The sequence below is a fragment of the Macaca mulatta genome, chromosome 4, assembly GCF_049350105.2.
Source record: "Macaca mulatta isolate MMU2019108-1 chromosome 4, T2T-MMU8v2.0, whole genome shotgun sequence".
NCBI classification, from domain to species: domain Eukaryota; kingdom Metazoa; phylum Chordata; class Mammalia; order Primates; family Cercopithecidae; genus Macaca; species Macaca mulatta.
In genome coordinates, this window is record NC_133409.1 from 69,880,863 (window position 1) to 70,127,491 (window position 246,629).

Consider the following 246,629-nt stretch of genomic DNA (forward strand, 5'->3'; position numbering starts at 1 on the left):
GCATTTTTCTTATTTTCTCTATGTCCTTTCTTTCTTTCCTTCTTTCTTTCTTTCTTTTTTCTTTCTCTCTTTCTTTATTTCCTTCTTTCTCTTTCTGTCTTCTTTCTCGTTTTCCGTCTTTCTCTCTCCTTCCTTCCTTCTTTCTCTCTCTCTTTTCCTTCCTTCCTTCCTTCCTTCCTTCCTTCTTTCCTTCCTTCCTTCCTCCTTCCTTCCTCCCTCCCTCTCTTCCTTTCTTTCTTTCTTTCTTTAATGGGGTCTGCCTATGCTGCCGGGGCTAGTCTTGAGCTCCTGGGCTCAAGTGATCCTCCCTCCTCAGTCTCAGCCTTCCAAGTATCTGGGATTACAGACACAAACAACCGCTCTTGGTTGTCTTTCTTCCTTCCTTTCCTTCCCCCTTCCTTCCTCTCCCCTCCCCTCCCTTCCCCTCCCCTTCCCTTCCCTTCTTTCGTTTTTGAGATGGAGTCTTGCTCTGTTGCCCAGGCTGGAGTGCAGTGGCACGATCTTGGCTCACTGCAACCTCTGTCTCCCAGGTTCAAGCGGTTTTCCTGTCTCAGCCTCCCGAGTAGCTTTTCTATTTGGTCTTATCAACTTTAAACTGATCTCAAATGTGTCTTACTTCCCTAATACAGTATTCATGTCTGTTCCTTAGTCATTAATACATAAGATATTTTTTGGGAGGTTGAGGTAGGTGGATCACCTGAGGTCAGAAAGTTTGAGACCAGCCTGGCCGACATGGTGAAACCCCATCTCTACTAAAAACACAAAAATTAGCTGGGCGTGGTGGTGGGCGCCTGTAGTCTCAGCTACTCAGGAGGCTGAGGCAGTAGAATCTCTTGAACCCTGGAAGCGGAGGTTGCAGTGAGCCAAGATTGTGCCACTGCACTCCAGCCTAGGCAACAGAGTGAGACTCTGTCTAAAAAAAAAAAAAAAAAAAGATATTTTTCCTAGAGCTTCTGGTTTGTTTTGTGCTTCTTGGCTTGGTTTTTGGTGACTCTTGTTTGACTCTGTCTAGATCTTTTTCCACTTCAAAGTTTTGTTGTTGTTTCAAGATTTCCCAATTCTCTTTCTGGAGTACATTATTGCAGCTATTTGCTTTTATCCCCCATTCCTTTTAGATACGTATCTTCATTTTAGCTTTCAGATTATATTTTCTTGAACTTACATGAAAAAAGTATTTCTTCAAAATATAGTTAAATACAGAATAAATCAGTGTTTGGATGACTACTGACCTATTTCTATTTTCAATTTTCAGTCCTCTGGAGAATCAGTGGTAAAGATTATATTTGTGAAATTCCTTATGCCACACACTTGTTTGGAACCTTTTATGTGAAAAGATCTTTTTCCTATTCCATTTAGATTCCTTATATGGTATAAATCAAAATTATGAAAGCATTTAAAAATAATGTTTAGTTAATTGTTAATTCTGGCCCAGTGCAGTGGCTCACACCTGTAATCCCAGCACTTTGGGAGGCCAAGGTGGGAGGATCATTTAAGACCAGGAGTTCCAGACCAGCTTGGGCAACACAGTAAGACACTGTCTCTATTTAAAAAAATTGTTAATTCTAAAAATATGTTCTTTGCTATTTAAGTCAGGAATAAGATGAGAATAGTCTCTGTCACATTACTCCTGAATATCCTTCTGGAATCCTGACCAATAAAATCAGACCAGGAAAACAAAGACACGCAAGTATTAGGAAGGAAGGAACAAAAAAGCAATTTAAAGATGATATGTTTGACTGCCTAGATAATCCAAGAGAAGCATTCTATTTTAAAAAGACATGCTTAAGGGGAAAACATCAAAAACACAGAACATCAATAAGAAAAAAATGCGAATCATCCATAATTCTTCTAGCCAGAGGAAACCATTGTTAAAAACGAACAATTTGGAGCCAGTCATGTTGGCATGCACTTGTAATTGTAGCAACTCAGGAGTCTGAGACAGGAGGATCTCTTGAGGCCGGGAGTTCAAGACCAGCCTGGGCAACATAGTGAGACCCTCTGGCCCCATCTCTTAAAAATTTTTAAAGTAAAAAAATGATAATTTGGTCCATATCTTTCATTATGTTTTTGCACATATGTGTATATGTTTATGTGTTTGTACACATAATATATTTATTCCAAACGTCTTATATCTAATTATATGGCCGTTGACTGTTACATAAAATGTAAAGTGATTCTACAGAGGGACTTCCTGTATTACTGTGACAGAAGTTGAGTCCCTGCCGTGAGAAAGGTGATGGGGAAAGAGCATTTCACTTGCGTCAGAGGACAGAGGACAGGGACCCAAGTTTGACCATAAAAAGTTCCAAAACACAAAAATGTTTTAAAACTTTTTGGTAGCAAACCTTAACCTAAAATGATGTAAGGCTATTCAGCCTTTATTCACCCCAACTAGGATTAATATTCACATCATATGAAAATATGTTACTGCATTACATTACGGGGATCTTCCAGAGTAACACTGGGTTTTGTTTTTTGTTTTTTTTTTAAGACAAAGTTTCATTCACTCTTGTCACCCAGGCTGGAGTGCAATGGCGCCCTTTCAGTTCACTGCAACCTCTGCCTTCCAGGTTCAAGCAATTCTCCTGCCTCAGTCTCCCAAGTAGCTGGGATTAGGCGCCCGCCACCACGCCGAGCTAATTTTTCTATTTTTAGTAGAGACAGGGTTTCACCATGTTGGCCAGGATGGTCTCGAACTCTTGACCTCAGGTGATCCACCCACCTCGGCCTCCAAAAATGCTCGATTACAGGTGTGAGCCACCGTGCCCGGCCACCCCTCATGGTTTTATGCTCTGTGTTACCTTTCAAAAATCCAAAATATTATGAATTCTGAAGTAGTCCCCAAAGCTTTGGGCAAGAGATTATGTGTCTGTAATATACTGAGCAGTAGCCAGGAATGCCAAAAATATAGAAATACGTGTGCTCGGCCGGGCGCGGTGGCTCAAGCCTGTAATCCCAGCACTTTGGGAGGCCGAGACGGGCGGATCACAAGGTCAGGAGATCGAGACCATCCTGGCTAACACGGCGAAACCCCGTCTCTACTAAAAACACAAAAAATTAGCCGGGCGAGGTGGCGGCGCCTGTGGTCCCAGCTACTCGGGAGGCTGAGGCAGGAGAATGGCGTGAACCCGGGAGGCGGAGCTTGCAGTGAGCTGAGATCTGGCCACTGCACTCCAGCCTGGGCGACAGAGCGAGATTCCGTCTCAAAAAAAAAAAAAAAAAAAAAAAAAAAAAAAGAAATACGTGTGCTGCAGTCCAGGAACTCACAACCAAAGTTGAAATGGCAAGATATGTGCGCAGGAAAAGCTTTAAACCTTTCCAATAGACCATTAAGCAAATATGCATATAGTCCTAGTCTATATTGATGTGAAGGGCTCTACAGCACTGCCTGTGAATGCTTACTTAATATGTGAGTGCCCCAAATCGTACAGAATCATATTTGATGGATAGAGTCCTGACGTAAAATACAGAAGAGGTGTGCCTGACGGAAGGGGAGGAAAAGATTCCTTTTTTTTTTTTGAGGCGGAGTCTGGCTCTCTCGCCTAGGCTGGAGTGCGGTGGCGCGATCTCAGCTCACCGCAACCTCCGCCTCCCGGGTTCAAGCGAGTTTCCTCCCTCAGCCTCCCGAGTAGCTGGGACTACAGGTGGGCGCCATCCCACCCAGATAATTTTTGTAGTTTTGTAGAGACGGGGTTTCGCCATGTTGGCCATGATGATCGCAAGGAAAAGATTCTTTATCATCCCTTTGTATTAGAGTCTTCTTAGTGGCAAGCATCAGAAACCTGACTTCAAATGAATGAAGCCAAAAAGGAAACTCTTGGCTCCTGCTTGGATGAAGCCCCCGTGTTGACCACCACCACCCCCTCAGTCCCACTTTCCTCTCTGTTGTTTCTTTCTCCGGCAGGCGCTTTCCACATCCTGGGAAAGATGGCCACTGCCGGTGTTCAGTCTCCAGTCTCTGCAGACTGCAATCCCAGGAGGGAAAAAGAAAGATCGTCTCTTGCCCTGTATCCATCTCAGTGTCTCAGAATGACCTAGCCTGGCCTTGCCGGCGTCTTGGCCCCTCGCTGGTCTGATGACTGCACCTTGAGGGGGTGGGGGACGCTGACCTTGGTGGGAGGGGATGCAGGACTTTGTAACTGACAGCCATGCTCTAGTCACAGGGAAAGGAGATGGGCGATTCCAAAACCAAAGGGTGCTGGTACAAATGAAGAAAAAAAAAGAGGAGCCTCTTTGCAGAAGTGGTCACAGGGTGAGAGCAGAGGATGACGAGAGTCGAAAGGACCTTAGTCGCTCTTTGGTCACAGTGCTGACGTTCCTGCATATGCAAGAGGCACTGCATTCACAGGAGAGCCGTGGCATAAGAAAGAGCTTTGAAAGTGCCTTGTGCTAAATTAGATGCGTCTTAAGAAGACGCTTAAAGGAAAGACGAGAAGTGCATTGGTAGGAGGAATGGAAGAGAGTATTATAGGTAGGAGTGCAGCATTTATCTGCTTAAATGATTTTGCTCCTGGCTGAGTCTAAATAAGAATATTCTTGTCAGTAGTTTTTTTTTTTTTTTTTTCCTCATATGCATGAGAAATTTCTGACTCCCTTCTGCATTGAGACAAACTTGTGAGGACAGGCTCATGTTTGATGGATGGAGCCCTGACCTAAAATACAGAAGAGATGTGCTTGACAAGAGAAAAAAAGAGATCATTTATAATCCCTATGCATTAGATTTTTCCAGTTGCAAGCACTGGCAACCTGACTTAATATGAATTTAACAAAATTTATGCTGAGCGCGGTGGCTCACGTCTATAATCCCAGCACTTTGGGAGGCTGAGGCTGGTGGATCACCTGAGGTCAGGAGTTCGACACAAACGTGGCCAGCATAGTGAAACCCCATCTCAACTAAAAATACAAAAATTAGCCCGGCATGGTTGTGCAAGCCTGTAATCCCGGCTACTCACGAGGCTGAAGCAGAATTATCACTGGAACCCAGGAGGCAGAGGCTGCAGTGAACCGAGATCATGCCATTGCACTCCAGCCTGGGCAACAGAGCGAGACCCTATTGCAAATAATAATAATAATAATAATAAATTTGTTGGCTCTTTTGGAGAAATGTTAAGGAGCAGCAGACAACAATTTTCTGACTAGGGGCTGGTCCTATTATAATTCTGATATTATATATCGGAGCCTCCTACATTCAAGCTGCAATAACTTTCTAAACAGCTTGGTGAAAGTCACCCAGGGAATTATTTGTTGATGTCCCGGAAGAGGGAGATACAAAGGCAAAGTGACTGTTCCCGGAATTTTTCCCAAGTAATTAAGTTACAGTTGCTATTTGCAAGTCACTGCAAAGGAAATCTTCCAATAGATGCTACTTATTCAGCCATGTGTGCAAAACTAGATATTTCTTACATTAACATTGTAATTATATTTGGCATCATTTTTTGTTTTGCTCTAGATGGACAAAGATTAAGTCTTAAGTGCACAAATCAGAGAAAGAGAAGACACATTTCTGATGCCTTGGAGTAATTCTGATCTGCTGAATTAGACACACACAAAGCCTGCCATAGACCAACCCCCAGTCCATTATCACAGACTGAAGACCAAAGAAAGGAATAAATGAAACCCATAATGTGCTGAGCATTTTACACAAATCGTCTTTGGAACTCTCACAATGCAAGGAAGATACCATTATCCCTATCTTACAAGATAAAGAAAGTAAATCTCAGAGAGCTTTTAGTCACTTTTCCAGGACCAGCCAGCTCTTAAGATATAAAGCCGGGATTCTAGAACTGAATCATCTGATTTCAAAGCCTGAGCAAGGCGGAAGTGGTGCAGGCCTATAGTGCCAGCTACTAAAGAGGCTGAGGTGGGAGGATCCCTTAACCCCAGGAATTTGAGTCCAGCCTGGGCAACATAGCAAGAACCAATCTCAAGAAAAAAATTAACAAAGCAAGACTGTGAGCCCAGCTTCCTATTGGGTGGTATCTTTGGGGGATAATTAAGCTGTGTAACATGTAGCTTTTGATTTCCTTTTACAACTTCTCTCCTTAACACCTACAGATTTATTATCATCAAAATACAGTGTAGGCTGCACACAGCGGCTCACGCTTGTAATCCCAGCACTTTGGGAGGCTGAAGCGGGTGGATCACCTGAGGTCAGGAGTTCGAGACCAGCCCGACCAACATGGTGAAACCCTGTCTCTACCAAAAATACAAAAATTAGTCAGGCATGGTGGCAGGCGCCTGTAATCCCAGCTACTCAGGAGGCTGAGGCATGAGAATCACTTGAACTGGAAGGCGGAGATTGCAGTGAGCCGAGATCATGCCATTGCACTCCAGCCTGGGTGACAGAGCAAGACTCAGTCTCAAAAAAAAAAAAAAAGAAAAAGAAAAACATACAATGTAAAAAGCACAATCCAAGGAGCTGAAAATGTAAGAGAGAACTGCCTACAACCTTTGTTTGCCAGGAATTCACAAACTATTGGGAGAGAGAACCCAAATATGAAACAATAAACAAACTATGGGTGGAGTTGGGCTGAGCAACCAGGGCCAGAAGCTGCTAGTGATGCCCCAGTGCCCATTTCCCTTCTTCAGTTGTCTTACTCCCTCCTGCCTCCTGCCACTAGATAAGACTGTAGCCATGTGGAACAGAGACTATACTTATGGCAGCCTTTATGGCAGTTTCATGTAAGTAAATTCTGTCTAGTGGGATGAAAGCAGAAAGGACAAGTGCAGTTTCTGACGGAGGTCTTAAAGGAAAAGAACAATCCATTCCTCTTCCCTGCCTGTTAGAGCCTTGGCAGCCATCTTGAATCAAGAGGTGAGTTTGGAAGTGGAAGTCCCTTGTGGCGGAACTACCTATGGGGGAAGCCCGGGGATCTGACTCTGAGGGGTTCAGCCTCTACCCTGCACTGCCCACCTCCATTCTTTTATGTGAAAGAGAAGTAAACTTCAATCTAACTTAAACCATTGTTATTTTGGGTTTTTGTCATTGTAAGCAAGTTTAATCCTAATTACTAAAAAGGTACAGTTCTATAAGCACTCGCCACCTCCCCCAAATCCTACTAGGTGACCTTCATTCAGCAAGTGACTTAACCTTTCCCAGGGTGGCTGAGAGAACCCAATGAGATCAACCCATAAGAGACCAGGAAAAAGCTCATGGGGCTTTGAGTTGGCCTGTTCTCCTCTGTGGGGGAAACAAAGGAGGAAACCTAATACCCAGGACTCATCAATTCACAATTTCCTGAACTGCTTTAGGGTCAGCATGTGCAGAATAATTTCTAAAACTGTGTAGCCTGTAGCCCCAGGGAGGCTGAGGCGGGAGGATCACCTGAGCCCAGGAGGTCGAGGCTGCAGTGAGCCATGATCATGCCACTGTACTCCAGCCTGGACGACAGGGTGAGAACCTGTCTCAAAAAAAATTTATTTATTTAATTAATTAAATAAAACCATGTAGCACAGACGTGAAGTTCTTTGTAGATTCTGAGCTGACAAAGTTCGTGTGCTGGAGTAAGTGATTAAAGGTTTGATGAAAGAGATGAAGTGTGAGTGGGGTGGTAAGAAATGAATCCGATTTGGTGTGCAAGTCATGACTCCTAACTACATGGAAACTCAACCCTGTTTGGAAAAAAAAAGAAAAAAAGTGGGTGGGGAGGAGGTTGGTGGTTGAATCATGTAATTAAAAAGGCAAGAAGTAAGCTCAGGGAAGGCTGGATGGAGACCAAATGATGTCATTAGGATGTGGTCTCAGCTCTGCTTTCCTGAGTTCATTGCATTTTCATAAGACAAGCAGTGGTGTCTGGCAGCTGTGGATTTACATCCTATCAGCTCAGCAACCCGGGTGGAAAATACCTTCTTCCTTAGGGCTGCAGAGAAATCCTCAACCTACCTTAGTACCTGTGCCTCTGATTCTGCAGACCTGGGTCACGTTCCCACCCCTGGAGTGAATGGGGGCGGAAGAATGTAGCCCCAGCCCCATCCAAACTGCAAGGATTAAGAGTTCCAAAAGGGTGGTTTCCAAAAGGAAAAGTGAGGCGCTATTGGCAGGAGAAGGAGAGTTGATGCTGGGAGGAGTGTTATTCGAGTATTATGGCAGAGAAGAGAAAAGGCAAAGATAGAAAGTCTAGAATGAATGGAATAGCATGAGCTGAATGGAAGAGAAAACTCAAGTAGGCAAGACAAGTGCTGGCAAGGGACCCTCTTCCTTTATATTATTTTTTTCTCTCTGTCTTTTTTCTTTTTCTTTTTCTTTTTTTTTTTTTTTTTGAGATTAAGTCTCACTCTGTCACCCAAGCTGGAGTGCAGTGGTGCGATCTCAGCTCACTGCAACCTCTGCCTCCCCGGTTCAAGCGATTCTCCTGCCTCAACCTCCCGAGTAGCTAGGATTACCACATGGTGGGAGTAGACACCACACCCGGCTAATGTTTGTATTTTTAGTAGAGACGTGGTTTCATCATGTTGGCCATGCTGGTCTTGAACTCCTGACCTCAGATGATCCACCCGCCTCAGCCTCCCAGAGTGCTGAGATGACAGGCCTGAGCCCAGCCAGGGGAACCCCTTCTTTTTTGCTGTACTAGTTTGCTTGGACTGTCATAACAAAATAAGTGGTATCAACAACAGAAATTTATCCTGGAGACTGGAATTCTGGAGTTCCAAGTTTCCTCTGAGGCTGTTCTCCTTGGCTTGCAGACGATGGCCTCCCTCCTGCTGCCCTGCTCTGCTCATGTGTTCCCGGTGCCATTTCCTCTGTTTTATAAGGACACGAGTCACATTGGATTCGGGCCCACCCATAGGACCGTATTTAATCTTGATTACCTCTACAAAGGCCCTATCTCTAACTATAGTAACAGTCTGAGGCTCTGGGGATTAGGACTTCAACATGTGAATTGGGTGGGGGACCCAGTTCAGCCCATGCCACTCACTGTTGTCCAAAGGGCAGTAATGAAATGCATGATTGGGGATTTCTTATACATTTATAAAAACACAGTAGTTATAGCTGGATGGTGTGAGCAGCCAGTTCTCAGCAAATCTTCCTTATGATCCTTGTCAAAAGACACAATTACAACAAATTTCATTTAAAGATCTCTAGTGGCTTTATTTGCGATTCGAGAATCGTGCGACACTTCATTCCATAAAATAGAATGAGTGTTCTGATGAGCTGAGCAGAGAAGCGTGGATTTATAGGCAGAAAAAGTGCTGAAGAAAGCAGAAACAAGGAACAAAAAGCAGATTGGTCATTTCAAAGTTATTTCCCTTGTAAGGTGGAGACAGAACAATAGAAAAATTACTGCCTGGGTATGATCGGTTTACTTCAGATTAAAGGTTAAAAGAGGGGGCATTCATTATCATGCTGATTGAAGATAGAAACTGGCCTGTTTGGGAGGGAGATTGCTGGTTCTCTCTCTCTCTCTCTCTCTCTCTCTCTCCTGATTTCTCAGAAGATCAGCTTAACAGTTTTAGTTTGGTTACTGGGAACCTCAGCATTTTGATCTTTAGTCTGGTCTGGTGGAGGCTTTTGCAGGAGCTGAGTCCAAAACAATGGCCTCCGATAATTTTTGTTTTTGGAGAGAGTCCTGCTCTGTTGCCCAGGCTGGAATGCAGTGGCAGGATCTGGACTCACTGCAACCTCCGCCTCCTGGTTTCAAGTGATTCTCCTGCCTCAGGCTCCCAAGAGCTGGGATTACAGGCGCATGCCACCACACACAGCTAATTTCTGTGTTTTTGGTAGAGACGGAGTTTCACCATGTTGGCCAGGCTGGTCTCAAACTCCCGACCTCAGGTGATCCACCCGCCTCGGCCTCCCAAAGTGCTGGGATTACAGGAGTGAGCCACTGCTCCAGGCCTGCTAATTTTTATATAACACTCTAAATCAGTGAAACCTGCCCTCATGAAAATTAAATCTGTTATCTAGAGAAACTAGCTTCCAGAATCCTCAGCCCACTGGAATGGCAGCGCATAGCCAAAACCAAGCAAATAAACAAAAGGAAGAATTGCAACCAAGGAACCCACAAATCAAAGGTGCAGTTACACAAAGGCTCTGCAACTTGTCGGTTATCTATGGGAAGGCCAGTGACACTCCACAAAGGCTCTGCAACTTGTTGGTTATCTATGGGAAGGCCAGTGACACTCCAAGTAGCCAGCATTATTGGGCAAAGCTAAGACATGCAGGGTCAGGATGGGTGGAAGGTACATTGCCTAATGGAGTGTTCTGTTCACAGCAGACACACAGGAAGCAGTGGCTAGATGAATTTATCAAAAATGAGCAGAAGGAAGAATAAAGAATGTCTGTGGTATTGGTGAGTTGTTTGTTCTGACAATAGACATAGAGTAAAAAACTCCTGACATCCAGGTCAGGGAGATGAGAGTGGAGAGGCAAAGGCCACCACCCTTTGATTCAGAAGCACTTGAAGGCCTGAGTATGAGATAAGTTACCTCCAGAATGTGTGTGTGGAAGGGAGGGGAGGTAAGAGGAGGGGCAAGCAACGTGTTACGTTCCTGGATCACCTAACCAAAACTAGAGACTCCCCCAAATCTCAGCACTAAAGACACCCCCTAACCCCAGCACTAGAGATACCCCCCACCCCCAGCACTTTGGGAGGCCGAGACGGGAGGATTGTTTGAACCTAGGAGTTCAAGATCAGCCTGGGCAACATGGTGAGATCCTGCCTCTACAAAAAAAAATTTTTTTTAATGAGCCAGGCAGGGTGGCACGTACCTGTAGTCCCAACTACTTGGGAGGCTAAAGAGGACTGCTTAAGTCTTGGAATTCGAGGCAGCATTGAGCTATGATCATGCCCCTGCACTGTAGCCTGGGCAGCAAAGTGAGACTCTGTCCCTAAGAGAAAAGAGAGATTCCCTCCAGCCCCTACCAGCCTCATCCTATGTCATCTACCATCTGTCCACTCTATTTCCTAGCATTTATCAATATATGAAATTATCGTATATAATTGTTTAATTATTTTAATAGTCCATCCCCACCACCTCCAGATTATAAGCTCTACGAAGGGGACTTCAGGTGGTTCCTCACTGTGTCTCAGTACCCAAAACAGGACCTGCCTAGCACATACTCGGTGCCCAGAAACATTGTTTAATGAATAAAAGAGCAAAGGATATCAGAGATTTCTGTAATAAAATAAAGGTAACTATGTGTTGGGAACAGGCCCCCCAAAATCTGGCCATAAACTGGCCCCAAAACTGGCCATAAACAAAATCTCTGTGGCACTGTGACATGTTCCTGATGGCCATGACAGCCCACGCTGGAAGGTTGTAGGTTTACCAGAATGAGGGCAAGGAACACCTGGCCCACCCAGGGCGGGGAAGACCACTTTAAGGCATTCTTAAGCCACAAACGATAGCGTGAGTGATCTGTGCCTTAAGGACATGCTCTTACTGCAGATAAATAGCCAAACCCATCCCTTTATTTCATTTCCCATAAGGAATACTTTCGGTTAACCCATAATCTATAGAAACAATGCTTATCACTGGCTTACTGTCAATAAATATGTGGGTAAATCTCTGTTCAAGGCTCTCAGCTCTGAAGGCTGTGAGACCCCTGATTTCCCACTCTACACCTCTATATTTCTGTGTGTGTGTCATTAATTCCTCTAGCACCACTGGATTAGGGTCCCCTGACTGAGCTGGTCTCGGCAACCACACCCAAGTAATTAATCATTCTGGGGGAGCTTGGGGATCCTGAATGCTTCACTCCCTGAAAATTATGTATAGTCAGTGTATACATTTTGGCTAGAAAATCTGTGATGACATCATGAAAAATCAGCATTGCCTTCCTGTTCCTTTTGCAGTATTAATAGTAAAAACATGATCTCCTGGGTACTTTATTGAACTTTTATGTATGTATGCATGTATTTAAAGATGGGGTTCTTGCTGTGTTGCCCAGGCTGGCCTTGAGCTCCTAGGCTCAAGGGATTCTGCTGCCTCCACCTCCCAAGTAGCTGGGACTACAGGCACACACCACTGCCCCTGGCCTAAACTTTTAGTGAATTTATCCATTAACCACGTCTTCTTTTCTGTAATCTGATGCTTTTGACATCTGGGGCCTTGCTGACCCTGGAGGGGTCAATTCCTAGAGATACTAAACAACTCAGCGTGAGCATATTTCTCAAATGTAAACCAAAAACTCTGGAGCCCAAACCTAACCACCTCCTTTATGGAGCCCTCATACTCTAGGCCACCACCCACCTGCCCTCCTCACCCCAGGGCTGGGTACCAGACAGCTAGGGTCAGCCCATGTGCTCCATAGCTCACAGAATTGACTCACACTGGCCAATCCTAAACTGCCTACTCTGCCTCATCTGTTTCTTCCTTTGGAAACCACAATAAAGGCTCTTGCCATCCACAGTTTCTATCATCACTCCCCCACTCCCCCAGCCCCCTACCTGTAGCCTTCTGACCAACCCTGGCACTTCCCTGTGTGGCCCCCAATGGCATGGTGTGCCCATTTCTCTTGGGAACTGTGAGTATCAAACTATCTTTTCAATGGCAGTCATCTCATGATCCATTGGTCTTACTATACCTAAGATTTTCTATTACTACATTGTATTTTAACAATAATATACCAATTAAGACCAGGCTCGGTGGCTCATGCCTGTAATCCCAGCACTTTGGGAGGCCGAGGTGGGCAGATCACCTGAGGTCAGGAGTTCAAGACCAGCCTGGCTAACATGGTGAAACCCATCTCTATTAAAAATACAAAATATGGCCGGGCGCGGTGGCTCACGCCTGTAATCCCAGCACTTTGGGAGGCCGAGGCGGGCAGATCACAAGGTCAGGAGATCAAGACCACGGTGAAACCCCGTCTCTACTAAAAATACAAAAAATTAGCCGGGCGCGGTGGCGGGCGCCTGTAGTCCCAGCTACTCAGGAGGCTGAGGCAGGAGAATGGCGTAAACCCAGGAGGCGGAGCTTGCAGTGAGCCGAGATAGCGCCACTGCACTCCAGCCTGGGCGACAGAGCGAGACTCCGTCTCAAAAAACAAAACAAACAAACAAAAAAAATACAAAATATGAGCCAGGTGTGGTGGCCCACGCTTGTAGTCCCAGCTACTGTGGAGGCTGAGGTGGGAGAATCGCTTAAACCAGGAGGTAGAAGTTGCAGTGAGCAATCATGCCACTGCACTGCAGCCTGGGTGACAGAGCGAGACTTCATCTCAAAAACAAAACACAAACAATATGCCAATTATTACATGTTCAATTGTAAATAACAGAAAACCCAATTCAAACTGCCTTAAGCCATAAAGGAGACAGGATGTGGGTTGAGAGTTGGGGCAGCCTCCACGGTTCGTTTATTTCAGTCTCTGGTGATGTCTTCAAGGCCCTACTGTCCATCTCTCATCTGGGTCCTGGAAGAGCAGATTGATCCTTTACTCCCAGGCCCACATGCGGCTCCTTCCAAGCCTAGGGCGAGAGACCAGGGCTCCTCTGGAAGTTGTCTCAGAAGAATGAGCAGCTTCATTCCCGAGAGCTCCTGCAAGTACCTTTGCAAAACTGGAGTATGTGCTCATCCCTGGCTCAGAAAAGAACTATGTTGATGAATTTGGGCCTGAGCCAAACGACTTCCCTGGAATCACAAGGGCAGTCAGTCAACTTTCCAGGAAGCTCGCGAGCTGAGAGGGGGAGTTGTGGACACCAAGTCAAGAGAAGGGAAAACTCATGCTCAGTGACACCATGATGTCCAATGCAATCATATAATAGCAGAGACGGACAGAACATAAGAAACGGCACAAGACAATAATCTGTGTTGAGGAAGGCGGTGGTACCACATAGTTGCTCTAGGTACCATATTTGCAAGTAAAATTCTCTATTTATTCATTTATTTATTTTATTTTATTTTATTTCATTTTTTGAGATGGAGTCTCTCTCTGTTGCCTGGGCTGGAGTGCAGTGGCGCAATCTCTGCTTACTGCAAGCTCTGCCTCCCAGGTTCACGCCATTCTCCTGCCTCAGCCTCCCGAGTAGCTGGGACTTCATGTGCCCGCCATCATGCCCGGGTAATTTTTTGTATTTTTAGTAGAGACAGGATTTCACCGTGTTAGCCAGGAGGGTCTCAACCTCCTGACCTCGTGATCTGCCTGCCTCGTCCTCCCAAAGTGCTGGGATTACAGGCATGAGCCACTGTACCTGGCCAAATTCTCTATCTTTAGTGGCTTTCACTAGAATTAGAAGGAGACAGCTTCACTTCTTCTGAGATATGATTCTAATTTTGAGATGGTCATAGGAAAAAAAAAAGTCATTAAATTTATATTTTATTTCTATCTTACATTTGCCTGTCTGATCTTTGAGGGTTGTAAACCTGATGGGAAAGAGGTCATATATTTTCATAGCATGTTGGCATTTAAAATGCCAAGAAGTGAAAAAAAATCAGGATTCCATTTAGCCTGAGAATTTTAATGCATGTTCATTGCTTTTCTTCAATAATTCCTCTCATTTCACACATACACAAAGATATGACCTCCCCCCCGCAACCCCTGCCACCATCAGACATACATATTTGGTCCTGGGAGAGATGTGGCATCGAATCAGAAGCAGTTTTTCTCTAAAGAACCAGAGTAGAGAGGCTAATTTAATTAGTGTCCAGTCTGGAAGGAATGAAAACAGCATAGCATCTGTAATGCAGAAAGGTTATTTGCGACCTGCTTCTTGAAAAGATGTCTGCTTGCTTTGTATCATTCTGCTGCCCTCAGCAATAGAGATTTGCTCTCCTCTCTGCAACAGACATATTTCCAATCACCAGGCTCTTGAGGATTTATGCTCTCTTCCTGGTTTAAACAGCAACTCCCAAAAGGCAGTCTACATTTCAGCATCAGAGGACGTAGGATTCCTTAGACATTCTGCAAGCATGTATTACATTTATCACCAAATTAGAGGTAATTGTGAGCACAGGAGAAAAATGATCAAATTCACAAATTATGCTGCTAATTTACCCAACTACAATTATGTTGAATATATGTATTTTGCCTTGATTTTGGCATTTGGTGGAAGTAATACATGCTATGAAAACAAGACTAGCTGGCCGGGCGCGGTGGCTCAAGCCTGTAATCCCAGCACTTTGGGAGGCCGAGACGGGCGGATCACGAGGTCAGGAGATCGAGACCATCCTGGCTAACACGGAGAAACCCCGTCTCTACTAAAAAATACAAAAAAACTAGCCGGGCGAGGTGGCGGGCGCCTGTAGTCCCAGCTACTCGGGAGGCTGAGGCAGGAGAATGGCGCAAACCCGGGAGGCGGAGCTTGCAGTGAGCCGAGATCGCGCCACTGCACTCCAGCCTGGGTGACAGAGCCAGACTCCGTCTCAAAAAAAAAAAAAAAAAGAAAACAAGACTAGCAACCGATATTTCATTTGTTACTTCGAATAAAAACAGAATGAGAAAATGGATAGGAAAGCACTTTGTAAATCCTAAAGCACTATATAGAAGTGAGTTACTCTCAGTGATTCCATTGTTTGCTAAGCTTTACTTAAAGGAGAAAAGGATGCCTAGAGAACTGCATAAGTGAGCTCATTTTCTTCCTTTACTGACATTCTAAATGCATTAGAATGATCTGTTTTTTCTACATATTTTAACATGTTCAGATGGGAAGTCTCACCCTGATGAATATTTTCACAGTTTAAGAAGCTGTCTGCTCCCAACTCAGTTTTTTTTAATGGGCAAAAGATTTGAACAAGGACTTCACAAAAATGGTCATATAAATGGCAAATAACATTAAAAAGTGCTCATGATTAATCACCAAGGAAATGCAAATTCAATCCACATTTATTGACCATTACATGCCCAACTGAATGGCTAACATTCAGTAAAAGCTGCCAATACTGGGGATCAGGCTGGGCGCGGTGGCTCATGGCTGTAAGCCCAGCACTTTGGGAGGTTGAGGTGGGCAGACCACTTGAGGCAGAAGTTTGAGACCAGCCTGGGCAACATGGTCAAACCCCATCTCTACTGAAAATACAAAACTTAGCTGGTCATGGTAGTATGTGCCTATAATCCCAGCTACTCAGGTGGGTGAGGCACAAGAATCAGTTGAACCCAGGAGGCAGAGGCTGCAGGGAGCCAAGGTCGTGCCACTGCACTCCGGCAACAGAGCAAGACTGGGCAACAGAGCAAGACTGTCTCCAAAAAGAAAAGAAAAACAAACAAACAATACTGGGAATTGGCAAGGATGTGGATAAACTGGACTCTCCCACAGTGCCAGTGAGAGTGTAAATTGGCCCACTATAAAAATTGTTGGCAGTATCGATTACGCTGCTTGAATTCATGCACGCCCTATGACCCAACCCTCCCAGGGATACACCTGTGGCAGGCACAATGCAGTGAGCCCTCCAGATTCATGGCTTCTGCACTCAGATTCAACCAAACTCAATCGAAAATACAGTCACAGCATCACTTAATGATGAGGATAATCATTAGGCAATTTCATCATCCCGTGAGCACCGTGGAGTTCACTTACACAAACCTAGTTGGTACAGCCTACTACACACCTAGAATATGCGGTATAGCCTGTTGCCCATAGGCAACAAATCTGCACAGCGTGTGACTGCGCTGAATACAGTAGGCAATTGTAACACAATGGTATTTGTGTATCTAAAACTATCTAAACATAGAAAGGTACAGTAAAAATACATTTTATAAACTTATAGGGTCACCATATATATGCAGTACATTGTTAACCAAAAAGATATGTTCGTCACATGACTATATTGGAAAAAAATAAATTAAAAATAACAATAGAACAATAAAAGTAACACAAAATTTAAAATACAGTGTAACAACTTTTTTTTTTTTTTTTTTTTTTTTGAGATGGAGTCTCACTCTGTCACCCAGGCTGGAGTGCAGTGGCACGATCTCAGCTCACTGCAACCTCTGTCTCCTGGGTTCAAGAGATTCTTCTGCCTCAGCCTCCCCAGTAGCAGGGATTACAGGTGTGCACCACTACACCTGGCTAATTTTTTTGTATTATTAGTAGAGATGGGGTTTCACCATGTTGGCCAGGCTGGTCTCGAACGCCTGACCTCAAGTGATCCATCCACCTTGGCCTCCCAAAATGCTGGGATCACAGGCGTGAGTCACCATGCCCAGCCAAAATACAAAATAACTATTTACATAGCGTTTACATTGTATTAGGTATTATAAGTAATCTAGGAATGATTTAAAGTATATGGGAGGGCCAGACACAGTGACTCATGCCTGTAATCCCAGCACTTTGAGAGATTGAGGCAGGCAGATCACTTGAGGTCAGGAGTTCATGACCAGCCTGGCCAACATGGCAAAGCCTTGTCTCTACTAAAAGTACAAAAATTAGCCGGGTGTTGTGGCAGGCACCTGTAATCCCAGTCACCTCTGCCTCCCAGGCTCAAGTGATTCTCCTGCCTCAGACTCCCAAGTATTTGGGATTACAGGCACACACCACCACGCCCAGTTAACTTTTTTGTATTTTTAGTAGAGACAGGGTTTCACCCTGTTGGCCAGACCAATCTTGAACTCCTGACCTCAGGTGATCCACCCACCTCAGCCTCCCAAGGTATGCTGGGATTACAGGCACGAGCTACCACACCCAGCCTCTGTTTTTTTTTAAGTATAAAAATGATTTTAAAAATTTAAAAAGAAGCTCTCTGTTTTTATTATCAACCTTTAAAAATTTCAAACTAAAGCCACTTTATATTAATAATAGTGATTTTTTTTTCAATGGAGTCTTGCTCTGTTGCCCAGGCTAGAGTGTAGTGGCCCAACTTGGCGCACTGCAACCTCTGCCTCCCAGGTTCCACTGCAACCTCTGTCTCCCGGGTACCACTGAGATCTTTGCCTCCCAGATTCAAGCAATTCTCCTGCCTCAGCCTCCCAAGTAGCTGGGATTACAGGCGCCTACCACCACGCCCAGCTAATTTTTGTATTTTTAGTAGAGACGGGGTTTCATCATGTTGGCCAGGCTGGTCTCAAAAACTCCTTACCTCAAGTGATCCACCCACCTCGGCCTCCCAAAGTGCTGGGATTATAGGCATGAGCCACCTCACCTGGCCTAATAAGTGATTTTTTTTTTCCTTTTACTGTTTAGCTATTGATTTTTTTCTCTGATTTTTCTTTTCTTTTCTTTCCTTTTTTCTTTTTCTTTTTTTGACAGGGTCTCACTTTGTCAAGCAGACTGGAGTGCAATAGTGCAATCTCAGCTCACTGCAGCCTTGACCTCCTGAGTTCAGGCAATTTTCCTGCCTCAGCCTCCCGAGTAGCTGGGGCTACAGGCATGCATGCCACCATGCCCAGCTAATTTTTGCATTTCTTGTAAAGATGTGGTTTTGCCGTGTTGCCAAGGCTGGTCTCGAGCTCCTGGACTCAAGTGATCCACCTGCTTCTGCCTCCCAAAGTGCTGGGATTACAGGTGTGAGCCACTGCAGCCAACCCTGATTTTTCATCACAGAATGTTCCCCCTTAGGCCAGAATAGAAACATCTAGTGAAAGACTACCAAACATCATGGTACATTTTAATAAATTTAAACGTATACCCTTTCACAGACTCTACTTTTGAATTTTATTTATTATTATTATTTATTTTGAGACAGGGTTTCACTCTGTCGCCCAGGCTAGAGTGCAGTAGTGTGATCTTGGCTCACTCTAGCCTTGACCTCCTGGACTCAGATGATCCTCCCACCTCAGCCTCCTGAGTAGCTGGGACTACAGGTGCACGCCACCACACCTGGCTAATTTTTTGTATTTTTTATAAGAGATGGAGTTTCACCATGTTGCCCCAGCTGGTCTGGAACTCTTGGGCTCAAGGGTTAAATTTTATTTATTATTTACTTATTTATTTAATGACTATCAGATTCTTCTCCCCAAAAGTAACTAATTGCATTTTCTTCTGTTTCCTTTTCTATAATTTATAATTATAGAAAATATATTAAATATATTTAATATATATTAAAATATATTAAATGTATTTATATGTATTAATATATTAAATATATATGTGAGAAAATATATTAAATGTATTTTAATATATTAAAATATGTATGTAAATATATTAAAATATATATTTTATTAAAGAAAATATATTAAAATATATATATGTAAAAAAAAGGGCCGGGTGCAGTGGCCCACACCTATAATCCCAGCACTTTGGGAGGCCAAGGCAGGCAGATCACTTGAGGTCAGGAGTTCAAGGTCAGCCTGGCCAACCTGTTGAAAACCCATCTCTACTAAAAATACAGAAATTAGCCAGACGTGGTGGCGTGTACCTGTAATACCAGCTACTTGGGAGGCTGAGGCAGGAGAATCACTTGAACCCAAGAGGCAGAGGTTGCAGTGAGCCAAGATCGCACCACTGCACTCCAGCCTGGGTGACAGACTGAGAATCTGTCTCAAAAAAGCAACTGAGTCGATGTAAAACCGTTCCTCATTTAATTAGTTCTTATATTGACAGACGTTTGGGTTGTTGCCAGTCCTTTGCTATTATAAACAATGCTGCCATAAATGTCCTTAAATATCCATTATTTTGCACAATCACACGTTTTCAGTAAATTTACTTCAATAAATATTGATTTAAAGGTCAACGGTAGATGCTAACATTTGTTTCCATTTTTAAGACAGATGATCTACTGAGAAGAATACACTTGTTAATGAATGTATTCCTCCAATAGCTACTTCAGTGCCTAACTCCAGTTAGACAAGGCTGAATATGGGGGGAAAAAATCATATACCTGTAAAAGATTTTTAAAATGATGTTTTAGTTTTTTAGGGCTGCCGTAACAAAGTACCACAAATGAGGTGGCTTAAAACAACAGAAATTTATGGTCTCAAGATTCTTGAAACTAGAGAGGAGAGGACAGGTAGCCAGGACAAAGGGGTGTCACAGATGCTGGGGTGGGTGGTGGAGGGAGTTTCAAAGAGGAGAATAATCACATATAATACAAAAGGTAAGTGGGATGCAAGCTTAATAGGGGCCACTGGATTTGGTAATGAGAAGGTTTTTGTTGACCTTAGCAGTCAGATTGCAGTGGATGGAGGAAAGAATGGGAAGTTAGTAAGTAGGGTGATATTATCCGAAAGGAAAATAACTCCATCTTCTAACTTAATAATACGTTTGCAGTTGATAAATCACGGTGCTGACCTCTTTTCCCTCCTCCTGTTGGGGGATGTCTGGGACCTCGTTTAGTGCTTCCTTCTGGAGGGAACTGGCCTTCCAGGTCTGTCTGACATGCACATCACTGACGTTGACCTCAGCCTTTGTCTTTCCGGGGTTCAAATGCTACCCATGGCTGAGATTCTACCTCAAAGGGCATCTCTTCTCGAAAGTCTTCCCCACTCTCCCCAGCTCCAAGTCATCTTTTTGTCCTCTGAATCTCTACAATATTTATCTCCACATCTCTTAAAGTACACTTAACTTTAAACATTTATTCCTTTTATTATAATTATTTGTGCTTTTCATCTTTTCTTCTCAACTAGACTAAGAGCTCCAGATAGGATTCATGGATGATTCACCTTGATATTCCCAAAGATATCACATTTCTTCACATTTGCACTGGATATTAACATCAAATGTATGCTGGCTATTCCATAAATATTTATTAAGTAAATTAATAGCTGGACCCAACAAGATAACATCAAATAGAGTCCAATAGGCCGGGCACCGTGGCTGATGCCTGTAGTCCCAGCACTTTGGGAGGCTGAGACGGGTGGATCCCTTGAGGTCACGAGTTCAAGACCAGCCTGGCCAACATGGCGAAACTAATTTCTACTAAAAATACACCAATTAGCTGGACGTGGTGGCGGACCTCTGCAATCCCAGCTACTTGGGAGGCTGAGGCAAGAGAATCACTTGACTCCAGGAGGCGGAGGTTGCAGTGAGCCGAGATCACACCACTACACTCCAGCGTGCACAACAGAATGAGGCTCTGTCTCGAAAAAAAAAAAAACTAGAGTCCAACAACCTCACACAATGTGCATATCTTTAGGTTAAATGCTCTTTGCAGTTAAAAACAGCAATTTTTGAAGTCAGCAGAAGCAAACAATTAGATGCCAAACATCTAACCCAATCTAAAGTATCCAAAATCCAGGAAGTAACACAGATATCAACCAAGGGTGAAATTGCTGTAGTAAACCACGGTAATAGGGAGCCAGGTTGCATAGGACAGATGGGTTTGGAAGGGCACAGGCCAAGACATAGCCTACAACTTTCTGTGATTTTGAGGAAGTACGCTTGCCTCTCAAAGCCAGTCCTCACGTCACTACCCTGAAGATAGTAATTCCCCTATGATTGTTATGGGGTGTATATATATATGCTATATACAGGGTACCTGAAACAGAAGAAGCCCTGAATAAAAAATAACTTTTAACTATTATAGCAATTAGATGAAATAGTATGCAAACATTTACTCTGAAGACCATGTAGCAACATGCCTCACGCCTGTAATTCCAACACTTTGGGAGGTCAAGGTATGTGGGTTGCTTTGAGCTCAGGAGTTCAAGACCAGCCTGGGCAACATGGTGAAACCCTGTCTCTACAAAAAATACAAAAAAGTAGTCAAGTGTGGTGGTGCATGCTTGTAGTCGCAGCTACTCAGGAGGCTGAGGCAGGAGAACCACTTGAGCCCAGGAGGTCAAAGCTGCAGTGAGCTGAGATCATGCCACTGCACTACAGCCTGCGTGACAAAGTGAGACCTTGTCTGCAAAAAAAAAAAGAAAAAAAATTAACATACCAAATCTAATAAAATTATAAATGTGTTACATATTAATAATACACCATTAAATAAGAGAAAGCAGAATAAAAATTATATAAAACTGCTAGTTATACAACAATATAAGAAATTGTGTGTACTTGTTAACAAGATCAAAAGGCAATCTGGCTGGGCAAGGTGGCTCAAGCCTATAATCCCAGCACTTTGGGAGACCAGGGCGGGTGGATCACTTGAGCCCAGAAGTTCAAGACCAGCCTGGCCAACACGGTGAAACCCTGTCTCTATTAAAAATATAAAAATTAGCCAGGCATGGTGGCATATGCTTGCGATTGTAGCTACTCAGGAGGCTGAGGCATGAGAAACACTTGAACTCAGGAGGCAGAAGTTGCAGTGAGCCATGATTGTGCCATTGCACTTCAGTCTGGGCAGCAGAGCGAGACCCTATCTTTAAAAAAAAAAAAAAAAGATTGAAGGCATTATAAAAATAAGAATATAGTTATTCATTACTACAGATGCCTCAGAAAGAAAAAGGATTGATCATAAGTTATAATGAACTAGTATGAACAATTATATGCCAACAAATTGGATAATCTAGAAGAAATTGGTAAATTCCTAGAAGCATGTATACGACCTATCAAAACTGAAACAAGAAAAAATAGCCTAAACTGACAATTCACAGATGAGACTAAATCAGTAATCAAAAACCTTCCAACAGGCTGGGTGCAGTGGCTCATGCCTGTATTCCCAGCAATCTGGGAGGTTAAGGCAGGCAGATTGTTTGAGTTCAGGAGTTCAAGACTAGTCTGGGTAACATAGCAAAACCCCATCCCTACTAAAAACACAAAAAAGTAGCTGGGCATGGTGTGCGCCTGTAGTCCCAGCTACTCAGGAGGCTGAGGTGGGAGAATCACATGAGCCTGGTAGGTTGAGGCTACAATGAGCTGAGATCATGCCACTGCACTCCTGGGCATGATTAGGTGACAGAGTGAGACCCTGTCTGAAAAACAAAAAACGTTCCAACAGAGAAAAGCCCAGGACCAGATGGCTTCACAGGTGAATCCTAACAAACATTCAAAACAAGAATTACTATCAATCCTTCTTAAACTCTTCCAAAAAATAAAAGAGGGACAACCTCCAAACCTATTTTATGAGGTCCACATTACCTTAATATCTAAGACAAAGAATAACACTAAGAAGAAAACCACAGGCCAATACACCTGGTGAACAGAGATGCAAAACTCCTCAAAAAAATACTAGCAAACTGAATTCAACAGCACATTAAAAGTATCATACACCACAACCACGGGGGATTTATCCCTAGGATGCAAGGATAGTTCAACATATGCAAGTCAATGTGATATACCACATTAACAGATTGAAATATAAAAACTACATGATCTACTATAAAAATTACTGCATCATTTCAATAGATGCAGAAAAAGCATTAGACAAAATCCAACATCCGTTCATGATAAAAGCTCTTAATGAAATAAGTATAGAGGGGACATACTTCAGCATAATAAAGATCACATATGTATTTCCATGAACAGTTCACAAAAGTAAAATATATATATATATATATGAAAGGCCATAGCTAACATCATAATCAATAGGGAGAAACTGAAAGGTTTATCTCTAATATCTGATCTTAGCTACAAATGCCCACTAACACCACTTCTATTCAACATAGTACTAGAAATCCTAACCAGAACAATTAGACAAGTAAAAGAAATAAAAGGCACTGAAATCAGAAAAGAAGAGGTATAATTACCTCTGTCTGCAGACCAGCCTGGGCAACATAGTTCCCCCCATCTCTACAGTAAAAAAAGTTTTTAATTAACTAGTCATGGTGGTGTGTGCCTAAAGTCCTAGCTTTCGGGGAGGCTGAAGCAGGAGGATCACTTTAAGCACAGGAGTTAAGATGTTGCAGTGAGCTATGGTCATGCCACTGCACTCTAGCCTGGGCAACAGAGCAAGACCCTCAAGAAATAAAATAGAAAATGAGGAGTGTGTGTGTATGTGCATATATATATGTAATATTCAATGGAATATTATTTAGCCTTAAAAAAAGAAGGAAATTCTGCAACATGGGTGAACCTGAAGGACATTATGCTAAGTAAAATAAGCCAGCCACAGAAAGACAAATAGTGCATGATCTCACATATGTAGGTTTTAAAATAGTTGAACTCACAGAAGCACAGAGTAGAATGGTGGTTGACAGGAGTTGGGGGATGGGGGAATTGGGGAGATGTTGGTCAAAGGGTACAAAGTTTCCATTATGCAGGATAGATAAATTCTGTGTATCTAATGTACAGCATGGTGACTATAGTTAACACTGTACTGTATACTTGAAATTTGCTGAGAGTAGATCTTGTCTTCTCGCCACACACACATACGCCTACACATACAGGGGTAACTACGTGAAGTGATGGATATGTTAACTAGCTTGATGTGATGATCATTTCACAATGTACATGCATATCAAACCATCAAGTTACACCTGTTAATTATATACAATTTCTATTTGTCAATTATACTCCACTAAGTTTTTTTTTTGTTTTTTTTTTTTCCTTTAAAGTAGAGACAGGGGTTTCATTGTTTTGCCCAGGTTGGTTTCTAACTCCTAGGCTCAAGGAATTCTCCCATCTTGGCCTCCCAAAGCGCTGGGGTTACAGGTGAGAGCCACCGTGACTGGCTCTTTTACAAAGCTTTATTGGGCAGGACGAGGTGGCTCATGCCTGTGATCCCAACTGCTCAGAAGGCTGAGGTGGGAGGATGGCTTGAGGCCAAGAGTTTGACACAAGCCTGAGCAACATCACAAGACCTGTCTCTAAAAAAATTTGTAAAAATATTTAGCTCGTTGTGGTGCATGCCTGTAGTCCCAACTACAGGAAAGATCCCTTGTAGGGAGAAGGATCCGTCGCACCCAGGAGTTCCAGCTGCAGTAAACTATGATCCCACCACTGTACTCCAGCCTGGGCAATGGAGCAAGACCCTGTCTCTAAAACAAACAAACAAACAAACAAGCTTTTTAAAAAAGAATACAGCTGTTTAATGTTGAATCAGTTAGGACTCTTTGTTACTGTTATGGTGGAAAAGAATCTGAACTTGAACTAACTTGGGCCAAAAATGGAATTTATTTGCTCCCAGATCCCAGGGAAGGATTGAGCAATACAGCTATAGAACGGCAGGAATCCAGCTGGCCCACGGAACAACTGGGACCAGGCATTTCAACATCTTCAGGAGCCTCTTCCATCTCCAGATCTTGCTGTTGGCCTCATTCCTATTCACCACAATAAGATTTGTCTACAGGAAGAAAACAGGCCTCCCCAATGTACAGTTTCCAACTTCTGCCCCCAAAGAGGGAATCCCTATGTTCCCTCTTCTCAAACAAGGGTGCTCCTCAGTGAGTGTGCGCTGCTGCACCCATATCAATTGTTTTTCAGCCAATGTCTGTCCTCATTGGCAGGTACCCGGACCTCCCTGATTGTTGCAGATATTGATAATCACCCCTGGAATCAGCTTCAAATATCCCAGAGAAGAGGATCATTGGTATTGCTTTTCTCTAATCAGCCCTAGGCAGGGCCAGGCCATGTCAGAGCACAGCTGTTCCCACAGGAATCGCCAGGTCAAAGGTACAGAAAGAGCGATTCCCAGAAGGAGGGTTGGTACTGGGCAGATCAAAAAAAGACGTGCTGGCTGGGCACAATGGCTCACAGCTGTCATCCCAGCATTTTGGGAGGCTGAGGTGGGAGGATCACCTGAAGCCGGGCGCTTGAGACCAGCCAGAGCAACAAAGTGAGGCCTCCATCTCCACACACACACACAAAAAAAAAATATATATATATACACATATATATATATATATATATATATATGGGGGGGGTGGGGGGGTATATATATATAGTCTGGGCATGATGGTACATACCTATAGTGCCAGCTACTTGGGAGGCTGAGAGGATTGTTTGAGCCCAGGAGGTCAAGGATGTAGTGGGCCCTAATACTGCCACTGCACTCCAGCCTGGGCCACAGAGTGGGACCCTGAAAAGAGAGAAAGAGAGAAAGAAAGAGAGAGAGAGAGAGAAGGAAAGGAAGAAAGAAAGAGGGAAAGAAAAGAAAAGAAAAGAAAAGAAAGAAAGAAAGAAAAAGAAAGAAAGAAAGAAAGGAGGGAGGGAGGGAAGGAGGGAAGGAAGGAAGGGAGTCTACTATAAGTGTACTTGTAGTTTTTATTTTCCAAAATTTTAAATTTCCAAAATTTAAAAATTACTATAACTTTTAAAAGGAAAAAAATAATTTTAGGTACCAAAAGCCCCATCTTTCTTAGTTTCACTTCTACTCTGTCTTAGAATGCCATCAGCATCTCTGTCCCATCTACGAATAAACATAGTCACACTGTATTAGAAATTCTCTAAGAAACAGGGGGCTATTGATAGCCAGCTTAGTGGTACCTTTGGCCTACCCTGGTTAAGCAACAAAATAAGTCACTCATTTGATGTTAGAACAGGTTCCTGTTTGATGTATCCAGTTTCCTCTAAAACTTTCAGCATTTGGGTTAAATTTTATTCAGAGTGATAGCCACACTTAATCTCCCCAAGGCATTAACCAGAAGAAAATCAGGCCCTGACTTCGCTATCCAACCCATCCAGACATCCTAATCTTTTCCCTCAGCATATGTAGAGAATTCAAAAATTAACTTGCATACAAATGCAGATAATCTATTTCCAGGTTCTGTCTAAAGCCTTTTAGTAAGATCTTCCAAATTCTTACTTTTGAATATCCCCTAGCAATGAAAGATAACTTGACTGCTGAGATATCATTCACAAAAGAGATGAGAAAAATGATTAATTTCTGAGCATGTTCAATTTCTTACACTCTTGAGCTCATAATTGAGTGGTTGATTTCTAGTTCTTCCAGGTACAATCACACCACAGAGAAATGATTTTAAAGATGAAGTTTTAGTGAGGGACTAATAAATTTTTCAGGCCAGCTCTCAAGACTTTCTCAATTTTCTACATACTATTAAAGAACAATACATACCCAGTGATTAGAATGCATGCTAGTGCCCCTGGGCATAGAAACATCTGGATAACAAAATGGAATCTGCCTTAAGTGTCCAAACAGCAAGCTAACAAAAATGAAAACAGCAAGCAGATAAACAGAACAATCCGGGGGTAGCAGCCATGATCCAGATTAATCCATTACCATGAGAGCACACACCACAGGAACTTCCAGAGGGTGTTCAGGGCACATGTTCCATGAGAAATGCCTGATCCCTTTGTGGCTTGCTTCTTTCCTTAGTGTTTGCAGTGGGACTGTATGCCCTGGTTATGGGCATTTTCAAAAACGCACCAAAAAAGCTCTCTGCCAGGCCGTGTGCACAGCATGGTAGAGAAAATACCCTATTGCAGATTGCTAGTTAAATGAAGGCTACCCAAATAAACTAGCAAACTAAGATGCAAAAGTTAGAAGTATGCCCAATCCAACCTGCTAGAAAAGTAGGACCATAAATGTAATAAAGAATTGTAGACTGGGATTGTTCTATAAAAATTAATTTTAAAGGCTGAATGTGGTGGCTCATGCCTGTAATCTCAGCACTTTGGGAGGCCGAGGCGGGTGGATCACTTGAGGTCAGGAGTTCAAGACCAACCTGGCCAACATGGTGAAACCACTGCCTCTACTGATAACACAAAAACTAGCCGGGTATGATGGTGCTTACCTGTAATTCCAGCGACTCAGAAGCTGAGGCAGGAGAATTGCCTGAACCCGGGAAGTGGAGGTTGCAGTGAGCCAAAATCATGCCACTGCACTCCACCCTGGGTGACAGAGTGAGACTCTGTCTCAAACACACACACACACACACACACACACACACACACACACACACATAATTAATTTAAAATTTTGTGCACAGGCCCAGGCATGATGGCTCATGCCTATAATCCCAGCACTTTTGAGGCCAAGGCAGGAGGATCACTTGAGGCCAGAAGTTTGAGACCAGCCTGAACAACATAGTGAGATCCCATGTCTCTACAAAAACATTCACAAAAATTAGCCAGTTGTAATGGTACGCATCTTTAATCTTAGCTACTCGGGAGGCTGAGGCAGGATGATTGCTTGGGCCCAGGAGTTCGTGGTTGCAGTAAGCTATGATCATGCCACTGCACTCCAGCCTGTGTAACAGAGCAAGACCCTGTCTGAAAAAAAAAAAAAAAATATATATATATATATATATATATATATATGTATAGGCAGCTAATTCTAGAGTTTATAACTTTCTTCAATACTGCTTTTTTTTTTTTTTTTTAATATTACAATGGCATCTGTCCAATTCTCCACAGGGAAAAGTGTCATGATGTTTCATCAGATGAAAGGCGCACTCTGGATTTCAGTCAACACGATAGAACACTGTACCCCTCCAGATTCACACCCTAAGTGTTTGGGAATTAAAGTCTCCCAATCTTTTTCTTCTTATTAAATCACAAGGGCCCCACTGACATGGTGATTAGCAGTTCTGGCCTGGAAAAAATAAATAAATAAAGAATTCTAGCACAGCTGCAAGAAAACAAACAAAAAGAACAGCTGGGAAGACCTGGTCTATTTTTGCTTTGCATTTAGTTGGCAAAACAAAACTCCCTTCTGGAAGAATTCCTACCACTTTATTCCACCACATTTATCATCTCCCTTTTTCTATTTCTTTTTATTCATTTTTTTTCCTTTCCTTAATACTGCTGTCTTTTTCTTCACTGGGTATTTCCTTATTTTTTCATTCATTTAACAAATATACATTGCATGCCTAGTACAGGTGAAATACTTTGCCAGGCACTGTAGGACATATAAAGATAAGTTAAACATGAGTTCTGACATCCAAAACCTTATTATCCTAATAGACAATGTGACTGGTACGTAAATAAGTCAAATCAAAAGTAAAAAGTGGCCGGGCGCCATGGCTCCTGCCTGTAATCCCAGGACTTTGGGAGGCCGAGGCAGGCAGATCACTTGAGGTCAGAATTTCTATACCAGCCTGGCCAACATGGTGAAACCCCATCTCTTCTAAAAATACAAAAATTAGCCAGGCATGGTGGCAGGTGCCTATAATACTAGCTACTTGGGAGACTGAAGCACAAGAATTGCTGGAACCCGGAAGGCGGAGGTTGCTGTGAGCCAAGATCGCGCCACTGCACTCCAGCCTGGGTGACAGAGCAAGTCTCCGTCTCAATCAAAAATTTAAAAAAGTAAAAGGTAGATGATAAGACATAAAATAAATATAAAGTGACATAGAAACTCAGGAGAGCGATTCATTCCAGTTTGAGGGGTTAGTGAAAGTCCATAGAGAGGAGCCTGAATAAAGGGCATTCTGGGCAGAAAACAAAACAGAACAAACAAAAAAAAAAAAACCAGCCTGAGCAAAGGCAATAATCTCTAAAAAACACAGAGTGATTGAATTTGACTAGAGCATCAGTCCTCAAGATGTGGTCCTGGACCATTAGGACCAGCATCATTTGATATCTTGTTACGTATGTAAATCCTTAAACCCCACCCCAGGTCTACTGAATCAAAGATCTGTGGTAGGACCCAGCAATTTATGATGTAACAAGCCCTCCAAGAGATTCTGGTGTGTATTCAAGTTTGATAGTCACTGAATCAAGGTATAGGATTCCCAGGGTGGGAAATCTGCTTGAAAAGTAAGATTGCAATAAATAAAAGAAAATCAACTTTAAAAGGATGGTTGGGTGCCAGCTTTGACAGCATATACACTAAAGTTAGAATGACACAGAGATCAGCATGGCCTCTGCAAAAGGATGAGATGCAATTTTGTGAAGCATTCTAATATTTTTTAAAAGGAAGGTGGAAAAAATAGACAAATAGGACTACATAAAACTTAAAAACCTATGTGCGTCAAAGAACATAAGCAACAAATAAAAAGGGAACCTACGGAATGGGTTGAAATAGCAGCAAGTCATATCTGAAAAGAGGTTAATGTGCAGAATGTATAAAGAACTCCTACAACTCAACAAAAAAAATCCCCAATTTTTAAAAGGACAAAGGACTTGAATAGACATCATAGACATCTCTAAAGATGATATACAAGGCCAGGCGTGATGGCTCATGCCTGTAATCCCAGTACTTTGGGAGGCTGAATCAGGTGGATCACTTGAGATCAGGAGTTCGAGATGAGCCTGGCCAACATGGTGAAACCCCACCTCTACTAAAAATACAAAAATTAGCCAGGCATGGTGGCGCATGCCTGTAGTCCCAGCTACTTGGGAGGCTGAGGTAGGAGAATTGCTTGAACCCAGGAGGTGGAGGTTGCAGTGGGCTCCTATTGCACCACTGCACTCCAGCCTAGGTGACAGAGTGAGACCCTGTCTCAAAAAAAAAAAAAAACCCACAAAAATGATACACAAATAGCCAACAAGCATATGGAAAGATGCTCAATATCACTAGTCACCAGGGAAATGCAAATCAAAACCTCAATGAGATATCACCTCACACTCATTAGGACAAGTACTATTAAAAACAAATTAAAAACCCAGAAAATAACAAGGCCGGATGTAGAGAAATCAGCATCCTTGCACACTGTTGGTGGGATTATAAAATGTTGCAACCTCTATGGAAAACAGTAGGCAGTTTCTCAAAAAATTAAAAATAGCACTATTATGATTCAGCAATTCCACTTCTGGGTATACATCCAAAAGAATGGAAAGAGGAGTCTCAAAAAGATATTCGCATACCCATGTTCACGGCAGCGTTTATTCATGGTAGCCAGGAGGTGAAAGCAATCCAAGTGTCTACCAAAGGATGACTGGATAAACAAAATGTGGTCTATGCATACAATGGAATATTATTCAGCCTTAGAAAGGAAGAAAATCCAGCTGGGCGCTGTAGGTAGCTCACGTCTGTAATCCCGGCACTTTGGAGGCCAAGGTGGGTGGATCACCTGAGGTCAGGAGTTCAAGACCAGCCTGACCAACATGGAAAAACCCCATCTCTACTAAAAATACAAAATTAGTCAGGCATGGTGGCACATGCCTGTAATCCCAGCTAACTCGGGAGGCTGAGGCAGGAGAATCACTTGAACCCGGGAGGCGGAGGTTGTGGTGAGCCAAGATCGCACCATTGCACTCCAGCCTGGGCAACAATAGCAAAACTCTGTCTCAATAAATAAATAAATAAATAAATAAACAAACAAACAAACCAAAAAAAAAAAAAAAGGAAAAAAAAATCCTGTTACATGCTACAACATGATGAACTTTGAGAATATTATGCTAAGTGGAATAAGCCAATCACAAAAAGATGAATAATGTATGATTACACTAATATGAGGTAGTCATGAAATTTATAGAAATAAAAAGTAGAATGGTGGTTACCAAAGGATGAGGAGGGGGAAAGGGGGAATTATTATTGAATGAGTATAGAGTCTCGAATTTGCAAGATGGAAAAGACTGGGAGATCTGTTTCACAACAATGTGAATATACTTAACAATATTAAAATGCACACTTAAAAATGGCTAAGATGGTACATTTTATGTTATGTGCTTTTTTAGCATCAGTTTTTTTAAAACAGGAAGGTGGTCTAATTGAGGGCTTGAAATTCTAACACCTTTTCCTTCCATCGGTCAATTAAGAGTCTATTAATCCTTTATTTTATTACATTTCATCTTGAGCTCTTATTTGTTGGAAGTTTTTTTTTTTTTTTTGCTTTTGTTTTTACTATTACTTCAATCTCTTTGTGATAGGTCTCTTCAGATTTTCTATTTCTTCTTGGATCAGTTTAGATAGTTTGTGTCTCTTTAGAAATTTGTCTATTTCATATCTGCTGTCTGATTTATTTGCATACAATTGTTCAAAATGTCCCCTCACAATTTTTGTTATTTCTGTAGGGTCGGGAGTCATGTGCTCTCTTTCAGTCCTAATTTTAGTAATCAAGTCTTCTTTTTTTTCTTGGTTAGTTTAGCTAATATTTTGTCAATTTTGTTGGTCTTTCCAAAGATTAACATTTTGTTTGGTTGATTTTCTCTGTTGTTTTTCTTTTCTGTATTTCACTTATTTCCATTAGAGTCTTTATTATATCCTTCCTTCTGCTTGCTTTTTGTTTTTTGGTTTTTTTTTTTTTTTTTTTTTTTTTTGAGATGGAGTCTCGCTCTGTCGCCCAGGCTGGAGTGCAGTGGCCGGATCTCGGCTCACTGCAAGCTCCGCCTCCCGGGTTCACGCCATTCTCCTGCCTCAGCCTCCCGAGTAGCTGGGACTACAGGCGCCCGCCACCTCGCCCGGCTAGTTTTTTGTATTTTTTAGTAGAGATGGGGTTTCACCGTGTTAGCCAGGATGGTCTCGATCTCCTGACCTCGTGATCCACCCGTCTCGGCCTCCCAAAGTGCTGGGATTACAGGCTTGAGCCACCACGCCCGGCCGTGCTTGCTTTTTGGTTTAGTTTTCCCTTCCTTTTCCAGTGTTTTAAGGTGAAAGTTTAGATTATTGATTTTAGATCTTTCTTCTTCATTAATATTGGCATTTCAGCTATAAATTTCCCTCTAAGCGGTGGGTTAGCTGCATCCCATAAGTCTGGGTATGCTGTGTTTTTATTTTCACTCATCTCAAACTATTTTCTAATTTCTCTAATTACTGAGATTCAGCCATTTTTCTTGAATACATACTTCCTGAATTCCTGCCAGCATTTGAATAATTTCCAGAGTCCTAAAAAAGTTGATTCTTCCCATTTTTGCCAGTTTTCTCGTTATTTTCATAAAGGAGAAATTTTTCAGAGGTCCTTTCTCTGACATTTTTGCTAACATCTTCCTTCTTTTTTCCTTCCTTCCTTCCTTCCTTCCTTCCTTCCTTCCTTCCTTCCTTCCTTCCTTCCCTCCCTCCCTCCCTCCCTCCCTCCCTCTCTCTCTTTCTTTCTTTCTTCTTTCCTTTCTCTCTCTGAAACAGAATCTCGCTCTGTCACCCAGGCTGGAGTACAGTGGCGTGATCTCGGCTCACTGCAATGTCCGCCTCCAGGTTCAAGTGATTCTCCTGCCTTAGCCTCCGGAGTAGCTGGGACTACAGGCGCCTGCCACCACACCTGGCTAACTTTTGTATTTTTAGTAGAGACAGGGTTTCATCATGTTGACCAGGCTGGTCTCGGTCTCAAACTCCTGACCTCAAGTGAATTCACTTGGCCTCCCACCTTGGCCTCCCAAAGTGCAGGGATTACAGGTGTGAGCCACTGCAGCTGGCCAGACATCATTTTTTCTTGCATTTCAAACCTGGCTGGGAGCTTTCCTCCTTCAGCTCAGTGGTATCCCCATGGCCTGGGACAAGGCCTCCGGCCTCTTTTCTCTGAACTTCACTGTCCTAGTCGTCTGGGACTGCCATAACAAAATACTATAGACTGGGTGGCTCATACAACAGACATTTAGTTCTCACAGTTCTGGCAGCTGGGAAGTTGACCTCCCTGAGGAACTAAATAGGCAGCCACCCTGATCTTGGACTTCTTACATCATTAATTCAAATGCAAAGGGATTTACTCTGAGGGAAACTGATGAACGTTTTTCTTGGCTTTATGCTGGGGGCGGTACTAGGAGATTTCAAGCCATGAGGTCACTCTCAGTTCCTCTCTCCTCCTTTCTGTTACCTTTCACCCAGTCGCTGAGATAAGGCAGGTTTGGAACCCACCGAGATGATTCCATCGTTCCCTGCGCTTAGTCTGAAGCAATTCAAGACTATGGTTCCTGCTGATCTAGTGGCAAGAGCATTGGCTTTAGAGCCAAACGTAAATTGTCCTAAACTCAGCTGTGCCACCCACTGCATAGGTCCCTGGCAAGTCCCTTACCATCCTTGAGCCTCAGTTTACTTTTCTGTAAAATGGGGGTAATACTATTCACTTTAGGGAGTTCCTAAAAAGATTAAATGAAGTAATGTATGCATTTGACGTGCCCAAGGGACTGCCGAACTTCTAGATGGGGCTTGATAATAATTATGCCTCAGTATTAGGCAGTAAGGGTGATTTACATAGCCTTGTCAATAATCTTTTCCCTTATTAAATAAATAGTTCTCTCTGAAAGTTATTTTTTTATTTTTTATTTTTTTTGAGATGGAGTTTTTATCTTGCTGCCCAGGCTAGAGGGCAATGGTGCAATTTCGGCTCACCGCAACCTCCGCCTCCTGGGTTCAAGCAATTCTCCTGCCTCCGCCTCCCGAGTAGCTAGGATTACTAGCATGTGCCACCATATCCAGCTAATTTTGTATTTTTATTAGAGACAGGGTTTCTCCATGTTGGTCAAGCTGGACTTGAACTCCCAACCTCAGGTGATCCGCCCATCTTGGCCTCCCAAAGTGCTGGGATTACAGGCGCGAGCCACTGCGCCAGGCCCTGAAAGTTATGTCTTATATTTAATCTCAATTCCAGATAGTATTTATTTTTTATTTTATTTATTTACTTTTTGCTGAGACGGAGTCTTGCTCTGTCACCCAGGCTGGAGTGCAGTGGCATGATCTCAGCTCACTGCAATCTCTGCCTCTTGGGTTCAAGTGATTCTCCTGCCTTAGCCTCCCGAGAAGCTGGGATTACACGTGCATGCCACCATGCCCGGCTAATTTGTTTTGTATTTTTAGTAGAGACAACGTTTCGTTGGCCAGGCTGGTATCAAACTCCTGACCTCAGGTGACCCGCCCACCTTGGCCTCCCAAAGTGCTGGGTTTACAGGTGTGAGCCACTGCACCCCAGATTGTATTTAACGCCTTTCCTTCAGTCTTAGCTGGAAAAATAGAAAAGAAAAAGGAAAAGAAATGGCTGCTAACGCTGCTACCAGAACCCTTCCCAGCCTGTTTTAAAGCTATCCCTTGGTCGCCTTATCATTAATCTAGATGTCTTTGCTCAGCTCACTCTGCTCTCCGTCTCTTTACTCCTCCTTTGGAAATCCTTTGCCCACTTTTGTGCTGCTCTTTCTTCCATCTCTTCCTATGTGTATTAACTGACGTATTTTGCAGGTCAGTGGACTGTAAAGGTCAAAGTCTGTGTCTCTGAGACTTGGATTCAGCTGTCAGCCCCCAGCCTCTTAGACAATTCAAGACAGGGTTAAAGTTGCACTCAGAGACAATAAGGCCGCAAGAGAAACAAAGGCTGGATTTGATGGGCAACTGAGACAGCTGGAGATGACAAAAACAATCTCCTTAGACTGATTTTTCCTGAGGTCAAAAGACTTGGGAGGGTGGGGTAGAGCAAGGAGTGTTCAAGAATAACTGTAAACATGAGACTTGCACACCCATAACACACGGGCCAGAAAATGCTGGGCCTTTTTCATTAATTTTCACAAAAGATTCCCTCAGACTTTCAGTGTCTTTTTTAAGTAACAGATGCATGCCCTAAATCCCATTCATTCATTTTCCTGTATTTGTTCATTTTTCATTATCTCCCCTACCCGATTTATTAGGCACTTAATTGTCATATTCCCTTTTGTTACTGGTTTCTTTGCCATTTTTCTGACTGGTCACTCCTGTCCTCATTACAGATCTTTCAAGGCCATTTATTTGATATAATGAAAAGAATGAAGTTTGGAATCTGATGGTTCAGCCACTAGGATTTGCACAACCTTCAACAAGTGACAATAGGCCTATTTCACAATGAACTCCCAGAGCTGTTAGAGCTCTGAAGCACAACCAACCTTTACTTAGCAAGGCCTGCTCTTGGAGTTGGTGTTATGGTTTGAGTTCTGCCCTCCCCAAATTTATATTCCTAAAATTTCTAACCCCCAATGTGGAATGTGGTGGCATTTGGAGATGGGCATTTGTGAGGTGTTAATAATTAGGTTTAGATGCAGACGTGAAGGTGGGGCACTCATGATGGGATTAGTGCCCTTATAAGAAGAGACACAAGACAGCTCGGTCTCTCTCTCCCCCTCCTCTTCTCCATGTGAAGAAACAAAGGGACGGGGCCATCTGCAAGCCAAAAGAGAATCTTCACCAGGAACCAAATAGGCCAGCACCTTGGTCTTGGACTTCTCAGCCCCTAGAATTGTGAGAAATAAATGACTGTAGTTTAAACCACCCAGCCTGTGGTATTTTTTCATGGGAGCCCCAGCTGACTAAGAAAATGGATTTTCAGGAATAAGGATGAGCTTGATTTTCCTCATGGCCAATGGCTGGCACTTGTGAAGATGAGAACTTGCACTCTATGTCTGTGGTGAAAATAGAGGTAGGTAGCACTGGGTGTTGTGGCTTACACCTGTAATTCCAGCTATTCTGGAGGCCGAATTGGGAGGATTGCTTGAGCCTGGGAGTTTGAGTTCAGCCTGGGCAACATAGCGAGACCTTGTTTCAAAAGAAGAAAACTAGAGGTAGATAAGTTTCACTGTCCCAGGATCTACCATCAAAACTCTAGACAATCTAGGGTCTTACCCTGAATTCCTTCACATCAGAATCATCAGGGGAGTTGTTTTTTGTTTTGTTTTTTGGCCTTTTTTTTTTTTTCTTTTTTTGATATTGAGTTTCACTCCTGTGGCCCAGGCTGGAGCGCAGTGGCGTGATCTCAGCTCACTGCAGCCTTCGCCTCTCAGGTTCAAGTGATTCTCCTACCTCAGCCTCCTGAGTAGCTGGGATTACAGGTGCCTGCCACCAAGCCCGGCTAATTTTTTGTATTTTTTTAGTAGAGATGTGGTTTCTCCGTGTTGGGAAGCCTGGTCTTGAACTGCTGACCTCAGGTGATCTACTCATCTCGGCCTCTCAAAGTGTTGGGATTACAGGCGTGAGCCACCATGCCCTGATTTTTGGCTTTCATCATACTACCTCACATCCAGAAAGTCTATGATTTAGGCCTGTGGTCTCTCCATGAAGTGGGCAGGAGTGAGAAGGGGGCCCTGAAATTGATTGGCTGCATGCACTCTGCCAGGTACTCTCTGTGTCAGGCATTCTTCACACACATCATTCTGTCTGTTCATTCTCACAGTAATCCCATCAAGACGATGATAACAGCCACATTTTAGAAAGGAAGAACCAGGTTTCAGCAGTCCTGCCCAAGCTTCCACAGTCACAAGATGGAGCTAGGATTAGAACAATAACAAAATAAGTTAGCATACTCCTGGAGGAAAAGAGAAAAAAAATGGCAACAGCTAATGTTTCTCTGCTGGGCTTAATGCCTTGCATCTTTTATCTCATGGAATCCTTTCAACAATCTTTTGTAGACTGGCTTTTTTTTTTTTTTTTGAGACAGAGCCTTGCTCTGTCGCCCAGGCTGGTGTACAGTGGCACGATCTCAGCTCACTGCAACCTCCACCTCCCGGGTTCAAGCAATCCTCCTGCCTCAGTCTTTCAAGTAGCTGGAACCACAGGCACCTGCCACCATGCCTGGCTAATTTTTTTTTTGTATTTTTAGTGGAGATGGGATTTTGTCATATTGGCCAGGCTGGTCTTGAACTCCTGACCTCAGGTGATCCACCTGCCTCAGCCTCCCAGAGTGCTGGGATTACAGGCCTGAGCCACCGCGCCTGGCCTAGATTGTCTTTTATATCCCCACTTCACACATGATAAAACAGAAATGAAAACGTAGAGACATTAAGCAATCCATCCAAGGTCACACAGCAGTAGAGTCGGATCTGTCTGGCAGTAAAGGCTGTGATCTTGGCCACAATATGACACGCCCTCATCCTTCCCCTCACAAAGTCCACACCCACTGTACGTATGTGCCACCCCTGCGACTCAGGTGCTCCTGTCACTTGCAATTTCTCTCTTTCCCTTTCAACTAATCTTGTTTTGTTTGTTTATTTTTTGTTTTGAGACGGTCTTGCTCTGTCATCCAGATTGGAGTACAGTGGCGTGATCTCGGCTCACTGCAACCTCTGCCTCCAGGTTCAAGTCATTCTCCTGCCTCAGCCTTCCCAGTAGCTGGGACTATAGACACTTGTCACCATGCCCCACTCATTTTTGTATTTTTTGTAGAGACGGGATTTCGCCATGTTGGCCACGTTGGTCTCAAACTCCTGACCTCAAGTGATCCACCCACCTGGGCCTCCCAAAGTGCTGGGATTACAGGCATGGGCCACCGTGCCCAACCCTTTCAACTAATTTTATGAGACATACCCAACCTGACAAGGAAGATCCAGGCAAGCCTCACTAATGCACATCGCTCATCTCTAACAACACAACCCAGCCAACGTCACTGATGGAGAGAGAATCTCTTCCATAAATTAGAGCACAAAGTTGTTGAATCATAGTTAATTTATCTAAGAATAAACATTTCTGTTGGTTTCCGAACATTTTGATTTAGAAATTACACAGATTTAAAGGAAGCATTTATAGTCACTGCAATCACGCAGTGAATGTCAGATGCAGGTCCTAGTTATGAAGTACATTTGAAAGAAAGAAAGCTTTATCCGGTTTGAATTCGAGAAGCTTTAAAAAAAATGCATAGCTAAGATAATCAGTAAAAAGAGGAGTTAGGATTTTTGAATACAAGGAAAGCCAGTTGCAACCTCATTTTATCCTCTGCCTGTCGCCCCATTAATTATGATAATGTTTTGCCAAGTCACCACAAGCTTTTGCTTGAATTAACCAGCCATATTTTATTATGTCTAGAACACACACTAACAGAGACTGCAGAACAAATGGTAAAAATCAAGAGATGAAGGGAGGAAGGACAGCTCTGTATTACAGGTAGAAGAATCTCTTCACTTCTGCAGATTGAGTCGGGAGAAAATGTGACTAAAAATAGCTACATGGCGGGGATTGGTCATGTGAGCCCACAGGCACTGGCAGCTGAGGTGGCTGCTGTCTGTTTAAGTTGCTTTCCGGTGGCTGACACTTAATTGTAATTGAGACAGAGTTCAGGTTTATTTTCTGCTCATTCCCTGCATCCTGCTCTTGTTCTCGATAAGCTTTTCCCCTGTCCTGGTGCTCACTGCACCCTCCATTTCCCAAGGAGCCCAGCTAGCCCCGACCATCTGTTTAAGTGTTCTGTGTAGATGCGAGTCCTTGCTTCTGCTGGGTGCCTCTCTGTCAGCAGCAAATCAGCTTGCAGACCAGGGGTAGTGTTTCTGGAGGATCAGGTGAGGATGCCTGGACTCTGCACAGCTGGAAGCTGTTCATGAGGTAATGGTACCTCTTGTTTCCATACGCAGCTTTACAACAACAATCCCTTGGTTTCTCCCATTGGAAATCAGCTACAGATAAGTACTGTAGGCCGGGTGAGGTGGCTCACACCTATAATCTTAGCACTTTGGGAAGCCAAGGTAGGCAGATCGCTTGAGGTCAGGAGATCGAGACCAGCTTGGCCAACATGATGAAATCCCATCTCTACTAAAACTATAAAAATTAGCTGGGCATGGTGGTGTACACCTGTAGTCCCAGCTACTTGGAAGGCTGAGGTAGGAGAATCACTTGAGCTGGGGAGGCAGAGGTTGCAGTGAGCCGAGATCATGCCACTGCACTGCAGCCTGGGAGACAGAGGGAGACTCTGTCTCAAAAAAAAAAAAAAAGAAAGAAAGAAAGGAAAAAAAAGAATGTAAGCATTGGATGTCCTGGCCAGAGCAATAAGGCAAGATAAAGAAATAAAAGGTGTCCAAATTAGAAAAGAGAAAGTCAAATTGTCCCTCTTTACTGTTGATATGATCTTATATCTAGAAAAATCCAGACTCCACCAAAAAACTCTTAAATCCAATAAATAAATTCAGTAACGTTGTAGGATACAAAATTGATATACAAAATTGATATAAAAAATCAGTAGCATTTCTATACACCAATAATGAACTAGCTGAGAAAGACATCATGAAAGCAATCCTATTTATAGTAGCTATAAAAAAAGAATAAAACACAGCAATATATATTCAACAAAGGGAGTGAAAGAGCTCTACAAAGAAAACTACAAAACACTGATAAGAGAAACCAAAGAGGACACATGCAAATGGACTGACATCCCATGCTCATAAGCTGGAAGAAATAATATCATTAAAATTATCATATTGGCCAGGCATAGTGGCTCATGCCTGTAATCCCAGCACTTTGGGAGGCCAAGGCAGGTGGATCACTTGAGGTCAGGAGTTCAAGACCAGCCTAGACAAACACAGTGAAAACCCCATCTCTACTAAAAATACAAAATTTAGCTAGGCGTGGTGGCAGGCGCCTGTAATCCCAACAACTTGGGAGGCTGAGGCACGAGAATCACTTGAACCAGAGAGGCAGAGGCTGCAGTGAGCCGAGATAGCACCACTGTACCCCAGCCTGAGAAACAGTGTGAGACTGTCAAAAAAAAAAAAGACCATATTGCCCACAGCAATCTAAGATTCAATGCAATCCCTATCAAAATACCAGCATCACTTTTCACAGAATTAGAAAAAAAAATCATAAAATTCCTGTGGAACCAAAAAAGATCCTGAATAGCCAATGCAATTCTGACCAAAAAAAGAACAAAGCTGGAGGTATCACACTAGCTGACTTCAAAATATATTACAAGACTATAGTAAACAAAACACCATGGTATTATATAAAAGCAGACACATAGACTGATGGAACAGAATACAGAATACAGAAATAAATACATGTATTTATAGCCAACTGATTTTCAATAAAAGTGTCAAGAAGACACACTGGGGAAAGGACACTGTCTTCAATAAATGGTGCTGAGGAATGAAAGTGGACCCTATCTCTCACCATATACAAAAATCAACTCAAGATGGCTTGAAGACTTAAATATAAGACCCAGAACTAATAGAAGAAAACATAGGGAAAATACTTCAAGACATTAGTCTAAGCAGATTTTATGGCTAAGATCTCAAAAGAACAAAAAACTGAAACAAAAATAGGCAAATACAACTGTATTAAATGAAAAAGCTTCCGCACAACAAAGGAAACAATAGAGTGAAGAGACAACCTGTTGAATGGAAGAAATTATTTGCAAACATTCATCCTACAAGGGACTAATATCCTGAACACACAAGGAACTCAAATGAGTCAACAATAAAATGTTTAAAAGTCCTGGCTGGGCACAGTGGCTCACGCCTGTAATCCCAGCACTTTGGGAGTCCAAAGTGGGCAGATCATGAGGTCAGGAGTTCAAGACCAGTGTGGCCAAAGTGGCTAAACACTGTCTCTACTAAAAATACAAAAATTAGCCAGGTGTGGTGGCGGTTGCCGGTAATCCCAGCTACTCAGAAGGCTGAGGCAGGAGAATCGCTTGAACCCAGGAGGTGGAGGTTGCAGTGAGCCGAGATTGTGCGATTGCACTCCAGCCTGGGCAACAAGAGCAAGACTCCATCTCAAAAAAAAGAAAAGGTCCCATTAAAAAGTGGGCAAATGGTCAGGCATGAGGGCTCATTCCTATAATCCTAGGACTTTGGGAGGCTGAGGTGAATAGATTGCTTGAGTCTAGAAGTTCAAGACCAGCCTGGGCAACATGGTGAAACTCTGTGTCTACTAAAAACACAACAAATTAACCGGGCATGGTGGCACATGCCTGTAATCCCAGCTACTCAGAGGACTGAGATGGGAGGATCACTTGAGCTCAGGAGAGCAAGACTATAGTGAGCCCTGATAGTGCCACTGCACTCCAGCCTGGACAACAGAGTAAGACCTTGTTTAAAAAAAAAAAAAAATTGACAAATGACAAGATATTTCTCAAAAGAGAACAAAATGGTCAATAGGTACATGAAGAAATGATCATTATCACTAATCATCAGAGAAATGTAAACCAAAGCCACAATGAGATAATCACATTACCCCAGTTAGAATGGCTATTACTGAGACCACTTTTGCAAAGATTGTGACAGTGAGAGAATATAGCATGGCTGACTCCACCTTGCTTCTAGCCTTGCAGGCTGGCTGTCCTTGCTCATTCCTGGTCATAGGCCAAGCTAACCATAGGAGGAATTTAGTTTACATTTAACTTTGAAGCAAAGATGATAATAGTCCCTCCTTAAAACTAACACCCTCTTCGCTCAGGGGCCAAAAATCACCTTTGTAAAACTAATGAAAGTCCATGAGATTAGGATTAAAGGAGGGGCCTGAATTCTGCTAAAATGTAGACATAGTTTCTACAATTGCTTATCGTTGAGAAGCCATGTGGCCAGAGGTCACAAAATTTGTGAACTCCCCCAATTACTTCTATAGGTAACATACTTATTGTAGAACCTAAGATTGGTCTTTTAAGATGTTTTTCAGACTTTGGTGTTCTGGCAACCAACTGACCCAACCTGGACCCATGACTCATGACTCAATCAGTCCTGCAGCCTCACCCAGAAGCAGACTCAGTACCGGACAATTTTCCACACCCCTAGGACTTCATCCTCAACCAATCAGCAGTGCCCATTCCCTAGGTCTTTGCCCACCAAATTATTCATTAAAACTCTAGCCTCTGAGTTCTCAGGGAGACCAATGTGAGTGATAACTCGAGTTCTTCCGTGTGACTGATCTTGCGTTAATTAAAGTCTTACTTTACTGTAACACCACAGTCTCGGCGAATTGGTTTTGTCTGTGCAGTGGACAGGAAGAATCTGTCAGGGAATCACATTATTAAAAAGACCAAAAATAACAGATGCTGGTGAGGATGCTGAGAAAAAGAAACTCTGTACACAGTTGGTGGAAGTGTAAAGTTGTACAACCATTATGGAAAACAGTATACAGATTTCTCCGCTAAAAACAAAACCACTATTCAATCCAGCAATCCCATTACTGAGTATTTTACCCAAAGGAAAAGAAATCGATATATCAAAGGGATACCTGTACTTGCATGTTTACTGCAGCACACTTCACAATAGCAGAGATATGGAATCAACCTAAGTATCCATCAATGGATGAACAGATAAAGGAAATTTGGTACATATACACGATGAAATACTATTGGTTCCTGAAAAAGAATAAAATCATATCATTTGTGGCTGGGCTCGGTGGCTCACGCCTGTAATCCCAGCACTTTGGAGGCTGAGGAGGGCAGATCACTTGAGGTCAGGAGTTCGAGACTAGCCTGGGCAACACAGTGAAACCCCGTCTCTACTAAAAATACAAAAAAATGAGCCAGGCATGGTGGTGTGTGCCTGTAATACCAGCTACTCACCCAGCTATCCAGGAGGCTGAGGGGGGGAATTGCTTGAACCTGGGAGGCGGAGGTTGCAGTGAGTGGCGACTGTGCCACTACAATCCAGCCTGGGCAACAGAGTGAGGCTTCGTTTCAAAAAAAAAAAAAAGAAATCATATCATTTGCAGTAACATGGGTAGAACTGGATGTCATTATGCTAAGTAATATAAGCCAGGCATAGAAAGACACAAATTGCATGTTCTCACTCATACATCAGCGCTAAAAACCTTGTTCTAGTGGAGGAACAGAGTAGAACGATAGATACCAGACTCTGGGAAGGGTATGTGGGTGGAAAAGGGTAGATGAAGAGAGGCTGGTTAATGGGTACAAACATACAGTTAGATAAAAGAAGTTATAATAGTCAATAGCAGACGATGGTAACTATAGTTAGCAACAATATATTGTATATTTCAAAGTACCTAGAAGAGAGAACTTAAAGTGTTACCAACACACAGAAATAATAAATACTCTTCAGCATCCACTTCCCAAAAACAGAAAAAATAAATGATCATCATGGGGTTATGGATACCCCAAATACCCTGACTTGATCGTTACACATTCTGTGTGTGTAACAAATACTGACATGTACCCCATAAATATGTAAAATACTATAAAAGAAAAAAAGAATATAATTATTGACTTCAAGATCCTATTTTGGGGCCGAGTAATGTGGCTCACGCCTGTAATCCCAGCACTTTGGAGGCCGAGGCAGGAGGATCGTTTGTGTCCAGGAGTTTGAGGCCAGACTGGGCAACATAGTGAAACCTCATCTCTACAAAGAATTTTAAAAATTAGCCAGGTGTAGTGGCACACACCTGTGGTCCCAGCTGCTCAGGAGGCTGAGGTGAGAGGATCACTTGAGCCCAGGGGGTCAAGGTTGCAGTGAGCTATGATGGTGCCACTGCATTCTAGCCTGGGCAACATAGAGAGACCCTGATTGAAAAAAAAAAAAAATCCTATTTCGGTCTTTCTTGCTGTTATTAACTTAAAAACCCAAAGTATAGCTTACTCATGCTTCCTGTTTTACCTAAGCTCCTAAGGAGAGCCTCAGGTTGGAGCATGCGCAAGTGAAGAATCTAGAACAAAATGCTTTTCTGCAACTACCCCAAGGAGATGCCATATTAACATTAGCTTTGGGTGTTTCAGTGTAACCTGTCCCTGGCAAACATTTCTTATGGTTTCTGCTATTACGTTGGGTACCCTTCCTTCTTGTCTTTTGGGGTTAGATATGTTCCCCCTGAAGAAATTGTTAGCTATTTCTTTAGGCTTTTAACTTTCTTTTTCTTTCTTTCTTTCTTCTTTCTTTCTTTTCTTTCTTTCTTTCTTTCTTTCTTTCTTTCTTTCTTTCTTTCTTTCTTTCTTCTTTCTTTCTTTCTTTCTTTCTTTCCTTTCTCTCTTCCTTTCTTTCATTTGTTCTCTCTCTTTCTCTCTCTCTTTCTTTCTTCTTCTTCTTTTTTTTTTTTCTGAGATAGGATCTTGCTCTGTCGCCCAGGCTGGAGTGCAGTGGCTCGATCTCAGCTCACTGCAACCTCTGCCTCCCGTTCAAGTGATTCTCCTGCCTCAGCCTCCCGAGTAGCTGGGATTACAGGTGCGTGCCACCACACCTGGCTAATTTTTTTATTTTTAGCAGAGATGGGGTTTCACCATGTTTGCCCGGCTGGTCTTGAACTCCTGGTCTCAGGTGATCCACCTGCTTCGGCCTCCCAAAGTGCTGGGATTACAGGCACGAGCCACTGCCTGGCCTTTTACATTCTTTCTTGATGATCAACTGAGTGGACTTGAAAGTCAAATTACCTAATTTGACTTTAAGATACCAGATTGCTAAACCAGCTCTTCCAAAAGCAGAGAGTGCAGGCTGATCCAGGCGGCCAGCCCTGGGAGGGTGGGGAGTAGCCACAGCTCCCCCGAGCCCACCCCCAGCAGGTCTTCCAGGATGGCTCAGGGCTGGCCTTACCACCAGGAAAGGGGTAAGTCTGCAGACCTGTATCCTGGTTAAGACTCAACTGGCTACAAAAGAACTTCCCAACCAGCTCCCAGAACCCAAGGACAGAGGGCTCAGATGCCTCCCAGGAGGAAAGGAACCCGGGAACTGGACCAGTTTAGGAACAAAAGCAGCTGTCCCCTGGGTTTCTTTCTTCCTCCTTCTGAGAAGTCATCTCTGTTTCTCTCTACTGTGTCTACTTCACTCTTCTTTCTATGCAAACTGGATGCTTTCATTGCTGCTGCAAGTATGCTGGAAAAAAAAAAGGTAAAATTCCAGGCACAGATGATATCCTTCTAGGGAAGGACTTGGAGTCCCTGAATTCAGCTGTGTTTCCTGAAACCAAAGAGTGTAGGGAGAGGAAGAGCTTTGTAGGCAGAACAAACGGCATGCGCAGAGGTATGGAGGTGGGAGAGGCGTGGGCAGATTCAGGGGCTTCCACATTGGAGTGAAGAAGGGAGAGGAAGGTAGGTGCAGATCCTGGAGGGCAGGAGTTGGGATTTTCCTCTGAATGTAATGGGAGGGGGCAGACGGGTCTACTGAAGAATTTGGAGTGAGAAATTGACATGACCTGACTTGCATTGTAGGAGGATGACGGGAGAAATTCAGCAGTCTCTCAGGATTAGAGGCAGCCAAGAAGTCCCCAGGGTTTTAAGCAGATACAAACGTCAGGAGCAAGCAGGCACAGAAACAGTCATACATGCTGTTGTGTGAGCGAGACCGGTGAAATCCTAGCTCTCTAGCCTTTTGGAGCAGAGATGGCTCACAGAAAAGACCCAATCCATGGCAAATATGACAACGCTCTGAGGACAGGATGCCAGCAAGCCTTCTCTAACAAAAGACCTTCACGAAATATGACTGAGAGAGGGTGGGAATAGAGGGGACACACTACCAGATTTCTAGAGTTTCTATATGAAGGAATCACTCTGAAGGTGTTGGGCTACTGAGTTCATCTGTGCACACATTTGTACAAGAGGGTAAGTGCTTATGTAGCTTTCTAGCAGGCACTGTCTTTATCACTTCATTTGCCAATTGAAAATGATCTTTGCACTCCAGCCTGGGTGACGATGAGATCCCCACTCTTAAAAAATGGGGTCAGCTGTGGCAGTTCATGCCTGTAATCCTAGCAATTTGGGAGGCTGAGGCAGGGGAGGATCACTTGAAGCCAGGAGTTGAAGGCTAGCCTGGCAACAAAGTGAGACCCTATATTTTCAATCAATCAATCAAATAAAAAGAAAATGATCTTTGGGAGCTGAACCCAACCTCTCTCCCCCACTGCAAGGCTCCATTGCAGTGGTCCCTATATAAAAAAAATATATATATATACACACACACACATATATATACATATGAAAAGGATCTTTAACATCTTTCTGCTGATCAGTGAATTCTCTAGTACAGATTTTTTTTTTTTTTTTTTTGGAGATAGAGTCTTGCTCTCTCCCCCAGGCTGGACTGCAATGACGCGATCTTGGCTTACTGCAACCTCCACCTCCCGGGTTCAAGCAATTCTCCTGTCTCAGCCCCCTGAGTAGCTGGGACTACAGGCGTATGCCACCACGCCCAGCTAATTTTGTGTTTTCAGTAGAGACAAGGCTTCACCATATTGGTCAGACTGGTCTCAAACTCCTGACCTCAGGTGATCCACCTGCCTTGGCCTTCCAAAGTGCTGGAATTACAGGTGCAAGCCACTGTGCCCAGCCCCTCTAGTACAGATTAAATGAGGTATCTGAAGTACCTTCTGTGGGTGGAGTTTTGATTAGGGCCTGGGTTTTGTTGGTTTTGTTGTTGTTGTTGTTATTGTTTTGTTGTTTTGTTTTTTGAGACAGAGTCTCTGTCACCCAGGCTGGAGTGCAATGGCGTGATCTCGGCTCACTGCAGCCTCTGCCTCCCGGGTTCAAGTGATTCTCGTGCCTCATCCTCCTGAGTAGCTGAGACTACAGGTGCACGCCACCACACCCAGCTAATTTTTGCATTTTTAGTAGAAACAAAGTTTTGCCATGTTGCCCAGGCTGGTCTTGAACTCCTGACCTCAAGTGCTCTGCCCACCTCGGCCTCCCAAAGTGCTGGGATTACAGGTGTGAGCTGCTGCACCTGGCCTTCACTCTTTTTTTTCTATTGTGGTAAATATACAAATAAAATTCACCATTTTAATCATTTTAAGTGTACAATTCAGCCGTATTAAGTACATGAATATTATTGTGTAATCATCAGCACTGCCATCCATCTTCAGAACTTTTTCATCTTTCCAAAGTAAATCTCTACCTATAAAACACAAACGCCCTGTTATCCCCTCCTCCCAAACCCTGGGAAACACCAGTCCACTTCCTGTCTCTATGAATTTGACTATTCTAAGTACCTCATATAAGTAGAATCATGCAATATTTGTCCTCTTGTGTCTGGCTTATTTCACTTAGCTTGCTTTCAAGCTTCATCTAGGTTGTAACCTGTATCAGAATTGTATTCTTTGTAAAGGCTGAAAAACATCAGAATCAGGGTCTTGGAAATGTTAACCAACAGCTCCTAGAGTGTAGATTAAAGTTAACCTGCACAAACACACATATGGCACATTGGACATCTGTGCTGTAATGTAAATTAGGACAATATAATAAGGGGGAGATTGTAAGGGCCTAATGATAACAGTCTGTAGTGGTGACAATGGTGGGAGGGAAACAAGTATCAAAAGCTCTCAGGAGACAGAATGAATCAGGTTTCATTATCGGATGAGGGAGATGTGGAATTTGGCATGACTTGAAGTTTTCCGGCTTGATGAACCAGCATGATGTGAAATACAAGGAAAAAAATAGGTTTATAGGAAAAGGAGATGAATGCATTTTGATGCTCTTGTTGATGTGCGCTGAGGCAATTGGAAAGTGTGTTCTGGATCACAGAAGAGAGACTGGGCTAAGGTACACTTTGGGGCATTCTCGGCAAGTAAGTGGCTACTAGAAGTTTCCAGATTTTGCCACTGTGGCAAATAAAGATTATTTCGAACTGAAGGTATTTGAGAATAGATTTTTTTCCAAACTCCTTTACCTGCCTAAAAGCAGTGCCTCCCAAAAGAGGTCATAAATTTTCTGCGCTGGAGCAGAGAAGGGATGTCAGCACCACACCCAGACAGACATTGTTGCAAAATGATCACATCTTACATTTAGTCTTCTAAGGGCCATTTATCTTTCCTAAGAGACATAGACTTTTCTATAAGTATCCCTAACCCTCCTCCCTCCTTCTATTAAGGGGATACATAAGCCCCTCATTCTTTTTTTTTTTTTTTTTTGAGACAGAGTCTTGCTGTGTTGCCCAGGCTGGAGTACAGTGGTGCAATCTCGGCTCACTGCAACCTCCGCCTCCTGGGTTCAAGCGATTCTCCTGCCTCAGCCTCTCGAGTAGCTGGGATTACAGGTACGTGCCACCATGCCCAGCTAATTTTTTGTATTTTTAGTAGAAACGGGGTTTCACCATGTTAGGTGAAACCAGACTGGTCTCGATCTCCTCACATCAGGTGATCTACCCGCCTCAGCCTCCCAAAGTGCTGGGATTACAGGCGTGAGCCACCACACCCGGCCAACCGCCCCCCAATTCTAATAGCCTCCTTGCGTCACATTTTTCTGGGCACTCCCATACATACATGAATAAAAATCTGTCTTTTCTCTTGCAGATCCGTGTTTTGTTTGTTTAACTCACAGACCTCAATAAAAGTAAGATAAATAAATAAAGGGTAAAAGAAAATTTTTTCCTTCCAAACACTGCTAAAGTTGTAAAAGGGGCTGAGTTCACTTAAGAAGGAGACAGATGGCCAGGCATGGTAGCTCACACCTGTAATCCCAACACTTTGGGATTGGCCGAGGTGGGCACATCACTTGAGGTCAGGAGTTCGAGACCAGCCTGGACAACATGGTGAAACCTTGCCTCTACAAAAATACAAAAAATTAACTGGGTGTGGTGGTACACACCTGTAATCCCAGCTACTTGGGGGAGGCTGCAGCAGGAGAATCACTTGAGCCCGTGAGCCGAGATTGTGCCACTGCGCTCCAACCTGTGTGCCAGAGCAAGACTCTATCTCTAAATAAGTAAGTAAATAAATAAATAGATGGAGATAGAGAATGAGAGAGAGCAGAAGGCCTAGGATGGGGCCTTGAGGAAGAGCCACATTCACAAAACATCAAAAATAAGTCTGCAAAACAGTCCAAAGGTCAGTCGCCTAGAGAGAGACAAAACTGGGAAGCAGAGGTTTCCCAAGGGAAGTGGTCAACAGCATCAAGTGCTGCGGGGTATGAACAAAGACAGAGGCAAAGACATGCTGTCCGTAGGTGGCAGCCGGGACAGAGAGACAGCAGCCTGCTGGAGTGGCAGGCACAGACACCATGTGGCAGAGCACTGGGGAATGAGGCAGAGGTGAAAACTTAGTGCTGTGTAGACTTTTCTTCCAAGGATCTGAATTGTAAAAGAAAAGCAATCTCTTTGGTCACTGAGCAAAGTCTTGCCGTTTTTGTTTTTTTTTTAATTTTTGTTGTGGTAACAAAATGTGTAACACAGAATTTATCATCTTAAACCATTTCTAAGCATATAGGTCAGTTGTGTGTCAAGTATATTCACATTGTTGTGCAACCAACCTCTAGAACTTCTTTTTTTAAATTAAAAATAAAATAAATAAATAAAGAAGGAGTTTCACCATGTTGCACAGGCTGGTCTCAAACTCCTGAGCTCAAACAATTCACCCACCTCAGCCTCCCAAAGAGCTGAGATTACAGGCATGCGCTACCGTACCTGGCCCAGAACTTTTTCATCTTGCAAAATCAAAACTCTACACCTATTAAACAACCCCTTATTTCTCTAAGCCCCTGGCAACCATCAATCTGTTTCTATGAATTTGACTACTCTAGACACTTTATGTAAGTGGAATCACTGTACAGTATATTTTGTGTGTGTTACTGTCTTACTTCACTTAGCATAATGTCCTCAGAGTGGTAGCAGGTTTCAGAATTTTTTTCCATTTTAAGACTGAATAATAATCCATTGTCTGCATCTACCACGTTTTGTCACTTTGTCCATCCATCCATCCACCCATCCATCCATTCATCCATCCATCCATCCATCCATTCATCCATCCATCCTTCCATACATCCATCCATCCATCCATCCATCCATCCATCCATCCACCCATCCATCCATCCATCCATCCATCCTTCCATCCATCCATCCATCCATCCATCCATCCATCCATCCATCCGTCCATCCGTCTGTCCATCCAGCTGTCCATCCATCCATCCATCCATCCATCCATCCATCCATCCACCCATCCATCCATCCATCCATCCATCCTTCCATCCATCCATCCATCCATCCATCCATCCATCCATCCATCCGTCCATCCGTCTGTCCATCCAGCTGTCCATCCATCCATCCATCCATCCATCCATCCGTCCATCCATCCATCCACCCATCAGTCCATCCATCCATCCATCCATCCATCCATCCATCCATTCATCCATCCGTGGACACTTGGGTTACTTCCACCTCTTGGCTATTGTGAATAATGCTTCTATGAACATGGGTATCCAGATCTTGCTTTCAATTCTTATGGATATATACCCAGAAGTGAAATTGCTGCATCATATGATAATTCCATTTTTATTTTTTTGCCCTACTGTTTTCCATAGTGGATAAACCATTTTATTAGGTTGATGCAAAAGTAATTGCAGTTTTTGTGTTGTTGAAATGTGCACTTTGATATTAGAAAACATTCTTAAATAAATGTGGTTATATTATACATCATTTTAATGTGCATTTCTCACTTTGTTTTTTTGCTAATGACTTATTACTTGCTATTTATATTATATTTATTTTAGACTATGGAAATGATATTAGACAATTGGCCAGACACGGTGGCTTACACCTGTAATCCCAGCACTTTGGAAAGCTGAGGTGGGTGGATTACCTGAGATCAGGAGTTCGAGACCAGCCTGGCCAATCTGTCTCTACTAAAAATACAAAAATTAGCCAGGCGTGGTGGCAGGCACCTGTAGTCCCAACTACTTGGGAGGCTGAGGCAGAACAATCACTTGAACCTGGGAGGCAGAGGTTGCAATGAGCTGAGATCACACCACTGCACTCCAGCCTGGGCAACAGAGTAAGACTCCATCTAAAAAAAAAAAAAAAAAAAAAAAAAAAAAGATGTTAGACAAAAAGCAAATTTGAGTTCAAAATAGGTCATAAACAGCAGAGGCAACTTGCACCATCAATAATGCATTTGGCCCAGGAACTGCTAATGAACATACAGTGCAGTGACGGTTCAAGAAGTTTTTCAAAGGAGATGAGAATCTTGAAGATGAGGAGGGTAGTGGACAGCCATCAGCAGCTGACAATGACCAATTGAGAGCAATCATCGAAGCTGATCCTCTTACAACTACACGAGAAGTTGCCGAGGAACTCACCGTCGACCATTCTATGGTCGTTCGGCATTTGAAGCAAATTGGAAAGGTGAAAAAGCTCCATAAGCAGGTGCCTCATGAGCTGAGCGAAAGTTTTAAAAAATCGTCATTTTGAAGTGTCATCTTCTCTTATTCTACACGACAACAACGAACCATTTCTCAATCAGATTGTGGTGTGAGACGAAAAGTGGATTTTATACAACAACCGAGAAGAAACTCCAAAACACCTTCCAAAGTCAAACTTTCACCAAAAAAAAGGTCACGGTCACTGTTTGGTGGTCGGCTGCTGGTCTGATCCACTACAGCTTTCTGAATCCTCATGAAACCATTACATCTACGAAGTATGCTTAGCAAATCAATGAGATGCACCAGAAACTGCAACGCCTGCAGCCAGCATTGGTCAACAGAAAGGGACCAGTTCTTCTCCACAACAACACAGGACTTCACGTTGCACAACCAATGCTTCAAAAGTGGAAAGAATTGGGCAACAAAATTTTACCTCATCCGTCGTATTCACCTGGCCTCTCACCAATTGACTACCAAGCATCTTGACAACTTGTTGCAAGGAAAACGCTTCCACAACCAGCGGGGTGCAGAAAATGCTTTCCAAGAGTTCGTTGAATCCCAAAGCACAGATTTTTAAGCTACAGGAATAAACAAACTTATTTCTTGTTGGTAAAAATGTGTTGATTGTAATGGTTCCTATTTTGATTAATAAAGATGTGTCTGGGCCTAGTTATAATGATTTAAAATTCACGAGCCATACTCACAATTACTTTTGCGCAATCCCACCAACAGTGCACAAGAATTAAAATTTCTCCACATCCTCACCGTTTTTTTTTTTCTGTTGCTTTGAAAGTAGCCATCCTAGTGGTTGTGAGGTGAGATGAGTCATTTGAATATCATTTATATTTATTGAAGAAATGTCTATTCAAGTCCTTTGCCCTTTTACATTGGGTCATTTGACTTTTTTGTTGTTGAGTTGTAGGAGTCTTTATGTATTCTGGATAGTAACTCCTTTTCAGATATATGATTTGTACATATTTTCTGCTACTCCATAGGTTACCTTTTCAGTCTTTTGATTGTGTCTTTTAATGCAAAGAAATTTGTAGTTGTTTTGGGTTTTTTTTGAGATAAAGTCTCGCCCTGTTGCCGAGGATGGAGTGCAGTGGTGCAATCTCGGCCCACTGCAACCTCTGCCTCCCGGGTTCAACCAATTCTCCTGCTTCAGCCTCCTATGTAGCTGGGTCTACAGGCATGCGCCACCACACCTGGCTAATTTTTGTACTTTTAGTAGAGATGGGGTTTCGCCATGTTGCCTAGGCTGGTCTCAAACTCCTGACCTCAGGTGATCCACACGCCTCTGCCTCCCAAAGTGCTGAGGGTACAGGCGTAAGCCACCATGCCCAGCCAGTTTATAGTTTTGGTGCTGTCTGATTTACGCATTTTTACCATTGTTACCTATGCTTTTGGTATCATATCTGGGAAACACTTGCCAAATCCAATGTCAGCTTTTCCCCTGTTTCCGTTTAAGAGTTTAATAGTTCTAAGTTTTATATTTAGTTCTTTGATCCATTTTAAGTTACTTTCCATGTATGGTATAAAGTAAGGACTCAATTTGATTTGTTTGCATATGGAAATACAGTTTTTCCAACACCATTTTTTGGAAGGCTGTTCTTTCTTCATTGAACGGTTTTGGCATCTTTGTCAAAAGCCATTTAGCTGGGTGAAGTGGCACACATATGTAGTCCTCACTATTCAGGAGACAGAGGTAGGAGAATTGCTTGAGTCCAGGAATTCAAGACCAGCAAGACCCCATCTCAAAAAAATAAGAAGAAATTAAACACATCATTTGGCCATACATGCATGGGTCTATTTCTGAGTTCTCTATTCTATTCTACTGTCTTTATGCATACCATATTATTTTGATTACTGTAGTTTTATAGCAAGTTTTGAAATCAAGAAGTGTGACTCCTCCAGCTTCGTTCTTTTTCAAGATTATTTTAGCCATTCAGGGTCCCTTGAGAGTTTATATAAATTTGGGGATAGACTTTTCTGCCATTGGGATTTTGGTAGGGATTGCATTGAATCTGTTTGTGTTTTTTGTTTTTTGTTTTTTTTTTTAGATGGAATCTTCCTCTGTTGCCCAGGCTGGAGTGCAATGGCACCATCTTGGCTCATTACAAACTCTGCCTCCCAGGTTCAAGTGATTCTCCTGCCTCAGCCTCCCAAGTAGCTGGATTACAGGTGCCTGCCACCACATCCAACTAATTTTTGTATTTTTAGTAGAGACAGGGTTTCACTATGTTGGCCAGGCTGGTCTCAAACTCCTGACCTCAGGTGATCCGTCTACCTCAGCCTACCAAAGTGCTGGGATTACAGGTGTAAGCCACTATGCCCAGCCTATTTGTGTAGTATTGATATTTTAATAATATTATGTCTTTCAATCCACGAACATGAGAAGTCTTTTCATTTATTTGTGTCTTCTTTCATTGATTTCAGTAATGTTTTCAATGCACAAGGTTTTTGCCTCATTGGTTAAGTAAATTCTGAAATATTTAATTCTTTTTCATGATAATTTTTCTGTTAATTTCCTATTTGGATTGCTGTTAGCATATAAAAATGCAACTAATTTTTGTATGACTTTATATCCTACAACTTTGCTAAACACATTGATTCTAACTGTGTATGTGTGTTTGTGTGTGTAATTATTAGGGTTTGCTGCATATAAGCCCAGATGATCTGTGAACACTTCCTTTCCAATTTGGATGCCTCTGTTTATTTTTAAACCTAAAATAGATTTCAACATTTCTATTTAAAAAAAGTCAACAGAGGAAGTGATTAAAGATGGGGGTGGGTGAGACTATCCATGGTACCCATATACTGGCATTAGCCTAGTATTCAAGTAGCAGCTTCTGTTACCTCCATCCACCAGGATGCTCCAATAAAGATACAGGAGTTACCTGTATGGTTGAGTTGGAGAATTAATGAGATCCCAGTGGAACAGAAAGACAGGAAATGCTCTGTTTGGGGCTAAAAGGTTGGAAAACCCAAAGTGATTCTTTTCTAGTGTATTAACAGTTCCTACCTGCAGAGATGGTACCTGGACACACAGACAGAGGCACAAACCTCCTGGAGTGATGAGAAATCTGCATGATGGGCATGCGTTGCACACAAGACAACATGACCAACGACCTCTTCATCACAGCTGTCTACTGTAAAGGGCACAAAAATGAAATGGTGGACAAAAATACAAGGCCCAACATTACAAACTAAACAATGGTTTCATATGAGAGATCTACTATTTAATTATGATACGAGGAAAAAAAGATTATTAAAGATCAAAGTATCAGCAGAGGTCACATTCTACAGACATTGTGTCTTCGCTAAATTGGAGCTGAATATGACTAAAATCTCACATTTAAAAGTGGAAGTGTTTGGCCGGGCGCGGTGGCTCAAGCCTGTAATCCCAGCACTTTGGGAGGCCGAGGCGGGTGGATCACGAGGTCAGGAGATCGAGACTATCCTGGCTAACATGGTGAAACCCCGTCTCTACTAAAAATACAAAAAAAACTAGCCGGGCGTGGTGGCGGGCGCCTGTAGTCTCAGCTACTTGGGAGGCTGAGGCGGGAGAATGGCGTGAACCCGGGAGGCGGAGCTTGCAGTGAGCCGAGATCACGCCACTGCACTCCAGCCTGGGAGACACAGCGAGACTCCGTCTCAAAAAAAAAAAAAAAAAAAAAAAAAAAGTGGAAGTGTTTTAAAGGATTTCTTTCCTTCCTTCCTTCCTTCCTTCCTTCCTTCCTTCCTTTCTTCCTTCCTTCCTTCCTTCTTTCCTTCCTTCCTTCTTTTTGAGACAGAGTCTTATTGTCACCCAGGCTAGAGTGCAGTGCCATGGTCTCAGCTCACTGCAGCTTCTGCCTCCTGGGTTCAAGCAATTATCCTGCCTCAGCCTCCAAAGTAGCTGAGACTACAGGTGTGCACCACCACGTCTGGCTAATTTCTGTATTTTTAGTAAAGAACAGGGTTTCACCATGTTGACCAGGCTGATCTCAAACTCCTGACCTCAGGTGATGCACCCGCCTTGGCCTCCCAAAGTGCTGGGATTACAGGCATCAGCCACTGTGCCTGGCCAAAGCATTTACTTCAGTGAAATGATGGCACCTCAGAAGTTCTAAAAATGTGTGGCCCCTCAAATTCTTTTTGTGTGTGTGTGTATGAGCCAAAGATTTATTTCTTCATTTCTTGCATTTGAAGTACTCTTTGATGACATCCTTGGCCTGAGACTCCTTGCCATAGTCCTTAACTACTATACAACTGCAACCAACCACTTTACAAGGTTTCCCTTCTCTGTCAATTTTACAGAGGCCAACCATTCCCCTAGTTTCTTGTTGTCATCAACCTTAATTCGGTTGATTTGGTGTTCAGGGCAAAGGGCCTCCACGACTTGGCATACATAGGCTCATCACAGTTGGGTGCAAGCACACAAAGATGGGCTTGGCACTTGTCTAAGGCTTCTGCAGCTTCGCGAACTCCACGTGCGAGGCCATCGTGGATGAGGGCGGTCTTCAGCACCTCTTGTAAAGCAGTATTAATGTCCATTTTCACCTCCAGCAGCAATGCCTTCCTCGGCCATGGCGGTGGGTTACAGGTGAAGCCGAATCTTGAACACACCCAAGCCTCTGCCTCCGCACGACTCGGCAGCGGCTGGGAAAGAGCCTCAAATTCCTAGCATGTTAAAAATTTCTGCCTAGATCTGAGAGACTTACTCTTACCATTGTCAAGCCAACCTATTGTGTCTTTTACAAGTATTGACTTTAACAATGTTGACTTTAGTTACAGTATTGACTTTAGTTACTGCGTCGAGGTTCCATCTAAGTGGAATTAACTGTAAACTTCTCTTTGGCCTCCCTTGCAAAGTCATTCTTTCCACAATGGGTTATTTACCTTTCTCTGTTTCTGATGCAAAAGTCTCTTGGGCCTCTAGGGGAAACATCTTTCAGATCCAACAACTATTCTTTTTTTTTTGACAGAGTTTTGCTCTTGTCACCCCAGATTGGAGTGCAATGGTGCGGTCTTGATTCACTCCAGCTCGCCTCCCAGGTTCAAGTGATACTCCTGCCTCAGTCTCCCAAGTAGCTGGGGCCCGCCACCATGCCTGGCTAATTTTTGTAGTTTTAGTAGAGATGGGGTTTCACCACGTTGGCCAGGCTGGTCTCGAGCTCCTGACCTCAGGTAATCCACCCACCTCCGCCTCCCACAGTGCTGGGATTACAGGCGTCAACCACTGTGCCCAGCCAAAGACTGTCCTATATTAAACTTCGACATTTAAATGTACATATAATTTGGCACTCCAAAAAATAACTTGAAATTTTCATTCAGAACTATTAGGTCTGAAGGTAGGCAATGTTTTAGTGTCATTGTGGAAAATTCTGGAGCCTCTCAGCCCCAAGCATGAAAAAAAGGCCATTGTACCCACAGTTCAATTTCAGTTGTTTTTGGTTGAGCACCTCTTGGTTTTTTTATTTGTAGATGAGATGATCATAGCTGATTCTGCCTCTGTGGTCACTCTGTTCTCCTTGTAGCACTGTCTTCGTTGTGAAATTGTTCTGTAACTCTGCCTGCCGTTTAATGAACTCATTTCCTACTCATACACCTGCCTCTGAGAGCTCGATGCTGATCCTATTCGGAAACCTAGCAGTGCAGCAGTCTCGCAGAGTAGGGCTTCAGCCAAACTGGGACATGAGAAACACCAAGGCCTCAGCTCAGATAGGAGCAGTAACCACTGAGAATTTGTATTTGCTAAAGTCAAGAAGAATCTACCGCAGTCCTCTTTATAAAACATCTGAAAATCCTTAGACTTGCAAATTTACATGTAATTTATTCGTCCTTTAAACACAAACACATAGTATTTTTTTAAACACCAAAACCCCCAAACATTTATTATTTCACATTTTGTGAAGATCAGGAACCCAGAAATGGCTTAGCTGGTCCTGACTCAGGGACTCTCACGAGATTACATTTAAGCTGTTGGCCAGGGGCTGTCATCTCAAGGCTCATTAGACACTGGACTTAACTTCCAAGTTCACTGTCCTAGTTGTTGGTAGGTATTGGTTCTCAACTCACTAGGGCAGAAGGCTTCAGCCTCTTACCACACAGGCCTCTCCACTGGGTGGCCTACAAGATGGCAGCCTACTTTCCTCAGACTGAGAGATGAGACAGAGGATCCAAGGTGGTAGCCCAAGTCTTTAACCTCAAAAGTGATACCAGAGTTGGGCACACAGTCTGACCCTGGCAAAATATGACACATAGCATTTACTTCACAGCACTAATGCTCAAAGTTGTGGATTAATAGAAAGAATATGCTATAAATAAGTAAATATAAATATACTGGGGCCAGGTACTGTGGCTCACACCTGTAATCCCAGCACTTTAGGAGGCCAAGGCCAGTGGATCACCTGAGGTCAGGAGTTCAAGACCCGCCTGGCCAAAATGGTGATACCCCGTATCTACTAAAAGTACAAAAAGTGGCCAGGTGTGGTGGTAGTCGCCTGTAAACCCAACTACTCAGGAAGCTGAGGCATGAGAATCACTCGAACCCAGGAGGCAGAGGTTGCAGTGAGCCGAGATTGCGCCATTGCAGAGAGAGACTCCACCTCAAAAAAGAAAGTATATATATATTTTTTTGGTAGAGATGGGTTTTTGCCATGTTGCCCAGGCTGATCTCGAACTCCTGAGCTCCTCAGCCTCCCAAAGTTCTAGGATTATAGGCGTGAGCCACTGCACCTGGCCTGTACTAGACTTTTACATGACCGGCAGTACAGTAGGTATGTTTACACCAGCATCACCACAGACACGTGAGTAATGTGTGACAATGGCTCCTACATCACCAGGCAATAGGAATTTCTTGGCTCCATTATAATCTTATGGGACCACCATCATATATGTGGCCCTTCATTGACCTAACTATCTTACCCGGTACAGACTGTACTCAAATTAGTAATTAAAATAGAATGAGATGAAACACATACAGATGGAAGTTACCTGTTTTCATTTCCACCTCAAGACTCCTCTGAGAGCCTGCTGGCTGTGCGTGGCCCCGTGTGCAGCACCTTTGTCATGACTTAGAATTGTTGCTTATGGAAAATTCTGGAGAATCTCAGTCTCAGAGTTCTTGCGTTCATGGGGAATCATGATAGGCTTGGAGTTCAACCAGAAGAGAGAATCTGAATTAAGGGGGTTTTAATGATCATACCCAATTATTATTTTCAAGATAAATAGTTCTCCTCATTTTCCAGGTCCTAAGGACAGATTAATGGGTTGTAATTCCTGTTGTTTTCTTCAATTTGTCCTCTAGAAAATAGGTTCCCCAAGTGGCTAAGGCTGTCATGTTAATTGATTTCATCTCTTGTTCATCAGCTGTTGATTCACAGACAACACTCTCACTTTGAATTGGTGGAAGCTTTTGATTCCACAGTGACCAATGAGATAGATCACATTGTTTAATGCTGGGTTTTCATTGTTGTTATTGTTTTTGTTTGTTTGTTTTTGCTGTGTGTTTTTTTTAAGACAGAGTCTCCTTCTGTTAACCAGGCTGGAGTGCAGTGGTGCTATCAAGGCTCACTGCAGCCTCAACCTCTCAGGCTCAAGGGATCCTCCCGCATCAGCCTCCCCAGTAGCTGGAACCAAGGCTTTTTTTTTTTTTTTTTTTGTAGAGACGAGGTTTCACGGAGCTGTCAGAGGTGTCAGAACCAGAGCAACTCCAATTTGAATAGGAGCTGGGTAAAATAAGGCTGAGCTCTACTGGGCTGCATTCCCAGGAGGTTAGGCATGCTAAGTCACAGGATGAGACAGGAGGTTGGCACAAGGTACAAGTCACAAAGACCTTGCTAATAAAACAGGTTGTGGTAAAGAAGCTGGTCAAAACACATCAAATCCAAGATGGCGATGAAAGTGACCTCTGGACCGTCCTCACTGCTCATTATATGTTAATTATAATTCATTAGCATGCTAATAGACACTCCCACCAGCACCAGCACAGCTTACAAATGCCAGGGCAACGTCAGGAAGTTACCCTATACGGTCTAAAAGGGGAGGAACCTTCAGCTCCTGGAATTGCCCACATCTTTCCCAGAAAAACGCATGAATAATCCACTCCTTGTTAAGCAGATAATCCAGAAATAACATAGCCAATGGGATCCCATGCTGCTGCTCTGTCTGTAGAGTAGCCATTCTTTTATTCCTTTACTTTCCTAATACACTTGCTTTCACTTTCCGACATGGACTCACCCCAAGTTCTTTCTTGTGCAAGGTCCAAGAATCCTCTCTTGGAGTCTGGATCTGGACCCCTCTCAGTAACTATGCTGCTCAGGCTGGTCTTGAACTCCAGGGCTCAAGCAATCTTCCTGCCTCAGCCCTGGAGTAGCTAGGACTACTGCAGGCGTGCACCACCCTATCTGGCTTAAATTACATGGATTAGTTTTCCTATCTTGCCCTACCAAAACAAACAAAACAAAAAAGACAATGCACTGGTTTAAAATACGTCCAGGCCGGGCGTGAGGCGGGCGGATCACGAGGTCAGGAGATTGAGACCATCCTGGCTAACACGGTGAAACCCTGTCTCTACTAAAAATAACAAAAAATTAGCCGGGCGTGGTTGCAGGCACCTGTAGTCCCAGCTACTCGTGAGGCTGAGGCAGGAGAATGGCCTGAACCCAGGAGGCCAAGCTTGCAGTGAGCCGAGATCGCGCCACTGCACTCCAGCCTGGGTGACAGAGAGAGACTCCGTCTCAAAATAAATAAATAAAAATAAATAAAATACGTCCAATTTATCAAGAGAGTAACTTCATTGTTCTTGGGACCTGTCCCAGGCAAGCCCCTCCTGCTCTCTAACACCCTCACCCCCACCCCACAAAGGGATGAATAATTGTGCCAGTTTCTCCAAGGGTCTAGGGGTTCCAGGACACAAGACTTTGGCTGCTAGAGGCTCCAGGAAGACCAAGGAAGCCCTGGGGCAAGTTTCCCCACAGCAAACTGCATCCGTTATCCCGAGATTCCCGGGCTGCAGAGGAACGGCGGAGAGTGGATGAGAAGGGAGCAGGAGTGGGTGTCTGGAAAGGGTGGGAAAATCAGCAGCTCCCATGACGAATATATGACAAATAAGTAGTATATGGGCAGTGGCTGAAACGTTTGCAGCTTTAAGAAAGAACTCAAATGAGAGCCGAGCCCAAACATTTTTACCTGCTCCAAACAATTTCCGGAATCCCAACTATGGCTTGGGTGGGAGGGAAGAGACTCCCATTTAATTATCTACATGATTTTAAGATTTTGGATGACAATATACTTAAAGAGACTTGCCCTAGGCCGAGCTCAGTGGCTCAGGCCTATAACCCCATCACTTTGCAAGGCCAAGGCCGGCAGATCCCTTAAGCCCAGGAGTTCGAGACCAGCCTGGGCAACATGGCAAATTCCATCTCTACAAAAAATTAGCTGGGCATGCGGATCACGAGGTCAGGAGATTGAGACCATCCTGGCTAACATGGTGAAACCCCCTCTCTACTAAAGATACAAAAAATTAGCCGGGCGTGGTGGTGGGCGCCTGTAGTCCCAGCTACTTGGGAGGCTGAGGCAGGAGAATGGCATGAACCCCGGAGGCGGGGCTTGCAGTGAGCCGAGATGGTGCCACTGCACTACAGCCTGGGTGACAGAGCGAAACTCTGTCTCAAAAAAAAAAAAATTAGCTGGGCATGGTATGGTGGCACATGCAAAGGCTGAGGCATGAGGATCAACTGAGTCCAGGATGTTGAGGCTGCAGTGAGTCATAAACGTGCCACTGCACTCTAGCCTGGGTGACACAGCAAGACTCTGTCTCTAAAATAAAGAAATAAAGGAAGTTGCTCTTGCAACTCGTACTGAGAAAAACAGTGTTAGAACGGGGGGGAATTATTCTTCAACTTAATTGCTAGTTTTTTCAAACCAAGCCCATCTCATAGATCTCAAAGAAACCATGAAGCTAGGAACAAATGGTGAATCAGCACTTTCAGCCGGTTCTTATCATTAGTGGAGAAAGTCCACAGTGTCTTCCTCCCTAGACTGGAGAATGAGATATTTAAAGCCCTTAAATCTCTGAAAGTCTGGAGGAGAAGTATACAGAAACATTTTATATCCTCTTACCTCTTCTCCCTGACACCAAATTTAGGCATACCATTACATAGGAGAGGGGCCAAGATGGAATTCTCTGCATATCTCCAAAGTGTCTAGAAACCATTTTACTTCAATACAATGAAGTGTTGGAGATCAAAACTCCTCCCATATGGACATATTTGGGGCTAGGACTAGCTCCATTGCACTCGAGTCTCATTCTGCTCAACAATCAGCTTCTGGGTCGGGTGCAATGGCTCACGCCTGTAATCTCAGCACTTTGGGAGGCCAAGGCAGGCATGGTATGGTGGCACGGGCCTGTAGTCCCAGCTACTGGGGAGGCTGAGGCAGGAGGGTCAGTTGAGTCCGGGAGGGTGAGGCTGCAGTGAGCCATAAATGTGCCACTGCACTCTAGCCTGGGTGACAGAGCAAGACTCTGTCTCTAAGATAAAGAAGTAAAGGAAGTTGCTCTTGTAACTTGTACTGAGAAAAACAGTGTTAGAACGGGGGGAAATTATTCTTCAACTTAATTGCTACTTTTTTCAAAGCAAGCCCATCTCATAGATCTCAAAGGATCTCATAGAGGTCAGGAGTTCGAGACCAGCCAGGCAAACATGGTAAAACCCCATTGCTACTCAAAATACAAAAATTAGCCGGGCTTGGTGGCATGCACCTGTAATTCTAGCTGCTCAGGTGGCTGAGGCAGGAGAATTACCTGAACCTGGGAGGCAGAGGTTGCAGTGAGCCAAGATCACACCACTGCACTCCAGCCTGGGCTAGTGTCAGGCACCATCTCAAAAAAAAAAAAAAAAAAAAAATCAGCTTCTGGACAGGTATGGTGGCTTATGCCTCTAATCCCTGAGCTTTGAGAGGCTGAGGTGGGAGGACTGCTTGAGGCCAGGAGTTTGAGACCAGCCTGGGCAACATAGGGAGACCCTGTCTCTACAAAAATGAAAAAAATTAGCTAGGTGTGATGGTGCACTCCTGTAGTCTCATCTACTCAGGAGGCTGAGTGGGGAGGATCACTTGAGCCTAGGAAGTCAAGGCTGCAATGAACTGTGATCACACTACTGTACTCCAGCCTGGGTGAGACCCAGTGAGACCTTGCCTCTAAAAAAGAAAAAGAAGAAAAAAATAGCTTCTAATGTTAGTGAACACTATGTGCTGAGAGCTTTAATCATTATTGAAGCTTTTTAAAAATATAATTATAGAATGTTTATAATAGGAGGCTGAGGCAGGAGGATTGCTTGAGCCCAGGAGTTCAAGACCAGCCTGGGCTACATAGTGAGACCCCATTTCTAAACAGAAAAAAAGTTTACTTATGTGTTAATCTTGGAGAGTGTCTTGCTGCATTACCTTGAGTGTTGCAAATGTGAATATATATATATATATATATATAGGCAAGTGAATATATAATAGTTGTTATTATATATTCATAAGAATATATACTATATCATAAGAATGATATGGATTTTCTTTCTCATATTATATCATAAGAATGATACGGATTTTCTAAATTCAGAAAGTATGAACCATGCTCAAGTTTGTTCAGATTGAAATTAAATTTACTCTAGAAAATGAACATTTAAAACCCCAAAGTCATCCCTTTTTTCTTCTATTTTCTTTGTGTGTGTGTGTTTTGTTTTTTTGTTTGTTTGTTTTTGTTTTTGTTTTTGAGGTAGAGTCTCGTTCTTGTTGCCCAGGCTGGAGTGCAGTGGCATGGTGTGATCTCAGCTCACTGCAACCTCCACCTCCTGGCTTCAAGTGATTCTCCTGCCCCAGTCTCCCAAGTAGCTGGGACTACAGGTGTGTGCCACCACACTCGGCTAATTTTTGTATTTTTAGTAGAAATGGGGTTTCACCATATTGCTCAGGCTGGTCCCGAACTCCTGACCTCTGGTGATCCACCTGCCTCAGCCTCCCGAAGTGCTGGGATTACAGGCGTGAGCCACACGCCTGGCCCTTTTTTCCTTTATCTGACTCTGAACACATCTTCATGATCCATCAGATCCCAACATGCATTTTACAAACTAGATCTACGCTACACATTGGTGAGGACAGAAACAGAGAGGTGAGAGACTCTTGCAGGAGCATTTGGAAATGATATTAGCCAGGAAGATTATAGGTGTGTCCACTACTTCTTCATTGGCAAGATGAAGCCAAGGAGTGAAAGGAGCTTTGTACAAAGCACTGCAGAGTCAGGAAGTCTATTGTTTCTGTATTTTATCAAGTCTGATTGTTTCAGAGTTATCACGCTTACAAGCAAAACAAAATACCAACCTATTAATACTGTGTTGATCTCTATCTTGGCTTATTTTAATATTAAAAGGGTATTTCAAAGATACTGGAAAGTAAAGGAGGCTGCAAGTTTAACATAAACAGGTACCTTGGACCTTTATTTTAGCCCATCTGAAAATACATATTTTATCTTTTTTTTTCAGAAATTAAAATTTTCATTTTGAGTTCATTGTGGATTACCATGCAGTTGTGAGAAATAATACAGAGAGATCCTGTATACCCGTCACCCGGTTTTCCCCAATAGTAACATCTTGCAAAAATATAGTACAATATCACAACCAAGATATTGACATTGATACAGTGAGGGAACGGAACATTCCCACCCCATAAAAGAGGGATCTCTTGTTACATTCTTACAGCAACACCCAGTCTCTCCACCCTCTACCCTTCTTTAATCCTTAGCTACTACTGACCTCTTCATTTCTGTAATTTTGCCATTTAAAGTCTGTCATATAAATGGGATCATTTGTATGTAACCTTTGAGGATTGGCAGGTTTCTTTCCGCAGAATTCTCTGGCGATTCATGCAGGTTTTGTTGCATGTATTAATAGTTTGTTTCTTTTTATTGCTGACTAGTATTTCACGGTATGGGCAGATCAGTTTGTTTAACCAACATGTTGAAGAGCATCTAGGTTTTCCATTTTGGGGCTATTTCAAGTAAAGCTGGTATAAACACTCATGTACAAGCTGTTATGTGAAGCTCCAGGAGTGTACCTGTAAGGCCATATGGTATGGTAGTTGTATGTTTCTTGTCTTTTTTGTTTTTTTGGCTTGTTTAGCTTTTTAAGAAACTGCTGGCTAGGCATGGTGGCCCACGCCTGTAATCCCAGCACTTTGGGAAGCCGATGCACGCAGATCACTTAAGGTTAGGAGATCGAGACCAGACTGGCCAACATGGTGAAACCCTGTCTCTAGTAAAAATACAAAAATTAGCTGGGCATGATATGTGCCTGTAATCCCAGCTGTTTGGGAGGCTGAGGCACGAGAATCACTTGAACCCAGAAGGTGGAGGTTGCAGTGAGCCGAGATTGCGCCACCATACTCCAGCCTGGACGATAGAGCGAGACTCAGGTTAAAAAAAAAAAAAAAAAAAAAGAAGCTGCTACTGTCTTCCAGAGTGACTATGCCATATTACATTCCCACCAGCAATGTATGAGTGATCCAGTTTCTCTGCAGCCTCATCAGCATTTGGCGTTGTCACTGTTTTTTTCATTTTACACACCCTAAGACATCATTGTGTAGTGATATCTCACTGTGGTTTTAATTTGCTTTTCCCAAATTGCACACAATTTCATTTATTTGCCACCTGTAGATCCTCTTTGATAAAATGTTGCTTCAAGTCTTTTACCTGTGTTCTAATTGATTTTTTGTTTGTTTGCTTGGTTTTTTACTGCTGAGTTTTAAGAATTATTTCTATGTTTAGATACTAGTCCTTTGTGGGATATGTGGTTTGCAAACATTTTCTCCCAATCTGTAGCTTTTCTTTTCATCTTCTCAACAGGGTCTTATGTAGGACAAAAGTTTTAAATTTTGGTGAAGCCCAATTTCTAGTTTTTCCTCTTATGGATCATGCTTTTTGTATCAAGTCTAAGAACTATCCTGCTTAGCCTTAGCTTCCTAAGATTTTCTCCTGTCTTTTCTAAAAGTTTTACAGTTTTATGTTTTACATGTAAGTCTGTGATTCATTTTTAGTTAATTATTTTGTCAGGTGTGTGACATAAGTCAAAGTTAATTTTTTGCTTATGAATGTCCAATTTCTTCAGCACCATCTGTTGAAAGGCTGTCATCCACCATTGAATTACTTTTGCACCTTTGTCTTTTTAAAAAATACATCTACTTACTTATTTATTTATTTACTAATGACATCTCCATGTGAATACTTTCGAGCCTTTGTCAAAAATCATTTGGGCATATGTACATAGGTTTATTGCTATTGTTATGATTTTAAAAGCATTTAGCAAGCTAACTTAAAGGAATACAAAATAAACATTAGATCAGGTTATCCACCTTTCCTTTGTGTATTGCTAGTTGAGATGTTTATCAATTCACAGCCTAATCTTTTTTTTTTTTTTTTTGAGACTGAGTCTTGCTCTGTCGCCCAGGCTAGAGTGCAGTGGTGTGATCTTGGCTCACTGCAATCTCCATCTCCCAGGTTCAAGCGATTCTCCCACCTCCTGCCTCAGCTTCCCGAGTAGCTGGGATTACAGGCACACGCCACCACGCCTGGCTAATTTTTGTATACTTTTTAAGTAGAGATGGGGTGTCACCATGTTGGCCAGGCTGGTCTCAAACTCCTGACCTTAGGTGATCCACCTGCCTCGGCCTCCCAAAGTGCTGGGATTATAGGCGTGAGCCACCACGCCTGGCCACAAAGGAATTTAAGTTGGTAGAGGAACATAAAATCTACAGTTCACATCGTATAATACATTGTATAATAGCTTTGTTTTGAGTAAGCAGTGTTGACTCATTGAAGCAAAGTTTTCAACTTTGAAAAGTCCTCTACATTTTGTCTGGCACTCAACTCAGTGAAAGTTTATTGAATTAATATGTGAAAATACACATTTTAAAATGTTGGATACGTATAGGGTCCTTTGTAGAAGGGATTTGAAATTGTGAGGATTACAGCCATTTGATCTATCCTGGAAAGTAGATACCTTCCACATACCTTCTGGTATCTTCTAACAATGCATCCTGAGAAATTCTTTCTCCATATTGGACACATCATTTACTCTATCTTGGTTCCAGTCCCTCCTTTGTTACTTTAGAGTAATCCTGAATTTGAGTCAGGTGCCAATCTTAAACCTTGGTAAATGAAACTGAGATCTAAATAGCTGGCTTTATACTTAACTCCAAAGCAATAAATTCCTTAAGAGCTACAAGGATAGCGTTTGCCTATATATATATATGTGATGTATAGCTACAAATGGCTGAGCTTTAAGCTTCATCTGTAAATTGAACATTTTCTGTAGCTTCCATATGAATTTTAGATTATTAAGTACTCATGAATTGAATAAAACTGTTAATTCTTCTAGTTTATAATTAGCAAATTATAATTAACGCTCTAAAATAATCCATCCATCTCAAATCCTCACATAGAAAGTAAAATTCAAATAATTTACTCACAGTTTCTTCCATAGAATTCTCAAGAGGATAATAACATTAGTATTGGTTATTTGTTTATTTTCCAGGACATGTAAATGTTAATATTTTTATCTGTAAAAAGTAAAATAATATTTTAAGAGACGTGGATATTCCAGTACTCTCTATTCTGCTTGAAACAGCTCTGTGATAAGGGAGTATTAAGAATAACAAATTCACACAAGCACAAGATAGGAGAGCGGGAATCAAGTTCTTAGATGACTGGCTATCTCTGTGGGAACAATTGGTTCAGCAAGAAGTAGGCCTTTTATCCAGGGAAGACAAAGAAATCGTAATTAAGAGAGAAGCAGTTTCAAAGGTGAAGGTGAGGAGTTGCCAGTGTCAGCGAAGGCTCTGTAACTGGAAAATGAATCTTTAGGGTAGAGTTAACGGTAAATTTTAAACTGTTTTAATAATTATAATTATTATTGCACTTTGAAGGGGGTATCTGAACTCAGTTGTAAAATGTTTGACATTTGTGAATTCTTTTAATGTTATATTTGAAAATGTTTTGGTGCATGCACAAAGTGCTCAACTATGACTCCACATTTTATTGTTAAACCTCATGTGACCCGTCTTTCTGGAGAAGTATGTGTGCGAAGTACAGGTTCAGCCTGCTACACAGGCAGCGTGTATTTGTTTTTGAGAAATCTCAAACTGTTTTTATGAGAGAATTAACCCTCTCAGGGAAACAGTTCTACCAACGACTGCCCCACGGGAGAGGATGTGTGGGGACACCTGCATCCTGCTATCTGGAGAAAAATTGAGCTGCTAGTGAGACAATGAACCAACAGCCTTGGACTGAGAAGTGAAAAATAGAGAACACCTGCTCCCCTCCACACCGATGCCAATCCAAGCAATTCTGAAGGCATCTTGGAAGCCCTAGAAAAGAAAACCTCAGTGACTCGATTTAGAACCTTGGAAAGTAGAATGGTAACTTTGTGCTTGGCATGTAATAGGCACTTGATACACATTTATTGAAAGAAACAAAGAAAGAGTGAGAGAGAGAAAGAAAGAGAAAGAAAGAGAGAAAGAAAAATACAGAGAGAGAGAAAGAAAGAGAGAGAGAGAGAAAGAGAAAGAAAGGAAGGAAAGGAAGGAAGGAAGGAAGGAAGGAAGGGAGAAAGAAAGAAAGAAAGACAAGGAATGAACTTTGTAACATTCTGAAGCACTAAGTGGCATACCAAAAGGTTGGGCTATTTCATTGCTAGAGATAATTAATTACATAATCACTTTTCTTTCTTTCTTTCTTTCTTTTTTTTTTTTTGAGACAGAGTCTCATTATGTCATCTAGGCTGCAGTCTGGAACTCCTGGGCTCAGGTGATCCTCTTGCCTCAGCCTCCCAAGTAGCCAGGACTAAAGGCATGCACCACCACTCCTGGCTAAATTTTTTTATTTTTTGTAGAGATGGGAGTTTCACTGTGTTGCCCAGGCTGGTCTTGAACCCCTGGCATCAAGCAATCCTTCCACTTCAACCTCCCAAAGTACTGGGATTACAGGTGTGAGCCACCAGGCCTGACCATAATCACTTTTGTAAACAACCAAAAAAACAAAGAGTAACTCCCTAGTCTCTAAGTAAGATAGAAGGGATTTTCAGAAACCAAAGGTAGTTACGTATGTGCTTGTGTGAATTTGTTATTCTGAATTCTCCCTTATCACAGAGCTGTTTCAGGCAGAATAGAGAGTACTAGAATGTGCACATCTCCTAAAATATGATTTTGCTTTTTTTTTAGATGGAGTCTCTGTCGCTAGGCCGGGGTTCAGTGGCACGATCTTGGTTCACTGCAACCTCTGCTTCCCGGGTTCGAGCGATTCTCCTGCCTCAGCCTCCTGAGTAGCTGGGACTACAGGCGCGTGCCACCACACCTGGCTAATTTTTGTACTTTTAGTAGAGACGGGGTTTCACCATGTTGGCCAGGATGGTCTCAATCTCTTGACCTCGGGATCCACCCACCTCGGCCTCCCAAAGTGCTGGGATTACAGGCGTGAGCCACCATGCCCAGTCCTATGATTTTACTTATTACAAATAAGAATATGAATATTTACATGGCCTGGAAAATAAACAAGAAGCAAGTAACTGCTAATCTAAGCAGATGCTGATGTCTTCCTCAGCATGTAGGTTGTATGCTATTGGCTTGACCTTGCAATTCTTTCTGAAAATTTGAAGGCTAGTGGATGTGAAAACCTTTGCTAAGAATTTCCCAAGAACCAAGTAAATGTAATCTCACAGAATGTGAAAATGTTGACAGTATTTGTGCTACTTACTGATACATTTTCAAATGTGCTGACGTTAATCATTCTCAAATAGGTTTTTTTTTCTTCTTCTTCTTTTTTTTTTTTTTTTTTGAGACGGAGTCTCTCTCTGTCACCCAGGCTGGAGTGCAATGGCACGATCTCGGCTCACTGCAACCTCCACCTCCCGGGTTCAAGCAATTCTCGTGTCTTGGCCTCCTGAGTAGCTGGGATTACAGGCGCATGCCACCATGCCTGGCTAATTTTTGTACTTTTAGTAGAGATGAGGCTTCACCATGTTGCCCAGGTTGGTTTTGAACTCCTGTCCTCAGGTGATCCACCCAACGGGGCCTCCCAAAGTGCTGGGATTACAGGCGTGAGCCACCGCGCCCAGCCTCGAGTAGGTTTCAACAGTGCTTTTTGCTCTTAAAATCCTAAGTGAGGTCCAAATGCCACGTTTCACTAGCACAGTTGATTAGAGGAGTGCCATGCGGTGGTGAAGTGCAGAACTGAAGGCAGATACCAGATGGAAGATACCCTGCTCTTCCATCTCCCGGGTGTGAAACCTCAAGCACACAATATAATTTCTCTGGACCTACTCCTCCCCTACCTGCCAATGGTAAAATGAGAATAATACTGCCTATCCCACGGTGTTACTATCCAAAGTGCATTGAACAGTGCCTGGTACAGAATAAGAATTCTAATGTTTCCTAAATAGTCAAAATTTAAGTCAAAATGGGGGGAATGTGTATAAATTCCTAAAACTCAGCATTTTGCAAATATACTGTTTCTTAAGGGATAAACTCCAGGGAAATTGGCCTTTGTGTAGTCCTTTACATAAAAATAATTAATTCAGAAAACAGGCCCAGCGTGGTAGTTCATGCCTGTAATCCCAGCACTTTGAGAGGCCGAGGCAGGAGGATCACTTGAGCCCAGTTTTTCAAGACCAGCCTGGGCAACACAGCAAGACCTTGTCTCAAAAAAGAAAAAAAAAAAATTAATTCAGAAAACAAATTTGATGGTGAGTAACTAACCTATGGTTCCCAGGGTACCATTCGATTCATGCAATTCATTAGGCATGAAACATCCTAGTGCTGAACTACTGCTTACACCAACTTTCTACAAAATTGTACTAAATCTGAGTATGAGATATTTATCTGGAATTTAGTGTGAGGATTCCGAAAGTTTCTTCTTTTCCTTTCTTTTCTTTTCTTTTCTTTTCTTTTTTTTTTTTTTTAACAGAATCTTGCTCTGTTGACTAGGATGGAGTGCAGTGGCACAATCATAGCTGACTGCAGCCTCGAATTCCTGGGCTGAAGTCATCCTTCCACCCCAGCCTCTTGAGTAGCTGGAACTACAGGTGCACCACTGCGCCTGGCTAATTTTTTAATTTTTTGTAGAGACAAGGTCTCGCTGTGTTAACCAGGTTGGTTTCTTCATTGTTAATGGAGATTCCAAGTATTTGTGAAAACGGGGACGCTCGGTTGTCAGTTACAACTGGAATAAATTTTTTTTTTCAGCCCCAAAGCCTTAATGCTTTGCTCCAAGCAATCCAGCTACAAATTTAATTTAGTTCAAATACTTATTGATTGGCTGCCATGTTCATATAATAAATATTACATTCAAGGGTCGGAAAGGAAAGGATGCAAGCCACTTGGACTGACATTATTTCAAGTCTTCATATTTTGAGAAAGGCTGATGGCAAAGGAACAGATCTATGCTGTCATGTTTCAGCATCGCCCAGAGGTGGCCTGGATGCGTAACCTCCAGCACAGGCCCTCAAAGAAGGACGGGCACATTTCCGGTAACAGCCTCTTTTCCCCCGTTCCCTGGGGAGAGGGGGGCGGCTAGCACTGCTGATGGCATCGCCTGACATCACTTGTTCCGGAGGATAGGAGAGCGTGGGCCTGCGTGGCCCACCTCATCCGTGGCCTGACTGCGTTAACCTCTCGGTTCCCTGATCTTGCCACGTGAGGTGCCCAAATATGGTCGGACTCAGGAGGAGCCAGGGAGCGCTTGCCTTTCTCCTGCTAATGGGGAGGAGGCTGGAACAAATGTTTGGAGTTAAACACAATCTGCAGGAAAGCAAATGGGGACTCGGGCTTGCTCCTGGGCGAGCTGAAAGTCGGCTGCAGCAGAAGCTCCTGCCTTGGGTGATCCATCATTTAATAAACCCCAGAGAATCCAGTGTCCCCGGCAGGCTTTTTGCTCCCCTGCTCTCTTGCCTTCTGAGGCCCTGGGTCGTCCCCGCAGCTCTCGTCCCCCTGTTAGAAACGGGAGGCGCCCGAGGGCCGGGTGGGCTGCTGCCTGGACCTGGGCTGGCGCGTCGCAGCGCCTCTGGTCCCGGCAGCCTGGGGGCAGATGCTGCTGCAAGGCGTGTCTGGGGCTGTGCTCATGTGATGAAGCGAGGGAAAAACCAGGGGGAGGGGGGCGGAGGCTAAGAGGTGGCCTTTTTTTTTTCCCCCTTTTCTTTTAAGGAGTTTGCCGCGAGCGCGTCTCCTTCATTCGCAGGCTGGGCGCGTTCGTAGGAGGCTGGCGGCGAAGGAAGGCGCTCTTGGGACCTCACTGGCGCGCGTCTTTTGGCTCTTGCCCCTGTCCCTGCGGCTTGGGGAAGGCGTAACCCGGCGGCTGGGCGCGGGAGAAGTGCGAAGGAGCCATGGGCGCCGGGAGCTCCACCGAGCAGCGCAGCCCGGAGCAGCCGCCCGAGGGGAGCTCCACGCCGGCTGAGCCCGAGCCCAGCGGCGGTGGCCCCTCGGCCGAGGCGGCGCCAGACACCACCGGGGACCCCGCCATCGCTGCCGCGGACCCCGCCACCAAGGTATGGGCGCGCCGGGCCACCTGCGCCGGGAGGCGCGGATCTTTGGGGTGGGGGTGGGGGTGGGGGGATTCCTCCGATTTCCGCCGAGAGAACTTCCCGGCCCGTCCAGCCCCATCTGCAAACTCGGGAGCGCGAACCCCTCTTTGGAGGCTTTTCAGGGTCTTTTGCGCCGGGGCGGGGCCAGAGCAGCGGCGAGCGCGGCGGGGGGCTTGCGTCTTTGTCGCGGGTCTCCAGGGGAGGCGACTGCGCCATCCGCAGTAATAAAATCCGCGCCCTGCCCACGGCAACTGAGCCTTTCTCCGCACTCTTCCGGTGGAAGCCATCCAGCCCGAGGCGGATGAGCTGCGCTGGGGGATCCGTGGAGAATGGACCCCGGGCCGGGCCTCCGAAGCTCGGAGATGCGGAAAGTCAGCTGTGAGGCCAGGTAGCCCAGGCACCCTCAGGTTCCCCGCCGCGTACCGCCTTGGATGCCAGCGGTGCCTGAAGCGAGCGGGTTTGGTACCCAGTTCTGCGGCAGCGGCCCGAGCAGACGCCGCCTTCCCAAGGCAGAGAAAGCCTGGTGTGTAGCTCGCTCGGAGCCAGGGAAAACCTGGGCAGGCGCTGCGTTTCCAAAAGGAATGACAGGTTTCGCAAACCAGCCAGCGCCCTCGCGTTTGCTCAGCGCTTTGCCTGCGGACTCAGTTGGCCAAACACACACTAGAGTGGCTAGAAGTTCTCGAAGGATGCGGTCAGAGTGTAGCGAGCATTCCGGGTACTCTTCCCTGGACGCAGTGCTGAAACGACTGCATTTTATCGACTTCAGTCTTCAAGGCTGTAATATTTCTTGTGGGCCAGGACAGCCGCCAAGACGGTGGCTTGTTCTGGTCGTGGTATTTTAGATCTGTTTTCCAGCACGTGTGTTCATTAGCAAGGCTTCACTCTACTGGTTTTGTGATACCCTTGTATCACAAAGGTACCCTTGTGATACCTTGTAGAAAGATGTGGATAACCATGCTTAATAGTTAAATTTGCCGTGTGTCAAATTTGAGAATAGAGTACGTGAGTTATCTCAGGAGGCGTGGATGTTTACAATATGGGAAAAAAAAAAAAGGAACCTAAAACCATGACCTAGTTGCCTTGACCTCTTTAGCTGTCCTAGTCTAATTTGGACTGAGAGACTGCACTTAATAATATAGTTTTTGCCTCCAGTCTTTGATTCATAACTACTTGTGAAATCCATGGTCCCTAGATATTAAGTACTAACTGTGCCTCTGCTATGTAGATTTTCTAAGAGATGCTTAAGCTTCTGGCCTGAGGAATGTACTATCCTTTTGAGATCCAAGTCGCATTTTAATACTTACTGTATGCACATAATGTTTTGATGCCAGCTACTGTCAAAGTGGCTCGGTAACCAGTGTTGAGAGTCTAGTGATGAAAATAATTTATGGTATAATTGCTAAAAACTTGCAGTTGGGTGACATTCCCCGCCGCCCCCCTGCTTTTGTACTCCTTCAGATCTTACTAACTGTTCACCCTGAAATACGGCGGCATTTAATCCTTTCCCAGTAAATTTGAATTTGTTTATTTAAAAATATTCCTTCCATTCTCTTTTTCCTTCTTCCATAACCTTATCCTTTTCCTCTTTCCAAGTTGCCAACCGTCTTGAAGCAGCCAAACAACCTCCTTTTAAAAAATCACTTAAATGACATCCAGAATATCATTGAACTTGTTGGCATACTGCCCAGTTATCAATTTGGAGACAAATCAATACACTTACATGTATCCTTGGAATGTATTTAGTTTTCATTTCAACTAGCAAAATTTATCACTCAGGCTTTGAACACAAATGTCTTTCCAAAAGGACTCCCTAATTAAGAATGACTCAGCACCATGGCCCTTGCCTCCCCTCTTCTTATTAAGCTCCAATTCCTGACCTCCAGGTAATCGCATCTCCCACTCTAGGCTCTGTAGCACCATGGACGCGTCCCAGCAGTTTTCGCATGTGTGCGTTTAGTGTTCTCCTGGCTGTTCTGAATGCTTTGCAGGGGCAGGGAACATGCCTGGTTGTGCTGACCAGCGGTGTTCCTTCATGTGTGCCATGCTGCCTGGCACAGAGTCGGCTCTCAGGAATACTTGTGGAAAGAAGAAGGGGTGATACTGGCTTCTTGGTTTTGCTTGGAGAATATCAAGTTGGAGAATACCTTGACCTATCTTGACCTATCTGCTTTTACTACAATTTAACCCTTGATCATCTCATTATCACGTGAGACTGATTATGATAGTGACTAAGGCAAGTCAGTCTGTTTGGTTATTAGTAGATCAAGTGAATAGTTAGACCAAAAACCTCAGATTTGGGGGCTTTGGATTCTGTTTGTCTAGATACAGAGTGGCTTGTTAGCATTGTAATTTCAAATTGGGTTTTATCTCAAATAGACAAATATGTTAAGTGCATATGGCTCAAATGAGACCATTTCATACACTGAGTTACTTAGGATTACGTCTTGAACTTTCTTGATGTGTCTGTGGACGGTTGGGGAGGTTTAGGCAAATACATTTTCCCCTCCTTGGATAGAACGTGATCATTAATTAAAGGTTGTAGGCAGATCTTTTTCTATCTAATAGCTGACATGTCCCGTGCATGCTATCTATTTAGCAATTGGATTTACTTTCTTTTTTTTCTGCTAATTTTAGTTACCAGTTACTCACTAAGTGCCCTTATCTGAACAGACATTACACTGGTTGAATTATCACCTGTGTTAGGTCAAATGGAGATTTAAACAAGCTTTTGATTACCCAGGCTTAACATTTAGATGCACTAAAGCAGAAGTCTTGGTTTTATCTATGGTGCATTTCCATAAAATGGAAGGAGTCTTTATCTTCTATTCAATCTTTTATAATCTTTATTTTTTCCCTTAGATCCAGAGATAGACTGGAAATCTTTTACAATCTTTGTATGTAAGATCCGGGCGGGGGTGGGGTGGGGGGGGGAATGGCTTGATCTGTTACCTGCTAGGGTTTAATTTTGAGACATGGCCGTCTCGCAACTGCGGGGTGCAGGAAGATTAGACGACCTGAATGCTGGTGGTAAGTAAAGCCTCACACTTCACATTATTCCTTAATTGTCTGTTTTTAAAAATTTGTTTTAAAAAAATATTCAGGTGGCAACATATTCAGGTGGCAACACATTCAAGTGGCAATAGAGGGTGGGGTGACCAGTGACAAACTGACTTCCATGTCTCTGGCTAATCTTGATTTCTGGAGCCAGGCTCCAGACTAAGTCTGGACAATCATAATTAATTAGCCTTCCTATATTTATTGCCTGATCAATGATTTCAGTGCTGGACATTGAACAATGGTCTGTTGCAACAGGCTGAGGCCATTGTCTGTGGCAGGTGGGAAGATGGGGGCTCTTGTTAGCTCCAAAAGCTGTGGTTCCATTTGGTTACAAGAGCCATGAATCACTAAAATATAAGGATGTACTCAAATAGAAGAATCCAGTGTCTGAATGGTAAATTTAAGGATGTGTTTGACTCTTGTGCATTAAAACAGACAATTGGCCGGGTGCGGTGGATCACGCCTGTAATCCCAACACTTTGGAACGCGGGCGGATCACGAGGTCAGGAGATCGAGACCATCCTGGCTAACATGGTGAAACTCGTCTCTACTAACAAAAAATTAGCCAGGCATGGTGGTGGGTGCCTGTAATCCCAGCTCCTCGGGAGGCTGAGACAGGAGAATGGCGTGAACCCGGGAGGCGGAGTTTGCAATGAGCTGAGATCGCGCCACACTGCACTCCAGTCTGGGCGACAGAGCTAGACTGTGTCTCAAAGAAAAAAAAAACCAGACAATTGAGGCGGCCAGCTGCGTTTCAATTCCTCCCATAAGCTAGGTCATATGCTTCCTCCTATTCACCACTTTTTTAACAATAGAAATGGAGAATGAAGATGGCCTCAAAGTGACTACATCACCAGTGTTACACAAATGGGTCCTCTTAATAGAGGGATGTTTCTGTGTGTGTGGCTACCTGTATTCCTGTGGATTTTCACCAGATTATAAGAGCTGCTGCTTTCTGACTAGAACAGAGACCAAAAATTGGAGATATGGATGTGGGGATGATTCTTTTGGGTACTGATAGACTGTGGGAATCACAGGGCTTCCCTTAAATCCATTACAGCTTATAGGCTAGTAAATGAATTAGATCAGTGGAGATTTTCACTTGAAATATTTTCTTCTATGAAGAAAAGGCCTTGAAATGTGCATCCTCTTTGGGTTGACTAATTTCTATGCCTTTACAGCTTTAAGCTGATATTATAAGATTATTCTAGTTTGGATCTTGTAAGATAATTAACAAAATGGAAATAAAATGTTTTGTTTTAAAAAATACTAGGAAATTATTTATTTTCCTTTGTCTTCATTAGTTTTAATACATATTCAGTGCTTAAAGAACACCAGTGCAGGAAAACTCAAACTAAATGGCATCATCCCCCGTCTCTGTAATTCTATATGCAGTAGCCATTCGTGAAGTTAGAAATGAGAATTCATAGCACTAAGCATTCTAAGAAAAATTAAGCCAGTACGTTTATCTCTTGGGGGAAAAAAAAAACTAAATTTCCTTGAACCAAATTCTTTTTTTTTTTTTTTTTTTTTTTTTGAGAGTTTCGCTCTTGTTGCCCAGGCTATAGTGCAATGATGCAATCTTGACTCACTGCAACCTTTGCCTCCCAGGTTCAAGTGATTCTCCTGCCTCAGCCTCCTGAGTAGCTGGGATTACAGGCGCCCACCACCACGCCCAGCTAATTTTCTGTATTTTTAGTAGAGACAGAGTTTCACCATGTTGGCCAGGCTGGTCTCAAATTCCTGACCTCAGGTGATCCACCTGCCTCAGCTTCCCAAAGTGCAGGGATTATAAGTGTGAGCCACTGAGCCCGGCCTGAACCACATTCTTAGTTCTCTTATAACCTAACAAAAATTACAATTTAAAATAAGCTTCATTTTAAAATACAATGGAAAAATATGAAAAAAGCTGGGGGAAGAAAGAAGCATTATATTGAATAAACATATATGCCTATTGTCAATAAATTATTTAAAAATCTGTAATTATAATTATTTTACTTGTCTATTTAGATCTTGGGCCATTTTTCTGCAAATTAAAACCCTATCAGAGAAGTAAGAGTAGGATTTCATACCTGTAATTATCCCTTTGTTCCCTTCTCATTCGTATATCTAATGGGTGTAGATATTAATAATTAGCAATAAACCTCAATTATACATACCTTCATATTTCTCATGAATAATTAAGTTTACTTATTTGAAACAGACTGTATATCTGACATCATCACTCTTGAATTGTAAAGGCTTAATAAGATCAAAAGCATTTGTTTACCCTTATTAAAATGATTTTTATTTAAAGTCATTACATAGCAAAGTTCATTTAATGTTTATTTTTAAAAAGTATTAATGATTGAGAACTTAAATTTATAAATAGGGTAAATTACTTACAAATTTAAGTAATAATTTGAAGCCAATATGATGGCTTCTTACATATTCTTTCAAAAACTTCATGCACATGAAAGTAGGTAAAAATGGCACAGTCTTTTCCATTTAAGAAAAAGATCATATCACATGCAGATTCTGCAACTTTAGGTTTTGGATGTCTTTTCATATCAGGACATAAATAACTGCCCCCATTCTTATTAATTTGGGTGCATAAATTTCCCTTTTATGGGTTGAAGCCCTGTAATGATTTAACCAATTCCTTGGATTTATATTTAGATTGTCCTAGTCCATAAGTGTAATTGCTGAATTGCAAGCTTTATATGCATTTAAAAATGTAACCGGGCCAGGTGCGGTGGCTCACACCTGTAATCCCAGCACTTTGGGAGGCCGAGGCAGGCAAATCATGAGGTCAGGAGTTCGAGACCAGCCTGGCCAACATGGTGAAACCTCATCTCTACTAAAAATACAAAAAATTAGCTGGGTGTGGTGGTGGGTGCCCGTAATCCCAGCTACTTGGGAGGCTGAGACAGGAGAATCTCTTGAACCTGGGAGGGGGAGGTTGCAGTGAGCTGAGATCTCATCACTGCACTCCAGCCTGGGCAACAGTGCAAGACTCTGTCTCAAAAAAACCAAAAACCAAAAAAACAAAAAACAAAAGATTTAACCCTTCCTAAATTGACTTTCCAAAGAGGTCCTACCACTTTGCACTCCCACCGTGGAGATCAGCACTTGTTTTCCCATGCTTTACTTCATGGGTATCAGATTTTCCAGTACTTGCCAATGTGCTAGGTGAAGAATGGTACCTAGTTTCTTTGGTGCATTTTTAACTGTGAAGTTGAATGCCTCGTCATGTCTCTGCCGTGTGCTTGCCATCTGATCATGCACTGGCCTGGCTGTCAAAGCATGAAAGGCTATGGTTTGTTTTACTGTTAATTAATTTTCATTTTCATTTAATTTTCATTTTATTTATTTATTGTTTTTGAGATAGGCTCTCATTCTATTGCCCAGGCTAGAAAGCAGTGGTGCAATCTTGGTTTACTGCAGTCTCGACCCCCTGGGCTCAAATGACCCTCCTGCCTCAGCCTCCTGAGTAGCTGGGACTACAGGCACACACCACCAGGTAGCTGGGACTACAAGTGCACACCACCATGCCTGGCTAACTTTGTTTATTTTTTGTAGAGACGAGGTCTCACTGTGTTGCCCAGGCTGGTCTGGACCTTCTGGACTCAAGCGATCCTCCCACCTCAGCCTCCCAAAGAGCTGGGATTACAGGTGTGAGCCCCCACGCCCAGCCCAATTAATTTTTAAAGACTTTTTTTTTCTGTGTGGGGGTTCACACCTGTAATCCAAGCACTTTGGGAGACCGAAAAGGGAGGATCACTTGAGGCTAAGAGTTCAAGAGAGGCCTGGGCAACATAGCAAGTCCCCATCTCTACAAAAAATAAAAAATGTACATGGGTGTGGTGGCGCGTACCTGTAGTCCTAGCTACTTGGGAGGCTGAGGTCAGAGGTTGCTTCCACCCAGGAGTATGAGGCTGCAGTGAGCTATGATCATGCTGCTGCGCTACAGCCTGGGTGACAGAGCAAGACCCTATCTCTATTTTAAAAAAAAGAAAAAAAAAGGCCAGCGGTGGCTCACACCTGTAATCCCAGCACTTTGGGAGGTCGAGGCGGGTGGATCATGAAGTCAGGAGATCGAGACCATCCTGGCTAACATGGTGAAACTCTGTCTCTACTAAAAATACAAAAAATTAGCCGGGCATGGTGGCGGACGCCTGTAGTCCCAGCTACTCGGGAGGCTGAGGCAGGAGAATGGTGTGAACCCAGGAGGCAGAACTTGCAGTGAGCCAAGATCGCGCCACTCCACTCCAGCCTGGGCAACAGAGCGAGACTCTGTCTCAAAAAAAAAAATAAAATACATAAATAAATAAAAGACTTTTCCCCCCGAAATTACTCAAATTGGAAAAAAGCAAGTTCAGGAATAAAAACGCAGCTGAGGTAGAGCAGTCTTACTCTTCTTTACTCCTTTTCCTTTCCAAATTAATGAACCATCTTTAAATTTATTTGTTTGGAGAATGACCTACTTCTTAAGCTATCATTTTTAAAATTTCTTCTCTTGGAACAATCTAAAATAATTTAGTTGCCAGAAATTGCTTTATGGTCATGATCCATGAAATGTTGAGATCAGGGGTTGGAAGCAGCAGAAATCTACCTCTTGGGAAAACAATAGGGTGAAGGCTCACTTGGGATCCTCTCCCATTCTCATGGCAGACAGCCTGGCTCTGTTAACTGGATGGTATACATGGATTTTCTGAGAAAAACGTAAGTTTTCAAAGCACAGGCAACCATCTGGGACACTGGGACACCCTTAGGCGCCTCTTAATACAAGTATTCATTTCAGGTTCAAAGCTTTTTGTCTTCCCTATGATTTCTCTGCAATGTTTTTTAAAATGGGGGAAACGCTGTAGTTTCACTCTACCTAATCTTAATCCCAGTTATAGCAACATATCAGTTTCATGTTTGATTTCAAAATGAAATAAACCAAAATTTAAGAAGGAGAGATTACTACAGTTTATTGGCTGACCACATCTATTTGTTATATGCAATCTCTGCAAACTGGGAGTACTGAGGGATTAAATTTTTCCTGGTTCCCAAACCTCGTGGTGCTACTGATTCACCTAGGGAGCTTTTCAAAGACACCTACACCTTATTCTGGATTTACTGAATCAGAATCCCAGGCAGTCTCAGGGTCTGGGATTCTGTGATTTTTCTTTTTCTTTTTCTTTCTTTTTTTTCTTTGAGAGACAAGGTCTCACTCTGCTGCCCAGGCTAGTCTTGAACTCCTGGACTCAGGCCATCCTTTGGCCTCAGCCTCCTGAGTAACTAAGACTACCAGCTCCTGCCACTGTGCTGGGATTCTGTAGTCTTAAAATGCTCATCAGATGTTCTGATGTGTGGGGTGTGGGCTCCATTACCTTAAGGGAGGGGAAAGAGTAGGCGTAAGAGCTGAATAAAGGCCAGGGAGAGGTTCAGGTCTAGGTGACACTGGGTCATAGCGTGCGCAGATTTCACCGAGATTGGAACTCGTGTGGGTTGAGAGGGAAGGTTTCAGATGATGGGAGAGTAGACATTTTCCTTCACACAACTGGAGGATAAAATAAAGGAAAATATGTCTTCCATATAATTTCATTCCTTTGTTTGACTATATTAAAAAGTGGGTTGCTGGCCGGGCGCGGTGGCTCACTCCTGTAATCCCGGCACTTTGGGAGGCCGAGGCGGGTGGATCACGAGGTCAGCAGTTCGAGACCAGCCTGGCCAACATGGTGAAACCCCATCTCTACTAAAAATACAAAAATTAGCCAGGCATGGTGGTGCGCACCTGTAATCCCAGCTACTCGCGGAGGCTGAGGCAGGAGAATCGTTTGAATCTGGGAGGGGGAGGTTGCAGTGAGCCGAGATCATACCATTGCACTCCAGCCTGGGCGACAGAGAGACTCCATCTCAAAAAAAAAGTGGGTTGCTAACAGAGGCTTTTCTAAATAGATTGTGCCATTCAAGGTAAGTAGGTGTTCAGTGAAATGCCCCTATCTTTACCGAGCCAGAAGCTGTGACTTTTCAGTGTTCCCCTTCCATCTCATTGCCTCTTAAGCCCTTTTCCCTTATTTATCCCCTTATTTATTAAAACTTCCCCTTTGCTGGATAAGTAGACAGTAGCTAAGGGCTTAGTTTATGGCATTTGACTGGTCCAAAAATATGTAAAGAAATCTTAAAACCTATCAAGTTGTTGAATAATAGAGTTCTGGCTTTCTCGGCCACTTACTTACTATTCAATCTTAAGTTCATAAATATTTCTTTTTTTATTTCTTTTATTTATTTTTTAATATAATAGAGACAAGGTCTCACTGTGTTGCCAAGGCTGGTCTTGAACTCCTGAGCTCAAGTGATCCTCCTGCCTTGGCCTCCCAAAGTGCTGGGTTACAGGGGTAAGCCACCCACGCCTGGCCATTTCATAAATACTTCTTTACTAGCTTCTGTACTCCAGGAACTGCTAGGAACTGGGGAAACAGAAGTTCAGTTCTAAAAAAGTTAAAGTTCTCCTTTTCATATGTTTAGACCTTTATTCCACTAGATAATATTATTTTATGTCTAGAAGGAGAAATCTAAGTTCATTTTTATGTGGGTTACCTATTGCTCCAGTAACACTGATTAAAAAGTTACGTCTTGTTAAAACTCAAGTTTCCATATATGCATAAACCTGTTTATTGATTTCCTTTTACTTGTAAATTTTTTCTGCTGTGTTTATTTGTGCAATAAACTGAAAGCTTTGTGGGAGTGGCTAAACATCTAATCAATTATAATAGCAAGCCCATGGTTTAAAATAGTTCTATATTCTACATCTCAAGTGTTACCCTTGTCTCTTTCATGGCTATGCTGAATTCATACATACATAAATACAGACATGTGGCTGGTGGGCATGGTGGCTCATGCCTGTAATCCCAGCACTTTATGAGGCAAAGGTGGGAGGATCACTTGAGCCTAGGAGTTTGAGATTAGCCTAGGCAGCATAGTGAGACCCCACTGCTACAAAAATTTTAAAAATTAGCCAGGTGTGGTGGCACATGCCTGTAATCCCAGCTACTTGGGAGGCTGAGGTAGGAAGATCACTAGAGCCCGGTAAGTTGAAGCTGCAGAGAGAGACCCTGTGTCAAAAAAATAAATAAATAGACTGGGCATGGTGGCTCACACATGTAATCCCAACACTTTGGGAGGCCGAGGCGAACAGATCATTTCAGGTCAGGAGTTTGAGACCAGTCTGACCAACATGGTGAAACTCCGTCTTTACTAAAAATACAAAAAAGTTAGCCGGGTCTGGTGGCACATGCCTGTAGTCCCAGCTACTCGAGAGGCTGAGGCAAGAGAATTGCTTGAACCCGGGAGGCGGAGCTTGCAGTGAAGCCGAGATTGCACCACTGCACCCCAGCCTGGGAGACAGAGTGAGACTCCATCTTAAAATAAATAAATAAATAAATAAAATAAGAAAATGGGAATCAGGTGTTATTTTAAGCTTAACTTGTTTTCTTGGTATGTAATAATATTCATTAAAAATGGTCAGATATTTTCTAACCATGCACCATATGAGCTAGATGCTTTGGGAGATAAAGAAATAAGAACATTACTGTTGAGCACCTCATCATTGAGATGAGGTGAGGCCTTTCTAGATGAAATATTCAACAGCAAAGATTCCAATAAGGTGGCTAGGTAATAGAAGAATTGCGGTTAGTACTACTGTCAAAAGAAAAGAATTTTTGGGAAATTGTTCTAGGCAGATAAAAGGCCATTAGTCAGGAAGTCTTCTGGTACAAGACATTGAGTTGGTAGTTCTTAAGGAAACAATGGAAAGAGGCTAAGTTGCAGCCCATCAGTGTTAAGAGCTGCAGAGGCAATGGAGAGCCACCGCCGGCTTTTGACAAAGAACAAAACAAAGTTTCAGAAATACCAGGGGAGTGCATCATGAACTCCTGGGAGACCCTCTTGTATAAGGTGGAGATAACGTCCACACAGTGAAGTAGTGGGAAGTGTGACTAGAAAGGGTGACTTTAGGAAGATGATGTTGGCAAGCATTTTCATAGGGTGGTAGTGACATCTCTGATATCAGTGGGGCAGTGAGATTTGGCACAGGGTAGAGGCTTGGCATGGGGGTAAGTCACAGACAATGAGATTTTCAGATTTGTAAGATGGAGTACCTCTGTTTCTCCAATAGTCTGACAAGGACATCTACCCCAAGATGTTGGTTTCAGTTATCTACTGGTGTGTAACAAACCATGCCAAAAAATTTATTCTAAGGGTACCTTTAGAACAGAGAACATCACTTGATAATAACAGCTTGGGACTTTAAAGGAAAGCAGAGATTTGGCCAGGCACAGTGGCTCACGCCGCTAATCCGAAGACGTTGGAAGGCCGAGGCAGGCAGATCACCTGAAGTCAGGACTAGCCAAGCCAGGCAACACTAACCTGGCCAACATGGTGAAACTCTGTCTTTACTAAAAATACAAAAATTAGCCGGGCATGGTGGCACGTGCTTGTAGTCCCAGCTACTTGGGAAACTGAGGCACAAGAATCCCTTGAATCCAGGAGGTGGAGGCCGTCTTGAGTCAAGATTGCTCCACTGCACTCCAGCCTGAGACAGAGTGAGACTCTGTCTCAATAAACAAATAAATAAATAAATAAATAGAAGTAAAGCAAAGGTTCACAGCAGACTCTATAGATAATGACAGAGAGCTTCTATGAGCTCAAAGCATTTCTCTAATAGTGGTCTGCGTCACAGCAGAGATCACTGGCATTGGGGGCCATCGAGGCTTTTGGAGTACTGGGTAAGGGAGGCACAACTGAAGGTCAAGTTTCTTTTTTTTTTTTCTGAGATGGAGTCTCTCGCTCTGTCACTCAGGCTGGAGCACAGTGGCGCCATCTCAGCGATTTCAGCTCACTGCAACCCTCGCCTCCCGGGTTCAAGATTCTCATACCTCAGCCTCTCGAGTAACTGGGACTACAGGTGCATGCCACCATGCCTGGCTAATTTTTGTATTTTTAGTAAAGAGAGTTTCACCATGTTGGTCAGGCTGGTCTCAAAATCCTGACCTCAGGTGATCCACCCGCTTTGGCCTCCCAAAGTGCTGGGATTACAGGCGTGAGCCACTATGCCTGGCCAGAAAGTCAAGTTTTTTAGGAAAAAAGATGATCAACACGGAAGGACCCAATAGTGGCTATGGAGAAGTGTAGGTGGAACCAAAAGTGAGTCTTAGTAGAAGAGAGGGCTAGAGGTGAGCATGGTGGCTCTTGGTGGACCTGGTATTCCCAGTACTTTGGGAGGCCAAGGTGGGAAGATCATTTGACTACAGGAGTTTGAGACCAGCCTGGGCAAGATAGCAAGACCCCTGTCTCTGCAAAAAAAAGAGAAAACGAGATAAAAGAGATGCCGCTGGATGAACAGTTGGCAGATCATGATGGCATCTTTCCACAGTGACTGTTCTATCCCAGCATGGCTGGGTCCACCTGAAAATGAAAGAACCTGGTCATTGACTGCATTCCTTCCATTTGTAGGCAAAGAGATGAGATTGCGCGGGGAATGCGTAATGCATAATCTCCAGAGAAGACATTTTCGCTTTGTAATTTTTCCATCCCCAGTGGTTTGTCGTTCAGAATACAATTTATGATTTATTTTTGTTTGTGTCCGAGCCTATGATGTTTTGTTGAATTGAGCCATTACAGGCCCTGGGTTTCACCTGCCACAATGATGAATTTCTATTGTCACTCCCTGATATTGGCCACTTTTCGTGAAGACATGCTTCATTGGCTCCTAGTTTTCTTTACTCTGTAAAGTGTTTTTTGTTGTGATACATAAAACAAGACTGTTGATGCATTTCACAATGTTTAACCTCTTTATGTTTTCAGTTCTTGGTGGTAATTTTTCACAAAGTTGTAGTAAATTACTCAAAGAATGCGTCTTTAGAAACTTTCATTTGAAATTGTTTTTCATTTGGATACATATGTAAAACAGTCTTTTTTTCATTTTAATTTTTTTTTTCTTTTAAAATAAAAAGAGGTCTTGCTGTGTTGCCCAGGCTGGTCTCTAATTCTTGGGCTGAAAGGATCCTCCCACCTGGGCCTCCTGAAGTTAAAATTACAGATATGAGCCACTGCACCTGGTCAAAATAGTCTTATTCAGCATCAATAATATATTGAATGCTATAGAAACTTCAACCTTGGGTGGCCTGTCTACTTTGAACTTACATTTGATATGCACTGCAGTACAAACTGGGAGGGAGAGGGGGAATAGGATTGTAGTCTACAGGAGATTGCTAAGAATTAACCAATTTTGCTATGATGATTTTTTCACATGACTTTTTTTTTTTTTTTTTGAGGCGGAGCCGTGCTCTGTTACCCAGGCTGGAGAGTGCAGTGGTGCTCACTGTGACCTCTGCCTCCTGGGTTCAAGCGATTCTCTTGCCTCAGCCTCTCAAGTAGCTGGGATTACAGGTGTGAGCCACCAAACCTGGCTAATTTTTTTGTATTTTTAGTAGAGACGGGGTTTTACTATGTTGGCCAGGCTGGTATCCAACTCCTGACCTCAGGTAATCTGCCTTCCTGTGGCTCCCAAAGTGCTGGGACTACAGGTGTGAACCACTGTGCCCGGCCAGAAATGACATATTTAACCAATGTTTACACATGAGTTCTTGATTCCTATATTGTTAACCTAAATATTTAAATGGAAATTTTTGTTCTTGTTCTGCTCTGTTTTCTATGAAATAAGTTATTGAAAAGCAGTGGAACATGTCACCATAAAGTTTACTAAATTAGTCCTGACCATTGCAATCTTTGTATTCCACTGACAAAAGCAGCGGAATACAATTTAAACAAAAAATGGTTGACCTTAATGTGGGCAGAAACCCAGTTGATTGGTTTTATAGCTGATTTATTTTCTTTGTAAAACCTTCAGGGGCTAAAGTTTAGTTTGAACTCAGTTTGATGGCAGTTTTAGGTCAGTCTTTTTTTTTTTTTTTTTTTTTGAGACGGAGTTTCACTCTGTTGCCCAGGCTGGAGTGCAGTTGTGTGATGTCGGCTCACTGCAAACTCTGCCTCCTGGGTTCAAGAGATTCTCCTGCCTCAGTCTCACAAGTAGCTGGGATTACAAGCATGCACCACCACGCCCGGCTAATTTTGTGTTTTTAGTAGAGATGGAGTTTCACCAACTTGGTCAGGCTAGTGTCAAACTCTTCTTGATCTTAGGTGATCCACCCACCTCGGCCTCCCAAAGTGCTGGGATCAAAGGTGTGAGCCACTGCGCCTGGCCTTAGATCAGTCTCCATTTTGTTTATAATACGGAAAGCTCATTTAGCCTTGATTAAGACAACGATCCGGTTATTCGTTTGATATTTGTTAAAGGCCCACTGAGGTTTTTGAATTTTTGTTCTACACAGAGAATCTGGTGACTGAAGAGGGCTTACAATTTTATCTTGAATTGCAACAATGACAGAGATTTCAAGTCACTTCTGGAACTGTGCCTGATAAACAATCTCTGCATGACAGGGAGGAATGCAAAGAATGCTTAAGTATTCAGGGAAGTAGGTCATGGTTTAAAGTATTATATTTGTCAGAGAAAGTTTCTCAAGCAGTCCCTGTGATCTTCAGAACCCAGCTTGTTCCTTGCCCAGAATGCTTTAGTTGCAGGCAAATTCGAGGGCTGAATTAACTTCCCAGCCTCTAGGAGGGCTGGACTGAAAGTCACAGATTCATCACATGCGCCTGCACCCTTGTCAACAAAAATGAATCTAGAGTTATAGGCATGTGACTGGAAAAATGGTAGATGGGATTGATAAATGTTTCTTTATTGTGGTGCGATCCTGGAATAACAATATTAAAGAGCCAGGCATAGTGGCTCATGCCTGTAATCCCAGTGCTTTGGGAAGCTGAGGCAGGAGGGTCACTCGAGCCCAGGAGTTAAACACCAGCCTGGCCAACATACTGGGACCTTGCCTCTACAAGAAATTAGCCAGGCATGGTGGCACGTGCCTGTAGTCCCAGCTACTCCGGAGGCTGAGATGGGAGGATTGCTTGAGCCAGGGAGGTCTCGGCTACAGTGAGTCGTGGTTGAACCACTGCACCACAGTCTGGATGACAGGCTATCTAAAAACAAAACAAAAAAATTATTTAAAGAGCAAAAAGCAAGCGGTAATGGACAATTGATGTGTAAAGAAATTTAGGAAGAAGGCAAAACCAGAGAGTGCCTTTTAACTGAACCTGGGGTCTGTCTTTGCTGCCAGTGTTCAGCACTGCAGGGGGCCCAGCTGAGCACGTACCCAGCCATTTGTGGACTTAAACATGCTCATGTACCAGGTTTTGCCCTGAACTGTAGCCAAGTGCTGGACAAGAGGCACCAATCTGACAGTGCTCAGAGATACTGAGTACCAGGAAAGGTAGCATAGAGAAATTTGTGCTGAGTCTTTGCAGAATGGAGATGCACGAGAGAAAGAATTGCTGAATAATGAGTCAGGAAAGAACCTCAGCCTGTTGGAAGAAATACTGATTGAAAAATAGTCTAGGAAAAGTTGAGTTAAAGCTTGGATGTTCCAGACTGCAGAACTTTCCAGAACCCTTAATATGTTACTATTAATTATTAATCTTCAAAAGGGGAAATGGAATATGCATCTTTACCCAAATACAGTTTGGAAAGGCCAGGCTAGAGAAGAGAGCACAATTAGAATAGCAATTGAGAAGCCTTTAGTAGTTTTTGTGGCTCTGCTGTGGAGAATTTTGAACCGTAGGGTGTGACTTCTGCATTTATTATGATCTGCAATATAAAGCCAATAAATAGTGGTTGGTATGGAGGTGAGGATGCCAAACCTCACTTTATATTCTAATCTGGGACTGAGAAAATAATTTTAAGATATTAAGGAAAATTTTCTCTTCTTTAGGAAGGGGAAAGGGTGGAATTTCATTTTCTTTGTATAAAGATGATTGTATTTTGTATGTGTGTGTGTGTATATATATACATGTATAAATTTTATTGTATTTTTATTTTTTATTTCTTTTTTAGATGGAGTCTCACTCTGTCACCCAGGCTGGAGTGCAGTGGCACAATCTTGGCTCACTGCAACCTCCACCTCCCAGGTTCAAGAGATTCTCCTGCCTCGGCCTCTGGAGTATCTGGGACTACAGGCATGCGCCACCATGCCTGACTACTTTTTGTATTTTTAGTAGAGATGGGTTTTACCACGTTGGCCAGGCTGGTCTCAAACTCCTGACCTCAGGTGATCTGCCTGCCTCGGCCTCCCAAGTGCTGGGATTACAGGCGTGAGCCACTGCGCCCAGCCTATATAGATAGATAGATAGATAGATAGATAGATAGATAGATAGATAGATAAAAACTTTAAATTAACCAAATGTAGAGAGATTCTTATTCTTTAATCTTTGGTTAAAATGGAAAGATATGAGATATGCCACAACTTTTTAAAAAAGAATTTCGCTTTTATTTTAGATTCAGAGGATGCACCTGCAGGTTTGTTACCTAGGTATATAGTGTGGTGCTGAGGTTTGGGGTACAACTGATCCCGTCCCCCAGGTGCTGAGTGTAGTAACAAATAGGTATTTTTTCAACTCTTGCCCCCTCCCTGTCTCCCTTGTCTAGTAGTTCCCAGTGTCTACTGTTGCCATCTTTCTGTCCATGAGCACTTAATGTTTAGCTCCTATTTATTTATTCATTTATTTATATTTTATTTTTGAGACAGTCTTGCTCTGTCACCCAGGCTGGAGTGCAGTGGCGTGATCTCAGCTCACTGAAACCTCTGCCTCCCAGGTTCAAGCGATTCTCCTGCCTCAGCCTCCTGAGTAGCTGGGATTACAGGTGTGTACCACCATGCCCGGCTAATTTTTGTATTTTCAGTAGAGACAGGGTTTCACTATGTTAGCCAGACTGGTCTTGAACTCCTGACCTCAAGCGATCCGCCCACCTTGGCTTCCCAAAGTGCTGAGATTACAGGCGTGAGCCACCACACCCAGCCCAGCTCCCACTTATAAGTGAGAACATGCAGTATTTGTTTTTTTGTTCCTGACTTAATTCGCCTAGAATAATGGCCTCCAGCTGCATCCATGTTACTGCAAAGGACATGATCTTGTTCTTTTTTATGGCTGCGTGTCGCAACTTTTAAATGTACATTATGTGGGAGGTGCCTCAGATTATCCTGATGAAATATTTCATATGTTTAATCTCTTTATTAAGTTACATCTGTCTAGACTTGCTGATACTTTGGGGATTGGGTGGAAGAGAAAAAGGAGTAGAAAATGAGGATAAGTAAAATTTTTTTGCATTGAGCACACTTTGGATGGTTTTCACTGTTCAGATATTCCTGATAATTTGCATTAGATTTAGTTTTTATTTTTTGGTCTTCAGTAACAACTGTTTATCGAACTAATTTCTGTGGCACGTAACTGCATGTAGAGCTAACCCTCCTGGGGCAAGCTGCGTTATGCCTACAAACTCTCCCTTAACCATATTTTCTGGGGCTAGAGACAATTGGACTACTGTGGAGTGAAAAGCTGTAGATTACTGTGTCCTCAAACCCTCTGCCACTCCTGCAGTGAATACTGGAGGTATTGTAACTGTATGTGAACTTGAACGAAGATCAGGGGAAGGTCACACAGAGCCTTCTTGAATGGAGTTGCAAATTCTTCCTCTGGCACATACAAGTAAAGGGAAATGTCACGAGTTTGTTGCTTTTTATGGTCATGAAGAGGGAAAAATCCCCAAAGCTTATGATTCCTTTGCTGTGAGCTGACCAGCTGGCTTTTTTCAGCATTGAAGAAGAACTTGAGAAGGACACTGATTTATTTTTTCCTTGAATCTGATCACTGACAGTCTCATAGAAAAGCAAATAACTATATTCTGAGATTGTAACTAAACTAAACTTTTAAGAAGGTTGTTCCTTTGTAAAACCTAAAAATCAATGTAGGGCTATTCTTGTAAGATTAGTTTTGGCCACATAAAGAGGAAGAGCTCAATCTACTGATTCCTGCTTCTTAATAAATATCTACGGCCGGGCGCGGTGGCTCAAGCCTGTAATCCCAGCACTTTGGGAGGCCGAGACGGGCGGATCACGAGGTCAGGAGTTCGAGACCATCCTGGCTAACACGGTGAAACCCTGTCTCTACTAAAAAAATACAAAAAACTAGCCGGGCGAGGTGGCGGGCGCCTGTAGTCCCGGCTACTTGGGAGGCTGAGGCAGGAGAATGGCGTAAAAACCCGGGAGGCAGAGCTTGCAGTGAGCTGAGATCCGGCCACTGCACTCCAGCCTGGGCGACACAGCGAGACTCCGTCTCAAAAAAATAAAAAATAAAAAATAAAAAAAATAAAAAAAAATAAATAAATATCTACTAAACTATATATATTTTATTTTATTAATTTATTTATTCGAGACAGGGTCTTGCTGTGTTGTCCAGGCTGGAGTGCAGTGGTGCAATCTTGGCTCCTGGGTTCAAGTGATTCTCCTGCCTCAACCTCCTGAGTAGCTGGGATTACAGGTGTATGCTACCATACGAGCTAATTTTTGTATTTTTAGTAGAGACAGGGTTTCACCATGTTGGTCAGGCTGGTCTTGAACTCCTGACCTCAAGTGATCTGCCCACCTCAGCCTCCCCAAGTGCTGGAATTACAGGTGTGAGCCACTGTGCCCAGCCTGTGTGTGTGTGTATGTATATACATAATATATCTATCTATATATATAGTGTGTATATATATACAAAATAAATGTATGTGTGTATACATATATATATATATATATATATATTTTTTTTTTTTTTGAGACAGAGTCTTGCTCTGTGGCCCAGGCTGGAGTGCAGTGGCACAATCTCGGCTCACTGCAACCTCCACCTCCTGGGTTCAAGCAATTCTTGTGCCTCAGCCTCCCGAGTAGCTGGGATTGCAGGCGCCCGGCACCACGCCTGGCTAATTTTTTGTTTGTTTAGTAGAGACAGGGTTTCACCATGTTGGCTGGGCTGATCTCAAATTCCTGACCTCAGGTAATCCGCCCACCTTGGCCTCCCAAAGTGGTGGGATTACAGGTGTGAGCCGCTGTGCCCAGCCTATATTTTTTAAAATAACATTTTTTCCTAGGAACTCCTTCTTTAAAAATAGCATATATATGTGTGTGTGTATATATATATGTTTAATATGCCTACTTATTGGCCCTTTTCTTCCTTTTCTTTTCTTTTTTTTTTTTTTTTTTTGAGATGGAGTCTCACTCTGTCATCCAGGCTGGAATGCAGTGGCATTGTCAAGACTCATTGCAGCCTCCACCTGCCAGGTTCAAGCTATTCTTGTGCCTCAGCCTCAAGTAGTTGGGACTACAGGTGCATGCCACCATGCCCAGCTAATTTTTGTTTTTGTAGTAGACATGGGTTTTCAGCATGTTGCCCAGGCTGGTCTTGAACTCCTGACCTCAAGTGATCCACCTGCCTCAGCCTCCCAAAGTGCTGGGATTACAGGCGTGAGCCACTGCGCCCAGCTGACCCTTTTCTTCAGTGAAACTTCCTTTTTTTTTCCTTGCACAAAGCATTAACAACGTGAATCAAGGAGATGGGATTGGATGGGCCAATTTGGGGCATTCCACCTGTGTCTGAGGGTTCCTAACACAGTTGTTTTACTGTGTATTTTTGTGTTAATTACGAGGTTGAAACTTGTAGAGAATCAACTAATAACGGGTCAGGTGCATATAGAAATATGAAACATAACAATCTCTTACCGACTGTCAATTCACTAACGTTTATTGGGTTTGAGTGCCTATTAGGTACCAAGCAGTTGTTTGGGCACTTACTTATACATGGTCTTCCCTATGTTACCAACAATTTTTAACTTTTGTGAGGTGGCTGGTATCATTCCCAGTTTTAAAATGAGCCCATAGAGTAGAAATTTAACTAGGAAGTGGAGCTTTTGATTCGATGGCTCTTGAGTTCAGTGCTAGAGGTCTCACTCCTGTTTGGCTGACTCCCCGTCTTGGAGCTCATGCGTATGAGATCACTGCAGTGTGAGAGGGGACTTGGCTATGCTGCCGAATAGGGGATGTCTCTCATTATTAACTTCTGGGATATCAGACAGCTCCTAAGATCCCAGTGCACTCTGCCTTCCTAGGTATTTCAGGATGTGTTACTAAGATCTCCTGTCAAGTAAATGGTGAATGATGATCTTTACTGGCCAGCCCCTTGTTTCAGACCCTGTCCTCACTTCTCCCAGCCCATCATGGTTTAGAGGTGGCCAATGCCAGGCTGTAAGAGCTCTTTGGTTTTGGGTGCAGGTTGTACGTCTGAAATGACAATCGATACTGCACATTTTTCTCTTTAATTTGAATATTGGCCGGGTGCGGTGACTGATGCCTGTAATCCCAGCACTTTGAGAGGCCCCAGGTGGGCGGATCACATGAGGTCAGGAGTTCGAGACCAACCTGGCCAACATGTGAAACGCTGTCTCTACTAAAAATACAAAAATTAGCTGAGCATGGTGATGCGCACCTGTAGTCCTAGCTACCTGGGAGGCTGAGGCAGGAGAATTGCTTGAACCGGGGAGGTAGAAGTTGCAGTGAGCTGAGATTACACCACTGCACTCCAGCCTGGGCGACAGAGTGAGACTCCATCTTCAAAAAAATAAAAAAATAATAAATAGATAAATAAATAAATAAATACAATTTAAAAATAATAATAATATGAATATCACTGAACACCAGGCCTGTATAAGCACCATCTTTCCATTCTTATTTTGTTCTGCCCTTGTTACCTCCCAATTCCTCATCGTCTGCTGTACCCTGGTGAGCTCCATTCCATTTTAAATATATTTCCCCCTTAGGATCATCCCCCGGCTCATTTACCAGCCTGGATCAAGGCATTGTCCCAGGGTTTTAACTGTCTCAAGTTAGAGTTTCAGTCTCACATATATATCTATATATATGTGGACAAGTTTACCCCAAGAATGGCATTTCCTTCTGTCCACTTTTCCTGCCCCTTCCTCTCATAAACAAGATCTGTCTTCTTGTATCAGCACCATCTTGCAGAATGTATCATTGCCTTATGCTGGCCAAGTTAGAAACCTGGAACTTGCTCTTCCTTTCACTCTCCAGCCAATCATGAAGTCCTATTGGTTCTAGTTCTGCTTCTCAGATCTTTTCCTCATTCTCCAAATTTAATTATCCTGTGCAGTGTACCACAACATCAGAGTTCAAGCCAGTCTTCCTTTGATTACGTTTTTCTCTGTGTATGATTGCTTTGCGGATATGATAGTTAGAAAGTGGAAGCACCCTGGAGCCCTGCGACTCAGGACCCTCTGTTTATATTCCTCCAGACTTTTCCTCAACTCTTTTTCTTCTAGCCATGCACCTGTGCATTCCCTTATCCTTCACTCCTCAAGATGCATCTTTGAGGGTTGGCATCTAAAAATCAATGGTTTGGCCGGCTTCAGTGGCTCACTTTGGGAGACCAAGGTGGGTGGAACACCTGAGGTCAGGAGTTCGAGACCAGCCTGGTTAACATGGCGAAACCCCATCTCTACTAAAAATACAAAAATTAACCGGACGTCGTGGCGGGCACCAGCAATCTCAGGAGGCTGAGGCAGGAGAATCGTTTGAACCTGGGAGGCAGAGATTGCAGTGAGCTGAGATTGTACCATTGCACTCCAGCCTGGGTGACAGAATGAGACCCCATCTCAAAATAAAATATAATAAAATAAAAACCAATGGTTTGGCTGGGCACAGTGGCTCACTTCCTGTAATCCCAGCACTTTGGGAGGCCAAGGTGGGTGTATCACTTGAGGTCAGGAGTTCCAGACCATACAAAAATACAACCCGTCTCTAAAAGTACAAATCCCATCTCTAAAAAATACAAAAATTAGCCGGGCATTATGGCGGGTGCCTGTAATCCCAGCTACTTGGGAGGCTGAGGCGGGAGAATCACTTGAACCCGGGAAGCAGAGGTTGCAGTGAGCTAAGACCATGCCATTGCACTCCAGCCTGTCGACAGAGCCAGACTCCGTCTCAAAAACAAACAAACAAAAACAACAATAGTATTTATTTATTTATTTATTTATTTATTTTTGAGATGGCATTTCACTCTTATTCCCCAGGCTGGGATGCAATAGTGTGATCTCGGCTCACCGCAATCTCCGCCACCCGGGTTCAAGCGATCTCCTTCCTCAGCCTCTTGAGTAGCTGGGATTATAGGCATGCGCCACCATGCCCGGCTAACTTTTTGTATTTTTAGTAGAGATGGGATTTCTCCACGTTGATCACACTGGTCTCGAACTCGTGACCTCAGGTGATCTGCCCACCTTGGCCTCCCAAGGTGCTGGTATTACAGGCGTGAACCACTGCGCCCGGCCCGAAACAATGGTTTTCAGATGTTTTCTTGCTGGTCTGCTACATGTTCTTGTTCTGTTCAGTCAGTGCATGTAGTAATAAATAAAGCTCTGCTCATTGCCTTTATGTTAAGTACTTTTTCATGAAGTGCGGTGGCATGGCCTCAGATAAGTGTCTACATAATGCAGTCAACTTTCCAACACCTTAGGTGTCCTCTAAGAAATGCAGACTACAGAATCTTCATCATATTTATATGTAATTGTCCTTTGGGCTCTAAATTTATCCCATTATCAGGCTGGCTTTTATTTTGGGAATTCTGTCTGCATCAGAAACATGGCTAATTGACTTCAACTTCAAGTTCAAACACTTGATTTTTTGGCATTTTCATTTTTAGCAAGTGAGTATCTGGCATGAATTAACTAAAGTTTAGAAGATCTTTGTTTTTCTTCTTCCCTCCGCAACCCCAAAAAGAATACAATTCCTAAAGGCTTTTATAATTTTTATCACAAAATAATAGACTTAGTACAGGGAGGATCTTGCTGAAGCCTTCGTCAGTCAGGACTATTTCTTTTTTTTTTTTTTTTTTTTTTTTGAGACGGAGTCTCGCTGTGTCTCCCAGGCTGGAGTGCAGTGGCGTGATCTCGGCTCACTGCAAGCTCCGCCTCCCGGGTTCACGCCATTCTCCCACCTCAGCCTCCCAAGTAGCTGAGACTACAGGCGCCCGCCACCACGCCCGGCTAGTTTTTTGTATTTTTAGTAGAGACGGGGTTTCACCATGTTAGCCAGGATAGTCTCGATCTCCTGACCTCGTGATCCGCCCGTCTCGGCCTCCCAAAGTGCTGGGATTACAGGCTTGAGCCACCGCGCCCGGCAGTCAGGACTATTTCACCAGTGAACACCATCTCACAGGCCCGCTCGGTCCCTCCTGCTGTTCTTTTTTCAAAGCTAAGAGAGACATTCTGCAACTTCAAATCTAAGCTTTTCTGGGTCTCAATTCCCCTATACTCCAGAGTTCAAGTACATTTTCTTTGCCTGCATATAAAAGGTAGTTGAATAGGTGAAGTTAAGTTAACCTTTAGATTTCTTTCCTTTTGGGGGGTGATTTTGTTTTTTATAGATGGGTGTCACTCTTGCCCAGGCTGGAGTGCAGTGGTGCAGTCCTAGCTTACTGCAGCCTCAATCTCCTGAGCTCAAGCAATCCTCCCACCTCAGCCTCCCGAGTAGCTGGGACTGTGGGCATATAGCACCATGCCTGGCTAATTTCTACATTTTTTTAGACAGGGTCTCAATATGTTGCCCAGGCTGGTCTCCAACTCTTGGACTCAGACAATCTCCCTGCCTTGGCCTCCCAAAATGCTGGAATTACAGGCATGTGTCACCTGTAGTTAAGGTTTCTGGGCCTTAATTTTTCTCTTTGACTCTCACTATGATTCTGTGAGAGTCTACATAACTTAGTGGAAGGAGAATTACCACTTAACTTCCTGAAAGCTTTGCTTTTCCTCTAACTCAGAACTCTTTGTCTAACTCTGTATCTGTGTGAAACTGGTTGTTGAAACATCCATTCAACAGATAATAATAAATTCCTTCTTCAGTTCACATTCTTCATTTTTACTCACTGTACCCTTTTGAGAGATTTTGTTTTTTCCTTTTCTTTTTTCTTTTTATTTTTTTGAGACGGAGTTTCACTCTGTCGCCCAGGCTGGAGTGCAACGAATGGCATGATCTCCGCCCACTGCAACTTTCGCATCCTGGGTTCAAGCGATTCTCCTGTCTCAGCCTCTTGAGTAACTGTGATTACAGGCACCTGCACCCACGCCTGCCTAATTTTTGTGTTTTTAGTAGAGACAGGGTTTCACCATTTTGGCCAGGTTAGTCTCGAACTCCTGACCTCAGGTGATCCTCCTGCCTCGGCCTCCCAAAGTGGTGAGATTATAGGCGTGAGCCACCGTGCCCAGCTCTTGAGAAATCTTACACATGTTCTTGGCTTCCCTTACATCTATGTGCTGTTGAATCCCAAACCCCTGCAGCTCTCCACCTAGTACGCCTCTACTTCATTGTCTTGCCCCTTTAAGCTGAGCCCACCCAGCTCAAATCTACACCGTCTGTTCTCATCCCTGCCAAGGCACTCTCCAGCTTGGGGCAGGTGGAGGGGACACTGTTTCATGAGGAAAGCTAATGGTATGCAGAAAGGATTGAATAAAAGAAAGGAAGAGAATGGAGAACATCCGCTTGGCTGGGGCCCAATATCCAAGCATGCCAAGATGAAAGCAGAGCAGGGTGCGGCCTTGGGAAGGAGACGGGAATGAACTGCTCACATTCCTTGAGGACAAGAGGCCAAAGCCTGCTGGCTCTAAAACTAGTATGTTTAAAGCAAATTATTAGTTTTGCTCAAAGTGCCACTAACATCATAAAAGAATAAGATATACCTGGCCAAGTCCCCATCTCTTAAAAAAAAAAAAAAAAAAAAAAAAAAGAGGTCGGGCATGGTGGCTCACACCTGTAATTCCAGCACTTTGGGAGGCCGAAGTGGGTGGATCACGAGGTCAGGAGTTTGAGACCAGCCTGACCAACATGGTGAAACCCCGTCTCTACTAAGAATACAAAAATTAGCCGTGGTGGCAGGTGACTGTAATCCCAGCTACTCAGGAGGCTGAGGCAGGAGAATAGCTTGAACTCGGGAGGCAGAGGTTGCAGTGAGCCAAGATCTTATCACTGCACTCAAGCCTGGGCAACAGAGTGAGACTTCATCTCAAAAAAAAAAAAAAAAGAATTAAAGATAAACAGTATGATAAATAGTACAAGTTCATATTAGAGGTACATTTTAAGGTAATATATCTGTAATATTTTTGACAAAAATAAATTAATTTAGCTTCAAACATCTCATTCATTTGCAAAGGATGATTTCATTGAAAGCTTAAATCTGTGGGAAAATAATTTTTGTCCAAAAGTTTATGTTGGCCAGGCGCAGTGGCTCACGCCTGTAATCCCAGCACTTTGCGAGGCTGAGGTGGGCAGAATCACCTGAGGTCAGGAGTTCAAGACCAGCCTGGCCAACTGGTGAAACCCTGTCTCGACAAAAATACAGAAAATTAGCCGGGCGTGATGGCAGGCACCTATAATCCCAGCTACTCGGGAAGCTGAGACGGGAGAATCGCTTGAACCCAGGAGGTGGAGGTTGCAGCGAGCTGAGATCACGCTATTGCACTCCAGCCTGGGCAACAGAGCGAGACTCCATCTCAAAAAGAAACAAAAAACAAAAAACTTTTTATTTTAAGGACAAAGTTAAATTTATACGTGTAAATCAAGGCTTTTTTTTTTTTTTTTTTTTTTGCAGTAGCTTTACTGAGATGTAACTCACATACCATATAGTTTACCCCTTTAAAGTGTATAGGTCAGTGGGTTTTAGTAATCAAAGCTTTCTTAGTTGAAAGTGTTATTGAACAACTGGAAGCAGATATTTGTTAACTGGTCTGACTTATGTTCATATGACTGCTTAAAACTTTTCCTTCGCGGGAATTCAGCTAACCCATTCTAAAAATTGTCCAAAAATCCAAATGTAGGAAGGGAACTGCTATTACTATTTGAACTTTAAATAGTCACTGTAGGGATATAGTGACCCAGGAAATCAATTAGCTAAACTGACTTCAATCCAGTAGAGTTAAAACATAACAGAAGAAAACCAACCTGAAAAAAATACAGTAGAAGAAAATAAACATACGGTATTGTACCTTTAGGGAAAAAGGACCACTTAGTTTAAGATTTTAAAATTCAAGAATAATAATGCTTGTTAAAAATCTAACAGTACATGCAAAGGTATATAAAAGCTGCTCTTTGTCCTTTCCCATCCATCCCTCGTCAGTCTCTCACCAGAGGAACCATAGTTAATGGTGATTATAATATCCTTCCTGGCCTACAGTGGATTACTCAACAACTGTGTGAGAAAAGAAATTGGTGATCATTAGGAGTCAGTGTGGGTTCACTAAGAATGAGCCCAACATCAAATTTGTGTAATATTCTTTTTGTTCTTCCTTTAGTTGATCTTTTGGTTGTTGTTTTCAGGTTCCTGGACTCTAGATTTGGGGGACTGGACTGATGATGGTGATTCTGCATTTCACCAAAGTGATCTGACAAAATTGAGTAATTCAGCAGCTCTGTCTAAATGAGGGCTGATCAAAAGTATCTGGAATAAATGTAGTTGATCATCCTGGTCAGAGCTGTCTGCTATAAAACTCTGCTTGGCCTTGCCAGGGTTCTTTATCAACTTGCATGAGAAGTGAAGACAGACATCTCAAAGTGACAAATGATTTAAAAAGTTAAAAGTTAGGATTGATAGCTAATGCTAGATCACATATTTTTCTCTTCTTTTTTTCTTTTTTTTATTTTTTGATCTTTAATAATATTTGTTATCTTATGTCATTGCTTATTTCTTTCACTACTCCTATTTAAATATTTTTCAAACTTAGATATAGTGCCAGCATTTTGGTATAAAGAGGAAAGACAGTGTTAGCTCTCAGTGCAGCAGAGCAGTCAGACTTGAAGACGGCATAAGGAGGAGGAAGGCACTGGATCTGTGGAAGGACAGGGGAGGGAGAAGTCTAGGTAGAATAGAAGAAAAACACCCTGATGAAATGTATCAATTCCTGTGCATTTTAGAAGATCAAATTATAAAGCAATTTGGCAACATGTCTCACCATATCCTTTGCTCCAGTGCTGCTAATTCTGGAAATTCAACAGATAAATAACACAGGGGAGGGAAAACTGCATTCCATAAAATGTTTGTTACAAATGTTTACCATAGCCTTGTTGAAGGTGTTGAAAGATCAGTTCAGTGAATCATGTATGGTACATATACCTGATCATTGTCATTCAGGGGCACAGGAGAAATTTTAGCTACTTGGAGAAATGTTTATGGCTGTGAAATGGGAAAATATGCAGAACTGTATTCCACAATAGTAATTGTATTTAAAAAATGCATGTATGTAGCTAACGGTTGAAAGGAGAACGTGAAAATCACAAGGTGTCAGAATGACAGGGTTTTAGATCGTTTCATCTTTTCAAAACTTTCATTTCTCTAAAAGCCAGCAGATTGATGAGGGGAAGGAATTGAGGATGAGGGAGAATCTAGGTTATAAGTAGGGGAGAAGGTTAAAAAGCTGGGAGTTGAATTGATTTTATATTCACTGTAATCTCAGCTGTGAGAAAGTGGTTAATTAGAGCATTTTGAAGAGACTCTTACACCATATTAATAGAAATAACACCATACTGTTTTTTGCACCGGTCAGCATCTGTTTGGACTATTGTACTTAGTTCTCATAGTCACATTTTAATGTCAGGCATTGGTGCATTGAAGTCAGCATGTAGATTTTTGACCTTAAGAGACTCATTCACATTTTCAACGTTTTCAGCTGTTTGAGAGACAGTTGTCAAAGCACCAGTAAACATCACAGTGTGGAAGAGTCCACAGAAGGCCAAACCCTGGCCAACAGAGAGAGGGTGGGGTGTGGAGTAGGGTTATTAGGTGGTTTTCAGAGCGCCAATCCATTTCCTCTGACGATTTTTGCAAAGACAGTCATCGATGTATAGAACAAATGACAAGATTTTGTGTCTATAGTTATTATTTACCATTTCTGATCCCTGTTTTCAGGACCTATTACATTTCTAGAACATAGCCATAAAAAAGACACCATCGCTATATATCACTATGCTTAATGAAGGCTTTTCATAGGCAAAAAATAACAGGGATAATGGCAGGAAGTTACTGTGTAAAAGGGTCCCTGGAAGGTGGATGTGGTTTCTTCACTGGATTTTTCCATTGCCGGGAGACAGATATCATTCCTCGGGCACCCAAACCTACCTGTCTCGGCATTTGCTGATAGAGTGAGCTGAATGGCCATTGTCCTTGTGCCCTCTTCAGTTGCTCTGACTCCTACGCATGCTCTTTGAGTGCCACCTTCCTGCCTGACAGATGCCATACCCCTCCATCCCCAACTCCCATTTTATCTTTTCCTTTCCTTCTAAGCTGGAACCCTCATGGGACCGACAAGTAACCATTATTAAAACGGTGTGACTGCTAGGTGGGGTGGCTCATGCCTGTAATCCTAGCACTTTGGGAAGCCAAGGCAGGCGGGTCACCTGAGGTCGGGAGTTCGAGACCAGCCTGACCAACATGGAGATGTATTTTTGTATTTCTACTAGAAATACAAAATTAGCTGGGCGTGGTGGTGCATGCCTGTAATCCCAGCTACTTGGGAGGCTGAGGCAGGAGAATTGCTTGAACCCAGGAGGCAGAGGTTGTAGTGAGCCAAGATCGCGCCATTGTACTCCAGCCTGGGCAACAAGAGCGAAACTCCGTCTCAAAACAAACAAACAGCAACAACAAAAAACGGTGTGACTATATGTTCTCAAATACTCGTATTTAAGGCAAAAATAACAGTTGGCAGCTATATAAAACTAGATTTAGCATGAATCTGTTCTTTTTGCTTACAAGGGAAGATAAGACTTCTAACGAAATACCCATATTATATGGAAACTTCCAATTCTATGTAACGTTTCCATTTTGGAAAAGACTAGTGTTTTTTTGTTTGAGTTTTTTTAATTCTTTGAGACAGATTCTGACTGTGTCACCCACGCTGGAGTGCAGCAGTGTGATCTCAGTTCACTACAACCTCTGCCCCCTGGGTTCAAGTGATCCTGCCTCAGCCTCCTGAGTTAGCTGGGACTACAGGCACACGTCACCATGCCCGGCTAATTTTTGTAGAGACGGGGTTTCACCATGATGGCCAGGCTGGTCTGGATCTCCTGTCCTCAAGCGATCCACCCACCTTGGCTTCCCAAATTTCTGGGATTACAGGCATGAGCCACTGTGCCCAGCCTGTTTTGTTTGTTTGTTTGTTTTGTTTTTATCAACATCTAAACCCTTACTTTAATATTACAGAGGGAAAATTGAAAATTGGGCTTAAACCAGGTGTGAGAAACATTTAATGTTTAATGATTAAATCTCACAGTCAAGATGAAAAATGTTCAGTCTTAGGTGAAATCTTTCTCACAAAAGTTTTCTGTGAACATTTGAATGTAGACAGTACAAGTGGCTTTTTAAAAATTTTGAGACAGGTCTTTTTGAAGACATCTGTAGCCTATTCGTAACTGTCCCGTTCAAGGATGGATGATAATCTCAAAATGTCAGTGGCATTTTCAGTTTTTTCATATTTCAATTTTACATTTTTTTCTAAAATTTTTATTATTCAATGCAAAATTTTTCTCAATAGCATTTTAGACTTGTTTGTCATCCTGTTTGTCTTCTCCAAATTGAGTGGAAAAGGAACTTCTTTCTATCATAGAACTTGCCAAGACATCTGGGGAGGATTTCATAATTAAAGAATGTATTTTATTTCCTTTAGGAATTAACAGCACTTGAATCTGATTTGTCATGACACTTCACTGTTGCTCAACTCAAGAGGCATTGTAGTTCTTGTTCATGATTAATAGGAAATGAATACGCTGGAGCAGATACATTTACCCCAGGAAGATATCTCTGGATCACTTTGCTCCGAGCACTCTTCCTCTGAGATATTTTCCTAGTCTCAGTTGCTGGGAAAGTATTAATTGTTCCAGGTTTTTCAGATAACTTTGTTAAGATAATCATTCACATACCATACAATTCACCATACAATTCACCATTTAAAGGGTACAAGTCAGCGGTTTTTAGCATGTTTACAGAGTTGCGTAAGTAACTGTCGTGATCTTTGAACATTTTCACTCCCCAAAGAAACCCCATACCCGTTAGCCGTCACTCTCCATTTCCCATTCCCCTCGTTCCCAGTAACCACAGAGCTACTTTCTGTCTCTCTATGGATTTACCTATTCTGGACATTTTATATAAATGGAATCATACAATATGTGGCCTTTCGTGTCTGGCTTTCATTTATTGTAGTGTTTGCAAGATTCATCCATGTTATAGCGACATCAGTACTTCCTGTTTCTTTTGTTGTTGTTGTTGTTGTTGTTTTTTGAGACAGAGTCTCGCTCTTGTTGCCCAGGTTGGAGTGCAACGGCGCGATCTCGGCTCACTGCAACCTCCACCTCCCGGGTTCAAGCGATTCTCCTGCCTCAGACTACTGAGTAGCTGGGATTACAGGCATATGCCACCACGTGGGGTTAATTTTTTGTATTTTTAGTAAAGATGGAATTTCTCTATGTTGGTCAGGCTGGTCTCGAACTCCCAACCTCAGGTCATCTGCTGGCCTCAGCCTCCCAAAGTGCTGGGATTACAGGGGTGAGCCTCTGAGCCCAACTGTTTTTTTTAATGTCTGTATAATATTCCATTGTATGGATATATCCTACATTTTATTTATCCATGCAGCAGTTGATAGCCACTGGCATTGGGGTTGTTTTCACCTTTTGGCTGTCATGAATAATATTGCTATGAACACTAATGTACAATTCTTTGCCTGAACATAAATGTTTTCATTTCTCTTGGGTATTTATCTAGAAATGAAATTGCTATATGTTTAGCCTTTGTTTAACCTCTTGAAGAACTGGCAGACTTTTCCAAGGCAGCTGCACCATTTTGCATTCTAACCAGCAGTGTATGAGGGTTCCAGTTTTTCCACATCCTTCCATAACACTTGTTATCTGCCCTTTTGGTTAGAGACATCCTAGTGAGTGTGAAGTGACATCTCATTGTGGTTTTGATGTGCATTTCCCTGATAGCTAATCGTGTGGATCCCTTTTGTTTTTAGTGAATGAAGTATCTGGTATTCTCATATGCTGAACTAAAGCTAAAAATTTAAAATGACTTCTGATATGAATGTGTATATAACAGACATCACGATGAATCCAGGTGAGCACTATGCACTCTTAGCAATCAAAGTGTACTTCTCTGGCTTCTGAATAACAGTTTTTAGAGTCCAGATTTAGTATTTACGTAAAGAGTTAATGCTTCTAGTTTGGGGAGTTAGTTGCTAAAATAATAAAATGTCTCCATGGTAGGGAGAGGTGATGGTGGGGAGGTTTGCTGGTGGATGGTTAAGTATGATTCTCACCAAATACGTGGAAGCAGTTTCTTCTGTTAGAGTTACAGGTCAGTATCGTTTTGCCATCTTTGCTTTCCTTCTCCTGTTTGCATCCTTTTTGTTGTTGTTGAACTCTTTTAGAGTAAGTTTTAGATATCAGATACTTTACTCCCAGATAGTTCAGCATCGTCTCCTGGGAATACATTCCTACATTCTTTATTTTTTTGAGACGGAGTCTCACTCTGTCGCCCAGGCTGGAGTGCAGTGGTGCGATGTCCGCTCACTGCAAGCTCCACCTCCCGGGTTCACACCATTCTCCTGCCTCAGCCTCCCGAGTAGCCGGGACTACAGGCGCCCGCCACCACGCCCGGCTAATTTTTTTGTATTTTTAGTAGAAATGGGGTTTCACCGTGTTCACCAGGATGGTCTTGATCTCTTGACCTCGTGATCTGCCTACCTCAGGCTCCCAAAGTGCTGGGATTACAGGTGTGAGCTGCCGCGCCCGGCCTCCTACATTCTTCTGCTTACCCCCAGTGCCATTGTCACAACTAAGAAATTTTTTTTTTGAAACAGATTCTCATTCTGTCGCGCAGGCTACAGTACAATGGAATGATCTCAGCTCACTGTAGCCTCTGCCTCCCAGTGTCACGTGATCCTCCCACTTCAGCCTCCAGAGTAGCTGGGACTACAGGCCTGTGCTACCATGTCCGGCTAATTTTTGTATTTTTTTGTAGAAATGGGGTCTCACTATATTGCCCAGGCTGGTGTTGAACTCCTGAGCTCAAGCAATTGGCCCACCTCGGCCTCCCAGAGTGCTGGGATTACATGTGCGAGCCACTATACCCCCCAGCCCACAACTGAAAAACTTAACATTAATTGATTTTATTTATTTGTTTATTTTTGAGACAGAGTCTTGACTCTCCTACCCAAGCTGGAGTGCAATGGTGTGATTTCGGCTCACTGCAACCTCTGCCTCCTGAGAATCACTCTGTTCAAGTGATTCTCGTGCCTCAGCCTCCTGAGTAGCTGTGACTACAGGCGCCTGCCACCACGCCTGGCTAATTTTTGTGTTTTTAGTAGAGAAGGGGTTTTACCATGTTGATCTGGAACTCCTGACTGCAAATGATCCACCCACCTCGGCCTCCCAAATTGCCGAGATTACAGGCGTGAGCCACCACATCCCACCCAACATTGATTTAATATCATCTAAGATAGAGTTCGTATTCAAACTTCCTCTGTTAGCCTTAAATATATTTTATACCTGCTTTAAAAATTGGGTCCTGGGCCGGGCGCGGTGGTTCAAACCTGTAATTCCAGCACTTTGGGAGGCCGAGACGGGCGGATCACAAGGTCAGGAGATCGAGACCATCCTGGCTAACACAGTGAAACCCCGTCTCTACTAAAAAATACAAAAAAACTAGCCGGGCAAGGTGGCGGGCGCCTGTAGTCCCAGCCACTTGGGAGGCTGAGGCAGGAGAATGGCATGAACCCGGGAGGCGGGGCTTACAGTGAGCCGAGATTGCGCCACTGCACTCCAGCCTGGGCGACAGAACCAGACTCTGCCTCAAAAAAAAAAAAAAATTATGTCCTGGCCAGGCACAGTGGCTCATGCTGTAATCCCTGCACTGTGGGAGGCTGAGGTGGGATGATCACTTGACGTGAGGAGTCCAAGACTAGCCTGGGCAACATCATGAGACTTCATCTCTACAAAAAAAAGTACAAAAAATGAGCCGTGTGGTGGCGTGTGCCTGTAGTCCTAGCTACTTAGGAGGCCCAGGTGGAAGGATCCCTTGAGCCAAGGCGTTTGAGGCTGCAGTGAACTATGATTGCATCACTGCACTCCAGCCTAAGTGACAGAGTGAGAACCTGCTTCAAAAAAACAAAAGAAGAAAAAATGGGGTCCAGCATATAACCAAATTGCATTTGGTCATGTTTCTTTTCTAGTTTCTTAAACTAGAATACTCCCTTTGCCTTTCTGTTTTTCATACTCCCTTTGCCCTCCGGTTTTCATTAGATGATGGATGGATGAATAGATAGATAGATAGATAGATAGATAGATAGATAGATAGATAGATAGATAGATGGATAGATAGATAGATGGAGATAGAGCCTCACTCTGTCACCCAGGCTGCAGTGCAGTGGTACGATCTCGACTCACTGCAACCTCGGTTCACTGCAACCTCTGCCTCCTGGGTTCGAGTGATTCTCCTGACTTAGCCAACCGAGTAGCTGGGATTATAGGCATTTGCCACCATGCCCTGTTCATTTTTGTATTTTTCATAGAGACAGGGTTTTACCATGTCAGGCTGGTCTCGAATTCCTGGCCTCAAACAATCTACCTGCCTTGGCCTCCCAAAGTGCTGGGATTACAGGTATAAGCCACCGCGCCCAGCCCGTGAGATTTATTTTTATGAAGAGCCCAGGCCAGTTGTCTTATTTAGTGGATTTGTCAGATTTATCTATGATTAGATTCAGGCTGGACATTCTTTTTTTTTTTTTTTTTTGAGACAGAGTCTTGCTCTGTCACCCAGGCTGGAGTGCAGTGGTGCAATCTCCACTCACTGCAAGCTCCGCCTCCCAGGTTCATGCTATTCTCCTGCCTCAGCCTCCCGAGTAGCTGGGACTACAGGTGCTCGCCACCATGCCCGGCTGATTTTGTTTTTGTATTTTTAGTAGAGACGGAGTTTCACCGTGTTAGCCAGGATGGTCTTGATCTCCTGACCTTGTGATCCACCCACCTCGGCCTCCCAAAGTGCTGAGATTATGCGCCCGGCCCAGGCTGGACATTCTTAGCAAGAGTACCACCTAGGTGATGCTGCGGTGATGGTGTGGTGATAGTGAATCCTTACTGTTGTATCACAAACAGCAATCACAGACAATGCCTGTCCCTCCCATTATTGGTGATGCTGAGTTGGACTGTTTGATGCTAATAGGGGCTGAGTTTCCCTGTGGGGTACTATTGTAGTTTGATACCGGTGATTCCATTGCCAGTGTCTTCACATCCAGTGATGACTCGCCTAAATCATTGTGAAATGGTGACTGTCTCATCTGTTATTCTTTCTATATTTCTCTATCTGGCATTCTTCCACATAGGTGAGCTTTTTCCTTTTACCCTCATCTCTCCCTTTGTTTTCCCCTTAAAGTTAAACATCTTTTTTCCAACAATGAAGTTATTGAGCGTATTTCCAACTTTTATGTCAAACTTAAGGAAAGCGACCTCCAGCAGGCCAATTCAAAGACTCTTTTGGTAGATATATTTAATAGGAAAAGAATGACTAGGTGGTTACTGTTAGACTAGTTAAAAGAATGAGGCTGGCTGGGCGTGGTGGCTCACGCCTGTAATCCCAGCACTTTGGGAGGCCGAGGCGGGAGGATCACGAGGTCAGAAGTTCGAGACCAGCCTGACCAACATGGTGAAACTCTGTCTCTACTAAAAATACAAAAATTAGCCAGATATGGTGGTGTATGCCTGTAATCCCAGCTACTCGGGAGGCTGAGGCAGGAGAACTGCATGAACCCAGGAGGTAGAGGCTGCAGTAAGCTGAGATTGTGCCACACTCCAGCCTGGATGACAGAGCAAGACTCCGTCTCAAAAAAAAAAAAAAAAAAAAAGAATGAGGACAAAATGGTTTCCTTCAGTTCTTTTTTTTTTTTTTTTTTTTTGAGATAGAATCTTGCTCTTTTGCCCAGGCTGGAGTGCAGTGGCACAATCTTGGCTCACTGCAATCTGGGCTTAGGCAATCCTCTCACCTCAGCCTCCCAAGTAGCTGGGACTACCGGGGCAGGGGCATGCCACTATGCCCTGCTAATTTTTGTATTTTTTTGTAGAGATGAGTTCCACCATGTCACCCAAGCTGGTCTGGAACTCCTGGGCTCAAGCAATCCACCTGCCTCCATCTTCCAAAGTGCTGGGACTACAGGCGTGAGCCACTGCACCCAGCCTACCTTCAGTTCACCTGGGGGTGTGTGGTGATGGTGGAGGAGGTGGGAGGGGTTGGGTGGCAGGGAAGTGGTTTAAAATTATAGATCATGATTTCATTAAAGTGTATCAGAAACATTTTGTTAGGAATGTTTTCCTGAAGAAAGTCATTAATTATGCAAAAAAAGTTCTGTCCTTGATAAGGTAGGGATCTTTAAACATTATAAGTATGGAAATTCGAAATTATAGAAAGATATAAAAATATAACAGAAAATAGAAGTTCCTATTTAACACAACCATTATCACTTTTGTGTGTTCTTAGAAAAAAGCAGTGTTTGTGAGTTGGCGGCATTTCACAATTTTATAGGCAGTTTCTAACTTCAAAGGCATTTTTAAGAAAAGCTCAAGGTCATAGAAACAACAGAATAAAAATGGAGGTAAGAATTTCTAATTGTCACTGGGCTAGGTGACTCATTCCTATAATCCCAGCTCTTTGGGAGACCGAGGCAGATGGATCTCTTGAGCTGAGGAGTTGGAGATCAGCCTCAGCAACATGGGTGAAACCCCACCTCTACAAAAAATATAAAAATTAACCAGGCCTGATGGCACATTCCTGAAGTCCCAGCTACTTGGGAGGCTGAGGTGGGAGGATCGATTGAGCCTGGAAGTTGGAGGCTGCAATGAGCCGTGATCGCGTCACTGCACTGCAGCCTGGGTGACAGAGCAAGACCCTGTCTCAAAAAAAAAATATTTTTTAAATTTTTGTTATAATTGTTCTCACAAACATGTTTGACCCATATGTGATAAAGTGGTAACACTGGTTGTACTCGCCAACCACTGTTTCTGTTCCCCAACAAGGGGATGTAAACCGTCTTTCCTCCCAGCTCTTACTTGCAATGTCTGGAAAACACATTTTGAAAGGCGAGAGGTTTGCATTCGAGAGAGGCTGGGGCTTGGAGGTGTCCCTGGAGTTTAAAAGGCTGAGGTTTCCAGTGCTATTCGCTTTCGGGATGTTGAGCTCTCAGAGTAACAGATGCCCTAAAATTGTAAATTTTCCATCTAGAAAAGGGGAAAAAAAAATCTGTGGAAGAGTGGATTATGAAAAACAAATCTACCCTCCAAGAAGGTGGTCAACAAAACAGAGTAACTGAGACCTTCACTCAGAAATTCCACGATAGCAGACGTCACCTTTCTCATGTTCGTATTTTGTTGTAGAAGACGTTTGGATGAATCATTGACAGTTTTTTTTTTTTTTTAAATCAGAATGCTTTAATACATTTTACATGGATTTAGGAATTTGGATGTTAAAAATGAGAAATCTTCTACGATGGCGTGATCACTGTGAAGGAGTAAGGTTTTTGGGATTATTTTCCTACCATCTGTTGTCAGCAGGACCACCTGCGTATCATTTTCCTTCCATCCAATGTATGACTTCGCCGCCAAGTGGTGCCTTTGTATTTTCCACTCCAGTGTGGGATTGCAGAAAGGCTGTTTTTCTGCTTATTTTTGTTGAATGGTTTTATGCTGATTAGATCAATAGGATACCTCGTTGATCTGGAAAATTGTTCTTATCATCTAGACATCCAGACTGGTTCCATTTGATTGGTTAGCATTTCTCTTTGCAGAAAGAAAATCGCTGGTAAATAAAATTAGACTGAACATAATCATCAATAGATGTCACCACTAAGCATTTGTTTGCCTTGGTCTGACAGTTGTTGGTTAACAAATTGATCAAACTGGAATTGTGTGTGTAAGCATACTTTTGGTGTGGTGTTGAGCCTAAAGAGACCTTGAAATGCAATTTTCAGTGTAGAACAAAAAATATTGTACTTAGATAAAAAAATCTTTCCATGTTCCTGAATGCCCTTTAAAAAAAATCTTGAATAAAATTTAAATGTAGCAAAGCTACAATTGTGTAAAAGTTCATTTTCATAGCAAGGTGTGCTGGTGGTTATAGTCTCTGATGGCAAGTGCTTGTTAATAGAGCCAGGAATAAGTGGCAAATTTTGATTCCTTCCTCCAGGAATTTGCTTCATGTTTGAAAGTGATGAAGACATTTTCATAGCTGCCAGTACCTTCGGTTGCATGTTGGTGTTTTTTAATGTGTTGTTGTTTTTTTTTTCTGCATCAACCCATCAAAACATGTCTATGGTTTTTGCTTAGGGCTGTAATGAAATTGAGAAAGGATGGCTAATTAGAGTAACTTGGCTTAGTCAGCGGTCTGGCCGTTGAAGGGATTCAGTTTCTCCAGTGCTGACCAGCCTTGCAGTCACTGCAGAGCAATCTCCCAGTGGACGGAGCCTCCCTGAGCGTCGCACAAAGAAAAGCCAGCGCAGCTGGGAGTGGCTCCAGGAGCACAAAACACCAGGGGATCCAAGACTTAACTTATGTATTTATTATTTATTTATTTGCCTGTTCCCCCTAGCAAGTCACTGATTGTGCTTTATCATGATCGTATGCTTTTATGACTGCTTTAGATCGCCCATTGATGCTTCTGTCCCTTTTTCTTGATTTATCTATTTAGTAGTAAGATTACAAGGGGACTTGCCCTTTAAGTCTATCTTTTATGGAATGGTATGGAAGGATTGAGTTTTTCTTGGCAGTTTGAGGTGGAATTCTTTGTGTGTGCATCTCCACGAGCACATAATCAATTGAAGCAATTAAAGTCTAATCTTGCTCTTGGTCATTTAGTTAACAAGGAAACAAACAAACCTAAAAACACATACAACAACCTGTGCAGTCTTGAAGATACCGAAGAAAATGAATAGGAATCCGTCCTTTCCTAGGGGTAATTACTTCTGCAGCTGTTTAAAGGTGGGTTTCTACACACGGGGGCTCCAGATGTCCACTGTAGCAGATGGAGATATTGAGCAAATGTCTGAAAATGGCTATTAATTAATGAGGTTGCAAGATACTTTTATCAGTTATGAATGTCACATAGACTGGGATGCTTTAGTAAGCAATACATATGCTATTGATTTAAAAGACAGCCTGGATTTTATCTTTTGGGGGAGTGAAGTACTCGTATGATAGCCACACCTATGGACAAAAATCCTGGTTTTTGTCTCTACTCCTCTTTAAGAAGTGCTTTTTAAATGCAAAATGAATGGAAAGGCATATTGTTTGTAAACATATAGATGTTTCCAATAGGAGAACTTTGTAGAACTGAAATAATTTGAAACAATGCATGCTAAATTCCTTTACCTCAAAATTTGGTTCTTGGTAAGTAATAGGTGTTTAATAGATATTTATTGAATGAGTTAACTATTAGGGCTTTACAAAATGATCAGGTTTAAACCTGCAAGCAGACTCTTGCCTCCTATTTAGCATTTTCTTTGTTAATCTTTTATTTTAACAGGAATATAAATCCTATTTTTTTACTTAGCTTTTTTCTTTTGTTCTTCAACAAATATAAAAGACATTTTCAATGTGAGTAAGAATATAATCAGGAACAAATTTTAAGAGTAATATGTGGGTTTTGTAAGGATTTAGCCTTTATATTGGTTCTTCTGGTGCTGATGTTTTTCCTAATGTTAAATACAGCGTTAATCATTGAAATACGTAAAACATGTTACGTCTTCCCTTTTCAGATCCTTAGAGAATAGCTAATAGGTTTGTGTGTGTGTGTGTGTCTTTTTATTTTTTTCTAGCAAGAAAGATCTCTTTTGTCTTAATATCATGGAAGGGAAATAATAGAAATTGTCCTTTTTTATATTTTATTTAAAATCTACAATGATGAAAATGTATCACTTAAGGTAGTATGTAAAAAGTTTATGGATTAATTTTTTATTAACTTTCTTTGGGGTCTATAATGTATTAATGTGGGTGGATTTACAATGAAGGGGAATTCAGATGTTGTGTTTTTGTTTTTTTGTTTTTTGTTTTTTTTTGAGACAGAGTCTCACTCTGTCACCCAGGCTGGAGTAAAGTGGTGTGATCTTGGCTCACTTCAGCCTTCGCCTCCCGGGTTCAAGTGATTATCCTGCCTCAGCCTCCCAAGTAGCTGGGATTACAGGCACCCACTACCATACCCGGCTAATTTTTGTATCTTTAGTAGAGACAGGGTCTTGCCATGTTGGCCAGGCTGGTCTCGAACTCCTTACCGCAGGTGATCCTCCCTCCTTGACCTACCAAAGGGCCAGGATTACAGGCTTGAGCTACCGCGCCTGGCTGTGTCATGTATTTTTGTCCAAGAAGAACCATAGCATCGTAAATCCAGTTGGAGTCCAGTTTCTGGGAAGTTCTGTTCTTTGAACACTGTTGTGTTGGAGACCACTTTCTCTCTGCAATGAAGTTATTGGTGCTGCAATTAATAAACAGTAGTGTCTAGTTCTTAGCCTAGAACAATGGCTTTTAAAGTGTTCTTCATTAAAACTTACTTCATTTCTATTTTCTGGAATTCCTAGAATAAATTGTTCAATAAGCAGTTATAGTGGATTTGAAATTGGAGTGTCATTACTGCCTACACTGTTTGAGTGGCCTCGAGGGCTCCCACCCAGAACCTGAGTCGGACTTACTTAGGAAGACATTCACTGTTGTTTCAGTGTTTTAAAAGATTGTATTCCCTGGTCTCATCAAAATGTTATTTTTTTTTTTAAGAAAGTAGGGATAGAGAAGGAATTTCTCTGGCATGGTTTCAAATCATAACAAGGTCTGTGATGCTCGGCAAGTAACATTCTTTCAGGACTTGGTTCTCGTCAGTGTCACGAAAGGGACTGGTTTAGGTGATCCTGAAGAACAGCTCTTAGGTTTCAAATTTGTGTGTGTGTGTGATTAACTTAAGAATGGTAAGTTTATTTATATGTAACTCTCTTTGACTGAGGAAAAAATGTACAGCAGTTTTTAATATGTATGCAAGAAGAAACGAGCAATATATGATAAAGGATAAAGGTAGGAAAAATCTGACCATGGAAAAGGCATTCTATTTAAACATTTTTAAAATTTATTTTCTCTCTCTTTCTTTTAAAACTGACCCTTAACACTGCTTGATGAGGCATTTAAATAATAGAAACGGGATGGAGACAATAAGCAAGCGAAAGCTGGTGAGGTGGCATGCACCTGTAGTCCTAGCTACTGACGGGAGGCTGAAGTGGGAGGATTGCTTGAGCCCAGAAGGTCGAGGCTGCAGTGAGCTAATGATTGCACCACTACACTCCATCCTGGGTGATGGAGTGAGACCTGGTCTCTTTAAAAGAGTAAATAAATAAGCAAGTGAAATCAAACTTGAAAAATTTTTTTTAAAATATATTTTTTTAAGCATAAAAGTGGTATATTGTCATTGTGCAAATGCCACCATATAAGAAAAAAAGTTCCTTCATTCCCTCTTGTCTTCTGAGATTTTTCTTACATACACACACAAACATATCCTTTCTGTTGGTTTTTTAAAAAAATATGCATATAGATAATACTGTTGCGTAACTTGCCTTTTTCACTCAATAGGAAATCATAAGCACCTTTTGGTTCAGTGTACACAGACCTGGCTCACTGCTTACTGGCTACATGTTCAGTGGCATGGATATACTCTAATTTACTTAACCAGTCTCTTTACTGATTGACATTTAAATTGATTCTCATGGTCTCCTATTACAAGTAATGCTGAAATTGAACATCCTTTCATATACAGTATAACTTTCATGTATAAAATGAAAATTATGTATAATATACATATTCATTTATGCTTATGCTTGTGCAAATATTTCTGTAGGCCTAATTCCTGGATGAAAGGGAATGCCGCACCCTTCCACCCTTTTCTGTATGATAAATTTCTGACACATTTACTTGTTAACCAAGGAGTGACTTAAGTTTCAAAATATGCTTAATGCATTCAGCTTTCAATAGCTCACGGCACACACTGTATATAAAAATATGGAACACTTTACAAATTGGGGTCTCATCTTTGCATAGGGGCCATGCTAATCTCTGTATCGTTTCAATTTTAGTCTCTGTGCTGCCAAACCAAACAAACGCTCTTTTCTTTCTTTCCTTTTTTTTTTTTTTTTTTTTTTTTTTTTAGAAAGGATCTTCTTCCTCTTATTGCCCAGGCTGGAGGGACACAATCACACCTCACTGTAACCTTGAAGTCCTGGACTCAAGAGACCCTCCCACTTCAGCACCCCCCAAGTAGCTAGGACTACAGTTGTGGGCCACCGTGCCCAGCTCTTTTCGAAAATATTGTAGTATGAGATACTTTACAGAATACTCACAATGCCCCATTTTGGCAATCATATTTCACAAACCTTTGACTTTTGACTGAGTTGCAGTTAGCTTGAAACACTCACATTTTGCTTTCACTTAAGAGAATTACCATTCCTTCTGTGTAATTCTAAAGATATATTACATTTAACAAGGCCATGTTTTAAATTTGCCATTGGCAGCTTCTTTCCATTCTGCAGGAAGTGGCTTTGTTTCTGTACTTTCCTCCTGTTATTTCCTTAGGGTAAACATCTAGGCTTCACGCAAAGTAGAAGGGGCATGTGTGTGGTGGTCAGGATGTGGATTTGAATCCCCAACTCAGCCACTTACATTAGATAAGTCACTTAACTTGCGAGCCTCCCTCTGCAAACTGGATGAAGGTTGCTAAAGAACGTGTTTTTACAAGTTGTGCTAATTTCGATGCTACCTTGAACAAATGAGTGTTCAGATTTGGCCACGTCAGTGATATTGGTAGTGTTACTTTGACAGGTGAAGGATGGTGTTTTAAATTTGCTTTGACTTTTGCATTTCTGTAATTTCTGGGAAGAGATAACCATAATTCTGTAAGTCTATGTTTCGGTTCGCTAATTTAATTTCAGGTTACGAGTAGATTTATTGCCCACTTTATCTTTTGGGGTCTTCTTATATGCTTCAGATCTCATGGTTGATACTTTCACATTTGCAAGAAGTTCTCCTACACTTAGGGAATAATCCCCCAAATCCTAACTCAACCCATTGTGTCTTGATGATGCTATATAGAATTTTAAGTCTTAGAATTGGGGCATTGTATGTGAGGTTAGGACCCAATTTCCTGTGGCTTCATTCTTTTCTCCACACACGTTTTATTTAGTTATTTATTTTTTGTTTGTTTGTTTGTTTAATGAGACAAGGTCTTGCTCTTTTGCCCAGACTAGAGTGCAGTGGTGCTCACTGCAGTCTTGACTTCCTGGACTCAGGTGATCTTCCTGCCTCAGCCTTCTGAGTAGCTAGGAATACAGACCTACACCATACCCTCCCTTCCCCAGCACCCAGCTAATTTTAAATTTTGTCGTAGGGATGAGGTCTCCCTGTGTTGCCCAAGCTGATCAAACACCTGGCCTCAAGAGATCCTCCCAACTTGGCCTCCCAAAGCACTGGGATTATAGGTGTGATCCACCAAGCTCAGTCTGGCGCGACCTCCCATGCCAGAACGGGTGATGCAGGAGCGAGCTGTCCTCTTCCCCTCCTGTTGCTGCTCTCAACTACCCGTACATCTATTTTTATTTTTTCTGAGATGGAGTCTTGCTCTGTCGCCCAGGCTGGAATGCAGTGGTGCAATCTCGGCTCGCTGCAACCTCCGCCTCCCAGGTTCAAGTGATTCTTCTGCCTCAGCCTCCTGAGTAGCTGGGACTACAGGCACATGCCACCATGCCCGACTAATTTTTGTAGTTTTAGTAGAGACAGGGTTTTGCCATGTTGACCAGGCTGGTCTTGATTTCCTGACCTCAGGTGATCCACCCACCTCGGCTTCCCAAAGTGCTGGGATGAGCCACCGTGCCCAGCCCACGCATGGAGATTTTCCAGCCTACATGTCCAACCTTCACCAAAACAAATGCCCTGTAGCCCTTTGGTCTAGAGGTGCCCAGGGAAGAGACTTGCATAGGTTCTGAGAATTCCAAATCTTGGGCCCCCAGGACAGGTGGGATGTTAATTTCAGGAAGGTTTGCCCTTTTGGTTGCCGCGGGGGAAGGATGTAGCCAGAAGAGGCCCAGAATGGGTCTCCCTGAAGTGAGGGGCTCTGCCTGGGTCTGTTGGTGTTACTGCTCACAGGGATTCTTTGAAGCAGTTGCTTATTCCCTGATTTCTCTTGTCTGTCAATTGAATAATGTTTTCCCTGCTGCCTACCTATCAGGTTATTAATTCCTGATCACTGTCAAGGTTTAGGCTGGTCAAACTTGAAATCATTGATTACATAAAGTGTATTATGTATAAAGTGCTAGATTTGTAAGAAAGTTGCTATCTTCATCTTCATTTAGTTTTTATCTTGGCTTAGCTCTTGCTAATTTCCCACAGTACAGCCTGCACTCATGTTATGAAAAAATTTAGATGACTGTTGAAAAACATTCAGGATTTCTTTCTTACTTCTCAGCCCAGGACTGAGCCTTTATGAAAGAGGGCAGCAGGAGATTTTAGAAAAGTGGAGGCCCTTGTACAAGGAGGCTGGGCTCCATTTAATAACGATGAGGAGGCACACTTTAGGAACTAAAGGAGACCAGCATGACAGATTGAGCGTTAAGGCAGAACTAAACAAGAAGCACTCAAAGGCAGGGAGATCAGCTCTTAGGATATTGCATTAAATCAACCATGAAATGCTAAAGCTTGAACTAGGGCAGAAATCAAGCAATGGATACAGACAGCATTGAACACAAAAGAAATGATAGGATTTGAGGGAGCATGAGGATGACCAAGATGCAGAAAATCCCAAGATGATCTCCAGGTTTCTAGGCTTTTCCAACTAGGATGCTAATTTTTTGCCTGAGAAAGAGTATTATCAAGCAAAGACATGGTCTCACTGTTGACCCAGAAAATGGAGGGACAGGGTAACAAAAGCAGTGATCCGTTTTCCATAATACTAATGGTTGACACTGACTGGGTGCTTACTATGTCAGGTGCTGTCCTACACACTTTGTACACTCGTGATAGACACTTGTAAATCCCCATCGTACCAAAGAGGAGGCAAGCCCCTAGAGGTGAAGGAACCTTACAGGTAGGGCCTCTTCTCAAGGCAAGGCATTCTGATCAGAGAATGCCTAAGAGAGGGAGAGACAGAGACAGAATTCAGTATAAAGACAGAAAGCCCACTGTTAAAAGCAATGTCAGGTGTTTTTATGAGAGCTCAGAAGCTGTCACTGACATAACCAAGTTTCAAATCCAGGAGTCATTCTTTTTCCATTGGCAAGTCCCATTGGCCTCATCTCCAAAGACATTTCACATCGACCCATTCTGTCCACAGGGCCTTCCCTGGCTTCATCTCTCCCCTGCATGGACACAGCAGCAGCCTTCCTGCCTCCAACTCGGTCTCCTTCAGCTCCTTCTCTCTGCAGACAGATTGGTGGTTTGGGGATTTTTAGGGTTTGTCTGTGGTCGATTTATATCTGATAAAGTGAGCAAGTCTTAAGCGTATACCTTGGTGAGTTCTTACAAGGTGAATGCACGAGTAACCCTCTCCCAGGTCAGGTTGGAGAACCTCACCAGCGCCCCAGAAGCCTCCCTTGCATCTCCTTCTGGTTATTGCTCCCCAAGAGGTAATTACATTCTGACTTCTGTCCGCATATATCAGCGTTGTACATCATTCACCACGAATGCAGTGATCTTTGAAACCTGCACGTTGAGATGTGCCGTTACCAGATCTCTCGGCATCACTCCCACATTGCACTCTTTGCCATTGCCTGACATGAGATAAATAAGAACACATGGTTGGGTGTGGTGGCTCACACCTGTAATCCTGGCACTTTGGGAAGCTGAGGTGGGAGGATCGCTTGAGCCCAGGAGTTTGAGACCAGCCTGGGCAACATGTTGAAACCCTGTCTCTACAAAAACTACAAAAAAATTAGCTGGGTGTGGCAGTATGCACCTGTAGTCCCAGCTACTTGGAAGGCTGAGGCTGGAGGATTGCTTGAGCCTGAGAGGTCAAAGCTGCAGTGAGCCATAACTGAGCTACTGCACTCCAGTCTGGGCAACAGAGCAAGACCCTGTCTCAAACAAAAACAAAAACAAAGAACCGACACATGTCGGTGTCTTATTTCTCTCTTCCCTGCCATTGGTACTTTTTGCCTATCCAGACCCAGCTCAAAACTCAACTTTTTCTTGTACACTTTCTCTTATCGACAGAACTGAAAGGGACCCCTCCCTGTTAGTACCATGTGTCTTAGTACTCTGTCTTCGATGTGTGACACTTCCTTTTGACTTGACACATCCAGATGACATAGGAACCCATCACAGGGATTAATCAAGTGTTGAATAATGCATGGGGACCCAGGGTGGAACCGAGGCTTTTGCAAAACGTTGAATGTTCAGAGGCTTTGGAGAGTGAACTTGGAGGTCAACAAAGAGGATGAAATGCAAGATGCACTATGAGCATGTGGTGGTCTGGACTGCAAGATTCAGGCACTTTATTTTAGGAGTAATGTGAAGAACATGATTTATGAACGACAGAGTGGGGAGTGTATTGAGACCACGTAAGACTAATGCTCCATTGTAAAAACTTACATATCAAAGCAAATATATTGTCCCCTCAGTCCCCAGAAGCAATAACTGGAAACAGTTTTAGAGGACATAACCTAATTGATACAAAAACTTTTCACTCTCAGAACTATTTTTCCCATTGTCATAGGAATGGACACCAAATAATGTTTTCGTGTCTTGGCAGTGATTCACATTATTGAGTTTGCTATTGGACTATTTTTTCCTTGCTAGGAAGTACACATCAGAGAGCTGCATTTCACTGTGTGTGTGTGTGTGTGTGTGTGTGTGTGTGTGTGTGTGTGTGTGTGTGTTTCAATCTACTGATTACCAAAGAGCCTAGAATTCTCAATGGAGAGTTTATGGAAAAGATGAAAAGAGGATTTTTTTTAAGAACAATAACCAGAAAGTTTGACACAAATGAGTATTATAGCAAAGTTCTTTTTCGCAGTAACTTCTCTGGTTGTAATGTCTTAGGTTAAAAAAAAAATCAATTTCATGCAAAAAGGGGAAGGATTATGTAAACAAAAACAAAAAAAATTTGAAGTATTACAGTCTATCATTTAGGTGAGTTGTAGAGGGGAAAAGAAGTCATTTGTACAGTTTGATGAAGAAATAAGTATATTTTCCAGTTTCTAAGATAGTCTGTGTATGCTCTGAATTTAAAGCACATCATTTCCTGTAAGTCAGTATTGGGTTCAAAAAGTGCAAAGGCTTTATTGATCATCTGCATCTATCACATGATTATCTTCTGGAGCTGATAATTTTTTTTTTTTTTTGAGACAGAGTTTTGCTCTTATCACCCAGGCTGGAGTGCAATGGCACAATCTCGGCTCTCTGCAACCTCCGCTGCCCGAGTTCAAGCGATTCTCCTGCCTCAGCCTCCCGAGTAGCTGAGATTACAGGAGCACTACCACGCCCGGGTAATTTTTTTGTATCTTTAGTAGAGATGAGGTTTCACCACGTTGGCCAGGCTGGTCTCGAACTCCTGGCCTCAGGTGATCACCCCCTTTGGCCTCCGAGAGTGCTGGGATTACAGCCATGAGCCACCGCACTGGGCTCTGGAGGTGATAATTTTTTTAAAAGATTAAGGCAACAGCAATTTTGCAAGTGAGTCATTGTCATTGATAGTACACTTGTTTAGGGAAAGCCCTTTTTCCTACAGAAGCAAACTTGCTTTAGGAATAGCATCAGGCTGGAAGCGTTTTGTTTGTGTTTCAAATAAAGCTGGCAGGAAGACTGGCACCTGTCTGCTCCATCTCTGTGCTCTTACTATACAAATATGTTCTACTTTGCTTGCTGTCAAGGTTCAAGATCAGTAACAGCAGGGAGGGGGCATTTCCCAGAAGCCCACACGACCTCATGAGGAAGCGCCACCCCTTGCTGGATGGGGCGTTGGCTTGCATTCTTAGGAAACAGAAAACAAAACAAAGAAACTCTCCCTTTCTACTCCCGCAGATGTGAATATTGGAGACTGTTTCACTAGCAGTTACAGTCTATACGTCTTGAAATCATTTAGTTTGCTTGCAGATCTTGAACGAAGTGGTTAAGGAACGAATTCTTTCCATTGAGGTGTCCATTATCCGTTATTATTTATTTAAGCACATGTGGACTAAACAAGCCACTTTGTACTCTGTCTCTCCAGGTGTCAAAGCAGCGTAACTTGCCCTTCTTGACTGAGTCCCAAATGCGATCTGAGTCAGAGAAGGTTAGAGCTCAGAGCTCGAGAGAGTTCAAGTATTTTACAAAACAAAACAATCAGGTGAGAACCAAAGCTACTGCTGTTGACTTGACCAAGGTCCCACAGTTGTTGGGTGGCAGCAATGGGAGTAAGTATATTTTCTTTTTTTATTTTGATTTCATTTTATTTTTTTTGAGACGGGGTGTTGCTCTGTTTCCCAGGCTGGAGTACAGTGGCACAATCATGGCTCACTGCAGCCTCAACGTCCTTGGGCTCAGGTGATCTTCCCACCTCTGCCTCCTGAGTAGCTGCACGCCCAGCCAATTTTTGCATTTTTTGTAAAGATGGAATTTCACCATGTTGCTCAGGCTAGTCTCTAACTCCTGGACTCAAGTGATCTCCATGCCTTGGAAAGTGCTAGGATTACAGGCATGAACCATCAGGCCCGGCCATGTTTACTTATTAATATTTTAAAGAATTATAAGGAATGTTTTTACACTGTTGGTGGGACTGTAAATTAGTTCAGCCATTGTGGAAGACAGTGTGGCGATTCCTCAATGATCTAGAACCAGAAATACCATTTGACCCAGCAATCCCATTACTAGGTATCTAACCAGAGGATTATAAATCATTCTACTATAAAGACACATGCACACGTATGTTTATTGCAGCACTATTCACAATAGCAAAGACTTGGAACCAACCCATATGCCCATCAATGATAGACTGGATAAAGAAAATGTGGTACATATACACCATGGAATACTATGCAGCCATAAAAAAGGATGAGTTCATGTCCTTTGCAGGGAGGTAGATGAACCTGGAAACCATCATTCTCAGCAAACTAACACAAGAACAGAAAACCAAACACCGCATGTTCTCACTCATAAGTAGGAGTTGAACAATGAGAACACATGGACACAGGGAGGGGAACGTCACACACTGGAGCCTGTTGGGGAGTGGGGGCAGGTAGGGGAGGGATAGCACTAGGAGAAATACCTAATATAGGTGATAGGTTAATGGGTGCAGCAAACCACCATGGCACGTGTATACCTATGTAACAAACCTGCACGTTCTGGACATGTATCCCAGAACTTAAAGTATATATGAAAAAAAAAATTATGGCTGGGCTCAGTGGCTCATGCCTGTAATCCCAGCACTTTGGAAGGCCAAGGTGGGTGGATCACTTGAGGTCAGTAGTTTGAAACCAGCCTGGACAACATGGTAAAACCCCAACTCTATGAAAAATACAAAAAAATTAACCAGGCGTGGTGGCGGGCACATGTAATTTCAGCTACTCAGTAGGCTGAGGCAGGTTGAACCCGGGAGGTGGAGGCTACAGTGAGCTGAGATTGCACCACTGCACTCCAGCCTGGGGGACAGAGCAAGACATCATCAAAAAAAAAAAAAAAAAAAAAAAAAAAAGAGAGAGGGAGGGAGGGAGGGAGAGAGAGAAAGAGAGAAAGAAAAAGGAGTCACAAGCACTTTGTTTAAATGGGAGGGAGAGAGAGAGAAAGAAAAAGGAGTCACAAGCACATTGTTTAAATGGGCTTTCCAAACAATAGGTGCTAAAATAAAGTTGACAGAGTTATAAGGAAGGATTACACAGAGCCTCTGAAGTATTTAATTCATATTTTGTGGGATATTTGGGGTACATCTGAACTGCCTCTCACTCTTCCCACTCCCACCCTACCCCCATTGAGAAGTCAAAACTCATGCTTTTAGAGGACAGAGGGAATTTCTCCCAAATTATTGTCTTCTGCCTCTTAAATCAGGACCACATTTTTCAAGTGTGCGTGTATGGGGAACGAGTGCTGGTCTGTGTTCCACTGTATTACTGATGAAGCTAAAAATTAAGGGATTAATGGCATCGCTAGATGCGCTCTGTAACAGCTGGCAGCTCTAAAAGCTATTTTGACAGCTATAACTTGTGATTTATAAATGAGGTTAATGGATTCCTGTTAGAATGGAAAACGCACTTGTGAAAGATCACTTATTCAAGCCATAGTCCGTACATACTGCAAGTGCTTTCTCCTGAGGCTTGTATTTTTTTTCTGGAGGATTTTTGTTTTTAGTAGACATTGCAGGACATAGGTTTTTGTTTTCATTTTAAAATTTGCAACAAATCCCAAATCACCAGAATTGCTGGAAACATGCTGTGAGAGATGAATGTCAAGTTCACAGTCACTGCCCTTCTCAAACAGAAACACCACTAGCCAGCCCTTGAGTGCAGATGGGGAGATTCAAACTGATACTCTCCACCCCTAATGTTGAGAGAGGTGGTTACGCAGCTTCAAGGTCCTCTGCAAATTCACCATACTTGGCTAGACAGTGAATGTATTTTTAATTAGGCACTGATTTTGAGAGCATTGGGTTATGTAGTAGTGAATATTCTAACCAGCCTGCACGTCTCAGAAGGAGAAGTATGAGAAAATAGATTTGGTAGCAAACACCAACCAGCCAAACAAAAAAGCAAAAAGCCAAAAACCCATCTTGTGGTTGATGTGGTTTCCATAGGGCTTTGCCTCTCATATATTGTCACTTCTTAAGAAACGCTCTCCCTTTTTTCTCAGTAGAGTAAGGTCTTGATAAGAAGATTGCAAGGTGTGCAACATAACTGTTCTATTGAGTAATTTTGTGAAACCAGGAAATAAGAAAGAAGAAACTAGAGCTATTATTTGTCTTTCTTAGAATGTCTTGATCAATACATTCTATGCTGGCCCGTAAGAGAAAGGAAGCACAGGGCTTTTGAATAGAGACCCTGTCACCAGCTTAACTTTGTCAAGGGAGGGTGGTGGGCTTTCGCAGATGTCACTTTCCCTTGTGAGGTTTTAGCTTGGCTCTTAGCTCATTCAAAGCAAAGGCTGAGAGATGTTTAACTTGCAGATCCTTCCATTATGGAACTTGGATTGCAATTCTCTCCTCCTTGGGTAACATGATGACTAGCATGGTTATGGCTGGCATTTTGCTTTTGTTTTGTTTTGATACACTTTTGTGTTTAGAAGGTCAAACATCGATGGGAAGAGGCATCTGAACAAGATGGTTTGGAAGCGTCCTTTTGAGACTGGAGAATTGTGTGGACTAACACAGATGTGTTTTTAGAATAGTCATCATTTCTTTATGGGAAACATTATTCTGGCACCTGTTAATGCTTATAGGGACTAGTATTGTTGAGTTCCTTCTCCACTGAATTCAGGTAGCTTGATCAGGAGCCATTTTGGAGGATAGGAAAACTGGGCAGTGTCTGGAAAGGCCAACATCTTCACTGCACACCCTACAGGGAGGGTGGGTGGAAGGCTCCACAGGGGCATCAGTTGGACATCATGACAAGCCCAGGCCCAGGTGACTGAGCCAGACAGAACAGAGAAGAACCACTCACTGTCATCTCATTCTCCTAGCACATCCCTCACCCAACTACAGTCTTTCTCCACTTAGACATCCATGCCATTGGGTGCTCCCCAAAAAATCTGAAGCCAAGCAGATTGACCCTTGGCAGTGAGGCTCTGGAGTTCAGTTAGGACTCCTCAAAGACCTTTCACCCCTCACAGACCAGCTTCCTCTCCCATCCCCTCACTGATGGTTCCCAGCCTTCATGAGATTCTTTATTTATTTTTTTTGAGATGGAGTTTCACTCGTATTGCCCAGGCTGGAGTGCAATGGCGTGATCTCGGCTCACTGCAACCTCTGCCTCCCAGGTTCAAGCGATTCCCCTGCCTCAGCCTCCCGAGTAGCTGGAATTACGGGCATGCACCACCACTCCCAGCTAATTTTGTGTTTTTAGTAGAGATGGGGTTTCTCCATGTTGGTCAGGCTGGTCTCCAACTCCCAACCTCAGGTGATCCACCCATCTCGGCCTCCAAAGTGCTGGAATTACAGGTGTGAGCCACCTCGCCCAGCCCTGATTCTTGTTTTTAACCTCTTGCCCTCTCCCCTACCAAATCCCCTCCTCTTCCTCAGAAGTTAGTCCTTCTAGCTTCTTCCTGTAACCTTAACTGCATAGAAAATCCCCCTCTCTGCACGTAAACGGAGCTGCTTTCTGATTTGCTTTCCCTTTGAGAGCTGGTCTCCAGTTGCTGCAGATCGCCTCATCCGGTGTCCCCTTCACCACCTGTCAGGTTCCCTTGGTCAGTATCATGCCTCTGAGACAGCAGCTGCCCATTGGAATTACCTGGGAGAGCCTTAGAAACTACTAATACGTGGGTCCCTTTCCCAGAGATTCTGACTTAATTGGGTTAGGATATAACCACAACAACAGCCCCAAAAAAGTATTACCTCTCCTTCTATAGGCTCAGAGGATGAGAAATTTGCCCGCATGTCTCACAGCTAATGAGTGGCTCAGCTGAGATTTCCTCTCATGGGTGGGCTTGCAAATCGTGCTCTGTCCTGGGCTATGCTGGGTCCGGAGAAGCCCGGTAGGCTTGACTTCCACTTATGCTATAGATAAAACCTGAAATGAATTTGCTGGTGCAGGGCCCCAGCTAACAAGGGGTCTTGCCGTTGCCTGCCCCTTAGGAATCAGTGGGCCTAGGCGAAGTCCCTGTTTTCCTCAGAGCTGACTGATAAACACTGGCTGTGCTCAAGCAGCGGCAGGGCTGGATTCGCGTCACTTACTTTGGTATGCAGGAGGCTGCTTGTATGCTGTGGCGCACAGAGCTAAGCACGCACGTCAGAGAAACCCATTTCAATTTATCATTTTAATTTTGCTATTAAGCATCCACAAACCCTAAATGGATTCTCCACAATGGCATCTGCAAGTCCATTATCAGAGCTAAATGTTTAATGACTTTATTAAGTAACGGATGGATGCCACAGTGTATAGGAAACTTTCTTGAGTTTTTTTCACAAATAAGGAGGCATTTCTCAAAGTCTCTTGGGATGGCTTCACATAGCTCACTCCCAGCCAGCTGACTTGTGGCCTCTTTCCCTTCCTTCCACGTGCAGTGCCTTCTATCTTGAATGCTGCGGCCAGCAGAGGTTCTGGCAGTGGAGCCCTCTGCCTAGCAGGCTTCAGACAGGAGCCTGTGAGGCAGAGACGTTTCCATTGAAAAGCAGTTTAGAATTCAACCTCCATCTGCGAATTCCCATAGATGCTCTTTAGCAAACACAGGACAGTTGTTTGTGGATTCAAAATTTGCTGCTTTTTAATTCTGTATCTTACATTTTGGTGATTGTGCTACAAATATTTGGAGTTGAACATAATGGGATAATAACTGTTGATTCTTGGCTAAATCACATTATCTTAGGTCATCTTTGCAAATCAAGTGCGTTCTACTGAAAAGGAGACAAGCAATTTTGCTTGTTCTTTTTCTCTTTCAGTCGAATGGAGCATGGACTTAGAATTGAAGTTGCAATGGGATGGGCAATACATTCTAAGTGGGTTTTTAGTTAAAAATCAGCAATCAGTTTAAGCAATCTGTTTCAAAGGCAGTATAGCCACAAATTTGCAGACAGTGTGTAGTACAGTTGTCCTTCAGTATCTTAGAGGAATTGGTTCCAGGACCCTCCCACCCGTGTTGGTACCAAAATACAAGGATGCTCACAAGTCCCACAGTTTGCCCTCTGGACCCAGGGGTTCCCCATCCTCAGATTCAACCAACCAAGGATTGAAAAGATAGTATTTGCAGGATAAGGAACTGCAGATATGGAAGGCTGACTGTATTTCACTTCGACAGGGGTCGCAATTATCCTCCTCATTGAATGGTAATATGTTGCCTGTTTTGGCAAAGTTTGGAGTAAACTTCTGTCTCCACCTCCCATATTGCAGCTGTCAGCATGGTGAAGAGCCTGCGAGATGCGTGCGCTGATATGTGCTGCCTAGGGCTGCCTAACACAAACCAAACAAACATCCCTTCTCAGGATGGGAGAAGAGCTTTTTATGAGACCTTCTTGTGTCTTCCTGTTGCCCATCTCTGCCTTTTCCCCCATAAGCAGGTGACAGTTGTGCAGTGTATAGGCACTACATATTTTTCATGTCTGATTGCCTCCGCGGTGGAATTTCAGATACTCCTGTCTTAGGGACACACCTTTGATTAGAAGAAGTAATATTAGCCTCTAAAATTTTTGAACTTTAAAATCGAGACTTTACTTGGGATAACGCTGGTTTCCTCCTCTGTCGAAATTGTTTATCTCTTGGACTCAAAAACTATTTCGCCTTTCTGTGGTACACAGTGGATTTCAAAACATTTGGTATTATCAGATTTCTAAGCAAGGATGTGATGTAATTATTTTACTACCAAATGAGGATTCCTTTGAGAGAAGCAGCCACTTAAAGTGAGAGTAATTACTTGAATATGAAGTGGTGTGTAGGAATTAAGTGAGAACTGAGATCTTGACTTCCACTTATGCTATAGATAAAACCTGAAATGAATTTGCTGGTGCAGGGTCCCAGAAAAAACTAGTCATGAGAATTGCCAGAATTGTCAGAAATGTGTTTTGGGGTGATTAATTTTTATTATTCTAACTATTCACAATAACATTTTGCTTGTTTTGCAATTAGAATCTGTGGAGGTCCAAGAAGTCAAGATGGTAATTAATTTGCCCGGGACAGCTGGTAGATGCAACAGCTCAGAGCAGTGGGTGGTGAGGAACTTGTCTTAGACATTCACGATGCAGGTCATGACACTGGAATATAAAGCTCTAGCTCTAGGGGTCTGTATTCTGTGCTGTGTAACTTGACATGATCTGGGACCCAAAGTCAAATAACTAATCAGGAGAAGTCAGGTGCTTTTTTGTTAAACCCAGAGCTCCAGTATTCCTTTGAAGCTTCAGGGGAGAGTCAGTAACATGGTATCGGGCTTGTTCCCTGTCCTTAACACAAGAATCCTTGGAATTGCTGGATTACATAGTCTTCTCCCCGCATGGACACCCAGTGCAACCATGGCTCACATGCCTAAGATCTGTGTTAGATTGTGTCATGGATCCAGCATAATTAAGTAGAGATGCATTTTCTTGGTTTAAGGTACCTTAGGGGAAAAAAAGAATACAGTTCTTCAGGTTCAGCCTGGGAGTTCTTCTTCCTCTTTTTTTTTTTTTCTTTTGTTTTGTTTTTGAGATGAAGTCTTGCTCTGTCACCAGGCTGGAGGGCGGCACAATCTCAACTCACTGCAACCTCCACCTCCCAGGTTCAAGGGATTCTCCTGCTTCAGCCTCCCCAGTAACTGGGACTATAGGCCAGTGCCACCATGCCCAGCTAATTTTTGGATTTTTAGTAGAGACGAGGTTTCACCATGTTGGCCGGGATGGTCTCAATCTCTTGACCTTGTGATCCACCCGCCTCGGCCTCCCAAAGTGCTGGGATTACAGGTGTGAGCCACCGTGCTTGGCCTAAAGTTCTTTTCTGGTTCTATGAGGCTGTGAGTAGTGGTTCTTAACCAGGAATGTTATCACCACTGCCTCAGGGGAGGTACACATTTCTTGGTGTTGGGGGCGGGGCGGGGGACACCAGGGATGCCCTGTATCCTGTAATTACCATCCACGGTGTCCACAGAGAGGAAGATACTGGTTGTGTCAGAGACTTGGTCTAGGATTCACAGGTTTTTCTTCCAGTTGGATTTAATGAGCTTCTCTCTGTCCTAAGACCCAAATGCTGTGGGGTTTGCCAACATTACAAGGTAGGCATTTCACAGAACGGAATTCTGGCAGGCCATCTTCATGCAGTGAATGCTGTCATTGGTAGGTGGTGCTTTTTATTGCCCCCATCTCCAGCAGAGATCTTATAAATTCCCTTTGCCTGAAATCAGCATGGTTGATCTCCCACCTAACCAGATTTAGAGTGCTTTGTTTTCTTTCACATACTTTCCCAGAGAACTTGGGAGTTTTAATACTTTTAAAAACAACTATAACTTTTTATAAAGTAGAGGAATACTTGACTGAAGTGTTGTGTGTTGAAACATACTGCATGCATCCATAGTGTCTTTAGTTATGGGGGATGTTAGTAGATGTGACTCAGAGAGGGTTCCAATATGAGGAACTCATTTTTAGAAAATGCAGTGATTTTCTCCTTAGAGATTGAGAATGCACATTAAAGAGTTTTTAAATTCTAAGTAAATCTGCTTAACTCTGTCTACCTCAGAGTTTCCCAGGCTAACCTGGAGCACAGAACACGTCTGAGATAATGCCTGAGATGCTGGTGTTGATACACCCAGTATACTCATGCTCTCGGATACCAGTTTGATAAACTCCGATCTTTGAGAATTTAGAGGCCTAATTTGTAGACAACATTCCTGATAAAATGAGTTCACCTGTAGTGGACAGTCCTTTGGAGTTTCCATAAGCAATGTGAGATACATTATTTTCTAAGAGATCCAACAATTTGAATATTAATGTTCAATGGAATTAATTTTGCATGCTAAAAGCAAGCTGATGATTTTAGTGGATCTCTCTTAGTGATCATTCTTTCTCATGTCCAAAGATGAGTTTGGGTTATTTCTCCTGAAATTATGGTTAACTAATTTTCTTGAATTTTACTGAAAATGAGAAGAAACATGAAAATGTGGGATTTGTAGACAGTGGCGAGAAACTCTCTATCTGGTATTTATACCCCTCACCAAGCAGCACTCACGGGCCCGCAAGCTCTTGTGCTGCGCAGAAACTGTTCCAGCTGCCTTCCTTAAATAGTAAGCACTGCATTTCAAACACAAAATAAAATTAATATTGGCATTCTGAAAATTAGAACTTTTGCACTAGGATTAAATTAAATTAGTTCAACGAATGTGACAGCATGACAAAGCTGGTCTAAGCCAATCAGGTATTGAAAGTGGATAAATGTTGCTGTCGGGTGAATAGCTCTTACTCGGCAGTTGGTGGGATGATGTCGTGTAGGCTGTAAACCCCATCTTGGAATGAAGACCTGCAGGATAAAGTGCGGTAGGACACGTGGGGTTCGGACAGCTGGGCCCTGTTGTTTTCGTCCTCTGGAGCTGGAGGGAAGGGGCCACAGGGACTGTGGGTGACGGTGAGGAGATGTTCACCCCCTTTTCTGAGTCCTTCAAATGAACTCAGTCGAGCTTACGGTGATGTCACCAAGCAGTAAGGGGATTGTTTTGGGTGGTTGGTTTTGTTTTGCTGAATATATGGGTGGAAAGAGATTATCATGAAATTTAAAACCAGCAGTGGCTTTTTTTAAAGATCAGAGGCTTCATGGCATCTGTAGGTTAAGACCTGGGACCTGCTGCCACCCTCAAGAGGATCTGCTGCTGCTTCCCTGAGGAAAACTGGCCGCAGGAAGAGAGCTCTGGAGGTCAATTTCTCAGAGATAAGGGCTTCTTATTTTTAGAGATCGCCGCAATCACGCCTTCCCCGGGATGCATCCTCTTCTCAGTTTCATGTGGTTGGAGAGAGCTTTTGACTCCATGCTTTGATAATACCTCTGAAACCCGATAAGCAGTTCATTTTCTCTCTTTTAAAAACCTTGCTAGTTAAAAGGCCTCCTCCTGTTTTTCTTTTGCAGATTGCCTTAAATCTTTTTTTAAATTCATGGAATATAAACGTATATTTCTGATTGCCTTAGCAGTGCTTACTATATATACTGAGCTAATTAAAAATCACATCGGCCAGGTTCGGTGGCTCACCCCTGAAACCCCAACACTTTAGGAGGCTGAGGTGGGCAGATCACCTGAGGTGAGGAGTTTGAGACCAGCCTGGCCAATGTGGCAAAACTGCATCTCTACTAAAAATACAAAAATTAGCCAGGTGTGGTGGCATACACCTGTAATCCCAGTTATTCAGGAGGGTGAGGCAGGAGAATCGCTTGAACCCGGGAGGTGGAAGTTGCAGCGAGCCGAAATCATGCGACTGCACTCCAGCCTGAGAGACAGAGCGAGACTCCATCTCAAAAATAAATAAATAAATAAAATAAAATAAAGTAACAATCATTTTCCTGCCATTCTCTACAGAATTAACAGTAATGTTTTACACTCTTAAAGAAAACCTCTTTAAAATAGCTTTAACACTGGGGTTTTAATAAGGTTTATTTCTGCGCCTCAGAGAAGTGAGATGCAGCCTCTTCAGGCTGAACTTCTTGGAAGGCATGACTGTGTCGGGGAAGGAATGGAGAGACTAAAGAATTCGATCCGGTTCCCTCACAAAAATTAGGGCTATTGTTCATCTGAAGTTCTCATAGATCTGGATCACCAATGGAATAATCCATTTCTGCATTTAGCCTCCATCTTATTTTCAGCCTACTTCTGGAAATTTAAATATACATTGGAAAATACATTGTATGCCTAGGTTGAAATAAAAGGTTTTTTTTTGCTTGTTTTTTTTTGGTTTTTGCTAGTCTGGATTGCTATTTGAACTATTTAATTTTAGAGTGAGTACACCAATTGGAGCTATAGCCATTGACTTGTATGAAATAAATCATCAGTCTTAATGATAGCTCCTTGAGTTACATTGATGGGTGGACTCACTGATACACACCACACAGCTCTGTGTATGTGTGTTTGTGTGTGTGTCTGTGTGTGTGTGTGTTGTGGGGGCAGGATCACTTGCCCTAGCAACCTGAGGATCTGAACCAACCAGGAACCTCAGGAAAAAAAAACGCTACTATGGACTGGGCACAGTGGCTCACACCGTGCCCTTTGGGAGGCCGAGGTGGGCGGATCACAAGGTCAGGAGTTCAAGACCAGCCTGACCAACATGGTGAAACCATCTCTACTAAAAAATAGAAAAATTAGCCAGGTGTGGTGGTGTGCACCTGTAATCCCAGCTACTCAGGAGGCTGAGGCAGGAGAATCACTTGAACCCAGGAGGTGGAGGTTGCAGTGAGCCAAGAGCGTGCCACTGTCCTCCAGTCTGGGGGACAGAGTGCGACTTTGTCTCAAAAAAAAAAAAAAAAATAGGCTACTGTGTCTTCTTTTCTCTTCTGTGAGCAAGTCTGTGATTTCAAAGCCATGGCCGTGTTACCTATAGCCATACCCCGTGTCTTGATGTGCAGCCCATATGAATGTGTGTCCTGGGATGTGTGTGTGTGTGTGTGTATGTGTGTATAGTGAGATGTGTCGCTTCTACGGAGCTGTGTCTAATCTTGTTGGATTCCCTTGTCATTTCACATCTCAGACTCAAACCAAATGCTGCCTCCTTTGAAACCCTCCTTAACAGAAACACAAGGACCATTTATAAAAGGTGACCATAGTGTGAGATAAGGGCTGGAAAGTACTGAGATAGCACATCGACCTTGATTTGATCAAATGGACCAAGTCTCATAAAATGGCTGCTGAGTGCTTTTCTATTTAGAAAGAGAATTTCCCCCAATATGATTTCATTTGAATCTCACACAATCCAAAAACAGAGATAGTATTAGTCTCAGTTTGTAACTGGGAAAATGAGCTCAGAGGTAAAGTTCCATAGCTGAGAGGAGCTTTTGGACTCTAATCAAGACCTTGTACGTGCTGTGCTGTCTTCTGTTTCCCCCATGCCTTCTATAGTTTAAAAAGAAAAGAAAAGAAAAATCACAGACGGCCCTCCTCCATTTAGACCTTTATATAAACCACCTTTATCCCCTTTGTCCTGCCCAGACCTAGAAAATCAGAAAGATTAGACGCCTTTGCCATTTGCCAGGTGTTATTGTTGAGCGCAGAGCAGGAAGAACACAGGTAATAACTCCCAGAGCTTTCATTTTAGAGAGGAACACAGGCATGGAACAAGTAATTCCCAAGACCACAATTATTGTTAACAAGTAGTATAACAAAGACAGCTAAAATTTATGTTAATAGTTGACTTATTAAGAACTTAATATGTGCCTGGTGATATTTCAGATATTCTTTGAGGTATATAAAAATGAATTCTTGGCCGGGCGAGGTGACTCACGCCTGTAATCCCAACACTTTGGGAAGCCAAAGCGGGTGGATCACTTAAGGTCAGGAGTTCGAGACCAACCTGACCAACATGGTGAAACCCCATCTCTACTAAAAATACAAAAGAATTAGCCAGGTGTGATGGCACTTGCCTGTAATCCCACTTACTTGGGAGGCTGAGGCAGGAGAATCACTTGAACCCAGGAGGCGGAGGTTGCTGTGAGCTGAGATCACATCACTGCACTCCAGCCTGGGTGACAGAGTGAGAGTCTGTCTCAAAAAAAAAAAAAAAAAAAAAAAAAAAGGCAAAGAAAAATGAATTCTTTTTTTTTCTCTCTCTTTTTTTTTTTTTTTTTTTTTTTTTTCTCGCTCTGTCGCCCAGGCTGGAGTGCAGTGGCCAGATCTCAGCTCACTGCAAGCTCTGCCTCCCGGGTTTACGCCATTCTCCTGCCTCAGCCTCCCGAGTAGCTGGGACTACAGGCACCCGCCACCTCACCTGGCTAGTTTTTTGTATTTTTTTAGTAGAGACGGGGTTTCACCGTGTTAGCCAGGATGGTCTCGATCTCCTGACCTTGTGATCCGCCCGTCTCGGCCTCCCAAAGTGCTGGGATTACAGGACCAGCCTAAAAATGAATTATTAACTCCATTTTACAGAGAATGGGGAAGATATGAGGTAGGCAGGAAATATGCTCAAGGTCGTGAAAGTAACTTCCTTAAGGTGGAAGCAAATGTATATGAAACACCCTTGTGAAATGGGTACATAATGCATAGGATAGATGTGTTCTCTGTCAGGAGCCTGGAGTGGTCTGCTGTAGAACTGTGATATGCTTGGCTCTGTCCTGGTCAATGTTTTTGATGAATGGCTTAGCTGAGAACATTAATATGCTATTTACATTTGGCGGTGATATAAACAGAGGAGTTAAAGCTCCAGCAGTGTGACCTGTTGGCTTAGATGATCTTAAGAGATTTATGAACCCTGGCAAGTCAGGTTATTAACATGCTTGAAGCCTAAGAAGCTATGAGTTTTAGGGTTCAATGTGTTTTCACTTTTACAATGATAAAGTGAGTAAAAAGGAAACCACGTCTGTTCTCCCAATCTCCCTCTAAAAGGACAAAACCAAACAATAACAGTGCCATAGAGGTAGCCATTATTAAAGATTTGGTACATATCGTTCCAGACTTTTAAAAAATGCTTATACAAACATTGACTCCTTTTCTCTCTCCCTTTTCCTCTTCCTCTCCCTCTTTGTTAGTGGTTTATTTTTGTTTGGTTTGGTTTTAAACACATAAAAGAATCAAATATTCTCAGCAATTTGCTTCTTTTCCCCCTTAAACTGGGGACATCTTCACCCATGAGTATGTCTGAATTTATCTACCTAGCTTTTGATGCTGTCTATTACATGGACGTCTCATAATTTAACTACTCCCCTCTACTGATAGACATTTAAGTGTTTTTTTGTTTGTTTTTGCACTTTTTGCTATTGTAAAGTATTTAGTACTTATTTATTTTTTCTTTGTAGAGACTAGGTTTCTCTTTGTTGCCCAGGCTGGTCTCAAACTCCTGGCCTAAAGCGATTCTCCTGCCTCAGACACTCAAAGTGCTGGAATTATTAGCATAAGGCACCATGGCCAACCCTATTATAAGTTATTATGTGTTGCACATCATAAATATGTAATGCCATATCTATTAGAATGGCATGGTGTAGCTAACGGGTTTGCATATTTAAAATTCTATCCCTATTTCCAAATTGCCTTCCAGGGATATTGTTTACTGATTTATACTCTGGTTTTTATTTTTTTCTATTTGACATTTTTAAAGATTTACTTTCAAAACACTTCCTATTAGAATGAAGGATAAAACACAGTGAAGAGGTTTCTTTACAAGTTTGTCATGGCATTTAAAATTCCTTCCAGATCATCTTTAATTCTGATCATGTGTGGGTGTGTCCTGGTTATGTTGGCTTCTGGTTCCTTCCCATGAAGGCCACTTACAGGTTTGCTTCTTGGTCGTACTGCCCTGGGTGGAACGAATTGCCCTGTTGGAGCCTCGTCTACGTGTGAACTGCGGGAGTGCTGGGCTGCTTGTACCCGCTCATCCAATGAGCATGTAGATCCGGGAGTATCACTTCTGCAGTGAAAAGAGTTGCTTTAGTTGGCTTACATCCTCTGCTTCCGGCATCCTGACAGCTGTCAAGGGCTCATCATTTGACAACTTCATTAAAGAGCCTGGTACTCTTGTTTCTTACTCTGCAAAGGAGGGCCCCAGAAAGTTGTGGAATCCTGTGGAGAAGGAAGTGGATGGAGAAGTCTCCTGGTTTTTCTGTGGTGCCTCGGCTACCACTTGGACCTTCTTGGTTGTTGTTCTTACAGAAATGAGAGGAAAACACTGTTGCTGGAAACATTGGAGGTTTTTAGGGTCTTTTTTTTTTTTAACAGCTTGTTTAGTTGTCATGTGGTAATACTTCATGGGAATAAACTCTGGCTGACCCACTCAAAGGATATAAGCTTGAAAACATTTAGGGTTTTGATTTGTTCAAAGGAGGCATTTGTGCTTTTTGAAGCACAAATCCAGTGGGAAAATAGGTTTTCTGCTGCTTACCATCTTTAAGTGTAGGGAGTGTGTCTTTCAAGTCTAGTTCTCATCTCGAAAGAAATAACTGTTTATAAAACTAAGTTCAGGGTGGATGGATAAAGCTATGCGAGGAAGCTTCGGAGTAGAAAAAGTGAAATACACATTTCCTCCTTCTTATCTTGTTTGATAACAGTTAAGTCCCAATGTTACTTTCCTCCTTGAAATGGGTGGCCCCCGAATCCCATCTGGCTCCACCGAATCCCATCTGGCTCCACCACCTCCCATCCCATGTGCCACTATGTTGTGTCTGCATCTTTCAGGGTCTCTCTGGGCACAGCTGTGTGTAAATCCTGTCTTCTGTGGCCATTTGAGTTGCAGGGAAAAGAGAGACTGATCGAAGGGAAGCAAGGTGCGTGTTTATTGATGAAGAAATGTATCCACAACGTATGAAACCATCAGGTCATAAAATAACACGTCTTCTCCATTATTTTTTAAGTGAATGCTTTGCCTATATATACACACGTAGAAAACATGGAAAAGACTTAAATGATTGTGGGTTTGATTTCCTCTGATTTGAGGTGACTTTAACTTATTGATAACTCTCAGAAGTCCCTGAATTTTTAACAATGGTATGAATTATTTAGATGGTTTGGGGATGGGAGAAAAAACAAAAACACTTCTGATTTGGAGTGAAATAAAGGGAATTATCCATCTTTAACAACACGTGGGATTTGCAACAGTGTGGACATGTCTGAATGTGACAATCTGACTAGGAATGAAGTCCCATTTTGTGTGGAGTGTTGGTGCCTCATAGGCTCTGAAAGCTCACCTGAGACATCACCCTTCAGGTCAAAGCTTGGGTACCCTGGCGGGATGCAAGCTATTCACAGTAAAATAGACTCAAAACTCAGGTTCAGTAACGTCACTGTCATAAATTGTTTTCTACCGAAGTTAATAATGTATCTAGTGCCTTTCTCAAGTAGGGACAGTTACCATGTGGTTACTGAAAATTACTATCTCGTAATGCATTCGTTATCATACTTAGGATCTAAGGGTGTCTAGCATTTGACCTCGTTTTCAAGGGTCCTTCTTTTTATCATCTAATGCACTTTGCTATGCATGTGTAACATCTCTTTTTTTTTATTTTTTTTGGAGACAGAGTCTCCCTCTGTTGCCCAGGCTGGAGCGCGTGATCTCAGCTTGCTGCAACTTCCACCTCCCAGGTTCAAGCGATTCTCCTGCCTCAGCCTCCTGAGTAGCTGGGACTACAGGCACACACCACCACACCTGGCTAATGTTTTGTATTTTTAGTAGAGATGAAATTTCACCGTGTTAGCCACAATGGTCTCGATCTCCTGCCCTCATGATCTGCCCGCCTTGGCCTCCCAAAGTGCTGGGATTACAGGCGTGAGCCACCGTGCCCAGCGTAACATCTCTTTTTTAAATTATGGTTTTATTTGGAGACGAGGGTCTCTCTATGTTGTCCAGGCTGGCCTCAAACTTGTGGGCTCAAGCAGTCCTCCTGCCTCAGTCTCCCAAGTGCTGGGACTACAGCACGCATCACAGTGCCCGGCTCGGTAACATTCCTGAAAGAGTAGACAGAAATTTGTGCCTGTGTGCTATAGAGTCTTCATGTTTAAAGAGACTCACTTTGGCTCCAACTAAAGATATCTTGGATTAGACAATTCACAAAGGATTATAATAATTTTTTCATTTTGGGTAGTTTGTAGAACCCTAAACTCTATAGAACTTCAGAGTTCTGGTTCCTAAACAAGAGGCACAATTGACCAAAGTTTATTGCTTTGAAATTGAGGTATTAAGAAGGCTTTTTTATGTTCCCTGTTTAGTTTGCCATGTCACGAAACTGTATATGTCAACAGTTTCTAGGTTTAAGATTCACTGGGTTACCATATAGTCCACAATAATATGTGATTCCTGCTTTCCTCCCCCAACTTTTCTTCCTGTTATTAGTCAAATCTAAGTCCTATGTACATACTCAATGATATTTAGTTAAAATACTCTGACATTTGGCTGGGCGCAGTGGCTCATGCCTGTAATCCCAGCACTTTGGGAGGCTGAGGCGGGAGGATCATCTGAGATCAGGAGTTGGAGACCAGCCTGGCCAACGTGGTGAAATCCCATCTCTACTAAAACTACAAAAATCAGCTGGGCATGGTGGCAGGCGCCTGTAATCCCAGCTACTCAGGAGGCTGAGGCAGAAGAATCGCTTGAACCCAAAAGGCGGATGTTGCAGTGAGCAAAGATCACGCCATTGGACCACAGCCTGGGGGACAAGAGTGAGAATCCATCTCAAAAAAAAAAAAGAAATACTCTGACATTTTTGCTGTTGGGCTTTGTGGAGACACACTACCCCCTTCTCCATTCCCTACCCCCTGCTTTTGTCTTTAGGTTTCATTTAAAATTCCCATCTTTCATATTTTGGTAAGAGAAGACTTTAAGTGGAAATGTAATCTGAGTATTCTGTTTAATAAACGGACTCAGCATGGGCATTTTGAAGCCAACAATCCCATCTGTAGTGTAAGTATTAAACTACAGTGGTATTATTTCAGGAGGAAGCTTATGCAGTTGAAGGACAGCCTTGCTGGGAGCCGAGAACAGCCAGGTGAAATCAATTTAGCACAACTCAAGGCTTCTGGATTGCGTGTCTTGAACTCAGTCCCTTCAGGGTTCAGGGTCTTAAGTCAGTGGTGTGGCCAGAGTCACTCACTGGCCTGGAAGCAGGATGGAATGATGTCAGACCGAGTGCAGAGCTGAGATTGCTTTGTAGCATGCAGGTCTGTACCAGACGTTTTCCAGACCTGTTCCAGACCTGGAATACCCTTTAAGTCATTTTATAGTTGTGTGTAGTAACAGGAGCTTCAAAACATGGCACCTATCTTTATGTTGAGAGCCTTAAACAGAAAAACCCTGGAAATAGTTGGTGGCAAGAGCTGTCTTCGGGCCACGATGCTCCCATTCCTGAGCTGTGTGACCTGGGACAGGACAACCCCACCCCACCAGAATTGCTTTGAGTCCCAGTGTCATTATTATAAAATGGAAATAGCAGTTGCCTACGCTGGTTTTAAGATAAATGAGATATCTGTATATATAACATTGTTGTAAGACATTTAGGTTCCTAATGGTCATTGTTTCTACTGGCTTAAAATATTTTTACCTATATTCTCAGGATTAAAAATATGACCAAGAGCAGGCCGGACCCGGTGGTTCACGCCTGTAATCCTAGCACTTTGGGAGGCAGAGGTGGGCGGATCACTTGAGGTCAGGAGTCTGAGACTGGCCTGGCCAACATGGCAAAACCACGTCTCTACTGAAAATACAAAAATTAGCCAGGCGTGGTGGCACACGCCTTTAATCCCAGCTATGTGGGAGGCTGAGGCAGGAGGAGGATCACTTGAACCTGGGAGGTGGAGGTTGCAGTGAACCGAGACTGCACCACTGCACTTCAGTCTGGGTGACAGAGTGAGACTCCATCTCAAAAAAAAAAAGTATTATATGACCAAGGGCATGCCTACATGCCTGCTGATTTTGTGAGGTTTTTTTGTTTTTCTCGCTCTGTCACCCAGGCTGGAGTGCTGTGGCTCGATCTCTGCTCACTGCAGCCTCCACCTCCCACATCCACCTCCAGGTTCAAGTGATTCTCCTGCTTCAGCCTCCCGAGTAGCTGGGACTACAGGCACGCGCCCCCATGCCTGGCTAATTTTTTTGTATTTTTAGTAGAGACGGGGTTTCACTATGTTGGCCAGGCTGGTCTTGAACTCCTCATCTCGTGATCTGCCCGCCTTGGCCTCCCAAAGTGCTGGGATTACAAACATGAGCCACCTTGCCCGGCCATGCCTGCTGATTTTGAAACTGATGCCATTGATTGCATAGGGCATCCTGTGGGGAGGATTGCAAATGACCATTGTAGTAATATTTTTAAGGAAAAAACAATTACCCAAATGCACGTGTTATATGTGTCTTGTTTGCTCGCTGGGCTCTGGGAGCACTGGCCTTCGCACCAAAGGGCCTCCCTTCTCTGCACCCCCTTTATCCTTTTCTCACACAGCCCTTGCCTGTGGAAATGAGGTCTCAGCTTTACCATTACTTCCTCAGAGAAGTCCTGGACACCCCCAGCCTCAGTTAGGGCTGGTTTGTTTTTTGGTTTTTTTTTTTTTTTTTTTTTTTTAACAAAAAGGGCTCTGTTTATTATTATTTGCTCTATGTATGCCTCCTTCATGACAGTTTCCACAACTGCAGTTTAGTAATTATTTGTTTAAAAGTCTGCCTTCTGACTTGTTCAGTCAATTATGTTTAACCTGCATCTAATCGCAAGGAAACATTATTTATTATTTTGAAGTAAAAAAGGGGTTTTTAAGTCTGCCTTCCATAGTAATTTGTAAGCTCAAAGCTTTGGGAAACACATCTGATTTATTCATGTTTGTATCTGAAATAGGTCTGGAAAGGTGAGTGTGTGTCTGGTGTTCCAATGAAGGAATTAATGAGTGGATGAATGGCTCGTGGGAACACTTTCCCAAATTCAAGGCCCTACCTGCTTGTAAGGTAGCTGGATCTTTCAGACAAATATAAGACTTAACTCTTCATTGTTTCTGAACTTCCTTTTCTCTGTATTTCTTCTTTCACTGCTTTATATTCTGGAAGTTAATGCCTTGTTTCTTGACTTGGTCGTGAGGACCCAAATTAAGTTTCTATGGCTTTGTCTTTCCCATAGCTCCTACAGAAGAATGGTCAGCTGTCCACCATCAATGGCGTAGCTGAGCAAGACGAGCTCAGCCTCCAGGAGGGTGACCTGAATGGCCAGGAAGGAGCCCGGAAAGGTCAAGGAGCCCTAAACGGCCAGGAGGAAGAAGAAGTCATTGTCACCGATGGTAAGCCGCCCCTCCAGAACTGGAAGGCACACAGCACTTGCAACAAACTTTGAACTCAGCAGAAAATACTCTGTCATACTGCCTGGTGGTGGATTGACGTTAATAGCAGAAACAATCAATTGGTTACAAAAGGAAGTACTTATCTGACCGTTTGGATACCCCCTATACTTAGACCTTGAAGTTATGTTTCCTTTTTCTTATCTGGAACTTGATGCTTTTTAAATTATTGTTGCTCTGTCCCAGCTCCTTGTCTGGAGTTATATGTGAGTTCTTGTTGGAAGCATAAGTCACGGTTGCTTTAACAGTATCTCTCCCTCTAGAGAGGAGCCTGCTATACTTCCTCAACTTTTTCTGATGGGCGCATTGCAAGGCACATACCCCTCTTTGCTTAAACTATGATGTGCTGCATGTTTTATAGCTCTTGAGCCTAGAGATCCTCGAGGCATGGTTAGTGAAGAGTGATCATTTGGACACAGTATTGGGATTTGATTTTTACCCATATAGGGGGTGGGGAACCACATCTTAAGGTCAGAATTGAGCGCATATGGACCAGTAAGTCTCTTGTGAAAAGTGAAAGGCTGCATGTTGAAGAAGGACCTTTGTCTACTCTGAGTTCATTGTTTCATTTAATCATAAATAAAGGGATAACCAGTAACCACTATCAAAGATATGTAAAATGATGATTCGGCATATGGTAAATTGATTCATGTAATATGAATAAGAGAGACAAATGAAGGGAAAAATCCTTTCACAGGAGATTCAACGTCGCCTCACTTAGATGAGATTCTTCAAACATGTGGAACCTGTTTTTCTTCTTGTTTGATGCCCCCACAGAGCTGCTTCAAGCAGGGAGCTGCTTTTGAAGTTGGTGGGAATACTTATCTGTATATAGCACCACAGGCACAATATAAAGTTAGAAATATACACAGTCTCACAGGCGGAGTATTTGCATGACCTAGTGTGAGAGTTTCAAATAATTTTCACCCAAGTGATTGGAATGGACCCAACTCAAATTCCCAAGTCCAAAGCTTTGTCCTTCCCGTGTTAACTTTTGAATCAAGTCAAGCACCAGCAACATGTGAGCTTACTATGGCCAAGTCCATAAGGTTAAGACAAGGCAACTTGGTGACTACCAAATGAATTGTGCGAGGGATGAGAGCTGCAGGGTTCAGGTGGAGCTGTCACTTGAGATCAGAGGGGAGATTGGGGGAGGCTGGATTTAGATGTGTCTAAACAAGGAATGCCAGCAAAAGTGAGGAGAATAATAACAGCCAGCACTTGATGTGCTTTTATTATAGAGCCCAGAGAGGTGCCTTTTGTGTGTTACCACCTTTAATAGATACAGCAACTGTATGAAGTAGGTAATATTGTTCCCAAGAGGCAAATCCAGATCAGCAGATTCCAAAACCACTTAACTGCTGCGCGCTGACTGTGCAGGGCAGGTTCGGAGGCTGGTGTGTTGGAACAGCCTGGCCCCAGCAAAGAGTTTTCATTGAAGGGTGTAGAATGAAAGCCCAGAAGGGAAAAGGGGCCAGATAACAGGGCCCTGAAAGCAGAGTGGAGTTTAGAAAGTATGTAGTGGACAACGTGTGATCACTGAACTATGCCACCAAGGGGGTGCCAGAGGCTTCTTGTCTGACTTAGCTGATCTCTAGGATGGATAAGAGGAGGGAGGGATGGGGCAGGGACACGCGTTTTTTTTTCATAGAATCCCAAATAGCCTGGAAATTCTTTTTTAATCTGCGGCATGTTTACTGGAGGTCTTAAGGTTATCTTCCGTTAGTCCAGTTGTGATTTCTTTTACATTTCAGCCACGTGGGTAAACACCGATTTTCACAGTGAGTGATTCAGTCTCTCCCCTGTGACTATTCCGTCGTCTCCCTGAGGTGACCCAGACCTCTGACCATGGCCTCAGAGGTCTGAGCAAATATCAAATCCCCCATGCAGGAAGGGTGGTGATTTTTATTGTTTCTTTTTTGAGACGGAGTCTCACTCTGTCGCCCAGGCTGGAGAGCAGTGGCTCGAGCTCGGCTCACTGCAACGTCTGCCTCCCCGCACCCTCCCCCTACCCCCGGCTCAAGTGATTCTCCTGCCTCAGTCGCCTGAGTAGCTGGGACGTGCCACCACACTTGGCTAATTTTTGTATTTTTAGTAGAAACAGGGTTTCACCATGTTGGCCAATCTGGTTTTGAACTCCTGACCTCAAGGGATATGCCCGCCTCAGCCGTCCAAAGTGGTGGGATTACAGGCATGAGCCATCATGCCCCACTGTGGAAGAGTGGTAATTAATACACATTTTTTGTTTTAGCTGTTGTTTATTTATTTTGAGACAGGGTCTTGCTCTATCACCCAGGCTAGAGTGCAGTGGCATGATTTTGGCTCACTGCAACCTCCGCCTCCCGGGTTCAAGTGATTCTCCTGCCTTAGCCTCCCAAGTGGCTGAGATTACAGGCATGCACCACCACACCCGGCTAATGTTTGTATTTTTATTAGAGACAGGGTTTCACCATGTTGGCCAGGCTGGTCTTGAACTCCTGACCGAAGGTGATCCGCCTGCCTCAGCCTCCCAAAGTGTTGGGATTACAGGCGTGAGCCACCATGCCCGGCCACTCATGATTAGGTTTTATGGTTGCTTCCAGAAATCAGAATTCTACATGACAGTTTGCTGTAGTATAGACAAAGGCATAATTTGGCATGTGACACTGACCTGTAGGGTTTGGGACTCCTTTGTTTCTACCACTGTCCACTTAAATAAGAAGAGGGGCCTGGGAGGTCCCTGGGAGGATTGGCCCACAGTGGAATTTGGTCCTGCCGTAGATAAAATAGCAAGATCAACCAATGGGAGAAAATAATGAACAAGGACCATTCCTGCTGGAGGGTTTTTACTTTACAGTGGCAGACAATATTTAGACAAAGCCAGAGGTGACATTATTTTCCCCATCTTGACTCACTTGCTCTAAAACTGGAAATACTGGTAATTCAGAACCAACCCTCCTCCTATAATGAAAACAGAATTCTGCTTCTTTGTAAACTTTCTTAAATGTTAGAAAGAAGGAACTGCATACTAAATATTGTTTAAACTGTACAGCAGGGTCCGATATATGTAGGTTTTGGGAGGGGGCTTGATTATGTTGTTTGGCCTTCTATAAGAGCACACACAATGAGGCATGGACACAAACATTTATTTATAATGAAAATACACACAACTAATTACCTTAGTCTTGGTGAGTGGTCCCTTTCTTCTGAGCTTTGGGATTTTCAGTTTATACAAACTGCTTATATAGAAATGCAACTGGGCTTCCTCTCCCTAACTAAAAAGTGCTGTCATGCTGTGCTATTCCCAGCATTCCCAGAGAGCGCACAAGTGCCATTAGTTTTGGGAAAATCTGCTTCTGCTGAAAAGATGAAAAAAAGAAAAAAAGAAAGCTGCCTTTCCCCAACCCAAATTATCAATCGTTTTATAGTCTATGGCTTGTATGGTCTTGTCTTTGTTAAAAACCCAAACAAGAGGCTGGGCGCGGTGGCTCACGCCTGTAATCCCAGCACTTTGGGGGACCGAGGCGGGTGGGTCACCTAATGTCAGGAGATTGAGACCAGCCTGGCCAACATGGTGAAACCCTGTCTCTACCAAAAATACAAAAAATCGGCTGGGCGTGGTGGCAGATGCCTGTAATCCCAGCTACTCCGGAGGCTGAGGCAGGAGAATCGCCTGAACCCAGGAGGTGGACGGAGGGTGCAGTGAGCTGAGATCATGCCATTGCACTCCAGCCTAGGCAACAAGAACAAAACAAGAGTTTTGTTTCAAAAAAAAAAAAACAAAACAAAAACCCAAGCAAGAATGATTTTTAAAGCATTGTATCTTGGGCTGAGGCCAATTTTAGATTTAAAACTTTTGCAGGCTGGGTGTGGTGGCTCACGCCTGTAATCACAGCACTTTGGGAGGCCAAGGCAGGCAGATCGCTTAGGTCCAGGATTTTGAGATCAGCCAGAGCAACATGGTGAAACCCTGTCTCTTTTTTCTTTTTCTTTTTTTTTTTTTTTTAACTTTTGGAAATAAGAACAACTTTGAAAATTTAAACGTGAAATTCAATCTTAGTATCTGTTAGGCAGAGGATTTTTTTTCCCCCAAACAGTTGAGGAAAATCAATTACTCAAAAAACAACACCTTATTTATTTTAATAATAGCATATTTGATTTTGAAATAAAGTGTCTGCAAAACTCATTGCCATATACAAGGGATCCAGTGAGTATCTCAGGTCTTCACACATTTGAATTAATCACTTACAACGCAGTTATTTGTTTTCTTTTTGAGATTTGCCTCTCTGCAGAATACATACAGCAAGCATTTTAAAGCATGTGAAAACCACCTTTTCTCCAACCTTCACAGGTCACATTTGTTTCTGTGAGCAAACAAACAATGACAGTCTCTTCCTTAGCTTTAGGATTTTTTTTTTTTTTTTTTTTTTTTTAAGAGGGCCTTGCTCTGTTGCCCAGGTTGGAGTGCAGTAGTGCAATCATGGTTTAATGCAGCCTCAAACTTCTGGGCACATGTGATGCTTCTGCCTCAGCCTTCCCAGTAGCTAAGACTACAGGCATGTGCCACTGCACCAGACAGTTTTTTAAAATGCTTTTGTAGAAACAGGTTCTTGCCATGTTACCCAAGCTGGTCTCAAATTCTTGGCTTCAAGCTTCCTCCTATGTCAGCCTCCCAAAGTCTTGGGATTACAGACGTGAGCCACCACAGCCGGCCTTAAATAATTTTTGTTCACAGAGGCTTCACACCCTTTGCGTACCCAGAGTTGAGGATATTTACACCAGCAGCAACGGAGCAGGAAGCAGCTGGGTGCTCTGACCTTGGCATTTGCCACTCTGGGGCCAGCTGCTTTAAAACTGTCAGCCAGTGACCAGATGAACCAGGCCTTGTTACGCTAATCAGAGAATGGTGTAGAGGCGGCTCCTGGTGTGTGCACGTGGACCACCACTGTGACACCAGCTGTGATCACACCCCCCACCCCCCAGGGAAAAATAAAAAACAAAAAGCCTCAAAATGCTGTCCCTTAAAGCAGAAGCCTTGGAGAGGGTGTATTTCTTAACGTTTTACAGGATTCCACTTTTCTACATCTGAGTATTTTCCCCCAGATATAGTAACAAATACAACACTATAGAGAATTTCATTTTTCTAATGGTAATTAATGTCATGGTCTGCTTTTATTAAATTTGCCATTTGAACCCACCAGCTCCTGGTGTACAATTCCTCTGGGAAGCAGAAAGGCTGAAAGGTTACCGCCAGATAATCCCAGCCCTCCCTACAGATCTTGTTACCTTACAGAAAATCCATTCTGAGTTAAAAGTCGTTCTTTTTTGCTTTGAACATTTAATAACTTTATCTGTTAGTAGGCACCCTAAGAGCTGCTCTGAGCCTCTTCAAAGATGACCCCCCCCACCCTATACCTGTTTCTCTGCAAGAGGCTGCTTTCTCTGCCCAAAAGGAATATTTTTATGATTTGATTCCTTTTCTATTTCAGTTTTCAAATTGTGACATCATTGGTATCTTGTTGGATGTGCCTGTCACCCACATTACAGCCCTCCACTCCTCCTTTCCTTTTCTCCACACCAGTTGTTAACATCTGGCATTTGACGTCTGTCTCTCACCCTCACTTGGTCTAAAATATAAGAATCAAGCCCAGGTGTGGTGCCTTACAACTGTAATCCCAGCACTTTGGGAGGCTGAGGAGGGCGGATCACTTGAGCCCAGGAGTTCGAGACCAGCCCGGGAAGCATAGTAAGACCCTTGTCTCTATGAACATTTAAAAAAAATTAGCTGGACGTGGTGGTGCACGCCTGTATTCCCAGCTACTTGGGAGGCTAAGGTGGGAGGATCACTTGACTTGAGCCCAGGAGTTTGAGGCTGCAGTGAGCCGTGATTGCACCACTGTATCAGCCTGGGCAACAGATTGAGACCCTGTCTCAAAAAATAAAATAAAATATAAGAATCATAAGGACGGCCGGGCGTGGTGGCTCATGCCTCTAATCTCAGCACTTTGGGAGGCCAAAGTGGGTGGATCATGAGGTCAGGAGATCGAGACAATCCTGGCTAACACAGTGAAACCCCATCTCTACTAAAAATACAAAAAAATTAGTTGGGCATGGTGGCGGGCGCCTGTAGTCCCAACTACTCAGGAGGCTGAAGCAGGAGAATCGCTTGAACCTGGGAGGTAGAGGTTTCTGTGAGCTGAGATCGCACCACTGCACTCCTGCCTGGGCGACAAGAGGGAGACTCCGTCTCAAAAAAAAAAAAAAAAAAAAAAAAAAAAAAAGAATCATGAGGGCAGAGATTTCTTGGGATGGGGATTCGGAGGGTGGTCCATGGCAGGAGATGGGATGAGGGGGGCTGTTTTGTTCAGTGCTGAATCCTCTGAGCCTGGACCAGTAGCTAGAACAGAGGAAGTGCTCAGCAAGTATTTGAATAAATGAAGACAGAGTTTTCAGATGGAGTTCACGGTATTACATTTATAATCATCTAGGTAAGGAGGATTCGTTGGCTTTAACTCTGTATCAATTCATTTCCTGCTTAAAGACTGCGACTTTGTACGTTTTATCCAAGGCGCTCTTTCCTTTGTTGCATCCGCACTTACAAAGCCAGACCCTTTTCAGGACTGCACCATGCTGGGTTCTCATAGGTGCTTGCTGTGGGTTAGCCAGGTGTTGCCTGGAAACATGAAATCAGACCCTGACCTCCATGTGATTAAATGCGGATTCCTAGTAACACTATCAAACACAAGTGCCCAATAGACAAAGAGAGGGGTCCCCTCGCACATACTTTGGTAATTCAAATACAATATTATTCCATGACATTTTCTCAAGCTGTATCCTGTTTTGTAATGTTTTGAAGACTGGAGGGAACACACACAAAATAGGCCTTGAACTTAGGTAAAAGTACTATGCTATGCGATTTCTGGAAACTGGTTTTAATTCATTCTCCTGCTCTGCAGCAATTGTTTTTAGTGTGGCTGCACTGAAATTACTTATGTCATTGACAAATTTCTGGTACAGATATTTCACTGCCTTCATCCTTAAAGAAACACACTTATTTGTCCGTAATCAGCAGTCAAGATGTTTTTCTCTGAACTATATTCAAGTCTGACAGTGCAGTGAACTTTTCTTTTTCTTTCTGACTTAACAAAAGGAGTGAGGAAGAAGGACAGCACGACTTCTGTTCACCCTTTCTCCCCTTCATAAATCAACTAATTCTAGGGGGCTAGACACGGCTAGGACTGCTTTAATTACTATTTTTTGCGTGATCTTGGTTTGAGTACATTTCTTTATCTCATTGCAAGTCAGTTTTCATCAATGAAATGAGCATCCCCACTCGTCTCCGAAATTCTGTGGCTAATATCAATATTACTAGTTATCTGGGCACGAAAAATAAGATAGTGGATTAGTTAATGAAGATACCCAAGTGACCTTAGGCAGGCAGCAATCCACTTGGCAATTCCATTATGCCTTTTTATAAAAACACTTTTATGGCTTTTCTTTCTATTTTTTTTTTTTTTTTTTTTTTTTTTTTTTTGAAAACAGAGTCTCCCTCTGTCACCCAGGCTGAATTACAGTGGTGCAATCTCAGAATCTCAGTTCACTGCAACCTCTGCCTCCTGGGTTCAAGCAATTCTCATGCCTCAGGCTCCTGAGTAATTGGAATTACAGGCACGCACCACCACGCCTGGCTAATTTTTGTATTTTAGTAGAGATGGAGTTTTGCCATGTTGGCTGTGGCTGGTCTCAAACTCCTAACCTCAAGTGATTCACCCACTTCAGCCTCCCAAGTGCTGGGATTACAGGCATGAGCCACCGCGCCTGGTCTCTAATCTGATCTTAAAAACCATTTTCTAGATTGAAGTTTTAATTTAATTAAAAAGTTCAAGAGGGAAATTTTATTCAAGAATATCTTGAAACATAATCCTCTTGGTGTCAAAGAATAAGATAAATACCTTCACAAATGTAGCCACCAAACGCTATCTTCTCATCCTCCTGTGTGTGTTCTGCTGAATGACTGGCGGTCAGTATTATGTAATAAGGATTAGTAATAGCCAGGGATGGGGGGAAGAAGTTGGTAAATGCTATAGCTGCTTGCCCTAAAGATTTTCAGTCAGCCTTGGAGATGTTACCTATAAATTTCTATTGTTCAGAGGCCACTCAAGTCCATTTTCAAATTGGGTCCATGTTCTGGCCCATTTGAGAAGGAGCCAGGCAAGTCAGCCTGTAGGCTTGCCCAAGTAGCAGTCTAAGAATTAGGCCCTTTTCTGCTGGGCACGGTGGCTCACACCTGTTAATCCCAGCACTTTGGGAGGCTGAGGCGGATGGCTCACAAGGTCAGGAGTTTGAGACCAGCCTGGGCAACATAGTGAAACCCCGTCTCTGCTAAAAATAAAAAAATTAGCCCTGCATGGTGGCACGCAGCTGTAGTCCCAGCTATTCGGGAGGCTGAGGCAGGAGAATCACTGGAACCTGCTAGGTGAGGGTTGCAGTGAGCCGAGATCACACCATTGCACTCCAGCCTGGGCAACAGAGCAAGACTCTGTCTCAAAAAAAAAAAAAAAAAAAAAAAAGGCCGGGCGCGGTGGCTCAAGACTGTAATCCCAGCACTTTGGGAGGCCGAGATGGGCGGATCACAAGGTCAGGAGATCGAGACCATCCTGGCTAACACGGTGAAACCCCGTCTCTACTAAAAAAATACAAAAAACTAGCCGGGCGAGGTGGCAGGCGCCTGTAGTCCCAGCTACTCAGGAGGCTGAGGCAGGAGAATGGCGTAAACCCGGGAGGCGGAGCTTGCAGTGAGCTGAGATCCGGCCACTGCACTCCAGCCTGGGCGACAGAGCAAGACTCGGTCTCAAAAAAAAAAAAAAAAAAAAAAAAAGGATTTAGGCCCTTTTTCTTGAAGGGACTGAGGTGGTCCACAAGGAGTGGCTCTCTGTAATTAAGCCACTAATGGAAATATGCAATTATTTTAGCTATTGTCATAGTCTGTTCAGGCTGCTATAACAAAATACCTTATTCCAGGTAATTTGTAAGCAACAGAAATTTATTTCTTACAGTTCTGGAGGCTGGGAAGTCCCAGATCAAGGCACCAGCAGAATCAGAGTCTTGTGAGGTCCCACTTTCTCTAGATGGTGCCACGTATGTGTCCTCATGTGGCAGAAGGGCAGAGGGAACAAACTCCCTTAAGCCTCTTATATGAAGGCACTAATCCCATTCATGAGTGCTCCACCCCAAGGCTGATCGCCTCCCAAAGGCCCCACCCTCTAATACCATCACCTTGGTGATTAGGTTTCAACATATGAAATTTTTTTGTGGGGAGGGACACAAACATTCAGACTGGAGTGGCTGTTTTATTTATGGAATGAAAATCTTTTAGGCATTTTCTCAAGGACTGATTCACCTTGAGAGTAAAACAGTTTCAGTGTCACCTAATTGATAGTAACTTTTATATGGTTAAGGCAATGCTACAGTCTAGAGCACAATGTCCCTATATTACAGTGTATTGGTCCATTCTCACACTGCTGTGAAGAACTGCCCAAGACTGGGTAGTTTATAAAGGAAAGAGGTTTAATTGACTCACAGTTCTGCAGGGCAGGGGAGGCCTCAGGAAACTTAACAATAATGGTGGGAGGGGAAGCAAACACATCCTTCTTCACATGGCAGCAGGAAGAAGTGGAGAGCAAAAGGGGGAAGAACTCCTTATAAAACCATCAGATCTCATGAGAACTCACTCGCTGTCAAGAGAAAAGCATGAGGGTAACTTTTGATTAAATTTCCTCCTGCTGAGTTCCTCCCATTAAACATGGGGATTCCGGGATTATGAGAACTGCAGGTCAAGGTGAGATCTGGGTGGGGACACAGACAAACCGTATCATAGAGAAAAGGATGCTTTGATAACGTCTGAAGATATATTCTCTGGGCTTAAAATTCAACAACTGTTTAGCCTGTTAATCAAGATTTATTCCTGCATATCATGCTTTGAATTGTTTTCAAATTGCTCTGTAGTTCAAGTGTCAGTACAGCCTGATATCAGGTAGTTTTCCTCCGACCTCTACTGTTAACCAGTGCATGCATTAGTCATTCAGGTGAAAAGTGCTATGTGCTAGATTTAATTAATTGAATTGGTTGCTTTCATGTGTCTTAACATGGACATGCAATATTTAGACCAACCACAAGCACAAGGTCATTATCCTCCTGTATTAATTTGCTAAGGTTGTCATGATAAAATGCTCGACCGGTGGTTCAAACAACAGAAATTTATTTTCTCACAGTTCTGGAGGCTGGAGGTCTGAGATCTTGGTGTTGCAGATTTGGTTCCTCCTGAGGCCTCTCTTTTGCTTGCAGACGGCCACCTTCTCACTGTATCCTCACATGGTCTTTCCTCTGTGCATGTGCACATTCCTGGTCTCTTGGTGTGTCCAAGTTTCCTCTTATAAGGACGTCTATTCCTTTTTTTTGAGACATAGTCTCGCTCTGTCACCCAGGCTGTAGTGTAGTGGCATGATCTCAGCTCACTGCAACCTCCACCTCCTGGTTTCAAGTGATTCTCCTGCCTCTGCCTCCCGAGTAGCTGGAATTACAGGCGTGCACCACCACACCTGGCTAATTTTTGTATTTTTAGTAGAGATGGGATTCTACTCTTCACCGTGTTGGCCAGGATGGTCTCGAACTCCTGACCTCAAGTGATCAGCCCGCCTCGGCCTCTCAAAGTGCTGGGATTACAGGCGTGAGCCACCGCGCCCGGCCAGGACTCTTGCTCTTATTAGGGCCAGGCTAATGGCCTCATTTTAACTTAATCACTTCATGAAAGACCCTGTCTCCAAATGCAGTGACTTTCTGAAGTACTGGGAGTTAGGACTTCAAATGTGAATTTGAGGGGGACACAGTTCAGCTCATAACACCACCTCCATGATTGACCCACTTTGAAAGTCAGATTTGGGACCAGAGAAGTGTTAGTAGAAGGGAGCTTTGAGGCTCTCTGAACCAGGAGCCTACCCCTGTGCAGGAGGCTCTTCTGCTTAACCACTTGAAGGTTTGCAGAGTTTTCTCCATAAAAGGAAGCCATTTATTCCCCTGGAGCTAAAATATGCCTCCCTCCAACTGCTCTTCTCTGTTCCCAGGGCTGCCTTCTGGAACTACACAGAATAAACTCACCTCCTTTTTCCACATGGCAGCCCTCTAAGTATTTGAAAACATTTATCATGTCTTTCCTTTAATCTTTTCTTCTCTAGGCAAAACATCTCCCGAGAAAATAACCTGTCTCACATTAAAAGAAAAACGCCAGGGCTTATATATATTTCAGATAGGAATGTGCTCGATGGAAGCTTGCCAAACATCACTGGGTTTCAATTGCAGTATCCCCAGTTTTAAGAACGGTTTCTTTCTCAGACTCTTTAAAACATGAGAACAACTTAGTTTGCTTTAAGCCAAATATTATGTACTGAAAGAATTGACTGGAGGACATGAGTCATTGATACTGAAGTATGTGACTGCTGGTATAAGGGAGTCCCTTACCTCAAGGATGTTGCAAAATGAGCTAAAGTCAAATAAAGTGAAGAAAGCACCAATATATGTTGACATGGATTTCTAACCCTGGAGTGATCAGTCACCCTTCTGGTACTTCACTCCACAAGATAATTAGCATACACCCTTACACAATGCGGTAGCTAGAGATTCGAGCAAGAGAATTCCTGCTTTCCAGATAACTGTTAGCTGTAAATCAAGTGGCAGATTCATAGTGTCCAACCAAATAGTCAGGGAGCAGAGCCGGGGTCTGCTCCCAAGCAGCCTCCTGCTGAGCTCTGAGCTGCAAGCCCTGTGGCCTCACTGTGTAAGCTTAGCATTATGGACTGAAGGTTTGTGTCCCCCCAGACGTACATGTCGAAATCCTAACTCTAAGATGATGTGGTATTTGGAGGGAGAGCCTTTGCGAGGTACTTAGGTCATGAGGGTGGGGCCCTCATGAATGGGATTAGTGTCCTTATAAAAGGGGCCACTTCCCTTTCACCATGTGAGGTTACAGGGAGTAGTCTGCAGTCCAGAAGAATCTGGGATTACCAGATCCCAACCACACTGGCCTCCTGATCTCTGACTTTCAGCCTGCAGGACTGTGGGAAATAAAAGTGTTCGTTGTTTATAAGCCACTTGGTTTATATGGTGCTTTTACAGCAGCCCAAATAGACTAGGACAGTGAACAAAAAGTGTGATGTCTTCCTCATGCTTGTCAAAATCTTGGTCCTAAATATTCCCCTAATCAAGTCCATTTCTGTTGAGTATGTTGAAATACCTTCGGATTCTGTGTCAGTGTCACCTTGATAGATGTCTGGCCATTGGACTCTGAGGCTGTTTCGAGTCTTCATCCCTTATGTAGCTCATGGACTCCTTTTGGTCTTCAGTCTTCTGAATATCTTGTAATGAGGACTCTCCACGTGAATCTGTTTCCATTCAATGTGCTGGGTTCTTTAAGCTCTTTTAATCTAGAAACTCATGCACTTGGCTGGACGCAGTGACTCATGCCTCTAATTCCAGTGCTTTGGGAGGCCAAGATGGGAGGATCACTTGAGCCCAGGAGTTTGAGACTAGCCTGGGCAACACAGCAAGACCCCATCTCTATAAAAAAATAAAAATAAAAAAAATTATCTAGGTGTGATGGTGCACGGCTGTAGTTCCAGCTATCCAGACGCTCAGGCAGGAGAATCGCTTGAGTCCAGGAGGTTGAGGTTGCAATGAGTCTCACCATTTACGCTCCAGCCTCGGTGACAGAGTGAGACCCTGTCTCTAAGAAAAGAAAAGAAAAACTCATGTACCTCATTTCTGGGAAATTTTTTTCCCCCATTTCCCTCTTTGTTCTCTTTCTGGGATTACAATCGGTGCTTCCTATCTGTGGGCTCCTCATTCATGGATTCTACCAACCCTCGATCAAAAATACAGGTTGATACTATATCACTTATTGTTTAGGGAAAAAAATAAAAATAAAATGAAAAGTAAAAAAAAAAAAAAATTTAGAGAAACCAGATTGAGTATCCCTAGTCTGAAAATCGAAAATCCCAAATGCTCCAAAAATCCGAAACATTTTAAGTGCCACCATGATACTTAAAGGAATGCTCTTGGCAGCATTTTGGATTTTCAGATTGAGGATGCTCAGCCAGTGTGTATAATGCAAATATTCCAAAATCTGAAAAAATCCAAAATCCCAAACACTTTTGGTCCCAAGCAGGGGATACTCAACCTGTATCTGGGGGGAAAAATCCACAAAATTCCGAAAGGCAGAATTTGAATTTGCCAGTCTCCCAGTACTATGTTGAATCCACCTGAATGAAGTGATGTGTAGGTGTTGCATCAGGCTCATTAATTCCAGCCAACAAGGTGCTGCTTTTATTACAATGCACTCCTGAGAAATTCATGATAAAGGGACCTTCTTGCTTTTTACAGAATGTGTAAGATTGTTTTTAGCCACCCTCCCCATGAACCAATTTTCACCCCATTGAGGGCAATATCACCCTCATTTGAGAATACATGATTTAAGGTAAGCATAATAGCCAATATTCTTCTTCTAGAATATACTCAGAAGTGTCAGTGTTTACCTTTATTTGCACCTCAGAATAACACGAGGTGTAATTCTGAGGTGCAAATTACAGGTGTAATTTTTATTCTCCCATCAGTTGAAGCCCAGAGGTTTAAATACTTCACACCTGGTCCTATAGCTAGCAGAAGGCCCAGAACTAGAAACTTTTCAGACCTTGAATCGTCTTTTAACCATACCAGAGACAGGGGTGTACAGAATTTTAAGATGAATAGAAGATACGGACCACACAGCACTAAGGAAAGAATCTGATTCCTATTCCTATGTACCTGAACAAATTTGGTAGTAGGGCAAGTTTTTTTCTTATTTTGTTATTTTTATTATTGACTAATTGATTAATTTTGAAATAGGGTCTCACTCTGTCGCTCAGGCTGGTCTTGAACTCCTGGCCTCAAGCGATCCTCCTGCCTTGGCCTCTCAAATAGCTGGGACCACAGGTGCACACCACCATACTCAGTTATTTCATTATATTAAAGAATCACACTTTGATTTTCATCTGCTTTAGATTTGCTAACTGAGCTGTTTCAGTGATTGGAGAGTTTACGTTCATGATTTAGATCATCTGAATTTTTGATAGAAAACCAAAGGTATTGCCCTTTTTCACCCTTCTGAGTTCAGGGCTTCCTGGGCAGTGCTGGGCCAGCATGTAGAGTCCATGACTCTGTGGCTAATGTGTTTGACTTCCAGTCATAAAAGTAGCAAGGCTTTATTGTGGATTTGTAAAATATAAAAAAAATGGAGACAGAAATTGTCCCGAATTCCACCATGGTTTCTTTGTTACTTTTCTTTCTGAGCTCTTTTATCATTGGCCTTAAATGTACAGGTATATATGCATTTTATTTATTTATTTATTTTATTATTTGTTGAGACAGGGTCTTCTTGCTCTGTCACCCAGGCTGGAGTGCAGTGGCGTGATCTCGGCTCATTGCATTCTCCGCCTCCTGGGTTCAAGAGATTCTCCTGTCTCAGCCTTCTGAGTAGCTGGGATCACAGGTGCCTGCCACCACACCTGGCCAATTTTTATATTTTTAGTAGAGACGGGAGTTCCCTATGTTGGCCAGGCTGGTCTTGAACTCCTGACCTCAGGTGATCGACCTGCCTTGGCCTCCCAAAGTGCTGGGATTCCAGGCATGAGCCACCACACCCCACCGTATATGCATTTGAAAAAGCAAAATTGGGTTTATATTGAATAGATAGTTTATTTTCTGCTTTTTTCCTGAACAAAGAGGTTTATAGATCAATATAGGCATTTTTCAGGCCAGGTATGGTGGCTCACGCTTGTACTCCAAAAACTTTGGGAGTTCGAGGTAGGAAGATTGAGGCCAGGAGTTCAAGACCAGCCTGGACAATGTAGCGAGACCCAATTTTTCTTTAAAAAAAATTAAAAATCTATATATATAGGCATTTTTCTCATAATTAACTGCTTCAAACATATTGTTTTTGCCATAAATTCTTCTGAAAAGATAAGTATACTGTTTCCTTACTGTTACAACACTTACTCTAAATGTTATACATTCTAAGCTGTAAACATACTCACACATAAATCTATACCTTTTCATTTGGTCTATTTCATAGAATTGCCTAGGTAAAGAAATAAATATATGTGGACTCAATAAGGAGAGAGATAATATTTATTCTACATCACTTTTATTATTTGAGTTTTTAATGTTTATTTTCCCCTTGCTTTTTAAAGTGATTTTAAAATTCTCCTTTAGTGTTTCTGTTGTATCATAACAATTCCTTTGAGGAACTATTCTTCAGAGTATTTATCTTGGATTTGGAATAGCAATAACCATGTCTATACAAATATGTCCAGTTCAACTGGACCATAAAACTCAATTAGCTGATATTTATCTATGTGCATAGCATGCAGCAAAGACCTGAAAATACGCTGAGTCCAGGAGAGACTGCCCATCCTGTAGATAACCTGACAGTGTCATTCAGATTCAGGGTGTGTATAGATGGATAGACACAGACAGATATCTATCTATCTGTCTACCTATCCATCTATCTACACCTATCTAGATATAGATAGATATCTAGATAGATAGATATATCTCCTCTTTTACAGTTATCCAATTTGGAGCTGTATTTCACTCAACTTTAAATTATCTTGGAGCATTTCAAAGGAATAACAGGAAGTGAGGGCTATCTGGCTGCAACATTTGTCACCCCACTGATCGCCATGGTTGACTCGGCTGATCTGGCTGGCTAGGCGGGTGTCCCCTTCCTCCCTCACTGCTCCACGTGTGTCCCTTCCGAAGCTGCACACTTGGTCGAAGAGGACGACCATCCCCGATAGAGGAGGACCGGTCTTCGGTCAAGGGTATACAGGTAGCTGCGCTCCCCTGCTAGAACCTCCAAACATGCGCTAAAGGTCCATTTAAAGGAATAACAATGGCATCAATTCTCCCTTCTATTTCATCTGTCCTTTTCCAGCAAGAAGAAAAGAGACCCTACTGGTTTTTGGCTTCCTTACCCCCCAGGGTGATGCCAGGTTAAAGAGAAAATGAGAGGAGAGGAGGCCAGGGAGGGAGGGTTGAATTTGGTGTGCAAGTCCTTTCTTCCATTCCGTGACACTCATACTTGGGTTAAATACCTAAGCATCCTTCGAGGAAGTTGGAGAGCCTAATATTGGTTTTAATTCTGGGTATAGTGGTCCCAGTCCCCTCCCTTTCAGGAAAAAAGAGGAAAGTAGCCTGCTTTATTGCAGCCATCTGTCTGCTGGTCCCGCCTCCAGACTGCCCACTCTGAGGCCTCTCCTGTTCTCTTCCTGTGTCACTGCTTTGATTTTTGTTTTTGTTTTTTATAGAGATGGGGTCTTGCTGTGTTGCCCAGGCTGGTCTCGAACTCCTGGCCTCAAGTGATCCTCCCATCTCGGCCTCCCGAAGTGCTGGGATTATAGGCATGAGCCACCTCACCCAGCCTGTGTCACTACTTTGTGCTGCCACACTGGACCGCTGCTTCCATGTTTTAATCCTCTCCACATGTGGCTTCCGCTGCCACTTTCCCCCTCATTGCCTCTAATCCCCGTCCATTCTCAGCATCCTTTTTCAGCTCCTCTTCCTCAGGGTTCCAGGCCATTCTTATTTCATGGACATCACTCCGTTCGGGTGATCCCACAGATTCACATTTATCTTGTGGGCACTGTAACTTTGGACTCCTCCCTCACCTTCGTCACTACTGCATCCATCTCTTTTGTTCCTTCAGTCTCTTCCTCCTGTCATCACAGCCCAGGTGCCTTTTCTAAATTGCAGTAAATTCAGTGCCACCATCCCCTGCCTCAAGCCTCCAATGGTTCCCTATAGTCTTCAGAACCAGCAGCACAAAGTTATTTTTTAAAGAAACAAGCCAGCTTTCGTGAGCTATAATTCACATACTGTGCAGTTGACCCCTTTAAAGTACACAGTTCAGTGGTTTTTGCTTTATTCACAGAGCTGTATAACCATCCCCACAGTCAGCTGTGGGACATGATCTTTTCTTGTCTTTTCTTTTCTTCTTTTCTTCTTTCGTTCTTTCTTTCTTTTTGGGGAGTCTTGCTCTGTTGCCCAGACTGGAGTGCAATGGCGCGATCTTGGCTCACTGCAGCCTCCACCTCCTGGGTTCCAGCGATTCTCATGCCTCAGCCTCCTGAGTAGCTGGAATTACAAGCGTGCGCCACCATGCCTGGCTAATTTTTTTCTATTTTTAGTAGAGATGGGGTTTCACTGTGTTAGCCAGGATGGTCTCGATCTCCTGATCCACCTGTCTCGGCCTCCCAAAGTGTTGGGATTATAGGCATGAGCCCAGCCGGGACATTTTCATTACCTCATAAAGAAACCCCATCCTGGTTAGCTGTCACTCCCTCTCCCGCCAAAACCCCCAGTCGTAGGTAACCGCTAACTACTTTATGTCTGTAGATTTGCCTCTTGTAGACATTTCAAGTAAATGAAATTAAGCAATGTGTGCTCTTTGGTGACTAGCTTCTTTCACTTAAAAGTTTTTTCAATGTTCATCTATGTTATAGTATGTTTCAGTACTTTATTTTTATTACTAACCCATTTCCATTAGATAAGCTAAATTTTATTTATCTCTGCATGAGTTGATATTTAGATAGCTTCCAATTTTTGTTACTAGGAATATTATACCGTAATGAACATTGATGGACAAGTTTTTGTGCAGGTATATATTTTCATTGCTCTTGGGTATATGTCTAGGAGAATTGCTGGGTCATATAATAAATCTATGTTTAACATTTTGAGGAACTACCAGCCTATTTTCCAAAGCAGCTGTACCGTTTCCAATTTCTCCATTCCTTGTTATTGTGGTCTTCCTTGCCCCCTGCCACCTGCCCGTTTTGTAAACCGGGCAGATCAGCTTTATGTTGTTGTCTTTTTTTTTTTTTTTTTTTTTTGAGACAGTCTTACTTTGTCACCCAGGCTGGAATGCAGTGGTACGATATCATCTTACTGCAACTTCTGCCCCTCTGGGTTCAAGCAATTCTTGTGCCTCAGCCTCCTGAGTAGCTGAGACTACAGGCTCCTGCCACCATGCCCAGCTAATTTTTATATTTTTAGTAGAGACGGGGTTTCGCCATGTTGGCCAGGCTGGTCTCGAACTCCTGGCCTCAGGTGATCCACCCACCTCGGCCTCCCAAAGTGCTAAGATTATAGGCGTGAACCACCACACCCAACCTGTTGTCTTTTTTCTTTTTTATTAAGGTCATCCTAGTGGGTGTGAGGTGGTTTTGATTTGCATTTTTCTAAGGGCTAATAACGTTGGACATATTTTCATGTGCTCATTGGTTGTTTGTGTATTTTGTTTAGAGAAATGGCTACTCAGATTCTTTGCTCACTTTTAATGGATAATTTGTTACAAAGTCCTTAACATGTCATTCAAAACCCTTTATAAATATTTTTAGTTTAATCTCCAGTATTGTCTTCCCCCCACCCCCTAACCCCCGGACCTCCCCAAGTAAACTCCGAATCTCATAGCTGTAAGGAACCCACTCATGATTGCCCAAAGGTCCAGCTCTTGGTATCTCTGCCCATGCTTGTCTCTCCCTATGGATCACCTTCCATGTGCCCCAGGCAGGGAGTGTCCCCTCATCCCTTCAGAGACCCAAGGCTACCTCAGAGGTGAGCCAAACTGGAGCTGCCCACTCCCGCCACTAACTGGGCCTGTCCACTACCCCCTCCTGCCACTGGGCGTGTCCACCACCCACGACCGAGCTCCCCGAGGGCAGGGACAGTATCTAATGAGATCCCTGGGTATTTCACATAATAAATACAGAGCAACAACTTGGTAAATATTTGTTGAATTAACCATTCAGATTTGGAAAAACAGGCTTTCTGTCATCCACCTATGTATTACACAGCAAAACTATATAATTCTTACTATAATTATAATTCTTCTTATAATTCCTGTAATTCTCACTTTGGTTGGTGATGTCTTCCTCTAAAAATCCTGATTTAACAAAAACAGAGAATGGAAATGATAAAAGAAAGTCTCCTGCATTGGACAGTGACCTTAGGTGTCATCTTTACTCCTGCTTTTATCCTGATGGATGACTTTTCTTTGTAAATGCAGACACACAGAGGCTTGATCGGCAGCTGTGCCATGCACCCTGTCCTTGATCATTCTTAGAGGTAGAGATCAAAGGAGACCCATTGGCTGAGAGAGTCTACAACTTGCCACATGATCTATTGCTCTGCCTTGTGATTTTAATTGCCTCTTTAAGAATATCAAATCAGGCCAGACGCAGTGGCTCATGCCTGTAATCCCAGCACTTTGGGAGGCTGAGGCGGGTGGATCACCTGAGGTCAGGAGTTCGAGACCAGCCTGGCCAACACAGTGAAACCTCATCTCTACTAAAAATATAAAAATTAGCAGGGCGCGGTGGCAGGCGCCTGTAATCCCAGCTACTCAGGAGGCTGAGGCAAGAGAATTGCTTGAACCCAGGGGGCGGAAGTTGCAGTAAGATGATATCGTACCACTGCATTCCAGCCTGGGCGACAAGAGCAAGACACCATCTCAAAAAAAAGAAAAAAAAAATATATCAAATCAGATGCGTTAGCGTCTTCATGAATGTCAAAAAAAGAAATGTTTCAGTGCCAAAACTGAACAGCAGTACGGTGACCTTTGGAAATGTTGTTTAGGGTATTAAATGTGTAACTAGTGACATTTTGTGTGTTTTTATTTTTCTTCCTACCCAGCTCAGTGAAATAGCTGCTGCTTGCTCTGTTGTTAGAATTTGGACTGATAGAAAGGAGAGGAGCTGGAGATTCATTCTGCTCTGCAAGGGCAGACTCGATTTCAGAAGTGGCACCAGATGATAGCCTGTGTTGTCCCCAACCACTGGTGCTGAGAAATGATGCAGAACCAAACCCTCAGATCCCAGATCGCCCACGGCTCCTGGGACATCTCTGGGGAAGGGACTTACTAATGTAGCCCCTGATACAACATCCCAAGATGTCTTTATCCATGATTTGCACAGCCAGGACACTCCGGGGCTGGGATTGGGAGGAGAGGAATGGCCAAGCTTCCCTGCCCCCTTGGCTCTGTGGACTCCAGAGGGATGTTCAGTACCAGCAGCATTTCACATACACCAGACTCATTATTACAATTGGAGCAATTTGTGAACTAGAGTTGAGACTTCTCTAGAGAAGATAAAAGGTTGGGAAGCTGCTCAGTGGCTCGGTCTGGGAGTCAGCTTCCAGGCAATATCTTACTGAGTCAGGACAAGGCCCATCCCTCCCTGTTCCCGCCAGGCCGGGTATTTGCCAGGATGTGAAACGGAAGCCAGGTTTTTGGAGAGGCTGAAGCTGATTTTTTTAACAAGGTCCGGTTACCAGCAAGGAAGCGGCCTTCATGCTGCTCACTCTGGGCCTGAGTGTGGTGCATCGCGCCCCCTGGTGCCCAAAAGGCGCAACTACGTGCCATGCTAGCCAGCTCTCCTGGACTTCCATTTTTCCCTGATTCTCCTGTTCCTCGCCCACCCTCCTCTTTGCTGTGCCCACTGTGGTCCACGCCGAGGCTCCCCTCCCTCCTCCCTGCCCCAAGCAGTAATGAACAAGATCTTCATTCTCTGAAGAGAAGCGCAATAGTAAAACTTTCCTTTTTGTTTGCGTAGGGGAAGAGCTGGTGTTAATGGGGTCAGGCAGGCAAGGCATGAAATAAGGAAAGGATGAAAGAAGGGAACAAACCCAGGGGACCTAAAGGACCTACCCTAACAAAAAATTGGCGTACAAAAAAAGTGTATTAAAATTGTGAGACTACACCAACTCATTTGTCACTTATGTCTTTACAAAGAACAAACCTGAAGCTTCTATGAGAAAGAATTGAAGTGCTCTAGGGCTGCCTGAAATCTTCGGAACTTTTAACACAGGCTTTGAATTCCGAGGTGTGTGCTTGCATGTTAGAGATGTGATCGTGTCTAAAAATTGGAACATGGCGTAGTTTGATCTAAAAGATGAGCTAACTTCTGCCATTTAGAAAAAGACCTCATGCTCGGGGGGAGGGGGGAGGGATTGCATTGGGAGTTATACCTGATGTAAATGACGAGTTGATGGGTGCAGCACAGCAACATGGCACAAGTATACATATGTAACAAACCTGCACGTTATGCACATGTACCCTACAACTTAAAGTATAATAATAATAAATAAATTAAAAAAAAAAAAAAGAAGAAGAAAAAAAAAAAAAGAAAAAGACCTCATGCTCAAGTCTGCTTTTGAAAAGTTACCTTGGTCAAGTATTGAAGATAGCACTTGTTAGAAGGAACAAGTTCACTTCTAACAGCCCTTCTCAAAGAATGAGTTCAGTAAACAGCACTACTGAGAGTTGCCAATCCTCAGATCAGTGCAACGTGTGTGTAAGACACAGATGGTGAAAATATAAAATGCTACAGATGCCAAGAAGGGAGGTGTTTTGCACCACACCAATCTTTAAACAAACAAAAGGATGCAGAATGCAGTCTTTAAAATGGAGGGAGAATTTGATGTCTGTGTGGCTATTTCCTTGAAATGATTTAAAAAGCTGAGATACAGAAGTATTAGTAAATCGGTGCCAGGAATGAGGTAACCGTTTAGATCCAATGCGGCCGCTCCAGCATCGTACTCATGCCCAGCACCCTCTAAACCCTCCCGGGACTCTGCAGAGCCCGCTGACCACAGAGCCCAGCTTGGGGGAGGGCTTTAAGGTGAAGCACGTGACCCCCTGCTTGTGCAGCCCGGGCCGGGAAGTTTGCGCTCCCGAAGTCATGGAGCGCAGCAAGGGAGGGGCCAGCGCCAGCCCGCGTGTGGGTGGCTGGGTGGTGGCGTGGGTGGGGGTCCGCCTATAATTATCTGGGGAAATGCATCCGCGCTCCGTTTTTCGCTGCGGCAGCTCCGAGGGCACCTCCTGTTCTCCCTGATCCTCCGGGAGTGGCTGGGCGCTCAGTCCGCTCTGATCCCACCGAGACCACCCGGGATTGGCAGGAAGGAGACGAGGCGTCTGCTGGAGAGGGCAGGGACCCGCTAAGCTGATCTCCTGTACAGTAGTGCTACTTAAAATATGCTGGGGACCATCACCATCACAGGTAAGGCACAGGTCAGGTCGCTTGTGTCCTTCCCGGACGGCAGGCACGGGGCACGAAAAGGGCTTTCTTCCGTCGAATGCGCGTTTGGTGGGGAGCCCGGGAGGTCAGTGGCTGGACCGTTATTGGCATTTATTTCTCTCCGTGTGCTGAGTTTTTCATCAGAAGAACATTCTCTCTTGGGCTTAGCAAGAATCAAACAACCTCAGCTTTTCGTTTTTGGCTGAGCTGGACTCTTCTTGGCTGTGCCTATGGGAGACTTTTAGTATATTTTCTTCGGGGTTGTACCTTTCCCTTAGGGAGACAGGGATGTGGAGAGGAACAGCAGCAGCCGACTGAATAGAAATATGTCAGATGTATGTGAACTTGAAAATAAGTTGTGAAAGCTTAATCTCTTGCCGTAGTCGTAGACCAAATACTTTCCTCTTCTGGGCAAATTACAAGTGTTTGCATTTTGACTTGTTTACTAGGAACTTTGAATAAAGGTACACTGGGTGGTTTAGGGGACTAACATTTAAGCTCTGCTTTAAGTGGTGGTTTTAATAAAGCCATAGTTATTATAAAATTGGTGGCTAGGAAGCAACACTATTTAAGCAACAAATAGTATTTAAAAAGTATGTTTCTTTAGCTTACTTTCTAGGAATTTGGTCGTATGAATTATAATATTGAATGCCTACTTCTACAAATAACTTCTATGCATGAAACTTTTAGAATGCCCTTACGGCTCCTCTAACTTGACTTGATAGTCTTATGCCATTGTACTGTGGCCTCACTTGCTTATTTTCTCTTCCTCTCATCAAGAAAATTAAACTGCATTTGCGAATTTAACTTTATAGGAACAGCACTTCTTTAAATATTTGTGATCATTGCTGCCAAATCTACTTTTGTTTTTATTTTTGTTTTTGTTTTGAGATGGAGTCTTGCTCTTTTGCCGTAATGGAGTACAGTGGCTCGATCTCGGCTCACTGCAACCTCCGCCTCCCAGGTTCAAGCGATTCTCCTGCCTCAGCCTCCCGAGTAGCTGGGGTTACAGGCGCACACCAAGCCCAGCTAATTTTGTATTTTTAGTAGAACCAGGGTTTCACCAAGTTGGCCAGGATGGTCTCGATCTCTTGACCTCGTGATCTGCCTGCCTCAGTCTCCCAAAGTGCTGGGATTATAGGCATGAGCCACCGCACCTGGCCTACATGTTTGTTTTTTTTTTAAAGCAACTACAGAATTTCTAGGACTTAAAATTTTCTCAGTGCAACTGCTCCTGCAAAGCCATGCACTCCTGTGTAATTTAAAAGAATGTGAAAGTTCAGCAATACTAAAATTATCTCTCACTTCCTATAGATTAGCTTGTTTTCTTTGAGATTTCCTTAAAATTTGCCCCCCAAGTTGACTTGGCTAACCTTTCTACCATTTACCCAGCTTGAAAGTTTATGCCATATCTCGAAACTATTAGTGAACAGACTGTACAAAATGAAAAAATTTAAAACACGAAAATCTCCATTTTTTTCCCCAAATCATTAATTTTTCTATGAATGGAATATGCAAATGTGTATTGTAGGGAGTCACAGCTTGGGGTGGTGCTTCTGAGATCATGACTTTTTTCTGAGTACTTTCTGGGTACAATATGATTTTTATCATATTCACTATTCGGTTAGTCGCATACTGAGATTCCTATGGTAAAAGAAGGTGGTCTAAAGTTTTAGCAGTCATTAAAGGTTAATAAACTTGGAACACTTGAGGGGGCCTTTAATAGTTGGCTCAGATAACCCCAATGGAATGATAAATGAATGGAAATAGTGGGAAGGACTAATTTTTAAGGCAAAATCAGATAATTGACTCTATTGCTTTCTGAATTTACTTTTCTTACAGTGTGGGTGTGGAGGATGTGGCAAAATTTTGCACTTTTTCCTGGTAATAAGAAAGTGCAGAGAAAATCTTAACTCCAAAAATTTAACAGCAAGAAATCTTATGTAGTGGAAGAAGTAAAAATGAAAGGGAGTTTCAGCTGTTTTTCCTCCGCAAGTTATTCTGATGGAGAAGATTCATAATCATCATCTTTAAATAGTTGTTCAGAATCTTGAAAAGCCATGAGGGCTTTAAAAATTGACAGTAAGGTGGTCGGGCGTGGTGGCTCACGCCTGTAATCCCAGCACTTTGGGAGGCTGAGGCGGGAGGATCATGAGGTCAGGAGTACGAGACTAGCCTGACCATCATGGTGAAACCTTGTCTCTACTAAAAATACAAAAATTAACCGGGCATGGTGGTGTGCATGTGTGATCCCAGCTACTCAGGAGGCTGAGGCAGAGAGAATTGCTTGAACCCGGGAGGCAGAGGTTGCAGTGAGCCGAGATTGTGCCACTGCCCTGCAGCCTGGTTAACAGAACGAGACTCCGCCTCAAAAAAAAAAAAAAAATTGACAGTAAGGTTTAGTGCAATCTGAAAGGTCTCTTGCGTCTTTGGGATTACTCACTTAAATACGATAGAAGGTTATTGTAGTTCTCTTTAGCACTATGTTATTTTAGGAGGCGTGTGTTTAAATTTTACCATTTATTAACGGGACTGATGGCATTTTGTAGGAACTACTTAGGAATGAGTTTGCATTTCTGTAAGTAAGGAAAAGCTATCACTTAATACTATTATCCCCCCCGCCCCCCCCCCCCCCCACACAACCCAGTTTACACAAACCACTAAAATGAATGCAGTGGAAATTGAATTATGAAATGATTGCTTATTCACATTATATACTGTTGCCATTCTTGGGGTCTCTTTCTCTCACATCTCATTTGCAATAAGTTAGCTTAGAAACAAGGAATAAGTGATGTGACACGATGATCATCCCCTTCCCCACTCAACTGTAAATGGCATGCCAGCAAAAAAAATCCCTTTTTTTTTTTTTTTTTTGAGATGAAGTCTCACTCTGTCACCCAGGCTGGAGTGCAGTGGCTCGATCTCAGCTCATTGCAACCTCCACCTCCCAGGTTCAAGCAATTCTCCCTGCCTCAGCCTGCCGAGTAGCTGGGATTACAGGCGCCCACCACCACGCCCCACTAATGTTTGTATTTTTAGTAGAGACAAGGTTTCTCCATGTTGGCCAGGCTGATCTTGAACTCCTGACTTCAGGTGATCCACCCTGCCTCAGCCTCCCAAAATGATGGGATTACAAGCGTGAGCCACCACGCCTGGCCAAAAAAAAAATGCTTTTTAAATTAAGCAAGTACCTTTTCTATTTTCTCTAAGTCACCCACATTACTGACACTGATAATACTGATAATATTGCAAACTGTCAAGTATCATGAGAAATAGAGACATCATTCTTTAAAGTAGAAACTGGGGGAGAATCAACATTCGTGTTAGTTCTATATTATTTATAATGCACTTCCCGATGCAAATAATTTTTACAAGAGAAAAAAAATACCTCGCACATGGGTGTTTCCCATCTGCTATGGAGAGAGATGCCTTGTCAAGAGACTTTGGAGACACGAAATTGATACTTTCACAACTGCTAGATTAATAACTACCACTTCCTGAGCGCCTAGTCTGGCAGGTGTTTCTCAGCACTTTGTGGACATTATCATGTATTCCTCACAAGAATCCTGCAAAAAGTGGTTCTGTAACCCCGTTTCTATCGCGAAAGCAAGTTTCTCATGATTTGATAATTACCCAAGGTTTCACAGCTAGTAAGGGCATAACTGTAGAGTACCTTGCAAAAGACCTCTTTCTCGTTGTGAAGATGCTAATACTTGTGTTAGTGACGTCCACATTCTTACATGCCCGCTCAGATGTTTAAGGGATCGTGAAACATCAATATAAAAACCAGGGATTGGGGCTGGACACTGTGGTTTATGCCTGTAATCTCAGCACTTTGGGAGGCCAAGGCAGGCGGATCGCTTGAGTCCAGGAGTTCGAGACCAGCATGGTCAACATAGGGGAGACCTCCTCTCTAAAAAAAATTAAAAATTTAGCTGGGCAATGTGGCCCGTGCCTGTAGTCCCAGTTACTTAGGAAGCTGAGGTAGGAGGATCACTTGTGCCACTGTATTCCAGCCTGAGCAACAGAGCAAGACCCTGTCCCCACCCCACCCCCCCAAAAAAAACACCAGGTCCAATGATGATGTCACCTATGTGCTTCTGTATGGGATTTTTGCTTCTATGAATTTGAATGTATCTCCGCTTGGAGGTTTTCTGGTTAATGAGCTTTAGAACAAGGGAAGTTGGGTGTGTAGCATATAAGGGATGGACTTAGAATGCAGAGAATTCCTGGAAAAATTCCAGGACAATGCTACGAATCTTGGGGGAAAGATAACTAGTTCCAGATGTCACTGTAAGCCGTCCTGATGTGCCTGGGGATGGGGAGCGCTGGTGAGACTAAGCCTGAAAAATGAACATGTCGTTTCTGCAATATCGTACTTCTTTTTCTCAACAAAAAATGATGGTGGTGGTGTCACTGAAACCTGATAGCTAAGGTTTGGATAAAAACAGTAACATTTTGTAATATGTAATCAACATATTCCTTTATGTTTTTTTCTTCTTTTAAGCCTCTAAAGTAAAAGAAAACAATGTATAATTTCTCTCTTAGTCGCTAAGTATTTGGAAAAGTGAGAAAAGAAAGACGATGCTCCAGGTTTTGAACACGTGGGCCGTCTCTACATTATATGGAGCTTGGGGCCAGGGAGCGCAGAGCCAGCAGGGACCACTGTAGCTTAGCCCTTCTTGGGATCATGGAGCCTTTGCAGCTTTGGGGACGGGGAGATTATGGATATTTTCTAAAGGAAAATGTGTATTTGCACATACACATTATAGACCTGGACATTGATTTGATAAACTGGGATTCACAGACCATTTATCTGGAGACAAACCTAGGTTAATAGCAGGTAACACCTCAGTGTGAAACACTTCAGTAATTCTTGGCCAAAGTGAGATTTTTGTACATGAAATGATTTCAAGTTTTGGTTTCTTACTACATCACTAAAGATGCAACTTTTCATATATTTTCACATTTATTTGACTCCATTAATATTCCATAGACCTTTTTTTTTTAACCTCAAAGTGGTTTGTTATGACAAAGCTGTTTAAAATTTTTTAATTTTAAATTTTAAAACAAGCTGTTTGTTATTATTAAACATGTGTTATAATTTTTTTATAATGTAGTAATTGAGGATAGTTTATACTCTTAAAAATAGGGTGAAAGGTGTTCACTCCAGGAGGTATCTTTTGTTCTCTATTTCACTTTCCACACTTATTATTAAGAATAACTTTCATTTATCTTAGAAAAACATAAAGCAAAAAGCCTACCCAAGGTCTTGGCAGTGGTAACTTCAAGTTATTTTTCCTTCCGGAATGTTGTAGCATGAAGTAGCTTCATCCGTATCCAGTCTTTATTTTTACTTCATCTTTTTAAAAGTTTTGTTTTGGAGTACAGTAGCATGATCATAGATCACTGCAGCCTGGAACTCCTGGGCTCAACGATCCTCCTGCCTCAGCCTCCCAAGCAGCTGGGACCCTACTGAGTAGCATGTCCAGCCCTACGTCTTTTTTTTTTTTTTTTTTTTTTTGAGACAGAGTCTCGCTCTTTCGCCAGGCTGGAGTGCAGTGGCATGATCTTAGCTCAATGCAACCTCCACCTCCCAGGTTCAAATGATTCTCCTGCCTCAGTCTCCTGAGTAGCTGGGATTACAGGTGCCCGCCACCACACCCGGCTAAATTTTTGTGTTTTTAGTAGAGATGGGGTTTCATCATGTTAGCCAGGATGGTCTCGATCTCCTGACCCTGTGATCCACCTGCCTTGGCCTCCCAAAGTGCTGGAATTACAGAGGTGAGCCACCACGCCCGGCCCAGCCCTGTGTCTTATATGCACTATATCCATGCAGAGATCCCTCCTTCTTGGGTATATTCAGAAAATTAAGTGAATGAAAGCTCTTTCTACAGCTTCTTTAAAATTATCTTATCTTTTCCAAGTAATATTTTCAGCATGTTGACCCTGTCTCACACAAGCATGTGATTAGGTGTCTCCACCCAGAAGAAGGGCATAGAAATATCTGGTTTCTGTAGTAATACTCTCTTGAGAAACAAGGCATGGATGATGTTGTTTCACTAATGATTGATGTCAAAAGACCTGTCAATCAAGACATGTATCACACATGGGTGTGTAGCCTGTTGGAAGGATTAGTCTTTTTTCCTGCCCTTTGAAGTGTCTACAGGGTGGGAAAAGACCAGTGACTAACAGGACAGTACGAAGACGGAGGTGCCTGTGAATTCGGGCTCCAGAGGCTTCTACAGGGGGCACACCGACCACTCCCTTTAACATTTTGGCCGTCTTTGTGACCTAGTGGGATGCTGGAGTTGTTTCTAACTGAACCTCAGCACCAGTGAGTACCTGAGCACCACGATTGGGCTTTCTGGGCATCGGAGAGACTTGGGTGGATAGCCGCGTGTTTAAAAACAGCGGGATCATTCAGTCACACATGAGTTTAAAAACTACATTGTGTGGAGGCCGGGCGCGGTGGCTCACGCCTGTAATCCCAGCACTTTGGGAGGCTGAGACGGGCGGATCCTGAGGTCAGGAGATCGAGACCATCCTGGCTAACATGGTGAAACCCCGTCTCTACTAAAAAAATACAAAAAACTAGCCGGGCGAGGTGGCAGGCGCCTGTAGTCCCAGCTACTCGGGAGGCTGAGGCAGGAGAATGGCGTGAACCTGGGAGGCGGAACTTGCAGTGAGCTGAGATCCGGCCACCGCACTCCAGCCTGGGCGACAGAGCGAGACTCCGTCTCAAAAAAAAAAAAAAAAAACCTACATTGTGTGGAAAAGGCCACTCCAAAATCAAAGGAGGTTTTAGGGGCACCAAAAAGTACATCCCCATATCAGTGATCCCAAATCAAAGATGAAGCTTTCTGATCTTCCTCTTTGTAGCCAGTCAGACAAAGCTAAGGCAGATGAAAATTCCGTAGGAGTTTTGAATTAAAAGAAGCGCCCTAAAGGAAGGCTGTGATGACGTGTGGCTGTGAATGGATTCCACTGTGCCAGGCCTGCATGGGTGAGCACTGGCTGCCTGTCCTGGAAGCCCCCTCCATTATTTTTAGAGGCCTCTTATCAATCACTTACTCCCTTCACTCCCAGCAGTGGGAGTGGGTTGAGCCTCTGGTCTGAGCCTCTCCTGCCTGCTGCCCCCACATCTTTTAGACTGTTTTATAATGCATTTAACAGCCTCTCACGGTGCTCACTAAGCTGCAATCTTTAACTCATTCACAACCAGCATGCAGGGAGCACGTAAAAATAGTTTCTCAGGCCAGGTGCAATAGCTCACGCCTGTAATCCCAGCACTTTGGGAGGCCGAGGCTAGCGGATCACCTGAGGTCAGGAGTTTGAGACCAACCTGGCCAACATGGCGAAACTCCGTCTCTACTAAAAATAAAAAATAAGCTAGGCATGGTGGCAAGCGCCTGTGGTCCCAACTACTCGGGAGGCTGAGGCAAGAAAATTGCTTGAACCCAGGAGGTGGAGGCTGCAGTGATTCGAGATCACACCACTACACTCTAGCCTGGGCAACGTAGCAAGACTGTGTCTCAAAAAAAAAAAAATTTTTTTTTTTCAAAGTTTCTGCTAGCCACAAACTAGAAGGGAATGATGATGGTCTTGTTTGGCAATCTTTACCAGCAGCAAGAAACTGGGAAATATGGGGGTGATTTTGGTGTATCATGTACAGTTGGGCTGGGGAAAGCTAAAAAAAGTGAAGGAGATGGCCGGGCGCGGTGGCTCAAGCCTGTAATCCCAGCACTTTGGGAGGCCGAGACGGGCAGATCACAAGGTCAGGAGATCGAGACCATCCTGGCAAACCCGGTGAAACCCCGTCTCTACTAAAAAATACAAAAAAAACTAGCCGGGCGAGGTGGCGGGCGCCTGTAGTCCCAGCTACTCAGGAGGCTGAGGCAGGAGAATAGCGTGAACCCGGGAGGCGGAGCTTGCAGTGAGCTGAGATCGCGCCACTGCACTCCAGCCTGGGTGACAGAGCGAGACCCCGTCTCAACAAAAAAAAAAAAAAAAAAAAAAAGTGAAGGAGATGAGGAGGGGGAGGCCAGCACAGGAAGAAGGGTCCCGGCCACCTTTGAGCCATACTTGAGGTAAAGGACCTGCATCTGGCCAGGCTCTGTGGCTTATGTCTGTAATCCCAGCACTTTGGGAGGCTGAGGTGGGAGGATCGCTTGAGGCCAGGAGTTCAAGACTAGCCTGGGCAACATAGCGAGATCCTCCATCTCTACAAAAACAAAAACAGAAAAGGGATCTGCATCTTTACATGGTGCAAATAAAGAAAACTAGAAGATAGGGAGTTAACTCGAGACATATTATGTGCCTCTTTTCTCCCCTTGAAATGTTGATGTTGGAAGTCAAGGTGTTAAAAATAGGCACAATGTCACATTCAACTTTACAGGATTTGAAAGTGCATCTCAGCTGGGCGCGGTGGCTCATGCCTGTAATCCCAACACTTTAGGAGGCTGAGGCAGGTGGATCACTTGAGGCAGTAGTTCGAAACCAGCCTGGCCAACATGGCGAAACCCTGTCTCTACTAAAAATACAAAAATTAGCCGGGTGTGGTGGCGGGCACCTGTAGTCCCAGCTTCGCAGGAGGCTGAGACAGGAGAACCGCTGGAACACTGGAGGCAGAGGCTGCAGAGAGCCGAGATCACGCCATTATACTCCAGCCTGGGCAACAGAGCAAGACTCCGTCTCAAAAAAAAATAAAAAAGAGTGCATCTCAATTTTTTTTTTTTTTTGAAACGGAATAGTTGTCGCCCAGGCTGGAGTGCAGTGGTAGGATCTCCACTGCAAGCTCCACCGCCCGGGTTCACGCCATTCTCCTGCCTCAGCCTCCTGGAACTAAAGGAGTCCGCCACCATGTTTGGCTAATTTTTACTAAGAGACAGGGTTTCTCCATGTTAGCCAGGATGGTCTTGATCTCCTGACCTCGTGATCCACCCGCCTCGGCCTCCCAGAGTGCTGGGGTTACAGACGTGAGCCACTGCACCCAGTCTTCAACTTTTTGTATGTGATTTTCAGTGACTTCTGGTGGTGAAAATCAAGAGCTTTCTGGTTCAGCAGAGCTGAAAGCTGTTCAATACCGCCCTCTTCTGTCCAAAACTCATTCAGGCATTTGGACAATGATTTTCTACTCGGGAATGTTTGTGAGGAAGGATGATGGTGAAGATTTGACATTATCTAACCATGGGGACAGAAAAACAAATTTTGCAGCCATTAGGTCTTAGTTTTAAAGACTCTGTTCAGAAAACAAAACAAATAGTGATTATCTGGATGTTGTCCTTATGAAAAGTTTTCCCTATTCTCTGTGTTTTTAAAGTTGTCTACAATTTATACTGATTATGTTTGGAATTGGCAAAAAGTAATGAAAATTAAAGTTTTATTTTTATAGAAAGCCAACTGATACGTCATCCTCATAACCAGCCTTAGTGTCCTCACCTATAATGTAAGCAACTTATGTTATAGGTGAGGACACTAAGAACAGAGATTTTCATTTTCTTTTTATTTCACTTTTTTTTTTTTTTTTTTTTTTTGTGAGATGGAGACTCACTCTGTTACCCAAGCTAGAGTGCAGTGGCACGATCTCCACTCATTGTAACCTCCACCTTGCGGGTTCAAGCTATCCTCCTGCCTCAGCCTCCTAAGTAGCTGGGATTACAAGCATGTACCACCACGCCCAGCTAGCTTTTGTATTTTTAGTAGAGACAGGGTTTGACTGTGTTGCCCAAAGCTGGTCTCAGACTCCTGACCCCAAAGTGATCCTCCTGCCTCGGCCTCTCAAAGTGCTGGGATTACAGCCCTGTGAGCCGCTGTACCTGGCCTTATTTTTAGTTTAGCTTCAGGGATACGTGTATAGGTTTGTTACATGGATATATTGCATAAGGGTGAAGTTTGGGCTCTTGTGTACCCATCACAGGAGTGGTGAACATTGTACTCAATAGTATATTTCAACGCTCACTTCCCTCCCACCTTCCCTCCCTTTTAGAGTCCCCAGTGTCTATTATTTCCATCTTTATGTCCCTGTGTACTCATTGGTTAACTACCATTTATGAGAATACGCAGCATTTTACTTTCTGAGTTATTTTACTTAGGTTTATGGCCTCCAGATCCTTCCATGTTGCTGCAAGGGACATGATTTCTTTCTTTTTTATGGCTGCATATATTCCATGGTGTATGTGGACCACGTTTTCTTTATCCAGTCAAACTTTGGACACTTGGGTTGGTTCTATGACTTTGCTAGTGTGAATAGTGCTGCAAGAAACATGTATCTTTTTGATAAATTGATTTTATCTCTCTTGGGTAGGTGCCAAATAATGGATTGCTGTGTGGAATGGTAGTTCTGTTTTTTGTTCCTTGAGAAATCTCCATAGTGTTTTCTATAGCTCTCTTACTAATTTACATTCCCACTGGCAACGTATACACGTTCCCTTTTCTCCACATCTGTGCCAACATCTGCTGTTTTTTGACTTTTTAATAATAGCTATTCTGGCTAGGCGCAGTGACTCACATCTATAATCCCAGCACTTTGGGAGGCTGAGGCAGGTGGATCACCTGAGGTCAGGAGTTCGAGACCAGCCTGGCCAACATGGTGAAACCCCGTCTCTACTAAAAATATAAAAATTAGCCAGGCGTAGTGGCGTGCGACTGTAGTCCCAGCTACTCGGGAGGCTGAGACAGAATTGCATGAACCCAGGAGGCGGAGGTTGCAGTGAACTGAGATCGCGCCATTACACTGCAACCTAGCCGACAGAGCGAGACTCCGTCTCAAAATAAATAAATAATTAAAAATAGCCATTCTGACTGGTGCAAGATTGTGGTTTTAAATTGCATTTCTCTGATAGTGATGCTGAGAATGTTTTCATATGTTTCTTTGCTGTTTGTATGTCTTCTTTGGAGAAATGTCTAAGAACAGAGATTTTTAGGAAACTTGCCCAAGGGCCCAGTGCTAGTAAGTGTTACAACTAAAATTTAAACCCCTCTGCCTGAATTCTTTTTCTCTCTTCGGTGGGAGAAAGTTAACTCGTTTTCCTGTTATTTAATACAATATAAAATTTATATTATGGTATGTAATGTGAAGGAAATATCTGATATCCTCCTCTAAAATCAGGTCGGGTAAATCATCACTCTACATTTTGTTGTTTTCTATAATTTTTAGTAGTTATCTGCAATTCCGAGTGCATTCTTCCAAGTGATTTAAAAAAAAAAAGTAATTTCAGGCCAGTTCCGGTGGCTCACGCCTGTAATCTCAGCACTTTGAGAGGCCGAGGCAGGTAGATCACCCGAGGTCAGGAGTTCGAGAGCAGCCTGGCCAACATGGTGAAATCCCATCTCTACTAAAAATACAAAAAATTAGCTGGGCGTGGGGGTGGGCGCCTGTAATCCCAGCACTTTGAGAGGCCGAGGCGGGTAGATCACCCGAGGTTGGGAGTTCGAGAGCAGCCTGGCCAATATGGTGAAACCCCATCTCTGCTAAAAATACAAAAAATTAGCTGGGCATGGGGGTGGGCGCCTGTAATCCCAGCTACTTGGGAGGCTGGGACAGAAGAATCGCTTGAACCTGGGAGGCGGAGGTTGCAGTGAGCTGAGATCGTGCCATTGCACTCCAGGCTGGGCAACAAGAGCGAGTTTCTGTATCAAAAACAAAAAACAAAAAGATAACTGTAAACATTCAGAAAGTTGGAAAACTAAAATGAATACATAGAACACCCATACTCTTTACTCAGATTCACCTAACCCAAATAGTGGAATATTGTCAACATTTTCCCTAACTTGCTGTATTTACTCTCTTTTTGTTGGAAAACAAAACAAACCTCAGTCCACAGGTTTCTGTTATAACTCACATAGGCATGAGATATATTAATAAATTCACTGAAGAAGGCCAGGCACAGTGGCTCACACCTGTAATCCCAGCATTTTGGGAGGCTGAGGAGGATTGCTTTGAGCTCAGGAGTTCAAGGCCAGCCATGGTGAAACCCCTGTGTCTACTAAAAATACAAAAATTAGCCAGGCGTTGGTGACTCACGCCTGTATTCCCAGCTACTTGGGAGGCTGAGGCTGGAGAATCGCTTGAGCCCTGGAAATGGAGGCTGCAGTGAGCCAAGGTGACACCATGGTACTCCTGCCTGAGTGATAGAGGGACACCTTGTCTCAAAAAAAATTAGGGAAGCATTTGAAAGTAAGTTGTATACATCATTTTATCCCTAAATATTTCAGTGTGTATTTTCCAAGAATAGGGATATTCCCTTTCATAACCATAGTATAGATATTGACGGTTATCAATATCATACATTTAAGTTATTACAGAACTTTTCTATAATCTGCTTCTAATTTTGTCAGTTAATCTAATTATGTCCCTTTTAAAGCATTCCTCTTTGTATTCCAAGATCCACCCTAGGGTCAGAGATTTTGTGTTGTCATGTCTTTTTAGTTTCTTTTAATCTGGAAGACTTCTATAGCTTTTGTCTTTTAGACTTTGATATATTCAAAGCATAAGTTCTCTCCCCATTTCTACTCATTCTTTATTTGATGTTTCTTTTGCCTAAATCAATTTAGGTTACTCATTCTTTTTTTTTTCTCCCTGAGACGGAGTCTTGCTCTCTTGCCCAGGCTGAAGTGCAGTGGTGTGATCTCGGTTTACTGCAACCTCCGCCTCCCGGGTTTAAGCGATTCTCCCACGTCAGCCTCCTGAGTAGCTGGGACTCCAGGCACCCACCACCATGCCTGGCTAATTTTTGTGTTTTTAGTAGAGACTGGGTTTCGCCATGTTGGCCAGGCTGGTCTCAAACTCCTGACTTGAGGTGATCCGCCTACCTCGCACCCCCAAAGTGCTGGGATTACAGGCATGAGCCACTGCACCTGGCCGTAGGTTACTCATTGTAAGCCAGAATCCTGCAGAGGTGATGTTGTGTCCTTCTCAGGGTATTGCACGCAGTGTCCATCTGTCCCTTGTAGACTGATGTTAAGGTGTTGTCCGATTTCTCCACTGTAGAATTGGGTGTTTCTCCCTCCTTTTCAACAATAAGCATGTAAACATCCTGCCCCTCTCCTCCATTTAGCACTTTGGCACCATTGATTCTTGCTTTATCCAGCTTTCACTTTGATGGTTGTAAAGTGATGATCGGGTGATCTTTTGAATCGCTATCTGTGAGTGGGTGGGTAGGATGTATGCACTGTTTCCTTTTCAAAAAGATGCATGACTGTAACTATGAATAAACTCTGCCTTTCACACTGAAATAGAATTCAAATTGCTGTCCACATTAGACATAAAGCAGTTTTTCCATCTAAGTGTAGGAGTTGACATATCGAAATACTTGTTCTTGCCATAAGTGGTGCTTATGAACTATAAAAAGTTATAATGATTTATGGAAAATAAGTATGTTTATGCTTTAAAAGGGTATGAAATTGACTTTTCTTTCAAAAAGACAAACTCTGTATTTTGCTCCTTTAGTGCCTTCACTCTAAGCACTCCCTAGCCAGCCTTTGGCCCTCCTGAGATACCACACACCTATATGATGTTGGTCAAGTCATATGACCGTTTTTAAAAACAGACTATTTTTAAGAGTAGTTTCAGGTTCACAGCAAAATTGAGTGGAGAGTTCAAAGAATTCCCATGTGTCCCTTGCCCCATCACCTACACAGCCTCCCCCAGCCCTTATCAACATTCCCCACCAGAATGGGTTGTTTGTTACAATCAATGAACCTACACTGATACATGGTTATCACCCAAAGTCCAAAGTTTACATTAGGGCTCACTCTTGGTGGCATACTTTCTGTGGGTTTGGGCCAATACATAATGATGTGTACCCGCCATGACAGCGTCATGTAGAATGGCTTCACTGCCATAAAAATCATCTGTGCTTCCTCCCCCCAGCCCCTGGCAACTACTGCTCTTTTTACTGTCTCTATAGTTTTGCCTTTTTCAGAATGTCATATAGTTGGAATCATACATTGTGTATCTTCCTCCGAGTGTCTTCTTTTGCTTAGCTATATATATTTAAGTTCCCTCCACGTCTTTTCATGGCCTGATAACTAATTTTTCTTTCTTTTTTTTTCTTTTTTGAGATGGAGTCTCACTCTGTTACCCAGGCTGGACAGTGCAGTGGCACGATCTCAGCTCACTGCAAGCCCCGCCTCCTGGGTTCAAGCAATTCTCTGCCTCAGCCTTCCGAGTAGCTGGGATTACAGGTGCCCACCATCATGCCTGGCTAATTTTTGTACTTTTTTTAGTAGAGACGGGGTTTCACCATCTTGGCCAGGCTGGTCTTGAACTCATGACCTCGCGATCCACCCACCTCGGCCTCCCAAAGTGCTGGGATTACAGGCATGAGCCACCGCACCCAGCCAACTCATTTCTTTTTAGTACTGAATAATATTCCGTTGTCTGGATGTACCATACTTTATCCACTCACCTATTGAAGGACATCTGATTGCTTCCAAGTTTTGGCACTTATGCATAAAGCTGCTGTAAACATCTGTGTGCAGATGTTTTGTGTGGACATAAATATTCATTTGGGTGAATACCAGGGAGCATGATTGCCAGATCATATGGTAAGAGTATATTCAGTATGAAAAGAAGCCATAGACTGTCCTCCCAAGTGGCTGTCCATCTGCATTCTCACAGATGACTATTTTTGAAGTCCCAGTTGGTAGGAGCAGGTGAGCTCCACCTTCTATCCCGCAAGGCTCTATAAGGGATGGCTTTGTAATGGGAACTTGACTGATACCCTCAATCTTGTGCTAATACTCAAGAACTTAAAGCTCTTTACAACCCAGCCAAACCCACAAGCAGATTCCGCCATGCCTTGGCCATTGCCAGACAAAACCCCTTTGTGTTTTTGCTTGATTTTCATCCTTCTGTGACATTGATATTTCAGGCCAGGCTAGTTGTTTTGCAGAACGTCCTTCATTGCAGATTTGTCTGATTGTTTCCTCGTGATTAGATGCCGTTAAACATTTTGATCAGCAGTGCTACAAAGATGAATTCTTGTCCTTCTGAGTGCCTCACATCAGGAAGCACGATGGCATCTGTTCCATTATCCAGGATAAGTCTGATCCCTTGGTTAAAGTGGTGCCTGCCAGATTTCTCCATTGTCGAGGTCCTTTTTGTTTGTTTTTGGGGTTTTTTGGGGTGTTGTTTTTTTTTTGTTTGTTTGTTTTTGAGACAGTCTTGCCCTGTCTCCCAGGCTGGAATGCAGTGGCGCGATCTCAGCTCACTGCAACCTCCGCCTCCCCGGTGCAACCGATTCTCCTGCCTCAGCCTTCGGAGTAGCTGGAATTACAGACATGTGCTGCCGCCCCCGGCTAATTTGTTTGTATTTTTAGTAGACATGGGGGTTCACCATGTTGGCCAGGCTGGTCTCCAACTCCTGACCTCAGGCGATCCGCCCGCTTTGGCCTCCCAAAGTGCTGGGATTACAGGCGTGAGCCACCGCGCCAGGCCTCGAGGCCTTTTTTTTTTTTTTTTTTTGAAATTAAGTGTTGCCGGGCGCGGTGGCTCAAGCCTGTAATCCCAGCACTTTGGGAGGCTGAGGTGGGCGGATCACGAGGTCAGGAGATCGAGACCATCCTGGCTAACACGGTGAAACCCCATCTCTACTAAAAAATACAAAAAACTAGCTGGGCGAGGTGGCGGGTGCCTGTAGTCCCAGCTACTCGGGAGGCTGAGGCAGGAGAATGGCATGAACCCGGGAGGCAAAGCTTGCAGTGAGCTGAGATCCGGCCACTGCACTCCAGCCTGGGCGACAGAGCGAGACTCCGTCTCAAAAAAAAAAAAAAAAAGAAATTAAATGTCAGGGATGTTCAGCAGCGGCTTGGCAGTTGGTTAGCAGGATGGTTTTCGGCCTCAGCGGGCTTGGGTTTGAAGAGACCCCACTGGGGCGGTCCGCAGGATCCCCGGGGGTTTCTGGGGAGGCTGAGGGCTGGCGCCGGGCGCGGGGAGGCTGCGTCCTTTGTGACGTTAGCGGCAGGCCCCGGGGCCCAGGCTTTCGCGAGCTATGGCAGCCGGCAGGGGCGCGCTGGGCCTCGCGGGCCGCTGTTGGGCTGCCCCTGCCGGCGGGCTGCGCGCGCCATGCCCTGGTGGAGTAAACTCTGCAGTGAGTAGCACGTGCCCCCCCAGCGGCCGTTCGCCCCGCGGCGATGGCGGACACGGAATCCCGAGGGCCACCAACTGTCCCTTAGGACCGGCCCGAGATGGGTGTGTGGGTTTTCCAGCCTCCTTCCTTCCCGTCCCAGGCTTGGGAAAGCCTCTCTACTGGCCAAGGCGCACAGGGACAGGTCGAGAAGGGCCTGCGACCGTGGCATCCCAGCCCAGGCTGCAGAGCCGCCTGCTGCCCTTGATCTTGCCCCAGGCCCCCAGCCCCAGAAAGGCAAGGCCTTTCTGGGTCCCGTGACACAGGTGCCAAAACGCTCTGCGATAGCAGCCTACCTCCAACAGGGAGATGTGAGGGGAACACTTTCACACAGCCGCAACCCCAGGGATGCCCCAGGGTGGGCCCCACTTCCTGCCACCCAGAGGACACCCCCCGGAAGATTCTGGCTTGAAAGGGGAGTCAGGGGGTTGGAGTGGACATGGCTGTGGCTGCGGTCACCTGGGGAGGTGGGCGGCAGGGCAGGTCGAGGATAACCCAGGCCTCAAAAAGTCACCAGGATTTAGCAAAGTTGTCCTCACTGTGAGGCCTGGAGGCCGGCAGAGTGTGGGGCGCAGAACAGAATGGAACAGGCCTCAGCACTTGGGCTGCACCATGGGGAGTGTGGAGCCGAGTGATGGGGCAGGCTGGGAAGTGCGGTCTATGATTCAATTCGGGTTCCAAGCCCGATTGCATGTGTTTTGGGGTCAGGATCTCAACAGCACGGGTACACATATAGGTACCTGCCAGGCTAGGTAGGTTAGAAGACTATTCTCTAGGCCCTGGAGCCATTAGGAGTCGACAGCCTGGTGATGTGATAGAAGCGGTATTTTAGGAGGCCCTGCTTAGCAGGTACCTTGTATGGAGTGTGTAGATTGCCCCAGCACAGAGGGTACCTGGAAGCCGAAATGAGGGTGAAGCACAAAGCACGGAGGCATCAGAAGGTTGTTCTGACAATTGTAGCTCTTAGGATTACTTAGGTCAAAAGAGACTGCAGACTAGTTGACCAGTTACAACTTAACATTTTTATTTTTCTTTTTGAGACGGAGTCTCGCTTTGTCACCCAGGCTCGAGTGCAGTGGTGTGATCTCAGCTGACTGCAAGCTCCACCTCCCAGGTTCACACCATTCTCCTGCCTCAGCCTCCTGAGTAACTGGGGCTACAGGCGCCCACCACCATGCCCAGCTAATTTTTTTTTTCGTACTTTTAGTAGAGTTGGGGTTTCACCATATTAGCCAGGATGTTCTCGATCTACTGACCTCGTGATCCACCCGCCTCAGCCTCCCAAAGTGCTGGGATTACAGGCGTGAGCCACCACGCCCTGCCTACAACTTAAAATTTTTCTATATGCGTTTTATTATGTGTTCATCTCATAACTCACTTACTCTATATAACGAGAACATCTGATTATTGTTAAGCTATACTGAACTATCAATAGCTGTTCAGTACCAGCTACCTTAGATACTGATGGCAGTCGCCCAGGCTGGAGTGCGGTAGTGTGATCTCGGCTCACTGCAACCTCCACCTCCCAGGTTCAAGTGATTCTCCTGCCTCAGCCTCCCAAGTAGCTGAGACTACAGGCATGCGCCACCACGCCCAGCTAAATTTTTGTACTTTTAGTAGAGATGGGGTTTCACCACTTTGACCAGCATGGTCTCAAATTCCTGACCTCAAGTGAACCGCCTGCTTCGGCCTCCCAAAATGCTGGGATTACAGGTGTGAGCCATAGCTGTTTTGTTCTGCCTGCTGGCAGCTGGTTCATGAACCTTTATCTTCCTAGTTTTGACTATAAACATTTCGGCCCTTTCAGGATGAAACAGAAGTGTTTACAATGGAAACACAGATTTAAGAGTGGAGGGAAAATAGTGAGGGGGAAATGGTTGTGTGACACCAGCTTTCTACTCCTATATTAGCAACATGTCTCTGCATTTTCTGATTCCAGGGAGGTTGATGAGTATTTGTTTTTAATCACATGCTTGCTGGCAGGACATGTAATTTCTGTTTGTATTCTTTTCTTTTTTTTTTTTGAGACGGAGTCTCGCTCTGTCGCCCAGACTGGAGTGCAGTGGCGCGATCTCAGCTCACTGCAAGCTCCGCCTCCCGGGTTCACGCCATTCTCCTGCCTCAGCCTCCGGAGTAGCTGGGACTACAGGCGCCCGCCACCACGCCCGGCTAATTTCTTTTTGTATTTTTAGTAGAGACGGGGTTTCACCGTGTTAGCCAGGATGGTCTCGATCTCCTGACCTCGTGATCCGCCCGCCTCGGCCTCCCAAAGTGCTGGGATTACAGGCTTGAGCCACGGCCTCTGTTTGTATTCTGTACTAGTGAAATCATACTAGAATAGAGTTTGTTATTGGAATTTTTCTTTTTTCTCTAGTATATTTCCAATTATTTTATCCAACTTTTTCAAAAGGAAAGTTGCATCTCTTAAATTGCATTAGAAGTGTTTGCAAAAAGTTCTTTTGTGACCGCCAGGCGCGTGGCTCACGCCTATAATCACAGCACTTTGGGAGGCTAAGGCAGGTGGATCACCTGAGGTCAGGAGTTTGAAAACAGCCTGGCCAGCATGGTGAAACCTTGTCTGTACTGAAAATACAAAAATTAGCCGAGTGTGGTGGCAGCGCCTGTAATCCCAGCTACTTGGGAGACTGAGGCAGGAGAATCGCTTGAACCCAGGAGGCGGAGTTTGGAGTGAGCTGAGATCGTGCCACTGCACTCCAGTGTGGGCGACAGAGCGAAGACTCTGGCTCAAAAAAAGAAAAAAGAAAAAGAAAGAAATAGTTCATGGAAATACTGTTAAAGAAACCTTTGGATTTAACTCTAAACACATTCATCACAATGTCGGTTTATAATAGGAACAAATAGAAACTTAAAGCATTTTCTTATTTCAGAATACTATACATGCTTTAAAAAATAATGGGAAGAGTATATATATATATATCTAAAATATAGAAGAAGTTTAAATCGTAGATGTCTGGACTTTCCTTTCTCTTTGAGTATTTGCTTCAAAATTTAGTATGAGTGTTTAATTTTTCCTTATTGTTTGTTAAGTCTAATGTTGGTCACAAATGTGTATTTTATAAAGGGAAAAGGGAAATCCTTTAGAAACTGTGCCTCAGATCAAAAGAATGAGATTCTTGGGTTTTTCGTGAAACCTTCTTCGCTATCTGAAATGTTTAGTTCTCAGGTAAAACTAAAAGTTTTTGTTTTTAATGCTACCTTAGATACTGATGGCAGAAAAAATGAGCCTTGCTGATTATCGAAGCTGTTACAGATAGTGAGTCTGTGGCATCACCACTGAAGCAAAGGCCCTTATTGAGTCTGAAGAATAAGAGGCCCAGATAACCTATTCATCTATGAATATCCAAAAATCTAGCAATGTTTGAAAAGAAAAAAAGAACTTTAGCTTAACTTAGAGAATAACAAGGTACAAGGACCAAAAAAAACCTCTACTCACACTGTTGCCCTGACTTGGTTGGGTACCTTAGGCAGTTTTGTCATTGTTGCTGTTGTTTTTGTCTGTTTGTTTTTTTAGTGAGTCTGGCTCTGTCACCCAGGCTAGAGTGCAGTGGCGCGATCGTGGCTCACTGCAACCTCCGCCTCCCGGGTTCAAGCGATTCTCCTGCCTCAGCCTCCCGAGTAGCTAGGACTACAGGTGCCCGCCACTATGCCTGGCTAGTTTTTGTATTTTTAGTAGAGACGGGGTTTCACCATGTTGGCCAGCCTGCTCTTAAACTCCTGACCTCAAATGATCCACCTGCCTCGACCTCCCAAAGTGCTGGCATTACAGGCATGAGCCACTGCGCCCGGCCTAGTTTTTCACTTAACTTTCTGGGGTTCAGTTTCAAAATAAAACCAAATAAGTAGTACGATGGAAATTTGTTGACATAGATTTGTAGTATTTCATAAATATGAAAATAAATTGGCCGGGCGCGGTGGCTCAAGCCTGTAATCCCAGCACTTTGGGAGGCCGAGACGGGCGGATCACGAGGTCAGGAGATCGAGACCATCCTGGCTAACACGGTGAAACCCCGTCTCTACTAAAAAATACAAAAAACTAGCCGGGCGAGGTGGCGGGCGCCTGTAGTCCCAGCTACTCGGGAGGCTGAGGCAGGAGAATGGTCTAAACCCGGGAGGCGGAGCTTGCAGTGAGCTGAGATCCGGCCACTGCACCCCAGCCTGGGCGACAGAGCAAGACTCTGTCTCAAAAAAAAAAAAAAAAAAAAAAAATACAAAAAACTAGCCGGGCGAGGTGGCGGGCGCCTGTAGTCCCAGCTACTTGGGAGGCTGAGGCAGGAGAATGGCGTAAACCCGGGAGGCGGAGCTTGCAGTGAGCTGAGATCCGGCCACTGTACTCCAGCTCGGGTGACAGAGCGAGACTCCGTCTCAAAAAAAAAAAAAAAAGAAAATAAATTGTTTTCAGAGTAATCAGATTATATAAGCGGAATGAATGTATGGATTTTGGGAAGCATTCTATATTTCTAAATATTTCTGCATTTCAAGTGTTTATTGCTGTGTTCTAAGTCGTGGTGTATGTACTACTTATAATTTTTTTTTGGAGGCGGGGACAGAGTCTTGCTCTGTTGCCCAGGCTGGAGTGCAGTGGCGTGATCTCGGCTCACTGCAACTTCCGCCTCCCAGGTTCACGCCATTCTCCTGCCTCAGCCTCCCGAGTAGCTGGGACTACAGGCGCCCACTACCACGCCCGGCTAATTTTTTGTATTTTTAGTAGAGATGGGATTTCACCATGTTAGCCAGGATGGTCTCAATCTCCTGACCTCGTGACCCGCCTGCCTCGGCCTCCCAAAGTGCTGGGATTACAGGCGTGAGCCACCACGCCTGGCTTGTTATAATTATTAACCTTCAATTTGTGCTTAAAACATTAAGTATATTTTTGCAGTTTTTGTTAAGATCTTTTTGGTGTCCATTTTAATTGACCTTTTTGTTTAGTACAGAAATCGATATATGTCCTATGTAGAAAATTAGAAGCTGGGCACAGTGGCTCACACTTGTAATCCCAGCACTTTGGGAGGCCAAAGCGGGCGGATCACCTGAGGCCAGGAGTTTGAGACCAGCGTGGCCAAACATAGTGAAACCCCATCTCTACTAAAAATACAAACATTAGTCAGGTATGGTGGCACATGCCAGTAGTCCCAGCTACTCGGGAGGCTGAGGCAGGAGAATTGCGTGAACCCGGGAGGCAGAGGTTGCAGTGAGCCCAGATCACATCGCTGCAGCCTGGGCGACAGAGTGAGACTCTGTCTAAAAAAAGAAAAAAAGAAAGAAAAAAGAAAATTCAGACAAGCAAAACTAAAATAAATGACATTCGCATCCCCCAGAGATCATATGTGAAGGATGTGTGTGTGTGTGTGTGTGTGTGTGTGTGTGTGTGTGAGAGAGAGAGAGAGAGAGAGAGAGAGAGAGAAAGGAGAGATAGTTGTTTTTAAGCCAGAATGAGGTCATTGTATATACTGTTTGGTAACCTGCTTTCTGCAGTCAAATCTCTCTACCCTTTTATTTCAATGAAAATTCATCTCATCTAATCCCAAATCTCATACTCGGTATTTCCCAAGAAGACCCAAAAATGTCCTTTAGCTGTTTTTCCCTAACAAATATCCAATTCAGGATCATGCCAGGCACCTCTGGTTATTGTGTTCCTTAAATCTCTTAATTTAACACAGTTCCCCCCCGCTTCCCCCAATTAAATCACATTGACTTGACTTTTCCCCTCAATGATTTTAAAATTACAAACCCAGAAAAATATAGTAAATACTTACGTACATTTGACCTAATTCACCATTTATGGAAAGCCACATCATCCGCCCCACCCCCCACCAACCTATTTGAAAGTTACTTGCAGACAATACTTTTGTGTTTCTGCTGGATTTTCATTCTTCTGTGACACTGACATTTCAGGCCAGGCTAGTTGTTTTGCAGAACGTCCTTCATTGTGGATTTGTCTAGTTGTGTCGTTAGATGTGATTAGATGCCGTTCAACCTTTTGGTCAGGGATGCCACGTAGAGGAATTCTTGGCCTTCTCAGTGCCTCACACCAGGAAGCACAATGACATCTGTCCCGTTATTGAGGATGTTAAATGTGATCACTTGGTTAAGGTGGTGCCTGCAGATTTCTCCATTGTCAAGGTCATTTTTTTGAAATTAAGTAATCTGTATGTTGGTACTCTGAATGTATGTTTCCTGACCTGATGGTTTTAGCAGTTCATGATTCTTGACTGAATAAGTTATTAAAATGGTGTCTGTAAATTATAATTTTCTAAATCTAAAATTTTAACAATAATGACTTGGAGGATCAAAGTGGAAGTTATATCTATATTTATTGACATTTTTTTTCGTTAAAGAAGTGCTCCCTTTTCCTCATTTACCTTTTTTAGTATCACTCTCGATTCATGGATTCTTTTTTTATTCAATGTGTTGTAACCCATCAGTGTCATTATTCTCTTTTTCTTGTTCATGTCAGACAAGTAATGTGCCATCGTGGTAACAATGCACACATTGCAGTGAACACCCAATCGTCACTCTCATAAACTGCAAAGGATCCATTATTCTTTTCTATGCTTCAAAGTTTGGACATTGGGAGCCCCGTCAAGCCAGTTCTTGTGTCCTTTCGACACCTCCATCAGCTTTTGAGCACAACAAAATATTCTTCATACGTCCTCTGACCCAGCCTGGAGTTTCTCCAAAGAGCTCTTCTCCCTTTTGGGGACCTGTTGAGGTCGAACTTAGTTACCACATAGAATGTCCCCTTCTTTAGATTGGTGTAGATACTTGTTTGTTCTTTAGCTTGTTCCTGAAACCCTATATTTCCTATTAAGTGGGCAGTTATATCTAAAACTTGATGGAGTCTTCTTTAAAATATGGGTGTGATGTGGGATTCCATCTTACATTTCTACAGAAGATACAGTATCTGGTTGACTCACTCTTAGGGGTACCGTGGCTACTTATGTGGAACTAATTTTTTGATAGTTAAGTTTGTCAACTTTCCCTTTAACAGGCAACAGAAAGAGCTGATAATTCTCTTTGAACCTGAATTTTTAAAGGTCACTGGAAAGAAGTAGACATTAATCTATTAAGATTTACAAATCTCCGTAAGATCTCACTTTATCCTTGAATTACCTGGCATTAAAGAAAGTATTAATTGGTCATGTATTAAAAATATTTAATTTTCGCTGGGCGCTGTGGCTCACGCCTGTAATCCCAGCACTTTGGGAGGCCGAGGTGGCCGGATCACTTGAAGTCAGGAGCTCGAGACCAGCCTGGCCAACATGGTGAAACCCCGCCTCACCTAAAAATACAAAAATCAGCCATGCATGGTGAAAGACGCCAGCTACTCGGGAGGCTGAGGCAGGAGAATCACTTGAATCACTTGAACCTGGGGCGGAGGTTGCAGTGAGCCGAGATCGCACCACTGCACTCCAGCCTGGGAGACAGAGCGAGACTCCATCTCAAAAAAAAATTAAAAAAAAAAAAATTAATTTTCTTGGGCTGGGCACTGTAGCTCACACCTGTAATCCCAACGCTTTGAGAAGCTGAGGCAGGAGGATCACTCGAGCCCAGCAGTTGGAGACCAGCCTGAACAACATAGTGAGATCTCCTCTGTACAGAAAATAAAAAACTTAACTGGACATGGTGGCATGTGCCTGTAGTCCCAGCTACTCGGGGACGCTGAGGTGGGAGGATTCCTTGAGCCTAGGGGGTTGAGGCTGCAGTGAGCTGAGACCACACCACTGCACTCCAGCTGGGGCAAGAGAGTGAGGCCCTGTCTGAGAAAAACAATTTTCTCGAATTGTAATCACCTTTTCTCTTCTCCCCACCCCCCCTTTTTGTTAATAGTTGGACAGAGAGACTCTGAAGATGTGAGCGAAAGAGACTCCGATAAGGAGATGGCTGCTAAGTCAGCGGTTGTTCAAGACGTCACAGAAGATGGGCAGGAGGAGACACCTGAAATAATCGAACAGATTCCTTCTTCAGAAAGCAATTTAGACGAGCTAACACAACCCACTGAGTCCCAGGCTAATGATATTGGATTTAAGAAGGTGTTTAAGTTTGTTGGCTTTAAATTCACTGTGAAAAAGGATAAAACAGAGAAGCCTGACACTGTCCAGCTACTCACTGTGAAAAAAGATGAAGGGGAAGGAGCAGCAGGGGCTGGCGACCACCAGGACCCCAACCTTGGGGCTGGAGAAGCAGCATCCAAAGAAAGCGAACTCAAACAATCTACAGAGAAACCCGAAGAGACCCTGAAGCGCGAGCAAAGCCACGCGGAAATTTCTCCTCCAGCCGAATCTAGCCAAGCAATGGTGGAGGAATGCAAAGAGGAAGGAGAAGAGAAACAAGAAAAAGAACCCAGCAAGTCTGCAGAATCTCCAACGAGTCCCGTGACCAGTGACACGGGATCGACCTTCAAAAAATTCTTCACTCAAGGTTGGGCTGGCTGGCGAAAAAAGACCAGTTTCAGGAAGCCAAAGGAGGATGAAGTGGAAGCTTCAGAGAAGAAAAAGGAACAAGAGCCAGAAAAAGTTGACACAGAAGAAAACGGAAAGGCAGAGGCCGACTCCGAGAAACTGACCGCCTCCGAGCAAGCCCACCCACAGGAGCCGGCGGAAAGTGCCCACGAGCCCCGGTTATCAGCTGAGTATGAGAAAGTCGAGCTGCCCTCGGAGGAGCAAGTCAGTGGCTCGCAGGGTCCTTCTGAAGAGAAACCCGCTCCATTGGCGACAGAAGTGTTTGATGAGAAAATCGAAGTCCACCAAGAAGAGGTTGTAGCCGAAGTCCACGTCAGCACCGTGGAGGAGAGAACTGAGCAGAAAATGGAGGTGGAAGAAACAGCAGGGTCTGTGCCAGCTGAAGAATTGGTTGAAATGAATGCAGAACCTCAGGAAGCCGAACCTGCCAAGGAGCTGGTGAAGCTCAAAGAAACGTGTGTTTCCGGAGAGGACCCTACACAGGGAGCTGACCTCAGTCCTGATGAGAAGGTGCTGTCAAAACCCGCCGAAGGCGTTGTGAGTGAGGTGGAAATGCTGTCATCACAGGAGAGAACGAAGGTGCAGGGAAGTCCACTAAAGAAGCTTTTTACCAGCACTGGCTTAAAAAAGCTTTCTGGAAAGAAACAGAAAGGGAAAAGAGGAGGAGGAGATGAGGAATCAGGGGAGCACACTCAGGTTCCAGCCGATTCTCCGGACAGCCACGAGGAGCAAAAAGGCGAGAGCTCTGCCTCCTCCCCGGAGGAGCCCGAGGAGATCACGTGTCTGGAGAAGGGCTTAGCCGAGGTGCAGCAGGATGGGGAAGCTGAAGAAGGAGCTACTTCCGATGGAGAGAAAAAAAGAGAAGGTGTCACTCCCTGGGCGTCGTTCAAAAAGATGGTGACGCCCAAGAAGCGTGTTAGACGGCCTTCGGAAAGTGATAAAGAAGATGAGCTGGACAAGGTCAAGAGCGCTACCTTGTCTTCCACCGAGAGCGCAGCCTCTGAAATGCAAGAAGAAATGAAAGGGAGCGTGGAAGAGCCAAAGCCAGAAGAACCGAAGCGCAAGGTGGATACCTCAGTATCTTGGGAAGCTTTAATTTGTGTGGGATCATCCAAGAAAAGAGCAAGGAAAGGGTCCTCTTCTGATGAGGAAGGGGGACCAAAAACAATGGGAGGAGACAACCAGAAAGCCGATGAGGCCGGAAAAGACAAAGAGACGGGAACAGACGGGATCCTTGCTGGTTCCCAAGAACATGATCCAGGGCAGGGAAGTTCCTCCCCTGAGCAAGCTGGAAGCCCTACCGAAGGGGAAGGCGTTTCCACCTGGGAGTCATTTAAAAGGTTAGTCACACCAAGAAAAAAATCAAAGTCCAAGCTGGAAGAGAAGAGCGAAGACTCCATAGCTGGGTCTGGTGTAGAACATTCCACTCCAGATGCTGAACCCGGGAAAGAAGAATCTTGGGTCTCAATCAAGAAGTTTATTCCTGGACGAAGGAAGAAAAGGCCAGATGGGAAACAAGAACAAGCCCCTGTTGAAGACGCAGGGCCAGCAGGGGCCAACGAAGATGACTCTGATGTCCCGGCTGTGGTCCCTCTTTCTGAGTATGACGCTGTAGAAAGGGAGAAAATGGAGGCACAGCAAGCCCAAAAGAGCGCAGAGCAGCCCGAGCAGAAGGCAGCCGCTGAGGTGTCCAAGGAGCTCAGCGAGAGTCAGGGTCATACAATGGCGGCGGCTGTCGTTGACGGGATCAGGGCAGCTACCATTATTGAAGAAAGGTCTCCTTCTTGGATATCTGCTTCAGTGACGGAACCTCTTGAACAAGGAGAAGCTGAAGCCACACCGTTAACTGGGGAGGTATTGGAAAGAGAAGTAATTGCAGAAGAAGAAACCCCCATGGTTAGCGAACCTCTGCCAGAGAACAGAGCGACCCGGGGCGACTCGGTCGTTAGCGAGGCGGAATTGACCCCCGAAGCTGTGACAGCTGCAGAAACCGCAGGGCCATTGGGTGCCGAAGAAGGAACCGAAGCATCTGCTGCTGAAGAGACCACAGAAATGGTGTCAGCAGTCTCCCAGTTAACCGACTCCCCAGACACCACGGAGGAGGCCACTCCAGTGCAGGAGGTGGAAGGTGGCGTACCTGACATAGAAGAGCAAGAGAGGAGGACTCAAGAGGTCCTCCTGGCAGTGGCAGAAAAAGTGAAAGAGGAATCCCTGCTGCCTGGCACCAGTGGGCCAGAAGACGCACTTCAGCCTGTGCAGAGAGCAGAGGCAGAAAGACCAGAAGAGGATGCTGAAGCACCGGGTCCGAAGAAAGAGACGGATGTAGTGTTGAAAGTAGATGCTCAGGAGGCAAAAACTGAGCCTTTTACACAAGGGAAGGTGATGGGGCAGACCACCCCAGAAAGCTTTGAAAAAGCTCCTCAAGTCACAGAGACCATGGAGTCCAGTGAGCTTGTCACCACTTGTCAAGCTGAAACCTTAGCTGGGGTAAAATCACAGGAGATGGTGATGGAACAGGCTATTCCCCCTGACTCGGCGGAAACCCCTACAGACAGTGAGACCGATGGAAGCACCCCCGTAGCAGACTTTGACACGCCAGGCACAACCCAGAAAGACAAGACTGTGGAGATCCATGAGGAGAATGAGGTCGCATCTGGTACCCAGTCAGGGGGCACAGAAGCAGAGGCAGTTCCTGCACAGAAAGAGAGGCCTCCAGCACCTTCCAGTTTTGTGTTCCAGGAAGAAACTAAAGAACAATCAAAGATGGAAGACACTCTAGAGCATACAGATAAAGGGGTGTCGGTGGAAACTGTACCCATTCTGTCGAAAACTGAGGAGACTCAAGAGGCTGGCCAGTTTGCTGATGAGAAAACCGAAGACGTACCATTTGTCGAAGGACTTGAGGGGTCTGTAGACACAGCCATAACAGTCAGTCAGGAAAAGGTCACTGAAGTTGCCCTTAAAGATGAAGGGACAGAAGAAGCTGAATGTAAAAAGGATGATGCCCTTGAACTGCAGAGTCACGCTCAGTCCGCTCCATCCCCTGTGGAGAGAGAGATGGTAATTCAAGTCGAAAGGGAGAGAATGGAAGCAGAGTCAACCCATGTGAATGAAGAGAAACTTGAGCACGAAACAGCTGTTACCGTATCTGAAGAGGTCAGTAAGCAACTCCTCCAGACAGTGAATGTGCCCATCATAGACGGGGCAAAGGAAGTCAGCAGTTTGGAAGGAAGCCCTCCTCCCTGCCGAGGTCAAGAGGAGGCAGCATGCACCAAAATTCAAGTTCAGAGCTCTGAGGCATCATTCACTCTAACAGCTGCTGCAGAGGAGGAAAAGGTCTTAGGAGAAACTGTCAACATTTTAGAAACAGGTGAAACGTTGGCGCCTACAGGTGCACATTTAGTTCTGGAAGAGAAATGCTCTGAAAAAAATGAAGACTTTGCCGCTCATCCAGGGGAAGATGCTGTGCCCGCAGGGCCTGAGTGTCGGGCAAAATCAACACCAGTGATAGTATCTGCCACTACCGAAAAAGGCTTAAGTTCCGACCTGGAAGGAGAGAAAACCACATCACTGGAGTGGAAGTCAGATGAAGTCAGTGAGCAGGTTGCTTGCCAGGAGGTCAAAGTGAGTGTAGCAATTGAGGAGGATTTAGAGCCTGAAAATGGGATTTTGGAGCTTGAGACCAAAAGCAGTAAACTTGTCCAAAACATCATTCAGACAGCCGTTGACCAGTTTGTACGTACAGAAGAAACAGCCACCGAAATGTTGACGTCTGAGTTACAGACACAAGCTCACATGATAAAAGCTGACAACCAGGATGCTGGGCAGGAAACAGAGAAAGAAGGAGAGGAACCTCAGGCCTCTGCACAGGATGAAACACAAATTGCTTCAGCCAAAGAGGAGTCAGAGTCAACCGCAGTGGGACAAGCACATTCTGATATTTCCAAAGACATGAGTGAAGCCTCAGAGAAGACCATGACTGTTGAGATAGAAGGTTCCACTGTAAATGATCAGCAGCTGGAAGAGGTCGTCCTCCCATCTGAGGAAGAGGGAGATGGAGCTGGAACAAAGTCTGTGCCAGAAGATGATGGTCATGCCTTGTTAGCGGAAAGAATAGAGAAGTCACTAGTTGAACCAAAAGAAGATGAAAAAGATGGTGATGTCGATGACCCTGAAAACCAGAACTCAGCCCTGGTTGATACTGATGCCTCAGGAGGCTTAACCAAAGAGTCCCCAGATACAAATGGACCAAAACAAAAAGAGAAGGAAGATGCCCAGGAAGCAGAATTTCAGGAAGGAAAAGTGCACAGTGAATCAGATAAAGCTATCACAACCCAAGCACAGGAGGAGGTACAGAAACAAGAGAGAGAATCTGCAAAGTCCGAACTTACAGAATCTTAAAACATCATGCAGGTAAGCTTCTTTTTCTTCTAAGACAATTTTTCTCTTTTATGCCAATAGATGACAAATTTGTTATATAAGGAATCGGGAGCAAATAATTATGCCTTCATGTAGAACCTTCAGTTGAAGAAAATAACTATCAACTAGATTCAAAGATATAGGATAGTTTCATGGTTTTTGGTCATTGAAATGCCATTTAGTCTTATCGATATTATGAAAAGAATGGCCTTGTTTTACCCCCTAATGTGACTGCTTTAGAAGAAAATAAAAGGGCACGTGTGTGTGCACATGTGCGTGTTTGACCCAAAGGCATAAGAAATACATTGTGTTCACTCAACTAACTTGTTGAATTTTTTAAAAAATAACTAATGCCCCAATAACTGGGCATGGTGGCTCATGCCTGTAATCCCAGCCAGCACTTTGGGAGGCCGAGGCAGGTGGATCACCTGAGGTCAGGAGTTCGAGACCAGCCTGGCCAACATAGTGAAAACTCATCTCTACTAAAAATATAAAAATTAGCTGGCCGTGGTGGCTGGCGCCTGTAATCCCAGCTACTCGGGAGGCTGAGGCAGGAGAATTGCTTGAACCTGGGAGGCAGAGGTTGCCGTGAGCCGAGATAGGACCACTGCACTCCAGCCTGGGCAACAGAGTGAGACCCCATCTAAAAAACAAAAAAACAAAAAAACTAGTGCCCCAAAATGGGTTTATATTAAACTGCCAAAAAAATGGATTTTTTTCCCCCTAGCAGTAGTAACAACTATTTTTTAAAATTTTCCAGTGCATATAATGACCAACCCTCACTGTGTTCATTACTTGCAGCCACTAGTTTTGTGGCAGTGTAACATAATACAAGACCCTCCCCAGCTTTGTTTTTTTTTGTTGTTGTTGTTGTTTTGTATTGTTTTGTTTTATTTTGGAGACAGAGCCTCACTCTGTCACCCAGGCTGGAGTGCAGTGGCGTGATCTTGGCTCACTGCAAGCTCCGCCTCCTGTTCACGCCATTCTCCTGCTTCAGCCTCCGGAGTACCTGGGACTACAGGCGCCCGCCACCACACCCGGCTAATTTTTTTGTATTTTTAGTAGAGACGGGTTTTCACCATGTTAGCCAGGAGGTCTCAATCTCCTGACCTCGTGATCCACCCGCCTCAGCCTCCCAAAGTGCTGGGATTACAGGCGTGAGCCACTGCGCCCGGCCCTATCTTTGTTTTGTTTTTTGAGAGAGCCTTGCTGTGTCACCCAGGGTGGAATGCAGTGGCGCAATCATGAAATGCTGCAGCCTTGACCTCCTGGGCTAAAGCAAATCGCCTGCCTCTGCCTCTGTCTCCTGAGTAGCTGCTGGGACCACAGGCACATGCCACTACTCCCGGCTAATTGTTAAATTTTTTGTAGAGACAGGGATCTTGCTATGTTGCTCAGGCTGGTCTCAAACTCCTGGCCTCAAGAAATCCTTCTGCCTCCGCCTGCCAAAGTGCTAGGATTACAGTCGTGAGTCGCTGTGCCCAACCCATCTTCGTTTTGTTTTGTTTTGTTTTTGAGACAGAGTCTCACTCTGTCGCCTGGGCCGGAGTGCAGTGGCGCAGTCTTGGCTCACTGCAACCTCAGTCTCCCAGGTTCAAGCAATCCTCCTGCCTCAGCCTCCCGAGTAGCTGGATTACAGACACATGCACCATGCACAGCTTATTTTTGTATTTTTAGTAGAGACGAGTTTCCCCCAGGATGGTCTCCCTGACCTCAAGTGATCTGCCTGCCTTGGCCTCCCAAAGTGCTGGGATTACAGGCATGAGTCACCACACCCAGTCCTATCTTTGTTTATTGTTTGTTTGTTTGTTTTTGTATTTTTAGTAGAGACGGGGTTTCACCATGTTGGCCAGGATAGTCTCAATCTCTTTACCTCATGATCCGCCCGCCTCGCCTCCCAAAGTGCTGGGATTACAGGCGTGAGCCACGCCTGGCCCCATCTTTGTTTCTTTAATGTAGTTAAACTATGGTATTATTAGGTCACTTTGACAACTATCCTGTTGTTAATAAATGAGAGAGAAAAAGGAGATTTTATTCACGCTGATTCTCCTCCTCCTACAGTTAAACTCATTGTCTATTTGGAAGACCAGAATGTGAAGACAAGTAGTAGAAGAAAATGAACGCTGCTGCTGAGACTGAAGACCAGTATTTCAGAACTTCGAGAATTGGAGAGCAGGCACATCAACTGATGTCATTTCTAGAGAGCCCCTGACAATCCTGAGGCTTCATCAGGAGCTAGAGCCATTTAACATTTCCTCTTCCCAAGACCAACCTACTATTTTCCCTTGATAACCACATAAATTCTGATTTACGGTCCTAAATTCTTAACCTGGAACTGGAGTTGGCAATACCTAGTTCTGCTTCTCAAACTGGAGTATCATTCTTTATGTATTTATATGTATGTTTTAAGTAATCCTCCTCCTGTATCTATTGTATATTTTTTTCTTAATGTTTAAGGAAATGTGCAGGATACTACATGCTTTTTGTATCACACAGTATATGACGGGGCATGTGCCATAGCGCAGCCTTGGGGAGCTTTAAGCCTCAGTTATAACCCGCGAAAAACAGAGCTTCCTAGAAGTAACATTCCTGATCAAGGTACAATTCTTTAAAATTCACTAATGATTGAGGTCCATATTTAGTGACACTCTGAAATTGGTCACTTTCCTATTACGCACGGTGTGCTAAAACCAAAAAGCATTTTGAAACATACAGAATGTTCTATTGCCATTGGGAACTTTTTCTTTCTAACCCAGTGGAGGTTCGAAAGAAGTTATATTCTGGTAGCAAATTAACTTTACATCCTTTTTCCTACTTGTTATGGTTGTTTGGGCTGATAAGTATGCTTAATCCTGAGGCAAAGTAGTGAAATGTTTTATATGTTATGAAGAAAAGAATTGTTGTAAGTTTTTGATTGTACTCTTATATGCTGGACTGCATTCACACACAGCATGAAATAAGTCAGGTTCTTTACAAATGGTATTTTGATAAATACTGGATTGTGTTTGTGCCATATTTGTGCCATTCTTTTAAGAACAATGTTGCAACACATTGATTTGGATAAGTTGTGATTTGACGACTGATTTAAATAAAATATTTGCTTCACTTAGATTTGCTGGTTTTATTAGATACCAGGAAGCCTGGGATATATGTGTACCACATTAGAATGATGAAGACAAGGATTGATAAGCTAGAACTTTCTGATGTAGTCATTACATGAAAGCCCTTTTCACTGGTTTGAGTTGTGTGTTCAGAGGAAGCAATGGCAGAGATGCTTTTCCTGAAATAAACCAGTAGCTTTTCAGATTGACATTCTTGCTACAATTCTACCATCTGGTAGTTCCTGAAAATGTCAAATTTTTTGTGTTAATATTTTTGGTTTCAAACAATAACAAATGTCTCTAGAAAGAAATTTTAAGAAGGCTTAATAGTAAAAATGCCTTTCCTGAAATAATCTTGGAAAATTTTTTAAACGTCAAAATGATGAGTCATGCTCATACATTAAGGGTTTTTTGTTTGTTTGTTTGTTTGTTTGTTTGTTTTTGAGACGGAGTTTCGCTTTTGTTGCCCAGGCTGGAGTGCAATGGCACGATCTCAGCTCACCGCAACCTCCACTTCCCGGGTTCCAGTGATTCTCCTGCCTCAGCCTGCATTAAGGGTTTTGTCAGACAATTTGTCACACAAAGAACAGTGTCACTTATCTACTCTTGACATATAGAACTGGCCTGGCATATAGCTTTCTAGATTTTACTCAAACTTGGTATTGCAGTTTGAGAATTTGAATTTTGACTGCCGATTAGCTGGAAAGCCTAGTTTTAATGGAAAGAAAGTTTGCTTTTAAAACTGAAAGTAGTTTCTTTTATGCTAACAAATCTAACTTCATACATAATTGGCCATATTAGTAAAACACGTCATGATAGCAGTGTATAGTCTTGTTTATAGTTGGAAGTCATCTTTTAGGAGTTATTCTCAGATATATATAACAGCTACCCATGCATCATTATTAAAATCCCCAAATTCAAAAAACCTCTGAGATATATATATCCTCCTGGAGATATATATATATAATTTTTGGCGGGGGGGTGCCAACTGAGATTTAAATCCAAGTGCTGGTGTCTAGTTCTGAACATCAACTAAAGAGTTTTGGAAATGACAGCAATTTATAACAAATTCATACTGACTTCCTTTCTATGACAAGAAGACATTCTGTGCTGTTTTGAACAGATTAAAGATTTGTGTAGTTTGTGGGAAATTGCTGTTTTTGTTTAAATTCCACCCGTGTTTGTCTTTTCCTACCACCTGTGGCCAGGTGCTCGCTGGCTATCACAGTTGAGATTCCATGAGTAGCTGCTTCATGACTGCTTTTTGTACTATCTGGATGTGCCCAGAGTTACTTCTGTACAAGCTCTATATCTATGTCCGTTGAGAACATTATTTTAACAAGAGGAGCACCAACAGTAGCATGAAATAAAATACCGTTTTATAATTCTAAAGCTGCTGTTAATTTATGAGGTACATAATAATCTAATGTAAACTGCAGAAGTCAGAGCAAGTGCCTACATTTTGTTATTTTTGGCATTACTACAGAGCCATGTACAATAGAAAGCAATGCAAGACTTGTAAACTCTCGCCACTTCTTGTAATATCAAATGTTCCCCCTCAGGTTATTTTGCTTATGGTACCCATGAGTTGCCTCTCTGTACATAGATAAATTGTTCCAATATTTTCCTTTGATGTTTGGAACTACAGATAGTCAAGGGCTGGAAATACTAGTTTTCAATATAAGCTTCCAGCTTAGCAATTACCTCTAGTCCAAGACAATATTTGATTCCTAGTTCTGTTTGGGGCAGATTTTCATTTATCTAAATAAAATGCAATCTAATTAAATGCCATGGATTTTCTTTCTGTAATTTCACTCTGACTCAGTTTTGATTGCTTTTCTCTTATCTGTTGTGATATTCATCATACATTTAAGCTCTGCTTTGAACTACTTAGCACCCTTTGTTCATAGAGCATCGTGAGAGTTTGGAATGAATGTATCTAGGATAGGTGTGAATCCACAAAGATCTCTATTCATGATCAAAGGTCCTGGGCTCCTTTAATTAGAATCTCATTAATCTTCTAGCTGACCTCTGACTCCCCAATATAAAGTTTTATGTCCAGTTTTTGGATAGTCACACAAACCTTCTCTGAAATGCCAACCAATAACCAGAACCAGAGTTAGAACCTCTTTCTCCAACTCTGTAAGAAAGGAAATGGACGCAGTTCAGGGATTCCCAGATAGTAGTAGAGCTTGGAACCCGAACACAAAATCAGTGACACATAAATTCAAATCTACATGACTATTTCTTTTTTTCTTTAACTTTTAAACATTTATTTTTATTTTGATTTCATATTTTGCAGAGATGGAGTCTGGCTCTGTCACCCAGGCTGGAATGCAGTGATGCCATCAGAGCTCAGTGTAACCTTGAACTCCTGGGCTCAAGGGATCCTCCCATCTCCTGAGTAGCTGGGACTACAGGCATGTGCCACCATGAGATGGGGCCTTGTCATGTTGCCCAGGCTGGTCTCAAGCTCCTGACCTAAAACAATCCTCCTGTCTTGGCCCCTCAAAGTGTATTCTATGTTTTTATTTTGAAATCCTAGTCAAGAATAAAGAATTATATACATACATGTTTAATAGAGATGGGGTTTGGGTATGTTGCTCAGGCTGGTCTCAAACTCCTGGATGCAAGTGATCCACCCACCTCAGCCTCCCAGAGTGCTTGGATTACAGGCATGCGCCACCACACCTGGCCCTATTCTTTTTTAAAACAAAGTCATACAAATTGTATTCATGTGTACCAAGGAGCCTTCAGAATGAGGACCCAAAAATGCAGGGGAAATTGTTCAGTTTAATGCATAGGTTCAACAAAGTATGGACGTGGAGAAATATGATTGGACAAAGAGGATATGATCTAATGCTAACAGACTTAGTGGGGAAACCCAGCAAGGCCTGTCTGTCTAGATTCTTCTCGGTCTCTCTGAGCTCGAATTCCTTCCTTCCGGGCATGGGGCAGGACGCTCTCTGGAATCAGAGACTTATGACTTCAGTCAAACAACATGACTGCTCGTTTTTTTTTTTCTTTTCTTTTCTTTTTTTTTTTTTTTTTTGAGACAGAGTCTCACTCCGTCACCCAGGTTGGAGTGCAGTAGTGCAACTGAGGCTCACTGCAACCTCCACCTCCCAGGTTCAAACAATTCTCATGCCTCAGCCTCCTGAGTAGCTGGGACTATAGGCGACCACTACTATGCCCAGCTAATTTTTGCATTTTTAGTAGAGACGGAGTTATGCCATGTTAGCCAAGCTAGTTTTGAACTCCTGGCGTCAACTGATCCACCCGCCACAGCCTCCCAAAGTGCTGGGATTAGAGGCATGAGCCACTGCACCCGGCCATGACTGTTCATTTCTAATGAGATTCTGGAAATGCATCTGCTGGTCACAGACAACCTGGTACAACTTTGATACACATGCAAGCTTCTCCTAACAGATTGCTTATTGTCTCCAACCTATATAATTGGAATTAGGAAAATAAGCTGAGCCCTTCATTTAATATGAGAAAGCTGAGACTTTGAAGTGATAACACAGGTTTGGCTAAGCTAACGAGGGTTTGAAGATAGCATGGCGGTGAAAATAATCATGATTTGTTTATTTGAGAAAGGGTCTCACTCTGTCACCCAGGTGGGAGTGCAGTGATGTGATCATGGCTCACTGCAGCCTCCTCCTCCTTGGCTCAAGCAATCCTCCCACCTCAGCCTCTACAACACCCCCAGGCGTGCCCCACCATGCCCGGAAATTTTTTTATATTTTGTAAAGACAGGGTCTCCCTATGTTGCCTAGGCTAGTGGTCTCCAACTCCTAGAGTCAAGCCATCCTCCTGCCTTAGCCTCCCAAAGTGTTGGGATTACATGTGTGAGACAGCTTTACTGTAGTATTACAGTTATGAGTGAGGGCATCTTGCAACTGTGCATATTCTTCTTCTATCACTTGTTGATATTAAAAGTTTTTTTTGTTCTTTTTTTTTTTTTTTTTTTGAGATGGAGTCCCCCTCGTCGCCCAGGCTGGAGTGCAGTGGCACAATCTCGGCTCACTGCAAGCTCCGCCTCCCAGGTTCACACCATTCTCCTGCCTCAGCCTCCCGAGTAGCTGGGACTACAGGCACCCGCCACCGTGCCTGGCTAATTTTTTGTAGTTTTAGTAGAGACGGGGTTTCACCGTGTTAGCCAGGATGGTCTCGATCTCCTGATCTCGTGATCTGCCCGCCTCGGCCTCCCAAAATGCTGGGATTACAGGCGTGAACCACCCCACCCTGTCGACATTAAAAGTTTTAACAGGAGAAGTGTAGCTTAACATGTAACCTTCAAGAGAGGCTTCACTAAGTGTAACCCCTATGTTTAGAGACCAGAGGTAGAGTAACAATTCCTAAACGATGAAATGAGGACCTAAGTATAATGTGCCCACAAAAGAATATTGAATACTAAAGCCCAGTGCTAATTCTTAACCCTGTGCTTCCTTTTTCTATTTGTTTCAATAATCTCAAATAACTAGGTATAAGTAATGAACAAAGAGGCAATACTCTAAATAAGGCTAATTTTAAAACCACATTGTGCTTGATCCTACTTATCCCTGTGAGCCTCGGAGGCTTACCTAATTCCCAGAAAAGCAGATGGGATTGCCTCTAGTATTTGAAATCTAAACATAACTAGGTCCTTCTTAAAGACTATAGAAAAGATACTGCAGAGATGGCCAGGGGGGCATTTTAAGATGTGAGATTTATCCTACAAAGTCATTGAAATAATTTAGCAGGGAAAAGAGGCAATCCTCTTACCGTAGCGATCCTCAGTGTCGGGCTAGTGAAACATCCCACTCTCCACCTCCGATGTGCTGCCACGTGTCTGGTTACCACAATGGCTAGGGTGTTATGGTATGTAATGAGTTACGGCCACAGATGTTTGACATCCTGCATGGCACAGAACAGCCCTGCATGAGACAGATGTTTCTCCCTAAAATGTCAGTGGCATCTAGCTTGCAGAGAATTGAGGCCTGGAGGTTGAGAAGAGGTTAACTTACACACTGTTAGAATAATCCAGGCAAGCTGGGTGTGGTGGGATGCACCTGTAGTCCCAGCTACGCAGGAGGCTGAGGTGGGAGGATCACTTGAGCCTAGGAGCTCGAGATCAGCCTAACCAACATAGGGAGACCCCATCTCTAAAAAAAAAATAATACAATTAATAAAAGTTTTTTAAAAAAGAGGATAATCCAGACAAGAACTGATAATGGCCTATATTAAAGTAGGAGCAGTTTGGCTGGAGATCCGTGGGTGAGATCAACAGCTGTTAGGAGGCACATTGACAGGGCGTGATACCTGATTATCTGCTGTGGGAACTGTGGGGTGAAGAATGAAGTTTCCGGATTGCCAACCTGGATATGGAGGCACACACTGACATAAGCGTGGGGCAATTTGAGAAGCCTGAGAGATATCCAAGGGTCAGTGGAGTTGGCAGCTCAGTATACGGGTCTCACAAACAATTCGGGCCAGAGAGACAACAACAACTCTTTTGCCTTCTCTGTGTCCTTAGAAACACATAGAAGACAATCCACAAGATGTTTGCATCGTTTCTTAATATCTCATGTGCAAACTTCAGCTTGGTGACTGAGAAAGAGTTCACCTGCCCTGTCTCAGCCATTCCTCATTTCAGAATGTGTAACTAAAGACTGTACGTCACAAGATTTTCCCATTGTGAAAGTGCTTTGTAAACGAGGAAGCAAAATGTACCATAAAGCATTAATATTGGTAACTGCAAGAGAAAGACAGATTTTGATAAAACTTTCCTCCAGAAGCAACTTAGTGACTGCTGATGACTGCTACTGTCTTCCTGAATATTTTGGTAGATTCAGAATAATGGGACTGATCTTCCTTAAAATTGCACAAGACGGCCGGGTGCGGTGGCTCATGCCAGTAATCCCAGCACTTTGGGAGGCCGAGGCGGGCGGATCACCTGAGATCAGGAGTTTGAGACCAGCCTGACCAACATGGAGAAACCCTGTCTCTACTAGAAGTACAAAATTAGACAGTCGTGGTGGCGCATGCCTGTAATCCCAGCTCCTGGGGAGGCTGAGGCAGGAGAATCGCTAGAACCCGGGAGGCAGAGGTTGCAGTGAGCCGAGATCGCAGCGTTGCACTCCAGCCTGGGCAAGAAGAGCAAAACTCTGTCTCAAAAAAAAATTGCCCAATTCTACATTGTATTCAGACATGCTCTTATTTAGAAGCTAAAGTCCACTTTGTGTGTGAGGCACATTTCTTTCCTCTCCCTGTTGCCTTTGGGCATTTGTTGCCTGCTAGCACATCTCCAGAGGGAGGGAGGGACAAGTTGGGAGGAGGGACTGGAGTTGGGAGGGGGTCAAACCTGCATTCTCTTCCAGATCACTCCTGTCTCCCCAGGTTGTGTATGTTTCCGTATCTTGGCTCTCTCTGGCTGGCTGCCTTCAGACCTTTGCTTGTGGGTATCTCTTACCTAATTGGAAAGAGAAAAAAATTCTTTAGTCCATTTTCATTTAAAAAAAAAAAAAGACAGAAAAAAAATAGAAACGGCAAAACGCTAGGAAGTTTCTTACACAGTGTGATGGTAGCAGAAAGGGCCCTGGAATTGGGCAGCCTTAACTCTGTAATTACCACTAAGAAGCTGTGTGAAGGTCAGGCACCGTGGCTCAGCCTGTAATCCCAGCACTGTGCCAAGGTGGGAGGATCACTTGAGCTCAGGAGTTCGAGGCCAGCCTAGGCAACATAGTGAGACCCTGTCTCTACAAAAAATGAAAAAAAAAAAAAAAAAAAAAAGCCGGGTGTGGTGGGGTGTACCTGCAGTCCCAGCCACTCTGGAGGCTGAGGCAGGAGGCTCATTTGAGCCTAAGGGGGTCAAGGCTGCAGTGAATCCATGTTCACACTACTGCACAGAGCGAGACCCTGTTTGAAAAAAATTAAGTTGTGTGATTTTGGCAAATTACCTAATATCATTTCATCTTTTCATCAGGATCCTTGTCTTCCTTATAATAAGGAAGAGCGTACAGGTGACCTCTTTAAAAATAATTTAGGGTATTTGTTACTTTCCACTACATTTTATTCTGTACTGACAGATTACGAAGGCATTGGGAATGAAGACAGGGAGGTTTAGAATAAATCCCAGAGCTTCCCAAACACACTTCTTCTAAGGGTCCACACACAGATCTGCACCTTGCCCACATCTCATTAAGGAACGCCTTGCTACAAAAGAAGAATCATGCCACAGTCGGCACAAATTCCCTCATAGCCCTTCATGAGCTCCTCTGCTTATTAGAATTCTGAGAAGCAAGTAGAGCCAAGACAGGGGAGTTGCATCATAGTAGAAGCGATCTAGTCACACTGTGCTGTTCAAAGTATGGCTTCCGGCAGCAGCACCACCCAGGAATCTGCTGGAAATTCTTGGCCCTACACCACACCCACTGAATGAGACATTGCAGGGGCAGGGCTGGCTATCTGTTTCATCAAGCCCTCTGGGAGATTCTGTTGCACTGAAGTTTGAGGACCATTGTGGTAATATAAAGCTATAAAAAGGCTATAATAAGTGAATTTCATTAATGACAGAATAAAGAGGTTAACAGGTAAAAACGTTTTTCCTTTCCCTTTTCCTCTGCCACCATTGCTTCTAGCTCATAGAAATGCTTGCATATTTGGGAAAATATTTTTTCCTTTTTAGTATAATTTGGACAAAACTAGATCTAAAGCCAAACACAGGAAAGTAGGCCAGATGAACAAGAAAAGCCATGCCTTGCACTTTTTGCCCAGAGCTTGCTTTTTTTTTTGGCAAAATGAAAGGCTTGTCAATTGCACAAGGTAATTGCCTTTTTTCTTTTTATTTCTCTCTCTTTTTTTTTTTTTGAAATAGGGTCTCACTCTGTTGCCCAGGCTGGAGTGCAGTGGTTCGATCATGGCTCACTGCAGCCTTGAGACCTCCCAGCCTCAAGCAATCCTCCCACCTCAGCCTCCTGAATAACTGGGACCACAGGCACGCACCACCACACACAGCTAATTGTGTTTCTTTTTTGTAGGGACAGGGTCTCACTATGTTGCCCAGGCTAGTCTCAAATTCCTGGGCTCAAGTGATCTGTCCACCTTGGCCTCCCAAAGTGCTAGGATAACAGACATGAGCCACGGCGCCTGGCCACGGGATCTGTTAATTTCCTAGTACTGCTCAAACCTTATATATTGGGTGTTAATAACATTGGGAAGTAATAGAAAGAGCATTGTTTTTCGAGTGAGTCACATGGGGAATTGAATCCTGGCTGTTTCTATTTGTCTGGGTAACCTCAGAAAAGTTATTTAGCCTCTCTGGGCCTCAGTTTTCTCATCTAAAAAAACAGGAGACATGTTTGACAGGACTCTTAGGAGTCAATGAGGCCGGGTGCGTGTGGTGGCTCATGCCTGTAATCGCAGCAATTTGGGAGGCTGAGGTGGGCAAATCACTTGAGGCCAGAAGTTTGAGACCAGCCTGGCCAACATGGCGAAACCCTTTCTCTAATGAAAATAGAAAAATTAGCCGGGCATTGCGGTACACGCCTGTAATCCTAGCTACCCCAGAGGCTGAGGCATGAGAATCGCTTAAAACCAGAAGGTGGAGGTTGCAGTGAGCTGAGGTTGCACCACTGCACTCTAGTCTGGGCAAAAAAGCAAGATTCTGCCTCAAAAAAAAAAAAAAAAAAGGAGTAAATGAGAGCACATAGCAGGCATAGCAGGCAGACACCCAGTATGGTCTCTGCCTTCCCTCCCATTCAGCCTTTCAGTTGACAGTGCATTCTTCACAAGGATCCATCTTCCCAACAGCAAGGGAATTTCAGCAGGGAGGGTATTGCACATTTTCCAGAGAATAGCATAAGCTTGATTCATACATTGAATAACTTTTTTATGTTCAGAAATACTTTGATCTGCCTGAGAACAAAACCAAATAATATAATTTCATCCTGGTCCATTTTTTTTTTCACACTAAAAATTGTCACAGCCTAGTTTTTATCTTATTTAGAGATCTGCTAATAGTTCAGTCAATATTCTTACTGTTATGTTAAAGGAGCTAGTTCTAGAAAAGGCAGATTAATTAATCTGTATCTTTAGATAATCAACTTTTTATTTGTTTAAAGACTTCTAACCTTAAATCTTGCTTTCCTGCAAATGCTGTAGAGCAGTTCATTGCTCTAGATCAAAATGGAGGAATAAAACGAAGTAAAAATCAATTTAAATATTTGGAGTGTTCTGAAATTTGTCATGAAGATGCAAATGTCAACTTGAGAACAAGTTGCATTCTATTACAATAAACTACACTCTACCTACAAATAATCTTTTTTTTTAGACAGGGTCTCGCTCTGTCACCCAGACTGGAGCACAGTGGCACAGTCTCAGCTCCCTGCAACCTCTGCCTCCTGGGTTCAAGCGATTCTCATGAATCAGCCTCCTGAGTAGCTGGGACTCCAGGTGCATGCCACCACATCTAGCTAATTTTTTTATTTTCAGTAGAGATGGAATTTCACCATGTTGGCCAGGCTGGTCTTGAACTCCTGACTTCAACTGATCCGCCAGCCTTGGCCTCCCAAAGTCTTGGCATTACAGGCATGAGCCACCATGCACAGCCTACAAGTAATTTTGTCTTAGAATTCACTCCTAGTGAACAGTGAAAACAGGGCTTCCCCTTTCCCATCATAATCCCCAGCCAAATTGCAGGAGGAGGTACCCCGTATGTATCACCCTCTCCAACCATTTTTCCTTAAGAGCCTGTATCTTTTTTTTTTTTTTTTTTTTTTGAGACAGAGTCTTGCTCTGTCGCCCAGGCTGGAGTGCAGTGGTGTGATCTTGGCTCACCGCAACCTCCACCTCCCAGGTTCAAGCAATTCTCCTGCCTCAGCCTCCTGAGTAGCTGGGATTACAGGTGCGCACCACCACGCATGGCTAATTTTTGTATTTTTAGTAGAGACGGGGTTTTACCGTGTTGGCCAGGCTAGGTCTTGAACTCCAAACCTCGTGATTCACCCACCCCAGCCTCCCAAAGTGCTGCGATTACAGGCGTGGGCCACTGTGCCCGGCCAGTTGCCTATATCTTCTTAAACATAGCAATGTTGTCTTTTGCCTGAAATGTGTGACTGAGACCTGAAATTTTGAACTGAAGGATTCATTTGGATGCTTCAGGTCTTCCTTTTCTTGCAGGGTGAAATTTCAAAACCATCAATGGCTAGCACCTGTAACAAGGAGAAGGTTGAGGTCCACTTTACTCTCCATTCTTAAATCATTAGCCAAAGCTACTTTTTATGGCGGTGCTTTCTTCCCACTAAAACCATATTTCCTATGGTAAAAACTCTATAGTTTTTTTTTTTTTTTTTTTTTTTTTTTTTTGAGACGGAGTTTCGCTCTTGTTGCTCCAGGCTGGAGTGCAATGGCACTATCTTGGCTCATCGCAACCTCCGCCACCATGTCCGGCTAATTTTTTTGTAGTTTTAGTAGAGACAGGGTTTCTCCATGTTGGTCAGGCTGGTCTCGAACTCCTGACCTCAGATGATCCACCTGCCTTGGCCTCCCAAAGTGCTGGGATTACAGGCGTGAGCCACCGCGCCCAGCCTAAAACTCTATAGTTCTTTATACAATCTATTTTTTAGCAACATCTGTTGAATGAGTGAGCCACTTTTGATTGTTTTCTTTATAAGAGGAAACGTAATAGCACCAGTGCTGTTAATAAGAGGTAGAACCAGAAGAAGGACAGCTCAGTTTAATTTTGCTTATGTCATCAAATGACATTTCCAAAGCTTGTTTAAATTAGTACCATCCAAAACTCAGAATAGGTTGCTAAATTTATCCCCCCTTGGGACTGGAATAGGCACTGGGCATTCCAGGGTGGGGTGGGTGGGCTTCAGTATCTATAGCCAGCTCTTAGGGAGGAACCTGGAGTTTTGCAGGACTGCCTTGGTGGAGGAGGTGGTCACAAGCTGTTTCCAGAAGACCCTGCATTCTACAGTTGATTAGTGGACGAACACAATGCTCGCCCTCCCCCTCCATCAACATGTGGAGCTGAACTGGGGCTGGCTGGTATCTTACCCTCACCCACCACTGTCCCTTGTGATCCCTGTGACTTTCTGGTCTCCAAGACACTGAACTTTGGCTGCACCTCGTGCCCTTTCATGGCTGCATGGGGGTGTCATGGAGGGCTGCAGGGGTACACCTTCATTTACCCTCTGACAGATATTCAGAAAAGTCAGCTTGGCACAAGGCTGTCATTTCAGAGATGTGTCTTTTATTAAAAAAGACGTAAGGCCAGGCGCAGCGGCTCATGCCTATAATCCCAGCACTTTGGGAGGCCGAGGCGGGTGGATCACGAGGTCAGGAGATCCAGACCATCCTGGCTAACACGGTGAAACCCCGTCTCTACTAAAAATACAAAAAACTGGCCAGGCGTGGTGGTGGGGGCCTGTAGTCCCAGCTACTGGGGAGGCTGAGGCAGGAGAATGGCGTGAACCCAGAGGCGGAGCTTGCAGTGAGCGGAGATCGCGCCACTGCACTCCAGCCTGGGCGACAGAGCGAGACTCCGTCTCAAAAAAAAAAAAAAAAAAAAAGAAAAGAAAAAAAGACGTAATGAGTGGAAACCATTATATGTGTGTATATCTATTATATATATCTATAATGTCTATATTTTATATATATGTATATATATTTTTTAGACAAAGCCTCACTCTGTCGCCCAGGCTGGAGTGCAGTGGCATGATCTCGGCTCACTGCAACTTCTGCCTCCTCGGTTCAAGCGGTTCTCTTGCCTCAGCCTACCAAGTAGCTGGAACTACAGGCGCGCACCACCACGGCCGACTAATTTTTTGTATTTTTAGTAGAGGTGGGGGTTTCACCATGTTACCTAGGATGGTCTTGATCTCCTGACCTCGTGATCTGCCCGCCTCAGCCTCCCAAAGTGCTGGGATTACAGAAGTGAACCACCGCGCCTGGCCACCACTTAATATTTAATAATCAAAGGTTATATTGCTACTCAAATTTGTGTCATCTTTAGGTAAACATCTCCTGGCCTCCCTTTTTTTTTTCCTGTAAAAGAAAATTGAGGTGGCCGTGCACAGTGCCTCACACCTGTAACTTTGGGAGGCTGAGGTGGGCAGATCACCTGAGATTAGGAGTTCAAGACTAGCCTGGCCAACATGGTGAAACCCTGTCTCTACTAAAAATACAAAAATTAGCTGGGCGTGGTGGCGCACGCCAGTAATCCCAGCTACTCAGGAGGCTTAAGTACAAGAATCACTTGAATCTTGGGAGGCAGACGTTCCAGTGAGCCAAGATTGTGCCACTGCACTCCAGTCTGGGCGACAGAGCAAGACTGTCCCAAATTAAAATAAAATAAAAAATAAAATAAAATAAAACATAAAATAAAATAAAATAATAAAATAGATAAAATAAAAAGTTGGGGCAAGATGATCACAGCATCTTCGCAGAGTTCACTCATTTGATTCTCACAATCTTATAACACAAAGCAGTTATCAACATCTTCATTTTACAAGTGTGGAAAATGCCACTGAGGTTAGAGCAATTGCCCAAAGTTCTGCAGAAAACGACTCCTTGCCAGGCGCGGTGGCTCACACCTGTAATCCCAGCACTTTGGGAGGCTGAGGCGGGTAGATCAGCTGAGGTCAGAAGTTCGAGACTAGCCTGACCAACACAGTGAAACCCTGTCTCTACTAAAAAATACAAAAATTAGCCGGGCATGGTTGCAGGCGCCTGTAATCCCAGTTACTCGGGAGGCTGAGGCAGGAGAATCTCTCGAATTCAGGAGGTGGAGGTTGCAGTGAGCTGAGATCACACCATTGCACTCCAGCCTGGGCAACAGAGCAAGACTCCATCTCAAAACAAAAGAAAGAAAGAAAACGACTCCTCAAGCACTGCTATACTATACATTCCCTTCCTGTATCTCTCCGGGTAGCCAAAGACGCAGAGATGACATCATATGCTCATTTAATTAAACGTTTATTCAATGAAAGGATGTATAAAAACTTACAAATTTGAGAACTCAACTATACATGAAATAGGATGATGGGATATTCAGTTTTTAACATGTACATATAGTATATCTATTAGCTATTCTCCCCTTCCCCTTCAGTCCTTACTTCTGGCTCCTGTTTTGTCCTGTGAGGCCCTTCTTTTATTGGCCTAAGGGAAGATTAATGAACAATTTTTACTGCTTTTGGGCCAATGGAGAAAATTTCAGGCATTAAAAAAGAAAGAAAGAAAAAAACAACCAAAAACCTGGAGAATAAACACCAAAATCAAGTTTTTTCCCAAACAGCAATTAGATTTTTTGTCCTGATTTCTCTTTGCCATTTATTTTTGATGCTTCAATTAATGTTGCCAGTAAACCATCAGCATTGACTTTTTCAGTCATTAAAGTTACTACATCTTCTGGTCACAAATTCCCCTGTAAGATGAATATTCCTATATCCTTTTCCCTGCAGTATACACACTGATTTAAAAGTTAGTGTAAAACAAATTATCACTGGCAGCTGCTAGAAAATGGCATGTCATGTTCTGTTCAGAAAGACAATTTATAGAATAGTACATTCAAATTTGATTTTTAAAACACATTTGTCAGAAACTCAAATACAGCATTTTGTTGTTGCTCAACTTGGAAAGAAGCCAGCAATGAGATAAGGATGTGCATTAATTCACCTGTTTATAGCAAGTACCCACACATTTTTCTCTTACAAACACACAAACTCACAGCTTGTCATGTTGTACCCAAAAATTAAGATTGCCATCACATTATTACTTTTTCTGCTTTGTGTTTTGTTAAAGTAGATTTCTTAACTGATGATTTTTCTTAAGTGGACATAATCTCAAAGGATGCATTCTGAAGTAAGACACCTGGAGGATGAATACTAAGAACGTTTTCTTGGGTTTAAAGTTTCCCCACACCTTCTAGATTTTGCATAGTACAGAGCCCAGCTGTATCTCTAAGAAGCACACTGTATTTTCTGACATTGTTTTTCTGAGAAGACTTTTTACCCAGGGAAAGTCATAATTTTAGCTTACCAAATTGGATTCCAGTTGTTTTATTTAATACCCTTCATTAGTTCCAAGTATGCTTTTAAATAATCTAAAATCTCTCAAAATTTGAGTTTATAAGTATAATGACCATTATCTTTCCAATATCCCCTGAATGAAAGTCGATACATTCCAGGTTTATAATGCACAAAGCCTTTACAGAGGTGGGGCTGGGATGTGGGGAAAAAGGGAAGAGGAGAAGGGAACAAGGACCTGTTTGTATCATGCCATGGAGAACTACAGTTCTGAATTCAGGGAAGGGAGGGAAGATAGTCTTTGTAAAAATGAGAGTTTTTTAAAAAGGTAAGTGACATTCAGTCTAGTAAGACGGTTTCCTGTTCCTTTTTGATGGAAGCTAACACTGGGTGGTCAGGCTCCGTTACTTCCGAGTCCCCACTGCCCAGGAGAATGGATCGCCCTTCGTCTAGGGCAAAAACGTCTGAGTTCTGGTTTTGGCATGAATGTTTAACAACCTCATTGGGAGTGGAGAATGTTTTGTCACACAAGTTGCATTTGTAGGGTTTGTTTGTTTGCACCAGCATGTTGTCCATCTGACTCCCTTCCTCAAATGTGCAGAGTTCCAGAGTCTGTTTGTCCACCATGGTGTACGTGTCGATGCTCTGGTTGAGGCACACGTGGCGGGCAGCCTGGTTGGCCCTGCAAAAGCTTTTGTCACAAGTGCTGCACTTGAAAGGCTTCCCGGTGTGTATGTACATGTGTTCCCTCCAGTGGCTTTTCTGGATAAATTTGCGTCCACATATTGTGCACTCGTACTTCCGCCTCTTCACCTCCCTCTCCTGGTCGGCCTGCTCCAGGTTGTCAATGTCAGCAATGTCTGAGGGGGGTGGGGTTTCCGACTGCTGCTGCCCATCGATGATGGGAGAATCAGAGATGTGCTGCAGCTCACTGTCACTTATCATCCCGGCTTCAGGCACTTCCATGGCATCTTTCCCGAGGTCAGCTGCATTGCTACAGAGAGTCAGGGGGACGCGGCTTTCTCCCTGGTGGCCGGATGTGAAAGGTACTCCTGTGTGGATCTGGAGGTGTTCACGTAAGCTGCTCCGGAGAGTGAAGCGCCGGCCACACAGGTGGCAGGCATAGTACTTTGGAAAGCTCCCATTCCTCTTCATGATGCTCGGCTTGACGTGGGCTATTGTGAGGGGCGCAGGCTGCTCATCGGAGGAAGATGCTTCCAGATTGGTCTCCTCCCCGGGAGGAGGGGGAGGAACAGGAGTGGAAACAAGTTCTGGAGACAGCGAGGTCTGCAGGGGGTCTGAGGGAGTCATATTTGTCCGATTCACCTGGGCCAGATTTGAAGTCAGCTGGGAGAGCTGTGAGGTCTCAGGGACCTGCTCCTGGCTTATCCTGGAGGTCTGTGGCCGTGGATCTCGCCCGAGTTTTTCAGGTGCTGAAGCAATCTTGGTGGCTTGTCTCAACTGATGATCTGCAATCTGAATGCCATACAATGAAGAGGCCAGCGGGAAAACTTGGTCAGGGTGAGAAAAGGCTCCCTGGCTGGCAAGGCTGGCTTCCTGGATGAGCGGGTAAGCGTGCAGAAACTTGATGCCCTGTTCTAATCGAACCGGGTCGATGAGCTGAGGCGCCATCTTCCCAGTGTACATCAAGTGTAAGAGATAGCTGAAGATGTCAGGCTGTATATCAGTTGGTTTCAAGCGGACACACTCACTGAAAGAAACAAGTAAAAAAATCGGTGAGTAAATGCCAGTCCAGGTGTTAACATAAAGCCTGAAGAAAAAAATGAACGCTTAAAAACAAAGGAAACAAGAACACTTCCTATCCTTGATTGTTAGTAAGTTTCATGAAAATGGGATGAAATAATCAAGAGACAAAGTTCATGTTAAAGAAATGTGACATCTTAATTCACAGACTCTTAGAGCAGTTTTTCTCCTAGTAAGCTAAATTAACTTTTTTTTTTTTTTTTTTTTGAGATGGAGTCTCGCTCTGTCACCCAGGCTGGAGTGCAATGGTGCAATCTCGGCTCACTGCAACCTCCGGCTTCTGGGTTTAATTGATTCTCCTGTCTCAGCCTCCCGAGTAGCTGGGACTACAGGTGCCCCCTACCACGCCTAGTTAATTTTTGTATTTTTAGTAGAGACGGGATTCACCATGTTGGCCAGGGTGGTCTCCAATTCCTGACTTCAAGTGATCAGCCCTCCTTGGCCTCCTAAATTGTTGGGGTTACAGGCATGAGCCACTGCGCCTGGCCAAGTTAAATTAAATATTATGTATTCTCTTTTTATACAGAACTCCAGGAGTTCCTTATCAAATGCCACCATCAACATCAGCACTGCTCCTGGGCTTTACAGGGATTCTTTCTCACTTGATTGTCATTCATTCTCATTTTACAGGAAAAGATTGAGGATTAGAGGTGTTAATAACCTGCTCAATATCATGTAGTTGGTAAGTGGTGGAGCTCGTATTTAAAACAATGTTTGTCTAATGCCAAAGCCACCATAGCAAGATCCTTTAGAGAATCAAAACAATCCTGTATGGTAGATAAAGTGGATTTATTTAGTCCCATTTGACAGATATGGAAACTGAGGTCCCAAAAGTTAAGTGATTTATCTAAGGCACCTAAAGCAGTTGATGATGATATTAATAACTTTAGACTCTACTCCTTTTATCATTTCCGAAACATCATCCCTGATCAAGCAGCAGTAATGAAGAGGTTCCCAAGAACTCTTCTCAGTAGTGGTAACAAATTCTAAAGCATCATTAGAAATCAATGAGATCTACATCCACATATCACAAGGTATATGTTATCTTCCACTGAGTAGATATTCTATAGACAATGCATTTCAAATTTAAAGACAGCTTCCTTGAATGCTTTTAGAATTTATAATTTTCTTTTATTATACTACTTTTTGTATTGTAACTTTCTTTGGCCCTTTTAGCAATCATGTTCATTTTATTAACAAATATTTTGTTTTCTTTTTTATGAGATGGGAGTCTCTTGTCACCCAGGCTGAAGTGAAGTGGTGCGATCTCGGCCCACGGCAACCTCCGCCTCCCGGGTTCAAGTGATTCTCCTGCCTCAGTCTCCCGAGTATCTGGGATTACAGGCATGTGCCACCACACCTGGCTACTTTTTGTAGTTTTCGTAGAGACAGGGTTTTGCCATGTTGGCCAGGCTGGCCTCGAACTCCTGACCTCAGGTGATTCACCCACTTTGGCATCTCAAAGTGCTGGGATTACAGGTGTGAGCCATTGCACCTGGCCAATATTTTCAATATACTAAAATATTAACAGCATACCATGCTCTTCTAAATTTAACATTTTTCATTCCATTAAAAAATAGAAAAACTGGATGCAGTGGCTCACACCTGTAATCCCAGCACTTTGGGAAGCCGAGGAGGGTGGATCACCCGAGGTCAGGCATTCAAGACCAGCCTGGCCAACATGGCGAAATCCTGTCTCTACTAAAACATACAAAAATTAGCTGGGTGTGGTGGTGGGCACCTGTAATCCCAGCTACTCGGGAGGCTGAGGCAGGGAGAATTACTTGAAACCGGGAGGCGGAGGTAGCAGTGAGCCGAGATTGCACCACTGCACTCCAGTCTGGGTGACAGAAGGAGACTCTGTCTCAAAAAAAAAAAGGAAAAATAAATAAATAAATAAATAAAAGCCACTTAAACAGAAATTTGTAGCAAAACAGATTTTACTAATTACTGTGCTGCTATCAATGTGTATTTCAAGAAGGCTACGTAGAAATAATCATGTGAAAAATATGAAATTTTGTAAAAATATCAAGCATAAAAACTAGCATCCCTTTGACAGCATAAAGGGAAGAGTAGACGTGACTGTTTTTCTTTTCTTTAAAAAAGATACACAGGGTCGGGCATGATGGCTCACACATGTAATCCCAGCACTTTGGGAGGCCAAGGCGGGCGGATCACCTGAGGTCAGGAGTTCAAGACCAGCCTGGTTAATATGGTGAAACCCTGTTTCTACTAAAAATACAAAAAACTTAGCCGGGCATGGTGGTGCACGCTTGTAATCCCAGCTACTCAGGAGGCTGAGGCAGGAGAAACGCTTGAACATGGGAGGCAGAGGTTGCAGTGAGCCGAGATCAAGCCATTGCACTCCAGCTTGGGCAACAAGAGTGAAACTCCGTCTCAAAAAAAACCAAAACAAGTGGTTGGGCGTGGTGGCTCATGCCTGTAATCCCAGCATTTTGGGAGGCCAAGACGGGTGGATCATGAGGTCAGGAGTTTGAAACCAGCCTGGTCAATATGGTGAAACCCCCTCTCTACTAAAAATACAAAAAAAATTAGCCAGGTGTGGTGGCGCAGGCCTGTAATCCCAGCTACTGAGGAGGTTGAGCCAGGAGAATTGCTTGAAGCTGGGAGATGGAGGCTGCAGTGAGCCAAGATCGTGCCACTGCATTCCAGCTTGGGTGACATAGCGAGACCCCGTCTCAAAAAACAAAAACAAAAACAAAACAAAAACGAAAAAGATACACAGATCATTCATATTTTTATTTAGAGTCCTTTCATATTCCTTTAAATAGGAATGCAAATACAGGTAGTCTTTGGATGGCTTCCAACAATACCATGTGTATACTGCAAAACATTTAGATGCCCTAGGGAAGTTCAATATTCAAAACAGAGCTTTAGGCGTTATGTGTGCTGAAGAATTTACTAATGTAAACAATCAATTCCCAAGTGAAGAAATGACTAGGGGGAAACTTTTCCAGGATCAGGCAGAGGAATTGGGAAACCAAAGGCCTTAGAGATGTAAGTTACACCCTCTCCTCTGCTGAGATGAAACATTCCTCAAGGGAGAAGGCTCCGGTAGACTAGGGAGCCTGTAGTTAACTCTCTTCCCCCTCAGAAAAGGAAGGATAGGGTCCAGGCACCTTGGCTTATGCCTGTATTTGCAGTGTTGTGGGAGGATTATCTGAGCCCAGGAGCTTAAGACCAGCCCCTGGCAACATGGCGACACCATCTCTACAAATAAATGGGGAGAAAAAAAAAGGCCAGCCTGGGCAACATGGTGAAACCCTGTCTCTAAAAAAAAAATACGGCCGGGGGCGGTGGCTCAAGCCTGTAATCCCAGCACTTTGGGAGGCCGAGACGGGCGGATCACGAGGTCAGGAGATCGAGACCATCCTGGCTAACCCGGTGAAACCCCGTCTCTACTAAAAAATACAAAAAAATAGCTGGGTGAGGTGGCGGGCGCCTGTAGTCCCAGCTACTTGGGAGGCTGAGGCAGGAGAATGGCGTAAACCCGGGAGGTGGAGCTTGCAGTGAGCCGAGATCCGGCCACTGCACTCCAGCCTGGGCGACAAAGCGAGACTCCGGCTCAAAAAAAAAAAACCAAAAAACAAAAATTAGCTGGGTGTAATGGCACGTGCCTGTAGTTTCAGCTACCTGCGCTGAGGCAGGAGGATGGCTTGAGCCCAGGAAGTCAAGACTGAGGTTTCAGTGACCTGTGGCCATGACTGTGCCACTGCACTCCAGCTGGGGTGACAGAGTGAGACCCTCTTTCAGGAAAAAAAAAAAAAAAAAAAAAAAAGGAAAGGTAGAAATCCAAAGAAGGCTTTGTTTTTTAGCATTCATGAAAGGTACTACCCAGCAGAGTCCCTTTCCAGAACTACTTTGGTGGTTTTTTTTTTTGTTTTTTTTTTTTTGAGACGGAGTCTCGCTCTGTCGCCCAGGCTGCAGTGCAGTGGCGCGATCTCAGCTCACTGCAAGCTCTGCCTCCCGGTTCACACACCACTCTCCTGCCCTAGCCTCCAGAGTAGCTGGGACTACAGGTGCCCACCACCATACCCGGCTAATTTCTTTGATCTGCCAGCCTTGGCCTCCCAAAGTGTTGGGATTACAGGCGTGAGCCACCGTGCCTGGCAACTTTGGTATTTTTTGTTTTGTTTTGTTTTTAGACAGAGTCTCACTCTGTTGCCAGGCTGGAGTGCAGTGGCATGATCTCGGCTCACTGCACCCTCCGCCCCCAGGTTCAAGCGATTCTCCTTCCTCAGCCTCCCAAGTAGCTGGGATTACAGGTGCGTGCCACCAGGCCCAGCTCGTTTTTGTATATTTAGTAGAGATGGGGTTTTGCCATGTTGGCCAGGCTGGTCTCAAACTCCTGACCTCAGGTGATCCACGCTCCTCGGCCTCCCAAAGTGATGAGATTACAGGTATGAGCCACTGCACCTGGCCATTTTTCTTTTTTTTTTTTAATTTTTATTTTTTATTTATTTATTTATTTATTTATTTTTTTTGAGACAGAGTCTCACGCTGTTGCCCAGGCTGGAGTGCAGTGGTGCGATCTCGGCTCACTGCAAGCTCCGCCTCCTGGGTTCACGCCATTCTCCTGCCTCAGCCTCCTGAGTAGCTAGCACTAGAGGCGCCCGCCACCGCGCCCGGCTAATTTTTTGTATTTTTAGTAGAGACGGGGTTTCACTGTGGTCTCGATCTCCTGACCTTGTGATCCGCCCGCCTCGGCCTCCCAAAGTGCTGGGATTACAGGCTTGAGCCACCGCGCCCGGCCTAAATTTTTATTTTGAGTCGACATCTTGCTCTGCTGCCTAGGCTGGAGTGCAGTGGCACGATTTTGGGTCACTGTAACCTCTGCCTCCTAGGTTCAAGTGATTCTCCTGCCTCAGCCTCCCAAGTAGCTGGGATTACAGGTGCCCGCCACCAGGCCCAGCTAATTTTTGTATTCTTTTAGTAGACACAGGGTTTTACTGTGTTGGCCAGGCTGGTCTTGAACTCCTGACCTCAAGTGATCCGCCCACCTCGGCCTCCCAAAGTGCTAGGATTACAGGTGAGAGCCACCATGCCTGGCTGACTTCAGTGTAAATTTTGTAACTCTTTTCTCATTCATGGTTGGATAGGCTGTCTTGTCTATCGCTTATGAATTGTGACTCAACAGTAAGTCTCTCAAATTTGAAAGAACTATGTACAGTCTCAGATGGCAAAAAAAGGACACAGCTGGGGAAACCTTGGCCCACACTTTAGGCAGGCCTGGAGGAAGGACTTCAAGGGGCCAGGGAAAGAAAGCGGCGAGTCCCTGGGGTTTACAGCCAGGGATGTAAGGGCCCAAGGAGGTCTCCAAACACCAATTTATTTTGATTAAAAAAATTTTTTTTAAAGAGAGGAGGTCTTGCTCTGTAGGCCCAGGCTGGAGTGTAGTGGCACGATCATAGCTGACTGCAGCCTCAGCCTCCTGAGTAGCTTGGACTATAGGCACATGCCACTACACCCAGCTAATTTTTAAACTTCTGTAGAGACAGGATCTCACCATCTTGCCCAGGTTGGTCTTGAACTCCTGGACTCTGGAAATTCTCCTGCCTCAGTCTCCCAAAGAGTTGTGATTACAGGTGTGAGCCACTGCATGCAGCCTTAAAAAAAATTTTTTTTTAAAAAAAAAGCAGAAGCACATGCGCACACATACACTTTAAAAACAGGTGGAGGCCAGGCGCAGTGGCTCATGCCTATAATCCCAGCACTTTGGGAGGCCTAGGGGGTGGATCACCTGAGGTCAGGTGTTTAAGATCAGCCTGGCCAACATGGCAAAACCTTGTCTCTACTAAAAATACAAAAATTAGCCGGGCATGGGCGTGGGCAGCTGTAATCCCAGCTACTAGGATTGCACTCCAGCCTGGGCGACAAGAGCGAGACTCCGTCTCAAAACAAACAAACAAAAACAGGTGGGATTTTTCAAAGCTCCTTAATGCACATTTCAGCCATCTGCATCCCTGACTGCTTTTATTCCCATGCAGCTTGACCTCTGCCAATCGCTCAGCTCACTATGCACCAGACTTTGGTCTTTTCCCAGTCCTTTTCCCAGTTCCCTATAATATACTTACATCTAAGTAGTTTGCAGATATGTTTGACATAACATTTTTTTTGTTTTGTTTTGAGATGGAGTTTCACTCTTGTTGCCCAGGCTGGAGTGCAGTGGCACGATCTCGGCTCACTGCAACCTCCACCTCCCAGGTTCAAGCGATTCTCCTGCCTCAGTCTCCCGAGTAGCTGGGATTACAGGTGCACACCATGATGCCCGGCTAATTTTTATATTTTTAGTAGGGATAGAGTTTCACCATGTTGGCCAGGCTGGTTGACATGCTTTTATGTAGGATAAAGATGAATATAGTTTTACTACAGCTATAAGCCCTTTGGTATAAACTTCCATAGTAATTTCCGTCTTCAATTATTCCTTCACTAGAATTTTAAAAGCAATGATAGGCTTAAACAACTTTAAAAATAAGGATTTTTGAATAACATTAGCATTGTCAGAAGGTTGTACTTAGAAAGGTCTCTCCCTCAGTGGTTTTATTTTTGATAGTTGAAAATCTGTAGTTGTCTGTGATTTAAACATACCACTCAGAGTTGCAGACATAAGACAGGGACATCTAGTGGTAACTACAGCCAGAAATCTCCCTTGGAGCCAAACTTGAAAAAATTGACTGTATTCTCAGTCTACGACTGAGTAGCCGGGCGGCAGTGTTGTGCCCCACAGAGGAGGTGCTGGTTGAAAAGTACGCCCCTGGCCTTCACCCTGAGTTTGCCTTGCCTCGAGGAGCTTGAATTCTGTACTAGGAGGCGGCAAAGCTGGCCACTAGGCATGTGTCACCTCTGGTGCAGTAATACACACTGTTGTTTTACACTGTTGTATTACACAAATATCACAACGCCTTGTTAGAAAGGCATTTATTTACTGCCCTATACTTAAAGGTGGGTTTCTTGCATTGAATTAAAACTCATTATGTAGCATTCTTGCACTCCTCAAGATTAAAACTGCCTCCTTTTCAATACCATTGAATTCACTGTGTTGAGACTGTCCAGTACAAAACCCAAACTAGGCCTTAAGTCTCTGACACACGAGTTAAAGGCAGCATTCTTAGTGTTGCCAGATGAGCCACCCCTCCTGGGTTATTCTGCAGTTGTCCCATCTGCTCCTCCAGACACTGATCAAGTAGCTATTCTATTGTGTGCAAATACCTCAGCCATACTGGGTGGTGTTTGCAAAGATTTGTAAAACCCAGTCCCTGCCCTCAAGAAACTTACAAGTGAAGAGGGGGGATAAATACACAAATAACAACAACACAGGGGAAAGGTGCATATTTGCACTCTTGTACATGTGCACTCTTATAAAGGAGCACAATTAAAGTGTTATGAGCCATGAGCGAGGACATGGTCACTGTCATTTGTTTTGTTTCACTTGACTGGGAGGGGTCATACAAGAGGTGCTGCATGAGCTGGGACTCAGGGAGTGGGCAGGATACCAGCAAAATGTGGTCCAGGTGAGCTGAAGCCATGAAGGTAGGTCTGGTTAAAGTGAAGATGAGGGGTGGGGTGTCCCAGAGGGCCCAGTTGCAGATGAGGCTAGAAAGAGGTTGGGCTCCAAGCCTGTGGGGCCTTGGATGACAGAATAAGGGGCCTGTGTGTTATTTTAATATCACTGGGCATCCCCGCGGTTTCTGATCCAAGGAATACCGCAGTATAGCAGGTTTCTCATCAAACACTACAGTCAAAGCAGTGTTTGGAAATACGAATCTGACAGTAATGTGGAAAATGGGTGATGAGGTAATGGAAGTGAGAAAGGAAAAGAAGTGACAAATGTGAAAGGTAATTTGAAGAAAACATGATTTGGGGACTGATAAGATGTGATTCAAAAGAGTTAAGCTTGGGATACGTGAAGATAAGAAAATAGGCAGGAGGAACTTCGGAGAGGGCCTAATTCAGTACATCCTCAAAGACACAAAAGGAGATACTCAACTCTAAATGCCCAGCACACGGCCTGAGGCCTTGGGAATAGAGTTCTGGAGACAGAACAGTCAAGGCCAGAGCTATAAACTGAAGTTTCCAGCAGAGGCGAGATCTAGGAAAAAGACACACACCCATAGGAAGAGTGCAAAAGACAAAATTCACCAAAGGCCCAGGTTTAGAGGGCAGAAAAACAAGAGATATTCAGCTATAAAAATGCAGATGACAACCACTTAAGAAGGAAGCAAACAAGAGCAGATGCTGGAGGACAGGATGCTAGAAGGCTGAGAGAAGGGCAGTGGTTTTGATGAGGGGTGACCTTAGAGAAAAGACTGCAGTAGAGTGAAGGAGGGGAGGAAACCACAGTGCACACTGATAGGAAGAGTGTGGGATGAGGAGAGTGCAGGCGAGGACCTCGATTACCCTTTTAAGGGCTTTCATAGTAAAGTGAAGGAGAAGTGGCACCGTAACTCAGGCAGACAGCAGTGTCGAGGATGTGCTGATCCCACACGGGCTGGGGGCAGGGGAGGGGGCGTATGAAAACAGATAAAATAAAAAGAACAGAATAAAAATTGAGGAGTGGGATCTTGCAGCATGAGGGAGGGAGGGAGATCATTTTCCACAGACACTGAGAGGCCCTTTTCTCAAGATAGGAGAGATGAAAAGAAAGAAACTAAGCAAAGATAGAGAAGTTTTCAGATAGAAAAGAGGGGAACTGGAGAAATTCATGCCTCAAGCTTCTTGTTAGAGGAGGAGACAAGAATAAATGCTAAAAGTCAGGGGGATACTCAGGGGACTGGGGCTGGAGGAATGAGAGGCAGGGCTTAGACAATGAGTCCAGAAAAGATTACTGCTGGAAGGCTTTGCTGACGCTGGGGAGCTGGCTTTATAATGGACCTGATCTTGCAGGTCCTGATCATGCAGGTGATACCCAGCGAGGGCATCTGGAGGTGGAGGTACTGCGTAGAGCTGGCAGGTCCAGTGATTCTCAAGTGCTATTGAAAGCACGCATAACAAGAAGGTAGGGGGCGAGTGAGGCCACAAGGGAGCAGGTCAGCTAGGAGCTAGGAGAGGTAGAGAGACCCATGGTCTTGATGAGGGCCAGGGACAGGGAGGTTAAGAAGTCTACAGTCATTAGGTTATTAGCAACCACTTTAGTTACCTGGTCTGATGGACAAACAACATCTTAAAGTAATTGGAGAATGAAGCAAGAACTGATTTGTGTGCCTTGAAGTATACATCGCCGATTGCAACCGTGCAGTCACACAGGAAACCAAACTCTCGCTGAGCGTTTAACTGTTGCAGGAGAATAAGTCCATGGTTGGCCAAATCCATTTTTTAAAAAATCTGCAAAGCAAACAATTTTATTTTTAAGAAGGTGATTCACAAATAAGAATGTGTCCTTTATAGTCACCAACAGTCATGATCATAGCTAACATGTCATCATAGCTAATGTGTCAGGCACTGCTAAAAACGTTACATAGATTAACTCATTTAGTCTTCCTAACAGTCCTCTGAAGTAATTATGTCATTCCGCTTTTTTTTTAAACAAATGATGTCATTTAAAGTAAATCAGGGAATTACGTGATTTGCCCAAGCTCACACAGATGGTAATGGAGAAGCCAGGAAATGAACTCAGGTGGTCTGCCTTTAAGCATCAAGTCCTGGAGACAGACAGCAAATATCTTGGACCATCGAGTCTTTTAGTTTAAAATTCCAAATGCAAATGGAGTCTTTTAGTGTAAGATTCCAAATGGAAATTCTAATGATGCATCAGAGTTTGTCAATTCTTCCGCAGAGATAGATAAATTAAGGTGTTGAGGTGGGGTCCCAGCAGGGCAGGGTGAGAATCAATAAGTTTGAGGGTCAATAGTCCAGCTCCTGCTGTGTGCTCCTGCTGGTGGTGTAACAGCCCCATCACCCCTGACCCTTAACACTTACGGAGGAAGTGGGGTTGGGGCTCTGCCTCCTTCCTTGTGGAGGAGGAAATGGGTTTTGAGACGTCTAAGTAATTTGCCCCAGGCCTTCTAGCCAAAAGGAGGGAGGATCAAAATTTAAATGTGAATGTTCTGATTCCAAATTCTGTGATTTTCATTATTCACACTTGACCCTAGCAAACCCCGCTGGCCTGAGTCTATTTATAACAAAGAGGCTGCCTGACATTGCCTGGTTCATCAAATCTCTAGACTGCTCCTTTTCTACAAAGAGCATTTATAAAAGCCCATTACACATACACCAACATTATATTTAACGTTATACTTAAAGGTAAGAAAGGGTGAATGTCTTCTCCATAAGATTGGGAACAAGGCAAAGATGTCCCCTCTCCATATTCAACATAGCACTGGAAGTACCAGCTCATGCAACAAAGCAAGACAGGAAATAAAAAGCATACAGAAGAAAAAGGAAAAAATAAAATTGTCACTATTTGCAGATGACACGATTTTAACACAGAAAGTCCCAAGGCATCTATTAAAAAACAAAACAAAACAAAAAAACCTTGTAGAACTAATAAATGAGTTTGGCAAGTCATAAACATACAAAAAAAAAATCAACTGTAATTCTGTATACTAGCAATGAAAATGTGGACTGAATTAGAAAGATAATACCATTTAAAATCATTCAAAATGAAATATATGGGTGTAAATCTAACAAAACATGTGCAGGACTTGCATGTTGAAAACTATAAAACATTGATTAAATAAGTAAAAGATCTAAATAAACAGATACACTATGATTATGGATAGGAAGACTCAACATGGTAAATATATCAATTTCCCCAAATTGACATATAGGTTTGATGCAATTCCTATAAAAATCCCAGCAAGATTTTTTTGTAGATATACACAAAATTATTCTAAAATGTACACGTAAAAGCAAAGGAACTAGAATAGCTAAAATTATATATATATGTGTGTGTGTGTGTGCATATATATATATATATAGACAGACTTCTCGCTCTTGTTGCAGGCAGGAGTGCAGTGTCACAATCTCAGCTCACTGCAACCTCTATCTCCTGGGTTCAAGCAATTCTCCTCCCTCAGGCTCCCTGGGGTAGCTGGGATTACAGGCATGCACCACCAAGCCCGGCTAAGTTTTTTGTATTTTTAGTAGAGACGGAGTTTCACCATGTTGGCTAGGCTGGCCTAGAATTCCTGACCTCAGGTGCTCCACCCGCCTTGGCCTCCCAAAGTGCTGGGATTACAGGTGTGAGCAACCACGCCTGGCCTAAAATAATTTTTAAAAAAGAACCATAAAGTGGGAGAAACCAGTCCACCCAATTTCAAGATGCAGTATATTGCTATAGCATTCAAGACTGTGTGGTGTTGGCAGAGGGACAGACAAGTGAATCAATGGAACAAAATTGTGAACCCAGAAGTAGACACACATAAATATGCACGACTGATTATTGACAAAGGCACAAAAGCAATTCAGTGGAGGAAGAATAAGCTTTTCAACCAATGGTGCAGGATCAACTGGGCTTCCACAGGCAAAAAAGAAAAAAGAAAAAGAACCTGGACATTTAAGTCTCATACTTTATATAATAAAAATCAACTCAAAATGGATAATGAACTTAAAGGTAAAACACAAGACTGTAAAACTTTCGGAAAAAACATGTAAGAAAATCTAAAATCTAGGGCTAGTCAAAGAGTTTTTACATTTGACATCAAAAGCAGAATCCTTAAAATGAGAACTTGATAAACTGGACTTCATTAAAATTAAAAACTTTTGCTCTCTGAAAGACCTTACTGAGAGGATGAAAACACAAGCTCAAAGACTAGGAGTCAATATTTGAAAACTTTTGCAAACTAGTCCTTTGACAAAGGATTAGTATCTGGAATATATAAAGAACTTTGAAAACTCAATAGTAAAAAAAAAATCAAATCAGAAAATATGTAATAGACTTGAAGAGACATTTCACCAAAGAGGATATACAGATGGCAAGGCAAATAAACACACGAAAAGATCTTCGAAACCACTAGCCACTAGGGAAAAGCAAATTAAAACCACAGTATCACTACGCACTTATCAGGATGGCTAAAATAAGAAACAGTCACAACACATGGTGGCAAGAGTGTGGAGAAGCTGGATCATTCATATGCTTATAAACAAGGAAATAGGGTTAGAGAGGGTAGGTGGCTTGCCCAAGCTTATAGAACCAGTACATTTAATAAGTAGGCTTTAAACTGGGATTCACTTGGTTAGTTGGAACGTGCTACACGAAAGTGTGTGTGTTTAAATATTATTATTTGCTGCTGCTTTTAAGTACATATACTTATTATAAAAGATTCAAATATTATGGACAGACAAAATGTGAGATTTTTCTATCCAGCTCCACCCTAACTCTTTTCTCCATACTCTAGTTAATACTTGGTATTCTTTGCCAATATGGTTTTTTTACTTTGTAGGCCTTTAATGATGAAGTAAAGCTTATTTTTATATTTATTGACCATTTGTATTTCCTTTAGTACCTCTTCATGAGCTCTGCCCATTTTCCTATTCAATTCTCTTTTTCTTATCAATTTAATAAAACCCGGCCAGGTGTGGTGGCTTATGCCTCTAATCTTAACACTTGGGGAGGCCAAAGTGGGAGGACTGCCCAAGCCCAGGAGTTCAAGACTAACCTGGGCAACATGGAGCGACCCCCATCTCTACAAAAAAATTTAAAAAAAGCCAGGGATGGTGGCACACACCTGTGGTCCCAGCTACTCCAGAGCTGAAGTGGGAGGATCACCTGAGCCCAGGGGATTGAGGCTGCACGCAGTGAGCTGTGTTAGCACCACTGCACACTAGCCTGGGAAACAGAGTGAGACCCTGTCTTAAAAAAAAAAAAAAAAAAAAAAAAAAAATCTATTAAACTCTTTGTATATAAGGAAAATAGGCCCTGTGTCACATATGTTGCTAATAATTTTCTCACTTCCTTTGCATCTGTTTATAGAGATTTTGACAAATACAATTTTATGTTTTAATGCCATCAAATTTGTTAATGTTTTATAGGAGGATTTTGAAGTTTTGGTTTTTACATGAACGGGTATATATCATTTCCTTCGATATAGCAAACTCTATGGCTCCCTCTCTTTCCACAAACAGACTAACATAAGCATTCTATTCAGACCATAAGAATGAAGCCATGATAGAACGCTCAATGTTTTTTAAGGGAGTCTACCAGTTATTTTAGAATCTCAATTTAGGAATTTAAGAGAGTCTACTAGTTATTTTAAAATGTCAATTTAGGAACATCTCCTAGATCAGGAAACACACTGAACATAAGTATTCAAATACAGAGGAAAGAATACATGTGCATGACTCAGAGAAATGAAAAAAAAAAAAGAAAGAAAAATGGAACAAGTTGCATGTTCAAAATTCACAAGAGGGAAAATTCACACAGATCAACTTGAAAAAAGTTTTATTTTGGAGACCAAAAAACCTTTCTCAAAAAGAAAACCAAAACCAAAACCCCTAGACTGTTCCATATGTGAACTGCCTGAGGAAATGGGGCAAAAGGGTAGAGAAGGTTCTATGGGCTACACTCTGGCCCCTGCCCAGCGACAGTACTGGCTTTTCTTAAATCTTTCTTTCCTCTTTTCTCATCACAGCCTCCCTTCATACTCATTTCCATGAGGCTTAACTGGCCCAAAATACACCAGCTAGGGCCCTGGTATCCTTGTGGACGGCTTGGCTGAGGCCGCCCCTCTTTTGTGGGAATGGCTGCCTGCTCTTCCCACCTCCAAGCCAGCTCCCGCCCTACTCTGCTCACCAAGGTCACCAAGGACCTTGTTCCCCAGCCTCAGGGACTCAGTGGCTTACTCAGCCTCTTGGCGGCATTTTGTATTCTTCCTCCCACTTTGATAAATCTTTGGTCTCTGATTTTCAGGCTACTGCTCTCTGGTTTTCGACTCACCACAGGCTGTTCTATTTTAATCTCCATCCAGGGTTCCTCTTGCTGGTCTCCTCTGCGCCTGGTCCCCAGCCCACTCCTCATTCTGCAGCCTCTCTTTGGTGATCTCTTTCACTTCTCCTTGGCTGTTCCCCAGGAACCTTAAACTTGATTTAGGTAAAACTCAACTCACTTCCTCCCTGTCCTCTCACTGCCATTTACCCAAAAAGACAATAAAAACCAGGTACACAAATCTGCTCCTTCTATATTCCCTGGCTTAGTGCAGGGTCCCATTTCCACCCTCTGACCAAGCCAGAAATCTCAACTCATCCTCAGGCGTCCCCATTCTCTTACTCCTCACATCAGCCCCCAACTGCCATTAATTGAAACTCTTTACTTTCCTGCCACACCTTAACCTCATCTCCCAACTCATCTCTCCATCTCCAGTTCTGGCCTCCTTCATGCATCCACCACACAATAGCCAGAATGACCTTTCGAAAGGGCAAACCTGATGTCACTTGCTTAAAATTCTTCTGTGGGTCGGGCACAGTGGCTTACACCTGTAATTCCAGCACTTTGGGAGGCTGAGGTGGGCAGATCACCTGAGATCAGGAGTTTGAGACCAGCCTGGCCAACATGGTGAAACCCCGTCTCTACAAAAAATATAAAAATTAGCCTTGCATGGTGGCGAGTGCCTGTAATCCCAGCTACTCGAGAGGCTGAGGCAGGAGAATCGCTTAACCCTGGGAAGTGGAGGTTGCAGTGAGCTGAGATCATACCACTGTACTCTAGCCTGGGTGACAGAGTGAGACTCCATCTTAAAAATAAATAAATAAATAAATAAATAAATAAATAAATAAATAAATGAAATCCTCCTGTGGTTCCTTACTGCCATTAGGATAAAATCCCAGCGCCGCTGCACCTCTTCCAGAGTCCTGCACCATCTAACAGTTGCTTACTCTGCATCCCATACTCTGGTGCAAATCTAAACTAATGCTTTCCAGGCTTTCTGATTTCACAGACGTACTAAAAACAACAAACCTTCAGACTAAGGTCTAACATTGCTCCCCCTTTATTTTGCCAGCAAAGACATGAAACATTCACAAACCTGGTAGGCTTTTACACATAAATACATAGAAATGACACAATGTCAGTATCATCCTCCCAGAGGAAGGACAGGTGGCACTATATTCAATGCAGTCATACCTTGCTTAACAAGAGATACGTTCTGAGAAATGCATCGTCAGGCAATTTTGTCATTGTGTGAACATCATAAAGGTACTTCCACAAACCTAGTTGGTATAGCCTACTACACAGGCCTAGGCTATATGGCAATCTATTGCTCCTAGGTTACAAACCTGGACAGCATGTTACCGTACTGTAGGCAATTGTAACACAATGGTAAGTATTTGTGTATCGAAACAGTTAAACACAAAAAACTTACGTAAATATATGGTGTTATAGTCCTATGGGACCATTGTTGTATACGGGATCTTTCATTGAAATTTATTATAGGTACATGACTATATATGAAAATATATTTTTCTTTTCTTTATCTTTTTTTGTGAGATGGAGTTTCGTTCTTGTTGCCCAGGCTGGCGTGCAATGGTGCAATCTTGGCTCACTACAACCTCCGCCTCCCGGGTTCAAGCAATTCTCCTGCCTCAGCCTCTAGAGTAGCTGGGATTACGGGCATGCGCCACCACACCCAGCTAATTTTGTATTTTTAGTAGAGATGGGGTTTCTCCATGTTGGTCAGGCTGGTCTCGAACTCCCAACCTCTGATGATCCACCTGCCTCGGCCTCTTTTTTTTTTTTTTGAGACAGAGTTTCGCTCTTGTTGCCCAGGCTAGAGTGAAATGGCGTGCATTCTCCGCTCACTGCAACCTCCACCTACCGGCTTAATATTTTTCTAATGCAAACAAATTACAACATAAAATGTTACTTTAATACATTAAATTGTATCTAATTTTTTTTTTTTAAGATGAAGTCTTGCTCTGTTGCCCAGGCTGGAGTGCAGTGGTGTGATATTGGCTCACTTCAACTTCTGCCTCCTGGGTTCAAGCAATTCTCTGCCTCAGTCTCTCGATTATAGGCGCCGACCACCACGCCTGGCTAATTTTTGTACTTTTGGTAGAGACGGGGTTTCATCATGTTGGCCAGGCTGGTCTTGAACTCCTGACTTCGTGATCCACCCGCCTCGGCCTCCCAAAGTGCTGGGATTACAGGCATAAGCCATCACACCAAGCCTGTATCTAATTTTTTATATGGGGTCTTGCTATGTCGCTCAGGCTGGTCTTGAACTCCTGGGTTCAAGTGATCCTCCTGCCTCAGCCTCCTGAGTAGCTGGGACTAGAAATGCATGTCACATTGCCCAGCTAATTATTTTCTTGATACGCGATTCTCAGTTTGGTGATCTCTACGAATGGATCATCAAGGGTCCAGCTTGTTTTGAAATACAAGCACTACTAAAAATTCAGTTTCATTTGAATATATTGATAATAGAGACAAAATGAGGTTATTTCACTTACTTTGGGACTTCTGGATAAGCTAAGCTAAGCTAAGGAATGGCAGTTTCGTCTCCCAGAAGGTCCTGAACACCCTGGTGATGACTTGGCTCCTGACAGCGTACAATACTTACTGCTCAAAGGCTTCACTCTCAAGGCTGGGCAGCTTGGCAGCCTGAGCTCTAAAGGGTTAGGGGAGAGGGGTCGCATCTGTACACAGGCTTCGAACCTCTGCTCTAGGATTTTGAATATGCTGCTTTCAGAAGAACATGAGACAGACAGACACACTCACACACACACACACACACACACACACACACACACACACACCCCTGCCCCTCATGTTCTTGCCCTGGTGCATCTGTGAACAAGCCAGTTTATACACATTGCCTGATGCTTCTGGAAACTGGCAACAAATCTTCCTTATCATTTACTATTTTATCCCAGTGCCTTGCATATGGCCTAGGGTTTAGTATTTGTTAAGTAAATTAAAAAGCAGATGCTCCAGGAGGAGAAGAGTGCTGAGTTCCAGTCCAGGCTCTGCCTCTCACCAGCTGGGTGACTAGGGGTAGAAGTTGAGTTTCTAGTTATCCTAGATTGACCTAAAAAATTCTCATCAATTTAACACCTGCTATGTTTTGGAATAATTTTTCAATTTAAAAATAGTATCTTGTGTTTCTTCATGCTAATAATTAGTTTCTGAATAGTGCTTTATAATTCACAATAACCCTGAAGGGTAAAGAGTTAGAGAATAAGGAGGATGGAGACAGACATCATGTTAATGATTTTGGTCCATATCTTAAAAGCAATGGAAAGCCACCCAAGGGGATTTTAAGCAGGATGACTTGATAAGATCTCTACAACACACAGACTGCAGAACTAATCAAACTGGGGAGGAGGGGATAACAAGCGGGCAAGTGAAGATCTGCTGGACAATGGTCTAGAGGGGACAACTGCCAGTGGTCTACAAAAAAGATAACGGACTCAGGTGGTACTGAGGAAGATGGAGGAAATTGGCAGGAGTTAAAAGATATTTAGAAGACAAAAAAAAAAAACAGACCTGGTTGATGAGTCAGATGAAGGAGAATGGAGCAGATCAAAGTGTCCAGGAAGACTTCCTAGACTTCTTATCTGTATAACTGGATAGATCTTGGTGCTTCCAACAGGAGGGAACACAGGGCAAATACCCAGTTTGGTGGGAAGGGCAAGAAGTTAGGTTCACACATGTTGGGTTTGAGATACTTTTGAGATAAGCAAGTGGAGATGCAGAGTATACGTTGGTTACACTGGTCTGGAGCTTGGAAGTCCTGACTGTGATTTGTCTGAGTCTTCAGAAAAGCCATGTCCTTCAATCACTACACTGTAGTTGAGAGAGGTTACAATTGTCAACAAATAGAGTCAGGATTGAACTCTGGTCTTCTGGGCATACAGTTCATGTTGTCTCCACTCTACTACCTTGCTCTACAGAGCATTCCTAAAAGTTCTTCCTGATCCCAGTCGCAAAGGCCCGAAAATCAAGACATGAAACTGAAGACCTATGTAAAATCCCCAACCATTTAACACTGTAAATGAACTTAAGACAAAACCCAACTAAATAAAAAACAAGTCATTTGTCTTTTCTAAATTAGAATAGTAAGCTGAAAGGAACTGAAGAAAAGTAGCACTGGAGAGAGGAGGCAGTGCCTATAAATGGGTTTTCATGGAATGCATTCTTTCTGTATATGTATGTGTACAAAGTTTTTACTTTCCTTAACTAAATTCAGAGACTATAAGACATACTCATGTTGAAAAAATAAAAAACATTTCCTAAAGCCAAATACAAATGACCTTTTAGATTATTTAATGCTTTGGTTTTCATTGTCACCACTGTCTCCTACTTGATAATGGGACACTGACCACCTAGCTGTCACTTGCTTTCAGCTTCCATCACAGAGCACATGTGGGCTGATCCGTAAGCAAGTCACTCATCCTTTTGGAGGTGCAGAAGAATGGGGCACGTACAATTACGTTATATTTTGACAACCTAAGTTCCTCCTTCATTTTCAGTATAAGAATAGGACACCAAAACAGCTTTCGGAAATTGTTGATTCCGTTTTTAAAGATAATAGCTGTTCTAAGACACTAAACACTACTTACACTACCCGTTTCAAGGGCACTAAAAGGGTCCTCTGAAGTCCTTGATTTTATTTAAGTGAAGCATAAATGAATATTGTAATGCAAAGGACAATCAGTAAGAGTAGAAGTATTACCCACAAGTAAGACTGATTCTTTCAAGTAGTTTAGACCATTTACCAGGATGAAAAGCTGCTTTTTCAATTACTATTATTAATAATTAATATTGGAGGGCCCATGAAGTAAACCTGAATGAGGCTGGTCATTCAAATTTTAATATATTTTAAAACTGTATTTTGAAGGTAGAAAATGCATCTTATTTAGTTGTGATAATGGATTGGCATTTTTTTCTTAACATTTCCTTAGTCAACCTTCTTCCACAGTAATTAGAAAAGAGAGGGGCATAAACTAACAGCATTTATTTTCATGTTAAAAAGCACTGGATTTGTAAAATACTACTGTTTTCAATTATATTTTCCCTATGTTTACACTTAGTTTTTAATTTCCAAATGTAAGTTGGGGTCATAAGGAGGCAATTCAGGGACATCTTAGGTGTCAAACAGAAGTAGATCAGAGATTTATGGCTAATAGAGAGTTCGTATTAAAGTAATAATTCTAGGCCGGGCGCGGTGGCTCAAGCCTGTAATCCCAGCACTTTGGGAGGCCGAGACGGGCGGATCACGAGGTCAGGAGATCGAGACCATCCTGGCGAACACGGTGAAACCCCGTCTCTACTAAAAAATACAAAAAACTAGCCGGGCGAGGCGGCGGGCGCCTGTAGTCCCAGCTACTCGGGAGGCTGAGGCAGGAGAATGGCATAAACCCGGGGGGCGGAGCTTGCAGTGAGCTGAGATCCGGCCACTGCACTCCAGCCCGGGCGACAGAGCCAGACTCCGTCTCAAAAAAAAAAAAAAAAAAAAAAAAAAAAAAAAAATTCTAAAGACATTATGCTACAATCAACCTGAAGGAAACTTACAAATGATTACACACAGCAAAATTAAAAAACTAATCTGGGCTGGGGACAGTGGCTCACCCCTGTAATCCCAGCACTTTGAAAGGCCAAGGTGGGCAGATCACTTGAGCCCCGGAGACCAGCCTGCACAACATGACAAGACCCTGTCTCTATAAAAAGAAAATTAGCTGAATGTGGTGGCATGTGCCCATGGTCCCAGCTACTAGGGGGCTGAGGTGGGAAGACTGCTTGAGCCAGGAAGGTTGAGGCTGCTGTGAGCCGTGGATGAAGGATGCACTTCATCCTTGGATCCACTTCAGCCGAAGTGCATCCACTTCAGCCGTGGATGCACTCTAACCTGGATGAAGGAGTAAGACCCTGTCTCAAAACAACAACAACAAAAAACTAATCTGCTTCTAATAATCCACCAGAACAGAGATTGCCTTCATTTTTTATATAACATAAGATGATTTGTAAAATTAATCTGAAGAAAATATAATCACCTAATTGTGTAGTTCAGGGTATATAACACAGTTTCAAATGTGTTTAACTCAAAGTCTTAATAACATATTTCAATATTTTAGAGCAGGCTTCTCAAACTTTTTGGTGTTGGGATCCCTTAATGGTCTTAAAAATTATTAAGAAAATCAATTATATGTTTATATGGGTTTTAACTATTGACATTTACCATATTAGAAATTAAAATGGTGAAATTTTAGAAACATTTAATTCAATTAAAAACAACAATAAACCCATTACATGTTAAAGTACAGAACATTTCTATGAAAAAATAATTGTATTTTCTAAAACAACAAAGTGGTGTCTTTTTATATTTTTGCAATTCTCTTTAACAGAAGACAACCGGATTTTGCTTTTACTCCTCAATTAACTCTGTTTTGGTTGAGTAGTGAAGAAAATCCAGCCTCACCCACCTACGTAGTTGGAAAAAGGAGTATTTTAATAGCCTTTTCAGGTAATAGTCTTCTTTTATATTATACCAAAACTTGACAAGTGGTACTTTCTTAAAAGTTGGTTGTGTAATATGAAACTACATAACTGAATTAACTTTTCCTACTCTATTATGGTAACATTCATTGGTCTATCCACTTTCAATGGATCATTTACCCATTCATGATTTTTAACATCATCCGTTGATCATTTGGAAAACATTGGCTCACTGAATTAAGCAGATCTTCTCAGTGTCAACACTGAGAAGACATTTTGTCAACACGGTGGAAAACGCCGTAACAACTTAGTATTACTATGACAATAGTTTTGACTTCATTGAACCCTGAAAGGATCCTGGGGCTTCAAAAGGATCTTCAGATCACACTTAGACAAGTGCCCTTCAGAATCACTTTGGGACCCAGAGAACCTAAATGACTCTCCCGGGGCAGGAGAACATGCACACTTTGAAATCATTCCAGATTAGAGGATTCTGACGCTTACCCTGCTTGGTGCAGAACTTAGCGAGTGCGCCCTATTTAAGAGAATAGTGCAGCCGGGAACGGTGGCTCACGCCTGTAATCCCAGCGCTTTGGGAGGCTGAGGCGGGTGGATCACGAGGTCAGAAGATCGAGACCATCCTGGCTAACACAGTGAAACCCTGGCTAACACAGTGAAACTCGTCTCTACTAAAAATACTAAAAAATTAGCCAGGCATGGTGGCAGGCGCCTGTAGTCCCAGCTACTTGGGAGGCTGAGGCTGGAGAATGGCGTGAATCCGGAAGGCGGAGCTTGCAGTGAGCCAGTGAGCCGAGATCGCGCCACTGCACTCCCGCCTGGGGACAGAGTGAGACTCCGTCTCAAAAACAAAAACAAAAAGAAAAACAAAAAAAAAAAACTTACAAAAGTAAAATATCTTACACTAAAATATCTTACAAAAGTAAAAATGTAGTTTCCCTTAGTACTTAGCCAGATACATAAAAGTGTTTTTCAAATTCCTATCTTTGAACACTGAACTTTCTTAAAGTGACACTCAAAGGCATGTGATGCATACCTCAAGCATGTGAACTGGGGGTTATGAGTTTGAGCATAAATACGAGCCACCAAGTTGGCTTCTAAAATGGATCTATATGTCTTGTGCTGCCAACTCCTTGTAAGGTTCTGTGACTACTGATTCCATATCTTAATGGCTCTATCAGCATTGTAAAAATACTGAATCTTATTTACTATCAATTCAAAGTAATATTTTAATTGTTTAACAGTTTAATTTGCTAGTTCAAATTATAACCTACTTGAGCATAAAGAAGATTTTAGAAATACTCTTGGTCTAATGCTTAGAACGCTTACATTTTTTTTTTCTTCAGGGAAATAAAAACGTTCAATTCCCTTTTAGGTTTTCAGGGTCATGTTCAGAGAGCCAAAGAGCATACGAAAATAGAAAAAGTGATGATAAATGACCTTTGTCAGGTGCATTTGGCATTTTATGGTAAAAAAAATTACCAGTAAACCAGTTGTTTCAATCTTCCATTCCTGTGCAGGCTGGTGCCACGGGGCTTGCCCAGCTTTTCCAAGTTCCTACAGGGAAAGGTGAGTGGGGCTACAGATGAAGCACCAAGAAACAGTAACAGCTGGCAGGACAGTCCCCATCTCTAAAGCTGCTGATCCCAGGCCGATGCTACAGATGAGCTTTAGGTATTTCCTTCTCTATTTTGGTAAGTCTCAAATTGAGGAAAGCACATCCACTTACTCAGGGGCATGCTGTGGGTACTTGAAATCACAAGATTATAAGGTACATCTCTTTATGGGGTTGGGGTGAATACATTTTCTTTTCTAATAGAGATGGGGGGTCTATGTTACCCAGGTTGGTCTTGAACTCTTGGCTTCAAGCAATCCTCCAGCCTTGGCCTCCCAAAGTGCTGGGATTATAGGAATGAGCCACTTTGCTTGGCCATGAACACATTTTTCTATTATTTTATATTGTCTTACAAAAGTGCAGAGTTTGGAGGTTACTATAAAGTTCATACTAAAGTTTAAGACAAAAAAGCAGGTGTCACCGTGGCAGCTTTTATTTTATAACTTAAAACATGATTATGTTTATTCTCTGCTGCTAGGTTGCTGAGCATCAACGTATTTACATCCCCTTTGAAGAGAAGCTTTAAAACTGGCAAGTATGCAGGTGGACTGTATGACACAGTTTTAGGGGTGTAGACTACACTCCACTGTAGACTACTCCACTGTTGACTCTCAGTGGCACTGGCGTATCACTTCTTGCACTTATGATGGCTTCAATTACTGGCCAATTCTTTGTTTAGCAAATAAACTACAAGTTTATTAAATGAGAAATGCCCAGTTTAAAAGGACGTCCTATTAGTGGTAAATTACTATGCTCTTAAAAATTGCCTTCTTGTCCAGGAGCGGTGGTTCACCCCTGTAATCCCAGCACTTTGGGAGGCCGAGGCGGGAGGATTGCTTGAGCCCAGGAGTTCAAGACCGCCTTGGGCAACATGGCAAGACCCCTGTCTCTTATTAAAAAGAAGAAAGAAATAAAGAAAAAAATGACCTTTTAACAGTCTGAAAACATCCTGGATGCACACCAAGATCATTCAGAATGCAGTGGAATTTACCTTACCAATTTATAATTTTGGTTTGTGATAAATTAGACAAATGAGAATTAAAATGGCATAATCCCAATTCCGTATTAAACTTTCAGGGTACTCCCACACTAAAACGCTAGTGGTGTGTACAACTAGCCCTGGCGCTCCAGCGGGGGTCGGCATAGATTTACATTAGCAAGGACACGGCAGCACGTTTAAGTAATCCCAGAGCCTCCCCCCTCCCCGGGGTTCTGATAATTCTGACCTTCTTTATGCTTTTACGCTTTATTTTACTAAAATAATACCGTGAGAAAATGAATAGAATCGATGCTCACAAACTCAGTGGGCCCATTGTATGATGAAAGAGCTAATGAACAATGCAGCTGGGGGAGGCGGGGAGCGAGAGCCGGGTTATATCCCCAAGGCATAATTAGGAGTTCACGTATTCGGGTGGAAGTTCCTGCAGTAAAAGGCGTAGCTGCAGCTTCTCCTGGCCCAGGCACTCTCCTACTCTGCTACCCTCGCTTCTTTATTGCCTCTTTTACTACCAGCTAAAAGCGGCAAAACCTAGCTTCCTTTGCAGCTTCTGGCTAAACACTTCTTTCTTGCGGCTTTGTTTAAACAAGAACGATTTAGGGGTTTCGCTACAACGAGAAAACGACGCCGGCCCCGGGAAGCAGCCTCCTCGCCTCGGAGTCCGGTCGGGGGGTGCGGGCCGCGCGGGTCCCACGCCCCGAGGCTAAGCAGCCGAAACCACAGCGCGCTCGGGGCCAACTCGGGTTGTATCGCTGGCGCAGATCGCACGTCGGGCGGAAGCTCGAAGCCGCCGGCTCAACGCGCTCAGCACCTGGGACTGGGCCCGGCCTGCAGCCGCAGGGAGCGGGCGACAGGGGCGGCGCCACAAAAGCCGACGCGTCCCCAGCCCGCCTGAGCGCGCCGCAACAGCCACCTCGCCCCACCCGCCCCGCGGGGCGGGGGCCTGGCCAGGGGCGGGGCCGGGGGCGCGGCGCCGGGGCCCTCTGGCCCCCTCCGGTCTCGCCGGCCACGCCCCCGGCCCCGTCCCTGTCCCCGTCCCCGAGGGGCTGAGGGGGAGGGAGGGGCGACGCACTCCGGCCGCGTTGCACGCTCGCCGCTTCTCTCAGTCCCGCGTGCGCGCGCGCGCTCGCCGCAAGTCCCGCGGAGTTTAACACAATGCCGACGCCTACGCCGTGCGCAACGCCCCGGCCGGCGCAACAGCCCCGGCGCCGGGGGCGGGGGTGGCCCAGACAGGGAGAGGGGATGAGCGCGCGCGAGAGCCGGAGACAGCGCGAGACCCGAGGAGGCCGGAAGCGCGCGTGCGCGCCCCCGCCCGCGAGCGGGAGGCGGAGCCGCAGCAGTAGCGGCAGCAGCTGTAGGAGCCGCTGCAGCTGGGAGAAGCGCCAGAGAGGCCGGGCCTGCTCCGGTCGGACCGGATCCCTCCCTTCCCCCTCCCTCCTCCCTCCCCTCCCCCAAACCCACTTCCGCAGCTCGCGGCCTTGCCGCCGAAGCAGCAGCGGCGGCAGCAGCAGGAGGCGGCGGCGAGGCGTCGGAAGGATTACGCACCTGACGGGCCCGCCTCCGAGGGCTCCAGCGCGGGACGCTCACCGGTCGCCGCCGCCCAGGGCGCACTTCGCGGTGGCGGTGGGAAGGGAGGGACCGGCCACGGGGAACGGAACGCGAATCGCCCCCCTCCCCTTCCTCCCTCCCTCCCTCCGATCCGCCGCCCGCCCTCTCGGCTTCCGTCCCCTCCCCCTCCCTCAAAACCCCGGATGGAGCCGCTGCCGACTCGCCGCCGCCTGGCTCCGGGGGATGGTTTTGTCAAGCGGCCAGAGCCCCGGCGCCAGGCGCAGCCGCCGCCGCCCCCGCGAGGCGCCCCTGCCCTCGCTTCCCAGAACCGGGTCCCCGAGTGGCCCGAGCCCTCCGCCTGCCTGCACCCGGAGCCCTGGGACGAGGGTCATTCGGCGTCTTTGTTGCCACTGCCGCTGCCGGAACCGTTTGCGAGCTCCGGTGGCCCCCGCCCCCCCCTCCGCCTTCCCGGACCCTGGGCTGGGGGTGGCACGTGGGCACCGGCCCCGGGAGGCGGAGGCGGTGCGCGCTTACCTGTCGCCGGTGCTGCTGCGGCGGGGGGTGTGGAGGAGGCGCCGCTGGGCAGCCTCGGCCGTGCTGTCCTCCCCGCCGCCGCCGCCTCTGCCTCTCGCTGCTGCTGCTGCTGCTGCTGCCGCCGCGGTCGGTGTCTCCGGCGCGGCGGCGGCGGCGGCGGCGGGGCTTTTCCTGTCCGGTTACGTTAAGGTCACATGACCGAGAGAGCGGAGAGACTTGTGCACAGAGGCTGCGAGCGGCTCCCGCCGGGGGGGAGAGGCGGCGAGAGAGCAGTGGCGGCAAGAGCCCCCTCCGCCCCCCCCAGCCGCTCCCCTCCCCCCGCCCGCCTCCGCCTCCTGCTGCTCTGCCGCCGCCGCCGCCGCCTGCAGCACTCCACTGCCGCTCCCACCCAGGCTCCGCGCTCTGCTCCAGCCAAACTTCTGCAGACCATGTGCAGCCGAGGCGAGGAAACTTCTCTCCACCTATTGGGGCTGGAGGCCTGAGTCACAAGCCCCCTTGTTTACATAAAGTGTTTAGGTAGGACAAGTCCTTGAGATGCTCGGGGTAGAGATGGAGAGCCGCTGCTCGTATACTTCTGCCGGCTTCTGCTTGAGATCTTTTGGCCGTTACCCTTGTCCCTTGACTTTCCGTGTTTGTTTTAAACCGGGGAGATACTGTAAACCAGTATCTTCCTGTCACCAATGGTAACTGAAAGTCATGCCGAAGTACAGATGCCTGTACTGTGCACAGAGGTAGAGTTGCTTCCTTTTCCTTGCAGATTAGTTGAGCGACGTAAGATGTTTCTGTTAGGGTTGAATTTGATAGTTATTTCAGCAACTGGATTTTCGTTTTTGAAGTGTTGGCCTCCCAAAAATGAAAGTCTGCAACGCGTGTTTGTTAACAATTTATTCTCCTGTTAGGTTTTGGTCTTTGAGGTATGCATTCCAGTGTTGGCTATTCTGTTAGATTTAGAGGTTTGGAAAATCTTTCAACGGGGAGATCCTGAAACAAGGCAGATAAGTTAGAATTTCCTGGTCATTTTTAACTTTTTAAAGTTTTGGTTGTTGCCATTTTTCTAGAATTCGTGTGTTTTTTGGGGAAATGCAGTTTAGTTCTTTGAGGATTGGAATTTAATGATATCTTTACACATCTAGGATTTTTTGAGATTTAGAAAGGATATGGCTGCATTCTTAAGGAAGTGGAGGCAGCAGTTTCTGGGATACTCTGGTTTCAAGTCATGCTAACCTGGTTATGATGTCTAACCCATGTTGGTTTACACAGTCTGACCACCAGCCAATGCCTGGCACATAGTTTAAATCATTTAAGGCAAGCTTACCATCTTAAGACAATTTAATACATAGAAGTGTTCCTCCTAAAAATCTTTTATTTAGCAATGTTGTTATACCTGCAGGTACTGATGACTAATTCCTTCTTTGAAGACAAAATAAGCAGCTGTGTAGCTTCAGTGGCTCTCAGATGGATAATAGATTCAGTGTACACTTGCCTTGAACTTTACTGTTTTTTGATCAACTAGATAAGTGACTTTAGTGAGTAAATGTCTGCCTCCAAAACCAAATTCTGATCTTAGTATTCTACTGCAGCGCTGTCACTGGAACATCAAAGTTGGCCTTCAGACTGGCATGCCTGGTTCCTTGGATTGACTTGAGTATTGAGGTCCATCTCATCTTATTAGGAAACTAAAATGATGTTGATTATTTTGTAGAGAATCATAGAGATCTGTAGGTTCTTAATTCTTTTGGACTTTCATTCTGAAATTTTTCAACCTTATGGTGTTGGTGGAGTGCTCATGTGAAGAGTGATACTGATTTAAGAAAAAATAAAAGAAAAAGTGGGCATAACTAATGCTGAACTTGATACCATTGGGCAGAAATTTGCCTATGTGTGTAGAGTAATTGGTCTTAAGTCAAAGTAACTATGCTTATTTTTGAGATCAGAGTATTTCCTAGCGCTCCACTCTATAGGTTTATAGAAAGAAACCCAAGGGTAAGCCCAGAAACTGAGTATCAGTCCTAAAGAAAGCCTATCAAGTGCATCCTATTCTCTTCAAGAGCTGCTACTCGAATTTAGGACTGGGCTGGTTTGCTGCTCATTCTCTTGAGGCATAGGCAGCCACACTTGAATTTTGCCAAGTATGCAGATAATTCCAACTTGTAGTCAGGATCATCAAGTAATAGCATTATAAAGAGAGCTATACAGACTGTATATTTTCTACAACTTGTTGAAATAGAAACATTTATATGGATACATATATCTGCAAGGGTTGAGGAGAAAACAGCCGTGGCAAGTAAGAGCTAGTTAGTGTATTTCAGGATAAGGCCAAGGGAAGCTTTCAGTTCTCTACTAAGTCTCGTTGTGGGAAAGTCACAAATGTCCCTAGTACAGTAATAAGAAAAATAAAAAGGCTGAGCGTGGTGGCTCACACCTGTAATCCCAGGACTTTCAGAAGGATGGCTTGAGCCCAGGAGTTGCAGATGGGCCAGGACAATATAAGGAAATCCCATGTATTAGAAAAAATGAATTAGCCAGGCATGGTGGTGTGGGCCTATAATCTCAGCTTGGGAGGCTGAGGTGGCAGGATCGCTTTCAGCCCAGGAGTTCGAGGCTGCAGTGAGCCATGATCACATCACTGCACCCTAGTCTGGGCAACAGAGTGCGATCCTATCTAAAAAGGAAAAAAAAGTTAAATCACTCTTTGATTATGTGCCAATTTATTTTGGTATTTTGAGAATCTGGTAAATTAGGAATTCAGAAATAGTTTTTAACACTTTTTACTTCAAAGAAAATCACAGTGCAAGCAATCTGAGTGGATTCATCAAAAGATTGCATGAATATTCTGCAGTCTGGTGTTGCTGAAAGTTTTGGTTTGTGTTCTGCTGAGACACAACCATAAAAATATGCACTTGCTTGTATTCTGAAGAGAATAGTTCCAATGAGACTTGGACAATGAGCAGAGAACTTTTTTTTTTTTTTTTTTTTTTGAGATGGAGTCTCATTCTGTCGCCCAAGCTGGAGTACAGTGGCGCGATATCGGCTCACTGCAACCTCTGCCTCCTGGTTTTAAGCGATTCTCATGCCTCAGCCTCCCTAGTAGCTGGGACTACAGGTGCCCGCCACTATGCCCGGCTAATTTTTTTTTTTTTTTTTTTTAAAGTAGAGGCAGGGTTTCGCAATGTTGGCCAGGATGGTCTCCATCTCCTGACCTTGTGATCCACCTTCCTCAGCCTCCCAAAGTGCTGGGATTACAGGTGTGAGCCATCGTGCCCAGCCCAGAAAACAATTTAATAGTGCTAGATCTCTTGTGTTTGTGAGTGTGTGTGTGCTTAGGTTGAAGATGAAATTTCCTTTAACATTGATTAAAAAAAAATAATAATAATAGTAGGAAAAAATAAATGCGGTTTGAGTCCAAAGCAGCATTTTTCACTAATTTTATGAAGGAAGTCCTGTTGAGAAATTTCTTAAATTAGGAAAATGACATACTTTTACATGTTAAACATTAAACTCTAGGGCAGATAACCATGTCCTGTGTGTTGTGTATCAAGCTTAGTGTATACATCAGAAAAGATGTATTGTGAGAGTGTCTTACATTTCGTTGCTTTGGTCATAAAGTTTATAGAAAATGCTTGTTTTATAGTTGGTTGTTATTGAGACCAGAGTCCCTGAAGGAACTCCCTATGCTTTAGGGAGCTTTTTGTTTTAAACCTACTGATTAGACTTGTGGGTTTTAATGTTTTCAGCTGTAGTTATAAGAAACACATTTTAAATTGCACCTAGTATACGCATACATGTAAAACAAACACAATTTTTAGGAAATAGTGCTTGTATTAAGAGTAATATACTGTACTATCTTCTATTTTTTTTTTTAAAGTTGATATTGCTGCCTTAAATTGATTTTTTTCAACCACTAACGAGTCTCAGGACCCACTATTTAAAAAATACTGGTGTATTCTCTTGCTGTTACAAATTAACCCAAAACTTAGTGGTTTAAAACAATAAACTTGTGTTTATCTCATGTAGTTTCTGTGGGTCAGGAATCTGGGAGTAGCTTAGTTAGGTGGTTCTGGGTCAGGGTTTTTCATGAGGTCCCAAGGTGGCTCTCGTTTGGCAAGTCAGCTATGGCTGATGGTGGAAGTTCTTTATTGGACTGCTTGAGTGTCCTCACATCAGAGACTAGCTACCCCCAGAGTAGGTGACTCAAGCAAGAGCAGAGAGGAGGCCACACACTATCACTTCTGCCATATCCTATTAAAAACAAGTCACTTAAAAGTCCAGCCCAAACTCAAGGGAAGAGTATCAAAGAATTATGGACGTATTTTAATAGGTGCCACATTTATATGTTTTTCCACTTTATATTTTATGTGTTTATTTAGATATGGAGTCTTGCTCTGTCGCCCAGGCTGGAGTGCAGTGGCGTGATCGCAGCTTACTGCAGCCTTGCCTCTGCCTCCCGAGCTCAGGTGATTGTCCTGCCTCAGCCTCCCTAGTAGCTGGGATTACGGGCGCCCACCACCACGTCCGGCTAGTTTTGTATTTTTAGTAGAGATGGGGTATCACTATGTTGGCCAGGCTGGTCTCGAACTCTTGACCTCAGGTGATCCACCTGCCTCTGCCTCCCAAAGTGCTGGGATCTCAGGCATGAGCCACCGCCCTGGCCTGTTTTTCGATTTTAAAGATGAGTTAGGATTGAACCAATGACATGCTGAAGTCAACCTGTAAGTAATTATCTTAGTTCAGTTTTTCTCTCTGAGGGCATCTAGTCACACTTCCTTCTCAATCTTCAATTTGAGGAAGCAGGCTCAAATAATTTAATTAAGCAGCCCAAGGTCATTCACTCTAGGAAAATCTCACAAATTTTCTCTGACCTTTGTCATGAATAACGTGAGCTGATAAAGATGAGAAAATTAAGAAATTACGCTGTATAACTGCCAGTCTTCCAGTTTGCAGACCTCCATATTATAATGTGCTTTAAAATACAGATAATGCTTGGTGTCTATATTCCTCATACTAGCACCCCTCCTGTTCATTTTTAGAGGAAACAGAAAATGTACTTATTAAATGATTTCAAACTACTTTGAACAGACTGTTCCAGATGCTGCCTGTATACTCACCATGAGATGTACTGTGCAAACTAATTCCAATTAGCCCATTTTGAGAACCCAGAAGGATGTTGTGACTTGATGAGAATTTAAGTGTAAAAGTGTAAAGAAGACTACACTTCTTTATGCTGTGAAATTTTCATAGAATTTTTGATCTGGAAGGATTTTGTTCTAAGACTAGTTTTAGCTTAGTGATATAAGGAATAGGATGATGTTGGTAGTGAGTGAAGGCAGGATAAATTTCTAAAGACTTCCTTAAAATTATTTTTTAATCCATTAGGCTTTTCTAAATAATAGGTTGGGATATAATAAGTTATCTTACGCCTTTGCTTCACAGAATGGGATCATGGCTACTTTTTTTTTTTGAGATGGAGTCTTAATCCTGTTGTGCAGGCTGGAGTGTAGTGGCATGATCTTGGCTCACTGCAACCTCTACCTCCCGGGTTCAAGTGATTCTCCTTCCTCAGCCTCCCAAGTAGCTGGGATTACAGGCGTGTACCACCACACCCGACTAATTTTTGTATTTTTAGTAGAGATGGGGTTTTATCATGTTAGCCAGGCTGGTCTCGAACTCCTGACCTCAGATGATCTGCCCGCCTTGGCCTCCCAAAGTGCTGAGATTACAGGCATGAGCCACTGTGCCCGGCCGGATAATGGCTACTTAAATCATTTTTCAGTTTTCGCTTACCACTATGATTCCTGACGGTTTCTATTCTGTCCTAAAGTACTGTTTGTATGCAATTAATTTTGATTACCCTTTTTACTTGTTATTTGTCTACCTATATCTTGTATCCCTCATTCTCACTGTAAGCTCCTTGAGGGCAGGTACCTCTTTTTATGTATACTTCTGGTACTCAAATGCTTGCAGAATTGAGTTGAATTTGTAGTTAAAGGATCTAAGATGATCATTTTCCCACTCAAACTGAGTGAAAAAAGTGTTTATTGTTGCAGAAAGCATCTGGATGTAGGTATTGGATGCTGGTGGTGCATGTATGAATACTTATCTCTGCTCTTCAGGTGCTCACGGTCCATTGGGGGAGAAAAACACAGATAAACTTAGTATACAATTTATTCTATACCGCACATGTGCAGAGTGCTGTGGGTGTGTAGATAAAGTTGATACTTCAGCTGAATCTTGGAGGGTGACCAGGTGTTCAGAAGATAGACTTAGTGGCCGGGTGCGGTGGCTCACGCCTGTAACCCCAGCACTTTGGGAGGCCGAGGCGGGCGGATCACCTGAGGTCAGGAGACGGAGACCATCCTGGCCAACATGGTGAAACCCCGTCTCTACTAAAATACAAAAATTAGCCTGGCGCGGTGGTGCGTGCCTGTAATCCCAGCTACTCGGGAGCCTGAGGCAGGAGAATCGCTTGAACCAGGGAGTCGGAGGGTTGCAGTGAGCGGAGATGGTGCCACTGCACTCTAGCCTGGCGACAGAGCAAGGCTCCGTATTAAAAAAAAAAAAAAAAAAAAAAAAAGGATAGACTTAGTTTTGTGACGTGCTTTGGGGGGGGGGTGCATTTTTTAGCTTCATTCCTTTACATCTCCCTTGAATTATTTTCCTTTTATTGTTGGTGAGTTACCATCATAATTTAATAAATTGCTTCTTTCTGTGGCATGTACATTCTTGTCACATTATTTCTCTAGAACTGTGCTGTCCAGTTCAAGTCAGTGTCACACTAGCCATGTGTGCTGAGTAGCCACCTGTAGCTAGAGGCTACCATATTTTGGTAGTTCACATAATACAGAACATTTCTATTATTGGAGAAAGTTCAGTTGGACATCACTGCTCTAGAATCATGTTTTGCTTCTCCCTATGTTCACGTTATCAATAGTGTATTGAGTTCAGAATAAGGAAACAATAGCCTCCTGATATTGTCATTGGGAGGGACAGAGTGGTTGATATTTATGAACAGAGGGGAGTGTAGTGTAGTGTTTGGTAGTGGTTGAGAATATAGCCTTTGGCATCAGATCTGGGTTGGAATTGTGGTCCATCCCTTACACACTGTATGGTTTTGGGCATGTTACTGAACCTCTGAGCCTCAAGTGTTCCTTTTCCTCAAATAGGGTTAATAATAATTATCTCATAACATTGGGTGAATATAAAACAAAACAGGAAGGGGGCATAGCACAGTACCTCAGTAAATGATAAAATCATTAGTGTATTTTTGAAATCACTGATTAAAAAAAAACCTTAGAATTACGTAGTAAAAGTGACTTTTTTTTCAGTATAGCGTTCTGTGAATTTTAACATAGTATTTATTTGTGTAGTCACCAACACGAGAATGTAGGCCAGGTCTATCACTTTATTTTGCTGTCTTTATAGACCTGTGCTGCTTCCACCCCTAACCTCTGGCTATCACCAGTCTGTTGTCCATCACTATAGTTTTACCTTTTCTAGCATGTTACATAAATGGAATTACACAGTATGTCGCCTTTGCAGACTGGCTTCTTTTACCCAGCCCGGTTGGGTTAAGAGCGATTTGTCCAAGTTGTTACATCTATCAGTCATTGAAAACTGATCTTTAAAGATATTTTAATTTTGAATCATTATTTCCTAAATGTGAATCTGAATTCATTAACAGTTCTTCAAGTAGTGTTTGGCTCATGATTTTTGTGTTTAAAAGTAAAAAAATGGTAAAATTTATAGGGAAAAATTACTTCCACCTGATTGGTAAAAACCGTGCGTGACATTAACATGCTTTTCTTTAGGGAAGGTTCTTGTTTTTAGTAGTTGATCCATATTAAAGCTCTGTAGAGTTGCCGCAAAGTCCAGAGTTGAAAAAGGTGGCTGTTAAAGTACCAGTTTCTAAAATGTGGCCAAAGATAGTGTGACCAGTCCTGGTTTGCCCAGGACTTTGCCAGTATTAGCAGTGAAAGTCTGGCTGCTCCCAGGAAACCCCTTGGTCCCAGTCAAACCTAGAATGGGGCCAAGTGCTGTGGCTCATGCCTGTAATCCCAGCACTTTGGAAGGCTGAGGTGGCAGATCGCGAGGTCAGGAGTTCGAGAACAGCCTGGCCAATATGGTGAAACCTCGTCTCTAATAAAAATAGCCTGGCATGGTGGTGCACGCCTGTAATCCCAGCTGCTTGGGAGGCTGAGGCAGGAGAATCGCTTGAACCCAAGAGGTGGAGCTTGCAGTGAGCCAAGATTGTGACTGCACTGCAGCCTGGGTGACAGAGTGAGACTGTGTCTCAAAAAACAAAAAAACAAACAAAAAAAACCTAGAATGGTTGGTCACCTTGTCTGAAAAGAGACAAAATCAGAGGATTCCAGTTCATCAGGTTTCAGTAGTGAACCATCGGCCAAGTATTTCAGCTAATCCTAATTGCCGTTGGGTGCTTAGAGTCAAAATCTCTAAGGTAACCAGAACCCAAACCACATGAGGTTTTTTAGATTAAGATCAGCACCTTGATTTTAAGGTTTTGTGGCTAGAGGTTTAGATTTGATTGGAATTCCATCGTTTTTGTTAAATTGTTAAGAGTTGGCTGGGCGCGGTGGCTCACGCCTGTAATCCTAGCACTTTGGGAAGCCGAGGCGGGCGGATCACAGGGTCAGGAAATCAAGACCTTTGTGGCTAAACACAGTGAAACCCGTCTCTACTAAAAAATACAAAAAGTTAACCGGGCGTGGTGGTGAGCGCTTGTATTCTTAGCTACTCGGGAGGCTGAGGCAGGAGAATGGCGTGAACCTGGGAGGCTTCGCTTTCAGTGAGCCTAGATCCTGCCATTGCACTCCAGCCTGGGCGACAGAGCGAGACTCCGTATCAAAAAAAAAAAAAAAGAGTAAGCAACTTCCCAAGCCTTGTGTGTAGAAGCTAGATTAAAAGTCAAGTTTCTACTTAACCAGAATCTCTACTGTTTTGAGTTTTAAAAATTCAACTGGTGATGTCTAAATCTGAAGTAAATTTTAAGTTCTTTAACTAGTCTGTTCCATTTTCCTGACTTTTCACATCACCTCTCTACACCTCTTGTGTAGATTTTTTTTTTTTTGAAACGCATTTTCGCTCTTGTTGCCCAGGCTGGAGAGTGCAGTGGTACCATCTCAGCTCTGCAACCTCCGCCTCCCGGGTTCAAGCAATTTTCCTCCCTCAGCCTCCCCAGTAGCTAGGATTACAGGCATATGCCTCCATGCCTGGCTAACTTTGTATTTTTAGTAGAGATGGGGTTTCTCCATGTTGACCAGGCTGGTCTCGAACTCCTGACCTCAGGTGATTCTACCCGCCTCAGCCTCCCAAAGTGCTGGAATTCAGGCATGAGCCACTGCACCCAGCCTTAGCTTTCTTTATAGAGCATCTGTCTATAAGCAGATTACTTAGTTTTCCTGCTGTCTTCATTGGAATGTAAGCTTCGTGAAAGCCAGAGGCCCTATGTGTCATCTTTAGCACTGTGTCTTAGATCTTAGAGTAGCGCATCGTAATTTCTAATAAATAATTGTAGAATTGGATGAAATAAAATGAGTATGAGTCAGTTTTACAATGCTGCATGCTTCCCGGATTAACAGTCTAGGGGATGTGGAAAGGTTTTGTTGTTAAAACATTTAAAAGTCCACGTTTTGTTTGATATTGTTCAGAGAAGGTGAAAATGTGGTCTTTAAAAACTTTTGTTGCCCGGGCGTGGTGGCTCATGCCTGTAATCCCAGCACTTTGGGAGGCTGAGGTGGGAGGATCACTTGAGGTCAGGAGTTCGAGACCAGCCTGGCCAACATGATAAAACCCTGTCTCTACTAAAAATACAAAAAATTAGCCGGGCGTGGTGGCTGCCGCCTGTAATCCCAGCTACTTGGGAGGCTGAGGCAGGAGAATGGCATGAACTTGGGAGGCAGAGCTTGCAGTGAGCTGAGATGGCTCCACTGCACTCCAGCCTGGACAAAAGTGTGAGACTCCATCTCAAAAAAAAAAAAAAAGAAAAAAGAAAAAAAATTGTTTCATTAACCCTCTATGAGGGAAGGGAATTTAGAATGGTGACATTAAGACCTTCCTTTAAAATGGCAATTCAGAACCAATGGAGAGCGCTGAAAGTTAGATATTTGGATTTGGAAAAATTCCCTCTACTTCTCATCCACATCACCTTATCCCAACACATGTACTTTGTAAAGGCATAGAGCAGGGTCTGAGGAGATTGGGTTGGTGAAAGAGAGAAGTGAGTCACTTGAGATTAGTACTTAGCAAGAGTGCGCTAATGAATTATTTAAAATCTGTGTAACCTGAGTATAAACCAATACATAGACTAAGTTAGTGTTTCTCAGAGCTTAGGGAGCATAAGTCTCCTGGAGAATTAGAAGAAACAGATTTCCTAGCTGTGGTCGCACATGTTCTGATTTAGTATGGTGTAGAACTCAGGAGTCAGTAATACTAACGGGACAGTCTTGAGTATTTGCTGATGCAGTTGGTCTGAGGACCATACTTTGGAAAACCTGCTTTAGGTAGTAGACAGGACAGTAATTTAAAACAGGCAAATACGGCTTATTTTTAAAATGGTAGAACTAGAAAGTTACTGATTTTATGTATTTTTTAAAAAAAAAAGTCTGCTTCTGACTGCTATGGTTATCCAAGAAGGCACCCCAGAATACCTGTTGGCCACCGCTGTTTGGTATATGCAAAAATATGTCATTTAAAAAAGCCTTTTTGGGCTTGCACTGAGGAGCCAACCCGTTTTATACAGTGAAAATATTGCTTTATATTTAAATTAACCTTTCTGTTCCAGTGCAGGATTCAGTAACGTCTATTCTGTAAGTTTCAGTTATGATATTTCTTAAAGATTCAAAGATGGTTCCTGGGAATTTGATTTAGCCTCCATTTCATCTGGGAGTTAATCTCACAGCAACCCTGTGAGATAGGTTAATAATTAAACCCTCCTGTTCACACATATTTCATTAATCCTTACAGCAACCTGTGAGCTAGTTTAATAATTAAACCTACTTCACAGATGAGGAAACTGAGGCCCAAGAGGTTCAGTGATTTGCCCAAGGTTATAACAGCAAGAATTTGTGGTGAAACAATTCAAATCCAGGTTGGTCTTAATCAGTGAGCTCTCATGTGTGATAGAAATTAGATACCCCTTTGAGGATTTTGGGAGCCAGTGGTGAATGTACTTACTTTAGGCTGTAAATACTCTGTGTAATTTCTTGGTCATTTTGTTCTTAGAGAGGTGGTGATCTTAGTATTAAGTTTTTACTTTATTAAGTGAAAGTTTTTACTTATGTTACAACTAAAACAATTCTTTAAACTTTCATAACTTTAAGTTGAAGTTTTGAATCATAAGATTAGTTGAAAAAGATGTAATTGCCAGTGTATCATAAATACTGGTATTTTAAAATAAAGCTGTTTTGTTACTTAAGGAAAGCCCTTCTAATTTAGTGCATTGTAATAGTGTACTGAGCTGATGTCCACCATGATCCATGTAAACAGGTGAACTATGCAAATGTTTTTCCTCTTGAAAATGTATTTGTGTTACATTTCTTTTACAACACTTTATGCTAATAAATGTTTATGAACCTCTTTTGATCCTTTTATTTCTTGTAAATTTTTTAATAGAACTTGAAGTATTTAATTTGCTGTAACCATAAGGCATCAAATGTTCATGTTTTTTTTCTGGACTATTTCACATTGTTACTACTAATTAGCTGACCAAAACAGCAAATTCTATACATTGATACTTGCAGTAAAATTTTACTGGAATTGTACCTCCTAAAAAAAATGGGAAAAAAATAATGGCCTCAATTAGAGGAGGGTTGCATTTAGCAATCTTTGAAATTGTTCTCCTGTTTTTGTGGCTTTCCAAAAATGTTGACAAATAGATTTAATGTATTTAAAAGTTATTGAATATAGTGGACCAAACTATTGAGGATAGGTGAGAGATGTCTCTTGTGTAAGTGTGATAAGGAAAGATGGTAAGAACAGGATACACTGCAGATGTGTACACAGGTATGTTGATTTTATGAAAATCAGGAGGAACTTCATCTAGAAAGCAATTTTTAAAGTTACTTTGACAGGGTTGCTGGCCTCAAGCAGTGCTCCCACCTTGACCTCCCAAAGTGCTGGGATTACAGGCGTGAGCCACCACACCCATCCTGAAAAGCAATTCTTGAACTATTCGTGCCTGTATGCTCCTTGGAGAATTTTTGTGGGTACCCTTGGCATACAGGCAGGTACCTCAAATGGAAGACAGCTACTGAAGAAATCTCGCTGGAAGACATCAGATGTTTTATCCTAGCACTGTTAACTGCAAATGAATATGTCCATCAGATGAATGTATTCTCAAGTATAATACTGTGTAGCAGTTAAGTGAGTTGCAAAACAAAAGGATATGTGTGAAAAAATAGTTGACAAGTGAGGACTATAGTGGGGCATGAGGGGTTATGCATAAAAGGCAATGAAGATAAAAGATGTGATTTTTTTTTTTTTAATGTTGTCAACCCAAGGAGGTAAATATGTAGATGTTAGATTCTTTGTGCTTGGTATTTTTTAAATTTCCCCAAAATATGTCTGAAACAAATGTGGGAAGAATATTGTGACTAACTTGGTGAAAGGACAAAGCATTAATAAAAGGTGCCAGTGAACAGCCATACTCAAATCATGCCATCTAAAATAGGTATTTAAGATTTCATCTCTGCCACATAACAAGCCTGTATTGTTATTGTATATATTAATTTTTTTTTTTTTTTGAGACTGAGTCTTGCTGTGTTGCCCAGGCTGCAGTGCAGTGGCGTGATCTCAACTCACAGAAAGCTCCGCCTCTCGGGTTCACCCTGCCTCAGCTTCCCGAGTAGCTGAGACTACAGGCGCCTGCCACCACGCCCGGTTAATTTTTTGTATTTTCAGTAGAGGCGGGGTTTCGCTGTGTTAGCCAGGATGGTCTCGATCTCCTGAGCTTGTGATCCACCTGCCTCGGCCACCCAAAGTGCTGGGATTACAGGTGTGAGCCACCGCACCTGGCCTGTATATATTGATTTCAACACTTG

At 43.5% G+C, this 246,629-nt stretch overlaps 2 protein-coding genes, 2 non-coding genes and 2 pseudogenes across 8 annotated transcripts; 2 read left to right on the top strand and 4 right to left on the bottom strand.

The window, feature by feature from the left end:
- Positions 1–29,396: 29,396 nt before the first annotated feature.
- Positions 29,397–29,500, top strand: LOC114677826 (U6 spliceosomal RNA). Its single transcript, XR_003729265.1, has one exon. It is a non-coding gene; the product is annotated as a U6 spliceosomal RNA (small nuclear RNA).
- A 25,853-nt stretch (positions 29,501–55,353) lies between these two features.
- Positions 55,354–55,758, bottom strand: LOC704996 (small ribosomal subunit protein eS12 pseudogene; annotated as a pseudogene).
- Positions 55,759–71,026: 15,268 nt separating this feature from the next.
- Positions 71,027–193,186, top strand: AKAP12 (A-kinase anchoring protein 12). Of its 2 annotated transcripts, NM_001278476.1 has the most exon segments (5): positions 71,027–71,077; positions 71,402–71,742; positions 138,221–138,377; positions 184,549–189,593; positions 191,661–193,186. In NM_001278476.1, coding segments are annotated over 3 exon segments (5,352 nt in total). In that variant the 5' UTR covers positions 71,027–71,077; positions 71,402–71,580; the 3' UTR covers positions 189,582–189,593; positions 191,661–193,186.
- On the bottom strand, positions 112,893–112,994 carry LOC114677817 (U6 spliceosomal RNA). The gene has a single exon (XR_003729259.2). It is a non-coding gene; the product is annotated as a U6 spliceosomal RNA (small nuclear RNA).
- LOC114677927 (small nucleolar RNA U13) lies at positions 183,170–183,254 on the bottom strand (annotated as a pseudogene).
- A 12,460-nt stretch (positions 193,187–205,646) lies between the features above and the next one.
- On the bottom strand, positions 205,647–233,659 carry ZBTB2 (zinc finger and BTB domain containing 2). Of its 4 annotated transcripts, none has more exons than XM_028846746.2 (3): positions 233,038–233,188; positions 217,634–217,818; positions 205,647–208,423 (listed from the first exon to the last, which is right to left on the bottom strand). In XM_028846746.2, the coding sequence occupies exons 2-3, from the start codon at positions 217,804–217,806 to the stop codon at positions 207,052–207,054; spliced, it is 1,545 nt and encodes a 514-aa protein (XP_028702579.1). In that variant the 5' UTR covers positions 217,807–217,818; positions 233,038–233,188; the 3' UTR covers positions 205,647–207,051.
- Positions 233,660–246,629: the final 12,970 nt, after the last annotated feature.

Excerpts from the sequence above, each read along its gene's own strand:
- ZBTB2 (XM_028846746.2), bottom strand. The coding sequence starts at position 217,806 with ATGGATTTGGCCAACCATGGACTTATTCTCCTGCAACAGTTAAACGCT. Across the intron at positions 208,424-217,633 it reads TTGTTTGTCCATCAGACCAG|TGAGTGTGTCCGCTTGAAAC; the intron begins GTAACTAAAGTG and ends TGTTTCTTTCAG.